This window comes from Lycorma delicatula, chromosome 10 (genome assembly GCF_047948215.1).
Source record: "Lycorma delicatula isolate Av1 chromosome 10, ASM4794821v1, whole genome shotgun sequence".
Taxonomy (NCBI): Eukaryota; Metazoa; Arthropoda; class Insecta; order Hemiptera; family Fulgoridae; genus Lycorma; species Lycorma delicatula.
In genome coordinates this window covers 33,027,914-33,316,271 of record NC_134464.1, presented here as the reverse complement: position 1 = coordinate 33,316,271, position 288,358 = coordinate 33,027,914, and the positions used below count along the sequence as shown (strand labels likewise).

The 288,358-nt window shown below is 29.7% G+C and overlaps 2 protein-coding genes across 2 annotated transcripts; both read right to left on the bottom strand.

The window, feature by feature from the left end:
- Window positions 1-138,440: 138,440 nt before the first annotated feature.
- On the bottom strand, window positions 138,441-198,590 carry LOC142331160 (protein 5NUC-like). The gene is made up of 10 exons (XM_075376869.1): window positions 198,409-198,590; window positions 192,926-193,325; window positions 187,937-188,137; window positions 183,160-183,361; window positions 179,471-179,668; window positions 176,259-176,416; window positions 172,708-172,807; window positions 169,571-169,732; window positions 166,580-166,783; window positions 138,441-138,828 (listed from the first exon to the last, which is right to left on the bottom strand). The coding sequence occupies exons 2-10, from the start codon at window positions 193,289-193,291 to the stop codon at window positions 138,536-138,538; spliced, it is 1,884 nt and encodes a 627-aa protein (XP_075232984.1). The 5' UTR covers window positions 193,292-193,325; window positions 198,409-198,590; the 3' UTR covers window positions 138,441-138,535.
- Window positions 198,591-216,214: 17,624 nt separating this feature from the next.
- Window positions 216,215-270,148, bottom strand: LOC142331704 (snake venom 5'-nucleotidase-like). Its single transcript, XM_075377738.1, has 9 exons — window positions 269,913-270,148; window positions 246,467-246,866; window positions 241,336-241,536; window positions 235,600-235,801; window positions 229,503-229,700; window positions 226,839-226,876; window positions 224,161-224,298; window positions 219,447-219,546; window positions 216,215-216,399 (listed from the first exon to the last, which is right to left on the bottom strand). The coding sequence occupies exons 1-9, from the start codon at window positions 270,146-270,148 to the stop codon at window positions 216,215-216,217; spliced, it is 1,698 nt and encodes a 565-aa protein (XP_075233853.1).
- Window positions 270,149-288,358: the final 18,210 nt, after the last annotated feature.

The following is a 288,358-nucleotide window of genomic DNA, read 5'->3' as shown; positions in this document are numbered from 1 at the left end:
ACTTACTCCTCCTACTTTATTCTATTTACCTTAAAGTAAGTTATCTTCTCAACGTCATATATCGTCTCTCCTTAACTCTCTTATAACTTCATCGGAGTAAACATAGCTGTTGATATCTATATGCTTTTCAGCTAAATTTGTGCTGGTGTATCTTCATACTATATTTTAATAGATTAATATTAAATTAAAAGTTAATTATGTTTAATCATTCATTTAAAACTTTCCTAGATTTTTTTCACTTATTTCGTTAACGGAAGAATTATTACACTTTAAAATCAAAGAACGTCCTTCAATCTTGATGGAAGGATAATGATCATTTCCGAACGGCTCATCAGATCGTTATTAAAATTTATACAACTGTTATCTCACAACATCTGAATCAAATTTACAAATGAGTTCACTGATAATTTGCAATTCAAATAGAAACCCACCGGCTTGGTCTAGTGGTGAACGCGTCTTCCCAAATCAGCTGATTTGGAAGACGAGAGTTCCAGCGTTCAAATCCTATTAAAACCAGTTATTTTTACACTGATTTGAATACTAGATCGTGGATCCCGGTGTTCTTTGGTGGTTGGGTTTCAATTAACCACACATCTCAGGAACGGTCGAACTGAGAATATACAAGACTACACCTCATTTACACTCATAAATATCATCCTCATCCATCCTGTGAAGTATTATCTGAAAGGTAGTTACCGGAGGCTAAACAGGAAAAGAAAAGTTCAAATAGAATTTTGTATGGATATGAAACCTTTTTCTAGGAGTTTTTTTTATAGAATATATCTTACATTGAATCAGTTTTGACTTTATAACTGAATAAATTTTGAAACTTTTAATACAGCAATTTAGCAAACATGAAATTATTACCTTAAAATATTATTTATTCATATATCTTTGATAATAATTTTTTTTTTTTTACTATTTTGTATTCAGTTATTTATTACTTTTATCTACTTCAATATTAATTTTAATGTTAAATCAGATGCTCGTTTTCTCTCTTTTTCAACTTATGTAAAAAAAAAGAAGTATTTATTTATGTAAGTATGTATGTACGTATTATCAACGTATGTATGTAAAAAGAAGTCAAAAGATATTGAAGAGTATAGATTTATGCTCAATTTGTACATACGCATTCTTAAATAAAGTTCAAATTTAACAAAAAAAAGAATTTTAATCAATGATAAAATATAAGAATTTCGTCCAGTTTTTGTAGTTGATACAAAAGAGATGGTAGAAAATTTTCCTACTAATAATTGAAAATAAACGATTTTCTTTGAAATTTTGAATAACGATTTCTTTGCGTATCTACTAAAATATAAAGTCATTATAGAAATTAATACTAACCAGATTGGTCAAGTGGTGAACTCATCATCGCAAATCAGGTGATTTCGAAGTGGATAGTTCTAAGTTTCAAATCCTAATCCTAGTAAATGCAGTTATATTTATATGGATTTGAATATTATGTTGTGGATACCGGCGTTCTTTGATGGTTGGGTTTCAATTAAATACACCTTTCAGGAATAGTCGATCTGTGACTTTACAGGACTATACTTAATTCTATTTTCCTTAGCATAAAGAAGAAGGGTTAGGAAGACAATGGCAAATCAACCGTAAAACCTGCCAGGAAAATTCAAAGTGGAAAAACATCAACGCTTATGTAATCGCCAAGGATCGACACACGACTGAATGGCTAACTGCAGTAAAAATTTACTGTTGAGGAAATTTAATCACTATGATTTTTTATTGAATTTTATCACAAAGTTCTACATCATAGTCGTTTTCTTTTACCACTCACTTGCATAAATGTAAGTCCAGCAAATTTTGATATTATTCTGTAGCGATCAAATCCATTTTCCATGTGTTATGTTAATTTATACATTCAGAGAGTTAGGAAATTTTTAAGAGTTAAATAATTCATTTCGGAAAAAAATTATTCACACCCATTTTACAAAAGATAATAGGGTTAAATTTTTAATTAACTTAGTCAGATATAAATAATTATTAAATAATATTATTATAACTCATATTACAAATATAAATTTTTGTAGAAAATTTTACAGTATGCACTTGTATCAAAACAAATTTATTTTACATCTCCCTGAAACAAATGGTTTTGACAACGTACACTAGTTTTTATAGTTTTATTTTTTGGGTGACTTCAATTATTCGTAAACGTATATTTTTAAATTTTCAAGGATCCGCCCAAAAGTTGTCAAATATTGGTTGAAATTATTAAAATTAGAAATAAAGATTCTTACCAGCACAATCGTAGGAGGGCTTCTATTCAGAATATGCGCAAAATATTTAACAATTTTTTACTAACCTATTTAACAATATACTCCCCACTCATGTTAATTACAGAAGGCGCCCTATTAAAGATGGTAATCAATTCTCATTGAAAGTGGAGATCTTTTTTTATTCCAAATTTCAAAAAAATTGTTTACATAAAAAGATTTTACAAATGTTATAGCTTTGTATTTTAGTATGTGAGGAGTTAAATATTTAGTTACAGAGTATAGGGTCCAATATTACGAGCCTAAGCATTTGTTTAATTTTTGATCTTAAGTAAAATTTTGGTGCATTCCTAAGAAAAAACATAACTTTCCCAGTAAACCAGAATATTTATCCGGGTAAGAAATAATAAAACTTTATTTCAATTTTGAAAAACGTACCATTCTAGTAGTATATTAATATAAAATTGTCTCATTGTATTGATAATATAATCCATCACAACCATCTAGGTGAAGTGGTTGGAAAAATGATATGTATTCGTTTTTGAAGTGATTCAAGTAAAGAAACTGGATTTTGAGGGTTAAATCCCGGTAAAATTTGTCGTTTTTCACGCGGTATATAAGTTATTTCCAATCATCGATAAAAAGTAGAATAGGTAATATTAAACATCATTCTTTTGTTATACATATGACTTTTAAATAATGATGTGCATCTAAAGTTTTTCCGAAAAATTACCTCAGTTTTTTTTTCTGATTTTTTTTTTTAAGATAAGAGTATAATGGTTAGTTACAAAACTGTGGTTTATTGTAGAAACATTATTGAGTAAATGTTTGTGTATGTGCGTTGAGGGATTCAGCTAGTGTGTCGTATAAAGGAAGACAGCAACAAGATTTCCCGGGGTTGTAACTTCCTGTAATTTAAAAATTTCCTCCCGGTTGGAAAATATTTGTAGAAAATGCAGTGCACACATATATTAAAATATATATGTATTTAAAATATAGAATATATAAGTATGTAGAGTGTACATAAGAAAAGATTTGGAGCATCCAGAAAAATTATAACTCTTCAACCAATACCGACTGAAATAAAATATCAAGGCATAATTTCTTTATAAGATTTCGTTATTAGATCAACTTTTAAAAGTCATAGAGATTCCATATATATATATATATATATATATATATATATATATATATATACACGTTACGCTTTTCCTCTATTTTCAGAGGTTTGTATGTTTATTGACCATCATCTGACATTTTCTAACCGTAACATATATTCTGTGTATGGAAGATTGTGGATGGAACGTGGTGAGTTTAAAAAGAGCTAGGCTGTATACAACAGCTACCCAGCTTTGAAAAATAGGATACTGTGTAACTACTTTGCGTGTAGTATTTTGAATAAATGTAGGCTATGTTGGTTATATATAGTATTACTATTTTTCAGTACATATTTCTTTAAGTAGCCGAAATGGAAAGAATCTCTCTCACCAAAGTGTTTCCTTCTTATGACTATCATTTTTTTAAGTCGGATATTTTTTTTCTTTTATTTGTCATTACATTTTCTCATTTTGATAAAATATATGTTTTATGAAACCCATGCATAAAAACACTATTTTTAAAAGTAATGTTGTAGTACCAATAAACTCATTCAATCCAAATAAAAAATATTTTAGTATTTCATTTACGCTTAATTTTACATATTTCGTAAATCGAGTTTCAAAATAAAATAATTAAATAGTTAATGTTTTAAGTATATTTACTGTATACAATTTTTTTTTTATCAACATTATACATGTAACTGATTTGATACATTTATTCATTCCATTATGTGATAATTTTTTAATTTCAATAACAAATATAACTTATATCTTTATTCTTTTTTTTTTATTTCATGTATTCCGTTTTATTTTATATTTGATCTTAACTTATCCATTCATTGCGTTGAATGATTAGACGCATAATCCAATTACATGATTTCTATAGTCAGAAATTTTTATAGACTTCTTTTCATTAGTCAGTTTCAAAACCCTTCATTTTAATACTACGATTAAAATGGTATTTAAATAAATATTAACTGGTTTTTTCGCGATATAATTCAGCTCCTTTAAAAGAATGTAATATGATCAATGCCCCCGCATTTATAAAAATATTTATGCCAAAATATTTCGGTTTCATCACGTACATATGTTTTTTTCTAGGATGAAATAGTTGGACTGTAAACGTAGAATTTTGCCAAAAAAAATCTTATACCTCATTTTTGACATTATCACCATGATTTTCATTTTAATATAGTTATTACATTTATGGAACATGTGAATAATTTTGCAATATTGATTCTGTTTAAATTCAATTTATTCCACTATTTTGGGTAGTTATGTAAGTTATTTATGAAATTTTTTGTACAGATATATTAGATAAATGGGAGATAAAAATTGTGCAACCGATCTGAACCTTAATTTTGCTGCAATTTACTAGTCAAAATGTAAAGAAAATGAAATTTTTTTTAGCCAACTTCAACAGAATTTTATAAAAGTGAAACTTGGTTAAAATTCTATTTGTGTAATTTCTCCAAACGGTTGTAATGTTTCTAAAATACTTGGGTACATTTATTTTTACACGGATTTGAATACTAGATCGTGGACCACCGGTGTTCTTTGGTGGTTGGGTTTCAATTAACCACACATCTCAGGAATAGTCGAACTAAGACTTCATTTAAACTCATACATATCATCCTCATTCATCCTCTGAAGTATTATCTGAACGATAATTACCGGAGGCTAAACAGGAAAAAGAAAGAAAGGGTACATTGGCGATATCAAAATTGAATACTTTTTATTATCTTTTGTATATTTTAAAGTCAGTTGTTACCAAATAAAAAAATTTCTTTATCTTTTTATTTAAAGTAGAGTTGTAAAGTAAACCTACTTATTATAAAGAAGCTATGAACATAAAATGAAAAGAATGAAATGTTTTATACAAAATCGTATAGATAAAATGCGTAAGTCTGCATACATAAAATGCATAATGTAAAAGCCATTTAATGCATAGAATGCAAAAGTTGTTTACATTAAAGCAACTATTATTATGTTAGATAACAACTATCCACATACACTTAGGAATATATATTTCTTTATTTATATTTTTCAAACATTTTTTGATGATTCAAGAAAACATACCTCTAAAAGTTCTTGTAGCAGAAAATCATTACAGTAACTTCCTGCTTTCTCTCTGTCTTTCTCTCTCTCTCACTCACTCTATCAGTATATATATATATATAATAATAAATATTGATGGTAACAAAAAAAAAGATGAAGAAATATCTTCAGCTCGGCTACCCTTGAATGTAGATTTTTGTTTAAAATTCTTCTATAAAATTAAGAAAAATATTTAATAAATTATTTATTATTTAATTTTATACATAATTATACTAATGCGTTGAGTTTAGTGTACGCTTGAATAGTTATTTTAAAAAGAATTTCACTATCTATAAATACAGTTTTTAATCTAAAACTCAAATAATTTTTAGTGTATTTATAAAAAATGTATAATTAACGAATACAAAATAAAATATTCACCATCATGTATAAAATTCTTTTGTAAGTGATTTGCTTGTTTTTGTTGATCGGTAATTTTTAATGTTCATATTCTATTACTGTTTTTTTTTTCGGTTCATTAATTTCTATAATTAATAAATAAATTATTCTAATCCTTGAGCACCGAAAATCAGTGTTTTACATCTTGCTTCGATGGTATCTGAAATAAACATTTTACGGAACAATCAAAAGAAAATTCTATTTAAAAATGAAAAATCAATCAATTTAGCCAATTTTACCTTTTTTTATTTTTTTGAAAATTGAAAAAGTAATGAGTAATTTATACTTAGATAAATTTTTATGCAACTTTCTATTTCCATTTTTTTATTTTTTTTATTTATGTTTGTTTTTTTAATTTATCTTATGTTAAAAGAGAAAATTAGTTTTCAATCAACGTTAGTGTGATACTCATCATACTTTATATATAAAATCATTGACCCGTTTAATTCTAAAAACAAAAGTAAGATCTCGGATATACACGTTATCACAAGTTAATTTCATTAAATTTATTTATATTTTCGTTATCTAAAACACAAAAAAGCTGTCATTCAATTAAAACGATACTTGTATAAAAATTGATATGCATCGTATTGTAGCTGACAATCAATGTTGCATAAAGTCTTATTTAGACGGATGGTTGGTGGATATAAGGTAATAGAGTATCGGTTCTGTTTGTTACATCACACCGCCACCACACCATACCTTGATATATTCTAATCCAGTGAGTTTATGTGATACGCCCCGTTGCTTCAGTTCAAAGAGACTAACCGGGTTCAGATATACAGCTTCTCTTCTATCTTCCTTCTCCAACTACTATCCCTTCATCTGTATATCTAACTCAGCCTTGTAATTATCATCATCATCATCATCGGGAAGACAAGTAGCATATATATAAATATACATATATATTACATGTACACACATACATACGATCTCTATTCATCTTGCAACCTTATAAGCCCATCATCTTTCAATCCAAGCCGCAACTAACTACAGCGCTAAAGAGCACTGTTTGTAAGTTACATTTTTATTAATATATTACAGCTAGAAATAGACTTATTCATGCTGGCGTTAACTGAATACTTACTTTAATAAACATGGATAACGGTGAAGCCAACATCTATTACGGAAAGCACGCGATCTAATCAATATTGATCCTCATAAAGCAATATATTCGTTTCAGTTGATAAATTGTTTCAGGGTAATTCATTCAGCTATTTTTATTGAAATGTTTATTTTTCATTCAATAAATTTAGATAGACATACTTTCTTTCAGTGGTTGTCAGATTATCTGAATTTCTGGATCCTTTGATTATTCCAGATAATTAATTAGATAAATTACCTGGGATCTTCTATCCCAGGTAGCTTAGACGCCTTTCACGAAATGTTTATTTAATCTGGTAGTACATATTTTTGATTTTCTTGATTAGCATGAAAAAATTAAATCGTTTATAATAAATGTGGCAATTTACATATAAATATTTCACATTTTTCATATTTACGTCCTAATTCTCTTCAGGCTTTGTCTATTAGAAGAAATTTACCGAGATGTAATATACATTTGGAATATATAGAAACGTTTGATTTAATTCAAACAAGATTGATTGTGTTCTTATTGGGATACCATTTATAAGTAGATGATTTCGGTAGTTTATTATCTCATTGGCTGAAAATAATCTTCATGTCACTATTGTCTGTGGAGGATTAGTTATGTCATAGCTTTTCATCACCAATCAAAAGTCCTTGGGTTTGAATTCAGGAAACAGTTGATCCTGTACCAGTAGTAAGAAAAGTGTTAGAGAGAAAGTTTTTTAGGGTTATAGATAAAAAAAGAAAAGTATTGTAATGGATAGCCGCAGAGAGAGATAAACTAGAAATGGTGCGTTTCGTCACGGGTAGGCCACGGCACATGATTTGGAAGTCGAGAGTTCTAGCGTTCAAGTCCTAGTAAACCCAGCTATTTTTACACGAACTTGAATACTAGATCGTGGATATCGGTGTTCTTTGGTGGTTGGGTTTCAATTAACCACACATCTCAGGTATGGTCCACTGAGAATGTACAAGATTACACTTCATTCACACTCATTGCATATCATCCTCATTCATCCTCTGAAGTATTATCTAATCGGTAGTTACCGGAGGCTAAACAGGAAAAAGAAATAAAGGCCACGTCACAGCCACCGGGTTGCTCTAGTGGTGAACGCGTCTTCCCAAATCAGCTGAATTGGAAGTCGAGTTCCAGCGTTCAACTCCTAGTAATGCCAGTTATTTTTACACGGATTTGAATACTAGATCGTGGATACCGGTGTTCTTTGGTGGTTGGGTTTCAATTAACCACACAAAATCGGGAATGGTCGAACTGAGACTGTACAAGACTACACTCATACATATCATCTTCAATCATCCTCTGAAGCATTATCTGAAAGGTAATTACCGGAGGCTAAACAGGAAAAAGAAAGAAAGGCTACGTCACAGATCACGTATTTAGTCAGCAACGGAAATGTTCTCTTCATTTCACTTTTCTATCACAATTTCTCTAAAAACATAGGATCTCCTTTTTGAAAACGTAAAGTAAAAAAAAAAAATATTATTACAAAATAGGTTGATAAATAGATTTGATAAAATAGATTCTCCTTATTACATTGAATCTTATAATAATATTTCATAAAAATCATAAAACGCTTTTGTCTTAGTTATTTCAGAAATAAATAAGCGTTGAAATTCTGGAATGCCGAAAAAAAACAGATCTTGTTAAGCTTGGTCGATAATTGAATGTTAAATTATTTTTTAATTATAAATCTAATAGAATGCCGAATCAAACAGATAAACCTGTTTAAAACAAAATTTTGTAAACATAATTGTAATATTTCTGAATAAAAGAGATTTCAAAATAGAAAATTTAGAAGATTTAGATCAGGTTAAACTGATAAAATTACTTTTTATTTACAACGAACAGTTACAATTGTTAAAGAACTTTTTTTACTTTATTTACGAGCAGAAATGTAACAGTGGAAGAAGAAAATTAGTATTTACTGCTATAATGTAAGTATTATATTTTTATAACATGATTTGAAAAAAGTAATTGAAGCAAAAAAAAAAAAATGTATAATATGGGTTTCTGTTCTATAAGACAGGTAGCCTAATTCTTTCATAACAAAAGGATATAGAATAAAGTTGATGAGAAGCACAAGGAAGTTTAAACTAACGAGGTAATGTAAGAAAAGAAAAGGTAGCCCTACTTTTTAATATCCTAGTCATTATTTATAGTATGTTTAATATATATATCGTCAAAGTCCATTTACCATACGATAGTCTGCATTATGCGTAATACCAACCTAACCATCCAGTCTGACAAACTTTATAAGCTAAAAAATTATTAAATCTTTGGTTATACACTAAATATCTCAATAATATGAAAAACTCATTTTTATAGGTGTATTTTATAACTCATATATCTTTTCACGTTTTTAATATTATGGGTTTTTACATTCATTTTATTACACTTTTTCATAACATGAATTTTTATTCAGTATTTTTAGTTTTCTTACTAGATATATTGTAGTATGGTAATTATGAATAATTTATTTTTTTTTTGTGTTTTTTTCTAAACGAAAAAAAATTTATGAGAAACACTAATTATTATGTTAAAAAAACTTACATTAATTGTGGAAATAACAAGCGATTTCCACCTACCCTAAAACGAAAGAATATAAAACAGACCCGTTTCCTCCTCTTTTCTATATTTAGTTCCATGTTGTTTATTTATATTATGAGTGCAGCTCTTGGAGAGCTGCATCAAACCAGTCAAATGGACGATCAAGAAAAATTATGAGTTATTTATAAAAATATTTTAATTGTATTTAAACGAGATAGTAATTTAGGAGATGAATGAAAGTGAAAATGCACCAGATTCTTACAAGGTTCAAACCGAGAAATAATTGGATATGAATTTTAAGAAAATCTTTTAAATCATCCTGACTCCTGTTTCATTATTTCGCCCTGCGAGGATCCCGCTCGCCAGATCTCCTCCGTTCCTAATTTTATAGGAGGTCGTCTTTTACACCTTCTAAACCTGATGACACATCACAGTGATCAGTTCGGTCTCTGTCAGGATGCCGCTGACGGAAATGTTTAGGTAGATAGTTCCAACAATGTATTTATACAGTTTACTATCGCCTTTGTATGGCTTCTTCCAAGTACGACTACCTACAATAAATTTCAACCCTTAACTATCAAATTAACCGATTCACGGAAGCACAATCCCCGCGCTTCTCTAGCATTGTAGGTTAAAAAAAAAACGCTTTCTATTTCAAACATAAAAAACTATTTTAGTTTCACAAATGTTTCGAATTTTCAGGCTCGATCTCTTTTCTTGAAGGACGACCTGAAATTCGTCCGTCATCTCTTGCTTAACTTACTAGAAATTCCTTCTTTTAAATTTACGAAAACTACCTCAAGTTGCTTTTCTCGCAGTACGTCAGCATAAAGATTTACGCTGAGGTACAACAACGAGAACTGAAATTATTTCCTTTATTATGACATCTCTCACTTCAGCAGACTTTGCAACTAAGTCATCATACCCCTCAACTAAAGCTACGAAAAAGAATTTAAAATCACTTTACTCAGAAGAAACCAGTTTTCGTGAACCAAATGTTCCACTTTTAGAACTGTCCAAAAATGACATGAGCGTATCATACCGTAAATTAAATTCACACAAAAGTGTAGCAGAACTCCCTTGACACCCAAAAACGTTACAAAATTCACCAATAAGTTTAACCGTTTGAGTCGAAAAACGGGACATTCCGTCCTCCTCTCCTCTGCTGAGGACAAATTAACTCCACCTCAGTTACTTCACCGACAGGAATGGGTTCATTGTCCCGCCTGGGCGTACCCCGCTTTTCTGACATAACACACTAATTACGTTAAAAAGAAATTATAACCGATAAATAACCTACTAAATAACGTAGTAGTAGTTTACAACGAATGAATAAACGCCCAATCAGAGCAAACGTAAACAGTAAAACGAGCCAGTCAGGACAAGGCAATAGGCTGGCATTAAAACACAGCGATCAATCACAATGCAACAAGATAACGATTGTTACTACGGTAAACAAACTATACTCGGAATTAAAAAACTATCAGAAATTATAATAATTTCCAAAAACACATAAACACTAAACACTTAAGAAAACACAGCACTGATAAAAACCCACCAAAAGAGGTAGAATTCAATCAAGAAAAACTACCTGTTAACTTATTCCAGATAGCCTAGGCTACCCAAGCTAAAATAAATAAATATAATTAATTACACCAAACTAAATCCTTAGTTATTAACAACAACCTTTTTCTTTCTTTTTCCTGTTTAGCCTCCGGGAATTACCGTTCAGGTATTACTTCAGAGGATGAATGAGGATGATATGTATGAGTATAAATGAAGTGTAGTCTTAGCCAGTCTCAGTTCGACCATTCCTGATATACGTGGTTAATTGAAACCCAACCACCAAAGAACACCGGTATCCACGATCTAGTATTCTAAACCGTATAAAAGTAACAGCCTTTACTAGAACGCTGGAACCCTCGAATTCCACTTTAGCTGATTTGGGAAGACGTGTTCACCATTAGACCAACCCGATGGGTTTAACAAAACAACCTTAATGAAATGAAATAATTCCAAATTAATATGGCTGGAGCAATAAAAACACTTCCTAACTCAACCATCGTGTATTGAACTCTCCTCTTTCAAAATCCCAACCCCCGTAGGGCAAGAAATCCACTTTATGACGATTTCGGTCGCCACACCACCCTCTCTGTTCATAGCCCATCAGGGCTTTAACGGTGTTCTCTTTCAACATCCCAACCCCAGTAAATGAAGTCACCTACCACAGCCCCCCTTTATTGCCATGATGTGCTTTAACGGAGGTCGTCTTTTGATCCTCTAACTTTATACATCTTACAGTAATAATACAGGCCTCGTTGGGATGCCACCGATGTAAATAGGATGCCACCGGTAGACATGTACATGACTCATCCTTAGCCTTCGCTGTAGGCTTCTTTCGGACATCTTGACTATCCTACTTCGTTGCTCTCTGAACTAGCTAATCGATTTCGCGGACGCATGAACACCGAGCCTAGTTTTTTACTTACATTTTAAGTAAGCTATTTGTGAGTAAATGTTTTACAATATTAGAGAAAAATTCAGTAAACAACATGCCACAAGGAATGTTGTTCGCAACAACGGAATTTATTCCTAGTTCCCTTAGTGAACTCAACTTTATAGTTCAAACCCCTAGTTTGATTGCAACTACGGACACCGTTCTGGTCTACCAGGGAGAGGAGGACAGACCTCCTATTCCCACTCAGCTCAATCGCTGAGTCCCACGTGACATTTTCTTTATCATATAGAACTACCGTCGTCGGGATGGCGCTACACCTCACCGCTACATGGGAATCCCTGCCCTCGGCAATGCAGTTACCACCCCGCTGACAGTGATACTTTGCTTATTCGTTAATTGTACTCGTCAAAACGAAGCTCTTGGCTGCATGGATTGTGCGTGTAGTCGTCGTCCCGCCGACAGCAAATATACTAATAATAATCATCACCATACTTGTTTCCAACTAACCGTAGCTCGATGCTAACACGCCAACCTCCGGCCGCCAGTCAACTGTCCACGTGTTCCCAGTCCTCTTTCAACATCACAATCCCGTAGGGGAAGCCTGCCTTGAGACGCTTCCCGTCGCCACTATACCTCCCCCGTTCCTAGCCCTGATGGGCTTTAACGGGAGTCGTCTTTCGCCCTCTAACATTTTACATCTCATAGTAATAAGCCAGGCGTCATTAGTCCTCTTTCAATATCCCAACCCCGTTGGGGAAGACACCCGCCTTGTGACGCGCTTCTGGTCGCCCACACCCTCCCCCCCCCATTTCTAGCCATGATGGGCTTTCAATTCATTGAACATAATCTTACGTGAATATATTATCTTTGTAATTATTAGTAAATCCTATTGCACCTTAAATACAATGAGCTTTATAAAAATATTGTTTTTAATTAATTTTATTTAAACTTAGAATCAGAAAGCGTTTGCCTAAAACGTTTCATTAAACCACTTCCTCAATTTCTAAAAATACTATTTTTACAAATAGTAACAATGATCTAATAGTTATAAAATGATATGATTTTATTTTTCTAAAATGAGTGATAGTCAAGGTATCTTAAAATGTTATCAAATGTTTTTTGATATGATTATCGACCTGACCATTTTTTCTGCATTTTTTTTTTGTTTAATAAACTGTTGTACGATTTGGAATAATTATAAAACTTAAAAGTATAGTTGTAATTAACACCTACTCATAAAATTGTATGTTTTACAAATTTGTTAAAATTTCACAGTACACCCATAAAATTTTCGTCTTGTAACCTTATATTTTCCTTTTATGATGTTAATTGGATAGAAATATTTTCAAATTTTTTTAGATTGAAATAAAATTTTTAAATGATTATAAAATTTCAAACAGCAAAACCTACTTACATTGGAATTGTTTTTTTGTAATTATTTTTTATGGTACCTAAAAATTGATCGCTCATTAGAGTAGACGATTGTGTTTAGATTATTGGTTCAGAACTCACTTTAGAACTGTTTTGACCTAACTCAAACGGTAGAAGGATATATTTTTATTTAAATTTTTCAGAAACCTGTGTATTTCAGCATCCATCAGAATATTTTGCATATATTAGACAAATATACAAAATATAGGTCTTAAGGTAATCTCAATTATCATTTCAGTTGTAAAATCTTTTATAAAATGAAGTTGCCGTTTTATTATCTTTCCAAGCTCCATTTAACATTAAGCCATCATGCGTCCGGAGACTACTTGGTGTAATTCTAGGGTCTCTTACGTATAATTTTATACAAAACTTCTCTGAAGTTGCATCCTGCAGTGTTGCCGGTATTATTGACTTTATAATTCGTTGCTACGCCACGTATTTGGAATTGCTGCTAGATTTAATCCGTTGTCAGGAACAGAATCCACATGCTGATACTGATGTAGTCTTTTCTACCATTATTTTTTTTTGAAGCCGATTTATCACAAATCAGTATTTTTGTATAAAATTTTATTAATTGTATAAATTTTATTTTACATATTTTTTAGCAAATAAAAAACCACTAGAATATAATGAACGATATTCAAGCTAGTATATTGAATCAGATGAACGCAACCTGCTGGGGCTGATTAATGTGGATAATTATATACGATAAAGTACCACCATTGGAATTTCGAAAACAGTTACGAGAAACTATTGAAGGGGATTATTTTTTGAAAGGATTAAAATCATAATATTTGTATATATTATTTCCTGTTCATTTTTTCCAACTGGGTGGTAAACATGATTTAAAAAAGAAATAATTATCTTTAAAAAGGAACTGTTGTCAGCAGTTATTATAATACAACTCTCTAATTATAAATTTCATTCCAGTAGTAAACAATAAATTTATTGTTGGCAACAATGTAACAAAAGAAACAAAAGTTTCATTGCAACTTTGTCTGTTTTTTTCGGCGGCAAATAGATGAAGAAAGAAGCATTTGGAAAAATATAGCTAAAAGAAGAGACAGACTTATAGGCCACATGTTAAGGCATCGTGGAATAGTCGCTTTAATATTGGAGGGACAGGTAGAAGGAAAAAATTGTGTAGGCAGGCCACGTTTGGAATATGCAAAACAAATTGTTAGAGATATAGGAGACATACTGAAATGAAACGACTAGCACTACATAGGGAATCTTGGAAAGTAGCTTGATGCTTCTTTCAGTCAAATGACTGAAGACAAATAAAAATGTAACAATGTTACCAATAGCAAAGAAAATACATGGTTTAATAAAAGTAACCAACTAATGTCAAATATTTTTTTTAATTTTCTAACAAAATCATTTATAGTAGGTTATATACGTCAAAAGAATATTAAATATTTTCTTAATTGAATTTTATCTAGATAACAGATAAATTTGAACTTCTATAAGAAAAGTGGCAATTCAGGCGGACAGTGTAACTGGTATCAATAATTGTTTTTAATTTTGTTTCAGTATTTATAATTTATATTAATAAAAAATGACGTTTTGACATAAAAATTGCACGATTTAGTAATAATAAATTTCTATTCTTGTAAAATTTTTCAATGTTTATTACAAAGATTTTAATTTTTGATGTAAATTTTCAATTTCTAATCACATTTATACAAATTTTCATAATTTTTAATTTCCCGTCTAGCGCTATAGAAGAGCTGTAGCTCTATAAGGGAAATTGTTGTAATCTGTCCAGTTTAAGCAGATGCGCTTTTCACCGGATCTTAACGATTCAACCGGGCGATCGAGTTCAAGACCCAGCCAGACCGGGTTATTTTTTTACATTTTTAATATTTTTAATTTATTTAATTCTACCGATCGCCTGTGACATCACAACATAACGGACGATTACAACAGCATTTTTGTGGGTGGAAGTGCGATTTGGGCACCTTTTTTTGACACCATTTTTGACACCTAAGGAATCCAGAAAATCTAATTAAAAAATAACAATTTTTGCAAAAAAAAATTGATTATTTAAAAAAAAAAATTATAATTTGAAAAAAAAAATTTGTAACAATGTTTTTTTGTTATTGTAACCATTGTTAATTGTTTACAAATGTGCCTAAGAAAAGTATGGCCTTGAAAATTTCCATTCGATGTTTAGGTTTTCTGGGTTCCTTAGGTGTCAAAAATGGTGTCAAAAAAAGGTGCCCAAATCGCACTTCCACCCACAAAAATGCTGTTGTAATCGTCCGTTATGTTGTGATGTCACAGGCGATCGGTAGAATTAAATAAATTAATAATATTTTAAATGTAAAAAAATAACCCGGTCTGGCTGGGTCTCGAACTCGATCGCCCGGTTGATTCAGTATCTCGTGCGTTAAGCCTCACGGCTACACTTGTCTGTACAAGCGAAGTCTATTTAAATTGTGAAACGATATTAGTTTAATTAGTGCTGACCGTCGCCGTTAACACTGCCACACCCGTGAAAATTGAATAGGTAACCGTGGCGCTTTAGTAAGACATTAAATTAAATAAACGAAAAAATTTTATAATTAAATAAATTGATAAATATTTTTAATTTAGTTGCGTGTAAGCCACGCATCAGAAACAACTGTGTTGTCAGCTTTTTTTTTTAATCTCATACATTTTTGTCACACCATTTTCAAAAAACAGTTTCATAATTATTTTCTTGTTTTTAGAACTTATTTATTTGACAATAATTATATACCATCTATAAAATTCGATTAAAAGCAATTTTATTTTTATGTAAATAACATTTTTTTTACTATTTTATGGATAAAATAATAAAAAAAATATAATAGTCATTAATCGTGTAGGCTTAATGGTTTTTAAAACGATGAGAATATGGTTTGCTTTGGTATTTGATGCGGTAAAGCAAATTTAAGCCAACCTGTTGCATGATATTACACTGAGAACGTTGAAATCCTTGTTATAGAAAACTTATATAAATAAGCCTACATAACAATGAAAGATATTCCTTTTAACTACAATTTAATTCAACAGTTTTCTTAACATTCGTTTTTTTTTTGTAATTTTAAACATCGAAATTTCACTTTATGGTGAAGTGAATTGAAATTAAAATGTTTTTAAAAATGTGACCCATTTAAGAAAAAAAATAATCATATTTTTAATTTACAATTAGTATTTATGTTGTTAAATTCTAAATATTTGTAGTATTACCTCGAAACTATTTGAAAAAGTTTTGGTTATTTACTTCTTCTACCAAAATTTACAATTAGGTATTTCAAAATTAATTAAATACTAGTATATTTTGTTATATTTTATTATTTGATATTATACAGGAAAATATTATTTAATAGGCTTTCTAAAACCGTTTAAAAAATAATTTATTTAAAAATGTAAACCTAGGTAACAATTTCAATCAGCAAATATTCATCATGATTATACATCTCCCAAAAAAATACATACAAAAGAACTTTATAGCCGTAATTACTGTTTAAATATTAGTTTTTTTTGTATTATCACATCGCAATCAGTCGTTGGCTGACACTGACTTACTTCCTCATTACCTTGATCTTGTTAATAGCAGCTGAAATCGAGCATCAAATATATCGGAGCTTCATTTTTTCCTGTAGATTCAAAAAGGGATGTAAAACTCCGAATAATTTTATATCTTAAAAAGCCATTCCATGTGATTTCTTGGTAATATCTATATGGATCTTTAATGCTCAGTTTTATTTTGCATTCTAATGTAGTTGATCAACAGTGTGGTTTGTCTTTCTACCTTTAGGGAAGATTTCTCACCCCAAGGGTAATAGAGTCCCTTGATCCCTACCTGCTTATCTGCTTACACATGAGGCCGTTGTCACTTAATAGGAAGAGCTCCCTTGTCCCGGGAGATACTCGGTTGGCTGACTGCAGTATTAAAGACACAGAGTTATAGGTGTCATCACATTTCTACGCTTAGTAACCAATTAATATTGTTTATTACCTCTTTGTTGATTTTTCTTAGAAATTTTAGTTTTTACTTATTTTTTGTTATAATTACATACTTTTTCCATATTGTCTATTGATAATGATGAATGATTTTAACAACCGAAATGGCCATTTACATTTAAATTCTAATTAAAAATTTAGTAAAGGGTTTTTGGAGGATAATTTTTTCCATTTTATTTTAATAATAGTTTAGAATTGTTCTTTATTGTAATTTTTATTATATGATATTATTTAAAGTTTGTAGTAATTACGTTTAAATGCATATTTAATAATTCTTTTCGTAACCATTTAACAAAATACTTGAATTTAAATGAAAAACAAGCATTTAATATAATTTTAATTAATATCATGCTAATAAAAAAAAAATTAAACCCCGAATGATCATTAAAATTCGTATAAAAATGAATATATTTTATTCCGAGATTTATAGGTTTATTAAAGCTGAAAACCCCTGAATTTTTTGAAAATCGGAAAGCCTAGATATTTCTGATGCAATTCAACTTAATGTAGGAACGCTCGATTATGAATTACTGAAAGCGATGAAAAATATGTTATTTTGTTTGCACATGCATCGTAATTATTAAATTCTATTATTCTAAAATCTACCTGTTTCAAACTATAAGCCAATCAATCCATATTATTTTTCATAGAATACAACAGCCAGCGTCAAACCAATAAAAACAGAGAAGGTATACGGCTACGAAATGAAAGTTAAAATTTTCTTAATTATATTTTAATCGCATTTATAGAAAATTAGAAATGTAACCTCCGATAAAAGAGTTTCTAACAAATGATTATTATATGAATAAAATTATTTTATGTTGTAATTAAGATAAGCTAGTTGTTAAGTGACACAAAAGTATCGAAATTTAAACTATGAAGCACTGCAATTGTTAAGGAATCTATTTTATCAGATTAAATTAAGAATATACTTTCAGCAATACGTAAAAAATCATTTGTTAGTTCTTCAGATATACTCTTGATTTCAGTTTCTTGTTAAAAATCAAACGGGTTTCAACAAAAGGGTCTACCTTTCTCTACTGTATTAAAATTTACTTTTACAAAATATTTTAAAACATTAGATGTTTGTGAAAAAATAATTAGATTTCATAAACATTAAAATTTTATTTGTTAATTTTTATTTTATGATTCATGGTACAGAGTTGTAAACAAGATTACAACGTTAAAATAAAGCTAAATCATTCCCACGTAAAAAATTTATAAATAAATTTATTTTGATATTTAATTATCAAATAGGGTTTAATTTTCTCAATATTTCATGGAATAAATAGGCAATTTTATTGTGTCACAATTTTTCGTAGGTTGACAGTAATATTTCGTTTCCAATGCTATTAATATACTGCATATATACTTACAGTTGCGTTTTTACTTCCTTGTTGAAAGTAAAGGAAATACTGTGATCGCGAAAAATTTCAGTTTTCAGAATTCAACGGTAATATTCATTTTGATCATCCCTTAATCCATTTTGACCACTTTCAGCATGACGTCTATACGTACTTACGTATCTCGCATAACAAATACGATTAGCTATAGGATGTTGAATGTTTGGATTTAGGACTGTTGTAACATCTAATTGTGCACCTCCTCTTTTGATTGCATTCGACTAAACCAAAAGTGTCCAAAAGCCGAAAATCCAAAAAAAATGTATTTGGACTTTTCCTTAACTGCAGTAATCAGCCCTCATTGAGAGCTTTTCAACGATATATCATAACTGGTAGTTATTTTCATTTTTTCCAAAGTTATAGCCAAATGAAATTTTAATTAATGAAATATTTGGATCGTACAAGGGGAAGGCATATAAGTTCGAATCAGACTTCGTCTTCTTTTTTTTGTAATTTAAATATATTGATTTATTAACCTCATTGTAAAAAAAAAACAAACTTTACGATAAATAATAATTCAACTATTACAATAAAAAAAAGTATGAAACAATATCAGAAGTTATTAGGGAAATAAAATTTTATGTACTTTTCATTTAAAAAAAAAAGTGCATATGTAATTTAATAGGCGTACAAGGAAGTTATGTTGTGTCTACATCAATTTTTTTTTTAAATAACCTCTACAATTCATTACATTTTCACGTTATAATGTACTGCATATAAAATTTTAACAAAGGGATTTACGTTCAGTGATTTTTTTTTATAAATTTTATGTTGCTGTTATTTTGATTTATGTCACTTATTCCATTTATAATGAATTTAAAATTTACTGCACACCTTTTTTAACTGAACTTTAAATAATATTTACCGGAAACATACACACATACACCTTAGGAATAAAATGCTTTTGAAGCAAAAAAAAAAGTATACTATCGCTACTATAATAAAACAAAGATATTGGTTTGGTCATGTACTCGAATTATTAAAGATAGATATTCATGAATGATTTCAGATGACAATAGTTTAGTAATCAAAATGATAGTAAAACCAAGAATCACGTGTAAATATAATAGGTCTCCTTAATCTCAGGAATAAGGTTAAGGAAAAGCAAGATTTTGGAAAAGTTAACGGAATAAATGAAAATAGCATGGCATGATGTATTATTACATTTGGTAAAGGAGCTTATATGTTGCTCTACATATTCCACAAAATGGAAATTTGTATATCTATCTATTTATAAAATAATTATGAAATAAATTTGAATTTGAATTAATGATGCACTGTTTGCTAAAGCCTGAATACCAATACGCATTACAGAACGGATGATATATAAACAATTATATATGTATATATGATATATACATATATCATTTATACATTTAAACATATATCAGATATATGCATACGGATGTTTTATATGTAAGAGTATTTTATATAAACAATTTTAAGGTAAAACTTGGAAAAACCATGAATAAAAATTAAAATCGCACTTCGTAAAACAAGATTAAAATTATTTAAAAAAAAAATCACGAGGTTAACTACGAATATTTCTTTTTCTTGGGCACATAACGAAGTGTCGTGATCAGCGCCCGGACAGAATATTACTATAATAATATAAAACAGATAAAATCAACAATTAATACGCGCAATATCATAACGAAAAATATATCTCATACACATTACTAAAGGCGAGATAAAACCGTAATTAAATACAATATTAAAAATCTAATTTAAAACAAAAAAATTACTATCTGGCATACACCATACGGCATAAATTGACAAAATACCTTATACTAATAACTAAATATTTGAATACAGATGCACGGTCTTAAGAAATAGCAAGATATTCGATAATATCATCGTATGTTTCCTAGAATATTTCGGATGTTAGCACCTAATTTAAATATTTAACGCAGTGTCACGTAACAGACACAGTTTATAAGAATATGGTGTACTGTTAGTTAGCAGTCACAGGGAATACAAACAAGTGCATCGGTCTTGGTCATAAGATGTCCATAAATGAGTTTACTATGCCTTATTCGTAAAAACCCTTCTCTTGACGGTTACTCCTGCATGAAGAGCTCCATGGTGACACAGTGATTTGAACTGGACAAAGTTTATTTTTGATGGTAGCATTTCATTCACTTTACCACTCATGACAAACCCTCTTAAGAAAACAAACTAGTTCGTTAAATGTTATACCTAACCAGGAAAAAAACATCGAATGAAAGATTGTGATCAAAATTTGTTAAGTTGTTTTGGGCACGCCCGCGAAGGTTTCTAAATTATTTTAAACCCGCTAGGTGGCGCCGGTGTCGAGATATATATGAAACAATCAAACAAATATATATACAGACTTTATTCTTCTACATATATAAAAGCAATGTTCGTATGTGTGTCCACTGCAGACAATAAACTACTGGACCGATTTACGCGCGGGAAAATGGGAAAATGGAAAAGTTAAAAGGGGAGTGTAAATGGGCATGGAAAAGGGGATAGAGGAGAAAGGGAAAATGTAAAAAGGAGAAAGGGTTAATCGGAAGGCGTGAAAGGGGAAGGGAAAGGGTAAAATGGGAAAAGAAATTGGTAAACAGGAAAACAGAGAAATAGGTTAAAAGTGAAAGGTTATTTTATGATGTTTTGTGTTTTAATATTTTATCAAACTTTCAATTGTGTTAATTTAGTCTTTAGCTACAGCCTTACCAGGCCTGTAGCTGCAAATGTAAGGGTAAAATGTGGTTGATTGAAACCCAACCACCAAATATCCACAGTCTGGTATTCAAACCATGTAAAAGCAACTGGCTAGATAAAGACTCGGACCTTAGAACTCTCGACTTCGAAAATTAGCTGATTTTTCGTTGATGAGTTTAACCACTACACTAACCTGGCGGGTTTATTCCTTTTTCATATTAAAAAGAAATCGCGCTTTCGCAGAGATTTCTCGTCCTCAGAATTTGTTAAATTTTTATTTTATATTAAAAATATGTCTTGAAAACTTAATATATATATATATATATATATATATATTAAAGAATAATATGTCAGCCATTAATATAGAATGAATTTAGTATTATTTTATATCAGAAACTTATATAGAAACATATGTCTGTATATTTTTATTTCTTTTTTTTTTCTATTTATATTTTTAATCTGACATATATAATTTTACTCATTTTGTGATGGAGAGATTTCAGTAAAAGTGCTTAACATAAATTAATAAAATGAAGTGAATATGTAGTAAGTATTTCCTAATTACTTGTAGTTTTTACGAAAAATGTCTGATGTTGAATTTTTAAAATATTTTATATTTTTAAATAGACGGGACACTTAATTTTTACTCTTAATGTAAATTATTTTATCAAGTGCATTGTATATTATTATGTGTTTATCTTTCATATCTTTACGTAGTTAAATTTTAGGATGTTTATTTATTTTATATATTATAAACTATGGAAAATTAATTTCTAACCACAAAAGTTGTGAATATAAGTGGTAGAGAATACAAGAAGAGGAGGAACACTCACATGTTTCCTCACTGCGATGTTACCTGTTTCACTAATGCACTTTAGACTAGAGGGGAAGTCTCTACTAGTTAAAAAGAAGGGTGAGTGCCACTTTGCGCTTTGACCGTTCTAGGGGTGAGCGGGTATAATGCGATTATTTTGCTGGTAGTCTAGTGACATCCTGCATTACATACAAACGAACCGTCCTGGGCCCCCGCCCTAGCTGTTCATCCTCTATGTATTCCACTCAAATTTAACAAGAGGGGTGGGGTTAACAACCCCTCTTTCAGCATTCCTCCCTTACGTAGATCACAATATTACATTATTTACTAAATACATTTATAATATGTATGTTTCTCCTATTGTTTACGATATATATATATATATATAACATTTGATGTTAAATATTTACATACTGCATACACTTGTTTCATGTTTACCATTTTGTTTATTCCTTTATTTATTTTTTTTTAATTAAAATTTTAGTATAGCTTTGTTGTCTTTACCTCTTAGGCATATAAACAAACAGAAAGGGAGAAATGAGAACAGGGTGAGAGAAAGAGCAAGTGAGTAAAAGAGACAAAACTGAAATTTACCCAAGCATACTCGTATATATTTTGTATTAAAACATTTTAAAATTTATTTATGGACTCTTTATAGAATTGTAAATATATTTAGTAATTTTGCTGAAGAATATTTACAGTATATTCATAATATACTGAAATACATAATTCATACATAATATTCATACAAATTCTGAAAATTGAACTTTGTTTTTAATCGTATTTCGTCTCCTATGAATCCGATCCGCTACCACGTATTTATATACCCGATTTATACTACTAGTGAAAATATTTAAATATTGGGAAAAAAAATTCGCAAATTAATTAATCTATTAATAATTTACTGATGTTTTATCTTACTGGCAAATCATAGATTTATAGATCGATTTGAATAAAAATAATTCTCTTCATCTTTTTCTTTTTAATCCAGTGTCAATGACTGACTGGCAGCTATCTTAATTTATCGTAAGTAATTCTCTTCGTTGTCTCATGATTAACATCCGGAATATCTTTTGTCATTTGCTTTAAAAATTGTAGCTGAGCTCTTGTATCCTTTAGCTTTTTATCTAGGTATTAGTGTGTATGGATATTAACTATAAAATCATTATGCCTAATTTCACGCAGTTTGTTTTTTAAGATCAATTTATATTCCTCCTAGTCTTAGAGTACCTCTTACTTAATCATTACTCTTTCCACCCAATTTATTCTTAACATATTCTTGAAAAACGGAACCTCAAAAGCCTAAATTTATTTCTTCATCTAATTCCACGTTTAAGTTAAGTTCCACGTTTCGAATTCAAACATTTCTGACTATATTTCAAATACTGCATTCCAAATTTAGTTCTTTATTATAAATTCAGTTTTTCTTTCGTACCTAAATTTAGCTTTTCGAACTGAGTAACTACCTCTTATTATGAAACGCTTCAAAACACAATTAAAAAAAAATTTAAATCGGGTCAAGTTTTTCTTTAATATAACACTTTTTACTCCTTTTAACTTTTAAAAGTTGAAAATTATGGAATGAAGAAAGCTACACTCTTCTTTAAAATAAAACCTAATGCAGAGTACCACATTAAAATAAATAACTAAATAATTACTTTTATCATGAACTTGTCTGAAATGTTTTGCGATTTTGGAAAACTCTAAAAAAAATCATTTATTTAATGTAAAAAATGTTAAAAATTTTTTTTAAGATATATTATCAACCTCAAAGTTTAAATCTGGGTTATGAAGTCCCTGAAAATGATTCTGATATCAAAATTATATAATTGAAAATAGTAAATCTATTACAACCGATCAACATTGGAAAAAATCGTATAAACCTTTTTAAAATTAAATTAAATCATGTATAAAAATGTACTGATTAGAAATTTATCAGGTTTATATTATATAATTCTATTATTCGTATAGGTCCTGTATTAAAAGATCAGGTAAAATTCGTGAAAATTAGCAATAAAAGTTCATACCAGAGTAAAATTTGTGAAAATTAGCAATAAAATTTCACACAAAAGTTACAATCAGGAATTTTTGAGAAGGATGATCTAGATTTTATTATAGAAATAACAGTCTAAGTGTTAAAAGCAGTTAAAGTGTTTATGGCTGAATTAAACAAGATGGTTGAATACAACATGTTGGTCAATATAACTTTGTGAGATTACTTCTATAAATGGAGCATTGTGCCATTAAATTTTCAACTTTAAAGTTCAAGCGGGTGAGGCTAGAGCAAGGTCACCCTAAACATCTCGAGTTCTCTCCTAATTAAGGTCTTATTTTTCTTAGGCACATTTTTTAACTAAAAAATAATATTTGTAAAAAAACGTTTTGCAAACTCGCACTCCCCCCTCAAAAGAAAATACTCTAAACTTTTGGCTAAGTGGGTATACTGCGTCAATAGTACTCCCTGTTACCACAAGGAGTGATAGTGTAACATTGATATGCTAAATTATGTTGTCTGTATGCGTGTGTAAGCCGCGTGACGAGAAAGTCCTACAGAGAAAGTCTTACAACTGTGTTGTCAGCTTTTTTCTTTAGTCTTGTACTCACATCCTTAGAATGAACATCTAACGTTATAATAGTGTTGCCATTACTTCGTTACAATGAACATGGAATGTAGTCTCTTTTCAGAACTCACTCTGTTAGCATATATTCATAAAATTGTTTATTAATCTTGGGTTTGCAAGGTATATCCAAAATAATATAATATCATAGAAAGAATATCTATTTTATAAGTATAAAAAAGAAAGGTTTATTATTTTTTTGAAAAGAAACGTACTTAAGAAATGACTTAACTAATATAAAATTTATCAAAAATAAAGGAATCGTATTTATTGAAAATTAATTTTCGTAAATCATTAAATATACTCTTCAAATTACTTTTTAATTGTTATTCCAGAATTATTTACGACGTTAAATTTGAACTGTTAATGTCTTAGCGACCTATTAGCTACCTAATTTAACTCCATTAGTTATTCATACATCCCAATGGCAAATTATAGCTCTTCTCTCCCTCCCTTCTCCTTTAATAATATCTGTTCCTCTGGGAGGAAATACCCACATATGACCCATTAGGTCTCATTGTTGTTCGAATCCATCTGTTTGAGATATTCCATCGTAACTAACCTAATCAATTATTATTCTGTTATTTTATATTAGTTATTTTATTTATATCAAAGTGTTTGTCTGATATTTGTAATAATATAAGTGATATTTAATTTAAATTATAATATGCAGGGTGAATCACGAGGAGTGTAATAAATTTTTCGGACGTGCTCTACTAATGAAAATGAAGAAAAACGAACATATAAGCATAGGTTTGAAAACGTTTCGTTAGCGAGTGTTGATTGGTGAAAGATTTCGACCTGATTTTTTGCGCCTTCGGTAAAATTAAGCGAGAATTTTTAGGACCGAAAGCAAGGACTAAATTTGTAGTTTTATTTGAAGTCTGCCCTGAAAAATTGAAACAAATAGGTTCCAGATCTGTATTTATAATAGTTTGGGATAAAAACAAAATATTGGGGTTGAAAATAAAATTTGCATTACTCTAAATTTAGACTGGGTCCTAAAAATTACACTATTCCTTAATTTTACTAAACGCGCAGAAATAAGGGCAAAATTTTTCGCTTATGAACTTAATTTTTTATTTTAAACAGTATAAAATGTTCTGAAACTTTTTTCATTCTTTTTGAATCACTCTATATATTACCTTATAGAAAATTATTACTTGTATAACATTCTGTAGGTTACATTATTGTTCAGTAATATTTACTAGTAATATTATAGGCTTTTTTCAGACTTTAATAGAAATATTTTGTTTAATTTTATTAACTTTGCTTATAGTTTTAGTTAAAATAAAAGGTTATACTTGACTGATAACAAAATTTTAAGTGGGTTTTAAAAATTTACTTCTATTGAAAATTACAGGAAATTATTTATTTGTATATGTATTTTAAAGTGTATTCACATAAATATTCACACAATTTTTCAGTGAGTACCAAAGAAATTTAATTTGATACTAATGAATTTATTTAATTTTTTAATAAATAAAAGATCTTTTGTAGGATTTTTTTTTAAGTTTACGACCCCATAGTTTAAGCTATAAAACACTTGTCTTTTTAATTTAAACTTCCTTCATTTGATATTAAAAAATGTTTATCCTATACTGTACTTTTGTAATTCTATTTACTTAAGTTTTCTATTCTGAGAGAAAATAACAAACAGCTTCTTTGCTATTATAAATGTTTTAGAATAAAAATTATTTTTAATTAACTAAAAATTTACCATTATTTCCAGAAATCAAATATGTAAGAACACATTTTGTGTGTGCATTTTTTTCACACCTAATTTTCTTAATAAATAAAAATCAAAATTATGAAATCGATATATAACTTATAGGATCTCAAAATTTAACATCAGGTTGCAAAATAAAAATCAGTTCTACCAGGAAAGAGAAAATAAAAACAAAAATTTACCTTTTTTTGGTTTAATTTTTCTACTGTATAGATAGGCCCAGGTATGGTAATTGGACCAGATTTGAAACATGGACTCTAAGTAAAAGAGAAAAAACACTAAGAAAGGAATAAGTGAACAGATAAATGAAAAGGTAATGACAAAAGAATCTTAATTAAAATAATTATGGAAAGAAATATTGCTGGTCATATAATTTGAGAAGAATTGGTTGAAATAGAGATAGAAAAATTTAATAGAAGGTGCACAAAAGTGAATCTGGAAAAAAGTTTAGATTACAGAATATCTAAAAGGAAATGATAAATATCAGGATGTTAAAAGCTTTGGTGTAAATAGCAAGGGACCTGGCTCAGGCCAAATAAATATTTGATCTCTACAGTAACATATACAGTGGCCTACGAAGAGACGTAGAAACTTTCAGGACATGTTCTACGGATGAAAATAATGAAAACAAGTTCATATAAACATAGGTCTGGAAATGCTTTGTATTAAAGTTACGACTAGCGAAAAATTTTGACCGAATTTCAGCTCTTCTAATTAAAAGAAGCCCTACTGTAAAATCTGATTTCCAAATTAATGAGTAGAGTTGGTAGTTTCTTATGTAATTTTAACTGGGAAATAGGATAAACCAGGTTCCAGAGGTGTAACTACAGTAGTTTTTAAGATATCCAATGTAAAAACAAAATTTGGTGTCGAAAAACAAGTTTTTTTTTAGATTTGTAATACAATAGCTTTGTTATATGACTTAACAGATGAGGATGATTTGTTAAAAAACTTGTAGAGAATTTAATTCTGAGAAAATTAATGTAAATATAGGCAATGAAAGTGAAATAAAGACTTTTAAATATCGTTTTCTTTTATTGAAACAAAACAGACGAAAAGTAAAGAGAAAATCGTATTATTCTTTTTGTAACTAATAAATATTATTCTTTATATAACAAAAGAAAAGAATAAAATACATGAAATGATAAATGGTAACAAAATAACAAATCTCAGTGACAGTAATTGTTTGAAATTCCTTCCTTTACAATGTACACAACACACTGCCCGACGTGTAATATTTCCGGTGGCTTTCCGTATCATCTCTGGATCGTTTCGTGTAAATTCAATAGCATTTCGTATTTTAATGAGTAACTCTTTTATAGTATTAAATTTTTTTGATATACTACCGTTTTCATTTGGTCCTAAATGAAGTAATCTAGTGGCGTTGGCAGGTGATCGTGGTGGCCAATCGTCTGGTTCACTATGTCCAATTCAATTTAAGAAATTAGCATTCAAGTGATTTCTACCTACAAAAGAAAAAGGTGGCGTTGCATCATCGGGCTGTAAAATCGTGTGTAATCAAATTTATAAAGGTACATTTTCAAAAAGAGCAAATTATTTTTCAAGAAATGAACGTATGCGTCTCCCGTAAGTTTTACATTGAAAACATGTGATCCCAGAATTTTTTCATACGTGAACTCTATGTTGAAAACTAGTTTCTATAGTACCATGTGGATTGTTTTTGTTTTTTAAATGACTGTTTTTACAATTGAAAACTCCGTTTCTAGTAAATGTGATTTCATCAATAAACAAAATTCAATCTACCTTATCAGCCTTGTCTAGAAGCCAGCGATAGAAGTTCAACCGCTGGGGGTAATCTGTTAGCCGCAAATTTTGAGCCTACTGCAGGCGGAAAGGATAAAGATTTTCTTTCCGTCGGATACTCTCCACTTTGTTTTTTTTGACAAACCATTAGGACATGAAATTCATCTTGTACTAGTGCCTGGGCTGAGCTGAATATGTTGAATCACACAATGTTCTTCATCATCACGATGATTTATTTGGCGTTCAACATAAAACAAACAAGTTGGAAATGATCCTTTTGCTCGTAAATGCTGATACACTGGAGGAAAGGTTTTCGTATTTTGAATTCACCTTCCAGGAAATCTCTTCTGATATTCACGTCGAGCAGCTTCAGAATTTCCGTTACAAAATCCATAAATTATATAGGCATATTCCTCCTTAGAAAATTAAAATAGCATTTTTAAGATATGATAACACTATACTTCTTTTATCTGTATAATTATTTATGACAACAGATTCAAAAGAAGTACACAATTTTCATTCTTAACCAGTTGTTAGTATTGGCAACCTGAATAATAAAATTGTTTTAAATATTTCTAAAGTAACAACATTCAATTTAGTTTTTTATGTTATTATTTCGATTTACCTGAGTAAATTATTGAATATACACAGCTAAGATATTGTTTAATAAATTTTGTATTTCTATTATAATTATTTTTAGTAATCAGCGATTTATATTTAAAGAATATTAATTAGGTACCGAAAGAATAATAACACAATTTTCAGTTTTTTTTTGTTTGTTTTGCTTCAATAAAAAACCGGTTTTTAAACGTTTTTATTAACTTATTATTGGCTGTACTTAAATTAAAGTTCAATTCAGTACTAGTTTTGTTACTAAATTTTCCCCATTTATTGATAATTTAGCAAAACTATTGTACTACAAACCTAAAAAAAAAATTGTTTTCGACACCGAATTTTGTGGTTTACACTGGATATCTTAAAAGCTACTGGAGTTGTATTTTTGAGTTAAAGATTGCGCACTAAATTCTTCCAGCTCAAATTAAATAAGAAACTTTACTCCTTAATTAGGGTCCCAAAAATTGCAATAGGGCTTCTTTTTATTAGAAGAGCCGAGCGAACTTTTTCGCTACCATAAATTGATAACAAAGCGTTTCTAGAGCTATGTTTATATGAACTCTTTTTCATTACTTTCACCAGGAGAACTGTTCTGAAAGTTTCTCCGTTTCTGTGTGAGACATCTGTGTAAAGATAAATTCATGTAATCATGATTTATAGTTTTGTTATTAATTTATTCTAAAATTAATTTAATTATTAAAAAGAAAGGGAATCTTACAAATTATTAAACATATTGATGGGAAATTTAGAAAATCTTAATTACAATTAATTAAATTTTAATTAAAAAATAAATTATCGTAAACTTGAAATTAAATCGAAAACCAATACATATCAGATAATTGTATCGATATCAGTTGATATTATGTATTTTAAAAAAAATATATTGAACTCAGAGCTTAATGTATATTAAGTAAAATACAACTTAAGGATAATCACTTTTATCTATATATCTTAAAAAACAAGTTTCATTTTCTTTTAATAATTTTCTTTCATGATAATTAAGATTAATTTTCTTTCGTTAAAGATTACTTTTTTTTGCTGAGGGTTTTATTACAAAAGACTGTTTAATTTAATTAAATTCTAAAATCCGGAGTTTTTAATTAAATTAAATTTTTAATTACTTATAAGGTTAATAAATATAATTATTTAATATTGAAATTTATTATTAGATGTTTTATATTAAGGTAAAAGCTGTATATTTTTTGATAATGGAAGTTTTATGTAACTCATACACTCGCGCGAACGTGTGTGTATATATATATGTATATATATATATATATATATATATACACGTGAAATATACTCTATATAAATCAATATTGGTATTACAATCGGAATTTTTTGGATTTTCTAATTGTATTGTTACGTAAATAATTAGCATAATATATTTTTTTTTTGTTTCTATAATTATTAATATTTTGCGCACTAAAATCTGATTTCACGTTAGAGTCCATACATGTATAACTTTTTTCTATAATGTACTACGGTTGTTTGGAAATTTTTCGGCCTGAAACAGAAATTGCAAATGTTATCTCCAAATAACTACATTTTTTAAGAATAATCATTTACGAGGAATTCCACTAAGTTTTCAGATGCTTGCTTTTAATATCTTGTTTATGACGAGCGAGTTACCCAGAAAAACATATTTAAAAAAAAAATGGATAAAATTGAACTTCGAGCTGTTTTAAAATACTTTGTTTTAAAAAGTTTAATCCCGACAGAGGAGTTGAGTCCTTCCACTGAAGGACTTTTCCCCCTCGATTTCAGTGGATAAATATGGGTAGCAGAATATAAATATGGTATATATTCGTTCATAATTAATTCTCTGGGCGCCTAAAAAATCACTACAACTAATAAAAGTGTCACAAAAATTCATAGTGCTATATACAATGATCGACGACTGAACGTACGCAATGTTTTAGGTATGAAAAGCAGTCGGCTCGATGGGTGCCGCGATTATTAACAGTCGACCAAAACGCATTCAGCTGCATACTTCTTGAGGATATTTAGACTTACTTTAACACGATTCCGCTGAGTTTTCTTTGAGATTTTATAACAATAATAAAACACGAATTCACCATTACACGCCAGAGACCAAACGGTGAGTGAGAATTAATGAAATTATGCCAAAGAAGGTGAAATGGTTCCATCTACAGAAAAAGTTATGATTATGGGTAAATTACGGTTGGTTTTTTTGGATTATCGTGGTGCAGCGTTCATTGAATACTTGGAAAAAGGCAGTACCATGACTGGCGTATATTACGCTTCATTACTAGACTAACTGAAAGGCGATACTCAGGCTATACATCCACATGTAACCATAAAGAAAGAATTTTTTCACCATGCCTGCACTCACCTCACGTCTCAGCTTGTTGATATAAAAATTCATGAATTTTTCTTCTAAGTGCTTTCATATCCGCCGTATGTGGACTCCCTGAGGTTACTTACTTTTCCCAATCTTGAAGAAATGGCTGGCTGGACGAAGATACCCTTCAAATGATTTGGTAAAAGCTGAGACAACTTCTTATTTTAAAGAATTGGAAAAATCGCATTATACTGAGTGAATTAAGAAGTTGGAAAGTCCTTAGTCTAAATGTATCGAATTGCAAGATTGCTGCGTTGAAAAATATAAAAACGTTCTAGAAAATCTTCCCTCCTCTTTTTCAAGCTGAGAACTTTCCAAACGGCTGCCTTTTTAGATTACTAATTTTAACTAACTTTAGAAATAATTTTTACATTTAAAAATGAAGAAAAATTAATTAATCAAACTATAAATTTACCAAAGACTACAAGGCCGTGCTGGTCTAGCGATTAACTCGTTACGAATTAGTTTTTTATCAGCTAATTTTCAATGTTGATGGTTCTGAAGTTCAAATCCTAGTTAAAGTTAGTTACTTTTATACGGATTCAAATACTAGAGAGTGATGTACTAGATGTGTTTTGGAAGTTGAGGTTCAATCAACCACACGTCTCAGGAATGGTTGGCCTGAGTCTGTACAAGTCTATATTTCACTTCCATGTCATACATTGCAAAGTGCAACAATGGTGCAGGAACTTTAAAGCAGAACGTGCAGATGTTCATGATGCAGGCGGTCAGGGAAGGAAGCGAATGTCAACCGATGATCTCGTTCAGAGAGTGGATGAGGCAATTCGAGAAAATCGTCGGTTCAAAATTTCTGTATTGTGTGGTTCGTTTCCTGAAATTTCAAGATCAGCTCTCTACCCCATTGTGAGTGAGAGACTTCAGTACCGCAAACTGTGTGGCTCACACACATGTTTGGTACCGCAAACACAGGCGGCTCCGATCTATGACGAGGGTATTGGAAAGTTGGTACCACGCTACGACAAATGTCTAAATCGGAGTGGCGACTACGTAAAGAAATAGCGTAACTATGTAAGTACTTGTTACAAATAAAAAATTATCTAGTATTCAAATCCGTGTAAAAATATCTGGCTTTACTAGGACTTGAACGCTAGAACTCTCGACTTCCAAAGCAGCTGATTTGGGAAGACGCGTTCACCACTAGACCAACCCGGTGGGTTAGCAAAAGGCCTGTACAAAATTTTCTGGCAAAAAATTTCCAAAATTATGGATCAATTTCATTGAAATTTGCATACGCTGTAGTAATTTATCTTAAGTTGGGCATGTTAAAATCTTATGGAAATTGGTGAGTCGTTCTTGAGTTACGCTCAATTTAAGGTCAAAAAATTGTTTAGGTTGTATTCATTGTGTAATTATTTATTTTCATACGCGTTTTTGCACAGAATGAATCGAAACTTAATTTTTTTATTTTAAAAAACGTTTTTATTTTTGACGTGTAATTTTTTTATGGATTATTTATTTATTTTTTTTTTAATTTTAGATTAGAATGATTTTATACTTTTTCAAAAGGAAACAAAATAAAATAACGAAAACTTGTTCTGATGTATATATTAGTGAAATTGGTGAGGTTTAAACTGCGGTAAATATTTCGGAAGCCATAAGAAAGCTAAAGTTTAAATTTTGTAATGATTGGTTCAGTAGTTTTTGTGGTTATTGTGAATAAACGAAAAAGACGTTTCTTTAATTAGTAGTGAGATAAAGACTAAACTGAACCATTATTTTTTGGCAAATTATTTTTTTTTTTTAGTGTTATTGTTTTCTTTATCTTAAATTAATATTTTTAAGAAATGTAGTATTCTGCTTACATAATCTCTAGCAAAATTTAATTACTGCCAGAATTGCAAAATGTATATTGTAAAATTACAATTAAATAATTCATTTTACAAGTAATTATAAATACAAATAGTTATATATGAATGAATATTCTTTAAAAAGGAATTGAAATAATATTAATGAAAAAAAAGAACTTAGAAATAAACATTACTGCAGGCACACACTTAAATACTTAATAGTGAGTTCTAATTTTGTAGAAACGAGGATTTTTAATTAGCTATTTTATTGGAATTTCAAGAGCGGTCTTTCTATTGGAAGGTTGACTCTCACTTCACGTTTTATTGCGTTTTATTTATTTCTTATTTTTATTTTTACTTCTTCTTTTTCACCCCATTTTACACAGTTGTTTTCTTACAATTTATTCTTCTTACGTTTATTTCTATTTTCCTTTTTTTTTATTCATTCGTTTAATTATCATTATTCTTTCTTTACAAATCCGTTTCCTTCAGTCGTTTTATTTGGTTTTTTCTCAGAAGACGTTCCTGATTTTTATTAGGTAATTTATTTTACGTAATGTTTTAAAACGGATGTAATAAAAGAATTATACGTATTTTGAGTAATCAGTGCATTTAAATAAATTGATTTTTATTCCTTTAAAAAAAAAAAATGCTTACATTAATTATATTGACATAGATTTGGTCATAACTGTGTTTCTAATTTGATAATAATGATAATATTTAAATAGAATTTATTGTAAAAAAGTAATAATAAAATGAACACTTAAAATTAAGTGGAAATTAAAATTTTAATAGCTTTGATGTTATTTTTGTAATAGCTTTTTTTCAAAATCAAATTAACTACTTTAATATCAGTTAAATTTAAATTAAATTCAATACAAATTAAATTATTTTAATCGGAATTGAAATTCTTTGTACTACGTGAATCAATAACAGTAAGCGATTTGTTTGAAAAAAAAAGTAAATGAAAGTAATTTAATTTTAATTCTAGGTACTTCATTTTTTCCCACTTTTACTCTCTTAATAATAATTTTCTCTCATTAGTATGTACGTTTCAAAAATTAAATCTCGGGATTTTTTTTTTTAATTGCATTAATATTTGATGATTTAAAAATCAAAAAAATACAAATTTTATAGGAGAGCAATTTGAAAATGTCCTATTCTATAATTATCTTATAAAAAGTTAAAAATTTGTTAAAATTTTTGTTTTTAATTTTCATTCAGTTACTAACTGATTTCAGTAATGTAATTTTATCTAATTCATCGATTTAATTGTATATTTATTTAATAATATTATATGAACTCTGATCTTTATTTCCGAATTTTAAATTTTAATTTTATATTAACAAGATAGAGCTATGATTATAATAATTCTCTATGTAAATTTCAAATTTTAGATAAAATTGATTTTGAGAAATACATTAATTCATCTAGCTTAAAAAAAGTTAGAATTTAAGAATAAACCTTTTTATATTTATATTATTTGCATTAACTATAGCAACTGCAGCCAACCTGAGAAAACAGTTACACTAAAAATTTCATAGCTATTAAAAAAAATTACAAGCAAGACATGCCAGCTTTACAAAAAAAAAAAAAAAAGAAAAGAAGTGAAACTTTTCCCGTTGACTAGAAAATATTGTTTCTCAAGACTATCGAAATTTAGGGGATGTTCATCTTTACAAGAAATATTTTCAGTCCATTTATTACATGGATCGACTACGTAATGAAGTTAAATTACGTACTGAATTAAACTGTGATATAGGAAATCCAACTAGAGTCACTTTTATCTAGATACTTTACATTTGTCGTGATCATAAACACAACTTGAACAAAAGAATGTGCTTTCGGTATAGAAAACTGGATTCTCCGCTTACAATTATAAGGGATACCACTTCCTTATATAACAAAATTTTTGGTACAATTTTTTTAAAACATTAATGTTGTGTTATATATGTAAAAATAATATTGTATTTTCCTAAAAATGGACAGTATGTTGGTCTGCTATTAATGATAAATATATACTGCATCTATTTACCAAAATGATAAATCTGTATAATATAACGCAATTGGTAGGCTTATATCAGGTTGGCAACACTGTTCCACTAAAGCACAGTTATATATCTTAAACTTTGAATAGGGTATAACTAACTATATACAAATTTAATGAGTAGGGAGTCTACATTATGCACAGGACAGTATGATGTATTAAATTAAATTTTGAAAATTCTTTCTTTTAACATTAAATCTTTCAACTACATAACCACATTAATCAAACCGTCAAAACATGCGAAGCAGTTTTAAAAAAAAAAGAGTAAAAAAAAATTACTTCTTTTACTTCGGTTTATTCCACTGTTCAAAAGTTTCAGTAGTTCAGTAAGTAATGGAAAGAAAAAATATATTTTTAAAACTTTGAATTACTACTAATAAATAACATTTCATAAGCACTTGCGAATTATTATAATGTAGTTCTTTATAATATATTTAACTTTATATATAAGCCAAAATATAAATTATTTTGTTTTATTTATTTTTTACTAGATATTGTTTTAATTTCTAGGGTGTAATAATATAAAGAGAATTAAAAAAATAACCAAGCACCTGTTACGTTGGAGTCGTTTTAATAAAATTTAGTTTTAAACTTTTCTTATCGTCATATTAAATTTTACAAAATATTTCACGTTAACATATTTATTTACAGTTAAAACTAATATAACTCTAAAGTTATATACAATTTTACCATATTTAACTAAAATACTTTTTTCCCTTTTTTTATCTCGGTTACATACAAGTAAATTTACGACAATAATCATGATTTTAAGGAGTTTCCCTTGAAATATCTTAGTTAATTAAATACATTTAATACATCAATAGGAAATCAAAAATAGCGTGAATATTGATAAAGTCCATCTATTAATGAACTAAAAATTATAATTGTGTCCAGTATTGCATCCTCACCACTGTAAGGAAGACACCGGTCTTGTGACGACCCGGTTGCCATACCACCCCCTCCATTTCTATCCATGATGAACTTTACCGTAGGTCGTCTTTTACATCCTCAAAACTTGATAACGCAACATATTATTGATACATTATTACTTAGGCCTCTGTCAGGATGCGACCGATGCAAATTCCTCGGCAGACATTTCCATCAGTGTATTTACACAACCTACTACCGCTTTCGTGTGGCTTTTTCCAACCACGATCACCTATCATAAGTTACAACTCTCAACTATCAAATTACCTGATTCACGAAAGCGCGATCCTTGCGCCTTCCTCTAACACCAAAGGTTTTATATAAAACTTTTTCTATATCTAACTTCAGTTAGACTACGCACTCCAGATCATTATTTAAGTCTTTAAACGCCAAAAATATCCTCATACCAACAAAACAAGTGTTATCACACAACAACAGCAAATTTTTCCTACAATTCAATTTATTCAAAGTCCCCTTGATTTACTTAAAAATCAAGAAAGAGATTAACAAATTGAATAAGCCTCTAATGAAAACATATCCCACCTCCTCCGTTCTCATCTAAATTCAGGGGTGAGGTCAATGCCTACACCTTTCCACACTGCAGCTCCGCCATGACTTCTTCATACACCTATTCTCCTCCTAAGAGCGAATATCTCATCCAATCGGTGCTCAATGCCAAAACACCTATATTGGTGAAGTAAGCAACCAGGCGGGCCTGTAGCCACCTCGTTGCTTTTCTATCAAGATGTATAGATAGAAAAGCAACCCCCTCAGCATAGGCTGAGGGGTCTGATGCTATAACAGCATCAGACCCTCAGCCATCTTTCTCAGGGTAAGAAAACCAGCAAATATTTTCCATTTCTTTTTGCTTTTCCAATTAACTTGCACATCAAAACCAGAATTGATAATTACAAGCTCTCTAGTAGTTACTTTAGTACGTTCAGCTTCGTACCTGGGGCAAACATATAAGACATGGAATCATCTTCAACGGCCTTACAATATGGACACTTACCTGAATTAATAAAATATATCTGGCCAACCTATCTCGAAAAGCACCATGTCCAGAAAGAAACTGTATAATATTCCGATTGGGGAAGCTCACCTTACAGGGAAAAATACCATAGATGTCACGGCCGATCATTCCACTTGAATGGAAACATTGGTCATCTATTTCTTTTATTCGCCCAGAAGTAAGTTGGCCTATTTTAAAAATTACTAATACTAAGAATAAAACTATAATGTAAAAAGAGAAATAGTAACATCGAAATAAAATTACATTAGAAACATAAATATGAGTACTTTGATGATACACTACCTAGGAAGAAAGGCCTCGTTCTGAGTCCGACACATGTACTCGCTTTAATCACCTTAGATCTTCCCCATTGTCTAGCAGTTTAACAGCTAGATAGATTACGTGGTCGTTAAGTCTTATTTTATACTTATTTGCAAATCAATCGGTAACTTTTCAAACACACAGTAACCGTAAGTACTCGTGAATCTCCTTATTCCGTACGTACAATGGCACCTGTTGAATGCATCTTGCAAATATATTCTGGAATAAATTTCAAATTGTAATAAATAAATTGACTGTTTTTAGAAACAGTGGCTACATTACTGGTACTCACCGTACTCCAGTTGGATTCCATATATATAACCGGTTTTTATATCACTTTGTACAAAAGCAGCTTATTAGATAAGGATAGTGGTGATTTTATGCCTAATAATCAGTGTAACTCATTAAATTTGATATATACCTGTTTACGTTTTCCTTAATGTGAATCTTCTATGTTAGACGACGATCTAGATGAATATCTAATGACTATACTCTTTCAGCTAGTGGGATGTAACCTCAGTCTAAGTGTAGTATTACCTCTCGAATCTCAGTTAGATGAAACTAGTTTAAAAAATCTAGCTTTTATAATATTTTGATTATCCGTCATACCAAAAAAACAAATAAATGCCTAATAACAAAATATTCTTTTCTTTGGAATAATATTTATTTAATTTAAATTGTATTGCACTTTTTCATACGATTAATGCAAATTTTAATTTTCATTACGTAAACAGTCAAATATATATATATTAAATAAATTTGAAAAGGTAGCAGTGAGCATAAAATTTCTTAAAAAAAATAAAATTCCCATTGGTGCAATCACAGGCTATCTCGTTTGTTTATTCTTTTTTTTTTTCAGTTGGCCTCAATTAAAACCTTATTTTTTTTTTTACTTAAGTCCCTACCAAAATTTATTTTTTCGTAATTTCTTTTAGATTTGAAGGTTCTGCTTGATAAACTTGTATATCCACCTACCATTACTTCAATACTAATTTTATAAAGGAATGTTAAAATTTAGGAAATTCAAATTGATTGTTTCATTTAATGAGATATATATATTTTTATCTTCTAACAATTATTTTTTTCAAAAAAAAAAAATATATATATTTTGGATGAGATCTGGGTGTATCTATTCCCCAAACCTCCTTCTTTAGAAAATAATGATTAGTCTCACCGTTAATGTATTTTTAATTTTTTTATTAAAATGTATAATAATAAAACTAAGATTTTCTCGGTATATGCTTCTAAGTTATTTTTGTTGTTTAGTCTTTAATTTACAATCTTTCCAATTTACCGAAACCATAAGTAAATTTAAATACAAAAAAATTACATGCAGGTACAGGTTTGTATTGAAATCCCTCAAGAATTCTATATTTATACATATCTTAAACACTTCATATAATAAACATAAATAAATACAAAAATGTGTTTAAAGATCTTTGATCAAGTTCATAACAAAAAAATCAAAGAAGACATCAAAAACTTCTTATCAATCAACACAGAGAATAACTAATGAAACAATGAAACAAATTTAACAACCAACAAAAGTGATGAAACAAAATGAAGAATTTTGACGGTGCTCAACACCCTATGGTAGCTGACACATCTTAAATTTCGGGAACTTACAAATCATATATGCAGTCTTATTAGGCGCCTAATGTCTTCGCTGTTATCAAGGAGGTTAACCGTGAGCTGGTTCACATGTTTGTTCGCTATCATTTTGTATCTTGTATTGAATCACTCTATCTCTTCTCGAACGGTTGCAAATTCAGATAATCGTGTATTTCAGTGTTGTTTCGCAAACCACGGTGATTCTGGTATATTTCCCAATAGTTTGTTTTTTAGTAATTGAATAAAAATTAAATCAGATATAACATTTTTCGCCCATTTTGTAATATTGCTACCAAGAATAGATTTTTATCAAATGGATATCAGTCAATGCATGGATGTCTATTCATTTTATAAATCTCTTGTTTTATTTATTATTTCAGTAAAATGTGAATTAATTTAACTATCAATTGGTAGATTTTTTTATATATTAAAATATGTTAAGGTAATTCCTTGTCTAAAAATTTCCAAATTATTCCTCCATTGTGAAGTTAATGTAAATTGTATCTTTTTCTAAGAGTAGGTCGTGATGTTCTTTCTCTCTCTTTTTTCTGTTTAACCACCGTAAGGTATTACTTTAAAGGATGATATGTATGAATGTAAATGAAGTGTAGTCTTTTGTACAGTCTCTGGTCGACCATTTCTGAGATGTGTGGTTAATTGAAACCTAATCACCAAAGAACGCTGTTATCCATGATCTAGTATTCAAATCCGTATAAAAGTAATTGCCTTTACTAGGATTTGAACTCTTGACTTCGAAATCATCTGATTTGCGATGATGAGTTAACCAATAGACAGCTTGGTGGGAAGGTCTTAATACAATCTAATTTTATTCTTAATGAAATGTCTATGGACTGAATTTTTTTTTAAACAAAATAATCCCGTTTAATAGATTTTAACAAAATAAAAATATGTCAGTTACCTGATAAATAATTAAATTTTTATTGTATTATTGATACCAATGTTATATTATTCCCACTGATTAAGCGCAGGTGTTTTACATACACTACATGTGTTTTTTAACATAACAAATATATTTAAAAAACTACTCTAATTTTAAAAAATTCATTTTATTTATTATTCGATGTAACCTTTTATTTTATGGGCCAATAATTACATTTTCTTTGACACTCTCTCAAAAGTGTAGAAAACAGTGGTATTTTATGGGTACCGAGTCATTCCGGCATCCTCGGGAACTAAAAAACTGATGAGGCTGCCAGGAAAGCGGTAGCACCAAGTGTCCTCCGATTGGAATTAATGTGTAAGAGACTTTATGAAGGCAGTTCGTGTCAAACTACATACTAAATGGAATATGTTCTGGCTGCTGAGTCCTCCATAGCCGTAACTTGACATCCAGAAGAACATCTTTGAAAAACCTGTTATCCCAAACAACAGAAGAAACCAAATCATCGTAAAGCGGCTGAGAATTGGACACAAAGCTAATCTACGTCTACCTATTTGGTGCTCCTAGGTAGAACTGTGACACATACAATGTAAAATGGTCTGTAAACCACTTACTCTTAGATTTTCCAATGTTCGGGACTATTTATCGTTAGTTAAACCTAGGTTCAGATGTAAAGGGTTTGCTCAATCGGAAGCAATACATTAAAAGACTGTTGCCGTTTTTCTGTGATAATGGAATGAAGAATTCACTTTACCGGGTTTGCTTACCTGAGATTCATTACGGAATATTGTGTGCTTAGTGAAAATAGTTTAGTGGTCATGTCCCTGTTTCGATATATTTTATCCTAATATAAAAGAACACTTAATTTTTGTTGTTTATTACCTAGTAATTTGTGAACACTTAATTTTAAATAAGTTGCTAATGAATCTTTTCGTTAATCCAACTATAAACATTGAAAAAAACTTTTAAGTATAATTTAAACTATAATCAGTAATTTTAAAATTGATAATTTTACATATATATATATATATATATATATATATATATATATGTATAAAATTACATCTATTTTAGTATTAATATAGTTATTATTATAATTAATGATTGCATTTTCAGTACAACAAAATCCTTCTAGTAACTATGTACTTATTAATCACTAAATGGAAATATATTATTGATTGAATAATAATAATAAATTACATTGATTCCATTATTTTGTAGTATAAGGGTAGCCTGCAATTTCCTACTTAATCTACTGTCCTTCGATCACATGGTATCAAAACTAGAAATTTGTATTTTAATAATCCAGCTAACACCACTCTGAATCACCATTCAACAGCCCAATACCCATGACGATGAATTAATTCGCAATATATATTGATTTGCTAAATATTATGCATTATTTTTAACACACACACGCACGCGCGCTATTGTTTGTTTCACGCGTGTTCGTGTGTGTGTTTCTGAATATATTGTATTATCGTTGTTTGGTATTAGGCTTAAAATAAAACCAACAGTACGGATTATTTAGCCTACTCAGCCTGTTTGCTGAATAAATCCAGTTTATTTAAATTATTGTATTAATTTCTAATCATATATTTCAATTTATCGTTAAACATACTTATATATTAATTTATAATATGCGGTATCCGTAACGTTCAAGTTATGTTAATGTATTAAATGATACCTAAATATTCTCTTTGCTCCACTTTTAACAATGTTTACTAATTAATATATCACTGTATTTTTAAATAAGATGAAACTATTACAAAAAATAAGTAAAAAATTAAAACTGATTTATATAGAAAAATGTGAGTTTTTTAAAGTACCCAAATACAAAATTTTTTTTTTTGTTAGAAAGTTCATAAAATTAAAAAAATGTGTAACTTTTTATTTCCTTTCCTTTTTACATTTTGAAATCATTTACGAAATTCCATCTACATTATACAATCACAAAAATGTAATCTGCATTAGATGGTAGAAACAACTCCTGTTTGAAAATTTACAAAAAGAAATTCAGTAAAATTAGTATAAAAAATGCTGTAATTTTTATTGCTCCCAATTATTTTAAGCTAAATTTATTCTACACTTAAAAATTAAGAAGAAAAAAAATACATTTCATTAAAATTGGACAGGTTTAATTTGTTTTGCATTTATGTTTTATAATATATGAATATATATAATAATGAATATATATAATATATATAATGAATATATATATAAAATGTTTTATATATATAAAACGTGTATCATAAATATCTTCTTCTTCTCCACTTCTGGATTAGGCAAAAAAGTATTTTCCGGGAACCATCTCCTCATAGGTCGACCAACATGTCCTTCGGGTTTATATTTTCTCGTCTGTAGTTGAAAACGTTATTCTTTCATACGTTTTAAATGATCACATCAGTTTCCTTTATATACTGCTTTTCTTCAATAGTAGAAATATCCAATTCCCTTCTTCTGTCCTCATTTGGTAACCTATCTTATAAACCTTCACCCCTTCAGTACTCCGATAACCTCATTTCTGCTGAATGCAGTTGCTTTTTTTCTCTTCTAGAAACCACCGATATTTTTCTACCACACAATACTGCTGGTACTAAAATAATTTTATAAGCTTTATGCCTTGTATATTTCCTAGTTTTATATTTAATATTTCTTTTGTATTATTCCACAGATATATCTAAATTTATTTTGTTTTCAAAGTAGTATACATCGCAAGCTAAATATTTAAAGCGTGATACTTTCTCAAGAATTGTATTATTGAGTACAATTTTTGATTTTATCGGATCCTTCACTAAAAGTGCTTAAATTTGAATTATAATAAAAACATAATATTTTCTTCTAAGAGTTAATGAGCACTGGTAATTAAGAAATTGCACATACTAAAAGTATTTTAATCATATACGTTCAAAAAATTCTGACTTATAGTTTTTTGAACGAGTAATATTATTCATGGAAAATTATATAGGAAATGACAAACACAAGCTGAAAAAACTGGACACAACTTGAAATAAAAATAATTGAAGCAAAAACCCTTTTTGATTTAATTTTTTTTATGGAACGGAAATATAACGTGAAAATAAAATTCACTTTAGTATGATTTATGAGCGTAATCTTTATACAAAATGTATCCTTCATTATATTGAACTATACTCTTCTCCAGGAAAGAATACAGTGCTTGGATTTTAGCCTATTCTTTCTTCTGCAGGCGTTATTATTAACTCGGCCGCGGTTATTAATCAATGAATTCCCGATTCTTTAATTCTGGTCTTAAAAAAAAAAACTCTTTCCTGTTGTAAATAATTCAACAAGCTTAATTAATTGCTTAAAGTGAAACAAAGGAAATAATAAATAGTAAAAAATAAACATAATTCCTACTTGCAAAAGCTCTGATAAAAATAACTTGTTAACATACGATTTTAAGTATTTTTAATACTGCTTAAATAGTTATAGAGTATTGATTTTCTAATTGTAAATTGAAGAAAAAATATCAGAATGAATTTTATGCCGGTTTGTGTTTCCATAATTATAAAAAAATAGTTTGTAAAGAAATATATATTTATACATTTCGTTTCTATTTCCAGAATTTTATTGGCATTAAATTTTTTAACAGCATTAAAGTAAATTTACAGTCAGTTACATTTATATTAAATATGAGTAAATCGGATCATATTTTCAACCGAATGATAAAGAACCCCGGCGAAACTCCTCAAACATTACTAGTATTACAAAAACTTTTCTGACAAACAGCAAATGCATTATTATCAACAATTAACATCTACCCCTAAAATAAGAGTAAACAAAATAAATTATAAATGGTAAGATAAACGATGAAACAATGAGAATAAAAATAAATAAAATAATTTAAAAAATCAAAACCGACTTCAAAAATAAAAATTCCTTTCGGCATACCGGAAGTAGATTTCACCGGTGCTAAGTAGGAGATTAAAAAGATTCCACCTTATAGTTGCATGTGAAAAAACTTTTCACATGTTTAGCATACGACAAGCCCCATCTTCTTACAGCAATATTTTGATCATCCCTTACCGTAATGGTTGGTCATATAGAAAATTATTACAGACAAAATTTTTAGGTAATATTTAGAGGACTAACGAGCACTGTAAACCGATTCGATACTGTGCTTATTAAGGGGGTATGATTTTTTGTCTTCGAAACCCCATTTTTTCAACCGCCTAGGCCAATGGTTGTTGACATAAAAAAATTTTACTTAAATAAGTTCTAGGCCTTTATCCAAAGAATAGTAGGAACATTAAACGATTCAATATTTTACATAATAAGAAAGATATAGGATATTTGGTTTTTTTCGGAAAAGCCCGCCCATTTCCACCCATGGTCCGATTTTGGCCGTTAACGAACTCGACCGAGATTTTGGGACGAGTTATTTTTAAGGAACAATTTGAAAGTGATTGGTACAAAATTACGGCAGTTATCGTGGCCACAAGAAAGTGAAATATATATATATAAGCTTTTTAGCTGAGGGTGCTATTTTTGGATCTGAGGATGTTAAACGCGAAGATCTGTCGAAATTCTTCAGAAGTCGAATCTTGGTACCCATTACAATAGGTAGCTTTCTTATGAAATCTACCTAATAGTACTACAAGGTTACAAATAATTACATTTTTATTTATTAACTAAAGTAAAATTATTTACAACAAATAACAATTTTTGAAGTCGGTGCCAGCCAACACAAGTTAAAAAAAAAAAAACACCTTTGATCTGAATAATACAAATCCTACTTCAAATAATGCAAAATTGGTAATAGAAGTTTTACTACAATGAAATGAAATCTAAAAAAAATATAAAATGCGATATACAAAAACATCGCACATATAAAAATATCGGAATTGATAATCTCCTTTCTTGAAGTCTGTTAAAAATATGTAATAAATTTGAAATAAAAATTGAAGAGAAAATGCACAGTTCTCACAGATGAAGTTACAATAATGATACTTTAGAGTCACTAAGATCCAGAACGTGTAGCTGTTTTAAACTTCTAACGTCATCCTTGTTGTCAAGGAGATTCAAAGCTAAGTGATTCACGAGGTTGTTAAGATGCAGTTGTACTTCGAAAAAAACGTATTTCTTCCGGGACGTATCGTAAACCAAATATTTATGTATTTTATTTATTTATTTTTTTGTAACCAATGTGCCTCTGTTAAATATCTCGAAAGTTTATTTTGAAACCCCTGTAAGATTTTGACATTGGACTTGCTCACAGTACTCCAAAATTTGATCCCGTAAGTCCAGATCCGGCTTTAGAATTGTTGATTATATCTGTAGCTTATATTTATTTACAAAAAAAATTATTCTCGTGTAAATTTATTTATATTTTATATCTAAATCTTATTCAAGCAGAGAAATAAAATAATGTAATTTTAATGTTGCCGGAAAAAAATGATTTTACGTAGATGTAAAAACAAAATAATTACGTAGCTGCTATGAAGAAATTATATTAATTAAAATAAAATGAGGAATGAAAAAATTAATCTTTATAAATACAATTTTTTTTATGTTTACAAGGAATGCCAGTGTTTACAGTGATAAATTAAATTTTTCTATCATGACTCAGTGAAGTTATAACTACACTATATTTTACACTTTGTGACTTTTCTGCAGTGTTATTTAATTATACTCTCTGATGATAAAATTTATAGTTCGAAACGTTTCGTTATTTTACAGATAATTAATACATATTTCAAATAAGTAGAAGCAAAAAGAAAGGGATAATTTTTATTATATATATATATATCATCTATATAAATAAAAATGTAAATGTTCATTTGTTCAAAATCTTAAATCTCCGAAAATTCTTCACAGATTGCTTTGAAATTTTGACACAACGTTGCATTTGAATACGCGCGTGTCTTTATATAATTACTATTTATATACCTAAGATGTCACATCTGTGACAGGAAAAATCATGCTTTTTTGAAAACCAGCGCAATCTGTTGGACGTAAAAGCGACACACGCTATACTAAATATTTTACGATTCCATTTCAAAGTTTCTGATATGTATATCCGCTTTACGTGCGGATAAGAAGAGAGAACGGGAAAAATAGCAAAAGAGAAAGAAGGAAAAATCGAAAAAGGTAAAAGGGGAAAATGGAAAAAAGGAAAAAGGAAACTAAAAGGGAAAAGGAGAAAAAGGAAAGGGGAAGGGGGAAAAGGAAATAAATGGTAAAGGAATAAGAAAAGAGGATGGAAAGGGGGGAAGTGTTAAAATTAAAATGAGAAAAGGAAAATAAGGAAATGGGGAAAAGGAAAGTGGAAAAGGGGGAGGGGGAAAAGGGTAAGTGGGAAAGGTTAAATTTTGTGAAATTCCGTAATGTTCATTTTGTTAATGTTTTATCAAACTTTCAATTGTATTCATTTAATTTAATATATATTAATATATGTTCATTTAATATATATGCCCTCAAATCTAGCAACAGCGAAGCAATGCTGGGTCTGCTAGTCATATAATATATATGTTTCGAATATTGTGTCTAGCTGTTTATTCCACCGATACAATTGATTATTAATTTAATTTAATTAGTGTTAAACAAAAGATTCAATTAAAAATAATAAAAATAGTTATTTATTAAATAAATCTTTCGTGAACTTGTGATATTTTCATATGCTTTGTTAACATCTATTTTATAATGTATATAATATTGTAATAAAACCAAAATAAGCTCATTAAAGTGCTACTTTCAACTAACTTGTAATTATTCTTAAATAAATTTTCGATTAAATCAGTTAGATACAATTAATTTTGTATAATTGAGTATGTTCCAGTGTTCCAGAAGTTATACGAATTACTGTCCTTATATACTTTTACTGTCCTTTACTAAATTTGTTATTCTATTGATGTTATCATATAAATAAATAACAAAAGGTAAAACCTTGTACTTTGATTCTTTATCCGCTAAAAAAAAAGATTAAAATAATTTATAAAATGGAACAAAAAAATAATAATAACAATAAAAAGAAAAGTTTTTTTTTGTACATTAGTTTTACAACGTATACAATAGTCATTCGAAGCACGATTTCAGGTAGAATAAACTGAGTAAGTAACCCGAGGCGTTTTAACCGTATAATCTGTTTTCCTAGAATTTTTTTAGTGATGGAAAACTCGAACTTTTGAGTAGAATGTTCTTGTTTAATAATAATAATAATAATAATAATAATAATAATAATAATAATAATAAACAGTAGTAATACTATAGTTTCCGTTTTATTATGTTTATAATTATGAAGTTCTAATTATTATAAATTTATCAAAACCTATATTATATGTTTTATAATTAGCAGAATAAATTATAGTAAATCAATTATATTATATTATAATTATATTAATACTCTATTTGTATCTTGGTTAATTAATAACTACTTATTTAAAGAAGAATTAGATCCCTATCACAATACCAATATTTATTTCTTTATTACTTTTCTATTTTCTTTTTACCTAGAAATTATATCAAAGATAGAAGTTACAACTTATTAATTAATACAAATAAATCATTTTACGCACGCACGCACGAACGTACACGCACGCAGAGTGAGAGAGAGGGAGTGAAAGAGAACGTTTTTTTAATTTTAAGCTTTCTTTTTCTATTTAACCTTGGGAACCACCATAAGTATTAGTTTAGAGAATGATTGAGGATGATATGTATGAATGTAAATGAAGTGTAGTCTTTTACAATCTCAGGTCGACCATTCCAGAGATGTGTAGTTAATTGAAACTCAACCACCAAAGAACACCGGTATCCACGATCTGGTATTCAAATCCGTATAAAAATAACTACCTTTACTATGATTTGAAACATAGAACTTTCGACTTCGAAATCAGCTGATTTGCGATGACTAGTTCACCAGTAGACCAATCTGGTAGGTTAAGCTAAACATGTCATATTTTTATTTTTCTTAAGAAAATTAAAACTAATGTGATTAAAAGTTTGGAGAATGATTTAAATAAAATTATATATTTATGAAAACTATCATTAGAATACAACTATTGATATCTAACTTTGTAAAAATTAGCAATACCTACAAAAATGAAATATCGATATTTGCATTCAATCTCAAATTATTATTATTGGTTGTGATATATTAATGGAACGTTAACGAATTTTCAGTTCATTTTTAAAATAAAGTTCTATTAATATAGCAAATTAAAAGATCATATTTTCTCTACAAAAATAACCTGCTGTTTTAACCGTAAGATTTAGATCGTTTTATTTCAAATTTATTTAACTAGTACCGCGCTAACTTGATATCAAACTTTTTGATCTTAATTTTTTTTTCAATTGAACCTTGGTTAATTAGGTAATTTATATTTTAATTAATATTTTAAGTAAAATAGCAGATTATATTACAAATTATTAGGAGACTCGCCAACCCTCGAAATTTATTTTCGTAATTCAAGAAAAACAGAATGAATCATGCAGGATTATCAATATGATTTTCGAGTATTCTTGTAGAAATATAATCAAAAATAATAAATTTATTGCTTCCGGATGTTTATTATTACTTTAAAATTTTTATCTCCAATAAAATTTTTATATTCTAAGTAATTTGTCTGCACAGTTAATTTTTTTTTTTTTTTCTGAATTTTTATAATTTTTAATTTTTTTTTTTTTAATTTTTAAAAGAAATTATTATCTCCATCAGGATCGTCATATATAAGGGTGTAAAGGGCCCTTACATTTTATTTAAAAACACAAACTTCACAATATACATTAAGACATAAAAGACAAGGACAATCACAAACACTTATGGGGTGTAAAGGGCCCCGATATTAAAATTTGAGGTAAGGTTCTCAAAAGACCATGAAATTAAAATTTCAACTTATCAATACCATTTCTTTCTTTATATATATATAAAACTACCGCTTAGAGATTCTTTTATCACAGCTTTAAACTTTCATTTTATAGACTTTTAAGAAGTCCACTGGCGTGTAAAAATGCAACTATATTTTCTTCATTTCCATTATCCAGATCAGCACTAATATTATTTTTAAGACGGAACCTCTTTCTGAGGTCCTCATATATGGTACACATATTCATATTATTATTATTATTATTATTATTATTTTATTCTTACTGCTTTTAAAATTGAATTAAGTCGTTTTTATTAAATTCTGAATTGCGGTAGCTATCGGAATTAAATTGATAAATCATTAGAAGTCAACAATATATTCATCAGGTTATTTTATATTATTATAAAAAAGTATTTAAAAAAAATGTTTGTAACAACGTATTTTATTAACTTTTCAAATAAAAGTACAGTATTACGACGAGGTATATATATATACCTCAAATCTCACCGTGCGAAATCTCACCGTATATATATATATATATATATATACATAACAAACATTTCCTTATTTTTTAATTAAAAAAAGGAATTTTTTAAAGAAATATATTATTCATACGTATATCTACGCAGTTTTGGGCATCGGGTTCGTTGTGGCAGGTATCCAGTGAACTACTGTATACATAATTAATATGTATGTAAAATACCAACACTTTAGTAAATACATTCGATGTGACTTCCAGATTAAAATCTTAACTAAACAACAAATGTTAATTTAATTAAATATTTATTTATAAATATTACAAATATTTTAAGTAGGCGTTATATTTATAATTATAAGATATGTATTACAATTCATGGATCACTATGTGGGATTTTTATTCGTTTCTAATTACGCCAACTTATCAGTTTAAAATTTTATTGTATATTTAAATGAAAAAAATATTTTTAATTAAATGAATCTTAAAATAAAAATTTATTATTATTTTTTTTTATGCTTTTACTTACGGTTGCATCAACAATTAGAATGATTAGCGATAAAAATAATACTGCATGATCATAAATAACAAAAATAAACAATAAAGAATAAACAAACACAAGAAACAACAAACGCACACTAAATTACAAAATCAAACAAAAACCACTAAACTGCATCCTTCATTCCACTGTAGGAGAGGAACCGCAACAGACGTCTTATACCTTCTTTCCGATTTATTTGAGATTTCATATCTGAACTCAGGTCTAAGTTTTGTCGGATGGTTCCAAAGACTGGGTAATCAAAGAGCAGGTGGTGCACGAACTATTTGATCTTGCACGCGTCTCAGAGCTGCTGAGGAGAGCCAAATAGATGAGTGTGGGTAATCCTGGTATGTCCAATCCTTAGCCGAGTAAAAGATGACTTGGTTTCTTCTGTTGCTTGGGGAAAGAGGTTTCTCGAACATTTTCTCCCGGATGTTATGTAATGCCGCGGGAGGACTCAGCAGCCAAAACTTATTTCACTGAGCTCACAGTTTTACTCGGACAGACCTCATTAAATCTCCCTCACATGTCAGTTGTACTCGGAGGCCATTTTTTCCGCTTTCTTAGCAGCCTCATCGGTCCGTTCGTTCCCGAGATGCCACAGTGGCCAGAGACCCATACCAATATTAGTCTTATTTATCCTTGAAATGAAGTCATTAATAATCTCTCGCTCTTGTTTTCTATTTAGCCTCCGGAACCACCGTAAGGTATTACTTCAGAGGATGAGTGAGAATGATATGTATGAATATAAACGAAATGTAGTCTTTATAGTCTCAGGTCGACCATTCCTGAGATATGTGGTTAATTAAAACCCAACCACCAAAGAACACTGATATTCACGATCTATTATTCAAAAGTATAAAAGTAACTGTCTTAAATAGGATTTGAACCTTAGAACTATCGACTTCGAAATCAGCTTATTTGTGGTGAAGAGTTTAATCACTAGACGAATCCGGTTGGTATCATGAATAATGTGGATGATGGATTCAGAACGTCTACAACTCAAGCTTGCAAGTACAAACCTAGAGTCGGTAATTAGAGAAAGCTGTCGTCACTACGGATCTCGATAACTTTCCAGGCGCAGTAAATTGCATAGACCTCGCAAAAGAACGCAGAGGAACTAAGCTTATATATTTTTTTATTTTTAATGAATTAAATTAATCCAAATTTAATTTAGAGAACGTAAAATTTTACCAGTTAAATTGTTGAGGAAGAATAAATTAATGAAGTAAACTACCTAGCATTTGTAAACGATTTTGACATACTTTCCGAAAATCCATCAGATGCGGCAACGCAAATTAATCTTTAGAAGTAACAACTAGTAAAACAGATTTAAGAATTTCTATAGAAAAAACTAAATTCATATCCACAAAAAGTTTTATTAAAAAATATCGATCACATAGAAAAAGCAAAAAAAAAAAAATGTAAATATCTAGGAGGGATAATCGAAAAAACGGGTTAGAGAAATCCGGCATAGTTGGTAGGATTTATAAAATGTAAAGAGCATATAGTCTGACCAAAAATATCTATGACAAAAAATGCTCGTATGCTTGTGAATGCCTATCACTTAATTATAAATTCGAATTGTTAGTGAGAAGAATTATTAGGAAAGTATTGGGTTCACTAAGTAGCAATGAAGGCTGGAAAATAAATAACAAGTAATGATGAAGTATAAAAACGTAGAAAATATTTCGGAAACAACGAGAAAAAGGCTATTGATTTTCTTTGCGAATTTATATACAATAAATAATAACAGGTTAACTAAACAGGTATTCAAGTATCTGAGAAAAGAAGGTAACAACAAGCTGGATTCAAGAAATCAACTAAAAAAATCTAAAAAGAAATAACATAAAAGAGGATGAAATATCAGAAAAAGATGTGTTTCGTAGGAAAGTGCGCAAAATAGGAAGATTCCGAGATAGATAAAAAGTGGTCCGAGGAAAGGAAAAAAAATTATAGCAAAAAGATGAAAGATAGAGTACAACAAAAGAGAACAGATGAAATTGTTACTTGGTCCTTAGGCGTCTATAACAAAAGAAGAAGAAATGAATTTATACATTGTTCTAATTAAATGAAATAATATTCTTAATTAAAAGTGGAAAAACAAAAGGTTGCTATTGTAAACTTGGTTGTACACTTTCCAATACAAATTCAAGAAACACGAAGTTTCTGTCTAGGACAAGAGTTGTGGTTTTAATGTTAATGTAATTGCAGTCTTCACTAAACTATTGTAATTTTGAAATAACGCCATTCTAAAGAGACGAATTGTATCATTTTATTTTTATTTTTAATATTATATCCCTATAATTTCTATTTCATTTATACCAAAGATTGTATTTTTTTATTTCTATAAAATTTATTTATTCTAATATTTTTTCTTTATTTCTTTGCCCTAAATAATTAAAATTTATTCTTGAAACTGAAATGATAATATGTGTGTGTATATATATATATATATATATATATTATATGTAAAATTTTTTTCGAAAGTTTCTTCCGGAACTTTCGTAACCTAATCTACTTGTAAAAATAATGGATAAAGTTCATATATACATATGTCCTAAGATGCTTCGTTTCCAAGTACGGTTAGTGAAATATTTCGCTCGGATTTCAGCTACCCCGGTGAAATGAGATCCTACTGCAATTTTTAAGACGTTAATTAAGGGAAAAATTAATGGTTTCCTATGATCTGTGACCTGAAAAATTGAATAAAATAGGTCCCAGAACAATATCTGTTATCTTAATAATATATATATATATATATACATATATATAATTAAGAAACAAATATATATATAATTTGTATATTTAACGTTAATTAGACGACATTAGCGAGCGAAGCAAGCGTAAGTGTTGTTTGGCTTAAATTTAAACTTCCCTTTCTTACGAAGGTTTCTCGTAATCTATTTATCTTAGAGATTGGTATTGGGTGTTTTTTTTTTATTTCTAATTATCGTTTCGATTCCCATCAGAGCTTATCTGTATTTGTCAACAAAAATTCCAGTCCGAATAAGCAAATATTTCGGTCTTTCACTGACGCATTCGGTATGTGTCGACATTCACCGGAGAATATCGACATTTGTCAGATATCGGTCTTTGACGATAACATATATAAATGAACTAAATATACATAAAAATTCTGTTTAAATAAACTCGCTTCCATTAAAAGGGATTGACAAGGAATCATGAGATCACAGTAGTCTAGTAAAAAAAAACAACAAAAAAGAATCCACAAATTATTAAACAATAGATACAGATGAACAAAATAGCATAACAAGTTCATGGAAAGAAATAAAAGGGAATTAGGCTCCTTACTAAGGCATAGTAAAGATATTTACATTAATTTAACCGAAATAAACTAAGTAAAAATTCAAAAAAATTATCCCCCTTTTGGGTTCTCATAATTCTGATATACGACGATTACTAAAATCGTCGTATATATCACAATATACTAAATATTGCGATTATTTACGTCCTTTAAAAAGTCTTTATCCAATGTTGTAATATTCCACCAATATTACATTAATTACTTTATTTAATTGGAAAATAATTAGTTTAATAGATTTTCTATCGGTTTATTGAATCAGTAACCATAATTTTTACAATTAAAGATATTCTTAAGTAATAGAAATCTAATTCAAATAATAATGGAAAGAAAACCATTCAATCAGCTATATATTAAATGAAAAATCAACGTAGAAATATTGAGATAAAAAAAGGCTGGTCTCTAAATAATTCTACATTATTAATTTTAGAAGATATATCAACATTTCTACGTTATAAACAGTATAAAAAATAAACTGTACCTAAGAAATATAGTGAGAAAGTACGGGAATCAGTTAGGATCTTATTTAATGAGAAATAATGTGACAGATAGAGTGGGTATGTTGATAAAAGATTTACTTCCAGGGAAAGAGAAAGAATGATGATTCTAAAGAAAGAGTAAGCGAGTAGGAAAATGCTAATACGAGAGAGATTTACTTCATTCTACTTATTAAAATTGTCTCTTCATTCTCTTCACTTTTTTCCCATCTTTTATAAGAGAAAAAGTCTTACAAAACAACCTCTTATTTAGTTTATTGTTCTCGGAAATAAACAATAATAATAATAGTAATAATTCACAATGCTACTCCTGCTTGCTCACTCGTTTTCATTTAGTCATCCGTCATTGCCTCACTTATACTATTATTGTTATTTTCAAGTTTTGCAATGTTTTCTCATTTCTTTAAAATGTCCAAATCACTTGTCTCTTTTAACGAATAACATAAATAAAATTACAATATTACGAAATGGAAAATTTCTCTTATTAGATTAAATTAAACGAATAAAGCGAAAAAACATTTTCTTGTTTTCTCATTTTCTTTTATAATATGCCTATATTTTTTAAAAACTAAATGTATTTTATGTTGAAATATTATTATCGTACATACATTTATATATATATATATGTTGGGTTCGTGCGAGTGCGCACTAGGGTGCGTACACATTTGCTTATATTAGAAAAGAATACCTCGGTAAATGACAGTCGTTTGAAACTGTCAAAAAGATATACCTGTCAAAATCATTGCGTAAATTATACATCTATCTATAACTGTCATCAGCATTGTCATCATTAAACTTTTTTATCAGTTTATGGAACTGATAAAATTCAGGAATAAGCCTCACTGAACATTTTTCATTCAACTCAAATTTTTTTTCTGATATTTTCCATACTCTTATTTCAGAAAATTATCTCAAATATTCTTCGTTTCTGATAATTATATTCATATGAAGTAATTGAAAATGATTAAAGGAAATATAAAACTGAATTAAGTATTTTCATTTCAATAGTTAATACAAACAGTTATGTATTATATAATATTTTAAGTAGGACACCACATAAAATATTTATTGTATTATTTAAACATAATATTTTTCTATTTCAACAACGTTCAATATTAAATTCGTTTAATATTAAATCGGTAACTGTGTCAGCTTTTTTTTAAATTTCTTATTTTATTTATCACCTGTGGCGTTACAACATACCACACAACTACAGCAGCTGTACGTCAGTGCTACACTAGCGCTCCTTGTGGTAAGAGGGATTACTAATGACGCACTATATCCTCTTAACCACTAGTTTATTTAGAGAATTTTTTGGGGTGGCGGTGAGATTTTGCAATTTTTTTTAAATATTACTTTTTAATTGTTAACAAATGACAAATATGTCTAGGAAAAATAAGATCTTAATTAGGCGAAATCTCGAGATACTGAGAGGGTAAACCTTTCTCTACAGCTTCAACCGCTTGATCTTTTAAGTTGAAAATTTAATGCTATCAATGCCTCATACACAGAAGAAATTTGACCAAGTGTGGCCAAAATCGGTCGAGTAGTTCTGGAAATGAAGTACCAAACATACACAGTTTCATGCAAACATTTACATAGGTTTTTGTTCTTTTGGGTTCCTTAGATGTCAAAACGTAAAAATCCGGTGAAAACGCATATTCTCAAATTGGACCGATTACCCTACTTTCTCTTCTAAAGCTATAGCTTATATAGTAAAATAAGTGGCAAACCTGAAGTGTAGGCGGGAATCAAAGTGCCTGCGACTTTAGATTCCAGATGCCTTTTTGTCGATTCAGTAACAGTAGAGCAGTGGGCTGCTGTGCACTGGCGTTTTTAGAGTTACTTATTTTAAAAATAATGATTCGAAAGTATTTAAATACCGATTACTCCGTCGGCAATTCAAAATCCAATGTCATGGTGCCATTCCTTGCCACAATACAATAAAGATGTGGATAGAAAAATCTTCGAATTACATTTCTTCAACGAAAAACAAACTACCAGGTCCTGTCCATTCCGTGAGAACTCCTCTAAACATTGTCTTAGGCAGGCAATGATGAAACGCTCTCAGCACTTGACCAAAAAGTATGCTGCAGCCACTCATTCAGATCACAGCAATATTAGAAAAATTTTACTCAAGGATTTGAGCTTTTCTCCATACAAAGTGATAATATGTAAGGTCTAAGACAGCCTGATAAAACAAAGTGGGTGACATTTCGTGAAATTTTATTAACTTACCAACGAAATCGTCCTGCTAATGAGTGACGAAGAGCATTTTCATACATCGACACGGTGAAAAACATAATTATCTTTACTGGTCTGAAATGAATCCTAGGCAGCGTCATACGCGTCCTTCTCACATTATGCATGTAATTATTTGGTGTGATCTAGCTAGTTTTGAAATCATAGTCCATTATTTCTTCAAAGAGGAAGGACACGTGGTGACAATCAATTCTGATCGATGATGCAAGATTTCCTGCTCCTGAAGTACTTTGACGTGGGATCGACTTGAATGTGGTATGGTGCCAGCAATATCAGCTCATACTGCCAGAGCATCTATGGTGATGGGTTGAGAAATATTTACAAGCAATGTAGTTTCCAAAAACGAGATATTGCTTGGCCGATTCGTTCTACAGACCTGTCAGTATGTAAGCTATTTTCTCTTAGAGGAATCTTATGTCTAGAATATTCATCAGAAGACCTAATAACAATAACAAACTTAAAACATTCACGTAAGTAGAAACCATAGCAATTCCAGAAAAATTGGTTCTTTCTCATGTAGGAAATCTGCGAGAGACTAAAATAGTATATATAAAATGGTGGAGAACACTTTTGTCATATGTTATTTAAAAATGAACTTATATGAATAAATGTCATTATATTTTCTGTAATTACATATGAAAACATAATTAGGGAAACTTAATTTTATAACATTTATTTCATTTTTAAATTCGCGACGTTTTCGTAACTCACTTTGTCTATAAATTATACGGTAAAGACAGTAAATATGCGCGCGCGCGCGTGCGCATACACACAAACATTTTTTAAGCGGCTTTTTCTTCGATCTCATTATTTTATTGAATAGAAAATAATTAACATATATATTTCTTGATGAGGCATTCTTGACACAATAGTAAAAAATTCATTAAACAGTTTGTTTCCCGTATTATTAAACGATTGATTTACTAAAAAAGTAAATAAATAAGGAAAAAATATTATTTCATGATGGTGCTAAATCATTCCATGATTTTTTTTTTTTAATTTTTGGATATTATTTAAGTTTCTGGAAGAAAGGTTTATTAAATGTTCCTTATGCTGCAGTAGTAATGTGATGACAGTAATAGTTTAGGTAATGTTAGTAATAAAAATAAAAGTGAAAAACAATTTTATTCAGGGTAGTGGTTCTGGTATAGAAATAAAAGTAGGTTAACGGGACAAAAGAACGAAGTGGTTCAAGTAGAATAGCACGGTTGGTATAGAAGGGTGTATATATATATATATATATATATATATATATATATATACTTTGGTGGTAAATGTATGGGATTTTGTGCGAGACAGTTCGGCCAGGAGCTAACCATTAGTGTAAAAGGGCGATCTCGGTAGTAGAATGATTGCATCTGTGATTGGTCCCAACATTTGTGCTGGTTGACCTCTTCTTTCTCACACTCGCTTCTATGAACCACAAGAACAGATGACCGAGTAATTTTCTACATGAAAAATCCATCTTTATTTTAAATATCTAACTCTAATTCTACCTTACTTAGTTTACTTTAGTGTATAATATATAGAAAATGCATCAAAACGTTTTACTCCGGCAATTATTTTTGAAGAAGTAAATATAAATCCTATTAAATAAATCCTATTTAATAAAGCAAACATTTAATGATAAAAGATTGTTCTCTGAAAACTTGTATTATAAATTTTCCTTCTTGTAAAAACGTATACCAACTATCATAAACACATGCAATTAATATACATAAAACATACAGAATAAGCTAAAACTATCGTCTGGAAGAAAACAAAAATTGAAAACCCCTCCAGGTTGGTGTAGCGTTAAAGCTCGTCGTAAATCAGCTGATTTTGAAGTCCAGAGTTCTAAGGTTCAAATATTAATTAAGGCATTGCTTATATTTAGATTTGAATTCTAGATCTTGGATACCGGTTATCTTTGGTGGTTGGGTTTCAAATAACCACACGTCTCCGGAATGGTCGTCCTGAGTCTTTTCTAGACTACACGTTTACCGGTATATTCACCAGGTTTTGACCAGTCGGTAATGCTTTAAATTATTGACGGGTATAAATAAAAATATTAAAAATAGAAACCCAGTATTCTGATACAATGAAATTCATGTTGTTTCAAGATTCTTTATTAATGCGTGGAATTGAAAATGTATATTTTTACTGACATAATTTCTAATTAAATAAAATCATTTACAAAATATTCAATTCAAATGTTTAATGAATTGTTAGAATACTAAAGCGTATTTTTTATGTTTGTCTCATAAAAAAAAAAAAAAATTAAAATACGATCGTTTTAAAATTTTCATGTGCAACCTTTATATAACAATTCAATTAAAATTTTGTAATGTGTTCTGTGAAGAATTAAAATTTTCACAATATTCGATTTTTAAGATTATCATAATTGATTTTAGTGTTATTTTCTGCTCTTCGTAGCACTGTCAATTTAACGTAGTTGACGCGTTTCGGATTACCTCCATTCTCAAAAATACTTTTAGTGCTGAGTCCTCTTGAGTTGGATCGTTGAATAAACAGCGATCTTAAGCTCCTACCACACATCATCTTACTGCCATGGCCACTTCTGCTTTGTCTTTCCCGCTCTAACTTGAAATTAATCCTTCTGATTTCAAGAACCTGCATAACCGTTAGAGCGAGAGAGAAAACGCAGAAGAGGCCGTGGCAGGAGGAGTGAGGAGGGAGGGCTTATCATCGCTATTTATTGGTCGATCCTAACTAAGAAACACTTTAGGAAATTTCCGGAATTAGTGAACCAGTCAATTGGCCACCACAATTATCTGTTTTACGCTACTAGATTCCTTCATTTGAGGCCATAAAAACTATATTATACCAATAAATGTTAATAATATAGAACTATACTGGGGCACTAGACTACTAAAGTCACTAGACTAGAGCTTGGAAATACTATTCAGATAAATATAAAAAAACTATTTTTGGGTTTTTGCAATTTCTATATTTTAATGGATGCGACGTGACTCAACCAACTCGGCCAGTTTATTGTACTTACGACGTGACTGGCTGCATATGACTCCGGTTACTTGATTCAAAAATATAAATTAAAAATAATTAAAAAAAATGAGAAATGAATACGAGTCACATCCGTGTGGATTTAGTTAGGTAACGATAAGAACCGTTCAAAAAATATTTTTACCTGTACTGCATTCGGATAACCAGCTAAAAATAATATATTTATAATATGTATGTCGACTGTTTTGACACCCACGTTCTAAGATCACTCAAAGTTAAGGCCTGTAATAACCAAACTGTTGTCCTGAAAAAATTACAATACACATATTTTTTTTTATAAATTGAACAGGGTTTAATTTTTAGTTTTTATTATTCTCAAAAGCATGAATTAATGAACACAGGGGGCTCCAGGGGGTAGAGCCCTCTGGCTAGACTGTAAGTCCGAGTGAATCGACCCAACCGGCTAAACACTCCCTGACCGCGACGGGAAGCGCAAGTAACCATATGGTGCGGGCTAAGCTACGACGGATCTGCTAGAAACTGAATATTTATATATAACATTTCGTGACTGATTCATAATTAACGCCAACAATTTCCACTAAAACATAAATTGATGAATGTTTGTATACAAGTTCTTCTTAGTGTAAGTGCACAGTAAGAAAGAATTTTTCCAAATTCCGAGATTAAAGGGTCAAAATGGAGTAACAAAGAATTTACTTTTTTTTTTAATTTCTTCGTAACAAATTAAGATATCGTTTTGATTATTGGTTTGTGTAAATACTTCATGTGATTATCTAAAACCAATTTCTAGATTTTTTGATTTCGAATTTAAAGGGTTAAAATGAACCTTAGAATTTTTTTTAAAACTCAGCTATTTGTTTTTAATTTCCCAGTAAAAAAGCAAAACATCAACTTGATTTTTGGCCTGTGTAAATATAAACTTAATTTTTGGTATTCTATCTGTAATGTTCATGTGAATATCTAAAAACAAATTTCTAGATTTTTCGAAATTCGTTTTTCAAAGGGAGTGAAGAAAAGTAAAATATCTGAATGATTGCAAATTTTCCTCACTAAACGAAATATTCACTTGATTTTGGTTTACAAATCGTCTTCAGTTAACGATCTGAAAACTATTTTAAATTTCTTTTAATTTCGATTTTTAAGGGATGCGATGTTGTACGGCGCCGCGGCTCACCTAACACAGTATGTGCGATGTAGCTGACTGCACCTGCTTCCGGTTAGTTAAAAATGTTTTTTTTTTTTTTTTTTTTTTAATGAGAAACAAAATACCGTCACCTTCTATTGATGTTTATCAGATAACAAATACTGGTAAAAATAACATTTTTACGCTTACAAAGGATGGACAATCATCTATAATTAATATTTTAGAGATGGAGCAACTATTTGAATAAAATCATTCTTTAGATCACTCAAAATTTCATGTCCTGTACTGACCAAACTGTTATTCTGAAGAAATTACAATACATTGATATTATTTTATAAAATGTAGAAATTTTAATCTCTATTTATTATTGTTCTCACACCCATGAGTTTAATAAACATTGAGGAGTCCAGTGGCAGAGCTCCCTGGTTAGACAGGAAGGGTGAGCGAAACGAGCAATGACCAACCTAAATATGCCCTGATCGCGACGGGAAACGCAAGTAATTATATAACGTTGGCGAAGCCGCAACGGGGATGTTATTATATATATATATATATATATATATATATATAAAATAAGTTGCTTTATATTTGTCATTTTCAAGTAACTCAAATTATAAAAATGTATAACTATAAAATAACTTACATAAACCTTATGAATATTTTAATGTAAAGAGACTAAGTTTGTTAAAGTTGTTAGAAAGTAATCCATAAATAATTTATATATATATTAAGAAATAAGAGAGGTGATTTAAAACGTAAATAGCTCTTACTGGAAAACTAATAAAATAGTTCATACTCTTTCTTTTTTGTTATATATTACTTAAAGTTTTGTAAAATATCATTCTTCAAATATATATGTCTCATGAAAAACACAGTTAACAAATAGTCTAATCACCAACACTTTAAAATTGGTTGGAAATTAATACTGAAAATGATATTAGCAATTAGAGTTAGATTGATTTGTTCATTATAATATTTTCCGTTTCTTGTAAATTTCAATAAAAACTGGTTATTAATATTTACGATATTTGTCGAAAAGTTGCCTAATATGAAATCTACCATGTAAAATATAGGAATATTTTTTATCCAATTTGTTTGATATTTCAAAAAATTAATTATTCAATATGTCGTGGAGTAGACAAACTTTTATTTTATGTTACATTTACCCTCAATAAGATTATATAATACTCATTAATTTGTCAATTATTTTCTTTTTTTTATGGTTTTTTTATATTGTATAAAATCACTTCTAGGTAGTATCGTTTTTTCCTGTTCAGCCTCCGGGAATTACCGTTCAGGTATTACTTCAGACGATGAATGAGAATGATATGTATGGGTGTAAATGAAGTGTATCTTGTACAGTCTCAGTTCGACCATTTCTGAGATATGTGGTTAATTGAAACCCAACCACCAAAGAATGCCGGTATCCACAATCTAATATTCAAATCCGTATAAAAGTAGTACCTAATATTAATTTATGTGTAAATTTAAGTAGTAAACTAATTTTTAGATTAACATGAAGTTAGGTAGGAAACACTAACATTAGATAGATTTCTCTTTGAGGAACTTAACGTTATGCTATTAACAAGATTCTGAAACAATGCCTTGGAAACACTAAAGTAAGCTTCAAGGTTAGTGGTAATATGTGTACGGAACTGAATATTATATGCGGTATGTTAAACAAACTTAGTTTCGTGTTAAGAGATATATTATCACAAACCCAGGTTTCAATAAACTAGCTCTTATATAAGCCACATTTTCGAGGGAATTTGGTGACAAAACAGACCAACGGTTAAGCAACTTGTGATTAAACCAGTTTTAGAAGTTATAAGTTTTTATAGTCTTCTTCCTCTCCCATCTGTAATCATTTCTCTCCTGAGTATATTGCTCAATCTTTATTATCAGCAGTTCTTACCCGGTTTATTTTATAGATGATTTTTCCCTCTCTTACGATTTTTCTCAACCCACTTTGGTATTCTGTTATAATTTTCATCAAATTTTATAAATTTGTTATAAAATCAATATATTATAAATCTTTATAGTATGTTATATTTTTTAAATTTCATAAAATACTTGCTTTTTTTTATCTGGTTAAGTAGAGTTAAAGAGTGAGACTAAAAGGTCTTTAGTGTATCTTCTCTTATTCAACGTCCAGCGATAAGAAGAAGGGACAAAGAAAAAAATATTAAATTTCGTTTGTATTGATTCCTTTCACATTCTAAGAAAATATTCCTAGCCAGTTTCATTAGACTTTGGGTATAATCTACCAAAACAGTTTTCTATACATCATTCCATATTAATTGCATGAGTATTGAACAAATCTATCGAGTTAAAAAACTAATAACCTTATACAAATTCGGTACACTCAGTAGAAGGTTACAAAGGATTTTTATTAGATAATATTTGGTTGAAAAACTTTTCTTTATGATTAAATTTTACAGTGTTTTCTTCGAAAATATGCTGTTTTACAATAAATTTCTGGTAACTCGATAAAATAATTCAGAAAATATTTTATATTTTTTATTTGGCAGAAATTTAGTTCTCTTATTGCTTTACTGTTTTCTTGTGTATATGCAGTCAATAAATTTCACATTTTGGAGGGTTCAGCAGTGGCCTCATGGACAACAAGAATTATCCCGGACCTGGATGCTTGGCTAGATCGCTCTCATGGCGAATTAGATTACCACACAACGCAACTCATGTCGGGACATGGTGCGTTTGAACAATACCTGCACAGGTTTGGCAGGTGAGAGTCACCCATCTGTTGTTACTACGATGCGGTTGACGATGCCGAACACACTATTTTTGTGTGCAAACGATTGGAGGAACATCGTATAAATGCAGGACTGATGTATACCCGATCGGAGCAGCCCTCGGAGTGGCTTGTCCGGAAACTGGCATAATTTTGCAATATTTGCAAGAGCAGTCCTCAGAATAAAATAAGATAAGGCAAGACGACTGGGATACTGAGGGTTGTAGTTTATAGCAGGGCTGGGTGGACAGCCCCGTTCCTGAGGGCTCACATGCCCCGGTGCACCCACACACTCCCGTGATTGAGCGGGGACTGCTGAGGTCCGTTAAGTGTGAACGAATGAAAATACCGAGACCCGGCCGGCGGTGTGGGTTCCCGGATACGCTTTGGCGGCTTCGGCTCCTGCGCCGTCGGTTTGAGGCTGGCAAAAGGAAAGACCGAGACCCGGTCTCCGCGGTGGGAGGGGGGCTGGGAACTACATAAACCGGGCCTGGTTCTTCCGTTGGAGTTTAGAGTCAGGCAATTAAAAAATCCGGAAAGGACACGTCCCCGAGTCGAGTATACTTAATTGGATGTCCGGCTCGGGGAAGTAGGGGAAAACAAAAATTGCACATTTTTTTTTTAATCTCTGGACCACCGTTAGGTATTTCTTCAGAGGATGAGATGAATGACAAATAGCTTGTGAAAGTGCCATGCCTGTCCGGGATTCGTACCCGGTACCTCCGGATGAAAGGCCGAGACGCTACCACTCGCGCCACGGAGGGTGGAAAATTGTTCATTCCCAGTGGTATTAGATACTTAATAATAATGAATAAAAATGTCAGATTAATTAATTAAATAATAATAGCAATTGCATGAATACGGTTTAAGAATATCCTGATAAACATTACGATCAAAGAATACCAAATCATGAAACATATGAAGCTGAGGAGAACCTGTACTACAGGATACTAGCCGAAACAAGAAATACTTGATGCTATAAAATTATACAGAAAATCTAAAAAAAAAGAAAAATTCTATTTAAATTATTTTTAAATTTGCAATAATTATCTCGGAAACTATATTTCATAAATACAGTTTTTGAATTTATTTTATTCAATTTTTAAGGTCAATAAATCTAATAAAACATCAAATCTCGTTCGTAATTTGGTTTTGTAGAATTTCATTGTCGCTTTATTTTTCCTCTGCGTAGAAATTAGGAAATAAACGTCGCTATACATTACTCAAAATCTAATGGTTCCTGACATATGGATACTGGAAGTTTATGACTTATTTTAATCTCTAAATCAGTTTCCGAAGTATTATTTTGTGCACTTTGAATCACTTGTATTTATCTCTGTACCAGTACAATCATCGAAATCAAAAAAAAAATAAAGATTTCCCACATTTTTTCTGTAAACCATAATAATTTATGAAGATATTATAAACCATGCACTCTATCTGCGTGTATACTGTAAGCTTTTAATTTATTTATAGGCTCCGTTTGTATTTGGCAGACGGATTGTAAAATGTAAATTATGAGAAAGGATTTTGCTCGGTTAGAATTTAATGTGGGTCATTTTGTGTGTGGATTATTCATTATTTTACGTTCTGTCAGACACAGCTTTGATAGGAGATTATTTGCTTCTCTTAAATTCTGGTTGCCTATTCATTGGATATATACATATGCATAATATATATATATATATATATATATATATATATATATATATATATATATATATATATATCTGAAATATCAATAAAATATTTTTTTTTAATAGATGTGTCATTTTTATGTTTTGATTAATATTATTTATTTCTGATTGAATTTTGTTTTTACCATAAATATATGTTGTTAGTAAATTTAACTTGTATTTGGATAAAAAAAATCTTCTAATATCATTTAAATATTAAGAATGCATTTTATTGATGTTATTGAACTATGCGATATATTTATTATTTTCTTACCAATAAAACAAAAAGAAAAAAGTGTGCGTGTGGGGGCGCGGCGCGTAAAATAAAATAAATCCAACTTGAGTATTAAATATAAGGAAGGTGTATATAAGTTTTACATAAATCTTATTTATTCTAAGAATGTTGTATTTAAAATACAATTTGAAATTACAATGTTTTCTGAAGTATCTCAGTTATCAGTTCTTTTTTTATATAAAACTGAATTTTAAGAAGTCTCTTCAAATTAAGAAAAAATTTATGTATATAAATATGACATGTATATATTCGTACATGTAATGACATAAAAACAAACTATTCAACGTTGTAATATAGAGTGATTCAGGAAGAATGTAACAAACATTCAGGATATGTTGCACTGATGAAAATTAAAAAAAAATTTCATATGAAACAGGTTTGGAAACGATTCGATGGCGAATATAAGCTGGCAAAAAATATCGTCTTGATTTCTGCGCCTTCGGTAAATTTAATTCTGACTGTAATTCTTAGGATCCAATTTTAATGGTTTTATATGAAATTCATCCAGAAGGATTTGAAAAAATTAAGTTCCAGAACTCTATTTTTAATAGTTTTTGATAAATCTGGAATATTTTTAACAATTTTTGAGAAAGTCAAAAGGTTGAAGTAAAAACACATAGTAAAATAATTTTGTTAAATGAATAACAAATACATGAAAGTTATAATAGAAACTTGTAAAGAATTTGGTTTTGGGTAAAATTTTATGATTTTACCCAAAATATAAAGTCAAATTATGGAAAATAAAGTATTTCAAACAAATTAAGAAAAAAATTTAATTTTAATTTTGTTTCCTAGCTAAAATTTGCTACGTTTGGATATGTTTTATTTTCAATAAACGTCAAAATTTATATATTTGTATTCAGTTTATTATGATTCATAATATTTTACACAGAATAAAATTCCTTAAAATTCTCTAAAACCTTTATTTTCACGTTTATCACCCATTTAACAAAGTTATTTTACGTCAAACATAAAATAGTTTGTTTTTTCTATTTCAATATTTTATATTTTATCCCAGATTTCTCAAAAACGACTAAAAATACAATTCTGCTGCCTAATTTTTTTTTAATTTTTCCAGTCAGAATTCATATAAAAATACTAAACCTATCCCTTAATTTGGATCCCAGGAATTACTGCATGGCATAATATTATCCAAGACTCAGAAATCAAGGGCAAGGCTAGCCGACACTTGCTAACGAAGCGTTTCCAAACCTATGTTAAAGAAGCTGTCTTTTCTTTTTCACCTGAAAATTCGTTAGATTCTTCCTGAATATATATATATATATATATACATAAAACATGACCTCTTACTTAACAGTTAAGTTATACATTTTGTATACGATATATGTCATATGAATTATAATTATCGATGTGTAATTAATAGGACAGCCAATATAATAAATATTAAATTCCTCCTCTGCTAATTTAAATTGTTAACACATATGCCTAATTTAATATCGGCGGACGAACACGGTAGTAACTCACATGTGAGCTGCCACACAGAATACGTTCGCGCTGATTCAAGTATCACTCCCGCCGCACAGATGACTGCGCAGTTCTTCCACCATAGCTGCGCTGCGGCCCCACTACTCTCAGGCTCCAATAAAAAAGCGTGTACGAGAGTGAATTTTCAATTATCATTGACCACCACCTGGAGAAGACCAAGAAGAAGAAGAAGAAGATGGAAGAATACAGAAGAACTTCCCTGGCCGCCTCAACGTGGGATCCCTGGCAGATTCCAACATCCCTGCCGGAGCAGCAGGCCTGGCCGGTCCACCGAGGGAGCCGCTGGACGCGGACGCTGCCTTCCCGCTCCAGCTTGTCCGGCTTCATTCGCCTTGGCCGGCAGATTCAGCAGCAGTAGCAGGCCCAGCGTGGGATCGCCGCGGAAGAACCGCCTCGGCCGCGCCGGCGAAGGACGACCGACGCCGACCCGACACTGCGGGACTCTGGGAACCACCAGTGCCATGCTGTAGTGGGGACCCAACTGCCGCTCCGACTTCGTCGGAGACCAGCTTCTGGACCCAACAGCTATTCTCAGAGCTTCTGCATAAATCGGCCCTTTTCAGGGCCACCACAAGGTTATGAATTACTAGCAGTCGAAGCCATTCGACGACAAAAACGGCCCTTTTCAGGGCTACCATAAGGTTAGTAAGTGCCACGTGCTATCGAAGCCATTAGGCGACAAAATAAAATATATTTAACATATTTATATTATTTTGTAATATGAACTGATAAATGTAATTTATTGTGTGTGGAAGAATTTGACAATTAATTCAAGCTTTTTCTATTTGTATTAATTTTCATTTTTAAATTATTTGGCGTACAAGTGATTCTTAAAATCTAACACATCACAGAATAGGAATTTTAAAACATTTTATCACAAATTTTAATAATTTATAATTATTCAGAAGGTAAAACAAAATGAAGATAATTTTCTATGATCTTTTTTAATAAAATATATAAAATTTTCTCCATGAAAAAAAATTTGATTTATAATCGATCCTATAAAATAATTTATATAAATAATTTATGGAAGGTCTGGGAAAAAATAAAACCAAATAATACTGATCAGTAATAATAATTGTTAATATTAGATACAAGAATGCTTTTCCCTTTATTTTTATGTCATTTCTCGGTTCAGGGGTGTTTTTGACGCTTTTCATTAATCTAAATTACTTTCTTTTTACGTTCCATTTATTTGATATCCTTTATTAAATTACCTTTATAAATTACCTTTTTGTATCTAGCGGAATTGTATATTTTTATTTAACTTTTTCTAATTTCATTTTAAACAATAAATTTTTATCACTTTAAAATCTATTAATAAAATTAATTTAAAGAAATATAAAATACGCTTTAAAAATTTAACGATAAAAATAAACTGTTATAAATATCAGATCAAATTAACATTATTGAATATTAAATTTTTTATCTTATCAAAACTTATCAAATTCAATAAACTATTTAAAGTATTAAACATTATATTATTAATGCATATTGTATAACTCGTATGTAATTAATTCAAAGAAAATAACAGGAATAATTTTACTTTTGACTGGTTAATATGTAACTGTCAGTATTTAAATATTTAAAATTCAAAATAAATGTGCTCAAATTAATTCAGAACTTAACTGACGCTATTATTCTAGACAAGGTTACTGATTATTTATTACCTTTAAATAACTTTACTAAACAAATTAATTTCTTCGGGGGTTTGAATAAGATGTTAAACTAAATTCCTTATTATTTGATGTGAAACTAAATCATCTAGTTCCTCTTTGTTTCTGTGAAATATTATTAATAATAATTATAATAACAAATATAATAATAATAATATTATTATTATTTGTACCACGGAAATTGAATTAAGTTCAAAATGGTTAACAGCTTTATGTTCACTTGTTAATCGATTAAGTTTAGCAAAAACAGTTGCCACAAATGACTGTTGTTAAACCTCGCAGGGCGTAGTTTCATTACTGTGCATGATTTTCTCATTTATTATTGATTAATTGGTTATTTAGCGATTAAAATAAAAATAAATGTGTATGTTGTGTGTGCGCGCGCGGGGCATATTTATATAAATTCCATGATTTTTAGTTTATATTTTCCTATATTTGAAATGAATTACATTTCTTCATTATTTATCTACTGTTAATCGCAACGTAAGATTTCGGCTCTCAGTTAGAAAATATAATTATTGATTAATATAATTATTTATTTATAAATCCAATATTTATATATTTATAATATTGGAGGGACATATTGTGCAGGTAAGCAACGTTTGGAATATCTAAAACAAATTGTTAGAGGTGTAGGATGTAGGGGGTATACCGAAATGAAACGACTAGCAGTAGATAGGGAATCTTGGAGAGCTGCATCAAACCAGTCAAATGACTGAAGACAAAAAAACATTATAAATCCAACTAATTTGGACTGATAGGCTTGAATTTTGGGGTAGAACAAGCATTTCCGATATTGATATACTTGAACATTATCAGATAAAAACACTGAGAAAAATGTTAAATATACCAAGGTATATAAGCAATAACCTCTTATACAATGATTTTAAATTACGAACCTTTAGACAAGAAATCTCCCTGATCAGTTAAACATATCGAAGTTGCTTGGATCGGCATTCAAATTATATGGCAGTCAATCAATTGGATAAAATTTTCAGCGATTTTTTAAAAAATTAATGAGAAAAAATATTCTTGTTGATATATCGATTCGAAGTGGTTTTACAAACCAGCTTTACGAAATCCTCTTTAATTTCGTTGCTAATTTTAAGTTACTAACTACTGGGTCTGTATTTTCTTAATGCCCATTCCAAATTTAGCTCATTTATTTATTGTTCAATTTCAATTTTGAACAGATTGTAAAATTACTTTAACGTTATATTAAAAAAAAAAATATTCTCACATTAGTTTAATGAACACAGGGGCGGTTTAGAGGGTAGAGCCCTTATCTGGTAAATATCCCCCGACCACTACCGGAAACGCCAGCAACCATATAACACGGGCGAAGCCGCGACGGCGATGCTAGTGTATGTATATATAGTATATTATTTATATAGTACTTTATGTAAACTATAATTTTTAATAGTATTCTAAGCGATTAAAATGTAAATTTGCTTCCATCAATAACTCCTCATTAAGACAGTAAAGGTTTTTAAAAAGCCAGGAAGTTTCATTCAAAGATTAAAGATATATAAAGTAATTAGGTATAATTATTTTATTATTACAATTATTAATTTTTAAATAAAGATTACGTTATGATCTTGATTAGATTTACAGTTTTTATGGGTAGCGTTTTTTTTCAAAACAATTTAATTTATTTCTTTTTTTTGTCTTCAGTCATATGACTGGTTTGATGCAGCTCTCCAAGATTCCCTACCTAGTGCCAGTCATTTCATTCGGTATACCCCCTACATCTTACATCCCTAACAATTTGTTTTACATATTCTAGATGTTGCTTGCCTTCACAATTTTTCTCATTTACCTCTCCATCCAATATTAAGGCGACTATTCCAGGATGCCTTAATACGTGGCCTATAAGTTTTTCTCTTATTTTAATTATATTTTTCCAAATGCTTCTCTCTTCATTAATTTGACGCAACACCTCTTCATTTTTCTCTTTATCTACCGATCTGATTTTTAACATTCTCCTATACATCACATTTAAAAATCTTCTAATCTTTCCTCTCATGTACTCCGATCGACTAAATTTCACTTCCATATAAAGCTATGCTCCAAACATATACTTTCAGAAATGTTTTCCTAACGTTTAAATTAATTTTTGATTTAAGCAAATTATATTTCTGAATGAAAAATCGTTTTTCGTGTGCTATTCCGCATTTTATATCGCTCTTGCTTCGTCCATCTTTAATAATTCTACTTCCCAAATAACAATATTCTTCTATCTCCATAATGTCGAGTATGATCTAGTAGTCATTTTGCTTTAGTAATTGTAGATCAAAAATAAAAGGCAAAAATTTATTTTTATGTAATAAATTCATTACAGTATATTTTTATAACTCGCATAATAAATAAAACTTTAGATTGTAAAATTCATTTGAAGAAAATTTGTTGAGTGTGAAATGTTCCTTTATTTGTATTAACGAAGCGATTCTCGCTAGTCCACATCTGTTTAATTAATTATTAATGTAAAGTAATATATTATAATTATTTTATACATAAAAATTACCATTTTATAATAGAAAATGTCAACTTCATCACTGACTTAGATTTCTTGTAAGATTTTTCAGAAAGTACTGTTTGGTACGAACGTTTCATAACCAATTTCTATTTATTATTATAATTGTTAATACTATGTAATACATCTATCTATATTTGTATTATTCCTAAACTTGATACTGTATTAAAAATATTAAAAAATGAGAGATTTTTTTTGTTTATTTTATTTTTTTTTTTTTTACTAAAAACAAAAATTGTTGTTACTTTACAAAGCTGATAGAGACAAAATATTCAAGTCTCGCAAATTGCCTTAGGTATAAAAACAGACCCCGCTTTCTGTTGCCTTTTATAGTCTAACCAAAGAGAGTGTAGACTTTTTTTATTTTATAAAAATGTGTACTTTTATTCTACTCTTTTCTTTGATACGAAAACCACATTTCGTACAACCATGAGATTTAAAAAGAGCAGTATGATTTGTTTATATATATATATATATATATATATATATATGTATAGAAAATGTAACCTGATATTACTATATACTTTTAATTAATTTTAATAATAAAATTACAATTTAATTAGCCAGAATATACTAGGAGATTTCAACCTAATTATTCCCCTTAAAACTTCCTTTTGCTCTAATTTATTCTAATTGTTTTATTGTGTAATTTATTCTAATCAACGTTTTTTTTTATTTTCACCCCCCCCCCCGGGCTGGATTCACAACACAGCAAAGCACAGCCCAGGGGGTTGTCTACTCAAACGGCCCTCTCCGTCCTCCGGCCGTAAGCCTAGTCCGACAGGTCAGCCCGCCATTTAGATCTTTTCATTGCCTGCCTCATACCTCTAGGGCGGGGTATAAAAACCCGACTATTTTGTTCTTGAACCCCACCCCATAAGCCGGGACTCAGTCTGGACGCCAATGGGTCTTGTGAGAGCACTCGCATCGGATCTCGGTCTTTTTCGCGAAGGGATGAGGGAGTCCCAGTATCTCATCACTGCCGCCCATCCGTGCAAGCACAGACGAACGGCAGCTCCGCAGGGCGCTGTCCCTCAACCCCTCGTCGCCCTATCATTTTAGCTTTCTGCTGGAGCATTCCTGTCACACTCTGGGTTCCTCTCTGCCCCTGATAACGTACAGTGTATGATTGTGTCAACTTTAAGGGACCCAGTCACCAACTCTCGGTAGCGACGTTCAGCTGCCCACGTCCGGCAATTGAGCAGTTGAAGACGACGTTGTTCCGGTGTATCGAGCTCTCCCCAAGAAAGATAAAAGGGGTCGTCAGCTCTCCTTCTGGCATGCAAGTATACATAAAACAAGCCGTGGTTAAAGAAAAATTGGGTCAACCAGTAGGTGACCTCACCAGGAGCGGTTGACCCAAGGTTCGACCTGCCGAATCAGACAATGTATTCATCTCCCCGAGGAGGACAGGTCCCAATGGATCTGCCATTTTCGGAACAACCGCCTGTGCATATCACTCCTGTCAGCTCCTCCAATAATCCCAATTCTCATCCCGGCTAGTTGTTTAAATGGAGGGATGCCCGCAATGACTAACACGGGTGAAGTTGTAATTATTTCTGGTGATTATTTTGAATAATTTGCTTAATCATGCACATTGAATATCAAGGATAATATAATTGTTTTACCTTACCAACTTATTTTTAGCTGAGATAATTCTATTTCATTAAAATAATTTTTCTTTAAAATATTTTATGAAAATTTTGAAATTTGCATCTTTATTATTAATACATTTTAATCTAATACAAACTATATACCCATATGAAAAACGGGTAAAACATATTTTTTCCCTATTTATATGTAAGAGAAACTATGGTGATTAGTAAAACGAAATTAGCTAACAGGAGTTTGATCAATTTCAACGTTTCACACTCTAATGAGGGTACATAGATTCGCATCTTTGTAAGTATATCACCCAACTTTTGGCTAAAAATCTTCATACATAATGAATCGATTTTGTTCAAACTTGGTCATAAGGTAAAAGGGATTTATTGTATTAAAATTTTGTGTAATTATTACTTTTTTTTTAGTTGATTGTAGAAATTTTCCGAATTTTCATTTTGATTTTTTAATTGGGTGGTTTAAAATCAATTTCTTGGCTAAAAAAGTAGTGCTTAGATTAATTTCTTTTTTCTTAAATAATAGTTTAAATGAAAAGATCTGTAAAGAAAAAACCTTGAAATCGTTCGAAAAACCTAGTTACGAAACACAAATTCAGTATCTCAATGTAATATTGCATAGCAAGTAATACTAATAATTACGTTATCAGCCTTTATTTTTAATGATACTTTATAAAAGTGCGTAACTAATAATTTTCTCATTATTTTTACCTAATTTGTTCGTTTTAAAATTAACATTTTTCTTATTATCGGTTATTTTATCATTAAGTCTGTTTCAATCGGGAATAATAATTTTTTAGAATAAATGTTGTTACGTTCGGTTTGGTATCTAATATAAGGAAAGATATATGGAATAATAATGATAATGAACTTTATAATGATCTTGGGGTTAATATCATTTGACCCCACTGTGTTCGGAAAGTTTCTCGGCCTGACACTGACATGAAGCAAGTATAACCTTTTAGACGGCGGGTTGCTAAGATTCTGACATGTGCGTTTAGTTTCTCGTTTCTGTTGATCGAGTAAACAAACAAATTTTGATATTTAAAAAAAAAATTGGTAAAATTGAATTTTAATTCGTTGTAAAAAAACTTTGTTTTAAAAATTTAAACCCTGAAGGACATAAAAAGGGGTCCTCTTAAAAAGAGAAACGAGATTCCCCGTTAAAGAATTTTTTCCCTTAGTTTTCAACTAAAAAATTGGCTGCTGAATTTTTAATTTGGTCAATATAATGAAAAATTGGGATACCGAAAAACCGCTAAGATTGACAAAATCGCCACAAAAATCCGCAATGCTGTATTAAATAATCGCCGACTGAAAGTACGCGAGTTTTCTGACATATCTCGATAGACTGTGTCCACCACATTTTACGCGATCTTTTGTATGAAAAAGCTTTCCACTTAATGAGGGTCGCGTTTTATCAAAAACACATTCAATTGAACATTTTTTGAGGGTATTTAAACTTATTTAAAAGCGATTCTGTTGAGTTTCTTCGACGTTTTATTACACTAGATGAAACGTCCATTCACCGTTACATACCAGAAACCTAACAGTGGGTGGAATCAGACCCAAATACGCTGAAGTAAGCGAAAATGGTTCCATTTGCCGGAAAGGTCATAGCTACGGCGTTTTATGATTCCTGCAGTGTAATGCTCATAAAATAGGCGTAAAAAGGCAGAAAAATCAATGAGGATATTACGTTTCATTACTTTGAACCGATTACCGGATACTATTTAGAGTAAGCCTTTACATCTAGCCAGAAATTAAGTGATCTTTCATCACTATAATCCACCTGCACAAACGTCTCTTATTATTGCTGAAAAATTCTATGAACTACGCTTCAAAGTGCATTCATATGCGCCGTATTCTCCGGATTTGGCTCCTAGCAATTATTTCCTCTTCTCAAACACAAAGAAATTAGTAACTGGAGTTGTTTATATGATGACGTCAAACTATCAAACTGAGACAACCGCTAATTTTGAATAGTTAAAAAATCATATTATAGTGAGAAAAATAAAAATTTGGTATGCTGTTGATCTAGATTTATCGAATTGTAAAGTGGAGTATGTTGAAATATAAAAATTTAGTATGAAAAATAAATTTCCTTTCCAAGAACTTTCCAAAAGGTTTATAAAATGTTAGAACAAACTTTATTTAAAATGTTTTTTTGTTTTGAACCCCCCACCATTAGTCTTTGTTTCGGCTTCATCCCTATTCAATAAAACACCAAAATTTATTTATTGTTACATTTATTTTAAGTCAAAAAAACAAATTTGTGAAATTTTAACCTATTTTCACAAAAAGTGTTTTTTTTTATAAATTAATTTTTATAAAAATAAACTTAAAATTATTTACAAAAAGTATTTTCATTTCCTAAATCCTTCTGAATTATATTTAACAACAGGAAAATTAAAATGTGTGTATAAATATGGATTTAGGTTTACCCAAAATTTACCCTAACAGATTATAGAAATTAAATATTATTGTTCTACAGTTATGTTGATCATCACTGTTATTTAAGAATTATAATTTTATTTTTCAATAATAGTTTTATTTTTTCATATTACAATCATATATTTGGATAAACAGTTTAGTTTAGCCTATGTCCTCTTGTTAGTATCTTAATACATTAAAATAGGTAGATATAGATTCTTGTCACGTACAACTAGTTCAACTTTAGTTGATATTGATGTTGGTAGAACTGTTTCAAAGGTCCAAAGCACGACTGAAAACCAGTAAAGGTTCGGTTTGCTTGGATTTATGATTTAAAATTTCTGATTCTACAAGCAAAATTATACAACGTAAATTATAAACTTTATTAAAATAATATTTGTAATTATTAAATTCATATTTTTAAAAGTTATTGTGTGAATTTATTAAATATTTTAATGAGTATCCAATTTTACGGATAAATTATGTTTTACACGAATAAGCTGTCATTTAAGAATGCGATTTCTTAAATGAGTGTTGATAAACCGTCCACTCATTTATTTTATTTATTATTTAAAATACTTCAATATTTTGTGTAATTCGAGTATATAAGAAATTCATTTTTACTGTACCATCAGTTTGATATCATAAACTAGAAAAGGTACAAAGAACTTTAAATAGGAGAATTTTCCACAATTTTTGAATAAATTAAAAATATATTATTGCATGTTTGAAATCTTTGCCATTAATCCAATACACTGGACATTTAATTTTGTCACTAATTTTAGTTTTTTAAATGAAATCTAAATTTTTTCGGATATAATACATAATTCAAAGCCATTTTAATTCTTGGAAATTTTCCCCTAAAGGCAACAGTTCAGAATCTACATCTTATCTTTGGTTGTACCTTTCGCCAAAATGTATCTTAGTCGAACCTAAGTCAGAAGTCCTACGCACTTCGTAGGTTAGGGACGGGAAGGGCAGCTCACCGGCTGAGAGATGGGCTGGCTGTCCAGAAGCGGAAGTCGACGTGTCCTGATGACGCTAGGGAGACCCCGGCGGGATGCATTTACAGATGGCTAGACAGGGTGGGCAGGCTGCTGCCACGACACTCTGAGGTGACCGATTGATGCTTAATTGTCAGACTAGTTGTCTTAGGGGTGTTTAAATTCCGAAAAGTCAGAAGCTTTTCTAATTTTACTCTTTTTGTTATAATAGCTTCATTAGAGTTATACTTTCATAATATTTTATTATTTTGGCTTTGTAAAAAAAAAAACATTGTAATTTTTCTTTAACACTTTATATCTATAGCTTTGAATGCTGTTCTAATTTCGTTATTATAATACTCAAAGGCAAACTGAAATAGAGAAAATAATTTATTTATTTTAATTTATAAAAATTAATTATTAATTTAACGAAAAATACAATTTTATTTTTTATTAAGTTTTACAAAAATAAATATTATTACTTTAGATAATACAAAAAAAAAGCTAACAAATAAATTTTTATTACAATTATAAGGAAAAATAAAATTAAAAATAAAAATAAATTTAATATTGACTAATAATTTAATTGTTACACAGTTCAAATAAATGAAAATAAATTCATAAAAAATGTACCATATTTAGCTGTTAGCTCCAGAAACGAGCAGGTGACGCGAAAACATTTTCTGTCAGCCAATTGAGGATTGAAGTTTTGGGAATCATTTAGATTCCAAGAGCAAGCCGAAAGGTTGTACTTTCAAAAGGTGGACGGACTCTAAGCTGTCCGAGCCGTCTCATATTTCAGTTTGATTTTATTTATACTTATGGAGGGTAAGAGGCTGTTCCGGGCTGAATCAGATCCGTTGGTTTGTTACTTTTCGGTGAACTACGTGAAAAGGTAAATTAAATTGTACTAGAGTCGAGTGACCAGACCGGATTTGAGGTTTAGCTGTGCTCATATCGATTCATGTCCAAAATCCAACAAAATTTGTTAATTTTGCTCCGAACTCAACTTTGAGCTCCCAATTGAAGTGTCTGGCCATAACAATTAGTATTGAGTGAATGATATGTTGAAAATCTACATAATTTTCGAAAGAGAAAAACTTAACTAATCTTTCTCGCAAAAATAAAGTTTGCATCAAGTAAATTCCTAAGCTAAACAAGCTGGTCAAAAGAAAAATGGGATATAAATAAAATTTGATTATTCCTACTACAACAGTAGTAGGAATAATCAATCAACTTTTATTACAATAGTAAAAGTTTTATCAATAAACAAGTAGTATTAAAAATGATACAACGCAGATTAAAAAGCACAATATTATGTGCATCATGAGATTAAACTGAACTGGTAAAGCTTAAATAATTTATTATTATTTTAAATAATTTATTACTTCATTCTTTGTAACAGAGGGAAAGTTTCTAATTATATAACAAGAAAGAAAAACATACAGCATATTCGAACTGTTTTCCTTCCTAAAATAAAATAATAGAAGAAAAAATCAAAGTAAGCTTAAACAAACAGGAAATGAGAAAAAGCTTACTGATTATATAACGGACCACACCCTCTTCAATCTATTAAGGAGAACCAACCTTTCTATATTGAAAATTGAATAAATACAAAAAATTAAGTATGTACAGAGTGATTCACAAGGAATGTAACAAATTTCAGTCGTAATTTCTCCGCTTAAAATAAAAAATAAAGTTAATATAAGCATCGGCTGGCGAAAGATTTTGCCCTGATTTCTGCACCTTCGGTAAAATTAAGCCACACTGTAATCCTTCGGATTCTTAAAAAATAAAGTTAGGGGTTTTATATAAAAACAGATTTGAAAATTGAAAAAATTGGTTCAGAACTGTATTTTTAGTAGTTTTCTAGAGAAATCTGTGGTAAAAGTCAAAAGATGGGAATCGAAAAAAACATTACTAACATTTTTATTAAACGGAGAATAAACACCCAAGAGTTTTAAACAAAGCTTGTATAAAATTTGATTCTGAGTACAATGCATAAGTTTTAAAACAAGTTATAAATACAAACGTAAGAATTTTGAAGTTTATTAAAAATAAAGAAATATATATATGTGGCAGATTTTAGTTATTAAACGAAACAATTTTTTCGACTGCAGTCTTTTGTTTTTTCTTAAAGTTTCTCAAAATCTATCAAATTTACAGTTATAGAACCTATTTTTACTTCCTTGTACGAGGTATAGAAAGTATTTTTATTGCGAAAAATTTCGGCTTTCAGATAAAAGAAATATCCATTTTGACCATCCGTGAATCCATTTTTACTAGTTTTGGTGTGACGTCAGTACGTACGTAAGCATGTATCTCGCATAACTCAAAAACGATTAGCCGTAGAAATCTTGGATTTAGGACTGTTGTAACACCTAGTTGTCGCTTTTAATTGCAATCGACTGAAGCAAAAGTGTCCAAAAAAGCCCAAAATTCCAAAAAATTTGAATTTTGGACTTTTTCTTAACTGCAGTAATAAGCCATCATTGAGAGCTTTTCAACGATATACCGTATGTGGTACTTACTTTCATTGGTTCCAGAGTTATAGTCAAATAAAATTTTAATTAATGAAAAGGCACATCGGTTCGAATTAAGACTTCATCTCCTCTTTTTAATTTATTTTTTATAACTTTTTTTTAATTTAAATATATTAATTTATTAATAATTGTAAACCTGTGATTGTAAAAAATTTTTTCAATAATTAATAATTCAATAACAACAGTAAAAAAAATCAGAAGTTATTAGTGAAATAAAATTTAATGTGTTTTTAAAAATGTGTATATGTAATTTCATAGGTGTTAGTACATATGTGCATATGTAACAGATTTGGTGAAACATGTGATTATTCAATATTAATTGAAAATTTGTAATGTAGAATAGTATTATTTTTGGATTTTTTTTGTTTAATTTCTGTTTAATTTTATTTAATTATTCTGGAATTTCTGTTTAATTTTATCTACATTAAAAATAACTACAGAGTGACTGAAAAATAGACTCTCACAAGAATCAACATATACACTGAAGCATACATGCCTGATCTTTAATAAATTGCAAAGATCTTACCTTTTAGTTCATTACTCCTGTGATACTGTCGGATAGTATTCTTCCTAAGACGGAATTGATCGTAATTTCCTTTATTTGTTTATTGCTGCCAGTCATTTAATCGCTCTGTGGTTTGTATATAATTCTTCTGATCTTAATTTGAGACACATTTTCTAGTTTCAGCAATTGTGCAACTGTTCACTTTATTAAAGAATCGGAGGGTCTCTCTTTCAAATGAAATAAGTTTAAATGAAGTGCAGCAAAAAAATGTGTATGTGTAATTTAATAGGCGTACGAGGAAGTCATGCGGTGTCCATATAAGATTTTTTAACTATTTTTTTAAATCAAATTTTATAAATTTGGGATTAAATAATTACCGTCTTGCTTAATTTTACCGAAGGCGCCGAAATCTTTTACCAACCAACATTCGCTAAGGAAGCGTTTCCCAATTTATTTTTATAAGCATTTTATTCTCGCCATTAGAACATGTTCTAATAGTTTTGTTACATTCTTCTTGAATAATTTAGTATTATCTTTCATAAAAATAAATAACTGCTTATACAACTGCAATGTAATGCTAGTACTATGATGATGGTCCGTTTATGAGAATGCCGTGGTCATCTCACAAAATTATAATTATTGTATTTCGCTTTGTTTAATCGTCATCAGTGTCAATTATAGGTAGGTAGGCAGGCAGGTATAAACTTGGAAAGTTCATGTTTTTCGCATGACCAACTATATGTAGCTTGCTCAAGAGTTGGAACGCCAAATAACTTGATGTGCTCCGGACGGACAAACAGAAAACGTAGTGTACCGATCAGCTTTACAGTTAAAGCTTTGAGATAAATAAAACTGTTTTCGTTATGCCGTCTACTGATCCCCCACCTTCTCCTCTTATATATTCACAAGAAATAAAAATATTTAAGAGAAGCCACCTTACTGAATTCTGTGTAAAGCCCGGGTAACGCCGGATAACCGACCTAGTTAATACACATATTATTTGAACTATATATATTTTACCCATTTTATCTAACAAACTGAAATTAATAAGACGAACTATTTTGTTGTATAATTTAAAAATTTAACATTTCCATTTTATGAAATGCACATTGCATAAATGATTATTTTTTATGTCTACATTTCTCTTATAAAGGATAATTAGTATTCGTATAGACATAATCTATTATCAATTTGTTATAGCTACATACCCAAGCAATAACATAGACGTACATTAATAATTAATAATTCATTGAATTCATTATTAATTAATCTGTATAATATACCAAGCTTACTACTGCATGAATGTGTTATGTGAGTTTAGCGGATTAATATGAAACTAATTAAGTGTAGATGTAAACAAGACTCATTAGTGAATAATAATACATTGTTTTCGATGAATAGACTGCATTGTTATTCAAAAACAGTTGTGCTTTTTATTTATTAATTTTTTCTAAATAATTTCATATTATTCTACCGTTGTTTTAAATTTTTTATGGATATAATTTTGACATTTTAGATGAGTTTAATATATAATGTAATATAGATTGTTTAAAACGTGTATAGAATAAAGTAGGACATATACGAACGGGAAACCTTTTTTTTTTCTCTCAAAATAATATAAAACATCCCCAAAACAAACAAGTGTGCAGAAAATAAAACAAAAAAGTAACATAGAATTTAATTTCCTCTAGCGGTGAATACAAAAGACAAGTTATCGTTCAATAACCATAAACAGGAAATTGCAGTAGAATGTGTATATATATATGAAGTTTTCTTTTCAATTTCAAATTGAAAATATTCTCATCAAGTTTTATAATGTAGCCAGCCTATTTTAACTTTGTATTCGTATCATAAGAAATATTTTTATTTATATTTTAAGTAAATTTAGAATATTTTTTATCGGTTCACAAACCTGAAAATAATTTTTATAGTATTTTTTAACTTAAAAAATATCATTAATATTTTTTACAGGTAGAATATGGTAGGGTCATTTAAAATAATGATTATCAGGATGTATTAATAGACCAAAATCCATGACCGTTAAAATACATATCCGTTAATAATAATAGACCAAAACCCGATGTTATTTAAGTGCGTGTGTTGTTTTAAGTATATTTACCACCACTCAACGTATCCAGAAGGCTAGTATTGGAATAGTTTAACGTTTAATGTAGAGGTTCGAAGAAGTTTTTTTTAATTCATTTTTCATAAACTAGCTAAGTTTGAATAACTGTTAAATTTGTCTTTTGATTCATCAGTCAAATTTTAAGAACAGATTGACAAATATCAGTAGAATAACAGTATGAATTATTAAAAATAAAATGTTATTATTTATATTTGGTCCGTATCGTATAGTCAAAATTTCGGTTTTTGCACTGGTGATCAAATCAGAAAATGGTTAAAATAATACGAATAATTGAGCAGTTTTATTTCTGCATTGCTTTTTTTATTTGTGTAATTATTGTAGTGTAGATGAATTTATTCATATTTTTCTTAATACTACCTTTTACAATATTTTTAGCTACAGATTGTAGAATAATCGAATAAAATAAGCCAAATTGCGTTATGATCGATATTTTGGTTAAAAAAAACGAACTTCGTTGGACCGTAGTTACCTTTGTATTTATTCTGCTATGACGCAAGCTAATGAAGTTAAGAAAAATCGATCAATCGAAAAGGTTCATCTTTTTCTATTTTTTTAAGACAAACATTGTAAGACAAAGAAAACTATAACATAAAAAAACATTTTTTGATAAACTAGGTATCGTACGTAATTTTTACATGATTGGAAAAATGTTCCTGTTATAAAAACAACTTACTTATTTATTATGAAAATAACTTCATAGTTTATAAAAATATTAATTATATAATACTTAATCATCAATATTTTAATAATCCTTCTGAAGTTATGGACTATTAGAATTTTACTTTTATGAAAGCAGCTTTTATATTTCTATAGTATATCAATCAGACGAAATGTTTAAAAAAAAATCAGAATTAGCAATGCAAAATTTCCAATTTACTTCATTGTTTCCACCATAGTAATTTGGGTCATTTTGTTCAGCTTATTACAAGTTATACCGTAAATCATAACAAAATATACATCCATCCTATAGTTTACACTATATACACTATATTTATTACAAAAGGCGTGGCCTAACTACAGACCACGCTTGTAGTCACGCCTCTAGTCGGCTATTGGTGAGATCTAACCTTGAAGTCAATGAAATTGACTATCACTGGAGATCCAGGTATTAAATTATATGTATAATATAAACAAAACGTAAAAAGTAAAAATTAATTTATAATATTAATCTAACAATATATAAGTTGTTTATATGTATTTTTTTATCGCTGGTGGCATCTGGTTGTGTACGAAGAGAAACTACACACAAAATTTTTTCAGCCACTTGGAGTGGTTTTGCTAACCTAGCCTTGCACTAACCCTTGATGGGTTACTTCAATTCAAAACAAAAGTGAAATAGATTATAGTAATAAGCTGTTCATTCGGGAACCATCCTCACTAAGCCGGTTGGGTCATGTGAAGCTCTCTTGCCAATCCATATATCTGAATATTGATTTTTAATCGCTTTGTATGTCTAGATTTTAATCGAATGTAATAATTCTTTGTTACAGTTAATCGTAAAATATATTATTATTTAGTGGTTTTTTTTACGTTCAGAATGTAATTTGATTTAACATTTTGCAATAGAAATAGAATAAAATCATTTTACTCTGAAAAATATTGAAATATTTTTACATGTGATAATATTTTTCTCCTCATAAACATTTAATAGTCAACCGTAAAATGTATTTAGTCTTGTTTATTCCTGACAACAAAGAAATTTTAATGGTATATTTATCAGTTTTTATTTCATTCTTGTTTAATTCTTCTCAGTTTAAATTCACACGTAAATTTAATTCCTTCTGACGTCATCATCAATTTTATTTTCATTTTTACAGTCAGTGCTTTATTATATAATTTCTCTTCAATGTAATAATATCCTTATATGTATTCCTACTTCTTCCTATTACTTCCTACTTCTTATATCATAAAAAAAAGTTTGCCATTCATATTTCTAATACTATTACAGTTTGGTTCATTTTCTCTAGTGTTCTTTACTTATTTTATATACTACACCTATCATTCCAGTAATCAATTCCTTCTTCGTTATTATTCTTTGCTTTGCTTCTTTATACTTTAAAATTTCATATGTCGATACTGTTTTTATTATCCTTCGCGTTTTTATGTTTTTTATGTTCAACCATAAGTTTTATTGCATTTCTTGTTATCTATAGTTTTTTACTACTAATCCTTACTTTCGTAGTAATGTCTCCTAGAAAAATTTAATTTTTTTTTGTTTTCAACTAAATTTTCTGTTGTAATAACTTCTAGGACTGTACTATTGTTTTTTTTTTCAAAATTTTAACTTTATATCATTTTCCTTTGCCTCTAATAACCCTTGTTTGTTTTTTCATTTTTTAAATGAAAAGAGATTTAATTTCAAAATCTCTTCGACTAACCATCATATTTATAATCTATCTGATATCTTTCTGTAATACCTGGAAATACCTGAAAAAAACCAGTGTTCACAATGAATATTTATTGCAATATTTTAAAAGCAAATACATATACATATTAATTCATTAGTTATTAGTTACTTTGATCTTTAATTCGATTATTTACTGTTTATGGTAATTTATTAATCTCGTCATAACATCGATGACGCCAATAGATATTATATTAATCATACATAAAATATACAGCAAAGATTTATCTTAAAACGGTTTTATTTTTACTTATATCAACTCATTTAATTTGTTTTTTAAATAACACATAATTATAATAATTTGATAATATTTTTAATTAATTTTACAGAAATTCAAAATATTAATTAATATCAGAGAGTATTCTGTGTTATACAAGATTACTCTTTACACAAGAGGTAACTGAATGTATGCATTGATAGCCAACATACAGAATGCAAGTGGTATTGGACTTTAAAGCGGTGGGCTTGAGTTTGTAGATATTAGCGGTAAGAGTGGGAGAGTATAAGGGATGGTCGGATCGTGACGTCAGCAGGTAAACAGTTGCTATGACAACGACTGAAGCCTTTGATATTTCCCAAATGTTATAAAAGGGATAAAGGTAAGAGGAATAAAGTAGAGATATGGTGAAAAGGGGAACAGGAAGGGAAGTAACGCCCATTATAATTACGACAAGGCCGCCGTCAAAAATGAACAAAGAAAATCTGTTCATTGCTCATAACGTTATAGAATTTTTAGAGGTTGGGGAATAGGATGTTCAGGTAAAACAAGAACCGGTGAGAATGTTAGTTTATCGGTGTAAATTGGAACCGGATTTTTTGAAATGGATATTTCATTTTCTAGGATCATTTATCATCCTTTTTATATGATGTAAATATTCGTTCGTACTTTTACTATTGTATCAACAAAAAGCATCCACCCAAAAATATGTCTGGTTATACGAAATAGCTACGCCGGTGTATATATAAATACAAATGTAACATCAGATGTTTTGTTTATACAAATATGAAATAATTGCTAACGTTACCTAAATGAAAGTAAAACGATTAATTCTAGCACATTGTTCTATATATTTATTGTAATATATGTATATCTATTTTTTAGCAGGAATATTTTGTTATTTTAACATGAATACAACAAAATTTAGTTCGTATAATTTATTACACTGATTTTCCTGACACCTGAAGATTTGTTTTTCTATACACCATTAAACATTCAATTATATTAAAAACAACTTCACTAGAAAAAGTTGGATTCATAAGAATTTCTTAAGTAATTGCTAATCTAGTGAAAATTTATCAGCCTTGTACGCCGGCACCGTAACTTTAGTAAACAGTGATTTAACTTAATGAATTAATTAATGTAAATAAATACTTGTACACATTTTGTTAATTCATCAATTTTTACACGACTACACAAAAATGAGTGTAATGTATTTAGGGTGTGTGTTTGTTCCACAGTACCAGCAAAACGGCTGAATCGATTTAGATCTATGATTTCGCGTTGGAATCCTTACTTTACCGAAATATACACAGGTGATTATAAAGGAAAGGAAATAATCTAAAAACTAATTCTAGAGCTTAAAATAAGGGAAAACGTTCGTGCATCCGTATGTTCGAAAACGCTTTGTTATCGAGTTTCGGCTAGCGAAAATTTTCGCGCGGTATCAGTTCCCCCCAGTAAAATTTCAGTATATTAGGGTTAAACTTGATGGATTCTTATGGTTTTTGACCTAAAAAATTGAATAAAACAAGTCCCAGGACCGTATTTCGTGTAGTTTTCATGGTATTCAACGTAAAACAGAAATATTTGGTAACAAACTAATTTTTTTTTAGGTTTGAAGTACAATAACTTTGCGTAAATTTTATTACAAAAACGTGTAGAAAATATTATTAAGAGAAAATTGATTCAATAAAGTCTATGAAAAAAAAGCCACTTTTATTAATAACAAACTTAACAAAAAAATCTTATGAATTTATAAAAATTAAAAATAGCTGTTTTAGTAAAATAAATATAGAACTTCGAAAAATTAAAATATTTTAAATCTACTTTTAAAGAATACTTACTATGGTTTATACTATAGTCTTGTTTGGACACGACTGTCCAAACAAGACTGCAATGGATTTAGGGTGTATGTATGTATGTATATGTATGTTTGTTCCACAGCTGTCCAACGGCTGAACCGTTTAGATGTATGACCCCGCGTTGGAATTCTTACGTTACCGGGAGTTTCGTAGGTTATATAAATATGTGTGTGCTCGTGTGTATGTGTGTGTGTGTATATATATATATATATATATATACAGCGCGCGCGCGTGTTTCTTTCTCTCTGTGTGTGTGTTTAAACAAATTTGAAAAATTTGAAAATAAAGTTATTCTATATACAAATACTAGGTATATACAAAATGTTCAACCGCACTCTGCAAAGAGCAAGGTTTATCAGCAATGTTTTTTTCGGTAGTCATGTTTTTACTTCCTTGTACAAAGTAAAGGAAATATTGTGAACGCAAAAAACTTTTAAGCTGTTTTGTTTTTCAGATTACAATGGAAATATCCATTTTGACCATACCTAGATCAATTTTGACTAGTTTCAGCGTGACGTCTGTACGTTCGTACGTATGTATCTCGCATAACTCAAAAACGATTAGCCGTTGAATGTTGAAATTTTGGATTTAGGACTGTTTTAACATCTAGTTGTACACCTTTTTTTTATTGCAATCCACTTGGCCAAAAGCACTCAAAAAAGCCCAAAATCCAAAAAAAAATCTGGATTTTTTTTACTTTTTCTTAACTGCAGTAATCGGCCCTGATTGAGAGCTTTTCTACGATATATCATAAATGGTACTTATTTTCATTGGTTCCAGAGTTATATCCAAATAATATTTTAATTAATGAAATATTTGGATCTTACAAGAGGAAAGCACATCGATTCGAATCCAACTTCATTTCCTTTTGTTAACTTTTATTTTAATTTAAATATATTGATTTACTAAAAATTATTAATCTCTGATTGTAAAAAAAAAACTTTGTACATGTAATTCAATAGGCGTACAAGGAAGTCATGTAGTGTCCATATCAGATTTTTTTAATAATTATTTATCTCTTGTTATAATCAGATTGTACATGTGCTTTTTAAAAAAGTATTCAACCAAAAGGTAAATTTAAAACCAAAGTATTATATTTTACACATGTTTAATCGTAATTTTCTTCAGTAAATAAAATAACTTACATCTGATTGCATTTAATTTAAAAAATAAAAAATGGATTTTTATTTACACCAGTACTACTGCATTATAAATTACTGCACTATTTTCAATTATAAAAAATATTGAAAAAAAGGTAAATTTCACTTTCTTCATTATCAGCACTATGTAAAATGTTTTATCAGCTGACTGATCTGAAATTAAGCCATTTTCTTAAAGTTAATTAATTTCTTCTACTTCTTTTTTAATAACTACTTTGACTTTAAAGAAGCGTTATATCATTGAACAACGTAGTGCTATTAAAAACACGTCAGTAAAAGGATATCTCACCATCAGATTCACACAACGTAAGATAGCACACTATGAAAAATCAAATTAATTGAACTTCCACTGCTCTTGTTTTATATTCATTTTACATATATATATATATATATATATTTATGCCGATAAAATTGACGCTTCGTATTTAATAACGTTAGATCGTTTTAATTTATTTCTTAATCAATTATTTATGGACTTTTATTTTTTATTCTTATTTTAATTTTACGGCCTCCTTGGACCACTTTAATCAACAAATCTGTGTTCGGTGATCTTGTTCGTCGAGTTCTGATCTTTCCAATTTCTAAGTACTTTTTCATTCGTTCTGATCTTTTCCTTCTTTTCTTACTAGTAAATACACTTTTCATTGTGTGCCGTTCATCTGTTTTGGCCTAAATCTTATTTTCCTATCCTGCAGTTTCTTCATGTATTCTGTCTTGTTTTGTAAATCTTCCAGAGTTATTCCTAGTTTTTTCTATAACCTTTCTTATTTCCTTGATCTATCCTAATCTTTGATTCCAATACCAAAGGTTTTTTATAATTCTTATTGTTAATTTGGGTTTTGGTGTCCTCATGATATACCCAAAATCTTCTTACGTATAGTATCTTTGATGGGTTCTGGCTCTTTGCAAACCACTTCGTTTGGCGACTATCCACCATTGTCCTTCTCTTTGATATTTCTTGTTTATACACGGTCTTGTTATTTTTTCGCTTCGCTTTTAGGATCTTATCGATTCTGTTCCTTTGAGTGAACGTTGAAGAGAGTTTCGCTGTCGTAGGTTACTTCTGGCTGAACTACTTCGGAGTATTTCAATTTCGTGTTGATGGTTAGGTATTTTTCGTTACGTGGACCTTGTTAATTTTTCGGCATTTATCATTCTTTTAGTTCCTTCTTGCCAGGTGGGTTTTTCGTTTAAGTTGTTCGTTATAATTTCTCCTCGTTATATAAATTGTTTTACTGTTTTTATTTTTCTGTAGTCTATTGTTATGTGGTTTATTTACCAATGAGTTCGCTACCATTATTTTTTTTTTTCAAAAGAGATTAAGAAACTTATTCTTTGTGGTACATTTTGAAGGCGCTTTATTTGGGTTTTGGCTTTTTGAATATTGTTAGCTATTAGCGCTAATTCGTCCGTGAATCCTAGGCAAGGATTGGACCCAAAAATTTAAATTTATAGGGTCGTGTTTTGTTCCGATTTTTATGCTCTTAAAATTTTCCTTATACCATACTCTTATCACATATTTAAAGTAAAAGATAAGTTGTGATAAACCGACTGTACTTTTATTTATAATTAAAATTTATTTTCAAATAATTAAGGAAAAAATTAACTAAGTGCTTCATTTTCATGATTTTTTTACTCTACAGATATAAATTAACCATTGAAATTAGCCGAAAATAAATGTTTAAATATGCCATATTAATTTTTCAGTAACTAATATTCTTTATTGAACTATCGTAATCTGATGATTATTCTATGATTATCAATTTATCAATCAAACGTATAATTACTATTTCATTCTGGAATAATTTTTTGTTTTAATCTACTACCGTTTCGATTGATAAGCTAAATAAGAAAATGTGTATAAAAATTATAAATTATAATAAATAATGTTATGTTTAAAAAAAAATTCTGCAAAAAAGACCTTACTAATTATTATAGAGAAAAAAAAAGTTAATATGCCCACTTGCTAACCACTAGTTCTAACATCTACCACTTGTTAACATACAATTCAAAAAAATGATGATATTGTTGAATCTGCTCTTAAGACAATATGCCAGCTAATCACCATCTCGTAGTAACTAGTCTATGTCACTCGTACTGTTGTGAAATATTTTATCATATTTATTTATAAGTATCAATTCATCTGCATTGCAATAGTATTATTATTGTTTTTTAATTAATTCACTTACGTATTTTCATTCTTAGCTTAAAAAAAAGTAGTAATTTTTTTCATATATGGGTATTTCTAAATTACTTAAAAAAAAGTAATCTTTATTAATAAAAAAAGTAACTTACAAAACCGTTTGATACATCACTGAATACAATAAATAAAATTTTCATTCCCGCCTAACACCGTTAGATCACAAACATTCTCACTGGGTTACACGCGCGATTATTTAATTTCTTCAGTTATCATAGAGTCGTATTCCGGTGCACAGCCGTGCTCAGTGTTGTTTATGGTTTCGTGAATCCAAATCGGTTACAACCGTTCGGAAAAATTTTTTCACTAAATATCGCAAGATACCACCTCAAAGACAATCTGTTATCGTATGGTACAACCGATCTATTGAAACAGGTTGTATATCTTATAGGACACCAGGTAAAGGTAGAACTTCAGTTTCTGAAGCAGGACAGACATTCATTTGTGGTCCAGGTAAATCAACGGGACGTTCCAGATTAGAATTGAATATTCCTAGGCTTACAATATGGAAGGTATTGGCGTAATGTACTATCATTTAAACCCTACTAATTACAACTGATACAAGCTTTGAGTGAAGGTGATAAAGAAAAACCTTTGGGAAAAAGTTTTAAAGAAATTGAGGTTTGAGTAAATATGTTAAACAAAATTGAGACTGAAGATCTTATTAAAATAGTGTTCAATGATGAAGCAAACTTCCACACCAGTTGTAAAGTGAATCGACATAATGTTCGAATATGAGCAGAACGGAATCCACGTCATACAATCGAACATATACGGCCTCGTCTAAGGTCGAGTACATGTTTAAAAGTTTTTTATTGCTTTTTAATTTAAAAAATAAAAAAAAAATATGATTTTTTTTTAAATTTTTTCTCGAGTCTGTAACTCTTTTTTTCCTGTTTAGCCTCCGGTAACTACCGTTTAGATAATACTTCAGAGGATGAATGAGGATGATATGTATGCGTGTAAATGAAGTGTAGTCTTGTACATTCTCAGTTCGACCAATCCTGAGATGTGTGGTTAATTGAAACCCAACCACCAAAGAACACCGGTATCCACGATCTAGCATTCAAATCCATGTAAAAATAACTGGCTTTACTAGGACTTGAACGCTGGAACTCTCGGCTTCCAAATCAGCTGATTTGGGAAGACGCGTTCACCACTAGACCAACCCGGTGGGTTCGAGTCTGTAACTGGCATATCATTTCTGAACATGCTTTAACATTATCTAATGCCACAATTGCAATATTATCATCGCTACCACATTATCATCGTGCAGTTGTCACTTATCTCAATAGCAAAAAACCAGACTTGGATTGGATATGGTAGAAAAATTACATGGCTCATGGCCACCACGATCGCTTGATTTAACTCTAGTGGACTTCTCTGTTTGGGATTACGTTAAAGAGTATTTATTCCTCCTCTTTCAGGAAATGTCGACAACCTGTGACACCGGATAACACAAATAGTTGCCACCATAGATCAAGACATGCTTCATATGATTTGGTAGGAAATTGATTACATATGGGTCATCTGCCGTGTTAAAAAAGGTAACAATATTGAATATTTGTAAATGAAACTTGAAGATATACTGTATTCAATGTTGTATCAAACATTTCTGTAAATTATTTACTTTTTTTTTTAATTTTTAAAGGTTAATTTTGAATTTAAAAATCCCTGTTTAATGTTAGTTATTCAAGACTAGATAGTAAAGTACAGTAACTGAATTGAATGAGTTTGAACTATGATAAAATAAATAACCTTATTATGTATTCATTTTCATCGTTGTTCTCTTTTTTCTTTACACCACTGTTTCTGTCGACACTCGTTCGCTATCGATTGATACAATTCAACAACTCGGAATGTATCACAAAACGGTTACGTAAACAGATTTTCAAGAAGTTCGTTACAACTTCGCCGGTAGGAGTCCGCAGAACTGGACGGCACGGTGAAATCAACGAACTATGTTTTCAGTTCTAAACATGATCTAACCTAAAATTGAAATAAAAATGGGACAAAAAATTAAAAAAATAAGCATGAAAATATTATATTTTAGTTGAATTAGATTTTTAGGATACTTTCATAAAATCACTTTTTTCAAAGTTTATAAATCGCGCTGCTAGGTAGCAGCACTTGATAGTACTATGTAGCTTAAAAAAAATTGATTGATAATGTACTTGAAATAATAAAATTTAATAGAAAATATAGTACAGCTTGTTTTAATAGAAAATGCTCTTATGTAAATGAAAGTGGGTACTTACGTATTAACGCCACCGCAGCTACAGCTTTATTTAAAAACTAAGTAGTCAATAGGATTTCGGTGGAAAATGGGCCTATATAGAGTTTAACATAGATTCAAAACAGTCTCTTTATTAATTTTAATAAATGGTTATTTATATTTATTTATTTTATAAATATAATTTAGCCAAACTTAACCTACGCTCGCTAACCTTGAATAATTAACAGCAGTGTTTTGATTATTTAAATAATAAATAATTCCAATAATTACTGAATTTACTAAATAAATACTCAAAAAATTACGGTGTTAATTAGTCAAGGTTAGCAAGCGAAGCGAGCGTAAGTTAAGTTTGGTTAAATTATATTTATAAAATAAATAAATATAAATAACCATTTATTAAAATTAATAAAGAGACTGTTCATTTTCCACCGAAATCCGATTGACTACTTTGTTTCTAAATAAAGCTGTAGCTGCGGTGGCGTTAATACGTAAGTACCTGAAAGTGTTGAAGATGAAACAATATTTTTAATTCCCATCAGTTCATTAAAAAAAATGAAAGTATTAGGTTACATGAGATTGTAACTGTTAATAAAACACAAAAACACGAACGGTAAGAAAGTATTGCGAATGTGGCAACAAATATCAGTTACATAAAACAGAAATAAATTCGATTGGTAAAATTTTTATTTACAATTAAAACTATTTGAAGTAATTAATAGAGAAATAAACAAAGTTTATTTAATAATAATATTATAAAAAGTGTGTCCACGGATACGATAGAAATCGAGGGTTACACTTACAAAGTAATAAATGCAATATTGTATCATAGATCTTTGATTCGTGAAGGTCATTATACTAGTTGTATTAAAAAAGGAAAAATATGATATGAAGTGAATTATATGACTATCAACAGGAAAATTGAACGAGAAATTCAAAAAATGAAGATTTGTTTGTTCTAGAAAGGTAATAAATTTTAATAATAAATCCATAAGACAACAATCAGTAATTCATAAAAAAAATAAAAGAATAATCTAACAAAAAGCAGTGCTATCCAAAAAAATTACAATGAAATTGTAAACAGTAGGGTAAGAATCTTGCAGTAATCATTTCTTCCGCTCAAAACACAAAAATTCTGTAATATAAATAAAACTGTTTTTTTAACAAAATGATACTGGTATCAAAAAAGGTAAGACACAACATTTCTATTATCAAAATTTGTTATTAATTTAGAATTTTGTTTAAAAAAAAAATACATCTTAAATATATGTATTAGACAATAGATGTACACAATAATAGATAATAAACAATGTAGATAATAATAAATATTAATAGTTAATAAACAGTTTCATTTATTAAACAACGAAATCGGGCCGGTAAGAGTTCTGGAACAAAGTTTCTATTTTTTGCTTATTATATGGAACGCTTAAATATTTTTTATTATCTGCTATTTTATATCTATTGTATATTACATATATTTAACATGTTTTTTTTTAAACAAAATTCTAAATTAATAACAGATTTTGATAATAGAAATTTAGTGTCTTACCTGTTTTGTTATCAGTATCATTTTGCCAAAAACAGTTTTATTAATATTCCAGAAATTTTTGTTTTTTAAGCAGAAGAAATTACATCTGCGAGACTCTTACAATACGGTTTACAATTTCATTATAATATTTTTGGATGTTGGATTTACTTTCATTTTTCTTAACCAGGTTCCACGAAGATTTCTGATATTATCAATTATCTGAAGTTTATTAAACGATTCATTTTCTAATAATAACAGAAGGAAAATATGTCAACTAACGTTGGTAAACTCATATTGAAAATTTCAGTAAAATCTAGCATATAAATGATTTGAATGGTGATTTAACCTTGTAGAACTTCTGCGTTGATCGATATTTTTATTATAAAAAGTAATAATTACGAACTTAAATAACTATTAATGGATGAACGACTGATTAGTAATAAACAATAAGTAAAAAAAAAAAAAATGCTAGATTTGCTGAGGAAAATGTGAAAAGATTTAAAAAAGTGGTATTTTAAAATAACGGAGACATACAAAACCGGAGATTGCTATTTTTTCACCAGATTGAGTAAAAACAATTTAATTAAACAATTTTTTTTTTCTTTTTTGTAATAGGAAAACAGAAATATACTAGATTAAAGAAGTTAAATACTACTCAAAAGTTTAAAAATAAAACTGAAAAGAATATTAAAAATAGAAACACCGATAAAACCAAAGTGATGACGTTAAATAATTTTCAAGATTAAAGACGAGGAAAATAGCTGAAAATGATATAATGGAAGAAATCAAAGAACTTGTGGAGGGAATGAAGAATTACTGGTATTAGAGAAAACAACAAAGAAGAAAGAAATGAAGTTCAAACGTGTTCCTAAATTTGTCAAAATCGAAAAAAGGGTATTTTTAGAAGGTTTTGTTCTTTATACACAAGCATAATATGAAAGTAGATTAAAAAGTAATCAAAAAAGGAACCTTAACTTTCCTTAGAATTTTTAATAATACGTTTAAAACAAGATAAAAAAAAAAGATTAGGTTACCGTAAATTATTGTAGGAATAAAATAAGACCATTAGAAATTTTTAATAATCATCTTAAAGCTTTACACTTTTTGCTAAAGATACACTAATAATATTATAATGTTGCAATATTGCCATTTCGTTGAACGTATTTGATTGTCTAGAAATTTTTAGTAATGGATATTGGTCAATTTATTTGGCAGTTGAATCGTACTGTGTATTTTTTTACAGCTATGGTAATAAATAGATTTTTTGAATTTGACCATTTTTGAATAACCTTATCTTACACTGAACTGATCTATTAATCGTGGGGGGGGGTGGCTCAGGGATGAGGGGCAGTCCTCTGCGGAGCTACCGTTCGCACGTGCTTTCACGAGTAGGCGGTAGCGATGAGGCACGGGGTCTCTCGCACCCCCGAGCGAAAAAGACAGACGCCCAGCGGGAATGCCTCACTCGGGGTGTCCCCGTTAAAGGCATTGGCATAAAGACCGAGTCCTGGCTCCCGGAATGGGAACCCAGGGACGGCACAGCTGGGCCTGTTGGATCCTACTATGGGGGTTTAATGCAGGCGCAAAGTGAGATCCGACCGGCGGGCCGAGACGTGGAGGCCTGTTAGAGAGCAAAGGACACTCCCCTGGGCTGTGTAATACTTTAATGCATTATCAGGCACGGGGGAGAAGACAAAAAAAAAAGAAAAACATATTGATATATTAAAAAATACACTAAAAATTTCGTCTTTATCTTGATTATTACGTTTTTTTTTTTAAGTTTCAACTGCTTAATAAAACTCAAGAACAATAATTTAAATTTTAAATTGAAACTGACATTTTTTTTAAATTTCATTATTAAAATATTTTTTTAGAGTTTTTTTTTTATAAACTTATATCTGCAAATCATCGATGAACATTCCTTTAATTTTTATTAAATTTTTTTCAGTTGTATTTCCAAAGCATTTATTATCTTCAGCGAGAGAATAATAATAATAATAATAAAGACGAAATAAAACATCTTAATATTATGATAAAAGAGCTTCAGCTCAAGATAGAACACTCCCAAGAGTATGTGATTTTGAATTGGGGTACGGATATAAGAAGCCAATATAAGAGAAGGGAAAAGGGATTGGAAATTATTTATAAAAATATTGATTCAGGACCTCTAATTTAATACACCGTTCCCTTCTCTTTGGGTTTTGAACAATCACTGCGCACTGCTTTCTTTTCTTCAAACATAATCTCCCATCCTTAGTTCCTTTCTTACATCATTCATCTAAAAGTATACTACTTCACCCTCTCCGCTAATGATTTCTTATTCCTTTTTCCTTTTATTTTTTCATCATACAAATTTTTCTCCAAAGAATCTGTAGTATTAATCCTCCAAATTAATTTAAATGAATTTACGAATTTCTCAGATTTTTATAAATCTTATAATCTTTATAGATCTTTGTCAACTAATTTTTTTATTCAAATTTTGTTTTTGTTTTAAATTACTTCAAAAGTACGCTAAAATGTAAATTGACTTTATTGAATTAAATATTTTTAAACGAAAAATAGTAAAAATATAATTTATTGATTTGAAAATGTTAAATTGATTTTATAACAAGAGAACTGCAACTGTTACATTATAAACCTTAAAATTCATCTACAAGTATAAGTTACAAGTACAATCTGTTAGTTATGTTTTTCAGTATTATATTAATTAATCTTAAAATATTCCCTTTAACTGGACTCAAACTAATAGATTTATGGATATGATACCTTTGAAGTACCTGAGATAAAAGAAACACCACAGTAGCTTTTTCTGATAATGATATTCATTTTATTTTCATTCTCTAAAAAAAAGTTGTGGAACAAAAGATGGATCTTTGTAGACTGAGAGTTAATTAAGTTTTAATGGAGTTTTAACTGGAAACTAATTTACTCTCACTCAAAAGTTATTTGATTTTTTTTATTAAATACGGGTAGTTATGTAATTTTTTATCAATTACTTGCGATAATTGTAAGGTTCATTCAAAATACGGATTTGAATATTAGATCGTGGATACTGGTGTTCTTTCGTGCTGTTTTTTCCCAAGACTACTGAGAATGGTCCAGGAGTTTCGCACTGCGCATCCTCAGTGGTTCTCTGGCCTCTAACCTCCCGGGACTCCACAGATCCGGCGATGCCGTGCCCTGCGAGGGTCGCTCGCAGGCCGGCACTCGGTCTTTTCTTTGTGCCATGCCTCAAACCAGTTTAGCCCGGTCTTCGATCTTATCAATTTTCCCCGAACTCAAGGGGTCCCCGGTCATTCATCGAGAGCGGCCTACCTTAGCGAACCGCCCACTCATGAGCAGGGCTGCCCTTGTATTTCCCTACCGCCAGTAACAGTCTTCCTCCCACTCCCTAATGTCTCTCTCCTTGATTTGTATTATTCTGGTTACCATAGAGGCTACGTTATCCCATTAATGTTTTCCTTTTAGCATGTACTATAGCGTGTTTTCCGAATGCAATTGAGTTACTCAAATTAAGTGCCTTATCTCGTCCCATCTATTCGACATTCGTATGTCGAGTACTTTACCGATTCAATTTCGTTACAGTATCGTCAGGCTTGGGTCATCTGCTTACAAAAACGATGGAGGTAGACCCCAAACTCACCGTGTCCAGTTAACAGTTGTGTGAGATGGAAGCCCACCTCTCCGTTCCCCCTGTCGATCCATATGCTGACTTGATGAATTATCCTTCTGGTCCAGCCTCCGGTGTCAAATTTTTCCCATTCTTTGTTAGTTGAGTTTTAATTAACCACACATCTCAGGAATGGTCGACCTGAAGTGTACAAGACTACATTTCATTTACATTCATTCATATCTTCATCATTCTTCAGAGAATGATGAAGATCATTCATTCATTCAGTGAATTAATACCTTACGGTGGTTCCAGAGGTTAAACCAAAAAAGAGTATATTAAGGTAAACCATAATCGACAATGTTATTTAAACAACAGAAACAGAATTTTTATTTTTATTTCATGCTTTCTATCACTCACAAATTAATTAATACAAAATGAATCTGTTGTTTTTAATTTTTATTTTTAACTGTCATCTTTCGTTTCACGTTTCATTCGTTTACAACATTTTTATATAATTACTCGTAACTGAAACTTTTTACTTGTAATCAAATTACATATAAATATACACTAGCGCCCCGTCTCAGCTTCGCCCGCGCTATATGGTTACTTGCGTTTCCCATCGTGGTCGGGTATATTTAGCAGGTCAAGGTAAGCAAAGCGAGCCATTCCTCCCTCTAACCAGAGGGCTCTACCCCCTTGACCCTTCTGTGTTCATTAAACTCATCCCTGTGAAAATAATGATGATAAAAAGGCTGATCAATTTATAAAAAAATATCAGAATTATAATTTCTTCAAAACAACAATTTGGTCAATACATGACCGAAAAATTAGAGTCATCTGAAATATGTGGGTTTCAAAATAGTCGGTTTCGATCTTAAAATATTAGTTTTAACTGGTTTCCTGTCCGTATGGATAAAAATTTATTTTTCCCTGTTCTTAGCGTTACCCGACAAACACTAGCTCTAAAGCTATGCTGAAATAAGGAAAGTATGGTAATCGGTCAAAAAATGCGGTTTGGGTTTTTCATGTTTTCATCGATGTTTCATGATCGATGGACCACAAAATACACAAAAAAAAAGAGTGGAAGATAATGTTTGTACGTGTGTATGTTTTTCTGTGCGTTGGCGTGTTTGAAGCGTAATAACTTTCGATCTGACTTACCGATTTTGATGAAATTTTATACAGTGAAATTTATGTATATGAGAAACTTTGTTCGTAAAACTCTTAATATCTTCAAATAGTGGGGAGTTTGAGGGGTTTGGAGATTTTAAATACTCAAAAATTTGGAAACATAACCCCAATTTATATTAAGCTTCATAAGATAATGAAGGATGCTTCATTATCTTACCATTTAAAAAAAAATCCCTGAAAATTACCCCATTCCCCAAAATAGAAAAAGCTATCTTTTTATTTGTTAAATATTTTTAACTGATTTTTTAAATCTCTTCCTAGGCTTAGTAATAGTGCAAGCAGCCACAAAAAAAATACTTTGGAGGCAATATTAAGGAGGAGAGTTGATCAAAGATAAAAAATATGAACTTATGAATTAAAAAAAATTTTTGGCGTTTTTAAACTTTTAATAACAATGAAAGTTTAAATAATAAACTTTTAGAATAATATTACAATAAAATTTCATTATAATTTACCCCCAAATTCAAAAGACCTTAAGGTAATTATTTATTGTTTGTCCATATTTTAGTGGATTTTTGTTTTATTTCTTCCATTTAACATAGTAAACGTAGAATAATTTTTGGTTTTCTTGAAAGGTGATTATGGATATAGGGAGAAAAAAAAAATAAAAAGATATTGATTTTTGAATTTTTAAAACGTTTTTGGGTTTATTTAAAAATATAATGATAATTTTACAATAAAACTTAATCATAAATTACTCCCATCGTAAAAAAGAAGTCTTTTTTTCATGTACAATTAGTTTTCCATATTATTACAACTTTCTTGTCATCTTTTTTTTTAAATGATTCTCATCTTTTTTATTTTATAAAATTTTTATTTGATTAAATTTTTAAGAAGACATATTTTATAATAATAAGATTTTATATGATAAATGAAAAGTAAATGAATTGTATATATTACTAAGATAATATAGACCTACATTTTTACGGTTCACTTAATTTTGGTTATTTCATCCAACGAACAGACTATTCGGTTCATTTTATTCTATAATAACCGTATGCATAAAAACATCAGAATTGCATGTTTACTCATCTAGTTAACGGAAAAATAAATAAAAAGGCGCTTCTTCAGAATACATCATGAACCACTTAATATTTTATGCTTGAGTAACTCGTACGAACTCGCTGTTTACATTCATTATATTGGATGTAATTTTACAAGCATTTCTTTTTACTAATTTTATGGGAAGTGATTTTTAAATATTATTTACTGTAAAGCTAATATTGGTACATATTAATTATTTCAATATTTTCTTTATTTCTTAGAAAACGAAAATAAATTACCCGATAGCATAAATATATTCAATAGATTTCTATGAACTCGCTTAAGTAAAATTTACCTCATCAGAATAAGTTGAATATTACTTACCAGGAAAAATTCTAATTTTTATTTCAAGAGGATTAATTCATTGAAATTTTAATCACTTCTTCTCCCTTTATATGTATTCCTTTAACTGATTCTTTTTGTTTATGTGTTCTTATTTTCCTACCTCTCCACAGCTACTTTCTATTTTTTTCTTTCCCCTTCTTCCTCATCATTCCCCATCATATCTTTTCTTTATTTTTATACAGTCCTTTTCCTCTTCCTTCGTTTTCTCCCGTTCTGTGATCTACTCTCTTCATCAAGCAAATTATTTTTTTTTCTTTATCTTTCTCCTCCACAATATCTGTATATCTTTTTACTCATTTTCAACTGGTTGCGATCCTTCTTTCCATTTTTTCTAGTTTGTAGTTTCCTCTTTATCTAACTTTCTTTTCCAACTTGTATTTTATCCTGCTTACATATAAATAATAAATATTTATTTATTATTATTGTATTTTAAAGTTTATTCTTATCCTTTTTTTCTTTCTAATCAATTTTTTTAATTATAATCTTCTTCTTCTTCTTTTCGTGTTCATTTTCTTCATTTTTTCGCCGATAATTGATCTATAAAGGGTATTAATGTTATTTTATAATCTTTTTGAATCCTTTTTTTCGACCAATTTTGTTTGCTACTCGACATGATTTTTAAATACTTTTAGATTTTTTAAAATCTATCTATATTTTTTAAAAATCGTTTTTTTTTTTAAGAATGATATCTGTAGTTCATTACTATTTGTTTCTTTTAATCGTAGTGTTACGTATAGTGTTAAGTATAACGTCTCTCTGTTGTATATTCCATAAACATCAGTTCATTCGTATTGAATCTACAATACATATTTAAATAAATCCTATTCTTTTTTTTTGTAATTATTGATTATTGATTAAGTGTATTATTCTAAAGGGTACTAAGTCCATATGTATAATAATGAAAGTCTTAAATGTATATCTGGACGTAAATTAAAATTTTTATGATGCAATTGTTTTCTGGTTGAGATTTTTATTGTTTCAGATATCAGTTAAAACTATCCCAATTTGATAATAATTAATGATTTAACTTTTATTTGCTCTATGACAGTAAATATATCTGTGTATATTTGGTTACGGGCTGAGGAATCTATCTACAGAGAGCCTATTTGAATTATTAGTTCAAGGTGAAATAATGTTCTAAAACAATAATACACTATTGAATAACTGGCTGGGGCTGTTTACGGTTGGGAATCAATGAGTTAATCATCCCCTTTAGTTAATGTAGATAGCTGGCCTCCGTGGTGCAAGCGGTAGCGTCTCGGCCTTTCATCCGGAGGTTCCGGGTTCGAATCCCGGTCAAGTATGACATTTCCACATACGTTACAATTCCTCACCTTATTCGCTGAGACAGTACCTAGTGGTAGTCCCGGAGGTTAAAAAAAATATTAACGAAGATAATAAATAATGAACAAGCCATGAACAAGAAATTTCTGACGTCACGGCTGTTAGGTTACTATTATAATTAAATACGTAGTTTCAATATTCTTTCTTTTTTTTCTCCAGAAAATAGCTTGAAGAATTTATGTTGTATAGATACTCTGCATAACTATGCTATTAATGTTAATTAATATTGTCTCGCGCTCGCGGTTTGACCAGGATATTGAGAGAATAACAAACTAAAAATATTGTATAAATACAATTTATTATTCTAGATACATATAAATAATAATTATAATAATATGAAAATACGTATATATAACATACAAAATTGTAATTCAAATAAAAAAAAAAAAATTTCTTTAAAGGCATTTAAATTATATAAACTAGAATACAGTCCAATTTACTAAAAATGTTAAAATTGTTGATAGAAACTAATATTGCATTAACCACAATATAAAAATAGTACAGGTCAAAAGTTCATACAATTCACTTTCTGCAAATATTATTACTTTTACTGTTTACATTAAAACTACCCCACACTTTATGAACGAGTAGTTTTATTTATTACTATTTTTATTACTATTTACTATTTACCAAATACCTCACTGAACAAGTTCCTACGTTTGGAATACTCATGACATACTCTTCATTCGTTGTTACTACGCCCTTACTGATATCGCCGTCACTTCAACCGTCGAACTTGGGCTTGCAAACCTACCCTTGTTATCTCGCTTGTTATAAAGACTTACGCCAAACATGGCCTCGCCGAATTACTCACTCTCTCAGCTGGTTCCTGGCAGTATTTATATCCCCTGGTCTGCAAAACCAGTACCAGCGTAATCCCTTTAATTGTTGATGGGTAATAATTTCCATTGTCCACGCTCTTACGTTTTTCTATAAATTCTTATCCCGGTCCGGTAACCGTTTCTGGTCATACACCAACTTTTTGAGATTCCATTGTCTATTACAAAGAACAGATTGTTAAACAGACCTGTTATTTTGATAAAGAATCCCTCCAGTTTTTTTTAATTCTTCTTTCTTTCTTTCTTTCTTTCTTTCTTTCTTTCTTTCTTTCTTTCTTTCTTTCTTTCTTTCTTTCTTTCTTTCTTTCTTTCTTTCTTTCTTTCTTTCTTTCTTTCTTTCTTAATTGCGAGAAATCCTTTACCCTGGTCCATTTTGCTGGTTGTGTTAAAATATTTTCAAATAATATTAATTAAAAACAAAAATTCTCCAATACAAAAAAATTACAAAATTAATCAATGGACCTATTGATAAACTAAGTTAATAAATAAATTAATTAGTGCTTGGTGCAAACCGAATGATGAATTTCTATTCATCAGTAATACATTTTCTCTTAATAGAAATAATTGAGTATCCCGTTAACTGATCCCTATAGAAATACATTGAAGTTACCCCACATATCTCATCATCAAGTTTCTCATTTTAATCATAGTCGATTAGTATAACAGGTTTTTTTATGATCTATTTAGATCTAATAGTATTTACACCATATTAACGGAATAGGTTTGGTATAATAAAAGTTAATATTTAATTCCTTCATAATGTTTTTAATAAATTCGTTATTATAAACTCTAATTAAAAACAGAAAGTGTAGCCTAACGTTCCAAAATATGTATATTGTGTTTTGTTATAATTCATGTAACCACTTGAAACTTTAATTTCTGTAAAACTAATAATAATTCCACCATTCTATAAGAAGAGATATTTTCAGCCAAAAATTCTCACCTTACGATTACTTGTTTTATCTTATATGCCTTATTGTATCCAAGTTATTACTGGAAAACTCGTTTTGGGTTTTAAAAAAGGTAATGCTTGCGATTTTTTGTTATCTTATGAACTCAAAATATATAGTAAATTTTATGAAGTAGACAACATATTTGTTTTAATTTAAAAAAAATATCAATTTTAAATTTCATGAATACATGCTTAAGATCCATTTTCTACATAATTTAAATAATTATAAAGTTACAAAATAATAAAATAAAGAAATAAAATAAAATGTTAAGAAATAATATTAAATCGTTTTATTTTCATCACGCATCAAGGCGAATTACTTTTAATTTTATTACATAATAACGTAAAACTAAGCTCATGAAGCACGCTAGTTAAAAATAAACAAACATAAATGTAAGATTTACTTTTATTGTACGTACATTTTTTTTTTTAATTGATCATTATTTGTAATCAGCAAGCAACCAAACTGTTTTTTATGGTAAAATTTTAATGATCTTCATATTTAATAGGAAATGATAAAGCTGGTTGGAGTTTACAAATTATACATAATTGTAATATGAAATACAAAAATATAAAAATGAAATAGTTTTATAGTCATAGTAAGTATACAACAATTTTATATTTTCTCCAACTCAACACATGGAGTGGGTATTTTGACTCGATGGGGGGTTTGTAGGAAGGGTTGAGTTGGGTAAACTGTTCTCGATTTCTACTCGGGTTGTTTAAATGTTATTGCACAACTTTTTTTAAAGTCATTGGCACAAACATTCTTTGGTAATATTACATAATATTCATAATTTATTTATTAACTTTTTTGTCAATTTTGTCAATGATTTCTCTAAAGCTACTGATGATGAATATTTAACAACCAATATGCACATTTAATGTCAATTTTTTGTTAATTATTCTTGAACGTTTTATGTTCACATATTTAATATAACTGAAATATATTTAAGTAGTAAAATCGCAAATATAAAAAAAAAAAGATTATATTAAAGTTATTTTGGTTTTGTATTATTAGAATAGTGATAATTTTACCTTAAATATAGCAAAACTATATTTGCTTAACTATTTAAGCAAAAAAAGGAGCTATTCAGAATTAAAATTTGTATAAAATTCGGAACAATTCGGGATAAATAGGTTTATAAATATAATAATTAACTATTTAATTAGTCTGCACTGAAAATTTGTTGTACCCAAAGAACGCAATGACAGCATTTTTTTCTGGCAAGTTTTTATTTACGAAATAAAAATTTTTCAGGTAAAAATATAAAGCAGATTTTTACTTTTCTTTATTTTTATGCATTCTAAGAACCTTATGTATATAAAATATTTAACGAAATAGAATGATGTGAAAGAAAGTTATTTCATTCTTTGACATATTTCTGAAATACATCGTGAATATATTTTAAATAATTCAAGACAGTTCAGTTGAAAAAATTCTATTCAGAGAAAGAAAATTTTACTTAAGTACGTATTTAATCTCATCAATACAAATTCATTTCTTTTCCTTTTTATTTGCCCGCCCACCAGAGCCGGATATGCATTCAACACACAAACTCAGCTCTGGGGGTTGCCATTGCCTCAAACCTCCTGGACAATAATCCTGGGCCCGTCTATGCCATTCCCAAGGCCCCACCCAGGCAACCAGGACTCGGTCTGTTCTTGCCATGCCTCAAATAAGGAGACCCCCGAGAGGGTATCACGAAGGGATCTCCTACCGGGACTACGGTCATAATATTTCCCCGGAAGGAGTTCCCGCCCGATCATCGATAGTGAGACACCGGAGACCGAATGTGAGACATCCTACCACTCCCAAACGGAGCTGTCCCAGACCGGAACCACGTGGTATCCAGGTGCAGCTGCAGCCCCGATTCTCATGCCGCATGGGTAATTTTGCAACCCCTGCCTCCGGGGGCGTGTCCATGCACATTACAGGAAGAACATCTGCCCTCCTGGCGACAGTTCTTCCTGACGTGGCTGGCCTCCTCACAATTAAAACAGTGGGGCCGGTACGGTCCGTGCCACTACACGCTTTTGTCCTGAATCCCGGACTCCAGCAGTGGAAACAGCGGTCCTCCAGGGATCACCGCACTACGCTGCAGGTTCATTGATTTACTAATCCAACACAGTAATTATGTAATAGTAGTGTGCTAGAGTATAATGATAACCGTATTAAATGACATATCACACCATTAATTTTTCTATAGATTGCAAGCGAGATGGGTGTCTTGTGCCAGGAAGGGGTTACGAGCGACCTCTGAGCGGGGTTATTAGTATCATTTATGATTCCTCTGATGTTTGATCGCCCTTTTTCACCATATACTTGTTTTATTGTTCTTTCTTCTTGATTTTGGTTTCTGTAGAAGTAGATTGCACTCTACCAAGTTCATACTAAGGACATCGGTACGTCTACAGTCACTCAGTTCATCCTTGGAATGATCTGAAGAGATCATTCTAATCAGACGGTGGACGTACTCATGGATGTTTTCTGTCTCGTGGCAGTAAAATAAGCTACTATAAACGTATCATTCGGGTGAACCCAAACTCTGCTTATTCCTTATAAAATAAAAATTCAAATCAATTTTTTTATTATTGAAAATTAGTAGGATATCCTCCAAACCACTTCAACATTAATTTTTTTATGAGCACTCAAAAAAATTTAAATTATTACAAACATATCCAATGAATTCTAGAACTTTCCCTAAGAAGTTTGGAAACGTTTGGTTTTAAGTATTTTATATTCAAAAATATGATGAACTTTGAATTCTGAAAAAACTTATTGCAAAACTCACGAGATATATTTTCTCGGAATATACCTATTCTAGAAAGAATCCTAGAGGTTAGATCATACCCAATAATGAAAAATAATACTTCTTAAAGTTTCTCACTATCCAATCACATAAAAAAAAAACTCAAGAGGTACATATTTATGAATTTATGTCTTCCCCGGATGACCACGATTTTAGCGTCAATTAGCGTTATTCTGTTATACTTTCCATGTTTTGCCGTCCAGACAGCAGACAAACACAATCTATGGTGAACATAGATAAAATAAGGCATGTAATAACTAATAAATATAAATAATTAAACTGGTAAAAACAAATTTTTCCAGATTTATCGGTGTAAAAACACTCAGTCTTATATTTCTGCTACGGAAAGGAATGCAAGTGTGTTGGTGGTGGGTTATCCTGTTCTACATTGAAGAGCGTGGACTTTTAACCTCTTGCTGATAGATCTTTCTTATTGAATGGTAGTTGGATGTTTATTAAAACGACATTATAACTGAACGGACGGTAGGTCTGAACAATATAGTTCGTTTTTAAACTTGAAGTAAATGGAAGGGGCTACGAGCAACTTCTAATTGTTTATTAGTCTCGTGTTATTATTCCTCTGTTTTTTTATCTCTTAGCCATAGAAAATTTGCAATATTTGAATTGATTTCTTGGAGCGATTTCTTTTCAGTCTGTTCTCAAAAAGTTATTTTGGTGCTACGATTTCGATTGGGCTAGCTGGAATTCTCCTTGTGTTATCCCTAGGTATAACATGGTTATATTTTGTGATAGTAAGAGATATATATTGGACATTTTTAGTAATTACTTTATTGTGGGATGAATTTTGGTTGATTTTTTTTTTTTTGGAAAAATTATTAATTATTAATATGATATTATTTTTGGTTCAGCTGTAAAAAACACAAATTTAGTATAATTATGAGGAATGCTTCTAAACGTTTCAGTTAACCGCAGGCACGCTAGCCTGTGTAGGGTTAGGAATTTATCTTTCACAATCAGCAGCTGGCTATTACTCCTCCATAACAAAGATCTGTGGTTTTATAAGTCATTCTATTCCCGGCAAAATAAATACTTAGCCCTAAAATTTTATCTTAAGTCGTCTACTAATAATGATACTCACCTAATTTTTGTAAATATAATACAAAGTGGAAATAGAAGGACATTGTAATTCAAGGTCTACGAAAATGTTTTCTTTAATTTTTTTTTTGAAAATTCTTTAGGCCATTCCTGTGCGATACACATATTTTGTAATTTTTATAATGGTTCATTTGTTGATTCAATGCAATGCAATAAAATATGTATATATATATTTTATTATATATATATATATATATATATATATATATATATATTGTATACATATGAAGCCGTGTGCAATCAAAATTTAATTAAATAATGATAATATTATATAATGAAGTGTTTTCCAACCGAAAAGTATTTCCATATCTATTAAATTAAGATGTGTAAGGTGTAAGGTGTTGGAGTTTGTAGACCTAAAGTAAAGGATTGGCAACCATTCCATGTTAATCAGAACTATGTTTTGAAAACTTTGTTCAATTATTCCATTTTTATTAGTTATAGATTTATTATTTTCATGGAACCGTATTTTATACGACCACTTTATATTTTAGTTACAGCAAATTTATTTTACATCGTATAATTTTTAACACTGTGATTTACTACCAGAAAATAATTATTTGACGATTTCTTTTATTATCATTGTATTTTTTATTTATCGTTATATTTTATTATTATTTCTTTATCATCATTATTTTTTAATGAAATTAAAAAATAAATTACTCATTAAAAAACTAACGTATTTTCATTATTGCAATAATATTCATATTTTTGTATTATTTTTTAAATTTCATTGTATTAAGAAAATATTTTATTACATAGATATATGTAGTAAAAAAAAAGCTAACACTTTCTCTTGTACTGTTAATGATGCGACCAGTATTCTCCGTGCGTTGCAAGAGTAAAAAAGGTTTATACTCGCAAGAGAAACGTGTTTTTATCCTTTAGGCGTATTTTCAACACGCGATCTGAAATTTAAGTACAAGAAACTTTTTGTATATAAATACCCAAAGAGTCCGCTTCCTAAAAATAAGTCTTTATTTAGATTAGGAAGAAAATTTTTTCTAACAGAATGTGTTAACAGGAAATCAAAAGGATTGGTGATAGTGGTAAACAAGGAAATATATTCAATGATGTTGAGGATATATTTATTACATCCTTATGAATGAGAAAGTAATGATTATTAGGTTAAATTAATTAATCAACGTCTTTGGCTCATCTTGCCATAAAAATCTCTAATTTTCATACGTATTTTAATTATGTTTTGAAATCAGTTCCATAACCCTGGCTGAGAAAAACGAAATAAATTCATTTTACCTTAATTTTTCAAATAATATTTGTTCGTGGAGTATATTTTTTTATTTTACAAAAGTTTACAAAAAAAAAACAAAAATATATAAAATTGCTCTAAAAATGTATTAATAGATCTTACGTAAATTTTTAAACTAACAATATATATTTAATAGAATTATAATTATTTTGAGCAATTTGTTTTTATAATCGGTCGCCAAAATGAATGCAACCGTAAGTAAAATTTTTGACTGAGTAACGTAGTAGGAGACCAATCAAAGATATCCCCCTTCAAATACAGTATTAATTACCCTTTCATGGCACAAAAGAAAGTAATATCAAAATTTCAAATAAAAAAATATTTTTATTTCATTTAATTTGCTAATCAAAATTTATAAATTTAAAAAAATATCTTTTTTTTTGTAGTAGAGACAACAATTGATCATGCTAACGTCATTTCGTCTGGTATCTTTTTCTTTTCTCTCAAATTTTCTTTCTCTCTTCCAACCATTTAACTTTGTTATGATTCTTTACTTTCTTCACCTGTTTCAAACTAAATGTAGTGTATTTTTTATCTTAATACCTTTCTATCTTTCATTTCTTGTTTTTGCATCTATAGGTTCTGTAATTCTTTTTTCATTTGTTATAAATATCCGTGGTTTCTCTTTTGTTCCCAGAGATCAATGAATATTTGTTTATTTAGTATTTTTCATTCATTCGGTACACGTGGCCCAGGAATCTGTCTCCTTATTCTTTTTTTTTTTTTTTTTTATTTCTTTATACAGTTCTTGGTTGGATTTCAGTTTGTATTCTTCTGCTGTTTTCTTCACTCTAGGATTGTTCTGAATGTTCTTCTTTCTTCTACTTCTTAACGGTTCTTTTTTTTAACGGTTCCAGTTCGGTATGGTGTAATATTTCACTTTCATTTAGTACTACTGATTTCCCACCATAGCAAAATGATTAAGTTTTACCCTTTTTGAAAGATTCTTTTTATTGCAGGAAACGTAATTTATACATTTTATTCTTCCTCTCTTCTATTGCCGCTTTATTCGTACTGTTGTATTTTATTGTTTTGCCTAGATATTTGAACTAGACATACCTTTAAGATTTCCGAATTCTGTGCTAATTTTCTTTATAATTTTTGATGTTGGGCATTATTTCTGATTTTTCAAAGGATGCTTATTGGATGCTCTCTTAGCCACTTGTCATAGATCCTTCACCTGTTGAAACGCTTCTTCCAATGTTCTTCCAGCAAAGCCAGATCATCTACAAAGGCCAGACATCTGAGTTCGTTTTCACTCTTTTTTCTCTATCCGTATTTATTTTTTTCCTAGACGTTCTTTAGTATTTCATCTTTTTTATTTTTTATTTTTTTTTTATAAAACAGTATTAGTTTCCCAATTTTTCTTTAAATTCTTATTTTCTATGAAGCCAGTGTAAAGAATCAAGTAATTTACCAATCCTTAATTTGACATCAACTTCATAATAATAATATTAATTTTAAAAAAAATTGAAAAACTTTTTTTTATTGCTAATTTCTTTACTAAATATTATTTCATTTCATTTTCTCAAATTAGTTTTATTTTAAATAAAAAATTATTTCAAAATACTCGTAGATAAAGGCGAAAAACCTGCGTCTTACTAAGAAACTACATAAATTATTACTGAACCAGAGCAAAGAAAATTTGGGAATACGGAAAAAAGGATAATTTTTTTCTTTCAAAATTTTCAGTTAATTTTCTTGTAATGTACTTTAAATATAGGAGTGATGTTAGGTTTCACTATTTATCATTATATATATAATATAATTATTGTTACTATTATTTATAATAATGATATAAAAAAAAGTCCATTCTTCATAGAGACCATGTAATAAAGATTGTGTTTAATGAAATTTCCATATACGTTAACTCATAGAACTTTTAAAAAATCAACAGGGAAAATTCCTCTACAAAAATAGGTAACTGAAATTAGCGATTTTGGGTGTTAATAAAGTGAACATAAAAAGAATTAATAAAATACCTTCAGATAAAATGAAGAACCTATTTTTTGTAGATGGGAAGGAATTTTAAAATTTACTACAATTCTTTTGAATGAATTTTGAAACGTTCCAGGATTAATATGAAAAAGTAAAATATTTGTGGGAGAGTCAGGAAAAAATTACGTAGTTGAGTAGGATAAGATAGTACGGGCTATTATTTAAATGTAAAAAGAAATTGAAATAAATAAAACTATAAGAGAATTTTCTAAAATTTCACTAATAGTATAAAATCCCTTTTAATTCTGTAAAACCCCTTTAAAATTAGAAGATTATTACAAAAGAAAATGGAATATGGAATTGAACAAGATAACAACAATTGATCAGGAAAAGGAATTACATGGGATGATAAAAATACGACGATGCCAGTTATAATAAACTAAGAAAACTACATTATTTCTTTTTTTGTTCTTTCTTTAGAACAAATTTTTGTAGATCATGAAAATGTGAAAAGGAAAAGAAAATATAAAATGAAGGATGGAATTTGTAGTAGAATAAGAAGTAAAATGAATTCACCTTTACGATGGATGTATATCCATTCAAGACTCAACACAATAGAGGGTGAAAAATAACACTGTATACGACTGACAAAAAACAAACAAAAGACACTTTCTCACATACAAACGTACATACAATACTTCTATATATATATATATATATATATATATATATATATATATATAAAACGCATACCACCTCCTTTTTATTTCTGCCATTTATAGGGTTTTTTCTTAGTCTTCAAAATATACTTTCAATACATATTTTATGAATACTTAAGATTGTTTCTCATTTTTCTTGTTGACATTTTCCTTTCTATAAAATGAAATCTTCTTTAAGAGATCAATTTTAAATATAAATATATATATATATTATCTAAGAAATAATAATAAAAATAATATAATAACTGAGAGAAGTTTCCAGTTTAAACTAGTTTTATATATTGTCCAGTTTATACAGTTTTTAAAGAATTGTTTAGGACAGTATAATGAAACATAAATCGATGTAAAAAAATCAAATTTTTTAACTTCGTTTAGGCAGTTTCTTTAATATTATAATGAAAAACAAATTGTAAAAAATAACTTAAAAATAGTCTTTAATTAATCATTGTAACGTACTATATTTTACGCATGAACCTATTAATCATTAAAAATTGATTTTACTTGAAGTGGTTGTATACATATATATATAAAATGAATATTGAACATTTTATATCCGTAATGAAATGATAAGTTAAACGTAACTCTCTCTCTCTCCTTCCCACTGCCACTCTCTCTCACTGTATTTATATATAAAAAACAACTTAACCACCAAACAAAGTAACAAAAAATCCCCAAAAACTAATACCAATAGTCGATTTCCGCGGGATTACGCATCATCAGTCTGTACATAATTCTATAATTATATCAACAAAAACAAAAGAGAAATAAAAACTTAAAAATTTAGAAGAAAAAAACACAAAATGTGTAACAACACAACACACTGCCATTATTAGAATGTTTTTTTTTTCTTCAACCTACCCCTCGGGCCGAATCTACAACAAAGCAAAGCACAGCCCAGGGGGTTGTCTACTCAAACGGACCTCCCCCTCCGCCGGCAATAAATCTAGTTCGACAGGTCAGCCCGCCGGTTAGATCTTTTCATTGCCTGTCTCTAACCCCTTGGACGGGATATTCAAGTCCGATTAATTCATTCTTGGACCCCACCCCAGATCCCGGGACTCGGTCTTGACGCCAATGCCTCTAGTGGGAGCACCTTGCGTAGGACACTCACACCCAGTCTTGGTCTTTTTCGCGAAGGGATGAGGGAGTCCCAGTACCTCGTCATTGCCGCCCATCTCTGCATGCACAGACGAACGGCAGCAACGCAGGGCTGCCGTTCTTGACACAGTCTGTCCCTCAACCCCTCGTCTTCCCGTCCTCCCTGGCTGTGTGAGGAATGCTGTAAATGTTTTATTGGAATGTTGTAAATTTAAAATGTCACTCATCTACGTTCGTAAACATTGTTGACAGCTGCTACAATTCACTATAACTTTAATTAAAACATCATCTTTAAATACAAATTGTTGGTCATCATTTCATACTTCTATTTAAATTGATAAATATAATACTTTTTATTAGTATATTCATTTTTTTATTGTTATTAAAATTTCCAAAATTGGAAATGCTACCAGCCATTTTTTGCAATTTAAGCATAGTATTACTGACTTAAAAGTAATTTTGAAATTTGTAATAACAAAAAAAAAAAAATTAGTATACTTGTAAAGTATTATATTTGTAAATCTAAACGAAAGTATGAAATATTGAACCAACAGATCGTATTTGAAGATGACGTTTTAATTAAAGACCTACATTATTGTAGCAGTTGGCAACAATGTTTACGGACGTAGATTTGTGACATTTCAAATTTACATCATTCCAATAATGGCCGTATGTTGTGCTGTTACAAATTTTGTGGTTGTAAGAGTGTTACATTAAATTTTTATTTATTATCTGTTATGTTTTTTTTGTCGTTATTTGTTTTAAGTTAATTATAGAAGTATGTCTCTCATTGATGATCCGGGAACCCGCGAAAATCAAATATTGGTATTACCTTTTTTAGATTTTTTTTTTTTTTTTGTTACTGTGTTTGGTGTTAAGTTTTTTTTTTAATTTACTTAGCACAGTGGTCAATATGTTAATGAATTTGAATTTTCAAGAAGTTTTATATATATATGTACAACATGAATCGCGAAGTTGATCCCGGACTTTCATAACTTGTGAAAGTAATGGAAAACGGTACATATAAACATATGTACTAAAATGCTTCATTTACGAGTAACGGCTTGTAAAAGATTTCACTCGGATTTCAGCTACCCGTTGAAATGAAGTCGTACTGAAATTTTTAGGACATTCATTAACGAGGCAGAATCAATGACTGCTTATGCTTTTTAAACTGAAATATTGAATAAAATATCCACATACATGCGCGCGCGCACACAAACACACACACTGCTGCAATAGTCCTTGAGAAATCTAGGGTTAAAAACCAATTAATTGAGATAAAAATACCGTTTTATTATGTTTGACGTACAATAACTTTGTAAATATGTTAGAAAATTTTTAATTTTATTTTTTTATTTGAAAGAAAGTTCAAGTTTTTTCTAACTTTTCATTGTATTATTTAAACTGTGTTACTCCATTTTATCCAGAATAAATTTTCTAGAAATTTTGTATCTTTATTACAAATTTAACAAATGTTTTGCACGTCAAACATAAAAAATAGGGTTATTTACCCCAATTAATTAGGGCAAAAACAAGGGTGTTTTTGCTGCAATTTTTTTGTTTTCACCCTGAATTTCCCAAAAATTACCGAGACAGTAATACAGTTCTGAGACCTATTTTATTCGATTTTTCATATCAAAACCCATAAGAAATCACTAATTCTGCTCCTTAATTAACGTCATAAAAATTTTAGTAGGTCCTCATTTTAACAGCGTAACTGAAATACGAGTGAAATCTTCCACTAGCCGTAACTCGCAAAAAAAATAATTTTAGGACATATGTTTATAATATATATATATATATGTGTGTGTGTGTGTGTGTGTGTGTGTGTGTGTGTGTTTGTTATTTTAACAATGTTGAATCCGATATATTTTAATTTTCTGAAGAAACAACAATTGTGCAAAAGTGCTTAAAAAAGAAAAAAAAATTAAAGAATAAATAAGCGAGAATTATTTTATAGATAATAAAAAATTTATATATATAAATATTCAGCCGGTCAGCGCTTCGCCCCAAGGACCACAGACGCATTCGTTAACCTCCTGGTGTTAGAATATTCAATTTTACGAATATTAAAAAAAAACATTTAGCCATTTATTTCATTATAATTTTCTTGCCATGGTTACAGAGATAATATAATGAAAAGAATTTTTTTTTTCTTACAAATATATACCGAAAATTTGAAAGCAATCAGTCAGTTTGTTCACGCGTCATACCGTTATTACGGACAAATAAACAGATCCATAAACTTCCGCATTTACATATAAGATTTTTTTTCTTTTTTTACAGTGTAGTTCCCAAATAGCGAAACTGTAAATAAATCTTATAAAGCAATAATGACGTGAAACAGACGTATACAGTGATATCTCCCAAGACAATACAATAAAAGTCTGAACATAATACAATTAAAACAACGAATAAAATATGACTAAACTGCCCACTAAGTCCGTAAAAAAATACACTTAGATGTAAAAAAAAAGGATAAATCGTTTATACAATAAAACAAACAAAAGTTCAGTATTTACCGCACATTGCCGCACAAAATTCTAAAAAAATGCAATAGATGTGACTTTTTAAGTCGTCTCAAATGGTCACTGTTACCCAATAAGTTAACAGCAATATGGTTTTCATGCATGTCAAGATAAGTATATATTTTTGAATTAACCGGTGAATTTCTTCACGTTTGTCTGTGTTTGCGCGCGTGTATGGGTGTGTTTGCGCGCGTGTATGTGCGCGGGGCGCGCCTCTCCCTCTGTCTCTATGTATTGCACGCGCGCGTTACATAGTATTACTTTATTAGTAATAAAATTAAAATGCGTAACAGTTGGACTGATAAGTAACCGCACAATTCCCCCATCGTGCAGTAACACCATTAAAAATCTTTAAAATTATAAAAATTTTCCATAACTACGCACGCTGTTTCCCATATGATTTTATCCTCTAATGGGAATAGTTACTATCAGACGTGTCACTACAGATTTAATTAATTTTTTATGCAACATTTACGTAATATGTTTTTATCATTCTTGTAGTTTTCATTATATTCTCTCATTATTTTTAATCATTTTACTTGACACGCTATATCTTTGCTAATTACTTTGATATTTTTGACTCACTTCTACATTACGGTAAAATATTTAGTGTCGAGTTATATTAATTTTCAATTAATATATAATATTAACTGAATATTAATATTATATATTAATATTCAATTATATATTAATATTTTAGGTAACTATTTACCTAAGCAAACTACTTTTATTGCATGAAATTTTTCCTCCACCAAAAAAAAAAAAGAAAAAAAATGCAAACAGAAGTACATTTTTATTTTTCCGTCTAGATAGCGCAGTAACAGAACTATAACTCTACAAGGGAAGTATTGTAATCGGTTTGGTATAAGCGGTTTTCATCGGACCATGTCGTTTTGATACCTAAGAAACCCAAAATCCGGATGGAAATATTCCGGATGTTAATGTTCTTTTGTATGAGTGTTCATTGTTGGTTTCTAAATCACCTTATATCTCCAGAACAACTGGTCCGATTTTGACTAAACTTGGTCAACTTCTTTAAATGGGTCATTAATGCCATTATTTTCAACTTAAAAGGTCAAGGAGGTGAGGCTATAAAACGAGATCACCTTATCTCGAGATTTCGCCTAATTATGGCCATATTTTTCTTAGCCACATTAGTTAACAATTAAAACTATAACAATATTTGCAAAAAAAAACATTTTTCAAAATCTCACTCCCACTCCAAAAAAAAGTCTAAAATAGTGGGGAAGTTGGGACACTACGTCAATTTAGGAGCACTAATTTTGTAGTCCACCATCTTAGAATTTCCCTTTTTTCCTGTTGAAAATTCCCTTTTTCCTCGTCTTCTTGGACCGGGAAAATTTGAAATTTCACAGCGTTGCCCACCAAATTAATTTCTACACATTAAATATTAATCGTTTATTTTATTTAATTTACTTAATATTTAAAAGGTTGATAGCACTGACTATATCTGTTGTAGTCATCTGCTATGTTGTGACGTCACAGGTGAGCGGTATAATTAAATAAATGAATAATATTTAAAGTGTAAAAAATTAACTCCGTCTGGTTGGTTCTGGAACTCGATTACCCGGTTAACTCGGTACCTGGTGCGTTAAGCCTAGCTACTACACCAGTCTTCCAACCGTACAAGCAAAATTTTTTCTATGTAAGTTGTGAAATTACATTAGTTTAGTTAGTACTGACTATCACCGGTAGTACCGCCACACCCGCGCGTATTAAATATGGTACGCACGCTTTTTGGTTAGAGACATTGAATTAAATAAACGAAAAAATATATTTAAATAAAATGATATATATTTTATATTAAATTGTATGCGTAAGCCATACATCAAAACAAACCACATTTGTAAGACTTTTCTACAACTTTTGTCAGTTTTTTTTATTCCCATTTAACTTAATTCAAGTTTACAGTTGTCAAGTTTTTTTTTTTTTTAATTAACTGCACAATATTTACTATAATATATAATAATATTTATTATATTATTTAGTTATACAATATTTACTATTTAGTTTCATTCGTCCTTGCTTAGTTACGTTATTATTGGAGCAAAGTATTTCCATTTTATCGAAATTCAAGGACTGGAAATGTATTTTTTATTAAAGAACTAATATACTTGCATTAGTTTTGATAAGCTGAATAAGAAAACGCATTGAATAATTAAAATTAATCATGAATATAAAGCAAAATAAATGGCGTTTAAAATATAATTTTCTATACATAACTACTATATTACTTGTTACTTTAACAACTACGTTATCCAAATCTCTATAACTGCTTTGAGCATTGCTGCTTTAAAGCAAGAATAAATTAATAATTTTCTGTTATAAAAGTTATATATAGTTTGCTCTGAGGCAAAATATTTAATTATATCTCTGTTAGCAAATGTCACTTCATTAATTCGTTCGAGTCGGAATAATGGATGCTTTTAAAAACTATTTATATTTTCTTATTTAACTTATTAAAACGAACGCAATTTATAAGTTTTTTTTTTTTAATTTTGTAAAATAATTAAAAAAGTTATCTTTTGAAAAAGTCTAATAATTAGCAAACTGTTGGTACAGAATCGCTTAACTAGACAAGATTAATAAAAAAGTAGAATTAGTTATTTTGAGCATATATTCAGATTTTTTTATGCGTTTTAAACGGATTTAATACATAGTTACTAATAAATCTATCTAATAAATTTAGTTAATATCGTTTTAAATGTATACAAAAATAATACTTTTCTTTAGTTTCGAACGCAGATTTTTAATAATGAAATGAAATTACATAGATTAATAGAAAAATGTTGGGAAATAAAATAAGAATATCTTAATTAGCTAGTTTCATTTAATTATTAATCTTAATTTAATTAAGTTTTTCTTTCTGAAAAATATTATTAGAGCAAGAATTCATTGCAATTTCCAACTGTAATTTTTTATGTGAATTTTGTTCAATTTATTTTTATTTTAGCAGTTTACCGTATTATTTATCAGATATGAATACTAGAATAGAACTGGTTTTAAAGTAAATATTAATAGATAACACTAAATATGCATGTAACATTACTGTTTCATTTATAACTGCCAGTATATTTTTTTGTATTAAAAATATTGTAATCGTAACCTTTTAAAAAGAAATTTATTTTTTTTTTAATACGTTGTGGTAGTAAGAGACCGACTTTATAACATGTATTATCACTATAATTAATATTTTTTAATGGTAGCTGAGATCGAACAAAGCTCTTTTTTTACTGCAAAAAAAATTAATTTTAACCGACTCCAAAAGAGAAAGAGTAAGATTAAAGAAGATTGCTTTGAAAAGGAAAAATCATTTTTTTCATTACGCCCTCAATACAATCTTTGAAATTTATTTTTTTAAAAATATGTTTGAAATAGAATTTTACGGTATGATAACGAAAATTATTTTAATTTAGGTTAATTCTAAAATTTGGCACCGATTTAAAAATTATATTGCTGGCTTACTAGGAAAATTATTTTTTCCTAGTAAGCAGTATATATTTTTTTGAATCGATTTAGTAATTGTTTTTAAATTTTTTATTTTATTGGTTAATTTTATAACTTTTCCTAAGCGAAAGTATGGCTAAATCTAGAAAAGAGATAGCGTGTAAGATAAATTATTTTCTTTTGAAATAAAACAAAACGATTTAAAAATTCAAGGAAAAGGATGTGTAGAATTCGGTATTAAGAGTCTGATATCGCGTGCACTGATGCAGCTAGGATCAACGTGCAAATTGCGAAACGAAGGAGCCAATGAAAGATATACTCATCTACAGAGAATTCGTAAAATATCGAATAATCTAAAGTATTTATTCAATTCAGAAACTTTTTGAAAAGCAATAATCACTTTCTACTTCCTAGATCAAACTCTTTCAACAAATAATTTCATTTTAATGGTCCAGATTCATTAGGTAATAGTATTGGGGCATCATGGGATTATCCTGTATTGTTTAAAAAACGTTGGTATAAATTTGTGCACTTAGTATAAGGTTTCGCTCGGACAAACAAACAAAAGAAATGTACCAATCGAATCGTGAACCTCTACCTTTGTTGAATCGTTTTATCAATATTTACATAAAACCTGTATAAAATATGTACTGACTGAATAGCGATCAACGCGCAGCAAAAACTACTAAAGATAAAATTATGAAAATATGTACTCACGTTCTTCTTACGGTGTAAATCCATACTAAGAATGGACACGTTTTCAAAAATTACAATTTAAAGAATTAAAATGGAGAAACGCTGAATTCTAGTATATATTTTTTTTTTATCCGGTTACCTGATTTTTGGTGTGTGTAGTATTCATGTGAATAACATAAACCAACTTCTAGATTTTTTTGAAATTCGACCTTTATAAGAGGTGAAGAAAAGTTAAAAAATGATTGCAAATTTTCTCCATTTCCGACTGTTCGAAACGAGTTATTCACTTGATTCGGGCTTGGAAATACTCTTCAGATAAATATTTAAAAACTAATTTTGGTTTTCGAACTTGGATTTTTTTAAATGGTGAGATGGTGTACGGCGCGGCGGCTCAACCAATACAATCACTAATTCTGTATGTGTGACACTACTGGCTGCACCTGTCTCCGGTTATTTAGAAAAAAAAAAAGAAAAAAAAAAGAAAAATTAAAAAAATAAGAGCGAAGTACGATCACTTCCTTTATATTCTGTTTTGCCTCCGGAACCACCGTAAGGCATTACTTCAGAGGATGCATGAGAATGATATGTATGAATGTAAATGAAATGTAGTCTTGTACAGTCTCACGTCAGCCATTCCTGAGTTGTGTGCTTAATTGACACCCAACCACCAAAGAACACCGGTATCCAAGATCTAGTATTCAAATTCGTATAAAAGTAACTAACTAGGATTACCTTTACTAGGATTTAAACTTTAGAACTCTGGACTTTGAAATCAGCTGATTTGCAATGACGAGTTACTAGTGATAGCGAAAACGATCACTTTCTAATGGTGTTTATCTGGTAATACTGAGAAACGGAAGAAATACAGTTTTACCCGAATAAAAGACGGGTAATCAGATATAACTAATACTTTTAAGATGTAGGCCGACTATTTTGAAACCTGCATTCTTCGGTCACTCAATGTTTTGAATGATGTACTAACCAAATTTGCTATGAAAAAATTACAATACACCTAATATTTTTTTTTTTTATAAATTGAACAGACTTAATTTTTATTTATCATTATTATCATTCTCACAAGCTTGAGTATAATGAACACAGCTGAGTTCAGGGTTGAACCCCGTGGCTAGATGAGCGAGTGAAGCGAGTTCTGACCGGCTATCTTTCTATTTTTTTTTTTTAAACTCATGCATATTTCGTATGTATTAATTTCTTTTTAAGGTACTTTATATTTTTGAATAATTATTAATCTTTTGTGATTCAAAAAATAAGCTTGGCGTAGAGAAACTAATATTTCTATTCATGTCCAAATCCTAATTATTTATTTCTCGACCAAAGCCGCGACGGAAAATGTTGGTGAGGTTATAAATTAGAATATTTTTTTATAATTTTTTTTTTTTTTACAAAATTAACCAAAACTTTATAAATTTGAAAAGTTTCACTTTTTAAAATCTTATTAATTTATATAAAATACAGTTACAATTATTTGTGCTTGTAAATATGCATACCTTATAAGTTTTACTAGATAATAAAAAGTTAATGCATATTTTATATTTATAAGAAAAAAATGTTGAAATGATCTGAAACAAATATTTTCACATATGAAATATTTCATAAGCCAAAAGATTTGTAGATCCTTTAATGTAAAATACTAAAAATAGTAAACATAATTCGTTCTTCTTTTCATTTAGTTTAGTATTTCAGTTGATTAAATGGTTTTTTTATTCGTCAAGATATAATATAATAAGCGGTTTAATATTTGTACGATCGTAGTTTAGACAGGTACGCTTTTTTGTGCTTACGCACTGCAAAAACTAATGATAATTTAATTCTTAATGTGATAACGTAATAGCAGTAATAAAAAGTAGTATACGTGTAATTATCATTTCTGGTTATATGTAATTAGCATGCCTTTTGACAAAACAATATTACTGTAAATTCATACTGTTTATTCATAAATTTCCAACTATGCAATGACTGTGTTTTGCAATGTGAGTACTTCAGTAGAAATTTACGAAGTTCACCGGATATAACAGTTAAAAAAAAAACATATCATGTTGACTTCTAATAAGAAATGGTACTACGTGTAAAACAATTTGTCTATTTCTTGTGAACATACAGAATATTTCAGATTACTAATAGAGAAAGGAACAGTTTAAATTTAGATTAGAATATAAGAGCAAAGGAATATATAAATAGCTAAAGAGAAGACAGAATTCAGAGTTGGAAATAATAGAATCATATGATAAACATAATACTACTAAAAGAAAAATATTAGACATTTATATTTAGGTTGTGTGTATCTAACATGTAAGCATATTACAGTTTCAACTTAAAGCACTTTACCTAATCTTGAGGACACGTACTCCCTTTTAGTACTAATGCTTAGAAGAAATAAATAAATACATTTTATATACATAGATTACGTTTATTTTATTTAGACTATGTTTTATTAAAAAATGAATGAATAAAAAACGATGAAGCAGAAGCAATTCAGAAGCAAATAAGAAAATATGAAAGAATACTTCTTGATAAGTTATGAGAAAAAAAAGTTTACTTTAAAATTATTTAAGTAGAATAAATAAGTCTTTTATTATGAATTTTTTGTTACCATATAGAATTTACAATCAGTTACACTGCTAGAATAATTATAAGTAAATATGATGACATATTCACTCACATATAAAGAGGCTTCTATAGAAGTTCCTCAAACATTTCATACTATTGTTTCTAAACAGAACATTTAATCTAAAGGACACACTTAAAGTTAGGTTAGAGAGCAGTTCAGACAAAACAAGAATTGTTCAAAACAATCGTAAGAAATCAAACAAGAAAAAAATGAAAATAGAATTATAATTAGTACTGAAAGAATAATAACGAATCGCTAAGTTACTTCTCGAACCTACGGGAAACCCAGATATTCGTGGATTTCACTGTACCTTACGAACCAAGGCGCCTCTGTGATGGTCCATAGTAATATGTTATTGAATCGCTGTTTAATCTTGACATGGCTGCTGCTTGTTGTACCCCAAAGCTGGATCACATAGGTCGAAATTGGTTTCAGGATCATCGTGTACAATAATTGTTTGTTGGATAGTGAAAGCCGTGACCTATTGCTCAACAACCAGTAAATTTCCTAAAACTTAATATCCAGTTGGTTTTTTCAGTTTTCTCTTAAATAGACTTATCACGTTAGACAACGATCAAGATGAAAACCAAGGTACCGTAAACTTTGAGCATATGGTATGAGAACGCCATCAAGATTGACTCGTGGGCAGTCTCCTCCCTCATTGCGAATGTAACTTGTCTGGACTTACCTTGATTAATTTTCCATCTTGATATCCATCCGTTGATTTGGTTAAATTTAGATTATAGTTTACTTAAAGCTAGAACTGAGATAATATCGATAGGCGTATTATCGGAAAATGAAGCGACAGAGACGTAGTCCGTAGTCGAAAGGTCCTCTGTAAATATAGAATATAAAACAGGTCCTAAAACCGATCCTTGAGAAACTCCCGATCAAAGAACACAGACAACTCCTTATTATACTTCCTATGAAAAACGCCCGTCCAGGTAGAAATGCAGAACCAAGTAATTTGGTTGAGTTAGGCTCTTTTCAACTTGTGTAACAGGCCATACCTTGTCCAAGGTCTGCTGAACATTTAAAACGGTAGACAAATAGTATTTCCTATCCTTAAGGCACTTGCTAATAACCCCAACAAGTCTATGCGTTTTCTAAGTAGTAGTAATCACCTCGGAAGCCAAACTGTTGATCAGAAATAACATGACTGTGTGGAAAAAATTAAATAAATAAACACTAAGAACAAAACGGATTCTTTTTGAAAATTAATTTTGGGATGATTTAGTAATTAATTTTTGTCTAAAATAAACTAAAAATAAAAATGTAGAATAGGATACCTGATATTTACTTTTAAATTATACCACGCCTAAAATGCAAATGGATTACTTTTTATTGTATTTATATATGAAATATCTACATCTGCGAGAATATATTTATGGTCTATAAGATAGTATATATGATGTATAAAGTAAGGTATAAAATCTTCGTTACTTTTATAGATAAGTATCGAAGGAAACATCTACCATAAACTAAAAAAAATTACTACATATATAACTAAAGGACCTTCCCGATCTTATTGATTACATAAATTTCTAATAAACGCATTTTTTTTAATATGGTTAGTTATGTGGTTTAACAAATTTCTTATGCATTTTCATTCTTTGAGCTGTGGATGTTTGATAATCTAAAATATATTAGATTGGAGAAAAATATTTTTAAATTTTTCAAGAAGTATTTTCTCAGAGATTAAAATGTAATCTTCGTGTATGATTATGTTTAAAATAATGTTTTACTTATTTTCTTTTTTTATTGTAAAAATGTTTATTTATTTTTTTTAAATCTTAATTTAAAATATAGATAAATTCCGCTTTTTAAATAATAATCTCTTTATAAAAAGTAATACGTAAAAATATTTTCATTTTGATAGTTAAAATTTTGAATAATTAAGTAAGGTTTTTAAAAGTAGTGATAGGTTTAACTTAATCCTAACTTTTATGGTAAACCCTTGTTAAACATAATGTAATTTTTAAAAAGAAAAAGTCAAGGTTACTGTTTGAATAACGAATAATAAAACTTTTCAATTTATTGATTTAGGCTTATGATTTGGTTTTTTTTTTCAAAGCGTTTAAATAAAAGAAAAAAAATATTAAAAAACGCGTGAATAAATAAATATTCATTACAGTACATTGTAGTAGATACGGGTTTAAAAAAAATAGTAATAAAATAATAATACTAACTCCCTCAAATAATTAATATAAACTTTCAGGGCTTATAAGTTCCGTCTATTTGGAATTGTTGACATCATTTTTTTTTATTATTTTTTTTTTTAATATTAGGAATTCTTAAAAATATATTTTAATACTGTGTTACTTTTTCCTTAATTTATCATGGTATTATTTTTTTAAACAAAAATTTCTTTAGAAATGAAATTTTCATAAAATGAAACTTTCTAAGTAACTCTTTACTACCTACCCAACTATTCAACTGATAAATATTTTTTTAAATTTAATTTAATGTAACGCACGAATCAAATATAATTTAATATATACTGACAGCAATATTATGCTGATGACATTGCAGTTCTTTCTAGAAATGCTTCTGCAACTGATGCTACCCTTACCTTACAAAGTAGAACGCAAATTTCTGAATTTCTATAAACGAAATACAAAATTAAAAAAATAAACCAGACAAAATCTGTAAAGATGGTTTTTTTTCTTCAACTCGATTCGATACTTGTCCCTTATTTATTTAACACGCTAATCCAATAATCAATTTCACATAACTACAGTGATGTTACTGGTGTTACATTGACCTGAGACCTCATGTAATTAAAAAATAATATACAAAAATCTGCTTTACAATCACTTACATCCACAATTTTTTTTTTAAAGTAAAATTACTATTTACAGATATTTTCATTAATCGATTTGGTAAATAAATTTGGTAAATAATAAATAATGAATCAATTGATAAAAAACGTCTAGTTCTGCAAAGACTAATCGTATTATTAAACTTTGATTCAGTTAAAGTTGTATATAATATTTTATTCATTATTTATGATATAGAAATATCCATTTGTAACTGGAAAAACTCTTGCGCAGTTCTGCGCAAATGCCCTCACTATTTTGCAGTCAGAAACGCATTGATTTTCAGAGTACTGATTTTCAATTAACCAGTAGCAGGTTTCTTACATCAGGTAGCAAGGTAGACTTACAAGTTCAACTTACCCACCACTTTGTCTCACTGCATAAATGCGTATGAAAAATACACCAGTACACAGTCAACATAACCTCAGATTGAGGTTGTCTGTTGTTGGGCTTAAATTGAGTGTAACTCAAGAACGACTCGACCAATCTTCATCAAATTATCACATACCCAACCTCAGGTACACTATGACAACGTATCTAAATTTTAACGAAATTGATCAAGTAGTTTTGGAGATTTTCTAGCCAAAAATTTTAACATATCGGCCTATATATATATATACAAATTTATATATATATATATAAAATAAATGATAACCTTTCGTTTGCATTTTAAAATAACAGGAACCCAAAATAGTCAGATCCTAAATAAGTCGCTAACCAAATAATGAAAATAAATGTAAATACTGAAATAAAATATTTAGATCACAAGTATATTATAATTTTTCAGGTAAATTCGACGATTATACAATGTTATGATATTATTACTTAAAAAAAAAACAAAATACACAACAATTACACAACATTTCAGCTTCAAACGAGGCTTTATCTTAAAAAAAGATTTAATTAAGTTTTTATTTCTTATGATAATATCAATTATGTAGAATATTTTTTATGGTCAACTATGAACACATTGAAGTTACTTTATTTCAGCGTTTTCTCTGAATTTCTGACATTCTACGACTGCAATATTTCATGATGCAGTTTTACGGAATTCAAATTTATAAACCTTTTTCTAAAACATCATCAGAGATTTAAATCTTACAGATCTTTTTTTGATTCCATGAACCAATTCGGGTTAATATTTTTGCTGCTGTAAAAATTTTTATCTGTTATTATTCATTCGGAAAATTTGTCCATGAAATCATAATTTTCGCTTTCTAATACTTTGTAAATTTGTATTATTAATTTTAAATTAATTGATTCCATGTTTGATTTTTGGAGTCTAGGTTTTTCTTCTTTTTTTTTCATAATATTTTCTAATTGTCCGGCCTTGATATTCAGACACATATAAATTTTCCAGTTTTATCATCGAATTGTAATGCTTTAATTTTATGTTAATTGACAAAGAGTTTTTTTTATAAATACATTGTATTAGCTTGTATCAATTTTTCATTTTAATCACCAGAATTTTATTGGCGTTTTTCCAATTGATTATTTCTACCAGACATTTAAAACGTTTTACTTTTTTCATATTTTGAATTTAAAAACTTCAATGAATTTTTTTACTACTGTAAAACCCAGTTTTTTTTAAATAATATTTTCAGTCCTGTTTTTACGGTATTTTCTTTAAAAAAAAGAAAGAATTTTGGCTTCTTTTTTTTGTTGTTGATTAAAATTGCCAGATCATCCACAAAGATAATATTTTCATATGTTTTTCTAAAACTCTGTTAAAGAGAAATAGAGCTAATCCATCTCCGTCTTATTCCTGTTTTAACAATGAAACGTTTTGAGATTTCTGCCATTAAAAATATGGCTTTGAAAAATATGTTTGTTAATGTTTTTAAAATTAAATTTAGAAGTTTATTATTTAATTTTTCAAAATGTTATATAAAATTTCAACAGAATCGTAAACTTTTTTGAAATCCATGAGAATTATTATTATTATTCTATTTATTTTATTAATTCCATCTGAAATTCATTTTAGTTCAACACATCTTTTATGAATTCACTCTGATTGTACCTACGGAATTTTTTGTAACTGATTTAAAATTATTTTGATAATATTTGATTTTATTAAGTATAGAATTTATTTTATTAAAACTATCAATTTTTTACTTATTTATTGTAACTAAATATTTCGTTGTGTTTTGAAGGATAGTATTGAGTAGTATGTAGAGTTACATTAAGGAAGAGTTAAAAAGAATTGTAATGCCAACAAAGAAAATTTTTTTTTTTCAAAAGGTTGCCGTTGTATGGTTGGATGATCTAAAGCATCTCATGGTTTTAAGCTCATTTCATAGACTTTCAATAATTTATTATTACGTAATTGTGCACATAAATAATTTAAATTAGGAATATTAAAGAATAAATATGCCTTACATACTCTATACACTAAACTATTATTCGATTCCAATATTGCAATTAGGTTTGTTCCTGCGACATAAAGCCGAACAACACAAAACATGTATAGTATATAAATCACACATATAGAACAATTATTAGAACGATTTTGCTGATAGTCACAATATTAAAAACATGTTTGAAGATCTGGCACTTCTACAGTGCAATAAATTAGCTTCTCAATACATCGATAGGCAAAATTCCTACATGAAAATTGATTTTTGAACTAAAATATCTTAATTATGACACTCTTAATGTACAGATAGGAGTTTTAAAATTAATATATTTTATTTCAGAAATCAATTTTCATGTACGAATCTTGCCGCTCAATGTATTGAGAGACCAATTCATTGCACCATCGACATGCCGACCATCAATAAATATACAAATATTCAAATAACTTAAATAATATTCTATATAGATCATTTTTTAATATAAATATTTAATTTTAAAACATTATACAATAATTTAAGTTGAACGGTCATTAAGTTTTAATGTTGATTTAAAGGAACGTGTTGCTATTAGGAACGTGTTGCTCTATGGAGTTGAAACACGGACAATGAGAAAGGCAGACAGAAAAAATTGAGGCTTTTAAGATTTTGTTCTTTTTATTTTGGGTGTGGCGCAGATGATAAATGTTAGATGGCAAGAACATGTAACAAATGAAGAAGTATTAAGGAGATCGGAAAGAACAAGAAAATGCTAAACGTGATTGAATGTAGGAAAAGGATCCGGCTAGGATATTGTATGAGAAGAAGGTATTTATTAGAGGATGTCAATGAAAGGAAAGGAAGAGGAAGATTTTAAATGATGGATGAGATTAAGAAAAAGGGAAAATATGCGAAAATAAAGGATAAAACAAGGTGGAGAGCAGCGCCCGTGGCAGAACTCTCCCTAATGGCAGAATATTATAAATAAAAGAATTTTGAACCTATTAGACAATTATTTTTTCTTTTAGCCTAAGGGATGGAGGCCTCCGATTGATTCAGAGGATGAGATGAAATGGCAATTTTGTAGTGTGTGAAAAATGCCATGACGACTGGGATTTAAAAACTCCGGACCTCCTAATGAAAGGCCGAGACCCTACCACTCGCGCCAGTATGGCCTGCCAGAAAATGCGTTCTTACTGTAAACGAAACAGTTAATAAGAAGCAATTTTTAACAAACCAATTAAATAAAAAGAAATAACATATATTGTTAATATTTTGTATTTTTTATTTAAATTATTTGTTTTTATCAAATTTTTAAACCGCATCTTATTTCTAAAAGTATTAATCTTAAAGTTACTTTTTTTGATTTTATTTTGTTTTTTATTTTCAGAAAAATCTTACGAAATAAAAACATTTATTTGAAAAATTCGCTACTTTAATGTTAATTTTTGTGTTACTGTTAGCTTATTTCTACATTCGTACATATGTTGCTGCAGTAGTATAGCTATAAACGGAAGTAAAGCTGTCGGAAAAGATTTTGTGCATCCGGGTTTTTGCAAATGTTAACCTTTTAAGACCTCCTTAGTGCCAAAAAATTGAAATTTTCGGAAAAAATTTCAATTATGTACGTATTTGTGTTCGTGTGTTTTTTTATTAATATCTCCAGACTGGTCTACCATAAATTCTTCGATAATCCCTCAAAAAGGTTTTAAATTTAGGGCAATAATGGCACTAAATTTTGTACAAAATTAAAACAAGGAGAGTTAGTTTTCATCATTAGATTTTTTTTTATCCATTTTCTTTTATGATATTGATTTGAATTTCGACCTGCTTTTCGTTGTTTGTTAAAATTGGAAGATGTCCGAGAAAGCCCAAGTAATTAATATCAATTCTATTTTTTACCAGTGCCAATTTTGAATTTTATTTAAATTTAATTCAATTTTGATTACGATAAAAAGTACGTAGAAATATATAGAAAATACTGTAAAATCCGAAATGTTCGTAGAAAATTAGTTTAATTTAATTCAATGAAAGAACTTATTAAATTATTTTAATTTCCAAAGTTTTAAATCAATCGGATTTACAGGTAGGAGATTATTTCTAAACAGTTTTTCCCTATATCCTGAAAATATTTTACAACAATTTCAGTTATATATCAGCTTATCATAGGATCTGGAAATTCAGTACAGCGATATGAGTAAAATAAAAATTTAAGTAGATCAGACTTAGTGGTGACGATATAATTGTCTTTATTGTTTTTTTTAGTTTTTGATAAGGTTATTTCCAAAGCGGATTATTAAAAACTTATGAAATTCAGAAATATATTAGTCAATGTAAGTTCTAACTTCTGTTAAATTTTTGTCTCGATTCGATAAGCGATTACAAAATAATTGTCATTAATTTTTTTTTTGTTGATATTTCTAAAGCGGTTTAACCATAAATCACAAAATTAAGTGAGTAAATTTCTGTATATGAAATCTCTCTACTTGTATTAAGTTTTAGACCAGTAGAGAGAACCCCGATTTTACGTTTTATTAGTTTTCTTCTAATATTATTAAATAGTTTTTATATAAAAGAATAAAAACAGAAAGCGTGAAATTTAATTAAATTGATTCCTTATAAGAGAATCAAACATCCAGTTATTAATTTTTGCATAAGGTGAACAATATTCACTTTATGCACCGAGCCCACTATCACCTAGTGAAATATTATCTGAACTTTTAGGAACACTCAATTGAAACCGATTTCTAAAATGGTTTATTAAATTCTTTATACAAAATCGTTTTTTATTTGTATTTCATAATTTATTGATAGATTTTAAATAAAAATAATAAACTAAGTACTATTTTAAAACCCAATGGTACATTTGAAATAAAAATTTATCGAGGGCAAAGAACGAAAAAATGATGTAACTGTTTGCCGGTATTTTAAAATTTAAATACTTAAAATCATATTTCATAGAAATACAACCAGAAAAAATCTGGTTATCGCTAAACGTCAGTCTTTTATTATTATGATATCAATTTTTACTTCCTTGTACGAAGTAAAGAAAGTATTATGATCGCGAAATATTTCGGTTTTCAGATTTCAATGGAAATATCCTTTTTGACCATCCCTGAATTCATTTTGACTGGTTTCAGCGTGACGTCTGTACGTACGTATATGTACGTATGTATCTTCCATGACAAACACGATTAGCTGTAGGATATTGAAGTTTAGATTTAGGACTGTTGTAATATCGAATTGTGCATCTCCCACTTTGCTTGCAGTCGACTGAACCAAAAGTGTCCAAAAAAAGCTCAAAATCCAAAATAAAATTATACCTTTGAATTTTTCTTAACTGAAGTAATAAGTTCTCATTGAGAGCTTTTCAACGATGTATCATAATTATAAATTCTTCTATTATTAATAGATATCGATTTCAGTTACCAGATATCAATATCAGTATCAATAAAAATCAGTATTTTCCAAATCTATGGAACTGAAAATTAGTAAAGTATAAGCAGGCTTTTTTTTTATTTCTTACATTTCCTTGTACTTCGTACAAAAGACATATTGTAATCGCGAAAAATCTCGGTTTTTAGATTTCAACGGAAATATCCATTTTGACAAGTTTCGGCGTGACGTCTGTATGTATGTATCTCGCATAACTTAAAGACGATTATCCGTAGCACGTTAAAATTTTGGAATTTTTACTGTTGTAACATCTAATTGTGCATCTTTAGTTTTGATTGAAATCGACTTGACCAAAAATGTCCAAAAAAGCCCAACATCCAAAAACTTCGCCTGTTTTGATATTAAATGTGATATTCATTTTTTTTCTTATTATTAAATCCTATTAAGTCTGTTAATAAAAATGCAGGCGAAAAGGTGTTTTTTTTTTTTTTTTAGAAAAAATCAATAATTTTATGTAATCAATATTTATAATGCACAAAAGAATAAATTCCCAGATGCATACAATTCACTTTCTGCTAGTATTATTCACTTTTAGTGTTTACAAAAGAACTACCCTACAATTAATGAATGAATATAATACTTTCACTTTCATTCCTGCTCAAAATAACTTACCGAATAGCTCTTTGTTTTCAACTACTGTCCAAAATGGAAAACTCGTGTCATACTCTTCACTCGTTTGTTACCAAACACTGACTGTGATCGCTTTTATCGCACGTTGCATCAAATTTGAATTTGAAAAAATTATCACTCCGCTCGTCCCCGGTATTATTTATATCTCCTTACCTTCAATCCATCCTTTGATTTTTCAAGCGTAATAATTTTCATTGCCCGGACCTGTTATGCTTTTCTATAAATTCTTTTCTAAAAAGAATCCCTTTGTTGTTCCTTTTTTCTTCACTTTCTATCTTCTTTTTTCTGGAATCTTCTTATCCGTCTCAGTAATTTAGATGCAATATATTCATTATTTCTGTGTAGAAGAAACTTCTTCTTTATTTTTTTTTTTTTTAGTTTATTTATTCCGGCTTTAAACAGTTTTCACAATCTACCGCACTTCAAAGTATCAACTTTCTCTATTAAATAGAACCTTCTCCATCAAGTTTAATTTTGTCATGTTTTTTTTAAAACAACATCCATCCACCTTCTTCGAGGTCTTCTACGTTTCTATCCCCTAGTTGAAATCTATTACAAAGAGAATTTTGAATGTTTTTAAATTATTTATTATTTAAACTGAATCGGTTTCAAAATAATGAAACATTTTTCCTAAAGAAATTTCTGAGCTAACAGTAACTATTTATTGCTAATATTAATACACAATACAACATCTTCAGCAAATATAAAGTAGATTAGAGTTTAGAATATCAATTAAGGGTGTTATTAATTAGTGAAACGAAAATTGAAGGACTTAGCTTAGATTTCCAAACGATCAATGATAATTGTACTTATGCTTATTAATAATGAAAATCTACTTAATAAGTTACTCTTATAACTTCGTGCTAAGACATTTTCATACTTCCTAATTAACAACATCTTCATCAATACTGTTGTTCATACTAGTAACAAAACTTAAAATTTAATTTTTGAAGGGGGAAGAATTAAAAAAATATTAAAAAACCCTTAAGAATAGTAACTGAATATATTTTTATATAATCTTATTCGTAATTTTTTTTTTAATATTTATCTCATTTTATTATTATTTTGTCAAGCGATGTATTATTTTCATAAGTTTTATACTTTTAAAGTATGTTGAGATCTTGATTGTTATCAGCCATTTGTAAAATTTAATTGTTGAGGATTAATAGCTTTGCATCTGTGTTTCTACAAGGAGGTTTTTGGAAAAAGAAAAAAAATTGGTTCTCTTGTTTATGAAACACTTTTTTCTTGAATCCGTTGTAGAGAATGTGACTCCAAACTGTCCTATATAACATTTAAAAAAATAATTCTAGTTTAATATATGTCATTTAAATTAAAGTATTTCGTCATTAATCGTTATAATATTTGTTTGCTATTGATTTGAAAGCCATAGTCACTAATTTTCTGGAAAATTTTATTAAGTTTTTATTGTCTATTTATGTAGAGAGTGATTCACCTATTGATACCGATGTTTTCTGAGCTCATTCTACTAGTAAAATTAATGAAAAACTTTCATATAAACATGGATCCAGAAACGCTCCGATATCGAGTTAAGGCTAACAAACGATTTCGCCCGATTCCTTGGCAGAGTGAATTAAAACCATACTGAAATTCTAGAAACTCAAATTAAAGAGTAAACCTGATGGTTTCATTGGTTTCTCTAGTGAAAAATTTAATAAAATTGTTTCCAGAACCCCTACTAGTTTTCACAATATCTGATGTAAAACAAAAAAATCTGTTGTATAAAAACACATTATTTTACATGTAAATTCCAAAAATTTGTATCAAGACTTATAGAGAATTTAATTCTGAGAAAATTGATGTAAAGTAACCGAATAAAAAACAAATATAAGTTTAGGAAATTTGATTTTATTGCTAACACTTATGAAAACACGTATGAAAACAAAAGGATTTCCTGCAAAGCGCAATGTTTCAAAAAGTGGTGTTGTATTAAAAAAAGTAATAAAATTAAAATAAACTAGTACTAATGCTATTCAGACAATAAAGTTTACGTATCTTTCTCGAATTCACTGTCAAAGTAAAAATTTGATAAATTATAATTTCGTAAGTTGATAACAGAGAAATCAGCTGGCCAACAATCCATTTATATTGTATATAGCTCGTATTTCATGTATAGGTGTATTTTTATTTTTTTTATTTTATATTTAACATATCATGTTCTATATACGTAAGGATGGATTAACCTGCGGCTGGTGTTTTATTGAACTAAATTTTTCAATATATTTGTTGGCTAACAAAAGTATGTGTATGTATACTGTTGAACCCGGCAATGCTTCGCTATTATCACAATATCTACCACAGTTCACCTCACCAATCTCACTACTATATAAATCATTAAAAAAATCTGTATATAAATAATGTAAAGCTTCTTTTACTAAATATAATTTCGTTGTATATATCGAACGAGATATATCGTCTACATCGATAATCGTTGTCTTTACCAATGTCGACTTCCTCATACAGTTATTACGCGCCTAAATATTATGCTATTAAATTATTATCTTATTATTATATGTATATTATTATATTATTAAATATTCATATAAACACTCTCGGGAAAAAAATAATAAATTAAGCGAAATCAGCTTAGTAGTTTTTAAGTTATTAGGGCACATATAAAACAAAAAATTAAATTTTAGTTATATAAATATATAAGTAAATTTAAGTAAATTGTAATTTCTTATTAACTTACACGAATTTATTTCTGTAAGTGTAATTTTAGATAAGTAAGTAAACTTTCAATTTTCTAATTTTTACATTTACCAAAAAAAAAGCGTGTTCAAGACAAAGAAAATTTTATAATTCAGTAAGTCTTGCTGCTATTTTCTTAACTATTTTATTTCTTATTACTTATTTATGTTTATGAAATAGCATAACTGGAGTTTGTAAAACGTTTTAAAGATTATTAATCAAATTAATTCTAAAAAAGAGAGAAATAATGTGTGTAATATGATCAAAAACTGGTAAAATTAATTTTTACAACAAATTTATAATAGAATGTTTAATAACGACATCAAATAATTAAATTAAATTTGTTTAAAACAAGTTTTACTAAACGTTAACGAAGTTCAATAGCATATACTTAACTGTTGTTCTTCTGTAATATATCAGAACAATAATTTATGTAGATACATGTATACAGTCTTTCACATTCATTTACAACCACCAGGAAGTTTCTATAGATCACAAAACAGTACAATTAAGTTAAGAGTTGATCTTGTGATCTTGCAGTCCCTTGCTTTTACCATTAGCTCACAGAAACACAAACGCACACCAAATACAAATCGGTCCACCGATACATATAAGTGTGTGTGCTACACAAACACACACACATACACATATATATATATATATATATATATATATATATATGTAATATAGGTTAGGTGTGTCCTTTATGTGACCGTAATTTTGTTATCCTCTATTGAATTCAGGATTCAACCTCTAAACCTCCCTCACCTTTGATAATCATTTTAGCTTATTGGTTATCTATGTAATATATATTTTTTTTTTTTTATTAATAGAATTTGTCACTTTCGTGACAAAATACTACAATAATTAGGTATATAAATAACAATAATATAGTTAGTATTAATGTCGCAATTCTTTTAAATTATAAATTAATCTTCATCTGAATTTAGGTCGATTCCATTATTGTTTTTAAATATATATATATATTTTTTTATTTTTTTTTTACTTATATGTAAAACATAAAAAAAGAGATATGTCTTTTCAAAAAAATTTCATCTTTTTTTGATTGACCAACAATACAACTTTCTGGTTCTAAGATTTTTCTGTCTTCATGTTAAGATGTAGAAGATAATTCAACTTGACCTGACCATTATCGTTTTGCTTTTATGAATTTCTAAAATATCTGATAAACATTAGTTTATTATTTCAGTATTTCTCTAATTAAGTACACTACAGTGTATAATTCTAATGTATTTTCAATGTTATGTAGTATTCAAAATATTGTATTGATTGTACTTACATTTTACTGCACTGTACGTCCGATTGTTAGAATTCAGATATATTTTCAAGTATAGTAACAGACATGCACTACCGTATACTGTGAATTCTTAATCGTAAAATGAATTCTTGATAGTAAATTCACCGGTAATTTTGTGTTTTTCCTTAATGTATCTTTATTTCTCATTTTATGGACCCTCTCCATGCTCGTTCTATGTGCTGACTATTTCTACCCCTAGGTGTATAAAAAACTCTATGATTTTACAGTCTCATATATATATATATATATATATTAAATCATTGATCTATTGATGTAGTTTTTAGGATTTTCGAAAATTTGACGTAATATTTGGTCTTATTTAATTTTTTCTTTTTTAATTTCCATAACAGTGCGTGTTGTATGATCTGGAATTTAATTATGAATATCAGTCTGAAATATTTCCTTTGAAAAAACATCAATAATCCATTTTGGGAAAGTTGAGTAGCTGTTTTTTTCTTTTTTACCGCTATGAAAATAAAATTTCTACAAATAAACCCCGTCCTCTAATTGTTTTACTAGCCGTTTTGCTAGTGCAGACATTTACCTTTTTCAAATATATTCTAATGTGTGACTGATATTTCTAATATTCAGCTAATAGTTTTAGAGCAGAATGGAGGTTAGTTCTTTTATGACGGAATTAAAACGAAACTTTTCTGTTTAAATACTTTAATCTGTATTTGTTCTGATCTTGAAGCTGTGATATATTCAAAATTAAATGGATGTGAATGATAATGTGTATATTTTCATTTATATATAGTAAGCAATTACTCAAGCTGCTAAAGGAATTTAATGGTAACATCTGTAAAATGGTTCATTTTAGAAGAAATAAAAGTAACAGGCACTCCGATATAAACGAACAGATTGAAATGTAACTGCAAATTAAGAAAAATTTTTACTTTTGTATAAATCATCAGTAGACCAAATAGCATATTAATTTATCATGTGCTTGTGCTATTTTATTTGTGTAACTACTTTAATCCCCACTTGTCAATTTTTTGTGATGCTTTTCCAAAATAAATAATATTTTAAATATGCATACAGAGTGTATGCATAATCTATTTCATAATCTGTCATGATCTATTTCATAATCTATTTTATTCTTAAAAATAATAGAAAAAATTCATATAAATGTATGTTCTAAAATGCTTCGTTTGCGATTTACGGTTAGTGAAAGATTCCATTCGGATTTCAGCCACCCCGGTGAAATGAGGTCGTACTGAAATTTTTAGGACGTTAATTAATGGTATGTAGAGTTAGTGATTTCTTATGATTTTTTACCAAAAATATGCAATAAAATAGGTCCTAGAATCATATCTCCAGTATTCTTTGAGAAATCTAGGGTAAAAACCAATATATTTGGGTAAAGAAAAACCCTTTACCCAAACAGGTTTGACGTACTATAACTTTGTTAAATGGGTAACAACACATAAAAATTATAAAGAACATTTGTAGAGAATTTAATTCTGAACAAAATGTTTAAGATCAGTTAAATAAAACAAAGAAAGGTTAGAAAAATTTGAATTTTTTTTAGAAACATCTCAGTATTATTAATCATGTTTTCCCCATCCAAATTTTCAATATCTCCTATAAAATTTATTTGTGTATTTTATAGTCATAGATTTTTTCTGAAGATGAAAACGAATATTTAAAAAATAAAAAACATTTTTATATAATAATTGAAATTAGAATACGAAATTTTTAGTTATATTTTTATTTTACTTTTAATTTGTATTATTATTTTATTTATTTTAATTTTTATTTTGTAGTTGTGTACGTAAGAAAATTATATTTTATCTTACAGAATCATATTTATAGTTTCGTTATTCTCATAAATTACCCATTAACCGACCGACGAAACTTTACAAATTTCTAAAGAATAAATTTAAAAAACATATTAATTTACTAATACTTTAACCCAAAATTTATATACATATATATCAAACAAATTTAATGAGTTTAACTGATTTTTTTTCCTTTCTTACAGGTGAGTTGGTACATCATTATTAATTCTACGACATCTGTTACGTACTACATCATTTAATTACAAGGTCAGTGATAATAAAAAACTTGAAATTGTTTATTTGATCAAAACTTATTTGAACTTGTTTATTTGAACATAAAGAACTAGTCTGGTTAAATTGAAATTGTTTATTTGTAATTTACTTAAAATATTACCATAAAAATTTTGTTTATTAGAAAATCTGTAACATACACGTTACTATAACACGAAAAAGTCAACAGTTTCTTCATATGAGGGAACAACACTTGTTCTGTTTACGTAATGTTAAAGAGAAATAATCTTATAATGTACAGTCATTTCTAGTGCCCGAGTATACTTAGTTTACGTATTATCATTATTAAATAGTTCATGCAAAAAATATTGCAATTAATAATTTTTTTTTCAATATAAATTATAGATAAACTGATATACATTTATTTGAATTTGGTGGTCTTAATGAATAATTACTACAAAACTAACCGAAATATTTTTGCAAAATACTGTTTTCATAACAATAACAGTGTATATAACAGGTCAATTTTATATAAAATATTAATTAATGTTTCTACACTTATTTGACAGTAGAATAAATAAAATTATAAACAATTTATTATTATTAAATTAATAATAAATTGATTGTTTTCATGAATTTGAAAATAAGAAATAATATTTTGTAATGAATACATGGAATTATAAATGACGGAATAACATTAAAATACATCATGTAGAGAAATATCTGTCAACAGAAGATATTATACTAATGACATCAGATTCATACTTATAAATTTACTTCTCCAAACAACCATTTGTAAGTTGTCTTTGTTTAACATTACTTTAACTACGTAATTTGTTATAATTATGTAAATCGCTTACGGTAAACATAATAATAATAATAAAACATTTTTTTTTTGTATTGTTCGTCCAATTGTGTCTTTGTTATATAAAGAGAAAACGTTTGCATATTAGCAAAAATTTCAAGAACTGCTAAATTAATCGCTACCAAATTTTAACAGTAGTTTCATTATGTAATCCGAAGTGTCAAAGACTATTTTAAAATTATAAATTATTTATTAAAACGTGTAAATAATAAATAATCCGTTACGGTGATGCACTTCTCATTCAGGGCGCTAATTGGCGATACACAAAATTCTCGTTTCTTATGGCAAACCGGTCCCAAGATATTTTTCAATTGAGGTCTTATGACCTCAATTCAATTCAACCAATTGAGGTGATATTTAAGACAATATATCGTGAGTGATTCATAATCAACGCCCAGCAAAAACTACTGAAGATAAATTGATGAAAATTTGTACGTACGTTTTCCTTACGGTGTAAGGGCAAAAGAGGAAATATTTTTTTTTTAATTCTGAGTTTAAAGGGTTAAAATGGAGTAACAATGGATTTTTTTTTTTTTTTAATTTTTCGGTAAAAAATGAAGTTATGAACTTGATTTTTGTTTGTGTATGCAATCCTTATATGAATATTTAAAAATCAATTTCTAAATTTTTTGAAATTCCTAGTTTTAAGAATTAAATGGATTTTGATGTTTTTTTTAAATCCGGCTGTTTTTTTTTTTTTTTTTTTTTTAATTTATCCGTAAAAAAATGAAGATATCAATCTGATTTTTGGTGATTCTAATCTTCATCTGATTAAACTAATTTCTAGATTTTTGAAATTTGACTTTGAAGTGGGGTGAAGAAATGTAAAAAAAAAAAATAGTTTGAACATGATTCCAAAGTTTTCCAATGTTGACTGTACTAAACGAGATATTCACTAGATTTAGGCTTAATAATACTTTTCAGGTAAATATATAAAAACTATTTTCGGTTTTTTTTTTTTAATTTTTTTTATTATTTGAGGGGTGCGACGGTATAGGGCGCGGCGGCTCAACCAACAAAGCCACTTTCACCGTTACTGTATATGCGACTAACCATATAGGTGGATGAAGCTGCGACGGGGAGGTAGTTATACATAAAACGTATTAATAAAGATTAACTTTTTTGTAATCCTAAAAGAATTTTAAAAGAAAATAAATAATTACAATTAATTCGAAAAAATCAAGCTTTTCAATAAAGTTCTTTAATCGTAAAACATTTAATTCTGTAACCTTCACGATATTTAAGAATGCGTAAAAACTCTTTTCTATCCTTTTTTAAATTCTTGCAGTACATTGAATTTTTAAGTTAAAATTACAAAACAAAATAATTTAAAAAATGCTTATTAATACACCATGAAAACCACGGAACCATGGAATGTTATTTTTAATTTTATAATCTCATTGTTATTAAAAAGATTGATTGATGTTTAACAAAAATTAAACTCAAATAAATTTCAATCTTTTTTTCTTTATTTATCATATGTTTTTTAGCGTAAAAGTTTCTAAATAGACTAAAATAAAAAATTGTGTTTTTTTCAAAAATAAATACGAATTTTTCTTATAAATTTTGATCTAGGAGTAAAATTGGAATGTTTGCGCTTAGGAAAGCATATTAAAACTTAGGAAATAAAAACCCATTCGTTGTATTTATTCAGTACATTTTTGTGGTTGGAATTATAATTACAAGTTGTTTGTTGTATCAAGAAGCTTGACTCTATTCCCTATCTGTTTGTAATATAAAATTTATGCAATTAATGTTTGGTGGAAAATAAAACAATATTTATGTGATTCCCTTCCAAATATAAATTTATTATTAATATATGTAATCGAAAAAAACCAATAAAATATTTATTCAGTAAATTATTAATAATAGATAATTTTTTATATTAACAAATAAAATATTATCATGAACTAAGAATTTATCAGGAACAAACATTAAAGTTGATTTGTTTTTGTGCCTATTTTTTTGCAGTAAAATATAAATTCAGCTAATATTTAAAATAATTAGCAAATAATTGAATTGTCTTACTAATTAATCATGTTTGATAAGCTTTAAAATTAAGTTTCTACGTGTGAAAGGTTCATAGTTACAATTATGATATGAATTTCATAGTTAGGATTTTCCGAGGAATTAATATGACATCAAATTAAAGACAAATACATCGATTAATTATGGTGTGTTTGCTGTGAGGATGTGTTAAATTCAATGGCGTATAAAGGGAAGTAATCATTATTTATTTTTAGCTATCAGCATTGGATTAGCTCATTCCCGTTTAATTTTTAACCAATCAACACTAAAGCTTCTTCCTACATTAAACGATGTTTACATATTTTATTTAAACATTTTTATTTGTTATTTTTATCAAAATTTATTATATATATTGTTAAAAAATACAGAAAAAAATTTTTCTTTATTCTTGCAATAAAATCAAATAGTACACCATTTTCAAGTATTTTCAAATATTTTTAATTACTTTCACCATAACTGCAATAAGTAAAGGATTATAAACAATACTAAAGAAGATATACATCGTAATTTTGCTGCACTTCCTTTTTCGGTTGTCGTACTTATTTCTGGACTAGCAGTAGTGACATTTGTGGTGTTAGTAAAGGCTGTAGTGTATTCCGTATGATGCGTAGTACCTTCAGTCACTGGACTTATTGTTGTTGATATTATAGAATTAAGTACCGTTATACGATTTGTAATTTTTGGATAAATCGGGCTAAATTTCCTTATATAATTAGCTACAGCATCTGTATCAGTTATATCTGAAAAAAAAATTAGTATTGATAAAGATCAAATAATTAAACACCAGTAACTTTTATAAATAGATTCTATGAAACGTTCTAGATACAAAGTTTAAACATTAAGAATAAGAATTTTACACAATGAAGACTACAAAAATATTCCCACATGTTAGAGTGTGTATATTCCTCATGCAATTTAAAAGTATTTTAACGTAAATTTAATTAACCGACTTCAAAAAGGAGGTTATGAATTCGACCCGTATATTCTTTTTTATGTTCGTTCGCGCGTAATAATTTTTCCTATCAATCCGATTAAAATAAATATTGTAATCGACGCAGCTGTTTGTCACGGTGGTACCATGATATTGAAAAAAACTTTCCAAACAAAAAATCGGTCAGAAAATTGACAAAAATGTTTTTTCGTTGACCGGTGGGTAGGTAGGGATAGTTAGAATTCTGATATTCTATATGTTTACTTCAAGTTAGATGATGTTATAGTGGTTTTCTGTAGAGCTATTATTGTTAGTTTCTGTTCAAGATATGTAATACCATTAATAAAATCATATCTTTCAGATCCAATATACATTATATATAATATCGGTAGGAACAGTGAAAATTTTATAATTCTATATACGTGCATCACATTAAATGGTCTTAGTGTCGGGTCAATTTTTTTTTTTTTAATAATTATTTTAATTGAATGTAATAATTTTTTTTATGTAAATTTATTCAGCTGGCAAATTAAAATTAATAAATAACAAATATTCTCATCTCTTAAGGAAATGAACATTGAAAACTTCATAAATAAAATAAATTTATTACAATTAGGTATCACTTAGGTAATTTTTTTTAAAGAATGATCATAATCTTTGAAAAAAAAAGAAGAAAAATGCTTTACTAAATTTTTAATTCGAAGAAAAGTAAAAAGAAGTTTGAAATTTAAATTACTGTACTTCAAAAATCATAAATATTATCTTTATTAGTTAAATAATATATAATTAAATAATAATAATAATAAAAAAATAATATATTATTATTAGCTGCAGAGGCGTTCCGTGGGGACGCCCTCTACATCTAGGATCTTTGAGTGGGTTGCACTGGCGGGTGGCATCTCGGAATAGGAATGTCAGGTGTCCAAAATTGATTACCTCTTGTTTAAAAATATTTTTTTAATGATGAAATTTGATATAACGAAAGTTAAATTAGAAATTTAACTGTAGAAATTGATACTAACGAATCGGGATTTTCCGCTAGTGATCGGTACATTACGAAGAAAAACGATCACATCAATAAAGAATAATAATATATATGTATATATATATATATATATATATATATATATATAATATAACAAGTATACACCTGACCACCACGAGATATGTACTAACGAAACGGGATTTTCCGCTAGTTATCGGTACATTCCGGAACATTTTAGCTAAGCTAAGGGAGACGGACACACACACACACAGACACACATACAAATGCCCTTTAGTACGAATAGGGTAGAATTATTATTATTATTTTCCAAAAGCCACCAGACGTGGTGTTATCGTGGTAATGTGGTGGTCATGTGGGATTCTTACCGCTAAAAACCACTCTTTCACACACGTTTTCCCCAGGCTGGTACCGCTTTCGCATTATTTCAGTACTGTGTGCTGTCTTAGAGCAACCGCACATTAATACTACCTTTCAACCCACCTAGGAGTCTGGTAACCATTCCTTCTCCTTCTTATGTCTTCAAATTCGTTCATCGTACACTCCCAAGTCTCCTTATCTATCAAAATTTCATTGTTAGGGGAATAAGACTCCCCCAATGAGAATGTTTTGGACATACTGGGTGCAGACAAAAAAGGTGTCTGTGCGTTCACACACACACTCTCTCACTCTCTCTCTCTCTCTCTCTCGCAGTACCGGCACTGAGATGTGTTAATTTTCCTTATTCAGGGAACGATAAAAATAATATAATAATTATTATTATTTTAAAAAAAGGAATAATAATAATTATTATTATTCCTTTTTTTTATTTCATCATAAATCTATAAATAGGAGAATTTTTGAGTAATTTTATAATTTAAAAAAAATTAAAAATAATAACCTTTCTTCACAAAATAATATTAAAATTAATAATAATTTATTTATATATGTATTTTTTATTTTCGTTATGAAAAAGGACCACGAAAGCAATAGATATTTATATCACTTTCCTCATATAGCTAATTTCACATAATAATGTTGTTAATTAAAATTAGTTCCACTTAAAATGATTTAAATATAGCCCTTTGTATACCCAGATTCCAATATTTCTATACGAAGCTGGTTATTAGTATTTTAACATTAGAAAATAATCAATGTACCGAACAAGATAATTAGTAAAACAATTTATCAGTAATTTTACACATTCCTACTTTAGTAGATTTGCATGCGCGCTTAAATATAATAAAGTCTGAAATGAACATTTAAAATAAAATCATTATATTTGGTGCTACAAACGGTAATGACCTGAAGTATGGTAGATTCATAAATATCATATTAGTGATATTCAGAGAAAATATTTACTTTTTTTGGGAAGGGGAATCATCAGTTATTTGACTGACTGGTTTGATGTTACTTTCCATTTTTTCTCTTCTGTGCTAATCTTCTAGTTTCTACATATTTCTTATATCTCATACATTTAAAAAAAATAATCTTATTCTATTTTACAATAATTTAATCCGTGGTTCTAGAGAACCGGATGTCACTGAATAATGATTTCTAAGGAGATACTTTCACTATTTTCTAATGATTTACGTTTTGGTATTTTGGTTTTTTTATTAAATAAAACTATTAAACAAAATTTTATCAATACTAAATTAATATTTAATATTGAAATGAGATAGGCACAATACTGTATAGAGTAGGATCATAGACTAAAAAAAATAATACACTATGATAAAGAAGGAGTACAAAATAAATAACGAGGTATCTAACGCTTAGCCGTTGAGAAACAGACTGTAAATTATCGGGACACCAAAAGGTAGATCGTATCTGGAATGGAAAGGAAGGCCTTTGATTATAAAAACTTCCTTTCACACCTATCATTTCTGCTGCCAATGAAAAACATCGTCATTTTTTAAATTTTCCGATTATGATTTTTTTTTATTGAGAACCTACTGAAATCACTCTAACGTTTATTCATCGATGAGTTGTTATGTATTAGTTTACAAAATAAGTCCTTAGAATAAAGTCGTTTCAATTTTTTAGGTGTTTCACTAATTTCGGTAACGTTTATAGCTTCTAAGTTGTCGTTACTTTAGAAGTACTTATTTTCTTTGGGCACTGTGAAATTACTAGATAACTTGAATTGTGAGAAATCGATGTATTTCGATGCTGCGATTTGAAATACCCAAAAGCTCAATCCCATATATCCAGATGGATTTAAGAATTATGTCTTATTCTTATTATTCTTTCTTTCATCGGATAGGTTGAGCAGCCGATACTGCATCAATGTTTTCATATCCTAAGATCTCTAGTCCCTTGCAGATTTTACTTCCAGATCTTCTTAGATATCTCCTCGTTTATCCTATATAAGTGATCATATTACTTCAGCTTATTTTCTGTAATTTCATTGTGTATGCTGACAATTTTAAGTCATTTCATAAGTGTAATCGATCAATCGTTGCGCATCCCCGAGCCACTCTTAGAATTTAATTTTGGCGGATATTATTAATTATTTATATCGAGAAGATAATTTATGGGCCTTCGATCCATACAATAATATAGGGGTGGCCAAATTGTTTTACCTTTTATTTGTGTATCCTTTCTGGACTTTCTGGGCTCCTGAACATCCTAATTGTTCAACCTTACTCACTATGACAGAGTTTCTCAACCTGTGGGGCACGCTTTCCTGGCGGGGCGTGATAACACTAAATGGAGGGCGCGAGCATATCGAAAAGAAAATATTATTAAAGAAATCTATTAATTTATTGAAAGGAAAGCAAAAAAAAAAAATACATTCTGACATAATAAATAATAAAATACACATGTACACTGATATAATACACTTATAAATAGGATTGTATCAGTACTGCACCGCGTATTTAACAATTAACTGATAAATACGAAATTAAATACTAGTTTAATAATTATTAGTGACTCCCTTGGGACTGTCTTACAGAAAAAAGTTTATCGAAGGAATGTTTAATATTAAAAATAGACACCGAGTTCTTTTTCTATATTTAGCTGAGATCTATATTTTTTTATTCCAAACAGCCACCGCAGAATATCCGGTTTCGCAAAGGTAGGATGTTGAAAATGGTAATAGTATACGAAATACTCTTGTTTTCAGTGTAGAAAACTCATCATCTAGCCCTACTCGAAATTCAAAGAAATTCTAAATTGTCTTTTGATTTTGCCACTTGCCATGAAGTCTGTGAAGATTTTTTCTTCGGCAGTTGAAAGCCCTTTGGGAGTATTTTGAAATGGATCAATAATCGATTTAACTCTTTAACTTTTTATTGCTATCAAGTTGTCGTCAGCAAGAAAATACTTTTTAAAATTCTTTGGGCATGGCTAAATGACTTTCAATGGTTACAAAAACAACTTTCAAATGTCGTTCTTCATTCTTATAAGTTTTAACACATTCATCCACATTTGAAAACATTTTAAGGTTTTTGTTCTTTAAATTTCTGCTCCAAAATTCCAATTTTCTTTATCACTCGTATCCAACATGTATGTATTTTCTCCTTGCAGTTGAAGATTCAAGGTATTTAATTTCTCGAATATGTGGACCAAGTAGCTCAATTCTGCACAAATAAACCGTATAGAAAGTTCTCGCCTTCCGGTCAGTTATCCTCTTCTAGAAAAATGGCAATTTCATCTCATAATTATAAACACGTTGCAAAAATTTCCCACGTGATAACCATCTTGCCTCGCAATAAAATAGTAACATTGAATGTACTGCACCCATACAGCGTAACTATTTTATTGCGAGGGTACACCCGAATTAGTACGTGACCCAATATTTTTCTGGACATGGCGCTTTCCGGGACAGGCTGCAGAATGTGTCCGCAATGCGGACAATTGGACGATGTACATCATGTTCTGTACGTTTGTTCAAAGTATGAGTTGATACGCACGGAGGCTATCTGTCGGTTCGATATGTATTTCAGTCCTTTCTTTATTTTTGTTTATTCAGTCTTGTTTGAGACTAACATAAGATGTTTTTTGTTTTTAGTTTTGTTGTTTTTTTAGGCATAGTAGTACACTAATGGGAATGTCTCATGTGGCATTCGCATCGTTACTGAGGCAAGACCAAGGCTGAGAGATGCCTTTTGCATCTCTCAGCCTTGGGGTTTTGAAAATGACCTCCGGTAAAGCCCATATGGGCTAGGTACAGAGGGCGTGGCGTGGCGACCGCAACTGTTACATGGTGGATGTCTTCCCCCTACGGTGTCAGGTTCTACTGCACCCACGTCTTTACAAAGTGGAAAAAATATTCTTGATTTTAGGGATAACTTTTTTATATCATTTACTACGGTTACAACCGTAATTAGTACAATATTCAGACCAGGACTCATTTCTTCGGAAGCCAGAGCTTCTCTGTAGATCATGCATGTGTCCAGATACGCTGTGAAACTTTTTATTTCACAAGTGCTTATACTATTTGGAAGTATTCCAGACATTGAACGAGCGCCATTGCTGCATATTCTGACGCAATCTTTCCACTATATGTTTGCCTCGTTCATGAAATCATCTATAATTGCAAATAGTGTGAGTGCTACTGCTTTGAATTCTATTGGTTTGTAGAAAATTAGTTCTTCTACTGCTGATATACCATCACAAAAATGAACATAGGCAATGAAGTGAGCACCTTTATTAGCTGAATTGAAAACAATTTATCACGCAACTACCCGAAAAGCTAATGCAGTACATCTTCTGCCATACCACCAATTCGACTGGCAACAGTATCATTTGATAGGTATGGATTGCAATTGTTTCACAAAACTATCTCCGAACGTAGTTTCTACAATCGCAATTGCAGCTGACAAAATAAGCTCTTTACCAATGGTGTGAAGGTTTTGACATCTGACTATTTTATATGAAACATTGTAAGAAGCAAGTAAAGCTTTTTCATTTACAAAGTTTTTTTAAAAAATTATGTTTGCTTTTTATATGATTTTAATTTTAATTCGAAGAATTCTCAGAGTTTGTTAACGTACTCACTATGAAGCGTTTCCAAATGTGGTTTAACGTTTTTAGGTTTCATGCTGTCTGCTGCCAAAACTTTTGAGCAAATGACACACAGGGGGCTTTCTTCTTCATTTATTTCAGTACTGGTAAACCCAAAAGTATAGTATAGTATAAAAGTATAGTATAAAGTAAAGTATAGTATATTTATGAAATAGATATGAGCCTAGAGAGAGTGGACCTTTTGTTGGGATAACTGCTTCCCTGGAAATCGGGCTTCCTTGTTATATTATCAGGAAGAAGAAAACAAGGACATGGGAAGGAGGAGAGGAAATAGGGAGACGGCAGACTCTCCCACAAGCATGAGAAACAAAACAGGAGCATGAACCTAAGAGGTATATAATGATAAGAGTCCCTCTTGGGATTCATGATCTTCTCCCATCCCAATTTTACCGCTACATAATTAGGAACTAATCTATTATAGGCCTGTTGGGTATACCAAATGAAAAAGGGGTAGCATAGTTTTATTATTAACAAATTAACCAACAACTAAATGCTGCAGGAATATTTCTGACTGACAAAATATTTTGTTACTTTTTATTTTATATTTTTTTAATTTTATTTATAAATTTAAACATTATTTTATCCATAGTATATCACCAAACATTTCACTACTTTTATTTTAATTCAAATACAGTTGACAGATGATTAACTGCGCCCAGCAGGACCATTCTCAATCCAGAATTACCTTTAATATGGTATAAAATTCAAACATTTATCTTTGTTATGTACTATGATGTATGGATACTAATAAAATTTTTATATTAGCATGCAAAACATTCGTGATTGGAGGAATACCCTCTGATCTTTAAAACAATTTAATTGGTAGTAAGAATATAAAAAAAAAAAAAAAAAAAAAAAAAAAACAGGACTAGATAAATGTGAAAACTAGTACACTATTAGTTTTAATATTTAATACATAAAAAAAATATTCTGTAAAGTAGTTTACTGGCAGAAAGAATGTATGGTATTGGTTGTATTTGATGAAAAGCAGTTATATTGCAGAAAGAGAATGGTATAAGAGCTCTATTCCTCAAGATAATCTTAAAAATCAAATTAGGAAGAATTAAACAACCTACATAGCATTTCTAGATATGGAAAAAGTACTTAATAATGTACTATGATGTTCGAACACAAATACGAAGACATGATGTTCGTTCGACTGGACCTCCGCAGACGCACAGCTCATCAACTGCCAGGCGGAACCGTAACACATATTGGTTCAAGTCTGCATGGTAAGGGTAACTGATAAGAAGTACATGATAAAACATCTCAGAAGATCTGTTTGTCATGTTCAATAATCTACCCGGTCGATAGTTCTACAATAATAATGCTTGTTCACACAGCTCTCTTAAAAATGTTGAGGCGGTTGTGAAGTTAAAATTTGAATTATTCCACCCCAAGTATAGTCAGAAGAATTGGTTCCCTGCGATTCTTACTTCTTTTCGATATTAAAGAGGGATATTAAGTTATATTCATTTTAGTACAGATGATGAAAGAAAGGACAAAGTGAGGTCGTAGATCAAGGAAAGATCATCAACACTCTTCACTGACGGAACGGTTAAACTGGTTCACCGTTGGGAGAAATTTGTAATTTTAAATGGTGATTATATGAAAAAATAAGTATAAGTTCTTGTAGCAAATATATTTGTATGACATATTTGTTTCATTTGATTATCTCTTTTCATTTGCAAGTTATGAGCGAATGTGCGTTTCATTTCTACCAGTCCTCATATATCATTACGAAGTTTACAAATAAATATTTTTTATTTTTTTTTATCTGGAATTTTACGGGCATCGACGGCTAAGGTCATTAGCCCTCGTCACAATCTTTAAAAGAAATTACTATCACCATCTGGATCGTCATATGTAAGGGTGTAAAGGGCCCTACATTTTATTTAAAAGCACAAACTACACAAAACATTTAAGACATAAAAGACAAGGACAATCACAAACACTTACGGGGTGTAAAGGGCCCCGATATTAAAATTTGAGATAAGGTTCTCAAAAGACCATGAAATTAAAATTAAAATTAAACTTATCAATACCATTTCTTTCTTTATATATATATATATAAACTACCGCTTAGAGTATCTTTTATCACAACTTTAAACTTTCATTTTATAGACTTTTAAGAAGTCCACTGGCGTGTAGAAATGCAACTATATTTTCTTCATTTCCATTATACAGATCAGCACTAATATTATTTGTAAGACGGAACCTCTTTCTGAGGTCCTCATATATAGTACACTCCTCTATCAAATGCTTGATTGTCAGTGTTTTATTACAAACGCCGCACATTGGTCTCACTTCGCCGGTTAACAAATATAAATTTGTTAATCGCGTGTGACCGATTCTAAGTCTGGTCACCACTACTTGTTCACGGCGAGTCAACTTAAAGTCGCTTTTCCATTTATAAGGAGAAGTTTTTACTGAGTTTAATTTTGTATTTAAACTCCTCCATTCAGCATTCCACTTGTTTTTTACTATGTTTTTTAGACGGTTTTTAACATCTGCCACTCTTACAGGAAATGCATCTAAATCATCGCAGACTGTTGCCTTTCTGGCGGCTTCGTCTGCGATTTCATTACCTGTAATACCAGCATGCCCCGGAGTCCATACAAATATGCATCGCTGTCTTCGTTGTTTTAGAACGTATAAAATGGACAGGATGTTTGCAATTAGGACATCCTTAATGTTCTTGTTCCGAATTGCGACAAGTGCACTTAATGAATCGGAACATATTAGCACTCTCTCTTCGCAATAGTGTTCAGTGTAGCGAAGAGCTTGCAACAAATAAATATTGTTATTCATTGTTTAAATTGCCTACTTATAAATAAATATTTTTTTTTAATAAAACTACATCAAATTAATTTGTATTTTAGTAAAAAATACATTATTTATATTATACATTCCTTTTTTTGCTAAAGAATTTTTTTTTTTTTTTTTACTTTATATCTCGGGATGTATGTATTTGAAAACAAGTTACAAAAGGTAAAATTATTATTAGTATTACTAGTGAATTTATCAAAATGGAATAGGAATACCTCTGAAATTTAATTTCAAAATAAATTACACTACACGTCAAAACCACAAACAACCCTACCGTCAGTTCAATTTGTGGTCAGTTCATTACATAAATTTGTTATGTCAAGTTCAAAATAATAAAAAAAGTATGTATATATCTATGTTAACAAATAAAACAGTAAATGGTGTCTACTTTTTTTTAATTTTATTTGTTTATTATTTTATTAATTTATATTATTAATTAAATGTTGTAAATAAAATCGTTGTGGCTAAATGTAAATCAGTGGTTTATCATTGTTTTTTTTTCAGCTTCTTCGCGGATATGTTATAAATACAAAGCTTATATTTATTAAAAATATTTAGAATTTTTTAATAATTTTTGTTCGGTTGGTGTATCTTGTTATAAATTATTAATATAATTCCAAGAAAAATATTAATGCTAATTAATTATCAAAACTATGTTTTTATAAAATTTGAGTATTTTTTTTTATTACTTCTATAAATTTTCGTAAAATTTAAATTTCAAAAAAGGAGGAAATTCTCAATTTTTTTCTAAGTTGTTTCCTGAATTTATAATAATTTCATTATCAAATTTTTGCCAATTTTAAGCCTCATCTGGAAAACTGCTCTCTAAGTGCAAACATACACGTTCAGTAAATCGAATAATAATTTTCACCCAAATAATGATAATAATCATTCAAATAATCTTGACGTTCTGATATTATTTCTCTTACAGTGGTGTCACTCCAAAAGATTTTGAGTTACAGATATTTGGTTTTTATTCCATTAATTTAATGGTAGGCCAATTAATTATTATAATTATTACTAATTTTTTTTTTTGTTTTGGCGTGAATAGCATTGACTGTTTTGGTCATTCTGCCCTGTTAGAATGAAAATTTTTAGCGTATGAAATATGATATGTATGACCGGAATTGGAACCCACGAACTCCAGATTAAAGGCTGAGACGCTACCACTCCGCTATGGAAATCGGAGAATTATTATTAATTATTATACTAACATTAATTTTTAACAAATTCATTAAAGAAAGAGGTACTCTTCTGATTATAATATCGATCAATAGTAAATAACTATTTTGATGTTCCTTTTATTATTTTAAGGCAAAGTTCAATCTACCTTAAGTGGAAAATAATGTACTTTACTACGATGATTTTTTTTTTTTTAACTGATATAGTTCAGTGAATTTATCATGATGTCATTCTAATAATAAAAGTGCTTTCACGTGGAAACCCTTAAAACTTATTGGAAAAATAATACATATTCCTGCTTGCCCAAGATAGTTTTAGCTTATGAATCGTTAAAAATTACATACAGTTTCCCTACAGTCCTTTTCTTGTTTATATTATGACGCAGATTTTAAAATTTTATATTACTTTCTCTTGGGTTTTTTCTAAGAGAGCAGTTTTTTTTTTTAATTTCTTATTCATATTTGAAATAATAATAAAATTAAGACGTGTAAAATAAAACTTTAAAAAAAAATAATAAAATCAATTTCAATAAGCCGTCAAAACGTTATTTAAAAAAAAAGCTTTGTTCATTCCTATAACATTTAAAATTTTTTGCCAGGTTAAAAACCACCTCCAATTATTTAGTAACTATTAATTTTTAAACGAATTATATAATTTTTACATATAAAGTGTAATTGAAACCGAATTGTTTTATAATTTCTAATATCGGTAACGGTATAATTCAGTAAAGATCAATTCCAGTACCATATACGCTATATTTTATCCTTTTTTACTTTATTTTGCAAATGGATCAATAAAATTTGTATTTGATTAGATATTCCAACTGTATTAGAATTTCCAACAAATTGCAAGTGTCATACGCAATTATATTCAGTTTAACAATGCTGAAGTTGTTTATCACATAAAAGTTACCAAGGCTTTTATAAAACAAATTTTGATAGGATTTTGTCAGTGAACTTTGTATAACAACGTATATGTAAATTGTAAATGTACATTCTATGTGTTATTGTTTTATATATATATGTATATGAAATATATATATATATATATATATATATATGCCCGTAAGTAAAATCGATATATTAATAATGTAACAGTAATTTCATTAGAGTGCTTTTAGAAATGAATATGTGTGTGTACTCGTATGTAAAATACAAAAGGCAGTGGATTATTCTCTTATATGTTATTTTGAATTCGTCCTGATGTGGTAGTTATTAAACATGACAAATTTAACCGTTTGACAAAATAAATATTCGTCGAGTAGGCTATATATACGGGCAAATATAATAGAAAAAAAGGAAAATTGTTCCCTTAAAAAAGGTACGCTATTATTCAAGTGGTGTTGATAGTGACACGTACACACACACACACACACACACACCCACACACACACACACACACACACACACACACACACACACACACACACACACACGCACAAATATATACATATATGTATATGTGTACACAGAAACTGAGCCGTGACAAATCAAATTCTCGTTGCTTTAGTAATACATATTTTTCATTTTATTTTTATTAATTTTTAAAGTATAGTACTGCGTAAGATATTATTAGAATAATCCAATTTATAATTGTTCCATAAAACTGGATAGTAAAATAATTCACGTTTAATAATGATAATAATAATATAATTAATTTAACTGCATTGTATAATTACACGTATTATTTTCAACGTTTTATGGATGTTTTACGTTGCACAATATAAATACCGTATACAATAATTAATATACAATGTAATTAAAATATATTTTTACTGTTTTATTTAAGTTTTTATAAAAGCTAATATTTTATCATTGTTTTTTTTTCTTATTTCTAATTGTTAAATAGTTTATTGGAATAAATATATAAAAAATTATGACTAAGGAATTTATATAATAGCATAATTATTTAAGCAAAATTTTTTTTAATTATTTGATTGGATAATAATATAAATTATTTAAAATGAATCTCAATGAGTAGTTTAGTTTATAAAACAATTGATTAATTTTTGTAAATATAAAAAGGAATTCTTTTAAAAAAATAAAATTAAAAAAAAAGAAATATTTTTATTTAATCTGCAAATACTATATTAATAAATGTTTATTCCAAACAAATAATTTTATAATTAAAATATTCTCTCAGATTTTTATTAATAGTTAAAAAATAGATAAATTATTTAATTAGAAATTTAAATAATTTATAATGATATTGTTTCCAGCGAATGGAAACCGAAAACGAATATTGTAACATACAATATTATAGGTGTGTTCAATGAATTTATTTATTGAAGGAGGGTCTTTAAAATAACAGTATAAATGTTCGTATTTTAGATCATTAATTAATTGCATACGATGACAGATCCAGTAGTGTTTAATGGAAGATCCAAGAACGTCTTTTCCCGAAATTTAATTATACATCTGAACTCCACCCTATGATTTACAATAAGGCAATTATTTGCAGTAAAAATAGTTACATAAGGTTATAGTTGAAGAAATAGCTAAATAAGGATCTGAATTTTAGAAAAATTCGTCTAAGTAAAATCGTATTGGAAGCTATAAAAAGAAAGTATCCGATAACTGTCCTGGAGGGCACTAAAAAAGAGGTTACAGAAAAGAAGGAGGAGGACGTGGGAACAGGGTTTTCATAGATCATGGTAGAGAGAGATAGAAGAGAGAGAGGGGGTATATAGAGGACGTCGAAAGGATAGGTAGACAACTTTAAGTTGCTGGATGCGGAAAAGAAATAACCCCACTAAAAATAAAGTAAAGAAATATAAACTTATAAAAGGCCAATTCAGTTTATGTGTAAATGATACGAAAGAAGTGATGTATTTACATTTTTTTGTCTAATCAATTTTATTTTTGTATCTCATCCGTTAATATAAATTTATTAAATATTAAAATATACTTCACTTTACTCCTGAACAGTTCGTTTATATCATTATTTATTCATTATTTCTTGTTTATTTTTTCAGTTACTGTTTTTCATACATGTCAACAATGAAAATTACATGCTAATTTACATATTGAGTGAATCAAAGTAGGGAAACCCTTCTACAACTTTAAAACCGTTCCAGATAGAATACTGGATAACGTATCAATCAGCTACTTTATCTTTTGACGAGAAATAGACTTTTATACTATTTTTCTTGTCTTAAAAAGACAAGAAAAATAATATAAAAAGTTGATACGATGTCTGTACCAAAAATGGTGGTGGGGTAAAATTTAAATTTTGAAAATTATTAAATTTAGTAAGTTCAAATAATTAAATTAAGGAAAAATAAATTAGACTGAATTAAATTAAAATTTATTTTAAAAATTAAATTTAAATTTAAAAAAATTAAAAATGTTTTATTTTTTAACAGAAAAAACTTTTTTTGTCAGATAAAAATATTGTCATATAATAATATTGTCACCTAATCACACACTGATCAAGCGACTATTGACGACCTCTTAACATTATTGCAAACATGAAGCTTTACGTCATTGTTGTGTCGTATTCCATTTAGTGTTTCATTACAATAGTCTCTTATGAGAATTTATTTTTAATGGTTGGCTAATTGGTTTTGACTACCTTTCCCACATTTATGAACCACTTTTTTTTACTTACAACATTTTTACCTCTTTTGTAAATGTTTTTTTTTCTAAATTAATATTACCTTACTTTCTGCGGGTAGGTAGTTCAATTCCTTTGTTAGTTAGGTATTTTCAGTCTTGATTAAGACTAGGTGAGATGTGTTTTATTTTGAGTTCATTAATTAGTAGTACACCGATGGGAATGTCACTCGTGGCATTCGCATCGGTGGCATCCTGACCGAGGCGGACTGGAATATTTCAAAAGCCGAGATTTCGAAGATGACCTACGGTAAAGCCCATAAGGGCTCATCGGAACGGAGGGGGTGGTGGAGGGTGTCTTCCCCTACAGGGTCAGGATGAATTGATAATTTTTTTTTTAAGGAACTGTTATCGCAAATAAATAGATTTATAAAATGTTTTATTAAAATTATTTAATAACTAATTTATAACTTATAAATTATAAACTAAAGTTTAAAATTTATTTATAATTAATTAAAATCATAATTCATAAATAAAGATTTATACACAAAGAGTGTTACCATTTAAAATATTTTAGTTACAATCTCTGAACTATCCCCCAAAGAAGGGGTTGAAATTCCATTTCTTGTCAAAAGGTAAGACAGTTTACCAATACCTGTTTTTGAAAGTTATAGTATTCTATCTGGAACTCTATATGGAATTCTAATTATTTATTGTAATTTTGTTTTTACAATCAGAGGTTAATAATTATTAATAAATCAATATATTTAAATAAAAAAAACAAGTTAAAAAAAAGAAATGAAGACGGATTCGAACCAATGTGCTTTTCCCTTGTAAGATCCAAATATTTCATTAATTAAAATTTTATTTGTCTATAACTCTGGAACCAATGAAAATAAGTACCACTTATGATATATCGTTAAAAAGCTCTCAATGAAGGCTTATTACTGCAGTTAAGAAAATGTCCAAAATCCAAATTTTCTTTTAATTTTGGGCTTTATTGGACATTTTTGGTCAAGTCGATTTCAATCAAAATGGAAAGTGCACAACTAGATGTTACAACAGTCCTATATCCAAAATTTTAACATGCTACAGTTATTCGATTTTGAGTTAATGCGCGATACATACGTACAGACGTCATGCCGAAACTACTGAAAATGGATTCAAGGATGGTCAATATGGATATTTCCGTTGAAATTTAAAAACCGAAATTTTTCGCGATTGTAATAGTTCCTTATACGAAGTACAAGGAAATTTACGATATAAAAACATGTCCGTTTATACTTTACTATTTTCTTGTTCCATAAATTTGGAAAATACTAATTTTTATTGATACTGATATTGATTTCTGGTATCAGTAACTGAAATCGATATCGATTGGTAACCGAAAATTGATTCTGTTGATATCGATTGATATTCGAAGAGTTTATAATTACAGAAAGTAAAAATATATGATTTTGTAAAAGTTTCTACAAATATTGTTACATCATTGTAGGATATTGTCCTCTTAGTTCTTAAAAATTATAATAAAGTTAATCCAATAAATTATAAACCAGATGAGAATAAAAGAAATATAAATTCGTTGATAAATATACGTATGTTACAGACCCATGTTAAGGGTATAGCGGCCCAGTCAGAATTTAATTAAATTTTGAATTATATTTACGATTACGGAGTTTTCCAAAGTATTTTATACAATACAGAATTTTAGTATGTAATTTCCATACAGTATATCCGCTCAAAAATTTTAAGCTTCGGTTTCTCCCAAAAATTTCCTTTTCACTTTTTTTTTATGTTATACTCCGTCAATTATTAAAAATTTCTTCATTTTACAACATAATTCTATATATTTTATTCTTCCTATTTTTCTTTCCGTATTCCTACAAGAAGGATATTGTGTACGAGAAATAAATTTGAAAATGTTATATAAGAGATTTAAGGTCTATTCTCTTCATTACCACACGAATCAAGATTCTTTCTTATTGTTCCCTTCTCATTCTTTCTGTTCTTTTCATTTTCTTCCTTCCTATAACAAAGTGTTAAAGTACTCCTGTTTTTTTTCTCAGATCCCATGTAAGCTCAAAGCTTGTGCATGGGAATATGAAATGGAAATTTTTACCGTATGAAAGCTGCCATGGCTGACTGTGATTCAAACTCGGAAATACAGCTGAAAAGCTGAGACGCGACCACTCCATCATGGAGATCGGCAAAACATAAACTATTTCATTCATTATAATCCAATACAAAAAAACTTGGTAAACATTTCTCATAAATTCATAAATCAAATAAAGCCAATCACTTAACTTAATAATATTTTCCTGGCAAGCCTAATTTTACAGTAGTTTGCTAGTTTTGGAAGAAGGTGGTTAAATTGATTTATACATACAATTCCTTTTACATGAGAAGTAGTGCTTAGCACTAGAGGTGCTAGGAAGTTAAGCACACTAGACACTAGAAGTTAAGCACTAGACGTGCTTAGAGAGGGTGACGTGCACTCATATATGTATGACGGAATGTTGTAATTTGAAAAAAAAAATAATAGGGTTGAAGCGTGGCAACGTGGAGGGTCAGGGAGGTAGTCTTCTTGCCTAGGTGTTCAGGTCCGCCTACATTTAAGAGTGAAGGGGTTGGGACTCCCCTATGATGGCATAAAGAACCCTCAGGGTATGAGTGGGTCGCGAAGTTAAGGATGTGCGTAACGTACATCTAAAACTGTTAGATTAGAGACAGGATGGATAGCTCCTTAGCGGAAGGGCATAGCGGTTATCCGGAAGAGGAATGTCGATGTGTCTTAGTGAAGTTGGGGAGACCCCAGTGGGAAAGCCCCAGAAGGCGGTTAGCTAGGGCGGACAGAGACTGCTGCCACGGCACTCCGAGGTGACTGTGTTTTGCTTAACGGCGAGGATCGGTTGCCTTGGGGGTGTTATTGGATGAAGTAGTAGTGTTATTAGATATATATAATTCCAGGTTACGTATATGTCATATCAGACTCGGTTATGGTATCTAATAAGCTTAGTAATTAGTATATTTAAATGTTTGAATCTGTAATCAATCCTTTTATCCTTTTAATTTTTAAAAGCTTTCCTCCTTATAAATATTACGCTTTTAATTAAATAGCCTTAATAATAATTATACGATATTCTAATGGTTTCTATATATTAGGAGTTGTGTGTGTATGTGTGTTCGTGTGTATTATTTTAAAGTTTGACTTAGTTTAACATAAAAGAGTATATAATGTAAAATGAATTAGTCCTATCGAAATAAAGGAAAAACAAAATGTAAATTGCTGTCGTCATTTGTATTATATATAATTAGTGTTAATAAATTAATTACGAAAACCTATTTTGTATTGAGATAAATGTAGTCCCAGTATTATGTTGTATTTAAATAAAAAAAATCTCATTAAAGTTCGTTCGCATGAAAAATATTTAAGAATTAATTAATTTATGAACGGTGATGTAGAATTGAAGAATTCAACACAAAAGGCAAAATTATTGGAATTTGTATACATTTTCAAGTACTATTACCCGTTCTGTCATACTTCCCTCGTTCCGTTACTCTTTCGTTCATACACTCACATACTTTTTTTATGTACGTTATATTCATTCTACTTGTCTCCAACAGGAGGATCAGGGAAAACAAAGGTGGACTTTGCTTCTACCGGTTTTTTTTTTTAACTACGTATTCATATATTCGGTAGCTATCATTTATACGAAAAATGTAAAGTCCAGCAGGGAGAATTCTCGGTCCGGTAAACTTAAATTAATTTTTTTCTCCCTTTTTTACCTCTTTTATTTTAGACCGTAATAAAAAACTCTCTCTTATCCATCTCATTAAATACAGATTATTTCCCATGAAAGGAAAATAAAGAAAAGGTTTCCTTCATTATAGTAATGTTAATTCTTTAAAAAATTTATATCTTTTTTGTTTACATGAAAGTATATTATATATGCCTGATCCTTGAATTAGTAAATTTGTATTCTCTTTGCATTAAGCACATTACTAATTTAGAGATAATTGTTATCAACTAATTTTGCGATTCTTTGTGTCCCAACCTCCATTTCATATTACAACTGATTTAATTCTGATTTTATGATCATTTTACCTATCTTTTTTTTATTTTTAAATACAAAGACCTTCTAAAGCGTTAACAGTTAGAGCTAATAAAATGGAAATAACTTTTCAGCTAACGAAAAACACATATAACAAAAAAACTTTATCATTGAACTCAAAATTTTGACACTATAAAACTGTGATAAAGGGAAGCACTTTATCCGGTAGAAACCATAAGATTGTGCTACAAAGGTTAACTAGATAATTTAGAAAAAAAAGTAAAATTATATGAAAAATTTTAGATCCTAAATTTCAAAATAATCAGGTAAAAATTTATTCCAAATAACAAACTTTATACTAAAATGTTTCACCCTTTTTTCCTCTTTTATTTTAGATCGTAATAAAAAACTTTAAAAATACGAATTGCATTCTACTTTCATTTATTTGGAATTTATTTAGAAATAAATACAACTGTTATTCATTAGAATGAATAACAGTAGATTGACTATACATATTTTTAATTTATTTCGAAGTAAAAAAACTAAAGGCAGATGGTTCAAAGAAGTCCAAAAAGACCTGAAAGAACTTTAGATAAATGTTGAAATAATAAGAGAAAGAGAAATTTTAAAGAGAATATTAAAATGTAAATGAAGAGTTCCAAGAAGTACTAAAACGCAAGAACAACTCAGCTGAACGAAGGAAAGAGATATCATCAGAAAGATTGAAGAGGTACTAGGCAGTTAGAAAAACAAAAAAAAAAACAACCGCAATTAAATAAGTGATCTATTGTGTTCTACGATATGAACTAATCGAAGAAATAAGAAGAAAAAACTTCGTCATCAATAGTTTTTTCTTCGAAATATTCTTGCCCTAACCAATTAAAATGGTCTGTAAATTGCAGATTTATTTTTTGAAGTTGTTATCTTTATCCAGTTTTTATTTTATTTTATCTTTATCCTAGCATCCTCTATAACAACCCGTTTTAAATTTTTATCTCCACTGTTTATATTCGCGCGCCAAATATATACAGAGTCTTTCTAAAATGCTGGGCTGGATGTACTTTCCCGGATTCTACTTATAAAACTAAACAAAAAATATCGTTAGGAAAAACGGAAATTCCACCTTCGTTCTCCTCCTGTCTGCCATTTTGTTATTTTTATATGAAAATCTATATTTCAAATTTGGAAAAACGAATCACATTAATATTTGGTAAGCGTCTTGATAATAAAGTTTTAAAATTATCAAAAGATCAGAACTTAAATAACTTTGAAAATTACAAAATGACAGTCATGTTTATTTTTAAATTCGTTATATCTCCATAAATATAAGCTTTATCAAAATTATGTTATTGCTGAAATATTAAGCATTTTATTTTGAACAAAACGACATTATATTATTTTTAAATCGGTTAACAAACAGACAAATTATGGCCAAAAATTTATGTTGTAATTTTATTTGATTTTATGTCCTCCACTTTACGTTTAGTTCGATGAAATATTAATTGTTTTTATCTATAGTTAATTTTAGTATTGAAAATTAGTATTAACTTAAATAATATTTTTTTCATAATAATAATCTTAATAATTATGACACAAAATTACATCAATTTTTGTGTACAGACTCAGTCACCACTAACTGTGTCTGAATAATTAATTTAATCTATTTTTTACACAGGAAATATAATTTTAATTTAAACTGCACTGAAACACTTATTAAAGAAATTGATTTACCCGAAGTAAAATATATTTCATTACCATCAATATATTAACACGAATCTATTTCAATTATTTTACCATCAGCTTTACCTAAATAATACAAAATTTTTCATTAACGGAATAATAAATTTTATACACAGGTATCCCATGAAGAAACGGAGAAACTTTCAGAACATCTTCTACTGGTGAAAATAATAGAAAAGTTTATATAAACATATATCTGGTTTCGAGTTACTGCTAGCGAAAGATTTCGCCCGGATTTCAGCTCTTTCAATAAAAAGAATCCTATTGTAAGCTTTGCGACCCAAATTAAAAAGTGAAGTGGTTTCTTATGTAATTTGAAGTAGGATAAAATAGGTTCTAGATGTAACTCCAGTAGTTTATAAGACATCCTACGTAAATACAAAATTAGGTGTCGGAAAACAGGGTTTTTGTAGGTTTTTAGGATTTAAAATTAGTTTCAGCAATTAGCGTTTTTTTAAATATTTTTAAGTACAGAAAAAATGACATCATTTTCTGTCTTATCTGTTTTTTTTCAATAAAAACCGAATTTTTAAAAAGTCTTTATTTGCTGTTTATTGGCTGTATTTACATTACATTTCTCAAAGTTAAATTCTGTAAATTCTGTTAATTTCCGCATTTGTTAATCATTTAATAAAGTTATTGCATTACAAACCTAAACAAAAAATTGCTTTTAAATACTGAATTGTGTTTTACGTTGGATATATTAAAAACTACTTAAGTTACCGTTCTGGGATACAGTTCTTATCCTATTTCTCAGCTTAAATTACATAAGAAAGCACCAATTTTACTCCTTTATTTGGGTGTCAAATGTTGGGCTTCTGTTTATTAGGAGCTGAAACTAAACTGACCTCCAAAATCAATTAAACCATTCAACCCGATAGAAGTACCACTTTTAAATACAATTATCTTAATTTCATCAGGAATTACAGTGTCATGAGAAGTGACATGGGCGAAATATTTCGCTAGGCGTAACTCGAAAACAAAATGCTTCCAGTTTTATATTTATATAGACGTTTTTCATTCTTGTGACCAGCAGAACATGTCCTGAAAATTTCTTCGTAGTACACTCTATATTACCGAAGATGATTTAAGACGTATTAAGTATAAATTGAAGATTATGAAAAAAATTATTTTTTTCTTACATTATAATAATGCATATTTATTATAATGTTTTTATAAAAATTCTAAAAAACTTCATTTTTTTATTTTTTTCAAACCGTCGTACTAAACGTGAGTCTTGGTCTGGAATGGCTGAATATACAAATCTTTCAATATTCTTAACATCGTTTCGCCATATAATTTTTCAAAAGGCCTGCATTTTGTATGTAACCGTTTTAAAATTTAGACATAACATTTTTAAATAAAATACTTTTAAAAAACCTGTATAAAGACTTTTAAAAGTGCATTAAAATAATGTAGGACATTATTAATATTTTTATAAATTCAATACTCTGAAGTCAACACCAACTTAAACGTCAAATTAAAGAGTTTCGGCAATTTTGTTTAATTTAGCGCAGTCATGAAAAACTGCGAATTTAAAAAAATATTTTTTTTTAAATCTGTCTAATTTTTACTTCCTTGTACGAAGTAAATGAAGTATTGTGATTACAAAAAATTTTGGTTTTCAAATTTCAATAGAAATATCCATTTTAAACATCCCTGAATCCACTTTGACTAGTTTCGGTATGACATATGTACATACTCAAACACGATTAATCATAGGATGTTTTGATTTTTGATTTAAGATTGTTGTAACATGTAACTACATGTTACATGTGTTAAGTGAGGTGCACAACTGTGCACCTCACTTTTTGATTGGAATCGACTGAACCAAAAATGTCAAAAATCCAAAAAAAATTGGATTTTGGATTTTTTCGTCACTGCAGTAATAAGCCCTCATTGAGAGCTATTCAACGATAAAACGATAAGTGGTACTTATTTTCATTTGTTCCAGAATTACAGCCAAATGAAATTTTAACAAATGAAATATTTGGCTCTTACAAGGGGAAGGTATATCGGTTCGAATCAGACGTCATCCCCTTTTCTTTTTTTTAACTTTTTTTTAATTTAAACATATTAATTTATTAACCACTGATTGTAAACAAAATTTTACGATAAATAATGATTCACTAATAACAATAAAAAAATAATATGAAAAAATATAAGAACTTATTAATGAAAAATTTATGTACTTTTCATTTAAAAAAAAAAAATGTATATATGTAATTTAATAGGAGTACAAGGAAGTCATGTGGTTCCCAGATCAGATTTTTTAACAGTATTTTGAAGCCGGCCTCCGTGGTGCAAGTGGTAGCGTCTCAGCCTTCCATATCCGAAGGTCCAAGTTCGAATCCCGATCAGGTATGGTATTTTTCACACGCTTCAAAATTACCATTTCATCTCATCTTTTGAAGCAATACCTTACGGTGGTCCCAGTAGTCAAAAAAAAAATATTTCGTAATTAGTACTGTATGTTAGTACTATCATTATCTTTTTATCAACTCTATTATTATTGTTCAGTTCCTTTAATATCTTTGTATTTGTTACTCTTGTTTTTCGTTTAATGTTAATTTTTTTTTATTATTTCGTTACTGCTTTGGACTGTTCTGTTTTTATAATTTCATGAAGTACTGTTGAAAATTTGTCAAATATTATATTGTTTATATCAAATGAGTGCCGTCATTGGACGGTTTCATTCTTGTTATAATTTCTCATTCGATTTACTTATGGTTTCATAATATATTTTAAAAACCGATTATAAATAAAGTTGAATAGAAAAAACAATTTTTTGTTAATATTAAAATGTTAGAAAAAAATTATTTTTAACCAACGTCAAAATAAATAAAAGTTACAGACTGATAAACGTAATTTTAAATTTAACCATTATTCGAAAGGAAAGAAGAAAGAACTAGATTTTTATTTCTATTCAAACACCATAAAAATTTAACTATATCTGTGCTAATTTAGCTATACCAGTTTTAAATATAATTAAAACCACAAATACGATACTAGAAGGTAGAAGGCAATACATATGTATTGCCAAGTGTGAAAAAAAAATCGCAGCAATCAAATTCCTATTTTACAGCAATAATATTCATTTCATATCACTTATTTGACCAACAAAATAAAGAAAGGTAAAAAGGAGTTATATAATTTTTTTAATACAAAAACCCAACTTAGGACCACACAAATATCTTTTTCTTTTGTCTTCTTCCATACGTTTCTCACTTTATCGGCATGACTTCCGTTTCTTCTCATCTGTCAATTTTCTTCGTTTATTTTTTTTATCTCTATTGCAACAGTTCTCTTCTTTCAAGCCGCTCCTTTGGAATCTTTCTTCCATCTGTTTCGAGTAATTTGATTTGCTTTTTATATTTAACAGATTATTAAAGATTTGTTTTCTGTTTAGGCTCATCCAGAACGTATGCCAAAAAAATTTAGCTTTCTATTTATATTTCTAATTTTCCTGATTTTGTTAAATCTTCTTGTTAGATTTCGGTTTGTATTCTTTCTCTCGTAACTTTGGACCATTCATTATACGCTTATTTCGATCTTGAGCAATATTTTTAGGTCGGTTTGATGTAATATTTCAGTGCCATTATATCATGTTATATCATACCATTTATATCATATTAGAGTACTGACGTTACTACAGTTGTATAATGTCTTAAATTCGCGATCTTGGAGAGATTCTTATTTTCCCAGTCATAATATTCTACGCGTATTTTCGAATGACGCTTTATCTATTCCTGTTCTGCTTATACTTTCTCCAAGGTACTAAAAGCGATTGGTGACATTTATCTTTCCGTATTTAGTCCCTATTGTCTTTTGTGTGAATGATTTGATGTTCATCATGACTTCAATCTTGGAAAAGAATACCTGCAGGCCTTCTTTTTGAGATATTTCTGTTAATATAATTGTTAACTATTCTATTTATAGTTTTTTTGTTATGAATAATTTTTTATGTTTTTTATGTTTTTAATAAGATATTTATTAAAATATTTTCATAAGAAAACTTTTATTTTTTTTTAATTTTTCTGAAATATTTTATTAAAAATTAAATAATGTTTAATTTTATTTTTATTTATCTGTAAATTGAAAGTTCTCTGTTGTGTACTTTTCTGCCATAATTAGAGTATTTTTTAACCGATTTAAAAAGTAAAATGTCATTTTGTTCAAAATGAAAGGTTTAATATTTTAGCAAAATCATACATTTTGATAAAAGTAATATTTATGGAGATGTAACGGATTAAAAAATAAAAATGGCTGCCATTTTGTAATTTGCGAAGGTATTTAAGTCCTGATTTTTGATAATTTTAAAACTTTATTACCAAGACGTTTACCAGATATTAATGTGATTCCTCTATCCGAACTTGAGATATAAATTTTTTATATAAAAATAACAAAATGGCGGACAGGGGGACAACAAATGAGAAATTTCCATTTTTCCTAACGATATTTTTTGTTTAGTTTTACATGTAGAATCCGAAAAAGTATAGCCAGCCTTCTATTTTAGAAACACTCTGTATATAGATTATGGTTAGCGAAAAAACGTTTAATAATTGTTTTTAATACGCTGTTAGAATAAAAGCTTTATTCAAACTGGTCAGTAATATTACAAAATAATTTCTTTCATTAAAAAGAAATTTTCAACATTATAATTTATAGAAATTTATTAAAACTAAACCAGTTCATATAAGAGAGATTTTTTAAACATACTAAGCATATATATATTTGAATATAACTGTAACAAATAAAATACAATCTCTCTCACTCTCTCTCCATTCTTTCTGTCTCTCTCTCTCTCTCTCTCTCTCTCTCTCTCTCTCTCTCTCTCTGAATATGAAAATGTTTTAGTCATACTCAAAATGGCGTAATACCTGTGTGTATTCTTGCATAGCCTAAGTGGGAAGGATTAGAATAACAGAAACTGTTGTGACAGTAGTTAATGAAAGGATTGTCTTGTGCTATTGTAAACCCCATTTGTAACTCCCTAATAGTTCGCTGAATCCAAAATCCTTCAACAAACGAGGTCACACCGAACAATGTGCCAAGGAATGCGTATACACATTTAGATGAATTTTGGTTCTGCGCCTAAAATGTATTCTCTATTACTACATATTTCCCCCGTTCCTTCGTTCTTTATTAACTAACATACATACACGCAGCACTCAAACACGCACAAGCACGCCAGCGAATGATAAAATCACAAAAGTATAGTTAAACAATGTATGAACATAGTCACCAAAATGTAGCGATATCGAAACCGAAATCCATTTTCAGCGTAATTTATTATTAATTAAAAATGTAGGTGTATATAACATTTTCAATACATAAAAAATTGTTAATAGATTAAAAGGTTACGATACATATATTGTTATGTAATAAAAATTAATTTTTTTTTTTTTCAGAAATGATTATTATTTTTTCTGATGACTCATGTCTATAGAAAAAAACGTTTCAAAGCAAGTTATAATAGTACATAACAGACAACATTTACAGATAAATAAAAATAAAATTAATTTTTTTTAATATAATATTTCAGAAAAATAAAAAAATAAAAGTTTTTATGAACATATTTTAATAAATATGTTATTCATAAAAAAAAAGTTATGACGAACAATTAAAAATTATATTAACAGAAATATCTCAAAAAGAAGGCCTGCAGATATCCTTTTCCAAGTCATGACGAACATGAAATCATTCACACAAAAGACAATAGGGACTGAATACGGAAAGATAAATTTCACCAATCGCTTTAAGTATCTAGGAGAAAGTATAAGCACAACAGGAATAGATAAAGCGTCATTCGAAAGTACGAAAAGAATATTATAACTGTGAAAATAAGAATCTCTCCAACATCGCGAAATTAAAACATTGTACAACTGTAGTTAGACCAGTAATTTAATGTGGCACTGAAATATTACATCAAATAGACCTCAAAAAATTGCTCAAGATCGAAATACGCTTACAATGATCCAAAGTTAAGAGAGAAAGAATACAGACCGAAATCTAACAAGAAGATTTAGCAAAGTCAGGAAAATTAAAAATATAAATAGAAAGCTAAATATCTTTGGATATATGTTCAGGATGAGACTAAATACATTAGATAAACAAATTTTTAATAACCTGTAAAATATAAAAAGCAAATCAAATTGCCCGAAGCAGTTTAAAGAGAGATTCCAAAGGAGTGGCTTGAAAGAAGAGAACTGTTGCAATAGAGATAAAAAAAATAAAGGAAGAAAATTGACAGATAAGTAGAAACGAAGCCATGCCGAAATGTTGATAAGGAAAAAGTGAAATAGATGGTATTAAACCCCCTATGATAAGGGAAAGTATTTCTTAGTAGTTAATCCAATATGTGACGTAATTGTGATGCAAATTTCCTACATGTGACGTCATGATGATGGAAATACTTTCTAACTTCTTTCACTGAATTAATGAGAGTTGAATCTGTAATAGATTTTTTTTTCTTTTTACACTTTCATTTTTGGAATTTTTATTATTTTATTTTGAGCAAGGGGAGATAACACAATTTAACTGATCAAATTGGCCATTACTTTTATAGTTCATTCATTTTTTAACATACTTAAGTAAAAGTGACATCTTTCTGAGTAAGCAATGATATTTGTCACTGATAGAAGAGAAAGAGTGTTTGCTCTTTAAATAACGGTATAAAAATTCATTTAAAATTTGCAAATTTTTTTTATGTAATTTTATATCAATCTAAATTTTTTTTAAGCAAGGTGAAAAATTATGTTAAAATTATAATTATAATCTTCATACCACATTACAATTCACAGTAATTTTAATTTCTTATCTGACATCTGTAGTGATGATTCGTCGTATGAATTAAGTAAAATTTAATTATACCTGATAACTCTTAAGAAATAATTGTAGAAGCTATTTTTTTTTCTTACTGAATAAAAAAATAAAAATAAATTTTAAACTTTGTATAAATACCAAACAAATTCGGCAGCATCGTTGGAACCTTTTATTAGTTTTTTTAAATACAAAGTCGAACTCTATTTTCAAGTTTTTGGATACTTATATAAATACATCTGATATTATACGATGTGTGACTATTAAATAACGAGACTAATGCTGCTACAGAAGAACTGCGCACGCGCAAAATTCGTACGACCGATAGCTGTGTAACGTGAAGCCTTCTCTTTCGATTGCTGCTACTCCAGTTTCTGTAGACATATTAGTCTGGCGTGGCCTTCGTTTGGATAACATCTTTTTTTTTGTTTTGCCGAAAAAATTACTGTTTTATTAGAGCAAAGAATTGTTGTGAAATTTCATATGAAATTAAAAAAAAAACTACTGAAACTTATCTTTTATTAAAAAAAAATATATGATAATGAATGTTTATCACGTGCATTGGAAGGTCCCAACTTCACCGTCAGCTAAAAAAACTCGAATATGAAAATCAAAATTCAAAACGACGATTGTTTTTTCGATATTCATGGGATTGTGTACCTTCACTGGGTTTCTGATGGTCAAACTATTATTAATAAACATTACTAACTTGAGATCCTTGCTCAACTCCGTGAAAAAATAAGAAAAAAAACGATCCGAATTGTGGAAGAACTAGTCATAGGTTCTTCATCAGGACAACGCACCGCCTCACACTGCATTGTCTGTCAAGACGTTTGTAGCCAAATATAACATCCCAGTGTTAGACGATCCGCCTAATTCGCCTGACCTGGTACCATGTGACTTTTATCTGTTCACAAGGTCATTTTTGCATTAAAAGGAACAAGATTTCAGACCATGAAACTCTGAAAAAATAAGCCGCTTGCGTCATGAAAGAGCTCACAGAAGAAGACTTCCAGCACTGTTTCGAATAATGGAAAATTCGCATGGAGCATTCTAAGGATAGAGGAGGGTGTATATTGAAGGGAATAATAACTAAGTATGTATAAATTTAAAATAAAATATTTTACAGCATTAGTCTCGTTATTTAATAGTCACACCTCGTAGATCATTTTATGTAACAAAGTGTTAGACCTTGAAAATTTACTTTTTAAAAAAAGTAAATTCACTACGCAAGAGTTATTTCCTTTTTATGAACTCTCTCACACTTGTCACTATCCTATATTTTCTTCTACATTAAAAGACATCTAAATTATTATTGTACTTTATTAAGTGTATTATTAAAACTAATTATAAATTTTAACTTACTAATTTCTACGAAGTTGTATAAATGATCACGCATTGTTGTAACATTATCACCTCCACGAGCTAAATATGTATTTATTATTATACTATACTCTTTATCCGGTTCCAAATCGAGATATTTTGGAACAGTACAATTATCGCAACGCACCTTAACAGACATTACTCTTTCTCCAGGAGGTTTAGATATATCATAAGCAATTATTAATCCTGTTAACAGAAAAAAAAATTACGTTAAATGACGACAAAAATTATTATTCTCTTAATTTGTTATCTTTAGTTGTTTCTAAATTAATTTCTCTCAGAGTCATCTTGTCCTATTAACAATGTTGATTTTCAGAGGCTGTCAGGTTGACAGCTCTGAATTTGTAATTTCTTATTGAGAGATTTCTTGATATTTTAACTTTTATTTTAAACGTATACTAAAATTAAAGTGTAATGTTGAACTAAAGATTATAATTTTGAGGTCTTGTAAAATTTATTTACGAATATTTTTTTTAAATCTTTTATATCGTTAGTAATTATAAAGTATTACATTAATATAGTCATATTTCCGGAATGCTTTCTATGCCGTAATGTACAATCCAAAATCACAGGCAATAAACAATCGTAAATATACAAAGAGTTGACATCTGTTATTCAAACATGTAATTCTGTAAAGTAAGTTTTTTATGTTTTTTTTTTTTTATAGTTCCTCTTTGTTTATTCTCCCCCTAGAGCCCGACCCGCACTTAAGCTTGTACACAGCTTCAGGGGGTGCCATCGCCTCAAACTACCTCTGCAGGAAATAAAGTCCCCCCCCCCCTAAGGTGGTCGGGACTCGGTCTTTAATCATGCGCTATGCCTCTAATGGGGAATCCCAGAGGGATCCCCCACCAGGACTAAGGTCTTACATTACCCCCACCCCAACCCGTCCTGAAGTTCCAAAGGGAGTCCCCGTTCAACATCGAAAATGGGCTTCTGAGCGTCCCACCCCTCCTGGACGAGGCTCTCCCAAACCTAGGTCGTCCCCAGAAACAAAGGCGGACGTGTCTCATTAATTTCTGCTGGTTCTACAGCCACGACAACCAAGTGAATGTCCTCGAACGAAGCATAAGGAACATTTAACCTCAGTTTGACAGTCTTTCCGAAGTTGGACTCAGCCCCATAATTAAAGCAATGCCCCCTTTTATCGGGACCGCTGCAGAAACCAACCCGATGTCCTACCCCCCAACACAGATAACATCGCCCTTCAGCGGACCTCTTCCACACTCAGCCGATACAAATTCTTCCAACCTTCAGCAACTGATCAGCCAGCAGAGGCGGAACCGCCACTTTCGTCTCTCCATATGATGTCCTCAGGGAGAGGACATCGATTGTTATCGAGTCCCCAGCGATCTTTGACATGTCATTCACCAATTCCTCCTCCTTGGTAAGGTCGTCGACGTCCTTTATCAACAAATGGACTCGTCGTACGCCCTTACCTGCCGTCACTGTCGTACCTGCAACTTCATCCATTATCTGCTGCCGAACCTTTGCAGCAGAGTCACCCGTATCGTGGACTCTTATATGAAGGTCCTCTCCCTGACCCCTGCGTGTGGAAACGATTTCCATCTCACCCGGTGACACAGTGTCCCTTAACTGTGCGAAGAAGGTCGACATACAACCGATCCGCCGCCTTAACAACCACCGTCGCAGTTGGGGAGGCCTACCGGCTTTCTTCCCAGAGCTCAACTCCCAATGTAATGTAGGTTAGCATTATTATTATCCACAAAATTATTTAAATGTTTTTAAAATTCACATTTTTTTCTTCACGTTTACTGAATAAAGGAAATACAGACTTTATTATAGACTTTCATATATATATATATATATATATATATATATATGTATGTTTAATTACTGACTTTCGGTTTAAATTACAATCATTAACATAACGTATAATTAATAAAATGTAAATATTATTTCATTGTAAATTGATGTAATATAATATTTAAAAGTATTGTATAACTGTATAAGATTTACTAATCTGTTACGATTAAAAAATAAATGATGCGCTACCTCTTCGGAATAATGACATTTGACCCCATCTCGAGAATTTTTGTAAACTTTACTTCGCGTTTCAATATTATACATCTTTTTTTTTGGTTATATGCCTCTATTATTTTCTTGTAAGAAAGAATTTTTCAGGAATTTACATCTACTTGTATCTGGCTTACTTGTTACATAATTAAACTTATACTTTAATAGATTTCTTGGTTTATGCATTGATTTTCGAACTAGATGTTATTTTTTGTTCCGTTTGTGCTATTTTTTTTTTTTTTTCCATTTGAAGACAGTTTTATTTCTATAATAAATTATATAATTATATTTTATTAAGAACCCAATAACCGATGTATATGATTTTCTTAATGTTTAAATTTATTTGTTCATACAATTTAATAGTTATTTTATATTTTATTTTTTGTTTCTATTTTAATTAATAACAATTAATAGTTAAATAAAACAAACGATTTCTTTTTAAATTATACACAGAATGATTCTATAAGAAGTGGATGATGTTATGTTCTGTACAAGTTAAAAACTTATTGATGATAATGTTGGATGCAAAAGTAAAAGTTCATATTTTGCAGTAAAAATAGATAAGACCGAAGAGACAGAAGTGAACCAATGACAGGACAAGTATCACATGTTATAACACTGCTCGTTAACAGTAGTAGCGTTTGATTGTTACCGTGGCAACGAGTTATGCATCAACCAATAGAATAAAGTCATTTCCACCTTTATGTTATGTTCAATAACAAGTGTCATTGTCATTTCTACGTTATTAAAATTACAAAAAAATTTTAAACAAAAAGAAATAGTAAGAAATTTAAGAGTACTTTTGCGTAACAGAAGAGATAAAAGTAAATGAAAAACTTATAAAAAAGAACGAAAAAAATAAGTGAAAGAACGATTATGAAATAGGAAAAAAGCAAACTTTTTAGGTTAAAATAATGAAAATTAAAACTTTCTTACCTGATACTTGTAAAAATTCACCAACATGTACGTGTCCAGTTTTTTCATATCTGTGTACTGAAAACTCTAAAACTTCTAACAAATGTTTTCCTAATATTTTTCCTTTTACTAATTTGTCTTCAAATGGAAGCACTAACATCACATCACCGTAAGTTATATTTCCTGAAAAATAATAAATTATAAGTTTTTTTCTTTTTATATTAAATACTAATTTGTATCATAAAATATATAGGCAACCAATAAAAGAGATTAAATGACATATCTGGGGTCAATTTTTTAAAAGTATCATCTAATTTGAAAAACTGTCATCGATAAAGAGAACCTAGAAACGTTCCAATATCTTAGTTTAGCGTTAACAAAAAGAAGTAAATGTACCATAACTTTCTTAGATTTAATAGGTTTTAAAAAAATCTGAAAATATTAATGGGTAAGAAAAGCAAGAAAAATGTGTAAGATTTTTTTTCTAGGGTATTTGTGACACCGTATGCTCAGTGATATACAATGTTATAAAAAAACTTCCGGACATTATGACATGTGCCGCTTTAGGCTGAGAGGTCCGATGTTTCCAATCACAATCATTCTCCCGCTATGATAGATTTATGTATTATCTACTTGCTTGTCTTTCCACATTTTTATTTTTCATTCCACACTCAAGGATTATTTGAACAATAGTAAATTATTGATATTGGTGAACGATATTATAGTGACACTGAGTAGAGATAACAAAACTGTTTTACTATTTTTTTAATCAACGATACAAAACGTAGAGTCTACATAAAGGTTACTGTTGGTTTTCTTGTTGTGCAATCTGTTTACCAGACATCACGAATCCAGCGTTTTCTGAAACACAACGTTTTATTATTATTCAGAGGGTATAAGTTAAAAAGTTTCTCTGTGTACTTATAAAACGCAGCGTTTTACGTCGTAGAGGGTATAGCTACACGAACGCCGTACGTAGGCCTGATGAAATCATATTTCGTTTGTATTTTTTAAAATTATTTTTTATATTATAATTATAAAATTTGTAAATAGATATTGTGAAATTAAAATGTAATATTTCTACATTTATTTAAAATTAACATAATTTTTTTTATCTTCTTAATACATATGCGTATAGTTAATCATGTAATTGTGTGGTTGTGCATCATTTTTTTTCATATTTACATCATTTACGTACTGCGTTGTGTTTGTATGAAAGAGATCAGTTCAGTATAGCTTTGACCTTAATTTGACTACTAATTGCATGCAGTCGTGTGACTTTTATTTTATCACCAGTGACGGCCAGCTACTTTGTACAGCCTTTCTTTTTCTTTTTCCTGTTTAGCCTCCGGTAACTACCGTTTAGATAATTCATCAGAGGATGAATGAGGATGATATGCATGAGTGTAAATGAAGTGTAGTCTTGTACATTCTCAGTTCGACCATTCCTGAGATGTGTGGTTAATTGAAACCCAACCACCGAAGAACACCGGTATCCACGATCTAGTATTCAAATCCATGTAAAAATAACTGGCTTTACTAGGACTTAAACGCTGGAACTCTCGGCTTCCAAATCAGCTGATTTGGGAAGACGCGTTCATCACTAGACCAACCCGGTGGGTTACTTTGTACAGCCTATGCTGACATATCACTCAGCAATCTTTGAGGCAACGCCCTGTGACTAGAATAATCCAGATGAGTTATAAACTCGTCATTCTTAATTTATCATAAACAATCCTTTCAAAATATTGATTCTCTCTTTCCTTTTAATTATCAATCTCCCTTTATCTACTTTAACCATTTACACCATGATATTATTCCATCTTAAAACAATAGCCTATTTTAATTATTAATATTTCCATATGTGCATGCCTCTGCATGCACACATGGAAATCAATCATTATACTTAATTATTCAATCAATGATTAATAATTATTCAACCTTTATACTTGTGCCGTTTTAAATATTGTTAGTACTCCCGCCATATAATACAATTATTTGTGAACAATCATACCTTTATTATTATTAATTTAAAAATGAAAAATTCAAACGGTTAAAGCTTTTAATTAAAAGCTAGGTGTAATTAAGGGACAAATAACAAGATTCAATAGTTAATTATATAAATCAGATGATGTTAGTCAGCTTAAGATTAGGTTAGTTAAATTTCAAGAACTGTTAGCGGAATTTGAAAAAATTCAAGATGAAAACGACATTTTAGATAATTCTGAAAGCCATAGGGATGACTGGGCTCAATTTGAAGATAAATTCGATCGATTAACTACACAAGCCCAAACTAAAATTCAGTCAGTAAAGCTGCACTATCGTTGTAAAACATGAAACAAACGAAGAAAATAAAGAGTCAAATTGGGCTCATCCTCACTTTTCGTTACCAGCTATCAAGCTGCCCACACACGCTACAAATCATTCATCTCATCCTCTGAAGCATGCCTAACGGTGGACCCGGAGGTTAAACATAAAAAAAAAATTTTTTTTTATCTTAGTCTAAATTGAGAAGTTTTTCCAAGTTAGCTTTTTTTTTTTAGTAATTAAATAAATTTCTGTCGTACAATTTACTTTTCCTTTTTATCAAAGAGTGGAAATCAACAGCTGTGGTAATTAGCCCGGTGAAAATTAATAACGAATTAATATATGCCATGAATTCTCGGTATTTCAATCCTGGACCTCCACATGAAACGTCGGACGCTAGCTACTCAGCCACGGAGGTTGGGGTATATTTGTTACTTTCGTCGAGATATAAATAATTTTTCTTTGATTTAACTTAATGTTACAATCGCTATATGTATAGTTTATTTCGATTACAGTTTTTCTTTATTTTTAAACTTTTTTTTTTGCAGTTATTTATTTTATGAATAAACCTAGAAAGTATCTTTGCTATTTGTTCAAAAAACGTTTGGTTGTCCACTCATTAAGAAAGAAATATAATAATAGTAGTAATAATTATATATTAATAACAATAATGCTTCTTATCAAATGAAATATTATTAACATTTTTTTACCACGTTTTTGCTGATCTAACTACAAATTATTAATTTGCAACAATTTTAACGTTAATAATTATTAGCGACTAAAATATACTCTTAATATTTTGAGCATTAATAATTATAATTTTAAAATTACAATTTATAATTTTTCATCACCTTCACGTTCAGATGCATCAATTGAGGATCTTATACCTCCTGCTAGAGTCAAACCCACTGATGCGTCTGTCCAACCCTCACCATTATATGATTGAGCATTCTGAAAAAATGGTATATGTTATATCTTAATTATGAAAAATAAATGTAAATAATAATCATAATTAAGTAGCTAAGGAAATCGTACGAGGAAAATATTAGAGAAAAAAAGAAGGATCATAAGGTAATTGCTTAATCCAGATAAAATTGTAATACAGATTGCACTCTAATCCAGTTTTTTTGCTTTCAACTTGGTCTGTCCTTAACTGAGTTGTGTTGAATATCACTTAAAATAGAACTACACGACATTATAAAACAATTTTAGTTGTATATGTGTGTATATATATATATATATAAGTTTTATTGTAGTTTTTTTTTGCTTTACTAATTTGTTTCTATTTATTTATTCACAATTAATTTATTTTATTTGTTTAAACTCTTTATGTTTATGTTTATCTATTTGTAGATTTATTAAAATAAAATATCAACACTTGCAACATAGTTCAGTTTTAACCAGAAAACTAAACTGGCTTAAATTCAAACAAATTTTAACTGGTTTAAATTGTATTCAATCCAGTAACTGCCTGGATGAGTTACTTTTATTAAGTTAGTATCAATAACTACAACTCAAATTTTTACCCTTAAAGACACAGTATTGAGAACAATTTATGGTGTTGTAAGAAATTTAAAAATATATCATTATATATTTTCACACGCGATAGAAATTGAATTCGGTAGTTTCATTTATTATTATTGAAGCGAAGCTTCTTAACGTAGGCTTCGGATGGGGAGTCAACTGAGAAAAAACAACCGTCACGAAAAAGCGTCACACGCTAGCTGATAATACAGTTTATTGAAGAATCGTGTTCAAAGAACGATACTGCTACTCTTTTGTGAACGGTTTTTGATCTCGCTCATATTTTTTATTTTAATTTTAATAACAGATACATTTTATATAGTATACTTAGAATGTTGAAAAAAAGGGAACTCTTTCTTTCACTTTTTAAGTAATTTCGTCTAAATCGTGACTACTGCTATTTCAAACCGACTTATTAAAAAAAAAAACCGCATTTGGTTGTACTTCTATGAGGAATTTGTATGGTTCGTAATCTTTACCTAATAATGAAGTATACGAAAAAAACGCATGTTTATTTTTTGTTACGTATAATGTAATCCATATTGCGTAAATGTTATTTTGCATCAGTAATAATAATAATAATAATAATTCATATATTATTGGGTTAGAAGCTTCCCTTCCGTCAAGCGTCCACGCACCAACGCACTCATTTTTATTATAATTATATTTTTCTTTTAAATTATATGAAATTAAATTTAAAAAAATCTCAATGAATATAACCTACACCATACATAATTTTTAAAAATTTCGTTCGAATATCTATATTCGATAATATTTAATATATGTAATATTTAAAAATATGTACCCAATATCAATATATACGAATATATATAAGGAGTTGATTTCTTTGAAATGCATTTTATACCCCATCGGTATAAAAAATAAATAAATAATTCGGCATAAAGTCTTTATTTATTTCTAGGGTGGTTTTTATGGTATTTTTACACTCGCGATTATCCGGTTGTCCGGTTATCCGGTCATTATCTTATTCCGAAATTCAGTTATATCTCCGGAAAAGTACGACCAATCTTAAAAATTCAAACAGCGTGTTTGTTAGCAGTAAAAGCTCTAATGTTTACATACAAACGTTATACACACTCGATCATCCGGTTGTCCCGTAATGTATATTCATATCGATATGTATAAGAAAGGAGCTGATTTCTTTGAGATGCATGATCCCGTAGGTATACAAGAATATGTAATTCGGCAAAAAGTTTCTATTTATTGCAAGGATGGTTTTTATCTTTTTTTTTCGATGTGACTGCTCATGTGGCAGTAAACCGCACATTTCTATTGCACAAATCCGGCTACGCAGTTTTTTTTTTCTGAAATAGCCAAAAGATTCATTTTTTAATTATTTATCGATATGTCAAATAAAAAATATATATATTGTCGATCGTTATTTAAAGTTATCCGTTATCAATGATTATAAATTCGTTTTTTTTTTTTTTTTTTAAATAACTTTTAAATGAAACATAATATAAAAATGAAATTCAGGACAATGATGCGTCTCGATTTTTAGAAACTTTTGAATTTTTAAAACCTTTCTACATCCAATATTAAGGCTGTATTCCGCGACAATTTACTACGCAATCGCTATTGAGTACAGATAAACCGCGACAATTTACTGCGCAAGCGCTATCGAGTACAAATTTTTAAAAGAATTAATGAATGTTCTCGTTGAAAATGTTTATTGTGATGCACTTTTGTTTCTATAAGTTGTGGATCGGTAAACGGAGCAATAGCTAAAAACTCACTACAATAAGTTCATCGCGGCGAAATGCTAATATTTATTTTACTAAAATACTTCAGTGAAATAGTTAATATTCTCACAAATATGGGGATACGAATGTGTCGAGGGTCCAGGAAGCAGAGGTCCTTGGCTAGAATGTCGACGTGTGAAGCGAGTCCTGACCGGCTAGTTTTAATATGAAGTTTTTTTTTTTAAATTTGACATCAAAGTTGAAAATATTAATTATAAATATTCAGTATATAAATATTTTCAAGTTGGTATACAAAAAAAAATTAATTTTTATACACCAGTTTAATAATTTTTCTTTATTTTAACCAAATTTGGAATTATTATTCAAAAACATTTTTAAAGCTGCTTTTGTTTAGTAAGTTTCAATTCAGATTTTTTTTCTTCAATTCATCCTTTCCTCATGAATCTGGAGAATATATTTTGATATTTACGTATTAACGCCACCGCAGCTACAGCTTTATTTAAAAACATAGTAGTCAATCGGATTTCGGTGGAAAATGTGCCGAAGCAGATTCAAAACAGAATATAAATGGTTATATATTTATTTATTTTATAAATATAATTTAACCAAACTTAACCTACGCTCTCTTCACTCACTAACCTTGACCATTAGTCAAGGTTTGTTTAATAAATTCAGTAATTATTGCAATTTGATTATTTAAATAATAAATAATTGTAATTGTTATTAAGTAAATGCTCAAAAAATTACGGTGTTAATTAGTCAAGGTTAGCGAGCGAAGCGAGCGTAGGTTAAGTTTGGTTAAATTATATTTTTAAAACAAATATTTATTTATTTATGTTAAACTCTATATCGGCCCATTTTCCACCGAAATCCGATTGACTACTTAATTTAAATAAATCTGTAGCTGCGGTGGCGTTAATACGTAAGTACCTATATTTTTGTATGGAGTAGCTGTTTAATATGTTCACTGTATTCGGTTAGGATATTTAATTTTTCTAGTTATTTTTTTTCTTTTACATAAATTGATTAAGATCTTCCAAACTTCAAAAAAATTCTTTGTCTACGTTATTTGTGTAATCATATGTAGAAAATATTATGGAATCCAGATACCTAAAATATTTACTACAATTATAGTCTAAAAATACTACACTTACGTAATCTACTAAAGCGTCTGATATAAGGTTCCCGATATTGCATTCCTTTAATTTACAGTAATGAGCATCTAAATATACTTTTGTAACTCCAAGAATTGTATCTGTAATATTTTGTATTTTTAATCTCCATTGATTTACCTTTTCTAAAATTTCTTCATCTAAAAAATAAATAAATGCGTACAAATATATATTTATTTTTAAAAAAATAACTTTTATAAAAATTAAAATTCAAAATATTATTCTAAATAATTTTTTTTTGATTAGTCGCTTAAACAATAAAAAAAGTCAATAGCGACTTAAATAAAACTAAACAATCTTTAAATGACTTGCATAAATTTATTTCACCGATTACACTAATTTTTTTGACCATGTTTAAAGACGATTTAATGATTTCCATGTATATAAATACATACAGAGTGAATCAAATGTATAGAAACCCGTCAACAACTTTAAAACTGTTCAGGATAGAATATTGTTACTTTCAGGATAAAGTATCGGTCAACTACTTCACCTTTTGACGAGAAATAAAATTTTAATCACTTCTTGGAAGTGGCCCAGGGTTGCAACAAAAATATTTTAAATGGTAACACCTTTTGTATGATAAATCATTTTAAAGATGTTTTTAATAAAAGAAAAGTGGTATAAATAAAAAAATGGGCACGATGTTTGTACTCAAAATGGCCGCGGGATAAATTTTTGAATTTGAAAAAATTACTTTGATAATTTAAGAAATTGTTACCGCAAATAAATAAATTTATAAAAATTTGATTAAATAGAAATTATCGAATAATTAATTTAAAAATAAAAATTGTTATTAAACTTGCTTATTTACTTACTATCCATTTTAATAAATGTTCGAAACGTCCTCCTTCTGTTATTTGACGTTGTGCCAGTCGGTTGCAAAAGAATGATAATGTATTATTAAATGATCTCCTAGAGATATATTGTGCTGATTTTTTAATTCTTTTTTGTAAATCATCGATATCTTGGGGTTTATTATGATTGGATCGCTGGCCATTCGATTTGATCACTTCCAGGGAAAAAAAATTTTCCAGGGAAAATTAATGCATCTTCCAGGAAAAAATGCATTTAAAATTTCACGTACCTAGAAACCGAAATGAGGCGAGGATCATCTTTTTGAAACCAAATATTTCGGAAGTTGAGGCTGACAACGTTTTGAATGTTTGAAATAATATAGTCGAGAAGCAATGTCTCATACTTCTCTGCGTTTAAATTTCCATTAATAAATACGAATATATTGCCCTTCCGATCATCCACCAATAATACCTGTCTATAAATTTACTTTGTCTGGATACTACGCATGTGCCTCACGTTACCATTGTGGATTAATGTCAGTCCAGTATCGACAATTATGGTGATTCAATATGCTATTTAAAGATAATGTGGCCTCATTACTAATAACTATGTTGTCTAATAAAGTAGGAACTGAACAAATATTGTTCATCATAATTTTTCAGAACTCAAATCTTCGATCGTAGTCATCTTCATTAAATTCTTGCACCGGAAGAATTTTGAAGGTGTGGTCTGGTACATTCTCAGGTCGAGCATTTCTAAGATTGGTTAATTGAAACCCAACCACCAAAGATCACCAGTATCCACGATCTAGTATTCAAATTCGTATAAAAGTAACTGCCTTTACTAGGATTTGAAAGTTGGAACTCTCGACTTTGAAATCATCTGATTTGCGAAGACGCGTTCACCAATAGGTCAACGCGGTGGATTGGTCTAAATTGTTCTACCTACTTGTAAAGATGCATGTGTATCATAAAACATTTTCCGTATCGTTTGGTCATAAGGGAATAAATGTTAACCAGTTTTTCATTTTCTGAAACAAAAAGCGGATCACTGAAAGCTGTTCAACTGTAACTCGTAGAATTCAGGAGGACTCGCTATCGTAAACTGTGTGAAATTTTGAGGTTATAAACAAAACAATTTTACTAAAAACACCTGATCAAAAGTCATTATAGGATTACAACTTAGTGCTTTAAAAGTATCATAATCTTCTTACCAAGTTTTTTGCATCCACATCTGTTTGTGTCTTTAATTGTTGAATGACTTTCATAATTAAAAAAAAAAATCGTTAAATAATGTCATTTTATAATCGAGTATATAATTAAGAAATAGTTAATATTCTTACTGGTAACGGTGAAGCGATGAAACATAGTTTCTTCGTCTGTCTTTACTTGTGCAAGAACAGACGTAAGCTTAATTTTAACGTTACTCCTTTTTCATTTTTATCGTATTAACAAGTTAGTTTTTTCTTATTTTTTGTGAATTCCAATTAGTAATTATCTGGTTCATTTAGGATATAATAATTATCCACAATTCATATGCAAATGGAATTAAACTTACATCTGATATTGAAATAATTACTTAGGATTATTTGTAGTTAAAACACTAAGTCATCATTGCATAGCAGTTTTCGATAGCGGTTCTATGATATTGTAAAAACTAGATTCCCGATTTTTAATACCTATAATACCATGTAATTATATCGTTGGGGTTCTTTTAAAATCACTGTTTCAATAATTTTTTTTTAGAGTAAAAAAGGTGTTCCGTTCACTTCGAGCCGTCCGGTGCTGCGATCTAGTGGGTGCTAGCGCTCACCAGGAGTTAGCTCATACTAGCATTCTACGTTAGAATCCCGCGCAGTGCGGTCGCATTTTTCATTTCGTCCGGATGGACAATTAGTGTTACTCATAGTTACTAGTATTCAGCGCTCTAATCTGATCCAAGGCGGTCACGTCGTACTCTTAGTTCGGATGGACTCCATTCTTTGTTCGGATGAACGTTAGCTTTAATGTTTCATTTAATTTTATATTTTTTATTTTTATATGTAAAGTTATACTTTATATTACAATTCATTTCATTAATTGCCAAGACGACAATTCATTAAACCATTATTCAACAAACAACAAGGCGTTGTCTTCATTCTTCACTTATGAATATACAATCCAACCTCGCTCTAAATTCTACCAAAAGGTATTATGTAAATTTTATTTTAGTTCATTGAGTGTTATAAAAATATGGTATTAATATAACAGTGTGGCACTAGAGTAGGTGTTCAATAATGGATACATGTATACCACTTCTTTTTATCTGGTTGCAATATGTAATGGATTTAGGTTCTCATGCTTCCGTAATCGAACAGTATTTCTACAAAATTCTAATATTATGAAAGCAATACATACCTTGTGAATACGAGTTGTCAAGTAGTAGAGGATTACCAGAAAAATTTTTAACTTCACCATCGTCATCAAAAACCAAATTTAAATATCCTAAGTATTTAGTAAATGCGAATGCTTGGACGACGGGTACCTTTCTATTTGATGATTGTGTCACTACAGTTGGATAAGGTCCTACAGGAATTTCGGTACTTGGAGGATTACCTAAATTAATATTAAATTTAAAGAAATTATATATAAGAATATAATATATATATTTAAAAAATAATATTATTATTACTTCTTGGATATAACATTTTTAAAAAACTTCCATAAAAAACAAGTTTATCACTATGTGTACGAAAAATTAGGACAATTTATTAAATTAAGAATTTTTAAGCATTCCGGATATCATCAATCATTATCTATTCATAAATTGAATCTCTTTAAATAAAAAGAGTTACAATTAAATTATAATTAGATGATTTTTTATTTTTCTAAACGATAGTAATCAACAAGGTGTAAGGGCACCTTATTGATTACTGATAATATTTTTTTTTTTTTTTTTTTTTTTTTTTTTTAGTATCAACGGATGCGGAATTGTCCCCTAAGTACAATTTTGAGACATGCGACGTCGTAGCTCCCTCCCATCTGAGGATACAGCCTCACAAGGGGCTGGACCCTCAAAGGGAGCAACTGGAAGGAGAGAGAGTGGCACAGTGGACACTGAAGGTATGGATACTACGGTGAGCACCCAGGAAAAGTATAAATGGAGGGAAACCGAGGGCAGAGTAGCCAAAAGACCTAGAGCGGGTTCTTCGGAGGAGGAAGAAACCCCTCCTACTCTTGAGGAAATTACCTACAAATTAGGTAATGCAATCACACAACTGAGACACATGACTGGCAAGGGGAGTCAAACTGCAATCAAAGTCCATGAAAAGGAACTTAACGAAATATATGAAGACTTACAAAGACTGTGTGAAGAGAAAGCGGAGACATGTAATCAGACTACTCAGACTGAAAATCATTATAACAGCGAGATGTCGGATATTTTGGATGTTGATCTATCAGACGAGCAATTGATAGAGAGACTACCCTCCAGATGGTCAAGGTGGGTGATGAACAGGATCACCTCAGGTTAACGCAGCAAAACCTGGAGAGGGTAGTTGTCACTTTGTAGACTTGAATGGCATAAGACCAAACAGCCTATATGCAGGAGCAACGCCTGGTGCAATGTTTCTTTAGGAATCAACGATACTCGAAGTCAGTAAGGTCACAACTAATGGTACAAGATACACAGTCATCTATGACTCCAGTTGCGGGGATAAGGAAATGGCGTCACACGTACTTAAGGCACTAAGAAGAGTAGTGGGTAACTCTGAGTCTTCAGTTTTCGTGATACCAAATGGCCCTCCGGGCATTTTGATTAGGAAAATAGTAATATATATTTTAAGGATCGGGAAGACCTTACCAAGGATGGTCCTCCCCAATCCAAGTGACAATGCGAGACCAAGATCCAGATCGGCGTCTGTAAGGCGAGGAACCCCACCGGTCGCCGAGAGTAAAACCATTGTTGTACAAGCACAAGGGAAAACATACGCTGATCTATTAAAAACTATGAAAGAGAAAGTTTAAGTAGAGGAGGCTGGAGAAATTCTTTCTATAAGAAAGGGTAGAGATGAACAGCTAGAAGTTAGGGTAAGTGGAGTACAGAAGGCAGGGGAGTTTTCTGCAATGCTGAAGGATAGAACAGGGGATCTTCAGGTCGATATACGTAACAAGGGAGACCGTAGAACAGTTGTACTCATTAAGGACATGCTTGGAGATACTACGGAAGGTGAGCTAAAAGAGGCAATTGAGAAGGTCCTAGGAACGGGTGAGAGATTTCAAATAACATCTATGAGAGACGCATACGGTAGTACCAAAAATGCTACAGTAATTACTACTCAAAGCAGCGCAACAAAGTTAATAACAGCAGGACTGAGAGTAGGCTGGGTTTGCTGTAGGGCATATATCCGCATCGAAAACGAAAAATGTTACCGTTGCTGGAGCATGGGGCACGGTTGAAGAGAATGCAGGGGTCCTGACCGCACCAACTTATGTTTCAACTGTGGTAATACGGGGCATTTCATCAAAGACTGTAGGCAAGCAATGAAGTGTCTCGATTGCAGAAGTACAGAACACAGAACCGGGAGTATGAGCTGCAATAAACATAATGATTAAAATATTATTAAGTAATAATAATAGAAGCCTTCTATCAGGAGACCTGACGCTGGAAATAGCCACAAGATACAATGTCGACTTTCTGGTGTCTACGGAGCCTAATGTGTATTCGGCTGCCAGAGGTCAATGGATATCCGACAGGAATGGGGCTGTGGCCATCAGAAGAATACTCGATAGTGTGGATTATAACTTGTACAGCAGAGAAGATGGAATAGAATAGCTATTAAATTAAGTGACACGATTATTGTGGGTACATACATCAGCCCCAATTGCACTATAGAGTTTTATGAAAACCAGATATTTAACCTACAGCAGATCATGACCAGATCGCGGAAAAGAGTGGTAGTACTTGGAGATTTTAATTGTAAAACTACTGTAGCGGGTGCCAATTCTACAAATGCTAGAGGTAGAATTCTCGAGGACTTGTTGGAGGTTACGGGTGCGTGCTGTATAAATGATGGGGCTCCTACATACAGCGCAAGAGGTCACCAATCAACAATAGACCTGGTAATTGTGGATAGTAGGTTTAGAGCAGATACCGTCGAGTTTGCTGTCCTTACCGAAGAAACTGGTAGTGATCACAAGGCCGTATTGGTTAACATCAGAGATTGTCCAAGGCGGGTAAGGCAGGATAATATTATCTCTAGATTAACGGATTTCCAGATACACCGGGTGTCAAATAATGCGGCAAATAGGATTAGGAACTGTGAAAACATAGAACCGGAGAAATTTCAAGAAATAATCAAAGAGAAAATTGCTAACATACCGCAGTCCGGTAATAGATATCATCTGGTGTACTGGTGGACCAGAGAAATCGAAGACCAAAGGAAAATCATGCGGCGTCACAAAAGAACTGCTCAGAGGTTGCGAGCAAGGAATAGTAACGATGAAGAAAGTCGACGTGCTGCCCAAGACTATAGACAGGCCAGGAAAAAGCTTAACTTTCTTATTAAGCAATCTAAGAGGAATAAATGGCAAGAGCTCTGTAACGAAGTTGACACTGACCCTTGGGGGAAAGCTTTTAAGATAATTACCAAAAGGCTAGGTAGACAGGTGCCAACGTTGAGTAAGGAGGAAGCGGAACGACAAGTTAGGATTCTTTTCCCTAGACCTGAAAATCTGAATAGGGAAACAATTGTTTGTGAAGGTGGCAGATTCACAGAACAAGAGGTAATGGAGGCCATTAAAAAGCTGAAAAGAACCGGAAAAGTCCAGGGCCGGATGGCATACCTGCGGCCATCATCAAGACTATAGCAAGAATAATACCCTGAGAAATTGTGGATATTAATAGGCATAATATTTATATTCTGGTTGGTTTCAATTGAATGTAGTTTAAAAAGAGATATCGTTACAAAATTCATACTTTTATTCGACTTTAGAAATCACCTGTAAATATTTCTGTCATTAAAAATATGAGTGAAATTAATCTTGTTAAAATTAAAATAGAACTTCTATTAGAAATGATAATTGAATCAAATAATTTTTATACAAACCATTATAAAGGAAAGTATTTGTATGTCCACCAACAACTAAATCAATATCAGGTACGTTCTTTGCTATTTCCAAATCTTCTGCATATCCGGAATGGCCCAGCGCTATAAATATTTTTATACCCTTTGTTTTTAAATATTCTATATTTTCTTTGATACTTTCTACTTCGTTTTTAAATATTACTTTTCCGGTATCTTCTAATTCCTGAAATTATATAATATCTCGTAATTAAATTAAGGTTATAATACAGATAAAATTGACAGGTAATTTTTTTATAGACCAACCATCTTTAATTTTATTTTTTACATTAATGATATCGTTTTTTTACATTTATACATCTCATGTACATTTATTGTAATTAACTCATTTTACATTTATATTAAGAAAAAAACCTTTGATAAAAATAAAATTTCATTATTCACCACCTAAATATAATTTTTAATTACGACACTATTTATAAAGCAATAAAGCAATTAAAAAAATTGTAATACTTTCGTGGCATTAGTTTCTTTATTCTTCATGAAGTGAAAAAATAATGATACATGAAAAATAGTTACCTAAGATTTTTTTGGGGTGGGAGTAATTTATGATAAAAGTTTTATTGGCTCATTATTATTGTTATTATTATTATTATTATTATTATTAATTATTACTATTATTATTATTATTATACTTTTAAATAAACCAAAATAATTTAAAAAAATTAAAAAAAAATCGGTATTTTTTCTGCTCTTCGCCTTGCAGGCGATTAATGGCATGTACTCCGAACACCCTGTTGCTTATAAGATTCACTCAATCATGTCTGAGATGACTCTGCGTAACACAAGTGTGAGTTTCTATTGATCGCAAGTCATATTAGAATTTAAGGCAATGAACACGCAGATAGGGCAACAAAGCAGGCTTCTTTAGAGCCTTATTTCACTAATCGTGCGTTGTTTCTGATGACCTTGTCTGTTTTCATAAGAGAGTGTTTCGTGATGGCAAAGTGTGATGAGGTGTTGAATGGCAAAGTGAATGGACTGTTACCATCAACAATAAACTTCTTCCACTTAAGTACACTGTGTCAACCGTGGAATTCCTCGTCAACCGTCGAGAGGAGGTTATGTTTGCCGTTTGTGAATAGAAACCATTAAACTTACTCATGGACATCTAATGAATGAGAACGATAACCCGTTTGTGTACGTTACGACTGCAAACTAACGGTATGCAACATCCTTGTGGACTGTATATGTTATGCGGCATTGCATCTGAAGTTTATACTTCTTTCGCTTTCTGTTTAGCCTCTAGAACCATAAGTTATTACGTCAAAGGATGAAGGATGATGATTATGATGTATATGAATGTAAATGAAGAGTAATCTTGTACAGTCTCAAGTCGACCATTCCCAAGATGTGTGGTTAATTGAAACCCAACCACCAAAGAACACTGGTATCCACGATTACTGGAAGTTTAAACTAGGAGCTAATATCTAAAATATGTTAGGAAAAAATGTAACAATGTTATCGAATGTCTTACGATTTCTTAAGGTCCGGGGTGTTCTAGTGGTAAACTCATCATCGCAAATCAGATGTTTTAGAAGTCGAGAGAATTCAAAGATTCCAATTCTAGTAAAGGCAGTTACTTTTACACGGATTTGAATACTAGATCGTGGATACCGGTGTTCTTTGGTGGTTGGGTTTCAATTAACCACATATCTCAGGAATGGTCGACCTGAGACTGTACAAGACTACACTTAATTTACATTCATACATATTATCCTCATTCATCCTCTGAAGTAATATCATACGGTGGTTCAAGAGGCTAAACAAAAAAAAAGAATATGCCAGATAGTAAATTTGTTCTTTTAAGTTACATTTTAATGGTATATTTCATTGTGGATTTATTTCGCTTTTAACATAAGTCATAGACGTTTTTCATCTATCTTGTTTTTTTTTTTTTGTATTACAGTTGTTTAGTTTTTAAGTTAACTTTGAATTGATAATATTTTACATTTATTTACCATATAAATATTGTTTATGGCTCTGATGACGAAACTTCGTTGTTAGCCCAGCAAAAAAAAACTCTTCACCTTAAAAATTAATTTAAAAATCTTTTTTATTTTTCTAATTTTACTATGTTAAATGGAAGAAACTAAAAAAAAATTCTAAAAAATGTACAATCGATAAAAATGTAACAAAGATTTTTTTTCGTGTGTGAGGAGCGAATTATGATGAAATTTTATCGTAATATTATTACTAAAAGTTTATTATTATCATTTTTTAGTTCGATATCGCCATATAAGCTTGAAGTTTTGGGTGGGATATGGAAATGAAAATTTGCAGCGTGTAGAAAATATTATGCCTGACTTAGATTAACTAGCTCCGGATGACCGTAGGACCTCCGGATGAATGGCCGAGACTCTACGACATTAATCTTATAATTACATAATATTTTTAATTTAAAGTTTAAACATAATACTTTACATTTAAATAAACAAAACAGGTCTTAATAAATTGAAAAAAAATTATATTTTTAAATTTTAAAGGGTCCTCACCCCACTATATTACCCTCAAACTCTTCTTTTTTGGGGGTCACTTGCACCATTACAACTAGGAATACGAGGACAAAAAGATTAGGTTAAAAAATTTGCAATAACTAAAAAAGAGAGCTTTTCCGATTACTGGAGAAGGGAGAATTTTGGGTAATGTAAGCAGGCCCGAATGTACTGAGCTTAATATAAATCTATGTTTGCCTAATTTTGAGAAAATTGACCCCAAGAATCCGTCTACTCCATTCATTGTAGATATTGACTCCAAAAATATGGCACCTTGTACACGAGCATCTGTAAAAAGTTTCATCAAAATCGGTTTATCCAGTCAAAAACGCCAAGCATTAAACACATCAATACGTGCATACGTACAAAAATGTACTATCTACTTACGAACATTACCTCCACTTTTTTTCGTTTTTTGAGGTCCCTAGGTCATGAAACATCAAGAAATGTAACAAAAATATCCATACTCCATTTTTTGATGATTATTATAGTTTCCTTCTTGCTGCATAGCTATAGAGCTATACAAAAAAAACTTTTGGTTGTCTTAAATACTGTGTCTTGGTTGAAATTATCAGTGTAAATTCATTCTAAGTCATTCCAGTACAAGAATATAATTTTGGATTCATATAGGTACTGAGTAATTTTATTACAAAAGGTTTTAATTAAAAAATATTTTAAAATTATTTGTAAAAATGATTAATCATTACAGAAATGGAAAATAGAAAAATAGCAATCTCGAATTTCAAGTATAAATAAATTCAAAATGGCGTCTAATAAACAAGTGTCACTCGTTATGATAATATTATTTCAATTGATAATTCTATAGACACAATATATTGAGTACCACAGAACACAGATACGCACACGCACACACATTTATATAAAAATGTTTAATCAATACTTATGTTAGCTAATATTACAAACTAAATTACATTTCTTGTAAACTTAATGAAGAAATTAATGTTTTCAATATTTGTTTTACCTTTCCATTCGCGCAGTTTTCAATTTCTTTATAATCTCTGAGTTTTTGTCTTAAACTCACAATTTATTCTTTCTACTACACCTTTCTTATGTGTTTTTTACAATTATTATCCCCATTAAATCCTTCTACAATTATATTAATTATTATATCATGTTTTAACCCTTTCACTTCCAGATATTTTTTCAATTACTTAAAAAAAATCATTGTTATTTTCAATAACACTAGACAAAAATACCAAATTTATTTTTAAATTATTACTTTATTAAAATATATATCACAACATTTTTTTTATAATTATTATTTGTAACTCATTTACCTTAAAAAATTACTACTTATTTTATTATGTATGAAATTTAAAAAAAAATATTAAAACTTTTTGATAGGCATACTCTTATCTTAAAATTGCTTTCCAAAAGTTATTCAATTTATTGCTGAGAATGACGTGACAAAATTATGTTATTATTTATATAAATAAAAATAAATATATATATATGTATATTTATTTCATGTTAGAATAATAATCATAAATAAAAAGTAAGCCTTTTCAATTTATTAAAACTATCAGAGTATTGTAATTACTTCAGAGTAACACTTTGTTGAGTACAGGACTCAATAATTAGTTTTGAAATTTCCCATCGCGGCTTTTCTTGTGAAATATATAATCAGAATTACAAACATAAATTAACATCACAATTTTACCTAATTTCATAAAGATTGATTTAATACAAGTTTCATAAAATGGCAAAAATGTAAAAAACACTTTGTTTTTTCACCCCTCAAAATATTAAAATTCAAAAAACTCGAAAATGGGTAAATATTGTCACCCATTTTCAATATTTTCAAACTAAAATCGAGTAAACATTTCGTTTAGTATAGTTGAAAACAGGGAGAATTTTCAAACACTGTCTAAAATTATTTTACCTTTTTTCATCCTTTCAAGGTTGAATTTCAAAAAATGAAGAAATTTATTTTTAGATGTTTACAAGAATTACACACCAAAAAGTTGGAATTTTCATTTTTTCCTTCATACACCTTCTTCCCATACAATTTTCTATGCAGCTCCTTTTCCTAAATTCAGGCACATTCAACATTTTCCTTCTCTCCTCAATAAGTACAGGAAAATGCTAAATTATTTGATATTAAATATTTTATACCTAAGAATGTATATTACTAATAAAAATAGAGAAATAAATAATAATTTAATTGTAAATAATCTATTTTTAATATATATCTAAACGCATTGATATATTAAATAATATTTTACCTGTGTTACTGGTGTCAGATATCCGATGATTGCTATTTGAGTACCATTTACATCCAAAATCTGGTAAGGTTTTAAAGTGGGTACATCTAAACACGGTTCATTTGTAATATTAATGTTAGCTGCGACACTTACAGTCTTAATTGATTTTAAATACGGTGCTAATCCTTTAGGAGAATCATCAAATTCATGATTTCCTAATGACTAAAAAAAAATTTGTATTTTTAGAAATCAGTTGATTTACTTAAAAAACTAATACTTATTTTATATATAAGAGATCTATATTTTAAAAATCTTAAATTAATAAATGTAGTTTGTAATATAACTTTTGCAGTTACGTCATTATTTAGTATTTCCTTATGTATTTCTCATTAAAAATCCGTTTCTATACATAACCTTCTTGTTTTTAAATATTTTTTTTAAATATATGTATATATGTATATATATATATACATGCATAGAATCGTCATAAAATTACCTTTTAATTAAGGAAAAAATTCGTATCTTTTAACCCTTATTATAATGTAAATTAATGTTTACTTAATACCTTTCCTTTTATTTTATAAACCATAAATTTTATTTTTATCTTAATTAAGAATTAGGTAATTGTTTACATTAATGGCCTTTTTTTGTACTACTGCAGACGTTACGAGTGAATTTTTACATATATATTTATGTGTGAGTGTGTCTCTCTCTCTCTCTCTCTCTCTCTCTCTCTCTCTCTCTCTCTCTCTCTCTCTCTCTCTCTCTCTCTCTCTCTCTCTCTCTGTGTGTGTGTGTGTGTGTGTGTGTGTGTGTGTGTGTGTGTGTGTGTGTGTGTGTGTGTGTGTGTGTGTGTGTGTGTGTGTGTGTGTGTGTGTGTGTGTGTGTGTGTGTGTGTATGTGTGTATGTTCACGCGCGCAAGCGTGTGATCGCGGCTACTATTTAGTCATTCTTTCTTTGATTAAGAAAACCAGTGTAAATTTCATATATTTATGTCAATTAAAAGTTATATAATTTATATTTATAATATGTAAAAAATACCATGCCTTACCGGAATTTGAACCAAAATCCTTCCGAATAAACAAAAGATTATAATATTTCACCTAAAGGTTACCAGTTAATTTATTTAATAAAGTTTTTACTGATATGGTGATAATGCAAATTTTTTTCAAGTTAATAAGAGGTTATGAGTTCGTATGACACCATAATATAGTTTTAAACATTTTTTTTTATCTTCACTTATTTGACTGGTTTGATGCAGCTCTGCAAGATTCCGTATCTAGTGCAAGTTGTTTCATTTCGGTATACCCCCTACATCCCTAACAGTTTGTTTTACATACTTCAAACTTTGCTTGCCTGCACAATTTTTCCCATCTACCTGTCCCTCCAATATCAAAGCGACTATTCCAGGATGCCTTAATATGTGGCCTATAAATCTGTCTCTTCTTTTAGCTATATTTTTTCAAATGCTTCTTTCTTCATCAGTTTTCCGCAACACTCTTCATTTATCACTTTATCCACCCACCTGGTATTTAACATTCTCCTATACTACCCCATATCAAAAACTTCTAATCTTTTTTTCTCAGGTAATTCGATCGTCCAAGTTTCACCTTCCATACAAAGCTAGGCTCCAAACCATATACTTTCAAAAATGTTTTCCTGACGTTTAAATTAATTTTTGATCTAAGGAAATTATATTTCTGACTGAAAGCTCGTTTCGGCTGTGCTCTTCGGCATTTTGTATCGTTTTTGCTTTGTCCATCTTTAGTAATTCTACTTCCCAAATAACAAAATTCTTTTACCTTCGTATACTTTTCTCTTCCTAATTTTTTTATTCAATGGTTTATTTACATTTCTACTACATTTCATTACTTTCGTTTTGTTCTTGTTTATTTTCATTTGATAGTTCTTGCATAGGACTTCAGCCGTGCCATTCATTGTTTCTTCTAAATCTTTTTTACTTTCACCTAGTAACTATATCATCAACAGATCGTAGCATCTTTATTTTTTCACCTTGCACTGTTACTCCGAATCTAAACTGTTCTTTAACATCATTCATTAACTGCTAGTTCTATGTCAAGATTAAAAAGTAACGGGGATATTCTACGTCCTTGTCTGACTCATTTTTTATTACTGCTTCTTTCCTATGCTCTTCGATTATTAATGTTGCAGTTTGGTTCCTGTAAATCTTAGCAATTGTTCTTCTATCCCTATACTTGAACCCTACATTTTTTAAATGCTGAAGATTTTATTCCAGCCTACTTAGAAAAGGCATTTGATAATGCCTTTTCTAAGTCTATAAATGCCATGTGTGTTTGTTTTTTCTTTAATCTTCCTTCTATTAATTTGAGCGCTAAAATTATTTACCTTGTCCCTATACTTTTCCTGAAACCAAAATGCTCTTCTTCTAACACTTCTTCTGCTCTCTTCTCATTCCTTCCGCACAGAATTCTGGTTAAATTTTTTTTACCTTTTTTCTTTTAGTAAGATTATTAAACAATTTTTTTAAAAGTATTCTCTATAGGCTAAACTAATAAAATATATTAGAAAGATAAAATTTTTTTTATTGTTAAATGTCGATATAATTAATTTTTATTTTCTTGCTATGAACGGAATCGGAAGTGCATTTATCTTTTACCTTTTAACCGTGTATATAATAAATTAGATATACATTTATGAACTGCGGAATGTATAAAAACTAATGAAATAAAAAGCGTCTCAAAATTAATGCAGGATTTTAGTTGCGTGACTTTTTTTCTGTTACGTTGGTAACGCTCTTTGAAATACATATTGTAGTAACCATATCCTAGTCAGTTGGGAGTAAGTCGGGATTGAGAAATGCACTATGGTGTAGCGCATAACTATCGTAAAAATATATAAATACGGAGAATGTTGTGTTGAAACTGTAGGCAAATTATATAGTATGTTTTGGCAAAAAAAATGCGCTAAACAGAACGACAATAAAAAGAGTGATTCAAAAGTTTTAATAAGCAGGTTTGGTGATGAAATGTCGTGGTCCCCAGTACTATTAACGTACGTTATCGCGAGATAACAGTATTTTCGTAGCCTCGGTTAGAAGCTATGGAATTTGGCTTTGATGTTATTTCAGAAAAATAGCACCACGTGAATTGTGGTCCGCAAAACCATGTAGCAGTTACAGCAGAAATTTCATGGACAGCTGATTTCGTTCATGAAAACAATAATTACAACAGTGATCACATTTCGCAACGTAATCAAAATTGGCCATCAAGGTCATCCTATCTTATATCGTGTGACTTTTAACTCTAAGGATTTGTGAAGTCTAAGGTTTACAGCAAACGCATACCAACCATTCCTAAATATAAGGAAGAAATCCGACGTGTTATCGTAACAATACAGCCACACGTCTAGGAAAATTTGATTTTAAATTCGGTTAAAATATTGCGCGATTGTGTTATGAGACGTGGAAAATATTTTTCAGGTATTATTTTCAATATTTAATCGGGGTGTTTTCTATCAGAGTATGTCGCAACTTTTCCAATTCATGCACAAATAAAGGTTTATTTTGTAAATTTTAGTCCTGTGTTACTTTTGGGCGAATGTATCAGTTAAATATGTTCTAAAATACAAATGATAGTTGTAAACTAAAAATACAAGCTAGTGGTACAATGGGCTTCACCCACATCCTACAAAGAAAGGGTTGGTAGACAAAAGATTGTTTTTTGTTTTTTTTTATAAAACTTAGACTAATTTATACCGACACTAAATTAATCTAGTCTTTTACACCAAATTAATTCTAATTGAACATATTGTTAATATAAATTGCATACAAGAATGGACAAGAGAAATACGTAAAATTTTAAATCACTGTAAAAACAAGAAAATAAAAATTCGTTCTTCCGTTGAAAATGTTGATATTATTAGGATCTGAATCAGTAAACACTTACAGTACTGCGGGATCTGTACTAACAAATGCTTTTGAAAAAAAAATACTTCGCTGTCAGAATAAGTTTATAGTTATAGTTTCATGACAACGGTAGAAAATCAAAGTTGACCTTTTATTCTCAAATCAGTTTTGTATTAACACAAATATATTTAGATATTTTTACAAAATATCTTTTTTGGAGAAATTTTCAGTCAAGATTAAAAAAAAATTATAGTTTTTTATAATTATTTGTTTTTTTACTATTAGCTGTTATTTTTAAATGTTTTCAAATTTAAAAATAAAAAAAGTGTGTTTTACTTTAAAATATATGATTCTTAACTGAAATAGTTAATAATTTTGAATATGGCCAAAAACAATTGACTGTAAAACCCTTAAATTTGAGAAAATATTAGCTATTACTCGGTTATAGAATATATATTTAGCCAAGATAAAACAGGTTTAAAGACGTTAAAGATTAAAAGTTAACCAATTAAAGGATACTTCATTTTATTAATAAAAATTTCATTTACAAAATTAAAATAACTATTTTAATAGAAGATTGATTAGGCGAAAAAAATATTTAAAGCAAATACAGGAAAAAGATAACAAATCGAACAGTATAAAGGCAAGAACAAGGTGATAATACATATTCAGGGTTTTGATGTATGATTTTATTAAATGAACTCAGTTGTATTAACCATAATAAATTCGTAAAAATAAAACAAATAAAAAATAAATAGGTTAGCACTTTCGGCCCCACAACTTCCTCAGAACATAATTTGAGATATGGTAAACATTTATGAAAACAATTATTCATTTGTTGAGATCGGTTTAACTATTTTATTCTTACTTCTTGTGATACATTTTAAACTTTTTAAATATTTTTTTTTATTTTATATTTTACACATTTTTTCCAAAATAGACTTGTTGAACATTTGATTTGTATACCTTAAAAGAAAGTTATTTTTAAAAAGTATATAAAACAAATGATGCTCCTGAGGATATTGTACAACCGAAAACGCTACAGCGAATTTAATAATTTATTTAATTATTATAGTTATTATTAGTTATTCTTTTTAACCAAGAAATATAAAAATATGCTTACCATAACATCAATTCCTAAAAGATCAATGAAATCTGCAATAACTTCCCACTTAAAAATTGAATAATAAGGTGTCCCTTGAAACGTATCACCAGCATTTAAAAATAAAACGTTTGTTTTTTCTTTTTGATCGTCACGTATATCTTGTACAGTTTTTTTTATTCTTGCAAATCCTCCAAAACATTTACCTGATTTTGTATTTTGGCAACCACTGGATGTTAAACTTGTCTCTTCTATATGAGCATGCATGTCATTGTTATGAAGAATTAATAGATTTATATCGCACATCACATTATTAACGTTATAATGTAGTACTGTAAGTAGTAGTACTATTGTTAAAAAAAAATTATTTATTTTAATGTATTCCATTGTGTATCCAACAGAAAATCCATACGTAATACACCTAAAATTATAACAAGTTAAATGAAAAATTATTTAGTAAATTAATCAGTAAAACACTTAATTAATGCGATAAGGTACTTCTGTATAGATAAGACAAAGTAAAAGTAATTGCTAACTTGTTATTGTTTTGAATGACATTAATTTTATTTCACTTTTTATCATAAGAGAAGAGTTCATATGTTATCGATACACTATGATAAGTAAATTATGTATTTTAGTCTGTGAATTTTAATCATACACTCATACATGTAAACATGTACACACGCACATCCATACGCAAAAAATCATATTTGAGATTGTAAGCTTACAAGCGTGCTGTTAATTTATTAATTAAAAATGTTTAAAGAACGGTATTTAGTTATGTACGTATTTACTTATTTACGTTCCAAAAGAATCTTCTTGTTACAGACTTATTGCATAGTTTTATAATTCAAATAAAGATGGGCCCAGAACGTTTCGTTTTCTTGTTAAACCTACGGAAAATTTCATCGTATTACCATGATACCAAAATGAAATTCTTGGAGGATAAATGTTTTCTGTATAATTGATGTTTTGACGCGTTGTTTGACTTCATTATTTAATCTTAAATATTTTCAAGATCAAAGTAAGAAAACTGTAGTCGCAAAACATATTTTTTTTTTAGATTTCGCGTAAATTTATATTGCTAAATTGCTTATAAATAAATAAAACTTTGTTTTACTTGAGAATGTAAATAAAACTTATATATAAAAGTCAAATTTTCAAACAAAAATATAAGAAAGTTTTTTATTGTATTTCTATTAAAAATACCAAATGTAGAGGAAAATTATTGTAATTTTAAACCAAACCTTTCAAATATTGTAGATAGATTATAGAAATAAAACCTACGATAAATTAAAATATAAATAAAAATAATATATCAGTAACTCATAATTTCGTAAATTGTTCAAATAGTTATTTTTTATTATTACTAACCACCGCCAGATCGGACATTTTTTCGGTGACTTTATTGCATTGTATAACGGTTATTTCATGTAATATAAGTGGCATTGTAAAATTTTCATCAGTAATTCTTGTCTTTTACTTGGAAGTCTTCCTCCATAATATGTCTCTCTCCATTTTGTAATAAAAAAAAATTTACGTTCACTTTATTTTCATTAGTTAACTGAGAAGTCATTTTTAGGCTGTTACATACATTTTTTGTACTTTCCTCTGATTTCTATAAGCTTACAAAATTGGGGCTGACTAATGCTTAAATTCAGTTTCCGGCCTCGGGAGAGGGGCTGTTGAAGGGAAGATTTATTCGGTAGGGCGCAGGCTACATACGCCGTAACATCTGCGGAACCTGTTAGCGAGCCTGATACTTTGTCCGTAAATTACTCCACTAACCAGAGGAAAGAAAAAAGAGCTTACAAAATTATTCAAATAACAATTGCCAGTTTACAAAATAATAAAATTTATCAAATAATTGCTAAATTTAATATTAAATAAAAATACTTTGTTATTCTGCTAATAATTTAGTAAAATTCTTAGTCCAGTATATGTTTAATATCAAAGCGATTTAATTCTTAGTTTGTAATCTAATGTAACATTTTGTTTATAGAATTTTACAAAGTGCTAATATTCATAAAATAAGGAATAATCATGTATTGAAACGTGAAAATGTTAACCAATATACATAAAAATCAATTTATAACCGTTTAAAACATCATTGATTGTTATTATTACATTTATATATATGCTTAGAATATATATATATATATATATATATATATATATTCTGCTAAGATCGTCATAACCTTTATGTTTTGAGTACAATTATGAGCGAATTATGAGCAGTATGTTTTGAAATTAAGTATATTCGGAACGTGTCAACAAGTAATTTAATTATGTCAAGCAAAGAAAAATAGGTACTCACAAAAATCAAAGGTTGTTTTATAAAATACGCTAGAATTTATGAGAAGGACTTTTTATTTCTTATGAACGAAAAATATAATTTTTTTTTGAGTGACAAAAACTGTTGGTTATTTATCTCAATATCATTTACATAAATCATGCAGTTATTTTTTTATTGAAAAAACACATATTCTTCAAGATTTTGTTGAAATAGCAAGTAAAAAAATATCTAGAAGAATGAATAAATAGAGACAAATTATTGTTCCTTCCACCAGATAAACAATGAAAATCGTCCTTGTTTCAATATCTACACCAAAGCTGCAGAAAATTATGTATAATTTATTATTACTTTGATGTCACAGTAGTAATGTGACAGCACTAGTAGATAACATATTGCCTTAATTAGAGGATATATATACTTGAAAATGTCTTTGAAATTCTATTAAATGATTTTTCAAGTTAAACAATTATATTACATCATAAATTGAAATAAAATGTTTTAGTTCTCCAAGCCAACTAAATATTTATGTAGTTAAATACATTTAGTTAATTAAACCTAAATATTGTACATATTCAACAAATTAAAAAGATACGAAAGCTAGTAGATTAATAAATATGATTAATTAATTAAGTATTTTTATTTTGATTATAAATGATTGAAGAAAGTGGAAAATTGATTTTTAAAGTTCCGCCAAGAATAAAAATTTGTAATGGGAGTTTGTCAGCTAATAATTTCACCTAAAATAAAATTTAAGAAGAATTTGATGAACTCAGGAATTATAAAAAGAAGTTTTTCAACTTTAAATAAGTAAATATTTTATTCTGAAAATTGCATAATAATATATTATAGATATTACGTCAGGAATGGTTAAGTATGCTAAATATTATACAAAAAGAACACTCCCAGTATTTTCCTAAACAAATACTTGATAAAATAGCATCTTAAAATACGTAATTGTGAAATAGTAAGAAATTAGATATATGAAGATGTTAAATTATTAAAAATTTAGTAACCTTAAAAAAAAATATTTCAACATAATACTTTTAAATATTAAAATATTGAAAAATTCAAGTTTTTTTAAAAATATCTGTTTATTTTATTTAATGAATGTTTGTATGTTTGTTTATCCCGTATGCGTTCCTATATCAATCATCCGATTGCGATGAAACTTTGGTGAGTTGTTGGGCGCACGCCCACGAAGGTCTATGAATTAGTCTGGACCTACTAAGTGGCGCTGGGGTCGAGATATTTTGAAAAATTGTATTTATGGACCGATTTGGCTCATATTCAGAATATTATACATTAGTTACGTGAAAAGAAAATTTTTACGAAAACTATACCCGCTAGGTGGCGTTGGTGTCGAAATATTTACGAAACAAATAAATATACAAACTTTCTTCTTCTATGTATATATAAGAGGCAGTGGTCGTATGTGTCCGCTATAAACTAAAAAAAATACTGTACCATTTACGCAAGGGAAAAGTAAAAAAGGAATAAAGGAAAAATGGAAAAGGGGAAATAGGAAAATATAAAAAGGGAAAAGCAAAGAAGGAAAAAAGGGAAATAGAGAAAAAGCGATAAAGTGAAAGGTTAAATTGTGTGATGTTCCGTAATGTTAATTTTTGAATTTTTTTTGTTTTATCAAACTATTCATTGCGTTCATTTAATCTATACATATATATACTCAAATCTAGCAGTAGCAAAGAAACTAACCAAACAGGGATCGCTTCTCTTGCCCTTCCAGTCGAGCAGTCGAGCCAGGAGGCCTCAACCTCTGGATTTCCACTTTGTTCATTATCCTCATGAGTTTGAGAATAATACAGATAAGTAACTATTAAAGCCTGTTCAAATTATAAAAACCATCAGTGTATTGAACGTTCTTCAGAGCCACAATTTGGTCAGCAAAGGACTAGAAACTTTGAGTCATCTAAAGTATGCGTTTTTAAGAATAGTCGGCCCCCACTTTAAAAGTAGTAATTAATTACCCATCTTCGTACGGACTAAAAAGTATTTTGCACGGTTTTTAGGAGCATACAACAAACACTTCGAGGAGGTGATTATATTTTGTTTCTCATTAAATTTTTTTTTTTTAGTTATGTAAGCGGAGGAAAGTGAAGCCAGAGTAGAGTCGTACAGACAGCAACAGTGCAGTAGCTTTAAAATCAAATAGTGGAATCTAAATTCGATTTCATCAACGGTTTAACCATAGTAAAATTGAATATAGGCAATGAACATAATTAATTCAGTTTTTTGTTTACGTAAGCCATTAAAATGATCACAAACTTGAAACGATGAAATAATATTTCGTAACGGCAATAATACTATGTTCCTTCGAGGTATAAATTTATGTTCATGCAAAATTTCAACTCAATTGGTTAAGTATTTTTGCATTGAATAATAACATTAAATTTATATATATATATTTTAATTCATCTTGTCCTGTGTATCAGATCACAATGAAATATTTACACTTTAAAAATCACCATATATATATATATATATATATATATATATATATATATATATATATATATATAAAATAAGATTGATATCACGTTTAAATGTTAAAATTTTTCTTATTCAAGAAGGCCTTTTCGGAACCACTGGGTCCATCATGGTCCATCACCGAATCAATGGCTGATTTTTAAACTGTAAATAATTAATTAATATATATATCAGATTTTTTACGTACGGGCATTAAAACCTTTGTCTTAGCTATATCTCAAAAAAAATAAAATAATGTTTTAACTTAAACGTTCAGTAAGTAAAAGTTTGATTGAAATACGCAATATAAATTAATATTTTTGTAATATAAGAAAAAATTAATATTTTACATATAGACAGATTTGAAACATTTAAACTTCCTCTAATGATAGTTAAATATTCAAAATTTTATCATTTAACACGTTATAAATTATGGACTACAATAAATTGCGATTAAGTGTTCAAATAAATCTGTTAAAATTTCTGTCTAAGAAAACTGATAAGTGCGCACGTGTGCGCACACCACCCACACACACACCCACACACACACTCATACACACACAGATACGCCCACACATTGAGATATTTGATTACTTAATTTTGTTTCAAACTAAATTTTTAGATATTATCTTTATAAAATGTAAACAATAATTACAAATGTGTTGAGAATCACTGATTTTCAACAATTAGTTTTTTTTAAATAAAAATAATTTGATATACTTACGAAAATTTAAAGTTGATATTTAAAGAATTCTCTTATACACTAACATAAACTAATGCGGCCAAAATTACTCCGCAAATTAAAGTAAGGTTGGTTTAAAATAAAGGTAACGTTTTTATAAGATAATTGCTATACCAACGTAGCATATCAGCTAGTTACAATGTTGAACAACACCTGTTGAATAAGAGTGGAATATTCATACGTACGTGCGTATTTATTTTATACAATGCTTATTTTATATCACATGCTGTTATCTTTTTACATTTTGTTCAGTATGAAGAAAGAATTGTTTTAATACTATTGTCTAAAGTTTAAAGTCGTATCATTTTTTTTTCCGTACACAATACCGGATTATGAAATAAGAGTTTTGAATATTACCAGATAATAAAGCATATTTTTGAAGAACATGATCTGTTAAAAATGTAAGCTTACATTTAATAAAACTAATATATATATATATATATATATATATACTGGGAGGTAGAAACTATTAAGAATCTACGTAGTTACATAATTACTGCTTTCTGGTGTGTTTGAAATTTTTATCTGCCATCTTCGATCCACCAAATTGATTAATTTTTTTTTTTTCAAATATAAAGGTAGACCTATATGAAACATGATTTCAATGTAAAATTTCACGAGAAAATTATGAAAACAATTGGATTTGAATACAATTAGATAATTTATTTATATAATATTTTCTACTTACCAACATTTTAATAGTATGTTCAAGCGCTTTGGATTAGTAATTCATCCTCAGGAACATTGATCTGTTACAATTATAATTATTTACTTCACATATCATTAATTATACTAAACTGAATTTTTTTTCTCTTCAGCCATTTGACTGGTTTGATGTAGCTCTCTAAGATAATTAAAGCCTCCAATATAATTATATTAAGACGAGTATATGTATTTTATAGATTGTATACAATTGCATTGTGTTGTATATGTATTGTATGTATTGTATATGTATTGTATGTATTGTATGTATTGTATATATATATATTAAACCTGCAATATTAAAGTGACCGCTTCAGGATGCCTTAATATGTGGCCCATAATTCTGTCTCTTCTTTTAACTATATTATTCCAAATGCTTCTTTCTTCGTCACTTTAACGCAACACCTGTTTATTTGTCACTTTATCCACCGATTTCATTTTTAATATTCTCCTGTAGCACCACATTTCAAAAGCTTCTAATCTTTTACTTTTAGCTTTTATTCTTCTATTATTTTAGCTTTTAATCTTTTTTTTGAAAGTATAATAAACATATACTTTCAAAAATGTTTTCCTGTCGTTTAAATTAATTTTTGATGTAAACAAACTATATTTCTGAATGAAGGCTCATTTCGCCTGAACTATTCGGCATTTTATATCGTTCCTGCTTCGTCTATCTTTAGTAATTCTACTTCCCAAATAACTAAATTCTTCTACCTCCTTACGGAGGTAGAAGAATTTCTTTTCTTATTTCTGTATTCAGTGGTTCATCTACGTTAATTTCTCTATATTTCATTATTTTCGTTTTGTTCTTGTTTATTTTCATGCGGTAGTTCTTGCGTAGGACTTCATCCATGCCGTCCATTTTTCTTCTAAATCTTTTTTACTCTCAGCTAGAATTGCTATATTATCAGCAAATCATAGCATCTTTGTCTTTTCACCTTGTACGGTTACTCCAGTAATTTTGAACCTCAGAATTTTTGACTTCCAAAATCAGCTGTTGTTATTTCGTCGAGTTTATCACTTGACCAGTCCAGTGGGCTCTATTCATATAACTTTGTAGGAGACCATTATCTTCAAAACTGATAACGAAATTAAAATATTTTGGTTTTTATTTCAAGTGAAATTAACTTTTATTTATCTTTTGATTCTTAGGTGGTTAATTATCTAAAGAAAGATTATGAATCAAAACTGGTTGTTATTTACTTCGTAATCTAGTGAATGATAATATTAAGAATACAAGAGTATTTCTTTTTTTTATCTTTGATCACTCAGTCTGAAATTTTTCTAAGAAGAAGCCTCATTTGTTAATAGACAGTAATAATTTTCTTCTCTCAATTAACTGTAATATAATAAAAGGGAAACTAGATATATATACATTCTTTTTTATATTTTTACTGTTACGATTATTTTGTATGAGAAAAATATATATGTACTACAAAACTGCAACTGACAGCTTATTTAACAAATTGTAACTTGTACCGTACTTTTTTCTTAAAAAAGAGAATGAAATCACTTTTCAGTTTTGGTATTACGTGAAAACCAACTTTCAGAAATGAAGTTAAGTAATATTTATCTTTATTTAAATTCCCATTTATAATTTTGAACTTTTTATCTAACTATGTCACAGGAGGTAATGAAGTATGAAATGTTTGTAAGTATATTTAACTTGTGTAAGGTTGAACCAATTTTCATTGTGTAAGTATCAAATGATCTATTGAAAACAATAGATAATATATTACTGGTTTTTTAGTATTTAATGGTAAACAGTATAAGATTAAATAAGAAATTTAACGCTAGAAATTTATAATGATGAATCGGGATTTTACGCTAGTGATCGGTAATAGTTCACTATTTTATGACGAAAACCAATCATATAAATAAAAAAATATATTATTAATATATATTTCACATACATATCGATATACTATGTATATGCGATATATCGATATGTAACAATATCACAATTATACATCTTTTTTTTTCTTCGATATTGTGGAGAAATACGTACCTCCTATAAGTGGGGGAGTGTCGGACTCGTACTGGTTCCGCTAGATGTTATTAAGAGTCTATGTGTGCCTGCACCCTACCGATTAAAACTCCTAGTTCACCGTTTCTCCCCACCCGAGGTTGGATCAGCAATTAAGCACTACACAACCCCGGGGGTGCCGTTGAGCTCGGGGGTTCAAGAGTCCCCATGCTTCATCACCATCGCCTACCCGCACGGGCACAGACAAACGATGGCTTCGCAGAGGGCTGTCTATAACCCATTCGGTCCAGCTCTTCGCCCTATCTCAGGACTTTTTTAACGTCAGTTCCTGACTCTTCATCTCCTTACGATCTATCTTTCTGTCGCGGATGTTAGCCACGAAATTTGCTATTGTGGCGAACCATTCTTCGCTGTCTAACATTTTGGAGATTATGTTATTAACTTGAAGTGGGCCCACAGACGCTTCACATTCCTGTCTTTCGTCTTGCCATCTTCCACATAGGAACACTACATGCTCAGGAACACTACATGTCAATTTCCGAACAGTAAGGACACTCCTCTGTATCTGCTCTTCTCCTGTAGTATAAATACGTCCTGAAAGCCCCGTGGCCGGTCAGAATCTGGGAAAGCCAATAACTCAGCTCCCCAAACTCCCTCCTGAAACAGGGCGCAATATGCGGGATTAGTCTGTGGGTCTATCTACCTTTATCAGTGGCATCCCACCTCGTCTGCCAGTCATTCAACATGATCTCAAAAGATTGCTTTTTGTCTTCTCCATCATAAATTCTTTTACGGTGTTCAGCAAGTTTTTTTAACACTATCATTCGTACAATCACCTGGCAGTCACAAGTATACAGCTGACCACCTAAGACATGTACTAACGAGTCATGTTTATCCGCTAGTGATCGGTACATTCCGCTGCGAAGCTAAAGAGGACGGACAGACAGAAAGACACACAGACCCAAATACAAATACTCTTTAGTAGGACAGAATTAGAAATTAAATATTGGAAATCCGTTAATAATCTATAATGAAATGCGTATTTCGGTTGTTAAACAGTCATCATCACTAGATGTACGAAATAAATAAATGAACTAAATAAATGAAAAATTTAAATAGATATTCTTGCTAAACATTTCAGTATTCTATTTTACAATTTTTTCCCCAATCTTTTTACATTTGTTGATAATATTAAAATGCTGGTATATTTATAGATTTATATTTTTAATCAACTTTATAGGAAAAAGTTATCGTTCAATTCATATGTATTCTTTTCTAATCGTTTTTAAACGTTGGGTTTTCGTTAATGAAAAGAAGGTACAAAATATTTTTTAAATATATATTCTTCATAAGTTTTTTCTTGATAACTTATTGGAAGATTAATAAAAAATTTTCTTTATTTACGTAGACAATTTTAGGATATTTTCCGTCATTACAACTTAGTATTATAATGGTGAATAAATTGGTTTAATTTTGATTATCTAACAATTTTCATGCGAAAAAAATATAAAAAAACGTATTAAAATGATTTTAAAACTCTTCAGACTTTATATTTTATATTAATGTATTCATATAAAACATATTGTATAATAATTAATATTATCGAATTGCAAAGAATTTTTTCGCAAACTGTAATTATGAATTTGAATTGTTATCCTGCATTTACTTTACGTTTTTTATGAGAAATATTTTTTTGTAGCCCTATCTACATTTTCTATTTAAAAATTTACTTATTTTCATTTTACTTCAAATATTGACGTTTTGAAGGTAGCTCAAAATTAAAACCGGGTCAGTACGTTAGATGTTAACACATAGTTGATTACATTACGATCCAAATATATATAACTCGCTTTCAGAGAACCTTTGAGTAACTTATCATTACCTTATTTTTTACCTGCCTGCTTACGTAAATTGAATTAACAATCTCTTAATAGAATAGGGGAAAAAACATTTATGCAACAGAAACATTATTTTTCAAGTAAAATTTATTAAATCAAACTTAGATTTTATGTTAAAAGGAAGGTAATCAAAAAATGTATTTGAAAATAAACATACTATATTTTTTAGGTGTGAACAAAAAGAACAATTATTAAATTAAAATAAATAATATTTATTTTATAGAAGATTTAAGAAAAAAAGACTTTATCAAAAGAAAAGAAAGATAAAACGTTTTCATTTTTTTCCCCAATTCATCTTCTCTTAAGTTGATGACTTTACTTAAAAGTAAAAAGATATATTACATAATATAAATTATAAGCTAACAGCAACATACTAAGGTAAATATTTTCAGTTAAACATAAATCTATAATAAAATTAATAACATTTAATTTATTTTAGAAGAGAATATTTGCTAATTAAAACAATATGAAACTTTAAACGCTTTTCTATAATTGAAAAAATTAAAATAATCATTTATAAATATATTAAAATAATCATTTATAAATATATTAAAATAATCATTTATAAATATATTAAAATAATCATTTATAAATATTTTAACATGCACTGTGGGGAAGTCTATAAAAATGGTTGACTTTTGTATTTAATCAAAACAAATTTAAAACATACAAATAGTTAGTTTTCTTACACATATCAATTATTTTCAAATAAAAATGATAAATTAAGTGCCTAAAGATCAGTTTATGTATGTATGTATGTAATGACTTCGGAAAAAACCATTAAAACAAAGATAACAACTTTAAAAAAGTTTACTTAAGAATATATTCATGAAAAGTGCAATACACTAAGAACAATTTAACTGAAAATTTTATACAATGTACTTCTCGTACAATATTTTACACTGGACAGACAGGTTGCAGCTTCAAAAAAGTATATTTTACTGTATACTCTCTTACTGTATAACTTCATAAACATATATTCTATAAGTTTTTAGTAAAAATACAGAACTGTCTTAATTATTAATAAATTTTATCAATATTTTATAATAGTACAACCATAACTGCATAATACAGCTGGCCTCAGTTGTTGTTCTCCTAAGGCTGCACGAAATTTCGTAGCTGTACTGTGACTCTTGATTTTCCGTGTGTTTACAATGAATTAGAAATGTAGAAATCCCGCCGAATATGATGTATGATCGGTCATAAATTCTTTGAATGATTGTCCTATGGAACTTTATCGTCAAATTACTGCCTTAAATGGTGGACAGTGTACTGAATGAAGGAAATGTAATGAAATGGTAACGTTTATTTACGACAGGGAAAACATTTGTTCATGACGAACAACGTTCAAGACGCCTAATCTAATTACTGAACAACTGTAAGAATAGAGTGACTTAGATTTTTTTATTTACCTATGGGGTCTTTAATTGTGCATTTTAAAAAAATCAACTCCTATTTTATATATGTGGATATACAAATATACGTGCACGCGCGCGTGTTTGTGTGTGTGCGTGCGGGCGTAAAAATAGTATATAATTATATACCTTATAGAAATAAAATAAAACAAAAAAATAATAATTTAAGTTATGGTGCAGGAATATAAATTTCATATTAAGATAAAATAACAAATATTTTGTTTAACATAAATTTAATATATATATATATATATATATATATATGAATAATGCGATTTATGTTAAACAAAATATTTGTTATTTTATCTTAATATGAACTTTATATTCCTGCACCATAACTTAAATTATTTTTTTTTTGTTTTATTATATATATATATATATATATATATATATATATATATATATATAATACATTCAACTAGAGTAGTACCTAATATTTTTATAAACAGCTGCATTATTACACAGCAATAAAGAGGTACTCTTAATTTGTTGCTGAATACTGTCTGCCCCAATCTTTTCTATTTCTGTAATACAAGCAAGTGAAGTACACTTGTAGGCTCCAGTCACGATTAAATTGTTTGTGTATAATGTTATATTATGTTTGATATTATATGTTATAATATGTTTTGTTAAAATATGTTATAACTGCTGGAAAAAAAAAGAATTATGAATAATATTGAAGAATATAAACATTGCAATATTTGTTGCAGTCCCTTTTTTGGATTTCGTACTTGTATTTCTGGATTAGCAGTAGTGGAATTTTTGATGTTAGAAACGGTTGTAGTGTTTTATATGTTGCATAAGACTTGCATTCAATGAAGTTTTGGAATATTAAGTAACTTTATATAATTTCTAAGTTTTGGAGAAATCGGGGTACATTTCTTTATATATTTAGTTACAGCATCTACAGATTTTAATTCTGAAACAAAAATTAAAAAAATTGATAAACATCAAATAATTAAACACCAGTAACTTTTATAAATAGATTGTATAAAACGTTCTCGATAAAATTTTTTAAACTTTAAGAATGAGAAATTTACACAATAAAGACTAAAAAAAGATTCCCACATGTTAGACTTTGTATATTCCTTATCAAATTTAAAAGTATTTTTTCACTTAAATTTAATTTTAATTAAACGTAAAAAAATTGTTTGATGTAAAATTTATTCAGTTAGTAAATTAAAATTAAGAAATAATAAAAAATTCCACCGCTTGAAGAACGGATCATCAAAAAATTCATAAATAAAATAAATTTCTTACAGTTAAGTATTTCTTACGGTTAAGTGTATTAGGTGATATGTTAGGTAGATTTCGTAAGAAAGCTACCTATTGTAATGGATACCATGAATCGACTTTCGGAAAATTTCGACATATCTTCCCGTTTCACATCCCCCAGACCCCAAAACCACCGTCAGATCAAAAGTTTATGTATACATTTCTATATCCGTATATATAATTCACTTTCTTTTGGACGAGATAACTGCCGTAATTTTGTGCAAATCACATTCAAATTGATAGATAAAATATAACGACCCAAAATCTCGGTCAAGTTCGTTAATGGGAAAAATCGGGCTTTTTTGAAAAAACAAAATATCGCTATAACTATCTTATTAAGTGAAATATCGAAACATGTGAAACTTCTTTTCACATGTAACCATCGTCGTGCTGAAGTTTTAAATTTGAAGTTTTTCTGAATTTTAAGGTGGAAATCTATTTTATCCCCTACTTAGCACCGGTGAAATCTATCTCTGTCTTTCGGCGTGGCGAAAAGGTTTTTTTTAAGATTGATCATAATTTTTGAAAAAAAAAGCATAGTATTTTTCTAAATTTTTATTTGGATGAAAAATAAAAATAAAGCTTTTAAAAACAAGTTTATAATTTAAATCCTCCAATTCTTTTCAAATTGTAATTGTATGAAATTTCGAATACTATCTCTAAGAATTTACCAATTGATTCTTTATGCCTTATTAATAAGAGTGGGAATAGTTATTTTTTTCCGAAGGCATCAGATGTGTAGTATCATGGTAATGGTGGGATTCTTACCCACTAAAAACCACTTTTTCACACACATTTTCTTCGAGCCGGTACTGCTTTCGCAATATTTCAGTCCGGATTGTGCTATCTGTTGTCTTAGAGCACCGTTTCTCAACCTGATTGATGGTTGCGGTTATATGAAAGTGGGCTAACATTAGACTGCAACTTTCCACGTGAATAATAATCAAATCATTTTTGGAGAGAAAAGAAATAATTTAGTATAAACATTTTACTTACATTTATACGTACACATGCAAAGAAAAAAATTTAATGTGATGGTTGCATTTTTTTTCAGTTAAACGTCTCTTCATATGCTAGAAACGCACAAAAGCAAATTGCTTTCAAGTAACAAAAGATGATTCCTATATTTAGTTTTTACCGCAACCATTTCCCTAAAACCTAAGACGTGGCGAAAGTTGTGGTAAGACGTGGCGAAAGGAATGAATATTTTCAATTTTTTTGTGACTAAATTTTTATACCCACTTGAGAAAGCCTTGAAGTATGTACCCACTTGAAGTATGTAAATCTTCAGATGTGTGATTGCATTAGTAACGTTTTATCGGCAGACATTTTGATGAAGTGGTGTGAATCGCAAGTGGTAACTTAGTGGCTGCGTCAGTGTTTTCACTATATGGATTCAGTACCCATCTATAATAAGAATGATAAGAAATTATTCTTATCATCCAGTAAATACTCGGCCAGCTGAATGTTTAACTACCGAAAATACATCTTCATGCTATCCAAACTGTGATGAATAATAGTGTCTTCTTATCCAAATTTTTTTTCAGTAAAATTGGAAATGAGTGGAAACGTATGAAAGGTTTTCCTTTGAAAGCGAATAATCCAGATATTAAGATTTTTAATGAAAGTATGAACAGTGTCTGTCAATAATAAACCATTTTTATTGCGTCCTTGTAAATTGACATTGAAGTTGTTTAAAGGCGGAAATATATCATCTGATTAAGCCAACAGCACCATATACTCATTATTCTGTAAAAACATTGAGAATGGCGATTGTTTATCCTGGAATAATCTTATTAATTCATCTCGCAATTTCAACAACGAGTTAACAATTTCCCCACAAATAACCATCTTCCATCTGGTTTATGTTTTTGCTTTTTGGTTATTTTAGTGTTCTGTTTATGGTTTATGTTCTTGTTTTGGTGTTCATTGTTTTGTCGTTTGTTTTTCATATTTTTAATGTTTTTATTTGGGTCTTCGGAATCTTTTTTGATTTTGTTCTCCTTTTCTGTTTACGTCATGAATACGTAATGCATGCGTTTACATGTTTATTTATGTTTTTGTTTTTGCAGAAGTTTTTTCCCGTTGTTTATCCCCCCCCCCCCCGGGGAACCGAACATGCAACTAAGCATTTACACCGCTCCAGGGGGTGCCATCCCCTCAAACTACCTCGGCAGGAATTAAGATTCCCCCCAGGTAGCCGGGACTCGGACTTTAATCATTTGCCATGCCCCTAACGAGGGACTCCGGTCCCTCACCGAGACTACGGTCTTACTTTACTCCCCCCCCCTCCCCCCCAACGGTTTTTAAGTACCAAAGGATGTCTCTGTCCAATCATCGAAAGTGGGATACCTGAGCGTCCCACCGCTCCAGACGAGGCTATCCCAACTCTAGGTCGTCCCCAAAAGGAAAGGCGGATGGGTCTTATTTGTTGATGCTGGTCCTACAGCCACGTTTGACAGTAGTTTAGATTAATTGTTGTATAACGGTTGAGGTTTTATGTATAATTTACATGGTTTTATTTTATTTTTTGATGTTATTTTAGGTTTTTTTATAATTTGTGATTTTTTTTGTTGGTTAATTTCATGTTCTGGCGTTTCAGTTTACATTATTTACATGTTTATAGTCTGTCTTTGTTCACAATTTGTTTTGTCTGGATTATTTTAGTGTTTTACATGTCTTTGTGTTTTCCTTGTTCGTTGTTAATGTTTTTCTGGTTTTTCATGTGGTATTACGTGCCTTTTACCATTTTCGGGTAGGTTGGGGGGGGGGGGGGAGCAGCCCAATCAGTATCATCTTGTTTGAGACCATTGTAAGTACGTTCATCTAGGTTGGCGTTAGTACACCGATGAGAATATCATTCGTGGAATTCGCATTGGCAGCATCCTGACTGAGGGAATCGAGACTGAGGAATGTCTATTGCTGAAGTATTGAAAATGACCTCCGGTAAAGCCCCAAAGGGCTAGGAGGGGGTGGAGTATGGCAACCTAACTGCCATGGAGTGTGTCTTTCCTTCAGGGTCAGGATGAATGGAAAATAAAAGGTTTTTTTTTCTTTTCACCTATTTCATTACATAGTTTAGTAAACAGCCTATTCTGTAATGGTAGACTTTTAATAAAATTAACGATTTTCGGAGATTTACAAAGAATTTTTTTGAGATTTTCCGGCAAATGTTTTTTTTAAATATTTGTATAGGAAGCAGTACGCCCATTCCGCCCTTGTTATAAGACGATCTTTTATTTTTTCAGATCCACTGTTTTTTCCTGTTATCGCCTTTGCACCATCATTACACACTGCATTACATTTTGTTTAATCTATGTTGTAGTTTTTAGTAGCTTCATAAAACATATTAAAAACATAACCTGTTGCATGACCAATTATTAATTTGTAAAACAATAGGTTTTCTTTGATTTATTTGTCCCTATCGCATTCATATCTCGCAAAACATAAGAACTGAGAAATGTTTACAACTCAACTTGCTGATTATATGATCGCGAACATCAGAAGCGATTTGCCTTTATACTGTGTTGTTAGAAACCGGAACCTTTTTTCTTCTTCTACGCCTAATAAAGCATTGATCAATTGCAGCGGGGAATATGTGGTTTTCTGCGACTGTATGGGGTTGCTACATATTAGCTGCTCTAAATGCTAAGAGATAAGATGTTTCAAGTGAACGTTTATAAGGTTGACTTGATTTACAAATAGAAGCTTGTTGATTTCTAAAAGTATGTAAATTTCTTTCGAAAATTCCACGGGTTTACTTTTTTGATCCGAATGTTTAGTTTCCAATAAATTTTGATGGCTTCACGATTTCATAGGAGAGAACTTGAAAGTAAATAATGCACTGTGGCTTTCCATCCAATGAGGTAAACTTGTAACTTAAATTACAGTTCATCACGCAAGACTGGCAAGTTTGGATGTGTTTTTAAAGGATTTGTTTTATTGGTTTTATTTGTGGTATTCTTTTTGTTATTTTAAGGTTTTGTTTTTCAAAAGGCTTTTTGGTTTTAGTGTTAGTTTGATATTTCTTTAATGAATTTGTTTGTTAATTTTGAATTTTGGTTACTCAAGTAGTTACGCCATCTGAATTGCTTCTTGGAAGGTGATCTAATACCTACATAACTTTCCAGGGAGTTTTCGTTAATGATTTTTTTCTGAATTTGATGTTAATAGTTGTTAAAAGATTTATTTTGGGTTTCTTTATTTTTATAGGTAGTTGTTGGTATTTAATAACCTTTATCTTGAGAATGGCGCTGACAACGATAGTCATATTGATTGATTTGATTGGTTGTTATTGAGTTTGTGTAAACTAATGTTTATTCTCATTCGTTGTTTGGTTTAGTTTATGTTAGTTGTTATTGGTTGTTCACTCTTTTGTTAATTATACATAGATTAAATTTTTTGTATTGATTAATTAATTTTTGTAGATTAAACTGTTGTTGATTGATAAGCCTTTCAGTTTTTCATCAGTAACCTTTAAGAGCCAGGTTATTAAGAAACTGGAGGCAAGCAAACATGGTTTGCGGATTTTCAGCATTACGAATAATCCAAAAGGCGTAAGAATTGTGGCTGATAATACCGACACTGAAAGTTAAATTCGGAGTAATGAGGGGATAAATAAGTATCCCATTAAGACTGTTGCTACAAAGCTTCTGCGGCCGTGAATAATTGTTTATGACGTATTGTTTATAAACGTACTACGACGTACGTTTATGACGGGGTGGAAGGCTTCTTGAATGCGGTTTAAAATCAGAATTATTTTGGGTAGAATGATTATGACGACATTCGTGATAGGTTTAAGATTGTGTTCGTGCTGGCAAAAGTCGTGGAGGGGGGAGGTGGCTACCGGAACGTCACTAGGCGGGTGTCTTCCCCTACGACATTGGGATGACAAAAGAGACAGTAGTGTTGTACATTACATTGTAGAATGTGATGGGGAGGTACGTAAAACTGTTATTGAGAACGGTGGTATTTTCGTAGATTTCGTAGAATCGTGTAAAGTCAAACCTCATTTAACGGTTAGTCGATGCTTTAGATATCGGATAAAGTGACAAATGAAGAGGTGTTGCAGCAAGTAGATGAAGAAAGAAGCATTTGAAAAAATATAACTAAAAGAAGAGACAGACTTATAGGCCACATATTAAGGCATCCTGGAATAGTCGCTTTAATTATGGAGGGAGAGGTAGAAGGAAAAAATTGTGTAGGCAGGCAACGTTTGGAATTAGTAAAAGAAATTGTTAGGGATGTAGGATGTAGGGGATATACCGAAATGAAACGACTAGCACTAGATAGGGAATCTTGGATAGCTGCATCAAACCAGTCAAATGACTGAAGACAAAAAAAAAGAAAAAAAGCAACCTCACGTTTATATTCCATCCAAGCCACCTAGGAGTTTGCTAAGTATCCCTTCTCCTTCTTAGTCGCAGAACCCGATCGATGTAAGACGATACAGACTTTCATATCTCCTTATCTATCAACATTTCATTTTGAGGGGAATGAGATTTCCCCAACGCAGAATGTTGTGCTTCGGGACATACTGAGAGCAGCCAGATAAGGTGTCTCATGCGTTATCGCTCTCTCTCGCAGTATTTGCACTGAGATGTGCTAACCTCCCTCATTTAGGAAACGTTAAAAATAATAATATTAATAATAATTCTAATCTCAAATTATTTGTAATTATCTGACAATTGCAGTGATAATTCATACGAAAGTAAGTAAGTAAAATATAAATTTATCTGTACAAGCTATATTTTTTTTTTTTTTACTGAAAAATAAAAATAAAGTTTAAGCTTTACACAAATACAAAAAAACAATTCGGCAGCATCGTTGGAAGCTTTTATTAGGATATTTTAAATACAAAATCGAAAGTCTATTTTCAAGTTGTGGGATACTTATATATTTTTAATAGATCAGCTATTATAGATCATTTCCTGTAGCAAAGTATTTAAAAATTTAGATATTTTCAACAGTTTATGTCATTACGCAAGAGTTATTTCCTTTATATGTTGCTCTATAACATTTGTCATAATCGTATACATATCCTTCTACATTAAACGACATTTAAATTATTATTGTGCTTGATTAAGTTTATTATTAAAAATAATTATAAATTTTAGCTTACCAAGTTCTACCACGTCATGTAAATGTTGACGGAATGCTTGAAAGTTATCACCTCCACGAGTTAAGAATGCATCCATTAATACTATATATATCTTTTCTTGATTAAGATCTAAATAGTCTTCAGGATTAATATTGCTACGCACTTGTACAGATATTACCCTATGGCCACTAGGTTTAGATAAATCATAAGTAATTTTTAATCCTATAAACAGAAAAAAATATTTAATAATATTTTATAACGACAAAAATATTATTTGTATTAAGTTGTTGTTATATTTAATTGTTTTTAAATTAATTGAAGGGTATAGTACCAAAGAAATAATGTATTCGGAGGACCACAGAAATGAAGGGTTTACTTAGGAAAATTAAAATAAATGTTGGGTTTAAAGAATGATAGGATGATATCATATATGTAGAAAACGTATTTTGAATTGGAGATAGTGGACTGTATAGGATAAAGCTAAGGTAGGGGAACAATCCCTTGGACCGGTATGAGAATGAAGCTACTAGATATTTAGGATAAACGATATTTAATTTATAATAAGATTCGCTAAACAAGACATAGTAAATGCACATAATAATACACTCGCTGACGGAACGGAACCGTGTTACTTATAACGAATGGTTTTTTCTGTTTAGCCTCCGGGAATTACCGTTCAGGTATTACTTCAGAGGATGATATGTATGAGTGTAATCTTATTCAATCTCTGTCGACCATTTCTGAGATGTGTAGTTAATTGAAACCCAACCACCAAATAACACCGATATTCACGATCTAGTATTCAAATTATCATAAAAGTAACTGCCTTTACTAGGACTTGTTCGCTGGAACTCTACACTTCCAAATCAGCTGATTTGGGAAGTCGCGTTCCCCACTAGACCTACCCGGTGAATTAAACTTACAACAATTATACAAAAATAATAACTAATACAAATAACTAATACAAAAATGTGACTAACTTGCGGGTGAAGGCGATGTTGATCCCGACAAATATTATGCACACCTAATTTAAATATTGGTTACAACCAAACCTGATTATAAATTCTCCAACCACTTCTCAATATACAACATTACTTTTTTTTTTGTAAAAATTTATTTTTTAAAATTTGTAAATTTTATTTTAAATGTGCATTAAAATTATATATTGTACTAAAAATTATAATTTGGAGGTATTTTTATATTTATTTACGAATTTTTTAAATGTATTGTGTCGGTAATAATTATAAAGAATTGCATAAATATAATCACAATTCCAGAAGCCTTTCTTTGATGTAATGTACGGTCATAAAATTGCTGGTAATAAACAATCATACGAGGTGTGTGAAAAAGTAATGACACTGACTTTTTACTTACCAACGTTTTTATTTTTTCAAACAGCAATATTATCCCCTTCAAAGTAGTTGCCTTGGGCAGCTATACACCGGCGGAGTCGTTTATCCCACTCCTGATAGCAGTGCTACCAGGAGTGGCATTTAACCGGTCGGTCACAGAATTTGAATGTTCTCCAGAGTTCCAAAATGCCGTCCTTTTAAGAAATTGTTCAATTTTGGGAAAAGGAAAAGTCACAAGGAATCAAATCAGGTGAATAGGGGGGTTGAGGAACCGTAGTAATCCGTTTTTAGGTCAAAAATTCCCTGGTGGAAATGTCCGTGTGACACGGGGCATTGTCATGATGAAGCATCCACTTGTCTGCAATGTCTGGTCTCACGCAAATCACTCTTTTCCTAAGCCTTTCAAGGACACCTTTGAAAAACACTTGGTTGACAGTTTGTCCTGGAAGAACAAATTCTTTATGCACTATTCCCCTACTGTCAGAAAAGCAAATCAGCATGGTTTTGATCTTTGATTTGCTCATTCGACATTTTTTCGGTCGAGGAGATGACGGAGTGTGCCACTCTTCGCTTTGCCGCTTTGTTTCAGGATCGTACTCAATATTCCGGATTCATCACCTGTGATGGGTTTGTTTTAATTTTTTATTTTTTTATTTCTCACACGATTGAAGAATAATTCTTGGTCATTGTCAATCCTCTCAAGAAGATCAACGCACACGTTTCTTCGATTATCCTTCTGTTCCGTTGTGAGGTTTTCGGCACCAATTTCGCATGCCCAAATCGTCTGTCAAAATTTGATGTACTGTGCAAGTGTTTAAATTTAACTGTTCACTCATCATCTTTATTGTTAAACGACGGTCTGAACACTCAATAACCCTCACGCGCTCAACGTTTTCGTCAGATTTTGAAGTTGAAGGTCTCCCTGAGCAAGGTTGATCTTCAACGTGTTCTCGGCCTTCCAATAATAATTTCTGCCAGCGGAAAATTTGTGCTCTTGATAAGCAGTGTTCCCCATGGGCCTGTGTTTCAACTTTTCAAAGGTTACATCGCGGATTCGCTCGAACGTTGCTCTAAATTCCGATGCTCCATTTTCATCATACACAACAAAAACAGAACTTCACTGATGGCGCTGTCAAAAATAATGTGTTGGCTGGACGGAGTTGAAACTCGTACTGAGCATGTGGAAGGGATGAACAAACCGGTCTAGCACAGATCGGTAGACACAGCGTTGCCAGATCGCTCGGTAATCTCATTACTTTTCTTACACACCGAAGTAAAATTTTATGTACTTTTCATTTTTTTTTTTAAATGTGTGTAGGTAATTTAATAAGCATACAAGGAAGTCATGTGGTGACCACATCAGATTTTCTTGTAATATTATTCATTTGATTAATTTTAATCATTCAGTTCAAACCCAGCTAACACAGTGATAGAGGCTTACAATTCACTGTTCATTAATTCAATTCGTTAAAGCTTGTGCTTCAACCGGTAAATCTGCGTTATTACTTACATATATATATATATATATATAAATACTACAACACTTCCGATAACATAAGGATTCCAACTCGGGATCATAAATCTAAATCGGTTCGACCGTTGAGCTGCTACGGCTAAAGAAGAATACATCCACACATACATACACCCTAAATTCATTACACGCCTTTATGGTCAGACGTGTAAAAATTACTTATTTTTTTATTTTTTATTTTTAAGGACAAGAAATATATTTAAAATATCTAAAACAGTCTGTATGCAAATTAAATATTTTTTCGTAGGTTATGAAAAAATTTGTGTAAATTTAAATTTTATATTTTGCGTCATATTTTTGTATCGCAGAGTTTATTATATATATATATCAATATGTTTAGTTACTGACTTTCAGTTTAAATTACATTCATTAACATAATGTGATGTATAATAGATAAAATTTAAATTTTAATGCATTGTAAATTGATGCAATACAATTTTTAAAAGTATTGCTTAACTCTATAATGTTTACTAATGTTTTAAGATTATAAAAAATAAATGATGTGCTACCTCTATAGAATACTGACACTCGACCACATCTCGAGGATTTCTGTAAATTTTACTTTCCTCCCAATACTATACATCTTTTTTTTGGTCATATACGTGAATCATTTTCTTGTAAAACAGTATTTTTCAGAAATTCGTATCTGCCTTTGTAGCATAATTGAGCTGTATTTTATTAATTATACTTTAATAGATTTCTTGGTTTATATACTGCGCAATATTGTTTAATTTTCGAATTAAATGTTATTTTTTGTTCCCTTTGTGCTCATTATTTTCATTTGAAAGTAAAGTGGCTTATTTTTCTAATAAATTATAAACTTCTATAATTACGAACCCGATGAGTGATGTATATTATTTTTTTAATGTCTAATGTTATTTGTTTGTTACTATTTAATAGTTATATCTAATTTTTGACTTTATTTTATTTCTGCGTGTTTACTTAGAAAAGTAAAACACAAATGATTTTTTTTTTTTAATAATAAACGTAATGATAGTAGTTTTATAAGTAGAGGATATTACTAGATAAATAAGCTATTGATACTTGATAATGTTGGATGCAGAGTACAAATTCATATTTTGCAGCATAAAAAGATAATACAGGAGAGAGAGAAATGACCTAATCACACAAATTAATTTAATTTCATAGGTTAATCGTTAATTTAATTTTTTGGTTAGGTTTAATTTCATCGTTAATTACATAGGTTATAACATTCCTGATTAACAGTGGTAGCTTTGTGCTGTTACCATGGCAACGAGTTACACATCAACCAATAGAAAAAAAAACTTTTCTCTTTTTATTATTATATTTAGTAACAAGTGTAAATGGTTTTTCTATGTTACATAAAATTAAAAAAAAAAAAAATTAAAAAGAAAAATGATTAAGAAATTTAGGAGTAGTTTTGACAACCAGTAGGAAAGTAAAGAAAAAGAAGTTAAAACTTATAAAGAAGAACTAGAAAAACTAAGTGAAAGAATGATTATTAAATAAGGAAAACGGAAAACTTTTAGAATAAATAATAACAAAATTAAACATCACAAATATTTTTACCTGATGTTTGTAAAAATTCACCGACATTTTCCTTTCCAGTTTTTTCATATCTGTGTACTGAAAACTCTAAAGCATCTAACAAATATTTTCCTGATATCTTTCCTTTCATTAATTTGTGACCAAATGGAAGCACTCCCATCAGATGACCGTAAGTTATCTTTCCTGGAAAAATAAAAAATTATAAGTTTTTTTTCTAATTCACTTTACAATTTAAATATCATTTATACAACGTAGTGACTAAAACAACATTATTTTGGGTTGGAGGTGTAATTTTTCAAAACTCTTTGTTGAAAATATTGTTATTTTTTAATTGTTAACAAAAGGCCTAAGAGAGATATGACCTAAATTAGGCAAAATCTCAAGATAATGAGGATTACTTTGCTATACAATCTTATCTCTATTACATTTTAACTTGAAAGTTTTATGGCATCAATGACTCATATATAAAAGTAATCTGACCAAGTTTTGTCAAAATCGGTTTAATAGTTCTGAAGATATAAAGTGATTACAGGCCAACGTCTAACACAAGTACATACAAACATTAAGATCTAGAAAATTTCCATCCGGTTTTTGGGTTTTTTAAGTATCAAAATTTCAATACCCTATAAAAATCGCATATGCCTAAATTGACCTGTTTACAATACTTTCCCTTCTAGAGCTACAGCTTTGTGCTATAGCGGTATCTATACGAAAAAGTAAAAACCTAAAAATATAAACGTTTCGGAAATGAAAGAAAATGTATAAGATTCTTTTTATCTAGAGTATTCGAGTCACCGTTTGCCCAGCGATATGGAAACACAATGTTCTAAAAAACGTCCGGGCATTATGAAAATTGTCGTCGCTTGAGGCTGAGATAATTGAGATTGGTGATGCTAGTCACAGTCTCCCACTTGTGATAAATCCATGTAGCATCTACTTCGCTTGTCTTTCCATATATAGTTTTCCTTCCAAAATCAATGATTAATTGGACTACAAAAATACGATATTGGCAAATGATATTATAATGATTTGAGTAGAGATAACAAAACGAAGTTAGCTGCTATGTTTTTAATCGCTGACACAAACGCCGAGTATACATACGTAAATGATGTGTGTTTTTTTTTCTTGTTGTGCAATGTGTTTACGCATCGGCAAAAAATTTTCAACAGGCAATTTTGTTTGTAGAACAAATATTATCAATAATTGAACTCTGTTATGTTTTGAACAATTACTATTTGCATTAATTGTATTGAAAAATAAATTTATTTTTGAATAATTTGCAGGTTTATATAGTAAACCTGTTATTAAAATATTGTAACAAGACCGGTACAATGGACCTGAGTAACAAATTCCTGCCAATGAAAAAGAAAGTAGTAGAAAATATAATAATCAGAGGATTCGAGAAAGGGACTGAAAGAAATCGTTTTAGTAAAGGTAACAAATTAGTTTAACAATCGTTCTTTGGAATACTGTCCGCTGACACACCTAAACAGATGTTGTTCCGTAAGAACAGTTACCGGACTCAGGTTAGAATTGCATGGGAATGAAAGGGCTCGATTGATCGTTCTCACGTTAAACTGAGGTCTGGTCCTGTAGGTAAAGAAGATAGGGATATAAATACTCCGTGGAATACCAGTTGACAATCAGTATAAGCGAGACGATATGATGTCAGTCTGCGAGGAAAGTCTGCGAGAGGATGCTACGATAGAGTTCTACGAGATTTCAGTTCTGCAAGGTGTGAGTGCGGGAGAGAGCTACGTTAGAGGAGTTATTATGCGAGTTTGAAGCGAGAGTAATCTGCTAGGAGTTCAGTGAAAGAGCGAATCTTTTGCAAATTAAGTTCGACGCGATTAAGATATCACGAGTAATTTCAGTACGTGAAAACAAAAAGTGGTTCGGTGAGTTACTGTTACACTACAAGTGAAAGAGATAATGTACTAAATTTCTTCGTAAACAGTTAGGGTAGTTTTATTTGTGAACAGCAAAGGTATTTGCAGTAAAAGAACTTTATACTTGTCTTACCTATTGTACTATTGTTGTTAATACAAGAATAGTGGTTAAAAGTGTAAGACTAGTGGTCACACTAATTAATGTCTTTTGGAAATGGGAATGATTTATATTTAACTACCTGGAAATCGATCCTGACGATTACTTTAAATTGTGTTTTTTTATATAATCACTATCCGTTGTTGTTGTTATTATTATTGTGATTACTATGATTATTATTTGTTTATTATTGTTATTTATTTTTATTACTACTGTTGTCGTTATCGTTATTATTGATTTATCTTGTTTTATTTATGTTCTTAAACTATTAGATTGTAATTATAAAAAAAATTTCAATCGTCAATCTCTCAGTATCCTGATCGAGCCGCAAACACGTGACAATATTATAACAGCTTACATCGTTAGGTATAATTCAGATAAAAAATAATATACGCATAATTCAGTCTAAACAACTTAAAAATTTTTTTTTCTTTTAAGTTACCAGTAGGCGATTTTAATTTTTCGGGGAAATTACTTCTAAAGTTGTGTTAAACTATCATATCCAACAAAAAATCAGTGGTCTTACGTCAGAAAAATGAAAAGTGGTTAAAAATGCTTTTTTAGTATCTTAAAAGGAGGTTTTTTATATAAAAACACTTCCTTTATATATATATATATATTTTTTTTAATGAAGAGTGGGTTCAACAGCTATGGTAATTAGCCGGGTGGAATATGTAACGTATGAAAACATGCCTCACCTGACCAAAATTCTAACCCCAGATCCGCACGAAATGGCGGAAAACTAACTACTCAGCCATGGAGGTTGGCGTATGTTACTTTCCTTTCCTCGAGATTTAATTTTTTTTTTTTTGTTTTTATTTAAAGTTACAATCATTATATGTATAGTTCATTTTCGATTACAGTTTTTCTTTATTTAAATTTTTTTTTTTTGCAAAAACATTTATATTATGAGCAAATCGAGAGAGTAACCACATTTTTGTTATTTGGATAAAAAACTAAATTGGTTGTTCACTCATCAAAGAAGAAATATAAAAATAATAATGCTTCTTATCGAATGAAATATTATACAATTTACTGACCAGATTTTTGTTGAACTAAATAAAAAATATTAATTTGCCAAAAATTTAACGCTAACAATTATTAGGCAATAAAATATATTCTTATTAATATTTTCAGTATTAATAATTATTATTTTAAAATTACAGTTTATAATTTGTCATCACCTTCACGTTCAGATGCATCAATTGATGATCTTATACCTCCTCCTTGAATGAAACTGATCGTTGCGTCTGTCCAACCTTCACCAACATACGATTGAGCATTCTGAAAAAATGGTAATAATTAGTATACGTTAAATGTGAAGATTAAACTAATCAATTAAAATTAAATAGCAGAGGAAAACGTTCGAGAAAACAGTAAACAAAAAGAGTAATCAGAAAGAATTTGCTTAACTCAGATAAAAATTGTAACACAGACTACACTGTTATCCAATTTTTTTTTGCTTTCAACTGGGTCTGCCTTTAACTTAGTTGTGTTATATAGCACTCAAAAAAGAATCGCTCAATAAAACATTAAAACAATTTTAATTGGATATATAAATATATATATATATATATATATATATATATATACACAGTGGGCGAAAAGATCCTTTACATGTTAATAGCATAGTACAGTTTAGACGTATAGATAAACATTGTTATGAATGCAAAACAATACAAGAAACGGTATATATTCTTTTTTTTAATATTTCTTATTTTTTTATTTTTCTGTTGAGCAGACTGACTCTTTATTTCCCGCCATAAGCTGAGTCTTGCGTATGTCACTTCGGTTATAGGTTATATCACTTCGGGTTGTGGGTTCGGATAGTTTCGAGTTACATGATGGCGGATACAAGTGTTTACGCTTTTGAGGACCATTTGGTGGTTTCTGTGTGGATTCAGAAAAGTCAGAACAAAAAGAAGACAATGACAGACAATTTGCAGGTCTTCGCTATGCAGTTTGGAAAACCGCCGCCATCACGACCAAGGTTATTCGCACAGAAGAAGAAAACCTTTGCAATGGGAAGTATTCCCGATGCACCACGGAGGGGAAGGCCTAAGATTTGCACCAAAACTCGTGTTACTGTGACGGAATCAATTGAACGATCGCCGATGAAGTGAACTCGTAAACGGTCTGTAGAATTAAGGATCCCGCGATCGACTATGCGAGACCACATACGGAAAGACTTGAATGTTTCATGTTTTCGGCCATCCTCAGTGAATAAGGTGAGTGATCGTGACTTGAAACAACGTGTGCATGCATGTGAAATGCTGCTCGCACGCTTCCCACATGCAAATGATCAGGAAAACGTTATGTTCTTACAAGTGTGTGATTTATAGTAGCTCAAGAAACCGTAACGCCTTTTTTGGCAAAAAGACAAACCGCGTTTTTATGAGGAAATCGAGTGCAATCCGCCGCATGTTATGATTTGGGCAGGGATAACGGCAGATCATCTGCTTGGTACATATTTCTTTGATGGTTTTGTGACCCAGCACAGCTATCTTCACTTGATTAACACGTGGTTGATTCCAACATTAACGGCAAAAAAAAAAGCTGATATCGTTACACTTCAATAAGACTGCGCTTTACCACATTTCGCTATGAGTGTCCGAACACGGCTAAATGAACTGTTTCCAACTCGCTGGATTGGACGTGGATCACGAGATCTTCCAGCAGCGTTGTCATGACGTACACGAAGCCCACACCGAACAATGCACCATGGGGAATAATAAAAGAAGATTTACGTAAACGACGATACGTGAACGACGATAAAAAAGACAATGTTCGCATGGTATTTGAAAGGATCACCCCTGGTATGCTGCAGCGGATACACACAAGTACATAGCGACGCATCAGCCTTTGCATAGAACATGGAGGAGTGCACACAAACGTTGTTGAGAAATGAACCTTGAACCTTCGTAACAATGTTATTCACAATATTTTTATCGTTAACCAGACATAAATGATGAATGATGAAATATACTGTTTCTTGTATTCTTTACAATCTTTATCTACATATCTAACTGGTCTATGTTATTAACATGTAAAGGGACTTTTCGCCCAGTCTATATGTGTATATGTATATATATATGTACACACACACGAGGTGTGTGAGAAAAGTAATGAGATTGGTAACACTGCGAGCGATCTGACAACGCTGTGTCTACCGATCTGTGCTAGACCGGTTTGTTCATCCCTTCCTCATGCTGAGTACGAGTTTCAACTCCGTCCAGCCAACGCATTATTTTTGACAGCGCCATCAGTGAAGTTGTGTTTTTGTTGTGTATGATGAAAATGGAGCATCGGAATTCAGAGCGACGTTGTGCAATCAAGTTTTGTCTTAAACTTGAGGAATCCGCGAATGTAACCTTTGAAAAGTTTAAACACAGGCCTATGGGGAACATTGCTTATCAAGAGCACAATTTTTCCGCTGGCAGAAATTATTTTTGGAAGGCCAAGAACTCGTTGAAGATCAACCTTCATCAGGGAGACCTTCAACTTCAAAATCTGACGAAAACGTTGAGCGCATGAGGGTTAGTGTGAGATCAGACCGTCGTTTAACAATAAAGGTTATGATTGAATAGTTAAATATAAACACTTTCACAGTACATAAAATTTTGACATACGATTTGGACATGCGAAATTGGTGCCGAAAAACCTCACAACGGACCAAAAGGATAATCGAACAAACGTGTGCGTTGATCTTCTTGAGAGGATTGACAATGACCAAAAATTCTTCATTTGCGAGATCACAGGTGATGAATCCTGGATATTTGAGTACGATCCTGAAACAAAGCGGCAAAGCGAAGAATGGCAAACTCCGTCATCTCCTCGACCGAAAAAATGTCGAATGAGCAAATCAAAGATCAAAACCATGCTGATTTGCTTTTCTGACAGTAGGGGAATAGTGCATAAAGAATTTGTTCTTCCAGGACAAACTGTCAACCAAGTGTTTTACAAAGGTGTCTTTGAAAGGCTCAGGAAAAGAGTGATTCGCGTGAGACCAGACATTGCAGACAAGTGGATGCTTCATGACAGTGCCCTGTGTCACACGGCCATTTCCATCAGAAAAATTCTGACCTCAAAACGCATTCCTACAGTTCCTCAACCCCCCTATTCACCTGATTTAAGTCTTGTGACTTTTTCCTTTTCCCGAAATTGAAACATGTCTTAAAAGGACGTCGTTTGGAACTCTGGAGAACATTCCAGAGTGAACCTTGAAGAGGATAATATTGTTGTTTGAAAAAAAATAAATACTTTGGTAGGTAAAATATCAGTCTCATTACTTTTCTTACACACCTCGTATATTTTATTGCAGGTTTTTATTTTACTTTACTAATTTGTTTTTATTTATTTATTCGCGAATAATTTATTTGTTAAACGCTATACGTTTATCTATTACTAGTTTTTTTTAAAATAAAACATTAACATTTGCAAAATAGTTCAGGTTTCTCCCGGAAACTAAACTGGCTAGAATTCAAGCAAATTTTAACTAGTTTAGATTCTATTCAAACCAAAAACTGGCTGGAACAGTTAATTTTATGAAGTTTAATGTCAGGAACTACAACTCAAGTGTGTATCCTAAAAGACACAATATTGAGTACAATTTTTGGTATTGTAAGATATTTGTAAATATTCATACTTATATAATTTCTTACGTATTAAAAAAAAAAAATAGTTATTTCATTTATTGTTATTATTATTTAAATTATATGAAATTAAATTTAAAGAAATTTCATTGAATAAATCCTGCATCATACATAACTGCTGAATATTTTATCAGAATTAAAATTTTTTATATTCATTCAATATTTTAATATGAAGGTTATCTTAAAAAAAGTTGAAGATATATATATATATATATTTAGAGGAGCAAAGTAATTATCTTTTTTTAATACTTTTATTTGTAAATGCATCAACAATTAAAGTCATTAGGGACTTATCAGTGTAATGTAACTGTACCGGTAAATTTCTACTCTTGAACAAACTCAGGTAGACTACTCAGATAGACGTGTTGTTAATAGAAACCCAACTACCAAAGAACACCGGAATCTACGATCTAGTCTTCAAATCCGAATAAAAGTAACTACTTTTATTAGGATTAATTTAAACATATATATATTTTTTTTAACAAAAATTGGAATTATTATTACACAATTCTTTTAAAGCTGCTATAGTTTACTGAGCTGCAATTTGGATTTTATTTTATTCAATAAATCCCTGTCATGAATAATCTTGTATGGAATAGATGATAATACAGTAAAGCTTGGATATAACGAGAAGCCGATCAAGTATGCTCGTTATAGCCGAGTGCTCGGTATCTCGAGTTACCAATTCGTAACCGTAAATTTTTACTCCGTCATTATCTATTATAATAAAAAATTTACTGTATACCTATACAATATTTTATGCAATAGCTATGCAATATTAACAATAACTGATTCTATGTAAATAATGAGATTATTTGTTGAGATTATTTGTTTAATTTTTAACTCTTTTTGAGTTATTCTCGTAATAATCAAGTTTATAATGCGTCGATACTTCGCTAAAAGCAAGTAAATTTATCATTAATGGGATAGAAAACAAAAAATCCCGCAGTTTCGCTTGTTACAACTACGTTATCGTTACAAATGAGCTCGTTATTCACGGATTCTACTGTATATGTAAACAGTTCGCTGTATTTGCGTAATTCGTCTAATTAATTTTTTTATTTTATGTAAAGTAAATTAAATCGTCCGAACTTCATAAAAATTTGAATTTTCTACATTATTGGTTTAAAAACGTGTAGAAAATATTATCAATATTCAGGGAGTGTATATATATATATATATATATATATATATATATATGTATAAAATATCTGTTATAATTATAGTCAAAAAATACTGCACTTACATAACCCACGTAAGCATCTGTAATAAGATTCCCCATAATGCATTCCTTCAATTTACAGTTCCTAGCGTCTAAATATACTTCTGTAACTCCAATTACTTCTTCTGTAATACTTTGTATTTTTACCTTCCATTTATTTACTTTTTCTTTAATTTCTTCATCTGATAAATAAAGAAATGCATAATATATATATATATTTATTTATTTTAAAAATATAACTTTTATAAAAACAAAACAAAAATTAAAAAAATTATAACTTATTTTATCATTGTTTTTTTATAGTAGCTTCAACAATAAGAGCCAATAGCAATTTAAATAAAATTAAATTAAATGACTTGTATAAATGTATTTAGCCGACTACATAAATTCTTGTACCATAAGGTAATACCGGGTTGGAAGAGATGATTATTAATCAGCGGTTTTTTCTTATTAATCTGCACTGCTACTGACCTGCTACTACTACTGTTGAGTTTTGCCCTGCTACTGCTACTGCCCTGCACTGCTACTGTTCAAATATAAATTTTTAGATTATTTTTTTGTTTATTATTACTTTTCTAATCTGAATTTTAATTATTTTCACATATATATTTTACTAAAAACAAATATAATTGTTATTATCGTCATACCAAACATTTGTTACAGAAATAATTTTTCTACATGTTTCGCCGCATCAATATATCATCATCAGGGAATGTGAATTATCTTCATCACGTTTGATCAATCTTATATACAAAATACTCATGACATTACATATTAAAGTAATGTTGTAATACAGTTATTATGTATTTATAAACTTCCCATGCATTCATATTATAGCAATTATTATCTTCATTGTTTTATAAATTACATTATATTCAAGTCCCACGTTCAAAATATGACGTGCATAATTTTATTTTTCTGGTTGATTCAATCTTACAGCAGCTATATGTTGTTTGTACCCATTAAAATCTGTTCTTTGGCCTTATATTCTATATACGTGTATTCTTATATATATACTGTGACCATGATCCGCAAATAATTTGTACACCTAGAACCGTTGTTCTTATTTTTTTGATGAATATTTGTATTAATTTCCATTTCTAAATAATTATCAGTTTTATGTACTATTTATGTAAAAAATGGAACTAGCAGTTAATGATGTTAAAGAACAATTTAGATTCGGAGTAACAGTACAAGGTGAAAAGATAAAGATGCTACGATTTGCTGATGATATAGTAATTCTAGCCGAGAATAAAAAGAATTTAGAAGAAACAATGAACGGCATAGATGAAGTCCTACGCAAGAACTATCGCATGAAAATAAACAAGAACAAAACAAAAGTAATGAAATGTAGTAGAAATAACAAAGATGGACCACTGAATGTGAAAATAGGAGGAGAAAAGATTATGGAGGTAGAAGAATGGAGTGTCGCTTTATATGGAAGTGAAACTTGGACAATCGGAGTATCTGAGAAAAAAAGATTAGAAGATTTTGAAATGTGGTGCTATAGGAGAATGTTAAAAATCAGATGGGTGGATAAAGTGACAAATGAAGAGGTATTGCGGCAAATAGATGAAGAAAGAAGCATTTGGAAAAAATATAGTTAAAAGAAGAGACAGACTTATAGGCCACATACTAAGGCATCCTGGAATAGTCGCTTTAATATTTGGAAGGACAGGTAGAAGGAAAAAATTGTGTAGGCAGACCACGTTTGGAATATGTAAAAAAATTGTTAGGGATGTAGGATGTAGAGGGTATACTGAAGTGAAACGACTAGCACTAGAAAGGGAATCTTGGAGAGCTGCATCAAACCAGTCAAATGACTGAGACAAAAAAAAGAAGAAGTTTCTAGATCTATATAATAAAATAGCACATATTTTAAATTATTATTCTGTCAACTTAATTGCGTATTTTTATTTATTTGTAATTGATTATTGAATTATTATTTTTTGTAAGTAAGAAAAAAGTTCATATAAACTGTAGGTCTGAAAACGATTCGTTTGCGAGTTTTGGCTTGCGAAACATTTAATCGTGCTTTCTGCTTCTTTTGTGAAACTAAACCGTACTAAAATTCTTGGGGTACAAATCGAGAGATGAATTTGGTGCTTTCTTGTGTTTTTGAACTAAGAAAATGAATAAAACTGGTCTTGGTTTTTTATTTTACTTTAGTTTTAAGAAAAAACGAGTAAAACCAAAATATTTTTGTCGAAACTAGCTAAGATATTAGTTGTAAAGATATGCTCTTTCTTTGAGTATAACTGAGTAAAGGGTTCAGATTTACTAAAATTTGATCAGAAATATTACTATCCTTATATCATTATTCACCAATGTTGGATTTATTCTAGATATGTTGATAATTACATAAAATATTAAATCAGTACTAGATGAGTTGCAGAGGATAGTAACCAAAATTACAGGAAAAAAATAAATATTCGACTAGAAATGTTTATAAATTTAATATAACTGCTAGATGTGTCAGTATTTGCAAATTTTATTCCCAGGTACACGCTAACATTGTAAATCACAGATAGAATCTTTCCTCTAATTTACCCTGTTCCGTGCTTGTGTGTTAACTTTTGCAATTCTTTTACCTCTTTCAAAAAGTTCACATATTTATCTTCATCCTGTTTCACTTAATATTTACTTGATAATTATAATAGCATTTCTCATTAGAAAATTTTATTTTAAAATATGTCCGTTACTTTTGCAACTTTCTCTTTTTTTATATTTTTAGACGAAGCTACACAATAATTAACGACACAAATTGCTCTGAAGCAAAAATGATTTATTAAATCAATGAATCATTTTTTTCACTTTTCAACATAATCCCAACTACACTAATACCTATCTCTGAATCAGCTTCATTATGCCTTCTGCAAAGAAATCTTTCTGTTGATGTCGGAGCCAGTTTAACACGTTCCCTATGACTTTATCATCGCTATTAAATTTCTTACCAAATAGCGCTTTCTTGAGTGTCAAACAAGTAAAAATGAGATGGGGTCAAGTCAGAAAGGTATGAGTGAGTACTTCCAATTTTGATGTTTCTCGAGCAACCTGAGCCGTTTGAGGTCTGGGTTTATCGTGAAATAGAATTATGCCTTTACGCTGAGATTCAGGGCGTTATTTCAACATTGCTGTCTTCAGAGGAGCTTGTTTTAACGTTAACAATAGATCTAAGCAATAACTAAAGGTTATAATTTAGAAAGTGACAAAAGTTTTCAGCAATGTTTTCAAATACTAAAGACGTAAAGAAGAGTTTAATATCTTTACATATATCAAAATAACAATTATATATATATATATAAAACAAATTATGTATAAAAATAACAATCAGGTTGTAGAGTAATTTCTTTAGAAAAGAAATTATTGATAGAAGTATTGTGTGTTAACATAACCAAAGAGGTCCGTGCCACCATAGATTAAGTTTTTGCAGCCTTTCAAAAAACAACCTCATGATAAAAATATCGGCAGGATTCTCAGTTGAATTAATGTGATGCCATTTGGCATTAAAATAAAACTTTTGCATTTCTGAAACTCGATTGTCAATACAATGTCTTCCACCTTGAGCATTCACTTTAATCCAGTGAAGTGATATCATAGAATTTGTATAAATGAATTCAAATGAGTATTAAAGGATGTTGTAATTACGTAATTAGCTAAAAGAGTTAGTAGCTCACAAACGCATAGTTTCAATTTTAGTAGTGAAATCGGTTTGAGTGGTGATACTGAAAACTTTGAAGGGAATAGGTTGTACAAAATTTCTTCATTGGAATAAATAATTCTATGACATATATACGACTAGCTAATCTTTTAGTGATGTATCACCCAAGCTATGTATTTGAAAAGAAGTGGTAGCAATATTTTTCCTAATTGCTCTAGAAAGAGTAATATTTTTAACTGAGTGTAGAGATTTCTTCGTTGTGACAATAAATTTCCTGGCAAGATGCCCCAATGATATTTAATTTGTCACAAGTTTTGCATGAAGTATTTAATTAAGAATAGTATTGATACAACCAAACATAAACGATCATGAATACCATGAATAATAGAACATTTCTCTTAGTTAATACGTTATCTTTCTGTTTGGTAAACTGGAATGTTGTCAATGGAATTAGGCGGTCATTCACTCGTCACGTCCAGGCGGTGACTGAGAAAGCTGGGCAGACTGTCAAGAACTTGGTTAAGTTACTATCGAACGTTGGAGGGCACTGTACGTGGAAGAGGAGGCTGTACGGGCATGTGGCTACCTCGATTCTTTTTTATGGCGCCCCAATGTGGAAGAGAGGTAGGGCGTAACAGAAGACTGCTGGAGGGAGTACAGCGCCGTATGGCTCTTAAGGTGGCGTCGGCATACGCCTCTGTATCGACTGAGGCGGGGCTGGTGGTGACTGGGACGCCGTTACTTCAGCAGATGGTGGCGGCTCGTGCGCAAGTTTATCAGGATGTGTAAGAACGATGCCAACGCAACTGTTTACAGGGATTGCCAAGCCAGGTAGAATGCATCCACGAAAGGGAGGTGGACGCATAGTTTGATCGCGCACATTGAGCCGTGAGACGGGAGGAAGTTTGGCGAACTGGGATTCTGGCTGACACAATTCCTGACCGGCCATGGGGGTCTTTCCTTCATATCTGTGTGGACGAAGAAGAGCTGAAGACCCCCTTTCTGCTCTTATTTGCGGGAGTTAGACACGTCGGAACACATGATATTCCAGTGTCCGCGGTGGGACGAGGAACAGCGCAACTGTGCTGCCCTAACTGGGTATCTCGAGGTGGAGACCGTCGTTGGAACGATATTACGCAGTTCGGTGGACTTCGACATTGTGACAGGGTTGTGTTGGGATTACTGTAAATGAAATATCGGGAATCGAGGGAGTGACGGGCTGCCGTTCGCCCGTTTTACAGTGTGGACGGTGGTGATGAAGTGCGGGGACTCTCGAGACCCTTAGCTAAAAGACTGAGTCCCGGCGGGACCGTCTCTCCGGGGGTGTCCCCATTAGATGCGAAGCACAAAGAACCGAGTCCCGGTTGCTGGGTGATTGAGGCCGGGAATGGCAAAGCCAAGCCTGGCTTTTCCCTTGTCTGATGACTAGAGGCAAAGACACCTCCCGGAACTGTATTAATGCTTAATTGGTGGTCTAGTTCCGGAAGACAAGGGGGAAAAATATTGGAATTTTGTGTACCGAAATAAATTATAAAAGCATGGTATTAATGAAACAGTATGACATTACAGTAATTCTTCGATCATGGGAGCATGTGTATCACCTTTTCTTTTTAACTAGTTTTCATTAGTAATGGGTTAGGTTCACATGCTTACGTGATCGATCAGTAATTCTACAAAATTCTAATATCAGGAAAGCAATACAAACCTTCTGGGTAACTTCTGTCAAGTAGTAGAGGATTACCAGACTTATGTATTATTTCGCCATCGTCATCAAAAACCAAATTTAAATGTCCTAAGTATTTAGTAAACGCGAATGCTTGGACGACAGGAACCTCTCTCTTTGACGGTTGGATCACTATAGTTGGATAATCTCCTTCAACGATTTCGTTACTTGGAGCGTCACCTAAATTAATATTTAAAAACAATTTATTACATACAACACTGATATATATATATATATATATATATTAAAAATATAATAAAATATTATTACCTTTAAGATATAGTAGTTTTAATAAACATCTGTAAAAAAACCTTTATCCCGTATATGTAGGAAAAATGAGAAAAATTAAGATTTTTAAGCATTTCAGAAATCATATCTTTTCCAGAAATTGAATCTCTTAAAAAATGTTGCAACTAAATCATAATTAGATGGACAGGTGAATTTTTATTTTTCCAAACGACACTGATTTCATGTTGTCTTACATCATTTGTAGCTGATAATATTTGAAGTCTAAAACATGGAATAAAGATTAAAAGAATTAAAATTCTAGATAAATATTAAGTACAATACAAATTGAGCAAAAGGATAATCTCTATGTAGTATGCATGCTTGCTAACCGGATAAAATTACTCTGTTTTTTTTTTCTTAGCGTTAGTGAAACAGTGTCCTCTTCGTTATGTCGTTCATTAATGCTAACTAACTCCCTCTGTGATTCATGAGACCTTGCCGATGGTAAGAGGACTTGAGTGCTTAGTGATACAGAGTAGCTGGACCGAAGGTGCAACCATATCGGAGAGGTATCTTTTGAGAGCCAGACTAAGGAATGATTCCTGAAAGATGCAGCAGCCCTTTCAGTAGTTGTTGACGTAGGTCAGGACGACTTAAAAGCTATATCATCACTCAATCTTCTGAGTACTGCGCAGCTGAAAGCAATGGAAAACTACAGCTGCTTTTTTCCAAGAAAATGAAACTCTGCATTTTCATATAGCAAAGATGGAGGCCCCTTCCTTGGTAAAATATTCCGGAGGTAAACTAGTTCGCCGTTGAGATCTCCGGGTGGAGACTACTATGGAAGGGGTCAACCAGCAAATTAAAAAAATAACATTCTACGAGCCGGAGTGGGGAATGTTAGAAGTTTAAAAAAGGTTGGTGGGTTAGAAAATCTAAAGAGGGAAATAGATTGATTAAATGTAGATGTAGTAGGAATTAGCGAGGTTCGGTAGTTAGAGGAAAACGGCTTTTGGTCAGGTGCTTTTAGAATAATTAGCACAGTTTCAAATAAAGGGCAGGTAGAAGTAGATTTCGTAATGAACAAGAAGATAAGGAAGAGAGTAGAGTATTTCAAAGTGCATAGCGACAGAATCATTATAATAAGGATAAAATCAAAACCTAAGCCTACAACGATTGTTAACGTCTATATGCCTACAAGTGCCCATAATGATGATGAGGTAGAGTGTGCATACGTAGAAATTGACAAAGAAATTAAACACACAAAAGGGGATGAAAATTCAAGAATAGATTGAAATGCGAGCATTGGAAAAGGCAAGGAAGGAAATATTTGGGTAAATATGGGCTGGGGAAAAGGAATTAAAGAGAGGACCGACTTATAAAGTTTTGTACGAAGTATTATTTAGTAATTGCCAACACCAGTTTAAAAATCATAATAGAAGACTATACACATGGAAAAAGCCAGGTTTATACGTAGCTATCAAGTAGAAGAAGAACGGAAGAATGTTAAAAAGGAAATTCTGAAATCAGTAGAAGCAAACTTAGGCGGAACAGAACTAGAAGAAAACCTTGAATTTCAGAGCATATAGTGCAGCTGATGGATGAACGTAGAAAATATAAGAATGCTATGATGAAGAAAGTAAAAGGAACTATACACAATAAAGAAATACTCTAAATAGGAAGTGCAAACTATCGAAAAAAGAATGGATTAAAGAAAAGTGCTCAGAAGTGGAAAGTGAAATGATCATTGGTGAAATAGACGGAGCATACAGGAAAGTTAAAGAAAATTTTGTGATACATAATTAAAATCTAATAATGTGTTATACAAAGATGGTACACCAATTTATAATACGCAAGGAAATGTTGATAGGTTGATGGAATATATTGAACAATAATATGGAAGAAATGAATTAGAAAATGGTGTTATAGACGAAGAAGAGGAAGTCGAAGAGGGTGAAAGGGGAGAAACAGTACTGAGATCTGAATTTAAGAGAGCATTAAAAGATTTGAATGGCAGAAAAGCTCCTGGAATAGACTGAATACCTACAGAAATACTGCGCAGTGCAGGTGAGGAAGCGATTGATAGATTATACAAACTGGTGTGTAATATTTACGAAAAAGGGGAAGTTCCGTAAGACTTCAAAAAGAGTGTTATAGTCATGATACCAACAAAAGTAAGAGCTGATTAATGTGAAGAAAATAGAACAATTAGCTTAACTAGTCATGCATAAAAAATCTCAACTAGAATTCTGTAAAGGAGAATTGAGAGGCGAATAGAAGAAGTGTTGGAGAAGACCAGTTTGGTTTCAGGAAAAGTATCGGGAAAAAGGAAGCAATTTTAGCCCCAGATTAATAATAGAAGGACGATTAAAGAAAAACAAACCAACATACTTGGCATTTATAGACCTAGAAAAGGCATTCGATAACGTAGGCTGGAATAAAATGTTAGACATTTAAAAAAAATTAGGATTCAAATACAGAGATAGAAGAATGATTGATAACATTTACAGGAACCACACAGCAACAGTAATAATTGAAGAACATAAGAAAGAAGCCGTAATAAGAAAGGGAGTCCGACAAAGATGTTCCGTATCCCCGTTACTTTTTAATCTTTATATAAAACTAGCAGTTAATGAAGTTAAAGAACAACTTAAATCCGGAGTAACAGTACAAGATGAAAAGATAAAGATCCTACGATTTGCTGATGGTATCGTAATTCTAACTCAGAGTAAAAAAGGCTTAGAAGAAACAATGAACGGCATAGATGAAGTCCTACGCAAGAACTATCGCATGAAAATAAGCAGGAACAAGACAAAAGTAATGAAACGTAGTAGAAATAACAAAGATGGACCACTGAATGTGAAAATTGGAGGAGAAAAGATTATGGAGGTAGAAGAATTTTGTTATTTGAGAAGTAGAATTACTAAACATGGACGAAACAGGAGCGATATAAAGTGCTGGATAGCACAGACGAAATGAGCCTTCAGTCTGAAATATAATTTATTTACATAAAAAATTAACTTAAACGTCAGGAAAACATTTTTGAAAGTATACGTTTGAAGTGTAGCTTTATATGGAAGTGAAACTTGGACAATCGGAGTATCTGAGAAGAAAAGATTAGAAGCTTTTGAAAGGTGGTGCTATAGGAGAATATTAAAAATCAGATGGGGTGTTGCGGAAAGTTGATGAAGAAAGAAGCATTTGGAAAAATATAATTAGAAGAAGAGAGAGATTTACAGGCCAACTACAGGCCATCCTGGAATTGTCGCTTTAATACTGGAGGGACAAGTAAAAGAGAAAAATTGTGCAAGCAGGCAACGTTTGGAATGAGTAAAACAGATTGTTAGGATCGTAGGATTTAGGGAGTATACCGAAATGAAACGACTAGCCCTAGATAGTCAAATGACTGAAGACAAAAAAATATAAAAAAATGCTAACTTAGTTCTAAGTCTTGCAGTCCTAGCGGTTAACTCGTCATCGCAAATCGGTTGATTTCGAATTCGAGATTTCTAAGGTTCAAATTCTAATAAAGGCAGTCACTTTTATACGAATTTAAATACTAGATCTTGGGTACCGGTGATCTTTGGTGGTTGGGTTTCAATTAACCATACATTTCAGAAATGGTTGACCTGAGACTGTACAAAATTACACTTCATTTATATTCATACACATCATCTTCATTCTTCCTCTGAAGTAATACCTTACGGTGGATCCGGAGGCTAAACAGAAAAAATAGAGTTCTAAGTCTTGCAAAATCATAAGAAATATTTTATCAAGTTCTTCTTAACTTAGCGTCCTTCACCAAAGTTTTTTATCTAAGAATTTCGGTACTTCAACTGCTGTTTACCTTAAGTCAGTAGGAGAGTTACTGGATTTGACTGCTATCTATTGTAGAAGTGTGGAAACTGGACTGGAAAGTAATAATAAAAAATACATCACCAATTTTCATCCAATTGGACAATGCACTGCAATAAAAGAAGCTTACACAAAGGGATTACTTTATTTTAACTACATGAAATTTGTTGGTCGCCCTTAACAGGTTAAATATAAAACTTATTTCATTTCACTATAATTTAAATTTCAAGGAACTGTCTATTTATACCGGACTAATTTTAATTCTTACTCAGGAATTAGGAGGAACCAGAGAGAAAAAAACTTCACCAGTGGATCCGATTAATTTTCGTAAACATTCTGAATAAGGTTTCACTCAATACTCAAATTTTCTTGGAATCTTTTGTATAAGTGTATATCATCGATAAGAAAATAAAAATTAAAAAGATGGGAGAATGCAAGAAACTTTTTCAGTTTTCTTCTAAGATTTGTTCCATCTAGTACTAGATTGACAAGAAGTTGAGGAAAACTGGTGTAATTTTTCCTTTCTAAACAAGAATAATAGGTAGTACAATTCCCCTTATACCTGCTTTCTCAACACTGTGGAAGTGACGTCAAGAGAAAAGCTATATTATTTAATAAATGAAAAATAAAACATAAGCCAATTTATTCAAATAAATCGCTGTATTACTCATCTATTCATATGTTATTTTTTTTTTTTGTTAAAATGAATTATCGTTTACTATAAAAATAAAAAAAACATTTGCTTACATTAAATCAAACAACAAAACGCTTAACAAAAACTTTTTACAACAAAATAACTTGTGCGATTACCAAAATACTTTGATTCAGAAAATTTATTATGATTTCCCCCCCAACATTTTTAATAAATTACTAAACAATTAATAGATGTTTCTACCAAATATTACTCTTTTTTCATCTCATTCTTTCTTTCTCACACTGCCTCGCTCCCCCCACCCTTTATTTCTCTCTCAATATATATATATATATACATATATATTATCCAAGTATAAATAATATATGCTTTATTAATTTTTATTAAATCTATTTTTACATCGTATTTATACATATATGTTTATATATTAATTAAGAATTTTTAAGAAACGGTATTTATTCATGTACTGAACGTTCCAAAAGACTCCTGCTGATGAACTAATGCGTTAATTTTATAAATTTGAATATAGAACCTTTCGTTTTCTTGTTAAACCTAGGGAAAATTTCCTCCTGATTACACTTTGATACGCTTACACTTTTGATACGGAAGTACCTGGAGCATAAACGTTTGCGGCATAATTGATATGTTTTTGACGTGTTTTTTCATTGGAAACATTATTTATTCTTCAATATTTTCAAGAGGATTCTTGTAAATTCCGAAAACTATGGTTGCAAAAAATCTTTTTTTTTAGATTTCACGTAATTTATTTTTTTAAATTGCTAATGAATAAATATAACATTTTTTTTATTTTAAAATGTATCAAAAGAATAATGTATACAAATATCAAATTTTAAATAAAAAATATAAGATATTTTATATTATTATTTATAAAAAAAATACCAGATTGGGCAAGAAAAATATTGGAATTTTAAATTGGAATAGAAGTAGAACCTAGGATAAATTAAAATTTAGAAAAAAATAATATATTAGTAACTTATAATTTCGTAAATTGTTCCGTATTATCCGATAATATTACACTAACTTACGCCAGATCGAAAATTTTTTAGGTGGTTATTTGTAGTGTGTCAGAATTATTTCATCTAACTTAAGTTGCATTGTACAATTAATATCAATAATTCTTATGTTCTACTTGCAGTTTCTAGTTGGCTCCAACTGAATGTAGTTTAGAAAGTGATGTCGTTACTAAATTGATATTCTTATTCAGCTGTAGAAATCATCTGTAAATAATTCTGTCATTGAAAATATGAGTGAAATTAATCCATTAAAATTAAAATATAACTTATATTTGAAATGAAAATTAAACCAAACAATTTTTATACAAACCATTATAAAGGAAAGTGTTTGTATGTCCACCGATAACTAAATCAATATCAGGTACTTTCTCTGCTATTTCCAAATCTTCTGCAAATCCGGAATGGCCAAGTGCTATAAATATTTTTATACCCAGTGGTTTTAAATGTTCAATTTGTTCTTTGATACTCTCTACCTCGTCTTTAAATTTTACATTTCCTACCAATCCTAATTCCTGAAATTATACAGTAATTAGATAAAATAAATTGTAAGTAATTATACAGATAATTAATTATACTGTATAAATAATTATACAGATGAAATCGAAAGGTATCTTCTTTATAGACTAGCCATTTTGAAATTTTATTTTTAAAATTTATGATATCATTTACAGCAATTTAAATTTGCTGAAATTAATGCAGTATTAAGATTGTTATTATTTTTTTTAAAATAAATAAATAAAAATAGCTGACAACAAAATTATAATACTTTTCTAGTATTGGTTTCTTTTATTCTTGATACACGGAAAAAGTAACTATCTAAGATCAATTTTTTTGGGTAGGAGTAATTTATGTTGAAGATTTATTGTAAAATTATTATTATACGTTTACATAAACCAAAAAAAGTTTACAAAATTCAAAAAAAAATCAGTATATTTTTTTCTGTTCCACGCCTTTCAGCCGATTAATAACATATACGCTAGACTTCTATTGTCTACAAGATTCATTCTATCATTTCTGAGATGACTCTGCGTAACACAAGTGTGAGTTTCTGCTGGATCCCCAGTCATATTGTTATTTCAGGCAACGAGCGCGCAGATAATGTGTCAAAAGAGGCTTGTTTGCAGCCTCTTTTCAATAATCGCGTTGTTTCTGATGACATTGTCTGTTTTCTTAAGAGAGTGTTCCGTGATGGCAAAGTGTGATGAGTGTTGAGTGGTAAAGTGAATGGACTGCTACCATCGACCATAAACATTGTCCAGTTCAGAACACTGTGTCACCTTGGAGCTCCTCATGCAGGAATAACTTTAGAAAAGAGGTTAGTATTTGCCGTTTGCAAATAGGGCTCATTCATAGATATCTGATCACTCAAACAGATGCATCCGTTTGTGTTACCTGTGACTGCCAACTAACTGTGCACGACATAGATTGTGTCTTTTATGTGGCATTGCGTTGAAAGTTTAAACTAGGGGCTAACATCCGAATTATTATAGGAAAGACTGTAACGAAGATATGGAATGTCTTAAGATTCTTAAAACCGTACACATGGATTCAAGAATGTAATTATTCCTTTTCGTTTATTTTTGCAATTTCGCGTACGCCAGATGTTAAATTTGTTCATTTAAGTTACATTTTTATTATTTATTTCATTGTGGGTTTATTTCACATCTAGCATACGTCATAGACTTTTACATCCTTGCAGTGTTTTATATTACTGTTGTGTAGTGTAAGTTAACTTTGAATATTTATTTATTTATTATAAAGACACTTTGTTGTGAGCCCAGGAAAAAAGTTCCCCGCCTCACAAATGAAACCTTTTTTTTATTTTTCTACGTTTACTATGTTAAATGAAAGAAACAAAAAAACTTTTTTGGATATTAGGCGGGTAAATAATGATGAGATTTCATAAATATTATTACTAAATTTCATTATTATTATTTTTTTTATTCGCTACATAAGCTTGAAGCTTATGGGTGTGATGTGAAAAATATAAATTTTTAGCTTATGGAAAGTGTCATGCCTGACTGGGATTAGAACCCGGGACCTCTGGATGAAAGGCCGAGAGGCTACCACTTTAAAATTGTAAAATAATATTTTAAGCTAAAATAAACCAAAAGACTAAAAACATGATTTTTGAACGTGATTTTTTATGCTGCTCAATTTTTGGAACTGCTCCCCCACACAACATATTGCCTCGAACTATTTGTATGAATTTTACTATTTTTTTTTTTTTTTTTTTTGATTAATTATTTTTTTGAATATTTGCACTACTACTATTCGTAGGAAGACAAAATAATTAGTTTAAAAACTAAGCAATAAATAAATAAAATTTTTTTTTTTTTGAATTTTTGGGAAAGGGAATTTTGGGTCAAAACTTTTTAAATGATTGTATAAGCGTGAACGCATGTACTTAATGTAAGATGGGGTTATATTTGCCTAATTTTGAGAAAATTCACTCCAAAAAACTATATAACCCACTCCCTGAAGAATTGCTCCAAAACTTTACCATCAAATTGCCCCATATACACGAGCCTCTGTAAAAAAAATTCATCAAAATTTGGTTTATCCAGTCAAACGTTATTAAGCTTCACGGACGTACATTGTACATACGTCCAAACGTATGAACATTACCTGCACTTTTTCATCTTTTTTTCAGTTCCTAGGTCATGAAATGTCGAGAAATGAAAAAAAGAACATACTCCATTTTTTGACTGATTACCGTAGTTTCCTTCTTGTAGCACAGCTACAGAGCTTTGATGCCAGGAAAATAAACGATAAACCACACCACGTCATTTTTTAACATAACTTGTGCCTATTTCTACAATTGATATGGAAGAAAATTTGAATAGGAAATGATCAGATATGGTTTAATATTATTAAATTCTATAAAATATTAAAGTGTTTCATAATCCAAGTAGTAAAGATATTGCTACAAAATTTATATGAAAAAGTTTTTAGTTGAATTAAATGCTGTTTTCTACTTGAAATTACGATTATATATAAATTCATCCAAAATCATTCCAGTACAAGAATATAATTTTTGGATTCATGTAGGTATTGTATCACTCGACAGAATTTTATAAGATACTATTATGAATTAAATATCTCTATAGTTGTTGATATACGTCTTAGAGTTTTTTTATATGCAGTGGATGTATTACTTTCCATTTTTCCGGAATCTTTTCCTCCTTCCAAATATTTTGAAACATTCCTCCGGTCTTTTGTACAAAAGTCATCTACCAACTTCCACAACTCCGCGACCACTACATCTTCTCCCGAAACTTTATTATTTTGAGCGATTCGATGGTCTCTTAAATAATACTTGGGATTCTAATTAAAAATAACTTATTTTATTCTTTAATTATAATAGCTATGATTTCTAATGCACATAAAAGTTTTCCAATAATAATATTTTTCATGCAAATATAATGTTATTAAACTATTTTTCTCTTATATTGTAAAATATGCAGAAAAAAAGACTGACTAATTTTATATCTTTAAACATTTCATCCTTGAATCATGTTAAATATTTTGTTTATTTAACATTCCTTTATTATATTATTAGCTTATATATCATTTTAAACATAGCCGATCGCAAAATACTCCTTTCTGCACAATTTTTAATGTTTATACAATATTTTTTTAATTTGGTTTAAAAAAAGTTTTTTCTACGTATAGGATTTCCTAATATAACGATTTATAGATGTCTGCTAAAATTAACAGATATGGATAACAGAATAAATTATTTTTCTTTGTGTCATGATTTTATGAAATAATACCAGTATTTATTTATGCGCATTGTAATCTTTTGTAAAAGTACCAGTGATAGTTAAGGATAAGCCTATGTATGTTGTTTCACTTCAATAGATGATTAAATATTGTAGGGAATCCGTGGAATGCGTGTACTGTTACAGGTAACATCCTTCATTTGAACAAGACTGAAAAATACACTTGATCAAGAGAAGGTGTATTTCCTTTACGATAACGGTCCTTAATCAACCACTACTACGCATTATTTCTTTCCGTAAGGTTAATTTCTTTAGGTTATAATTAAAAATCTCATCACAATTTTCACTTAGAAAATATTGATAATATGAAGGTCATATTATGAGACTCATAAAGGGGTTAAATAGACAAATAGCTGTACAACAAAAATGGTTTATTAAATAAACCATTATTATCTGAAAGACAATTTTTCTGTCTACTTTTCTTCATAATCCCCACCAACTTCTCTACACTTGTCCCATCTTTTTACGAGTATTCTTATCCCACTCAGTGAAAAATTCTTTACTTTAATCTCGAAGCCAGTTTTGTACTTTTCTCTTTTTTTCGTTATCGTTGAACTTGATGCCACGCAAAGCTTCTTTCATCGAACCAAACAGATAAAAATCCAAAGGGGCAAGTTCAGGGCTGTAAGGAGAATAAGAGAAGAGCTCCCAACCCATTTTTCTAATTTTTTCCAGCGTCAGTTGTGCCATATTAAGTCGAGCGCTGCCTTGAAGAAGAAGCACAATTTTCCTCTGCCATTCCGGACATTCCCTCTTCAACTCGGGCTTGACTTTATTCTCAATCATGGCTGACTACTATACGTTGTTGATAGTGCGTTGCTCCTCCAAATAATCCCAGAAAATCGAACCATGGGCACTCCAAAAGATGGTTAACATGACCTCATCATCCGATGGTTGGGTTTTGAATTTCTTGCGGACAAGCGATTCAGGGTATTTCCACTGCATGCTTTAACGCTTGGACTCCGGTCAATGTGATGTATCCAAGTTTCATGATAGGTTAAAATCCTGTCAAAAAATGCGTCACCTTCGTTAATGAAACGATAATTTGAGTTCAGTGAAAATGCGAAATCTCTCGTCTTTATGATGAACGGTAAGATCTCTGGGAACCCACCTTGCAAAAGTCTTACGGTAGTTAAATTTGTTTTGAATGATGGAGTGAGTTTTACCAACACATACTTGACATTTTTCAGAAATTTTTTCAACTGTAAGTCGTTGGTCATCTTGAATAAGAGAATCTGACGCCAAGGTCGACACTGTTACCGGACGCCCGGATCCGTGCTAGTCGGTCATACATTTGCGGCCATATTAATCGAAAAGCTAACTAATCCTCTTCGCAAGGTTGCCAACTAACACTTACAAAAGTTTCAATAGCCTGCGTTAAGCGTTTCCTTCACTATAAATATTTGTCTATTTAATTACTGAATGACCCTCGTATTCTCTCCATATATAGATTTTTGGTAACTACTAGAAAAGTAATTAAAAGATGGTAATGTTGAAATTTATTTCATTGGAATCAAAAACTAAAGAGAACTTATCGAATAAGTTTACAAACTTATGTGTAAGCACATAACGTTTAATGTTTATCGCATAAATAATTGGTGTGCGAGTATATTACTACTAATGTTAATGGATAGCCATTGAAAAGATCCTGTTAATCTGGGACCCCACTTATTTACGACATATTAATGTTACTTATTTATTTTATTTTGTAAAATTGACTTGCCTATTACCTATTGAATTGCCTATTAATATGTATCATAATAATTTCAATATTCTTATAAAAATTTGTTCTTAGAATTCAAAGACAAGTCTTTTCCTGTTATACAAGTATATTAGTCTTATAAAAGAATCTATTTATTTATTAATAAGTAGATAGTTAAAATTTCAAAAATACTTTTTTTTTAATTGAATTTTTTGAGTCTGTTTTAAATTTGAATCATTTTATATTATCTATTGCATTAAAAAATTTTGATGAAAGAGATATTTTATTGATACTCTAACAGGCTGAAACAAAAAAGAGACAAAAAATATAAAACAATTGCTTTGAGTAGCCAAGTTAAGCTTCAATCACCTAACAGGTTTGTCTTTTCACATTTAATTTACGAAAATATCATTTTCACCCTAAAATATAAATCACTTCAATAGAAGATATACTTTTTTATAAATGTACTACTAAAAAAAGAGCAATAAATGATTTAATTTTAAATAACTTATTTTTAATACTTATCTAAAACGCATTGATATTTTAGATAATAGCTTACCTGTGTTGTTGGTGTCAGATATCCGATGATTGCTATTTGAACACCACCTACTTCCAAAATCTTGTAAGGTTTTAAAGTGGGTACATTTAAAGATGGTTCTTCTGTTATATCAATATTAGCTGCGACACTTACCGTCTTAATAGCTTTTAAATACGGTGCTAATCCTTTTGGTGAATCATCAAATTCATGATTTCCTAATGACTAGAAAAAATTATATTTTTATAAATCAGTTTATTTACTTAGAAAATTAAAACTTGTTTTATAAATAGTTAATCTATATTTTATAAATTTTAAATTAGAAAATCAAGTTTGGTATTTAACGGTTTACGTCACTATTTATTTATCCAATTCAAATAAGAGAAACACAAAAAAAATATACCTAACATTCGACAACAATAACCGTAAGATTATCTATCACAGGTATAATATTTCTTATGTGTTTTATTAGTCAATTATTAGGACTATTATTGTGAGAAAATTACACCTTAATTTGGTACTAATTTACTTTACTGGAATTATCAATCAACAAAAACATATTTAATCATCCAAATGAATGTAAAGGGGTGGACATGAAAAGCCAAAAAAATAAAACATCAATTTTCTGTCAACCGATTTTAAAAAGTAAAATGTTATTTTGTTAAAAATAAAAGGCTTAATATTTTAGTAATAACATACATTTTGATAAAATTAATATTTATGGAGATATAACAGATTGAAAAATAAACTTAGCCGCCATTTTGTAACTTTCGAAGAATTTTAAGTCCTGATTTTTTTCTAATTTTAAAACTTTATTACCAAGACGATTAAAGTGATTTCTCAATCCGAAGGTGAGATATAAATTTTTATATAAAAATAAAAAAATGGCGGACAGGGTGAGAACGAAGGAAAAATTACCATTTTTCCTAAGGATATTTTTTGTTTGGTTTTACTAGAAGAACCCGAAAAAATTGTAGCTGATCACCATTTTAAAAACACACTGTAGACAAATTCAGAAAAACTTATGAATAAAAAGGTAGCCCATAATAACCGAATGCCAATAATACTAGAATGTACACACTTTTTACATCAGGCTCTGTTCTTATAAAATGTTGTTTAATTATCCAAGCAGCCATCCATGAGCTCGTCAACAGAATAGAACGCCTTAGACACCAAAAGGCGTCTTAATCGAGATTTAAACAGACTCAGAATGGGAATTTGTTTGAAATCCTGTGGGAGCCTATTAATTAATCTGACAACTAGCGATGGCAAACATTCAAAAGCTACTGTTCTGTGCTTTTGGGCACGCAACTTGTACGTTCCTTTGTAATCGTAAAGATCTACATCTCTGTACAGCACTAAATTGCATTTCGAACGGCAATACATCACAACATCCAAGATATAACGACAGGACAGTCAGAAATCCTAGCTCCGAGAAGATGTCCCTACACGACTCTGAATTTTAATTTCGTAATCACTCTAACAGCTCTGTTCTGCAGCCGAAACACTCTACAAGCTCCGACCATAGTATCACCAAATTTGAATCCTGTAGGACAAGTATGGAAATATTAGCCCATAGTAGGCTATTTTCAACATATCTAAAGAGCAGACGCGAGTTTACGCAGGACAAAGATGCACGATGAAACCTTAGTGCAACCATGATCTATGTGTTTATTCCAAGTCAGTCCTCGATCAAGGTGCATACTCAGAAATTTAGCAGATTTAGATTCCTCCAAGAGTTCATCATCAACCATCACAGAAGGTTTTCTGTCACGATCATGCTCTCAGGGACGAAATTAAATAACGTTCGACTTTGATTTATTGGTCCTCAGGTTTATTTCCGAAAAGTGTTGAATTAAATGTTTTAGTTCAACGAAAGGTTTGACTTCCAAATGATTTAAAGATTTATCTTTAAAGCAGAGAGTTGTGTCATCAGCAAACTGAATCACATCTTCATGTGGGACAAACGATTTCAGGTTGTTGACGTAAATTAGGAACAGACTGGTCGCAGGATTGATCTCTGGGGGACCCTATGGATCAATCTTACTCTTTTAGATGTGGCATCCGAGATTTTGTGACACTGTTTACAGTCATTGAGGTAAGATGCCACCCATTTATTCGGCAAACCCCGCACACTACATACTCTTAACTGGTGCAGCAATGTCTCATGATGCGCACAGTCAAACGTTCTGGAAGGGTCAAGGAATATGCCGCACATGTTCTCACCAATCCAACCCTCTGACAATGCCATCAATAAAATGTGCTACAGCATCAATTGTGCTTTTATTTTTCCTAAAACTAAATTGCTCCGAAGCAAGAATGTTAAATCTTCCGAGAAAGCTAAGAAGTCTCTCTATGAAGAAACTTTCATAAATCTTACTCAGAACTGGAAGAATGGAAATAGGGCGGTAGATATTGGTTTGATGCGGGTCATATTTTTTGAATATTGAAACTACTCTAGCTGTTTTTAAGGAGTCAGGAAAAAGTCCTGTTTCAAAGGATAAATTGACCATCTCTGTAACGGGTTTTATGCGCCCGCAGCACTGCTTTAGCAACCACACAGACATGCTATCAAGGTCACATGTCTTTTTCGGAGTCAGATTTTGAATGACACGTCCCACTTCCGCCTCGTCAACAGATATAAGAGCTATGGAAGCAACTAGTTGTACAAGATTAGCTAAATTGTGGAGAGGCCTACTGAACGTCGAATCACCTGAAGCGAGCGAAGCAAAGTAATTGTTAAACTCGTTTGCAACTTCCTGTGAGTCTGCATTCGTTTTATCTTATCCTTTAATAGAAATGGGTTCTGAATTTTTGATTGATTTTTTCCCTTTGTGTTGTGATGAATAATTTACCATGCGGTTTTTGAAAATTCTTTGGCTATCGTTAGTAATTTATTAATGTCGTAGGATTTAGCCGCGCGAATAACCTTTTTGAAAATCTTTCTGTAATTCCTGAAAAGACTTTTGAATCTTTCATTTTGTGTTTTATATAAATAGGATCAGAAAACTTAAGCTTTCCTCATAACACAAGAATACCTGAGGTCATCCAGAAATTCTGGTCTACCTTAAAATTATTTTTGAATTTTTTGAAACGACAACTGATCTCTATATTATAGTTAAAACAATTGTAGATTTTATCAAATTTCCCATTTGGGCACTTATATTTTTGTAAGAAATCCCAAGTTTTTTATTTTTAAGTTTGGAATTAAACTGTTTAATATTTTATTTATTAATTAATCTTTTTATTGTAAAAAGGTTGGGCTTTCTATTTCTTGGGCTTAATGGTCCGAAATGGTCGTTTTCACAATGAAACCGAGGAATTTGGAATGTACTTTATGACATTATCGAGAGCTGTTCTCGACGCGGGCATCACTGTATTTGGCTCATTCACTGACCAATTTAAATCATGAGTTCAGAATATCGCGAAGCCGCAGGATAAGGTGGTCAGCGTGGCTTGAAACTATATTGAAATCACCTGTTAAAATTAATTTATTTCTTTTCAAAGTGAGAATGTTAAGAAGAAATTCGAGTTTAAAAAAAAAAAAGAATTTGTATTTGATAGTTGGTTTGGAGATTTAAACCCACTATTATCACTTTTCCGTGCACACCTTTTCGTGTTTGGATTTTAACTACACAGACCTTGAAATCAAGGTCGACACAGTAGGTGATTTTCAATGGTTTGGATTTTAATGAGTATTTTAGAAATATTGCCAAACCTCCTCCTAGGTGATTTTGTCGACAACTCTATTAAATTGTAATTCGGAATTTTGATGAATTGAATGGTTTCTGATGTAAAGCCGTGTTCTGAAATTACAAATATATCTGTGTGAAGCTCTTGGTACACTATCGTCAACTCATCCTCCTTATTAGTGACCATTTGAGCTTTTTGATGTAAAATTTAGAATTTAAAAAAATAATAATTCTAAAGTAGAACTTTAGAGGACGAACCCGTTGTTCTCAGGGCTAACTGGGTGTTTTATACTCTTTAGTACATGGCCATTTTTTTTTGGTATACTGAATGACACCTCAGAGACTTTTTTTTTGTAAATAAAAATTCATTCTTACCTTAAAACTGTTGATACTTAGAGGATCTGCATCTGCAGACTTTATTAGCACCGCGGGATCTGTACCAACAATTTTTTTTGAAAAACAAAAGTATTTTGATATCGAAATACGTTTATAGTTATACTTTCATAACAACAAAAAAAACCGAAATTAACATTATATTTTCAAATCAATTTTGTATTAACAACATACAATTTTATTATATTTTTTTGTGGAAATTTTCAGTCAGAAGTAAGAAAAAATTATATTTTTTAACGGTTAAGTTTTTCTTAATATTAGCAATTATTTTTAAAGTTTTTCAATTTTAAAATTTTCAAAAAAAAATTGTTGTATTTAAAAATAATTACTTTTAGCTGAAATATCTATCTAGTAATTTAGAATATGGCTGAAAACAATTAACATTAAACCGTAAAATATGGGATGAAGAATCAGAAAATATTGCTATAACTCGGTTAAAGGAATGTATTTTTAGCATAGCATAATTAAAACAGGTTTAATGACATTAAAGGTTAACCTTTTTTTAATTTTATTTATGAAATTAAAACTAATTACTTTAATAGAAGATTAGGGGTAAAACATAATTTCATCCATAATTTTTCTATTGATCGTATGAAACGACTTATTAAGTGACAAACACATTATATATTTCGTGTAATAGTAAAGCAAAAAGAGGTAAAAGATTTCAAATCTAACAGTTTAAAGGGAGGAATAAAGTGCTAATTCATAATCAATTTTATCAACAAGAAAAACCAACTTAAATAGATTTAGCACTTTTAGCTAAACACCACCCCAAAATGTAATTTGAGATATAGTTTACGCTTTGTGAAAACATTTATTTATTGATATCAAGGTTTAACCAATTTAGTCTGACTCCTTTTATTTTAAACGTTTTATCAAAGCAGATTTTTAACGTTTAAATGTTGACCTTGAAAGTTAAAAAAGGTGAATGATTCAAGTGATACTAAAGAGGATACTGTAAAATCGAAAACGGCTTAAGGTAATTTAATAATAATTTATGTACATATCAATATTATTATTAGTTTTTTTTTGGTATTCTGTTTAATCAAGAAATATAAAATGATGCTTACCATAACATCAATTTTTAAATCATCGATGAAATCTGCAATAACTTCCCACTTAAAAATTGAATAATAAGGTGTCCCTTGAAACGTATCACCAGCATTCAAAAATAAAACGTTTGTTTTTCCTTCTTTATCATCGCGTATATCTTGTACAGCTTTCTTTAGTCTTGCAAATCCTCCAAAGCAATGATCTGAATCGTTATCGTTATCGTAGCATTCTTCATACGATAAATCTATCTTCTCTAAATGAGCATGCATATCACTATTATGAAGAATTAATACATTTAAATCGCACAGCACATTATTAGCGTCATAATGTAGTATTATAAATAAGAGTGCTGCCGTTAAAAATAGATTATTTATTTTTTCCATTATGTATGAAACATAAAATTCACATGTAATGCACCTAAAATAAATAAAAAAATCAATAAAATTAAATCAAAACGTTTCTGTTAAATTAATCAGTAAAACAGTTATTTATTGTGATACGGTACTTCTGTAGACAGTTACGAAAAGCAACCGTAACCCAAGGTAGAAACTATCGTGCCAGTCAGTGCATAGCTTTACGTAATGACCCTCAAACGATGTCTTCGATGGTTCACCAGGATAAACCAGTTATACGAAGCCCTACAACCAGTATACGTGCGCTCTGCTACACCTTCCGTTATAGCAAGGGTATTCGAGGGAATCGTTTTATTGGGTACAATCCCAATTAAATATCTTTCGGTGGTTGTTGGTCCACTTGACAAAACCAACAAAAATGAAGGTTTGAAAATACTTTGACCGACATTTTCAGCCTGAGATGTGTCAAGCGAGAAAGAGACAGAATATGTAAAGTTATATAGTGTAAAATTTCTTATAGTGAATGTCAGGAAAAAAAGTAAATCCTTCTTTAATATGTCTCCCGTTTTAATAAATAAATGCTTAGTAACAGCTTGTGACTCACAAAATCAATTAAAACGCTCAGGCTTGGCGCCCTCTTGATTGTGGTGAATAGTGATGAATTGAACCGAAAACTCGTAATCGTTAGGTACGTACAGAAGGACGAAGTGGGCCACACGCTAAATTCCAGTAAGGAAGAACTTCAGAAAGTGGAAAGAATTCTAAAAACAATTATAAAAAAAAAATCATATAGTAGATGGAAATTGTCGATTTCTCCCTAATTAAATCGTATATCAGTAAAATTAACCCTTACTGAATATCAAGAGGAAAAGAAGAATAGCCTTCTATATTGCTCTAGCAAGGCTCCCTAAAGAAACGCTAACCAAGAAACTACTAACCTATCGACAAAACAATAAAGGTAATAACAAATGGCTAAAAGAAAGAAAAGACCTTAAATAACTTAAAATTACAAAAGAACAGTTACTGAACAAGGAAAAAAATTAAAAATCAAAACTCCGAAACAAAGAAATTACAATATCACAGACAAGCAGAGATTCCAAATGTCTAAAATAATGACAGAGTTTGGGCAAAGAAAAAAATTTCCCAGAAATTATCTTCCCAACATTGATAGAATTCCTCCAATGAGAGCTTAAACATGTAAAAAAAAGAAGAAAATTAATATTTTACATATAGACAGATTAGAAACATTTAAACTTCCTCTAATGATTGTTAAATACACCAGGTTTTGTCATTTAACACGTTATAAATTAATATATGAATTGAGATTAACGATATTGAATTAACGATATAAATTGAGATATAAAAGTTCTATCTCTGATAAAACTAATAACAGCGCACGCGCACACGCACACACAAATTGAGATACTGGATTACTTACTTTACTTTAATATGAAATTAAAGGATATTAATTATCTTTACGAAATAAAAACAATATTTAAAAATGTGTAGGGAATCAATGATTATCAAGTAGTTATTTTTTAAATGTAACCTGGTATGATATACTTACGAAAGTTTAAGGTTTATAGTATTATCATAAACTGATGCCGAAAATATACTCTGTAAAGTAAGAATAGTTTAAAATAAAGCTAATCTCTGTTATATATAATTGCTACACCCATGTCATATCACCTGGTGTTCAACACCATCTGTTGAACACATGTAGAATATATACGTGTGGATGGTTATTTTATGTAATGTATTATGTAAAATTCTGTTGAGTATCTTCTTACACTTGTTTAGTATGAAGAATAATGAATTATTAATTATCTAAAGTTTCAAGTTGTATAATTTGTATTTAATTTTTTTCGTATACTATAATTGGTTAATTAATAATAGTTTTGAGTAATACTAGATAATAAAACATAGTTTTTAAGAAATTAATCTGTTAAAAATGTAAGCTTAAATTTCTTAAAATATATATTTTAAACTATTAAAAAACTATATATTAAAACTATTTCTATATATATATATATATATATATATATATATATATATATATATATATATATATATATACAGACAAATTATATGTATTGGGCAAAGAAGAAAATTTCCCAGAAATTTTTTTTATATATATATATAAAGAATGATAGTAAGGTATGGAAACAGATTCATACTTCAAAACTGAACTACAGTAGGAAGTAGAAACTTTGTTACACCATCTTTGATCCGCTACATTGAATCAGTTTTTTTTTTTTCAACAGGTAGCTGGACACATTGTACATGATTTTGTTGTAAATGTTTACGAGAAAAACGATGACAAAAACCGTTTCTCAATAAATGCCTTTGATTTCGAGTTATGAGCAATCAAAGTTCCAAAAGAGGAGAAATCACGGTAGTAATAAAGTGAGGTAAAACGCCCCATAGTAACGTTTTTACTCCGTATTACCAACTGTTAATAATAATACTTGATTGCTAAGCCGGCCCAGGGGAGCAGGAGAAATAAAACTGTTAATTTTAGAATTAATGGTTCAGACGCTAACAGCCTTCACAATAATAAATAAAACTAATAATAATAATAACAACACATATTAATTAATAATTTGTAACACTATTTCATATTAATGGGTAGGTTAGTTGATATTGTTTATCACTATATTTCATTTTAAAATTTAGTTACATTTTTTTGCACCTAAATTACTTAATAATTAATTTTGAAACATACCATTCTACAAGAAATATTTAAAATGCTTCCCCCGCTATAACTTAGCAGTGGGCTAATCTAAGCAATATTTGTTTATAACATGTTATATGATGTTTGGTGCTATACGTGCAGAATTCGCCAATTATACCCCTTCTTAAGTCGAGGAGGCGTGTAAAAAAAATTTTTTATTCAAAAATTCAAACCCCCTCTTAAGATTGAAAAATTGAAGTTTTTTGTGTTTTTTCTTTATCTTCGATCTTTTTTAAATATTTTTCATATAAAGAGATCAAGAAATATTACAATTTTTTTTTTTAAATTATTGCAGAAAGGTCTTTTGAAAATTTTCCTTTTCTTATTTTAGACTTTTATTGAAAAAGGTGTTAGGTTAAGAGAAAACTTTACTTAAGCAGATATGTTAAGATTAACCTATAAATGAATATTTAGAAAAAAAATTCTGTTAAAGATTTTTTCCTCACCTCTAAAAATATATTTTGTTTTTTTGTGTTTTTGGCTCTTTTTTAATTTTTATTATTGATAGCACAAAAACTCATGATATATTTTTCCAGCGTTTTTTATTTTAACTGACCAATTTTTAGTTATTTTATAGTAGCCTAAATTCAAATTAATTCTACTCATCTTAGTATTTTTGTTTTTTTTTCATTCATAAAAATTTTTTGATTGATTTTACTTGAAATAATACAGTTTGTCAGTTATCATAGCGTAAACAGTGGTTTCGTAGATTATAATTTCCAATTGTTTTTACCTGTATCTAACGGTTACATATTAGAGAGAGAGAGAGAGAGAGAGAGAGAGAGATTGAGTGAGGGATGAACAGAAAATTATGTACTGGGAGTAAAAGTATCATTTAAAACCATTTTTCCAGTTTCCAAACGCAACCATAATACTAATCCCCCCATTAAAAAATCTTCTACCAATCACATCCCATCCCTACTTCCACAGAAACTTTACTGGAATAATTTTGAAGAAAATTACATGAATAATGTAAATCAAAATAAGTTAATTCTTGAAAGAATTCATCTTTACTGTTAATAAAAATAAAATTAATTAAAAAAATATAATTAAATTAAATATTAATATAATATAACTTAATTATTTATTTAAATTAATTTTTTTTATATCTACTTAATTTTTATTTATTTGTTTACACTTTAAATTATAACATTAATTTATTAAAGCGTTAACATATGTTTGAATTTCATAAATATTGGAGTAGTATATACGTGTATATTAATATTCATATATGTATAAAAATCCATAGCTGTGTATATATTAATTTCTCTTTGTATATATTTTACTAATTATAATCAACAAATTTCATAAATGTTTGTTTTAATATTAAAATATTGAATACAAGCTATATGTTTTTTAATTAAATCCTTTTGACACAAAAAATAACATGAGGCAAAATCATTATCGTGAATTTTCAGTTATTTAGAATTTTATTTAGCATGTAAAGCATCATTACTTGGGTAAAAACACACATAAGTATATATATATATATATATATATATATATATATATATATATATATATATATATATATATATATACAAACATAGAAACCTTAATCAAAGTAAAATTAAATACAAAGGTTTCCTAATTTACTTAAATAAATACTAAATTTATATTTGTTTAATATAAATCATAGATGAATTAAATGCATCCCTATTAATAATTTTACAGACTGTTATTGATTATTAAAAAACAATTTTCAACTATTCATGTATAAGGAAAATTTAAAACTACTCATATATAAATTTTTTTTACCAGAAATGATTGTATCTTATTTATTATTTAATGCAGAATCCGATTAACCATTCAATTAAACTAGTGATTTAATTTATCCATTTAAAACAGTTCAACTGTTTCAAAATTATCAGATTAAAACAAACATATAAATATTAAAAATCTAAAACGGCAAAATTGTGAAAAATTCTTGTTTAGCAATAAAACTTATTTTATAGATCGATTTTGTTCCTTTTATACATCAGCTACAATTTTTTTTAATGAGATAACAAACATTTTTATTAAAAATATTATTGATTTAAAATCAAAAGTATACATTTTCTATTTTAGAAAGATTTTAATTTTTTTTTATTTTTACCTGGAAATAAATCTTAATAATTTTTTACTTCAAAAATATTTTATGATGTATCAATAATTTCTATATTTTTTAACCCTAATTTATAAAAAATAAAGCTGGTTGAATAAGTCTACTTCAGTAGTGCATCACGATTTATACAATGGACAAAACTTTTGAGGAAAGAGTTTGCCTTAGATTTTGTGTTGCGAACGTAATTTTGTATGCCGACTCCCTAAAAATGTTAAAAAAGGTTTATGGTGAGTTAGTTTTATCAAAAACACGTGCTTACGAATAGTACAGAGCGTTCAAGAACGAGAGATCGTCGAAGACATGCCAGGTTTTTGACGACCTTCGACCTCTTCAACCGATGAAAACATCGAAAAAATGAAGAAAATTGTGCTTGATAATCACTATTCCAGCTTAAGAGAGATAGCTTATGACCTTATCATCAATCACGAGTCTGTTCGTTCGATTTTGGTAGATATTTTGGGAAATAGAAGCGTCGCCGCACGGCTTGTTCCAAAAGATCTCAATTTTCTTCAAAAACATCACCGTAAGCAAGTCTTTATAGACATACTGGATCATGCCAATTCTGATTCCACATTCATGGAACGGATCACATTGGTGACGAGACACAAGGTTACGAGTTTGGCATGCAAACAAGTCAACAGTCACAAGAATAGAGGGAAAAGACGAGCCGAAGCCGAAATAAACCAACTCAAAGTCAAGATGATGCTCATTGTTTTCTTTGATATTCATGGTTTGGTGAATCACCGTTTCATTCTAAAGGAATAGACGGTCAGTAAAGAATACTGTTTGACCCTATTGAAGCGTTTGCGTGAGAAAATCTGTCAGAAATGGCCAAATTTGAAGAAGAAAATTCATGGATTTTACACGACGATAATGCGTCATGGCATAGAGCGACAATTGTGATAGAATTTAGGACCAAAAATACAATAAATATCATCCATCAACAACTGTATTCACTAGATCTTATCCCATGTGACTTCTGTTGTGTTCCCAAAGATAAACCTGCCGCTTCGGGGTAACCGTTTTGACTCGTTGCCATAAAACAAAATTCATGGAAGGAGCTGAAGGCCGTACCGGTCACATATAAAAAGTGTTTGAAAGACTGGAGAAAACGGTGGTATATATGTGTTGCATCAAATGAGAGCTAGTTTAAAGGTGACAAAATAAATATTCATGAATACGAGTAAATAAAAATTGTGCGTTTTATTTAACAATTGCCGGTACTTTTTTGACAGTACAGTATATTATTTGTTTAAGTAAATCACTACAGTAATTTTGATTACATAGTAAATGAGTACATACAAAAACTGCTCTCAAAATTATCTTTGCACAAAGAGCATAATGGGCAGTAAATTATGAAATAAATAACAGGAATATTTTTCAAGATAATGTCAAAAACTGTTATAACAAAAAATCGATATTAAAAATTATGATACAAATTTAAAAAAATAACCGAGTTATACATTTACAAATAAGTGTATTTAGACGTTAATTTGATATACATATACAATTAAAGTAAAATTAAAACATCCATAACATATAAATGATTTTTTTTTTAAATACTAAGTGAACCACAGACATACGTATTAAATTGAATCTTTCCAAATATATTATACAAATGACAAGGTAAAAATTATACAAACTTCTATTTTTACAAGTAAACAATTATATAATTTCATATAGAATTTAACAACAAAATAGTAGATAGTTAACTGAGAATAAACCCAGTTGTATAATAAAAAAGGTGTAAATACAGTTCATTTAAATGAAACCTTAACAAGGAATTTATGTTTAAAAAATCATTAAAGACTCAAATAAAAATCTGCCGTATTTCCCTAAACGTTAATAGGTTACCAAGTGACTCAGACAATCCGCATAATAGGTAGTCTAATTTTTATCTGTACACGCGATAATGCAACCTGAGAATGTTTCATTTATAAAAACTTTTTCAAGATTTTATTAAGTGTTATAAATATATATATACATCCTATTTAAGATTTTTATTAATAACGATTAGATATTTTTTTAGAACTGAAGTCAATCTTAAAAAGTTACATATTTTTAGTTTATCCATAAAATATTCGTCTAAAATAAACTTGTAGCCCAATTTTTTTTTTTTTCGACAATTAAATATCTAAAATCTGTTCGCTCGGAACAATGAATGCATATGTTGAAGCTAACTTTTATTCTCAGTCAAACTTTCCAAATCGAATTAACACAATCAATTTTTTTGTGATTTTGATCAACAGTACCATTAAAAAAATCAGTGAATTTTTCTAAATTAATTCATCGAAATTTTTATTCTTTCTCTTTCTTTTTCCTGTTTAGCCTCCGGTAATTACCTTTCAGATAATAACTTCAGTGGATGAATGAGGATGATATGTATGAGTGAACGTAAATGAAGTGTAAATCTTGTACAGTCTCAGTTCGACCATTCCTGAGATGTGTGGTTAATTGAAACCCAACTATAAAAAACACACCGGTATCCACGATCTTGTATTCAAATCCGTGTAAAAATAACAAACTTTAATAGGACTTGAACACTGGAACTCTCGACTTCCAAATCAGCTGATTTGGAACGACGCGTTCACCACTAGACCAACCCGGTGGGTTAAACGATCTGCTAGTGGTTTTTCAATATTTAACGGTAGAAATTATTATAATACTAAACTACATAATCTGAAAATATAATGGAAAATCGATTACATGAATTTATAAATAAGTGATATTTACTTAAAGAAGGAACGTAAAACTCAACTTTAATCGGTTAAAATTTTCAGATAAATAGTTTCAAATAATAAATTTGAAAAAATAAAATTAAAGTATTATAAGTTAATTACATAAAATATGATTTAAATTTGTATTATTTTATATAAAATTTGTAAATTTTCGTTAATAAATATCGGCCTAATCATTACGACCTTTTTTAACACCCGGTGCTTACAAACATAAAAGGAATAGATTAAAAATCTATAATGAAATACGCAATTTGTTATACAGTCATGGATCAGTAGATGTACGAAATAAATAAATCAACTTAAAGAATTAAATAAAAGTATTCGTGCTAAACATTAGAGTATTCCATTTTATAAGTCTTATTTTTATGAATTTTGTTTTACTAATCTCTTTATATTTGCTGAAACTGGTAGTTTAATAATTAAAATACTTATGTAGCTCTAAATTTTTATTTTTATTAACTTCATAGGACGAAGTTTTCGATCAATTTTACATATAATTTTCTAATCGTTTTCAAAAGTTGACTTTTCATTAAGTAAAACAACATACAACAAATTTTAAAACTATATGCTTTTGAATTTTTTTTTCTTGATAACTTAAGTGCAAGATTAAAAGAAAACTATTGTTTGTTTTACGTAGAAAAGTTTTTGGATATTTTTCGTCATTACTAATTAGTATTTAAACTTACGTAACTTAGTTTTATTTACGCAGTATTCTAAAGATATATAAACTGATAATTTAACCATTTTCATGCGAAAAACATGTAAAAAAGCTATTTAAAATGATTTGAAAACTCTTTAGACTTTATATTTTACGTTAATGTATACATATAATACACATTTTAAAATAATTCATATTATCAAATTGTAAAGAATCTTTTTTCATACTGTTATTATGAATTTACATTGTTACTCTACATTTTTTTTATGAGGTATTTTTTTTGTAGTCCTACCTATACTTTCTATTTAAAAATTTACTTATTTTCATTTTACTTCAAATATTGATGTTTTGAAGGTAGCTCTAAATTAAGGCCGGGTCATTACGTTAGATGTTAACACTTAGTTGATTACATTACGATCCAAATATATATAACCCATCTTCAGAGATCCATTGAGTAAGTAATCATTACCTTACCTGCCTGCTTACGTAAATTGGTCTATCTGTTAACAGAATAGAGAAAAAACCTTTTGTGCTACACGAACATTATTTTTTAAGTAAAATCTATTAAATGAAACGTAGGCTTTATGATAAAAGGTTCACAACAAAAAGTATTTGAAAATAAACATACTATATTAATTAGGTGTACTGAACTCAGGACTACACGATTAAATACTAGTTTTCTAACTACTATATTATTTTTAGTGGAAAAAAAGCATTAATTTTTTAAACAATTTTTCAATTTTAATAAGTATAAAAATATGTAGTTTATAGAATAAAAAAATAAGGGATCAGTAAACTTTAAAAGTTATCAATAATAATGTTTTTGTTAATCAGTGTTAAAAATTGTACTTCTCTAATTTACAAAAAGAACAATTGATAAATTAAAATAAATAATATATATTTTATAAAAGATTTAAGAAAAAGAAAATACTTTATAAAAAAAGAAAAAGATAAAACATTTCATCTTTTTTTTTTCCAGTTCATCTTCTCTTAAGTTGATGACATTACTTAAAGGTAAAAATACATATTACGTAATATAAATTCTAAGCTAACAGTAATCTGCTGAGATAAATATTTTCCTTTAAAAAGTTACAATAAAATTAATAACATTTAATTTATTTTAAAAGAAAATATTGACTGCTAAAAACCAAATGCAATTTTAAGTGCTGTTCTACAATTAAAAAAATAAAGATAATTATTCATAAATATTTCAATATGAACTGTGAGGAAGATAATAACAAGTGATTAAATTTTAAAAAAACCCATGAAGCTGTTTTAAAAACCTGAAGAAAAGGTGTCAGATGAATCGGTGGAATTTAGAGAAGCTTGAGGAAGAGGAGGTAAAGAAGATTTTTGAGGAGGACATCGCAAGAGGTCTGAGTAAAAAAGATAAGGTAGAAAATGTAGAAGAAGAATGGGAGAATGTTAAAAAGGAAATTCTTAAATCAGCAGAAGCAAACTTAGGCGGAATAAAGAGAACTGGTAGAAAACCTTGGGTTTCAGACGATATATTGCAGCTGATGGATGAACGTAGAAAATATAAGAATGCTAGTGATGAAGAAAGTAAAAGGAACTATCGGCAATTAAGAAATGCTATAAACAGGAAGTGCAAACTTGCTAAAGAAAAGTGTTCAGAAGTGGAAAGAGAAATGAACATTGCTAAAATAGACTGAGCATACAGGAAAAATTTGGGGTACATAAATTAAAATCTAATAATGTGGCAAACAAAGATGGTACACCAATATATAATACGAAAGGTAAAGTCGATAGATGGGTGGAATATATTGAAGAGTTATACGGAGGAAATGAATTAGAAAATGGTGTTATAGAGGAAGAAGAGGAAGTTGAAGAGGATGAAACGGGAGAAACAATACTGAGACCTGAATTTAAGAGAGCATTAAATGATTTAAATGGCAGAAAGGCTCCTGGAATAGACGGAATACCTGTAGAATTACTGCGCAGTGCTGGTGAGGAAGCGATTGATAGATTATACAAACTAGTGTGTAATATTTATGAAAAAGGGGAATTTCCGTCAGACTTCAAAAAAAGTGTTATAGTCATGATACCAAATAAAGCAGGGGCAGATAAATATGAAGAATACAGAACAATTAGTTTAACTAGTCATGCATTAAAAATCTTAACTAGAATTCTGTAAAGAAGAATTGGGAGAAGAGTGGAAGAAGTGTTAGGAGAAGACCAATTTGGTTTCAGGAAAGGTATAGGGACAAGGGAAGCAATTTTAGGCCTCAGATTAATAGTAGAAGGAAGATTAAAGTAAAACAAACCAACATACTTGGCGTTTATAGACCTAGAAAAGGCATTCGATAACGTAGACTGGATTAAATTGTTCAGCATTTTAAAAAAATTAGGGTTCAAATACAGAGATAGAAGAACAATTGCTAACATGTACAGGAACCAAACAGCAACAGTAATAATTGAAGAACATAAGAAAGAGGACGTAATAAGAAAGGGAGTCCGACAAGGATGCTCGCTATCTCCGTTACTTTTTAATCTTTATATGGAACTAGCAGTTAATGATGTTAAAGAACAATTTAGATTTGGAGTAACAGTACAAGGTGAAAAGATAAAGATGCTACGATTTGCTGATGATATAGTAATTTTAGCCGAGAGTAAAAAGGATTTAGAAGAAACAATGAACGGCATAGATGAAGTCCTTCTAATGAAATGTAGTAGAAATAACAAAGACTGAAGTAGAAATAACATTACCACTGAATGTGAAAATTGGAGGAGAAAAGATTATGGAGGTAGAAGAATTTTGTTATTTGGGAAGTAGAATTACTAAAGATGGACGAAGCAGGGGCGATATAAAATGCCGAATAGCACAAGCGAAACGAGCCTTCAGTAAGAAATATAATTTGTTTACATCAAAAATTAATTTAAATGTCAGGAAAAGATTTTTGAAAGTGTATGTTTGGAGTGTCGCTTTATATGGAAGTGAAACTTGGACAATCGGAGTATCTGAGAAGAAAAGGTTAGAAGCTTTTGAAATGTGGTGCTATAGGAGAATGTTAAAAATCAGATGGGTGGATAAACTGACAAATGAGGAGGTATTGCGGCAAATAGATGAAGAAAGAAGCATTTGGAAAAATATAGTTAAAAGAAGAGACAGACTTATAGGCCACATACTAAGGCATCCTGGAATAGTCGCTTTAATATGGAAGGACAGGTAGAAGGAAAAAATTGTATAGGCAGGCCACGTTTGGAATATGTAAAACAAATTGTTAGGGATGTAGGATGTAGAGGGTATACTGAAATAAAAAGACTAGCACTAGATAGGGAATCTTGGAGAGCTGCATCAAACCAGTCAAATGACTGAAGACAAAAAAAAAGAAAAAAAGAAGCTGTTTTGAAAACATACCTACTGCAACGCCCCCTGGGGGCTTATAACCGTAAAACTAATCTATGTGATACATAGGTATGACGTGATACCTATGTAATGCAATGAGGTTACACCTATGTAATCTAAAAACCCTAATCAAAATCGGCCCAGACGTTTTTAGAGAACTACTGCAGCGTTCCCTGGTGGCCTATAACCGTAAAACATGACTAAGAACCTGCTCTAAAATGATATTTATGTAATGAAAAAACCACATCAAAATCGGTCCAGTAGTTTTTGAGAAAAATGTTAACATGCGCGCGCGCACACACATACACACACACAACCTCTTACCCCAAACACATATACCGTCTGTCGTGGGTAAAAATGGTTGTCTTCAGAGTTTATTCAAAACAAATATAAAACATAGATAGTTTTCTTACACATATCAATTATTTTTAAATAGAAATGATAAATTAAGTGCATCACAATAAATTTATACAAAATAACGATTCATGAAAAATACAATGCACTAAGAACAATTTAACTAATAAGTATATGCAATGTTCTTTTTGAATAAATTTTTACATTGGACAGACAGAATGCAGTTTCAAAAAAATTATTTAACTATGTACACTCAAACTGTATAACTTTAGAAACATTGTATTCTGTTTGTAGTCTCAAGTAAATGTACAGAACTTTCTGTATTATTAATACATTTTATCAATATTGTATAATATGTACAGTCATAGTTGCATAATACAGTTAGTTTTAATTGTTGTTCTGCTAGTACTGTACGAAATTTTGAGGTTGTATTGTGACACGGATTTATTTTCCGAGTGTTTATAATGGATAAGAAATTTAAAAATGTATGAGGTATGTTCAGTAAGTAATACGTTTCGTTAATGCACAATTTGTTCGTCCTGTAGATATTTATCGTCAAATTACTACCGTATATGCTGATAGTGTAATGAATGAAGGAAACGTAATGAAATGGTATCGTTTATTTATGACAGGGAGTACATCTCTTCATTACGAGCAATGCTTAGGACACCCTACTCTCATTACTGAACAGCTGAATGAGCAGATTGACTGACATATTATAATTAGATAACCGACATTTTCACGTTGTACGAACTTAGTGATGAATTTCCTGCGTTTTCAGAGTCTCTAAAATGAAATCATGACTGTTCACCTAAATTACCGTAAAATTTATGTCCAATGGATCCCAGGAATCTTAACAATCACAAAAAAGCACATGTCTGCAGCTCTTTCGTTACTTGAACGGTACCATAGAGATGGCGATGAAAATCTGGATCACATAGTGACTGACAAACCATGGATCTCGCACTACACACCAGAGAGTAAACGCCAATCTCTTCAGTGTTATCATTATTGACCATCGCCTTCAAAGCCAAAAAATTCAAACAAATTTGTTCAAAACGAAAAATGATATCCACATTTTGATTTTGAAATGATATCCACATTTTTGGGATCGCCACAAAATCTTATAGTGTGAGTTAATGCCTCGCAGAGTGGTAATTAATACTGACTTTTATTCGGAAATTTTAAAGAAACTACGTCGCGCAATTCGAAATCGCGGTTCTTTTGATTTTTACAGTGTGTTTCCTTCGTGACAATGTATGTCCGTACGACACAAAAAATTTGTGAACTCAGAGGTTCGGATGGGATATTTTTTATCATCCTTACATATCTTGCTACAAGCGATTTACACCTGTATACAAAACTGAAGGAGTCTCTTGGTGGTGGGAACCGTTATGAAAACAGCTTAAAAAATGTTGATTGTGTTGTATATATTAAAATAAACACGATAAATTTCTTATAAAACAAAAAACTGTTTATATTTTCTGGACGATCCTCGTAATTTAAATAAATACTGAGAAAAATTAGCGGGTTTTTTTTTTGGAAACATAAACATCAATTAAATATTAGAAAATTAAAAATTATGTATATTGAATGAACAAACAAACAAAAATTACGCAGCACACAAAAATCTCCACATTGCATACCTCGACATTTACATCATGCGGCTGCAGAATGAAATTAACTGTAAAAAACCAAAGTCTTATCCGGAAAACAGTTAGATGGAAAAAACGAACGAACAATTAAATCACAATTATTCAAAAGTTCTGTTGGATATTGAAGAAAAAAATCTAAATTAAGATTGAATGAGAAACCGGTAAGATTTAAAATATTCCTTAAATCCATTTAGACGAATGACATCAAGCTCTGGGATGGTAAATTGTCACAACTACATTGAAATATTTAGTAATACCAATTAAAAATACTTTGAATCTTCATAAACTCACTCTGATAATTATTGAGCATAACCCATTAATATTTAAACACTATGGTCTATTAGTGGATATTTTCTAAGTAATTCATTAGACAATCCATTGTTTTACAAGTAGATGAAAGGAATTTCATCTACAAGTAAAAATTGTCTCATTGTAAAAAAATCTCTACAAGATGAAATTATTATATATATATTTTTTATTAAATGAAAAAAAAATGTCTTTTCAAGAATTAAATTGGGTGGATTTTAACGAGTATTTTGTGTTTCGGAATCTTTTCTTGATTATATTTTTTTTTAATTTTTAAGTCCCTTTTTCCTTTACGTTTAACTCCTTAATTACTGATTATTTTAGACTGGGCCTTTTTTTTAATCTATTTCCTTAAAAAGAAAATTAAGGAATTGAGTAAATCGTAAAATCCATAAATTTTGTCGCATACTGTATCTTAAAAAATATCTTGAATTAGTAATGGTTGTTGCTTTCCCATTATTACTTATATAAAATTAAATACCCTTTGCAATTTCCATGCATTTTTCAAGTAAATCAATCACATACACTTAAACCGTGGTTACATTTCAGCGAAGCCAGTGCTTCTTCAGAAGTCAGTTTTTTTATTATCCTTTCTTTTTTTTAATTTTCCTATAGAAATATAATTTTTCCACACTTATATTATTGAAAACGTCAATTTTTACAGTACTTTATATTTTCTTCTAGCTTTTCGCCGAATGGCTTCGAGGACACGTGGCACCTTAAAACCTTATGGTAGCCCTGAAAAGAGCTGTTGGAGGATTTTGGGGTGATGATCCTGAAAAAATCCGTTTTTGTGTTTTACGAAGTAGCTCTGAAAAGAACTAATAGGTCCAGAAGCTGGTATCCGGCGATGTCGGCTCGGCTGTAGTCGGGGAGTTGGAATCGGATCGAGCTTTTCCTCAGCAGCAGTTGAGTCCCTACTACACCGTGGCAGTGGTAGTCCGCAGAGTCCGGCAGTGTCGGGTTGGCGTCGGTTGTCTTTAGCCGGTGCGGCCGAGGCAACCCATCGGGTTGGTCTAGTGGTTAACGCGTCTTCCCAAATCAGCTGATTTGGAAAGTCGAGAGTTACAGCGTTCAAGTCCTAGTAAAGCCAGTTATTTTTACACGGATTTGAATACTAGATCGTGGATACCGGTGTTCTTTGGTGGTTGGGTTTCAATTAACCACACATCTCAGGAATGGTCGAACTGAGAATGTACAAGACTACACTTCATTTACACTCATACATATCATCCTCATTCATCCTCTGAAGAATTATCTAAACGGTAGTTACCGGAGGCTAAACAGGAAAAAAGAGAGGTGCGGCCGACGCAGTTCTCCCCAGCGATCCCACGCTGGGCCGGCTCCTGTTGATGGGACCGTTGATCGGCCCGCCGGCCAGGGCGCTGACATCTGAACGTCTAGCGTTGCGGTCATCGATTTGAAGCTCGGTGTGTATATATCAACAAGAACTATATCGTTTTTTGTACCTAATAAGAAACACATCCTTCCAGAATTACTTAAAAAGGGTATATATATATATATTACATTTACGTGTGTGTACACGTGAATGTGTGCGTAAAAACACTATAAAATTATCTAACTTATAGAAATAAAACAAAAAAAATTTAAGTTATTGAATATAAATGTATAGTTCACACTAAGATAAAATAACAAATATGTTGCTTAATACAAATCGTATTATTTATATATATATAATACATTCAACTACAATAGAGTAGTTATCTAATTTTTTTATAAACAGCTGCAGTGTTACACAACAATAAAGAAGTACTGTTTTTTTGTTGCTGTAAGCTGTCTGCCCCAGTCTTTCTTACTTCTGTAATACATGTAAAGCAAGTGAAGTACAATAGGCAGCAGTCACGATTCCATAATTTGTATGTAATGATGTTCATTATACAGAAGGGACTGGTGGTGAACAACTTGATTGTGTTTGGGAAATGAGTTTAAAATTAAACTCAATTTTAATGAGCTTTCCATAACGATGTATAAATATATATATATATATTACTGTTTCGTTTATAAATATATGAAATACTAATGCTTTATATTACTATGTATGCTATACTGCTATCTTATAATAACATAAGTATTAATTTGGTTTATAATAGTTAAAACAAGATTGATCATTTGATAAAAAACGTATATTAAATAATTATAAAATTATTAACTATATATCTATAATAAAACTTACATAACCATTTTTTTACGACAACGGCTGCTAAGGTCATTAGCCAGTGTTATAATGAATCAAAATTATTTGTTTTTTTTTTTGTTTTCTCTTTTTTAAAATATACCAACCATTTTACACACTCGCACGCAAAAATATTATTTGACTTATCAATTAGTTAAAAATATAATGCATTAGCTGTAAAGGTTCATATGCCGTACAGAACAGTGAAACAAATAACAGTATTAGAATTTTGCTGTTGATTGATAACAAATGATTTAGTCATAAAATTATTAAAAGCTAATCCAAGTCAAATACGATTGTTATAAACAACCCTAACAATAAAGTGGTAAGACTAAATTTTTTTACATATACAGATTTCAAAAGTGATAATAAACGTAAACATAAAAGAGTTAATGTTAAAAATATCTAGTAGTTTAGAATCTATTTATAATTAATTTAAAATACCATTAATGATTTCATTGGTCCAGGATTGCACTGAAGTTCAGTGATGATTTTTGAACGTAGTTTATGTTAAATGAACCCACCGGGTTGGTCTAGTGGTGAACGCCTCATCGCAAATCAGCTGATTTCGAATTTGAGAGTTCCAACGTTCAAGTCTTAATAAAGGCAGAGTTAATTTTATACGTATTTGAATACTAGATCGTGGATATCGATGTTCTTTAGTGGTTGGGTTTCAATTAACTACACATCTCAGAAATGGTGGACCTGAGACTGCACAAGACTACACTTTACTTACACTCATACATATCATCCTAATTCATCCTCTGAAGTAATCCTTGACGGTGATTCCCGGAGGCTAAACAGGAAAAAAGAAATTTATATTGGATGGGTAGCGCGTGATAATTTTTGCAATTTTTAAGATATAACTTTTGTGTTTTATTTTGATTAAAGAATGATTAACTTTTATAACTATATCTCTCATCTTCCTCTTTTAGTAAATACTGTGAAATTATGTTTGAGTGCCCTACAAAAAGATGCGTAATGGTCACGTGTTCTTTTAAATTGAGATCGAATCAGTATGCATTTGTTTAAGGTTAGGTTTCATTAAATTACCCACCGGGTTGGTCTAGTGGTTAACGCGTCTTCCCAAATCAGCTGATTTGGAAGTCGAGAGTTACACCGTTCAAGTCCTAGTAAAGCCAGTTATTTTTACATGGATTTGAATACTAGATCGTGGATACCGGTGTTCTTTGGTGGTTGGGTTTCAATTAACCACACATCTCAGGAATGGTCGAACTGAGAATGTACAAGACTACACTTCATCTACACTCATACATATCATCCTCATTCATCCTCTGAAGAATTATCTAAACGGTAGTTACCGGAGGCTAAACAGGAAAAAAGAAAGAAAGAAAGAAGGTTTCATTAAATTATAAATAAAATTAAATATTAAAAAAGAACAAAAATAAAATTAAAAGTTTCACTAAAATCAAGAATTTTAATTTATTTTGGATAATATAAAAGCAATAATTAAAATTATAATGGGATGGAAATATATTTCTTTTAAATTAGTAATTAAAAATAGATTGTCTTTTAAAATGAAATTAATATAAATAGGCCTAAATCCTATTTCACTAAATTATAATTTATAACAATCATAAATTCGTAATGATTTAAGTCAAATGGTAAAATAACTTCATTTTAAAAATAATTGTAGGATATTAAAGCTACCATTTTTTTTCTCAGATAAGTGATATTTAAGTTACAACAATTGCTTTTGCTGAACAGAGTAAAGATTACACTAAAGAGTGAATGTCGACTTTATTTTTGTAGCGCACGATGATTCCAACATTCTGTCTTCAGTTCAGTAAAGAAGAAACCTAATCACTTTCACCAATAATCCTGGAATTTGATGCTTACTATTCTTGAAAATAGCTTTATGTCAATTGATGTAAATCACAACACCTTCCTGAATACATTTAATAATTAAAAGTAACTCATGTTAAGTTCATTAAAACATTATATTCACGATGTACGATATGAAAATCCCAATATATATCAACACATATATATGCTACACATTCATTTTAAAAAGGTTAGTCCTTTTTAAAAAGGTATCTTTAGTTTCAGACGTTCTTCTCAGAAAAACAAAAATATGAAGCCTGTTTTTATCTTCGTTGTCTTTTCAACCTAATGATTGACCGTCAGTTATTGATTTTAATAAACAATATATCATAAGCTATTCGCTCATTTTTTTTTTTAATTACCAGCGACTTACCTTCGAAGTTGCGGCGTGGCCATCCTTTAATATAGTTACTACTCAAACTAAAATTTTAACTGCATAATCATTATACTTAATTACATACCTAAATGTAGATTATAAATCTTTACTTTCCCGTCTAGGGCTATAGCAAAGCTGTAGCTGTAGAAGGAAAAGTATTGTAATCGGTCCAATTTGAGCACATGTTAATTTGGGCATAAGTATTTGAATATATGCGGTTTTCACCGGATCTTGATGTTTTAACATCTAAGAAACCCAAAAAACCAGATGGAAATTTTCCGGATATTCGTATGAACGTGTGTGTCACGTTCATACACGTTCACACACACACATGTGTGTGTGTATATGTTTGTGTCTCACTCTATATCACCTTATATCTCAAGATCTGCTGGGCCGATTTTGACCAAACTTGGTCAGATTACCTCTGTAAATGGAACATTGAAGCCATTAAAATTTCAACTTAAAAGATCAAGGGGTGAGGCTGTAGAGCAAGGTCTTCCTTAGTATCTCGAAATTTCGCCTCATTATAAGGTCTTATTTTTATTAGGCACATTTGTTAACAATTAAAAAATAATAAAATTTGCAAAAAAATGTTTTGAAAAATCATATCCCCACACCAAAAAATTCTCTAAACTAGTGGCAAAGTGTAATGCGTCATTACTACCCTCTGTCACCACAAGGAGAGCTAGTGTAACACTGACGTATTTTAATTAAAGTTTTTTGTTTGTGTGCGTAAGCCGAGCGTCAGAAAAAAGCGCTACAACTGTATTATCTACTTTTTTATACCTAAATTCATCCCTAAGCAAGCATATATTTTTTTTTTTGTAAGCTCAATCTACGATCTCCCATTCTTTGAATTAACGTACGTAGTTTTTACATGTTATTCATTCTGTTCATTCACACTCAAAACTCTCCCTCCGATACCTTTCCACAAAATCCTCCAAATTTCTTTACTGATTTCTTTCCAAGATTTATATATCAGAGTAACATTTGGAATAAAGCTCTTTATCAGTTTGTTTTTTTTTCTTTTTTTCATATCCCCACTGATTTTGAAATAACTGATTAAGGTTATGAAATATAACGCAATTAAAATAATGTAACTGGATATAAGTTATTGTTTGTTTGGTAACATTAAAAACTGCAGTCTTAATTCTAAGAAAAATATATCAAAGAATTCGTGTGTTTTTTCTAAGTTTTTTATTTTTATCGAGTCGCATATAATATTTTCTTAACTTTAATAAAATTCTGATATTTTTTCATTCAAGTTTGTGACATTTTTCAATACATTTTCATCCGCCTAATAGGTAATATATTTTTTTTTTTTGTCTTCAGTCATTTGGCTGGTTTGATGCAGCTCTCCAAGATTCCCTATCTAGTGCTAGTCGTTTCATTTCAGTATACCCTCTACATCCTACATCCCCAACAATTTGTTTTACATACTCCAAACGTGGCCTGCCTACACAATTTTTCCCTTTTACCTGTCCTTCCAATATTAAAGCGACTATTCCAGGATGCCTTAGTATGTGGCCTATAAGTCTGTCTCTTCTTTTAACTATATTTTTCCAAATGCTTCTTTCTTCATCTATTTGCCGCAATACCTCTTCATTTGTCACTTTATCCACCCATCTGATTTTTAACATTCTCCTATAGCACCACATTTCAAAAGCTTCTAATCTTTTCTTCTCAGATACTCCGATTGTCCAAGTTTCACTTCCATATAAAGCGACACTCCAAACATACACTTTCAAAAATCTTTTCCTGAGATTTAAATTAATTTTTGATGTAAACAAATTATATTTCTTACTGAAGGCTCGTTTAGCTTGTGCTATTCGGCATTTTATATCGCTCCTGCTTCGTCCATCTTTAGTAATTTTACTTCCCAAATAACAAAATTCTTCTACCTCCAGGTAATATATAATCAACAATTTCTGTAATTAAATTTAATAAAACTTTTACTTTTACAGTAAAAAACTGTGTAAAATAAAAATAAAATACTTTGCAGTAACATTATCTATGCTTTTATTTATTATTAAATGTTTGATTTCTTAAAAATAAAAAAATAAATATATAAAATTGCATTTTCTTAAAAAATTATAAATGGTATAAGTTTACCAGTTTATTTAATAATGTTTTTTGGGGGGTTTCTGTTAAAAGCAAATGTCAAGCGTAATTTTTTCTTTTTTTTAATAGAAAACACATTTAGAGAATCTACTTTAGAAAAAAACCCGCAAAAGCACTTATCTCTCAATAGCCTAATCGGTTTTAGGTGGACCCTTTTGTCTTAGCCAACACAAAACCATCAACATACACTCGTACTTATATACTTTCATTCGTATGCGTACATGTAATTCACTGACGTTGCTATGATTCTTAGACGGTTACCACTCAGTCATTATGTTTCAAATTCAATTTTTTAAGTACATCTAAAGATTTAAGTTTAATTATTATTATTTTAATAATAGAAAGCTAGGAATTTATGAATTAGAAATTAAAGAAAAAGATACGTGATGTTAAACCACTGTAGTTTTCAGGAAAATATTATATTGTTATGTCATGTTTATTTTATATAAAGAAAACGTATACTGTATAGTGTTAAAGAGCACTTAGCGATATTTCCCCTGAAAGCGTTTGTCATCACACCGTCTTGTTTATCTGGGGAAATGTAAATCTTGACGCATTGTTATAATGCATTTTCTTGTAGTTCTATTTCCATCTGTAAAAGCAGGAAAATGACTAAGGAAGAATTCTCTTTAATGTAAAACTATAATTAGAGATATTATAATAGAAGTTTATATGTACTAATTTGAAATACTGTAAAAGTTTATCTCTTTGCGACAAAGTATTTTTCAGTATTATATAACCAATTACAAGAAATAAAATTTTCATACAAAAATAAAGTAAAAAGCTTTCTACAAAATGTCTGAAAACGATTCACTTACGTCATACTCTCTGTTTCTGTTTTTTTTTTCTTTCTTATAAATTCATATCTAAAAATTATATACATGTATTTTATATGTAAATAATAATTTTTTTTTTATGATATCACATAAGCTTTAAAGCTGTGCGTGAGATATGGAAATGGAATTTTATAACATATAAAAAATCCCACCATGTCTGACTAGGATTTGAACCCCTCGACCTCCGGATAAAAGGCCGACACGCTACCACTCATGGAGATCGGCATATTTATTCACGAAAACATATTTGCAGGATTGAAAATGGTGTCCATAAATAACGCTTTTATTTGGTTTCAATTTTAAATTTTACATTATAGATGCTCATAAATTAACAAAATTATTACATAAACCTTTATATACCTGAAAGAATTTACATGAGGTAAATGTTAAACTATTTCTTCATTTAACTAAGTATCATTTGTGTTAACCTTCACATTTTTTTTCCTTTGGGACCATTGTTATGTACATTAATGATTTAATTGGTCCAGGATTGCACTGAAGTTCAGTGATGATATTTGAACGTAGTTTATATTGGATGTTTACACGGATTTGAATACTAGATCGAGGATACCGGTGTTCTTTGGTGGTTGGGTTTCAATTAACCACACATCTCAGGAATGATCGAACTGAGAATGTACAAGACTACACTTCATTTACACTCATACATATCATCCTCATTCATCCTCTGAAGAATTATCTTAACGGTAGTTACTGGAGGCTAAACAGGAAAAGAGAGAGAGAGAGAGAGAGAGAGAGAGAGAGAGAGAGAGTTTATATTGGATGAACCCACCGGGTTGGTCTAGTGGTGAACGCGTCTTCCCAAATCAGCTGCTTTGGAAAAGTCAAGAGTTCCAGCGTTCAAGTCCTATAATGGCAGTTATTTTATACAGATTTGAATACTAGATCGTAGATACCAGTATTCTTTGATGGTTGGGTTTCAATTAACCACACATCTCAGGAATGGTCGAACTGAGACTGTACAAGACTACACTTCATTTACGGTACAATCATACATATCATCCTCATTCATCTTCTGAAGTAATACCTAAACGGTAATTCCCGGAGGCTAAACAGGAAAAAGAAAAGAGAAAGATATCATTTATTCCACTCAAAAAACAAAAATTTCTGTAATATAAATAAAAATGTTACAAAATTATACTGATATCAAAAACATTAAGCCACTACATTTCTAATATCATAATCAGTTATTAATTTTGAATTTTATTTAAAAAAGAATACATGTTAAATGTATGTAATAGACAATGAATATTCAATAATAGATAATAAGCAATGTTTAAGCGTTCCATATAATAAGCAAAAAATAGAAAAAGTTTTACAAAACTCAATAGAGACCGACTCAACTACCGTTTTTCGAAGTTCCCGAAGAAACTCGTTCTGTGACGTGAGGCCATCCACATCCTTAACCAGGACGTGTATTGCCCTTCGACAAATCCTTGCTGAGTTGTCCCGCTTCGCCACTGTCCACCCAAACCCGTAGGTGGGGCCTTCTCTTGGCCCTGCCGGACGGAGAGGACTCCGGTTCCACTGGTAAAACTGTGCCCCTTTCACCGAGGGAAGAAGATCTGCAAAGGTCCACCTCTCCGCCTTGACCACAACTGTTGTATTCGGCGGACCCGCGGGTAGCGTCTTACCTGCTAGCTTCGATGATTGTGATGCCTGTGTTAGATGAACGAGAAGGCGTTTCCCCATCCTTCTCCCTGTGAACTCCATGGACCACCGTAAGACTTGTTCTACCCGCCCTTGTGAACCACAGAAGCGCACCCGCCGATCTTGTCCATTCCTTAACAACCGTGTGATGGACCTGGAAATAGCAGAGGCAACCCCACGATCCCTCACCACAGAATCGATGACCAGAGCGTAATCGGCCCGCCCAAGTGCGACCTCACAGCTGCTATCCTCTTTGAAGAATTCCCGAGTAGTTGACTGCAAAACGAGGACCTGGCCAGGCTTCAACCTACCAGCAGTGGCCAAGTCCCTAAGCCATGGAGCCATCCAAAGCACCGTCATATGCTGAAAATGCTCAATTCTAACCGCCATGTCAACAATCTTGGCGGAGCCAACTCCTTCGTCCAAACTGTCATACCCTTAACGGTGGAGAGCTTCTCCACCTTTAAGGGTGGAGAAGCGGAAGATGTCCTTGGGCTAGCCCTTAAGGACTAGCCGCTCTAGGCATCAGTGATCTCATCTTCGACCGCCCGCTCCAGCTCCTCAAGCCCAACTCGTAGCTCGTTATAATCCCCCATCCGGAGTTTGAGTTGCCTCATCAGAAACAATTTGGTAATTCTGTGTGGCTTCGTCCTTCACATTTGGCCAAAGATGTCGTCACCCCTGAAATCCCTCTTCTAGCCGGCCTAAAACTATCAGATATCTGTAAAAGAGAATACCATAAGAGTAAAATTTGAAGTTAAAATTCAGAACACAATTTCATTTTCCCATCTTTCGCAGAGTTAAAAAAAATGAATAGAATTAATTATTTCGTCACTCCACCGATCTCCGTAGTGGAGTGAAAGCGTCTCAGCCTTTCATCCTAAGGCTCAAGATTGGAATTCCGGTCAGGCAGGGCATTTTTCATACGCTACAAATTTCCACTTTCAACCCTGTGGACATGCATCAAGCTTATCTGGCGAAACTATCAAACAAAAACAAAAACTTCCTTATAATAGAATATCTTATCAAATTTTATGACGGTCTATTTTCCCATTTCTGAGACATAGAGCAAATGAAAACCTATATACACGCACACATAAAATGTTTGATTGCCAAGACTTCTCAATTACGAGATTCAAAATCGGAAGAAAAATTTCCGTAGAAATTCTTCCTGATATTAGTCCAATAACAATAACAGTAATCTTTTGACATTGTTATATTGTAATATAAAATAAAAATTTTAATTATAAATATAATTCGCGTAAATTAAGTTCAGTTTTTAAGCAAATTATATAATCTAATTAACTACGTTAATTATAAATTTAAGAATACTAAAAATAGTAATATGATACAACTCGAAATAAAATGCGTTAGGTAGAAGTAACTACAGTGTAATTTCATCTGGATTTCTCTCATGCCCATATAAAACATACAGGACCATTCTGCTTCCATGTATGCAAAATCCGTTTTTAACAAACCTATGTTACACAGAGTATGTCAACATTGTGGATAATTGTGGCCACCCGACAACCTGTAACAATCTCTCTTCTATGTAACTTTGACAAAAACAGAAGACGTTTTCACACCCCCCTCCAACTTATTTTCAGTCCCTCATTCACCTCGTCCTTCTTTCTTTCTCTCTCATTAATGCTTTACTAGAATTGTTTACTTGGACAACTTTAAACAAACTGCTACGTCATTGTCTTCTCACTTAGTACAATTTCCGTCTAATCTAATACAATGCTTTATCTTCAAATACGTCTCTATAAAGTCCATTCAAATATTTGTACGGAAATTTCACCTTAATTAAACCATGTATTTCAATTTTTTTTTAATTTTAATTACTGTGAAACTTATTTACTTCATTTCCCCACAGTTTGTCCAATTATTGAAATAAGTATTGACATATTTTAAATTGGACGAAAACTTATAAAAAGAACAAAATATATTACATTCTGACTTGGGAAAATAAAATGGGTAAATCCGAATATAAAGATACGAAAAATAGACAAATTACTGAATTTAATTAAATTAAATTAAAAAAATATTGCCTGAATTTTTCTCCATCCATTAATTTTTTTATTATACATTTATTTGTTTGTAAGGTCTTCCTAGGTAAATCGGTAAAAAAGATTTTTTATCGAAATTCAACATCAGATTAAATTTTTAATAATATAATGTAAAAGGAGCGATGCTATACAATGTAAGATAGAGTGGACTAACAGGCAAACGTTACATAGAGTAAAATGTGAAGTATCTTATGCGTAGCCACTGAGAAATTTATAGGAAAAATGAGTGGCATCAAAAGGATATTAGGGCACATAGATGGAGAGAGACCATGTGTTTAACTTTTAATAAGAATTGCTAAGCGACGGAAACACTCCCTCCATTCCTAACTATGAAAAATAGTACTTATGATTTTAAACAGGAACCTTTATGAAAAAATCGGAATACCTAATAGTATGTAACGGTGAGGAACAATTTCATTAAAACCGATAAACGCGTTTCGCCGAATTACCTCACAAATACGTAACGTAATGGACAAAGTGATCGATTTAAAACAAGATCTCACGTGTCAAGTGTTTTTTTTTTTTTTTTTTTTTTTTTTTACAGATTGCTATTAAATATAGATATTTTTGGTGTTAAAAATACATATGGTTTATACGAGTACTAATAATTTTTTTTTTTCTACAATAAGTTAGCACAGTCTGGCCTTCAACGGGTTTCGCTTGAACTACTCTTCCTAAATCTATAAGAATCCAACCCTTTTTTTTTCTTTTTCTCTCCTTTCTACTTTTGTCTTCATGATCTTTCCGTTGAAGATAACCTTTAAATCAGATATACCCCGAACAATTTTCTTTTTTCTTAGTTTCTTTATAAAAACCTGATCCTCTTCTGTTGTTTTAATATTTAATTTTTTTATTAAATTCATTATTTCTTTGTTCTTCGTAACTACATTTAATAAATATTCAAATGTTTCTCTTCCTTGTTTCTTGCAGTCTACGATTCAGACCCATTTGATAAACACAAATTTAAAAAATTATTTAGCAAGACACTTTCTCAGTTCAATCAAAATTCTTGTTGCTATCAATAGCCTTTTCACCATTTCAAACCCTATTTTCTCCATAGATGTTTTACTCCTGTATGAAGGAAAATCGTGCCAATTTCCTTAGAAAATTATCATCAAAAAAATCGTTTACACAAACCACAATTTTTTATCTATTTATTTTTTATTTTTCAATTTTATGTATCCGTGATTAATTTCATCACTTTGAAGAATCATTCAAATTACTTTTTCATTCATTTTCTATCAACAAACTATAATACTTTCTAATTTTAAATAAGAAACATTTCATTACAATTTGTAGATATAGTTTTTATTTGTATTATTAATGTATGGAAGTTTTTTTTTTACATTTATTTATTTACTTGAGTCACGCGAATTATATTTTGAAAAGAAAGTGAAATGAAAAAACTGACAGATAAACTCCTGCGGTTGACAGATGGACTCCTGTCAACAGCAGATTAATTCGTATAAATAACGAGGGTAGCCATTTAATAGCCTGTGAAGTAATGTAAATTATATGTTGTTATGTGTATGAAACTTAATGGTTATAATGGATAATGGTTTGAACTAAAATATTATTCTTAGAATTATAATAGGAAACAAAGAACGAGTATAAAATATGCATTTTTATAATTGAAATAAAATTAAGTTTTTAATTTTAATTCAAATTTGTTAAAACTTTGATAACACTGAATAATTTGATAAAACTGAACAACAAATTTATTGAAATTTTAGTTCTTTAATGAACAGAAAAATTAATATTCATTAGTCAAAGATAAAATATTTTGGTTTAAAAACTTGTTAATCATGTAATTATATAAACCTGGTAAATATTTACTTCATTGTAATAGATTTAATTAGTAAAATATTTCAAAATGAGGATTATTCTGGACAATATACAGAACACAATATGCATTATTTTCATTTGCGAGAGTGACGGCAGTCCCTACCCCCAATCCAATGACCGACCACACTCCAAGCAACAGATCTGGAGGGCGCAGAGCAATTCCCTTTTTGATAACTTTGACCACCGCAATTATAGCATTTATTACTTCTGTCAGGCCCTTTGCACTGGGAGGCGATGTGGTCACCCTCCCAGCATCGGTAGGGGGAGATAAAATGTATTCCTCCAAATTCAAGGTCGGATTTGGAGGGGGTAAAAAAATGTTTGCGGTGGGGGGAAGGGGTAAAATATGCGATCGGGTATGGATCGCGTAGATCCAAGAGGCATTGGGATTGGAGGTACGGATATGGAGTTATAAGGAAAAGAAGTTCCCCGACCAAATCAGTAACGCTGTGGGACTTAGAAAAAATTCTGTACTCATCAGCTCAGGAAAATTTTCAAAGTCCGTATTTACCAGAAAGATGATGACTTATTCTTCCTGCAACGACTTGTCGATCGACTTGGAATAATATTCACCAAGTAATAGGTTATGTAGAACCAACTTCAATGTATTTCTTATGGGAAATACAACCGGAATAAAAAATAAAAAAAGCGGTATTAATCCATGTCCAAAATTCACGAAAATTCAAAGGCACGTTCATAATTCACTAACCAATAATGTACAACCAACAAACCAAACAAAAAATACCAAAAAACCGAACTAAATATCAAAAATCGCAGAGCGGAACAACAATAGGTCTACACGCTATGGTTACTCCAACTCGACTAAACTAAGGTATTAACATGTTTTATCTGATGAGTTGAGGATGAGCAATCTCGTTGGAAATAGTAATTTATTTATTTTTTACGAAAAAAAAATCCACTTCACAAAATTTAACAGCATAGTTTGGAAAAAAGTTTTGTTTTTATTGTATGTATGAATTTTTAATTTACATGAAATGTAGGTAATTTTTTAAAATTATTTTATTTTTCTTTACAGGTGAGAAAATACTTCAACGCATTTTCTTTTATAATCAATATACTGCATACAAAGGTTAGTCCTTTTTCCTTATTGTTTTAAAATTACTTTTTTTTAAATTATATATGCGTTTAGTTTTATTATAAAATTGTGATTTTAATTATCTTTATAGGTTATAATTAATGTTTTATTCTAAACAGTTATATACGTCGACAAATGTTTTTGCATTATTTAATTAATTTTATTTGTTTGTTAAGAGAATTATGACTCTTGAATTTCCTAATAAGTTGTTTATATTATTACTACTGTTCCTTGAAAAAATCTGTATTTATTTATACTTTTCGATATTACGTGAGTCTGAGTTCAAAAATACTAAAAAAAAAAAACACAATACCATGATAACAAAATTGTATACGTTTGAATGTAGTGTGACGTGTGGTGTCTTTAACTGTAAATAAATATTTAACTAAATCATAAAAAAAATTATGCATTACGTAGATCACATCAGGTATGTGATATTAGTGATCTATTTCACAAATAATAAAAAGGAACAGCTCCAGTATTTTTCTAGAAGAATTAAAGGAAACTGAAATAAAATAACGATCAGATTATTATAGAAAAGGTATAAAATTAATGAAGTAAAAAGGAAATGGATGTAGTCCGTGTGAGCATAATAAAATAATAATTATAAGAAATGTTAATCATGGAATTATATTAAAATAATAAATAAAAACTGGACAAAAGACCTATTCTAAGGAAAGATTATTTGAAAGATATTTGAGTACTCTCTAATTTTTTATGAAGAATATTCAGATTTTTATCTCTGATTATTGTTGTTTAAAACGTTATTAACACAGTAATATTTATTTTGAAAAAAAGGAAATCTTTTATTTAAATTTTAAAGGGATTTAATAGAAAGGTCTTTTAAATTGTAGGGAATTTATTTGAAAAGAAACTAAAAAATAATAATACTTTTTTTAAAGATTAAAATTATTGAAACGCTCTATCAAAACTAACAAAACTATTTTGGCTTTACACAGATTAATATTTTAATCTTTAATTAATAATTAATTAACAATTATTAATTTTATATTTCAATTTTTAGGCGGCAAGATGAAAATTAATGGCCTAAAAATAGTTGTCTAAGTTTTTTTTTCTGTTGCTTATTTATTTATTTATTAAAAAGAAAAACAAAGGTTAAATAATTTTAAAAAACTTACTTAAAATGTAAAACTACAAGTCTATTTCAATTGTTATACAATTATCATCAGCAGGTACTGAGGAAATAATACGTAAAAAAAATAAAATAATGAAACGAAAAAATAAAAGTAATATTTATGGTAATAAATAAAAATTAATAAATTTACACACACTATATATCTGAAAACTAAATTACAACAAAAATAAAAAAGCGTATTACTGCTCGTAAATATAGAAGACCAGTAAAATCGGTGATAGTCGACATTGTCTAAAATCTGTCCACAAAATTAATTTATTAGAAACCAGAGATTCTAATAAACTATGTTCGTAGTACACAGTAATTAATTAGTTTGGAAACTTATTTTATCGTTATTGATACTAAAACTTCATTTATTAATAGGAAAACCAATATCTAATAGGAAAAAGGAATACCAGTAACTAATAGCTTTTAAAATTTATTAAAAATCTTTTAGCGATTTTTTTTCAATTTTTTTAGAATGTGAAACGTTTGTCATCTCCTCCTTAAATATTATTCAAGGGAGAGGAAGTCGGTTTGATTGGTTTAAAGTTTTTGCTATCTCTATTTTTCTTAAAATAAATGTTTATCTTATCCAATGTCATATAAAAGAGAATATCCTGACTGATTCTCTAACTCATAATCAATGTACAACCAAAACTATTATAGGTAGATAATTGAAATTTTCAGGGTACCTTCGTATCTTTAAGTAGGCGTACACTAAGAAAAGATTTTGCGAAATTTTGATTCTAACGTGTTCAAATCGGTAAAAAACTAAATTTCGTGTTAACAGCGCTACCTGTTGGACGAAAAAGCAACATACGCTATAATAAATATTTTAAGATTACATTGCGGTGTTTTCGATATTTGTGTCTGCTATAGACTAAAAAACTACTGGACCGATTTACGCACTGGGAAGAAGAGAGAAAAAAATCGGAAAAGACGAATAGCGAAAAATCGAAAAAGGTAAAAGGGAAGATGGTAAAAAGGGAAGTAATACCTTGCGGTGGTTCGGGAGGCTAAACAGAAAAAAGAGAGCTTAGCTTTTACACCTTATAAATTTATGTTGTAAATCCTATGAAATTCAGGAGGAATTTTCAACATGTACCAAAAGTAATTTCCTTATTTAAAAAAGATGACAGAAATCGAACTAGGAATTATAGAGACATAATCTTTTAAATATTGTATATAAGATTTATAGTAAAATTTTAAACAGACGGCCTAAAAGAATTTCCGAAGTTTTATTGTTAAACGTAAAAACTGGTTTTTGAAAAGGACTTTTTTCTGCTGATAATGTTTACAAAATTACAACAGATCATTGAGAAGTGATGAAAATTTAATCTAATGACCCATTTAGCTTTTATTGACTATACCGAAGTTTTTGATAGAGATAAACTATTGAACATAATGCAGAAAAGAAGTTAGTTATCCTTCATATCATATAAACTGCATAAAACTAACATATTTTGGTTCATCCATAGTTGTTCAATATGGAGGTAAAATTTCAAGACTTGTATTTATAAATCGAGAAGTAAAACAATATTATAGTTTTTCTCACTCTTTGTTAAACATATATTTGAATGATCTTGTTAGAAAGTGGAATCTGGATATATACCAGGGAACTGAGTTGTATGAAGGGTTTTTCTCAACACCATTTTTTATCCGGATGGTTAGATAATTATTCAGAATATCTAAGATCGATTTCAGAGAGCTGCGTTTAGATTATACATGATTTGTAGTGAATACAGTATGGAAATATCTCTGGATAAAACAAAAAACCATTCTCTCTCTGGATAAAACATTAGTGCAGTTTCGTCATTTTAATCTCCTGGTTTGTGATATGGGTTATGACGGGAATAGGAAGATAAAGAGAAGACTTAATAAATTCCATTCTTTATGAGGTACGATTAGACGTGCTCTCTATAGAAAAGCTTCAAGAAAGACTCAAGTTAATTTCTATAATATTATGGCTATCCCGATGCTCTTATTTGGTACAGAAAGTTAGTTCTATACAACAAGAAATTTTTCCAGGATCACTCCCTCCGAAATGAGATCTCTACCAGCAGTTTAGGAGTTTACTTTGAGGAATCGAGTGGATAATGAAGATGTACGGGATGAGTTAGGCAGTAAACGCTATTTGAAACAAAAGGAATCGACACTTAAAATGCATGGCAGAGGATAAAATTACAAAATTGGCAAAATATTATGCTCTATTTGGATGAAGAGAATAGGACGACCTAAGAAGAGATGATGAGATGATTTGATTCGAGACTGAAACAGGCAAATGTCTAAACCTTGCTGTGGAAAGATAAATCTCTTATTTTATTTCATTATTTACAAATTATGTTTTAGTGTCTACTAATAACGTTTGTTTTAAAAGTATGAAAGGGCATTTACTTAAGATTTTTAGAAAAATATTTTGAGTGGTTTTCTTTCTTCAATTTATTTTTCAGTTCTTTCTTCACATATAATTATGTATTTGTTATTATTTCTAGAGGCGATCACTTGTTTAAAATACTAATGAAATTAAGGATATTAAAGATAAATTTAAACTATTAGAATTTATTATTACTTTTTAATTAAAATTAGAATGTGTAAAGAAAATCTGTTAAAAAATAAGAAAAGAATTTTTTTTATTTTCTTGGTTAAACAATTCTACGATAAAAGGAGATTTTATACAATTTATAAAGGCATTTTGTTAAACTAATTTTTCCACAACAAACACACTTCTGTTATTATTGCTATTTGTATTATACGAGATTACAAAGTTGTTTAAACAAAAATCAAATTATTTAAAGAAGTAAGGTAGAAAGAAGTTAACCACCTAGATAAAAAAGAGTTGAAAAAATAACTGTTAAGCTATGAAAATTTTAGAATGAGTGAACTTTAATTTCAGTATGTGATAAAGAAACAAAATTTCATTTTCATAACTTTCTTCTTCCCTCCTAGTCATCCAGCACCATACTACTATCATTTCGTAATTCTATTACGTGTGGGCACAGGAATTCAGAATTAATTTAAACCAGTAAATGAATGTAAAACCGTTTACACTCTAGCGAACGAGTGTTGCCAAGCAACAATTACTACACATAAGTAACGTTTTCGGAGCGTTGTACGTAACACCTTCTAGTGCGTAAATCTGTTTAATATATTGCTTAACGCTAATTACGTTACGTAATTTACATATATATAATTAAAATTGTCGTCTTTATTTTTATCCCAACATCTTTTTTATTAATTTTAAAAATATTAATACAATTTTCATTTATTAATTTTGGCTTCGGCTAAACTTATATAAGATGAAAAATCATGAATAGAATTTTTATACTGCTCGATAATAATTTGTATTTTTCTCTTGTAAATTTTTTTATTAAATTGCATAGATTTTTGTACAACTTGGACCGTTTTCAATATCGGTTGGATAAGCAGAAGTTCGGTGTATATAAAGTTTATATGTAAATATGTTTTTAAAAACCAAGTTTTTTTTTGTACAATCACAGCTAAATGATTTTTAAATAGTCTATTAAATTTAAATAAGTTGAGATAGAAAAATATTTAAAAAATTACACTTAATAATAATTGTAAAATGTTAACTTTTCAACATTTATATGTTGGAGATAAGAGATGTTGAACATTTAATTTTTTTTTTAACCTAATAATCATAATGTTACATTACTGCTTTCGTGAAAAAAAACCAGAAAGTAAAGATTTTTGTATTTTCTGGATAAGTTGCAAAAATAAAGTATTATTTTTTATAATCCTGTTTTATTTATAAATTAATCGCAGTAATTTAATTAAATATAGAGTGAGTTTGTTGAGTAAGTTGGAATTACAAATACGGTATATCTTAAAGTAACCTACCTCATACTTTCGGATTTAAAAATCACTCTTCGCCTTCATATTGTAACTTATTTTTAGTATATACAGAATGTATCACGAAGTTCTCCCAGGACTTTCTAATTTTGTGAAAATAATGGGAAAAGTTCATATAAATATATGTCCTAAAATAATTCTTTGCGAATTACGGCTAGTGAAACATTTCACTCGGATTTCAGTTACCTCGATGAAATTGAGGTCATACTGAAATTTTTACGACGTTAATTAAGGATTTCTTATAGTTTTCGACATAAAAAATTACATAAAATAGGTCCCAGAATTTATCTGCAAGAAGTTTTGAGAAATCTGAGGTGAAAACCAATAAATTGGGGTAAAAACTCTGCTTTCTATGTTTTATGTACAATAACTTTGTTAAATGAGTAATAAACATATAACAAATTTAAACTGATCTTGTAGAAAATTTTGTATTGAACAAAATGATCTAAGATAAGTTGAATAAAACAAAGACAAAATAGAAAAATTCGAATTTATTTTAAAAAACAGTACACTAGACCAAAGTGCATTATAAATACCAGTTTTTAATAAATATTCAAAAATGAACGCTATTTTCAACACATTTCTTGGCACGCTTCTATAATACTTTTGCTGCTCTTTTTGTTTCATCAGGGCTGTCCAAAGTTTTTCAGCTGCATTCATAATGCAGACAATTGTTTCTTCACGAGAATGTATTTTTGTTCTTTATTCAATAATTTTCATCCATCCTCAGACGCAATCTAAAGGTGATAGATCAGCGACCTTGGTGGTCAGGAATGTAAACACGACCGATGCATTTTTCAGGGAAATTATGATTTAAATGAGTGGAAACTGTACAAGAGAAGTGGGGAGGCGTACCATCGTGCTTGAAGAATATCTTGCGTCTCAACACTAGAGGAACATCTTCAAGCAGCTGCCACAGTTCTTTTTGAAGAAAGTGCAAGTAGATCTCAGCATTTAAACGGCCAGCCAATGTGAACGGTCCAAACATCTGATTGTGAAGAAGGCCGCACCATATATTGACTCTAAATCGGTATTGAAAATTTCCTTCCGTAATTTCATGAGGATTTACTTCTTCTGCTCATGTATGCTCATTGAATAAATTGTTGACGCCATCTCGAGTGAAATTTGTCTCGTCGGTAAACAAAATATACTTTTAGAGTAAAGAACAAAAGCTACGTCTAGATTAAAATTGTGTAAGATACGTTGAATAAAACAAAGAAATGATAAAAAAAAAATCGAATTTTATTTAGAAAAAATACACTACTGTATTTGCCAGACAAGTAATTATTTAATGTAAGCAAAAACCAAATTTTTTTTTGGTGATTTGAAAATTTTGTAAAAATAAAATTTACTTTTAAAAATACCTTACGGAACGATTTAAAACTAATAAAGTATTCCGCATTGTTGATCAGCTGTTTTTATTTTATTTACAATTTTAAAATAATTACTTTTCAAATAATTTATTGTATTTCTGTCATTAATAAAAAAATTATCTACGTAATTTTTGTTTTTATTTTACAGTTGTAGTGTAATTTCCAGTTATTTTTTTTTAATTTTCAACAATAAATTTTGTTTTTACAAATTTTTCACATCCCCAAAAAAAAATTTGGTTTCTGTTTACATTAAGTAAATACCTTTCTGACATAAGTAATAATTAGAGACAGGATTATATGCAACATAAAAAGCTTGAAATATTAATGCAAATAATTATGATAAGTGTCAAAATATCCAACTTTAAATAATAAAAAAATAGTAATTTTTTTTTTTTTTTTATTTCTAAATCAGCATAAAATTAGTAAGTAGTTGAATAACATATCGATAATTAACAATTATGTAACATTTTGTTATTTTTCCTTTTTCATTTTTGGTACTTTTCCACGACTGTTAAATGCGCTTTAAGAGCCATGCAGCTAATAGGTTTGGCCGGCTACAACGTAAGATTTCATTTATTAACAAGGAACCCTACCGAATAATATTTTAAATATAGCAAAAATATATATCACTAGATTTTAAGGAGAATATGCAATAACTGGTGAAAATGGGCTTAAAATGCAAAATCGTATAATCCGGTCTCTAGTAATAATGTATTTTAAATAAAATTAGAATTTTTTAAAATTTTCTTTGTTTTATTCAACTAACCTTAACATTTTATTCAAAATAAATTTTGTTTAAACGTTTTACGTGTTAGTTACCCCTTTAATAAAGTTATTTTAGATCAAATACAAAAAATATGGTTTTTTTACCACAATTTATTGGTTTTCAATCCATATTTCTCAAAAACTCCTGCCGATGTGGTTCTAAGACCTATTTTATTCGATTTTTAGGTTAATAACCGTAGAAATTGCTAATTCTGTCCCTCAATTAACGTCCTGAAATTTTCAGTACAAATTTCACTGGAAAACTGAAATCGGAGCGAAATATTTCACTAGCAGTAACTCACAAACGAAGCATTTTATGACATGTTTATATGAACTTTTTCTATTATTTTCACGTAAAATAAGATATGAAAGTCTTGGGAGAACTTCGTGATACAATTTGTATATATATATATATGGCGACGTTGATTTGTTTCTTTAAATTTTTCAAAGATAATTTGTTTTCAAGTGTTATTGACAATCATCATGGAACACTTCGCCTCAAAAACGTTTACATATCATAAAATCTTTTTATCAAAATATGGAATAGGTTACAGCTACGTATCGTGCAGTTCGCGGTATTTATGGTGTACATAACCGGCCAAACAAATGTACAATTCATAATTTAGTTAAAAAATTCGAAGACAATTTTCTCTACTGTGAAACACCAATTCGCAAAAGAAATGTAAGGTTGAAAAGAATGTTATTGTTGTATTCATGAAAACAGAATTACAAGAAGCTTTTCTTCAACTACAATATGGCCAATTTTGCGTCAAGATCTTGATCTACACCCATTTAAGATTCTTTAACTGAGAAGATTAATGCCACGGGACCATTTTTTGGGTGGACGATTTGCTGTATGGACTCTAGAGCAGCTCGAAGTGGAACCAAATTTTCATAAACAAATCATCTTTTCAGATGAGGCACATTTTTTGCTTGATGGCATTATAAACAAGCGAAATTTACGATTTGGGGATGCTCCAATTGAAAAATTATTTAACAGCGATCATTACATCTAAAAAAAGTCACTGTTTTGTGTAGATTATGAGCTGGTAGCATCATTGAGCCATTTTTTTTCGAAAATGAGCAAGGATACACTGTTAACAGTAAATAGTAAACGCTATCGACCTGTGATTCGTCATTTTTTGTTTTAAAATTTGGGAAATTTTGGTTTGAATGCGATGTGTATTTCAATATGATGGTGTTATAAACCACACAACTGTTGAAATAGTTCAGTTACTGAGTCAAGCATTTGGTGATAAGATAATTTCACGAAGTGGTAATGACGGTTATCAAGATCGTGTGATTTGATTTCCTCAGACTTTTTCTCTGGGGTTATGTTAAGTATATAAGTATATAGCAACAAACCGCTAACGATTGATGACTTGAAAGCAAATATTCGACGCGTTATTAGTGGAATTCAAACTGCTTTCTGCAAGAGTCGCTTAACATTCTATTAATAGACTTTGCTATGTCAAGCAAAGCGTGAAGGCCATATGAATCATTTTTTTTAACATAATATAACATACATTCCATCAAAGAAATTTAATCATAAACTTCAGAACCAAAAATCCAATTCTTTCTCGGTGATTTTATGCCTTTTTTTTGATGATTTAACTTTTATGTTTAACTTCTTTTTCTTTTTTTTATAGTAAAACTAGCATATTAAGTTACTGTTTAAGTTGGCAATAATTTCATTATTAAAAACTTCAGATTCAAACTGAAACTAAAGAAATCAAAATTCTTAATGTATCATAGAATTTTTTACAGAAAAGATAAACTAAACTTAAGCTTATGATTAACCCACCGCGTTGGTCTAGTGATGAACTCGTCATCGCAAATGAGCTGATTTCAAAGTCGAGAGTTCTAAGGTTCAAATCCTAGTAAAGGCAGTCGTACCGGTGTTCTTTGGTATCTGGGTTTCAATTAACCACACAGAAATCCTCGACCTGACAATGTACAAGACTACATTTACATTCATATATGTCATCCTCATTCATCCTCTGAAATAATTCCTTCCGGGGGGGTTCCGGAAGCTGAACATAAAAAAGAAAAAAAAGGAAAAGCTTATGGATGATGAAAATTAAGTACCTTTTACTAAAGGGAACACCAATAATAATCATAATTGAAACAGCAGTAAATATCATTTGATCAATTTCATTAACAGTGCGATTAACAGCTAATATAATTGCAATAAAATAAAACCCCAATTTTCCAATAAAAAAATGAAATAATAAAATTTTCGCGTAGTTATTTTTAAATCTGATAAGTTCTTTTTTGTTTTTGATTTTGTGTCATTATTGGTTTTATTTGTGACAGGTAAATGTCTGAATTTTTTATTTCTTTGCCTTTTTATTATTTGAGTGGTTAATATTATTTAAGAACTTTGTATTAAATAATTCTCGATCGAAGCGATTTTTCAAAAGTACAGCAATGGTGATTACCATTCTATCTATCTTGTTTTTCAAATTATAAAGTCATTTGTCTCACTGTGTAATTAAACGTCAAGAGAATTATTCGATTGTACGTAATGATGCATTTAATAGTAAGAAAATAGTTGGGAATTAATGCCAAAGGTAGTTTTAGTTCTTCCTCAAGCGTTCTCTTAATTAAACCAAAATTATATTAATATATTGGATATAATTATTACTATAGATTATAAATGAAGATTTTATACGTTTTATTAGAACTTTCTTGACTTGTTTAGTCATGACTGTTTAGACCCTGAAGTAGCCGAGTCCTATTTTATATCTAGAAATATAAAAGAGTGGTTTTGAAAATATTTTGAATTTTTTGAATGTGTGGTTTACTAGTGATGAGGTTTTTGTTAAAAATCCCCCTACTACTATGACAATCACGTTTGCAAAATAAAAATCCCTCTAAAATAGAAAACTACGATAATTTTACCGAAGCCACTGAATATTCACTGACTCAGTTAAACCAGTGAATTATTTATTACATAAACAAGAGAAATTAAAAAAAAAATAGAGAAAGGGAGGTTTGTGTAAAATATTAAATAAATTTAAAAAATATAAGTAGAAACCCTCTCATTCATTCCGAGCATTTTTACTCTTTATCATAATCAGTTACGACCCACATTACAAGAACCACAAACATGTAAGTACATAATACACAGTTATATTCTACCCTAAGGTTTATTTTTTCATTACTTAAAGAAACTTGCATTAAATTAATGCCTACTTGAGTGTGATGACGTAAACATTCTGAAAAATCAACGTTTAAAGTAGATATTGCTGTTAAAAAAAGACCTGGTCGTTGTAAACTTAACATTTTTTTTTTTTTTTTTTATTTTTTACTTTCTTTTCAAGTTTCAAGTACTGTACGCTAGATATTTTTATTTTTAGTCTTTTACATTATTTAGATAGAAAATAGCTATAAAATAAAATATCAATGTGGTTACAGATATCTTTTTGTATTAATTCTATCATTTAAAATTTGTGTTACGTAAATTAAGGATAGAATTAAAAGAAAAATTTTAATCAAAGCTGTATTTGTTAGGTTTTTACTTCCTTGTATTTGTGAAAAATTTCAGTTTACAGATTTCAACAGAAATATCCATTTTGACCATCCCTGAGACCATTTTGACTAGTTTCGGCGTGACGTATGTATATCTCGCATTACTCAAAAACGATTAGTCGTAGAATGTTGGAAACTATGGATTTAGCGCTGTTGTAACATCTAGTTATACACCTCACCTTTTAATTGCAATCGACTGGACCACAAGTGTCCAAAATCCAAATTTTTTGGATTTTGAACTTTTTCTTAACTGCAGTGATAAGCTCTCATTGAGAGGTTCTATTAGACTGTTCATAGTACCGATATCTGTGGGGCCAGAGTTTAAACAAAATAATTCACGAAGAATCTAACAACCTTTTAAGACATTTTCTACAGGTGAAAATAGAAAAAACTTTATATATACATAAGTTTGGAAATTCTTTTTCAGAACGTGCCGGCTGGTGAAAGATGTCGCCCCGATTTCTGCGCGTTTGGAAAAACTAGAGTGTAATTCTTGAAACCTAAATTATGGGATAGATTTAGTGGTTTAATATAACATCTGGCCTGAAATATTGAAAAAATGGGTCGTAAAACTGTAGTTTTAGTAGTTTTTGAGAAATTTGAGATAGAATAAAAATATTATTAAAATAAATAATAATAAATTAAGATTAAAAGATTGAAATCGACAACGCATTATTTTATGTTTGACTTAATCATTTTGTTAAATGGGTAATAAACACAGGTTTTAAAGGTAATAAACAAAAGTTTTAAACAAAATTGAAAATTAGAAAATTTTGAATTAAAAGAAAACTTGATAATAAAAGATAATTTGATTTTGAGTAAACTGACGTGAATTCTGTCCTCAGAAACAAAAATATTTCCAAGTTTATTAAAAACAAAACTATCAAAATGTGGCATATTTTAACTAGATACTCAAAGAAAACAAAATTTTCAATATTACAAAACAAAAGAATTAAATATTTTGGGAAAAAAACAAATAAAAACAAATAAGATAAAGTTAACTTACAAACAGTTAACACGTAAAGCAAACAGTGTTTTTGGTAGCTTTCCGTATTTCAAAAGGGTTGTTTTGTATTATTTGTACCACGTTGAGAATTCTAATGACTAACCCTTCTCTTATATTACACTTTCGTTCATATACTAATGATTTCAAGTCGCCCTACAGGTAGATAGCAATTCATAGGTGTTAAGTCAGGGGACTTCTGAGGCCAGTTTAAAAGTCCGCCAAGTCCAGTCCGTTAAATAGCATTCAAGTGTTGTTTAACTGCTAGAGAAACGTATGAAGTTTCTCCATCGTGCTTGAAAATCATTTGATTTCTTGTTATCAGAGGAACATCTTCCAATAGATCGGTGAAGATATAATTCAAAAAAGTTTAAATATGAAGCACCCAAAACATTGTCATTGAAAATAAATAATTCCAGTATTTTGTTGCCTGTAATACTGTACCAAACGTTTACGTAGAACAGCGTCTTTTTCCAGCTCCTTGAATGTGAAGAATCTTCACAAATGATATAGTTTGTTAGAGAAACATCATTCTTACTGTAGAATTGTAAGTCACTATCCAACATGATGAGTAGGTAATTTTAGTTTCTAAAGCAATATCCTCACCAATTAACTAACCGTCCCTCCTCTTTTGTAACTACTCAATGTACGATTGATATACTAATAGATCTGTGAGAAATTTTAATCAAAAATTATTTTAATTCTTAAAAATTCGCAAAAATTATAAAAAAAACTTTAGTCATGATGTAGTCTTGTTTCGTTTTAATTATCGAAAATTAATTAAAATATCAATTCTGTTCTGTGTATCTAACATGGTACATAAAATATAGCATGCACATAAAACAAGTGACTAACATTAATCGCAGTACCTGTAATATAGTTGAATCGTATATATATGTATACGATGTGTTAATGTTGTATCATATATATATAATACAATGTTTACCACAGCGCCAGTTGGTAACAACAGATTTGATGTTAGTTGTGTTGGAGAATACACAGGTAGCGGAGAGAGAATGGGTGGAAAGAGGAGTAACCAATCGCTTGGAACCCTGTTTGAGAGAAGCAGTGATTGGCGTTGAAAATCGCTTTGCTAGGTCCAGTCAAATGACGGTGATTAAAAATTACGACCGTGTTGTAATTTGCATGAGAAAGGGATGGGATGTTGCGTACAGTAACTCCCATCCGACCGAAGGCTCTTTGATGCCGATGCCGGTGCACAATCCACTAAACAGTTCATTAAAAATTCAAATTTCCCTAATTGATTTTAACCGCTACCCCGATCGGAGTCAAGCATTCTGTTTGCAAACCCGCATCTGGTCACTATATGTGTTGGGTGTTTGTATAACATTGTGTTAATGCTACACAGTATACATATATATATATATATTTATATAGTGATCCGACACAAATGATATTGAATTTAAATGGAAACTTATATGGAAAATATAATTTAAAAATTTCCCTTTTAATTCCATTTTATTTATTTATTCTGCTAATTGAAATCCAGTTAAATCGAAATCATTTTATACCGTGTTATTAACATTTACTGTTTTTTTTTTCTTTTGTAAATAAATAAAAAGCTTTGTTTTAAAAGGTTACGATTTTCTTTTATCACGTTATCCTGGTATTTCATGCAAAATAAAAGGGTTTCTCAACTTTTGTTAGCGTTTTTGTCCTCACAGCAAACATGGATTGATTTTTACAAAACTAACTAAAGAAGATTACCTTAATCAAACATGAAAGCACAATTATTATGCTAAGTTAAAAACTCATGACTAATTTTTCATAAATATAATATACTATCCGACCCGTCTAGCCAGAAGTTGGACCCTCAGGTCTCAGACGAACCCCGAAGCCAACTCAGGGGCTCCACGGGGCCACTCGGAACCACAAAGCCTACCCCA

Bases quoted from the DNA above. Each gene is read 5' to 3' on its own strand.
- LOC142331160 (XM_075376869.1), bottom strand. From the start codon at position 193,291: ATGGAATACATTAAAATAAATAATTTTTTTTTAACAATAGTACTACTA. The intron at 176,417-179,470 runs GTATGTATTGCT...TTTATTTTTTAG, and splicing joins TGACAACTCGTATTCACAAG to ATGAAGAAATTTTAGAAAAG. The intron at 138,829-166,579 runs GTAAGTTAAAAT...TTTTTTTTTCAG, and splicing joins ATACAACTTCGTAGAAATTA to ATATAACTGATACAGATGCT.
- LOC142331704 (XM_075377738.1), bottom strand. From the start codon at position 270,148: ATGGCGGTTAGAATTGAGCATTTTCAGCATATGACGGTGCTTTGGATG. The intron at 241,537-246,466 runs GTAAGCATCATT...AATTTTTTCTAG, and splicing joins ATTTAAAAATTGATGTTATG to TCATTAGGAAATCATGAATT. The intron at 226,877-229,502 runs GTTTGTATTGCT...ATTATTGTGTAG, and splicing joins TGACAGAAGTTACCCAGAAG to CTTCGTCTAAAAATATAAAA.